The 243,167-nt window shown below is 42.2% G+C and overlaps 10 protein-coding genes across 12 annotated transcripts; 6 read left to right on the top strand and 4 right to left on the bottom strand.

Moving 5' to 3' along the window:
• Positions 1-11,930: 11,930 nt before the first annotated feature.
• LOC307255095 (NAD-dependent protein deacylase sirtuin-5, mitochondrial-like) lies at positions 11,931-20,289 on the bottom strand. Its single transcript, XM_080033702.1, has 9 exons — positions 20,200-20,289; positions 18,918-19,019; positions 17,324-17,457; positions 16,628-16,853; positions 15,895-15,982; positions 15,533-15,586; positions 13,473-13,596; positions 13,224-13,339; positions 11,931-12,924 (listed from the first exon to the last, which is right to left on the bottom strand). Exons 2-9 carry the CDS (start codon positions 19,012-19,014, stop codon positions 12,855-12,857), a joined length of 909 nt encoding a protein of 302 aa, XP_079889828.1. The 5' UTR covers positions 19,015-19,019; positions 20,200-20,289; the 3' UTR covers positions 11,931-12,854.
• Positions 20,290-31,946: 11,657 nt separating this feature from the next.
• LOC307255093 (uncharacterized protein) lies at positions 31,947-39,368 on the bottom strand. The gene is made up of 7 exons (XM_080033700.1): positions 39,303-39,368; positions 38,961-39,166; positions 35,618-35,719; positions 35,434-35,529; positions 35,150-35,260; positions 34,774-34,897; positions 31,947-34,681 (listed from the first exon to the last, which is right to left on the bottom strand). Exons 1-7 carry the CDS (start codon positions 39,325-39,327, stop codon positions 32,379-32,381), a joined length of 2,967 nt encoding a protein of 988 aa, XP_079889826.1. The 5' UTR covers positions 39,328-39,368; the 3' UTR covers positions 31,947-32,378.
• Positions 39,369-45,026: 5,658 nt separating this feature from the next.
• Positions 45,027-74,250, top strand: LOC307255359 (phosphatase and actin regulator 1-like; the record flags this gene model as incomplete). The annotated part of the gene is made up of 12 exons (XM_080034041.1): positions 45,027-45,543; positions 48,222-48,389; positions 58,773-58,853; positions 60,507-60,710; positions 61,694-62,054; positions 64,000-64,202; positions 65,560-65,716; positions 69,230-69,285; positions 70,329-70,390; positions 71,198-71,338; positions 73,991-74,067; positions 74,235-74,250. Exons 1-12 carry the CDS (start codon positions 45,246-45,248, stop codon positions 74,248-74,250), a joined length of 1,824 nt encoding a protein of 607 aa, XP_079890167.1. The 5' UTR covers positions 45,027-45,245.
• Positions 74,251-80,702: 6,452 nt separating this feature from the next.
• phlpp1 (PH domain and leucine rich repeat protein phosphatase 1) lies at positions 80,703-134,365 on the top strand. Its single transcript, XM_080033699.1, has 17 exons — positions 80,703-82,655; positions 110,602-110,798; positions 112,210-112,335; positions 113,182-113,330; positions 118,739-118,885; positions 119,776-120,003; positions 121,556-121,758; positions 123,090-123,150; positions 124,001-124,096; positions 124,638-124,793; positions 125,163-125,363; positions 125,963-126,125; positions 126,623-126,753; positions 127,008-127,118; positions 127,600-127,794; positions 131,099-131,327; positions 131,664-134,365. The coding sequence occupies exons 1-17, from the start codon at positions 80,966-80,968 to the stop codon at positions 133,035-133,037; spliced, it is 5,457 nt and encodes a 1,818-aa protein (XP_079889825.1). The 5' UTR covers positions 80,703-80,965; the 3' UTR covers positions 133,038-134,365.
• Positions 134,366-135,114: 749 nt separating this feature from the next.
• Positions 135,115-158,661, bottom strand: LOC307255358 (meprin A subunit beta-like; the record flags this gene model as incomplete). Its single annotated transcript, XM_080034040.1, has 14 exons — positions 135,115-135,337; positions 136,291-136,564; positions 136,959-137,138; positions 137,263-137,730; positions 137,854-138,069; positions 138,541-138,693; positions 138,972-139,190; positions 151,534-151,712; positions 151,879-151,996; positions 152,546-152,624; positions 152,757-152,794; positions 152,898-152,948; positions 153,052-153,070; positions 158,641-158,661. The coding sequence occupies 14 exons, from the start codon at positions 158,659-158,661 to the stop codon at positions 135,115-135,117; spliced, it is 2,238 nt and encodes a 745-aa protein (XP_079890166.1).
• LOC307256037 (PH domain leucine-rich repeat protein phosphatase 1-like) lies at positions 139,377-145,474 on the top strand (the record flags this gene model as incomplete). Its single annotated transcript, XM_080034903.1, has 4 exons — positions 139,377-139,414; positions 139,859-140,053; positions 143,320-143,548; positions 143,885-145,474. The coding sequence occupies 4 exons, from the start codon at positions 139,377-139,379 to the stop codon at positions 145,268-145,270; spliced, it is 1,848 nt and encodes a 615-aa protein (XP_079891029.1). The 3' UTR covers positions 145,271-145,474.
• Positions 158,662-174,375: 15,714 nt separating the features above from the next.
• On the top strand, positions 174,376-178,808 carry opn7a (opsin 7, group member a; the record flags this gene model as incomplete). Its single annotated transcript, XM_080033701.1, has 5 exons — positions 174,376-174,463; positions 175,346-175,508; positions 175,847-175,974; positions 176,994-177,328; positions 178,194-178,808. 5 exons carry the CDS (start codon positions 174,376-174,378, stop codon positions 178,806-178,808), a joined length of 1,329 nt encoding a protein of 442 aa, XP_079889827.1.
• Positions 178,809-186,480: 7,672 nt separating this feature from the next.
• ripk1l (receptor (TNFRSF)-interacting serine-threonine kinase 1, like) lies at positions 186,481-202,577 on the bottom strand. Of its 3 annotated transcripts, XM_080033860.1 has the most exons (12): positions 202,507-202,577; positions 202,029-202,191; positions 193,639-193,795; positions 192,729-192,866; positions 192,420-192,651; positions 192,128-192,277; positions 191,791-191,867; positions 191,574-191,649; positions 191,410-191,426; positions 190,812-191,316; positions 190,556-190,702; positions 186,481-188,606 (listed from the first exon to the last, which is right to left on the bottom strand). In XM_080033860.1, exons 2-12 carry the CDS (start codon positions 202,187-202,189, stop codon positions 188,317-188,319), a joined length of 1,950 nt encoding a protein of 649 aa, XP_079889986.1. In that variant the 5' UTR covers positions 202,190-202,191; positions 202,507-202,577; the 3' UTR covers positions 186,481-188,316. The 3 variants fall into 3 exon arrangements, with proteins under 3 accessions (XP_079889986.1, XP_079889985.1, XP_079889987.1); XM_080033859.1 differs by having other exon boundaries at positions 190,812-191,426; XM_080033861.1 differs by lacking the exons at positions 202,029-202,191; positions 202,507-202,577 and adding an exon at positions 193,971-194,109 and having other exon boundaries at positions 190,812-191,426.
• Positions 202,578-205,166: 2,589 nt separating this feature from the next.
• On the top strand, positions 205,167-212,263 carry dusp22b (dual specificity phosphatase 22b). The gene is made up of 7 exons (XM_080033582.1): positions 205,167-205,300; positions 205,775-205,808; positions 205,924-206,006; positions 206,639-206,688; positions 207,597-207,671; positions 210,037-210,208; positions 211,822-212,263. Exons 1-7 carry the CDS (start codon positions 205,280-205,282, stop codon positions 211,957-211,959), a joined length of 573 nt encoding a protein of 190 aa, XP_079889708.1. The 5' UTR covers positions 205,167-205,279; the 3' UTR covers positions 211,960-212,263.
• Positions 212,264-213,011: 748 nt separating this feature from the next.
• On the top strand, positions 213,012-221,409 carry irf4a (interferon regulatory factor 4a). Its single transcript, XM_080033630.1, has 9 exons — positions 213,012-213,021; positions 213,685-213,884; positions 214,062-214,248; positions 215,047-215,132; positions 215,431-215,602; positions 216,233-216,313; positions 216,684-217,076; positions 218,345-218,457; positions 220,941-221,409. The coding sequence occupies exons 2-9, from the start codon at positions 213,687-213,689 to the stop codon at positions 221,088-221,090; spliced, it is 1,380 nt and encodes a 459-aa protein (XP_079889756.1). The 5' UTR covers positions 213,012-213,021; positions 213,685-213,686; the 3' UTR covers positions 221,091-221,409.
• Positions 221,410-243,167: the final 21,758 nt, after the last annotated feature.

The raw sequence follows: 243,167 nt of genomic DNA, 5'->3' as shown, positions 1-243,167 counted from the left end.
AACACAGAGCATGCATCATCCATAATTGCAAAGTCCCTTTCCTCTCCCACACACATGACATGTTTCCCATCATTAGCCTATAAAGCCTACGCAATGTAATGTATTTATTTATCATTTTAAATCTGTATTTTTTCATTGGTCCTTTTTTATTTAAAATATGTCCTGTGCTTTTACAGAACATGATTGGTGACATTTCTCAGTATAGAGATTCTCCTGAGCTGGCACCACCACCTGGATTTGGCTGGCACAGTCAGACATGGGATATGATGCGTGCATACCATTCATAGTATGATTTCTGTGTTTGCCAGAAAGTCAGTCAATCAGTCAGTCAGTCAGTCAGTCCCTCAGCATCAGCATCAGCAGCCTATTGGCATTCAGGGGCTGTTGTCTCATTCATTAACCAGGAAACCTTTAGTCATCCGTCACAGAGGCTGCCTTTGCCATGACCCGTCTGTGGCAGAGAGGGTGTAAGAAAGTAACAGATGGATGGGATATGCCAAAGTCCAGCACTCCACCATGCTACCAGGACACTCATGCCTTATGTTCCCATCCCCCTTTCCCTCTCTCTCTCTCTCTCTCTCTCTCTCGCTCCCTCTCTCTCAGCTGTTGGTATTCCAGCCCTCACTGAAATAACTCAGCCACTGAATGAGCACGCACAGTGTGGCAGGTAAACAAAGTGAGAGACAGAGAGAGAAATGGATAGGGTGGAGTGAAAATAGAAACAGTGAAGTAGAGTGTTTGGCAGTCGACCAAATTGAGAGACCAAAAAAAAGTCTGGCCGCGCATGAAGAAGAAAATAAGACATTTGAACATGCTGTCATTATCTGCTTTTCTTGTGTAGTTTCTCTGAGGATAAAAATAAGAAGTTATTGGAGCTGAAATGATCAGTCGACAGACAATAAATCTGCATCAGTTTGTTACAATGAATCAATTCATTGTTTAGGGCAATTATCAAGCAAAAAAAAAGGCAAATTTTCTCTGATACTAGATTTAGCAAATGTGAGCATTTCCTGCTCTTTTCTGTTTCAATTCATAATAAAAATGGATACCTTTGAGTAACGGACTTTCAAGAGATGAGAAATCTAAGTTTTAGAGAGAAAAACAATGAATGAAAAAATTATCTAGGAGAACAATTACGGTTAGTTCCAGGCCCTAGTTGATAGACATTTCTATCTCTCTATCTCTATCTCTCTATCTCTATCTATCTATCTATCTATCTATCTATCTATCTATCTATCTATCTATCTATCTATCTATCTATCTATCTATCTATCTATCTATCTATCTATCTATCTATCTATCTATCTATCTATTCCGGGTTTTTACTCTTGTCGCTTTAAACTGGACTTTATGAGCCGACAAACAGACACTGCTGTGTTACTGTTGCTGGCCTGTCATTGGCAGGGAGACTGAAACAAGCCCATGCCATCACAACGGTGACATGCAAATGAAACAAGGCAGTGTCATCATTTACAGTCTGTCAAACACAGTGTAATTAATCTGGCATTGGTTTCCTGTCATGGCCCCAATCAATAACTTAATATTCCTTGTGTATAGCTGCTCCCGAAGGAAACCTCAACAATGATGTTCAATTTTGCGAGACCACACACATCCCTTTGATGCATATGTCAAACTGTGCATTCAGACAAGATGAAAATCTGACATTCAAATTGCCATTTATGAATCTTCACAGGCCGGGTTTGTAGTTTTTTATTTTCCTTTTGACAACAGTTGATTGACAGTTGTTATATTTGCATTTGTGTGAAGGTGTGCAGTCTAAGGAGGACCTTTTGGCCTTGTTTGTAGCCAGGGACATTGGGGTGGTGGTGGTGGGGGGTGGGGGGGGGGGGGGGGGTGAGAGCAGAGGCATTGGTACAGTATGAAAGTGTCATCATCCTCTCAACTTGTGATGGCTTCAGGTGTAAGTGCACGGTCACACTTTGCTAGCCCCTCATCTTCTGTGGACAAAGAGAGGTCCTGTGGGAGTTCACACCACAAAGCTCCATTCCAAGGGCAATCGGACAAAGAGACAAGCAGTGTGTGTGCTCCCCCGACTGCGTGCCTCTCCACTTCAAGTCGCCTTCGCTTTCTCCGTGTCTGTCTGTCTAGGTCTGCCTTTGATGAGCATCTGAGATCAAATGATGAAAGACAGACAGCTAAGATGGTGTATCTGACATATTTACTTTGCAAAAAAAAAATCGTTCTTTGAATTCTACTGCTTGATGACTCACCACCAGCACGAGCTCTCTGAAGCAATTAAAATCTCCTAACTCAACCACATGTCAGCTGTGTAGCTTCTCTCCAAAAAGCTGAGCTATGGCACATACTGTAGAAGATATTTTAGCAAATGCTTGCAACCAAATCTGTTTCATGTTGGACCTTTTGGTCGCGTCTCAAATGTGGCTGTACTGTCGTCGATACAAGCGGTGAGAAATGCCCACTCTCTTTCCCCTCACAGAAAAAAAGGCTTAAAAAAAAGATTTACAAAGCCGTTCATTCTCCTACACCAGCAGGATATTTCTATGTCTGGAAGCAGATAGCTCACACATCTTTGGTTTGTTCCAGGAATAGGGGAGGGGGGGGCAATAGGATAACAAGCATGATGAATGAATGAATACAAGCAGAGCATATTAAAACAGAACATTCAGAGCTGCTGCCTCTGTCTAAACAGTGCTCTGCTGTCATCAAGTGATCATCTGTAATGATGGGCCCCGGCAGGAGGGAAGTCCCACAAGTGTCCAGATGTGTTTGAGGCATCGCTGGGTTTGATAATCACAGACACATTGGCTCAACACCAGCAAATGAAACAGCCGAGCCAGACCCCGGGAGGCATGAGCAATGCATGTTGTGAATTAGCTAATGCCAGCCTTAATTAAAATGTGCTAAGAAAAAAAAAAAACTTTTTCTCAGTCGTCAGTCAGCTGTGTTTTTTGCTCCTGGTTTCTTTCAAAGAAAAACAGCGATATATGGGAGCAGGATGAGCAACATACAAACAGATGAGAATGTGAGCTTCATGTGCATGATATTTAATTGCATTTGTTTCACAGCGTGGTGATAAATCTATCCCCTTTTTCTCCCCTTGCTTATGAAATACAATATAAAGTGTTAATCATACATGGCCACAAGTCAGCTATATTTCACCTAAACTTAAAAAGTAATGCGCGCAAAGTCCAGCCTACAGCATGGAACCTGCAGAAGTCCATTTGTCAAGGTTTGGAAACGTATAATACACACATAATTTCATTACACTACACATTACATTAATCTTCAACAAAAAGGGACAGGGGTTGTATCTTGATAAGCTACTACAGTACTCCTTTGTTTCCGATGGTTGGTATTGGCTGCCTTTAAAAGCAACATCAAATATTCTTTTGCATCAAGACTGATTGTTAGAAATAACATGCATGGTTACCATGAAGTGAAACCCTGATACCGTAATGTGCAATATATTATCCAGTGTTCTCACATGACAGCTTGCTGCTTGCAACCTTTTGCTTATCAACCAACCTACACATCTGAGGGACTCGATCCTCGTCTCCCCCATCACTGACAACACTATACCCTCCTAATCTTCACTCACGTCAGCATTGCTAATGAGCCCAACAGCTATGAGAGTACACCGTTTGTGGAAACACATTTATTTAATTTCAGACTATAATGGAAATGGGATTGTGTAAAGAGAGTCAGGATAATCCTTCTTTAAGGGTATCTATTTCTCTTTTGATAAGGCATGGATTACTGTTTGGGATGTTTTCTGTCCACCGACTCAATCTCGTGATACAGACAGATCAGTAGCAATGCTATTTTAAAGTGTTGTACTGCATGTCCACCTGAAATCGAAGGAGTGAGATAGTGCGGAGCAGAACCTCCGACAGCACTTAACACTGAACATTGAAGGGAGCAAGGTCAGACGCTGGTTTATAGTGACAAGAAGTAACAACTGTGGGCCTGTCTCGCATGTGTGTGTGTTTGTGCGCAAGCTTTACAATGGATCAATAGCTATCAGGTGCATGAGATACAACTGCAGCACCCTCCAATTGTGAAATCCTCTTAAAGCTTTTGATAGTTCAGGTAATCTGGGAGAGGCGGCTATGTGTGTGGGTGTGCATCTGTGTGCGTGTGCGCATATGTGCAAGCGTGTTTGCTTCCAGTCCATGTGCCTTGTCCCCTCCCACAAAGGCTGTCTGTCTTCCAAAGTATCACGTGCCCCCTCTGAATCTTTAGTGCTTCAAGTGTTCACTGTGCAGTACAGGAGGTATAGGTGATAGAGACAGAACACTCACAAGAGGAAATGGGAAGAATGGAAGAGTACTATGAAAGTGGGGCCTTTTTTGGGGGGAGAGGGGACATTTTTATCACCAAAGTTATTGCTTGCTGAGATCTGGAGACATGGAGAAAGAAGACATGATTATTATTGATGAGGAAATTACATATGTCATGGGGAAGCCCATTTCAAGTTAAAGCTTTACTCTGTAGTCCTGCTTTTTGGAGTGTATTTTTGTGACACCTCTGGTAGAAAGTGGTCATTACAGCATCTTTTCCCACTGCAATTCCCAGTAAAAAGAGAGGCACCTATTTGCAGACCCATGGGGAAAGTGGAGCTCCACCGGAAGCCACGCCCTGAACTAATTTCATTGGTCAGAATTGTAACCTACTCTGAATTTGTTTTCTTCTTTTTGTTTTACTGCCGGAGTTCACCTAGCGGTGAATAATAATACACAGTTTCCACCGGTTATAGTGCTAGTACACAGTAAAATACGTCAGTTTGTTAAGGGTCCCAAGTGGCCAGGACGGTGGTAAAAAAGTAGATGTTGAGGTAGAAGATGAATGAAGCAACGAAGCTTTGTGTACATCTTCCGAAATCCGTCTGTTTAATTCACAATTATCACGAGTAGGTCAATCACATACAAATATAAACTCTTATAAATGAAACACAAAAAGTGCCACCACATTAAAATAAATAACTCATTTTAAAAAGTGCAAACACATCAAAATACAAATACAAAATTCACATGAACTTTTTTTGTTTTATTTATAAGAGTTTATATTTTTATGTGATTTGTGTCTTTCAGTGACCCCCACATTATTATTGTGTGTGTGTGTGTGTGTGTGTGTGTGTGTGTGTGTGTGTGTGTGTGTGTGTGTGTGTGTGTGTATTTTACAGTACAATCATTGAATGAAGCTGTCAAATGTACCGGCACTTATAGCTGTCAAATTTACAAATCGTCTTCTAAACCAATGAAATTGAGAGTTCATGGTTTTCCACCAATGAAATGACGTTCGGGGAGGGACAACGCTTTTGACCAATGAACGAATGAACTGAGTTTGGGGTGTACAATTCTGACCAATGAAATTAGTTCGGGGCGTGGCCCCATCCTATTTCCGGTGGAGCTCCGTTTTCAATGGTTTCCCCCATGGGTCTGCAAATAGGTACTCTTGCATGGGTCTGCAAATAGGTACTCTTGAGTAAAAAACCAAACCAGTCTCACCTGCAGCCCCTCCAAAATAAATCCAGCGTGGCTTAAGATCGGAGACTGTTTTTGAAAGCAATCTCAATGTCATCGGAAACGTATTAACTTTTCTGATCTCCTTGCTTTTGTGAGGGGGGAGGGCATTACTTTCTGGAATTTGCAAGAGTACCTATTTGCAGACCCATGGGGGAAACCATTGAAAACGGAGCTCCACCGGAAATAGGATGGGGCCACGCCCCGAACTAATTTCATTGGTCAGAATTGTACACCCCAAACTCAGTTCATTCGTTCATTGGTCAAAAGCGTTGTCCCTCCCCGAACGTCATTTCATTGGTGGAAAACCATGAACTCTCAATTTCATTGGTTTAGAAGACGATTTGTAAATTTGACAGCTATAAGTGCCGGTACATTTGACAGCTTCATTCAATGATTGTACTGTAAAATACACACACACACACACACACACACACACACACACACACACACACACACACACACACACACACACACACAATAATAATGTGGGGGTCACTGAAAGACACAAATCACATAAAAATATAAACTCTTATAAATAAAACAAAAAAAGTTCATGTGAATTTTGTATTTGTATTTTGATGTGTTTGCACTTTTTAAAATGAGTTATTTATTTTAATGTGGTGGCACTTTTTGTGTTTCATTTATAAGAGTTTATATTTGTATGTGATTGACCTACTCGTGATAATTGTGAATTAAACAGACGGATTTCGGAAGATGTACACAAAGCTTCGTTGCTTCATTCATCTTCTACCTCAACATCTACTTTTTTACCACCGTCCTGGCCACTTGGGACCCTTAACAAACTGACGTATTTTACTGTGTACTAGCACTATAACCGGTGGAAACTGTGTATTATTATTCACCGCTAGGTGAACTCCGGCAGTAAAACAAAAAGAAGAAAACAAATTCAGAGTAGGTTACAATTCTGACCAATGAAATTAGTTCAGGGCGTGGCTTCCGGTGGAGCTCCACTTTCCCCATGGGTCTGCAAATAGGTGCCTCTCGACCCATGGGGGAAACCATTGAAAACGGAGCTCCACCGGAAATAGGATGGGGCCACGCCCCGAACTAATTTCATTGGTCAGAATTGTACACCCCAAACTCAGTTCATTCGTTCATTGGTCAAAAGCGTTGTCCCTCCCCGAACGTCATTTCATTGGTGGAAAACCATGAACTCTCAATTTCATTGGTTTAGAAGACGATTTGTAAATTTGACAGCTATAAGTGCCGGTACATTTGACAGCTTCATTCAATGATTGTACTGTAAAATACACACACACACACACACACACACACACACACACACACACACACACACACACACACACACACAATAATAATGTGGGGGTCACTGAAAGACACAAATCACATAAAAATATAAACTCTTATAAATAAAACAAAAAAAGTTCATGTGAATTTTGTATTTGTATTTTGATGTGTTTGCACTTTTTAAAATGAGTTATTTATTTTAATGTGGTGGCACTTTTTGTGTTTCATTTATAAGAGTTTATATTTGTATGTGATTGACCTACTCGTGATAATTGTGAATTAAACAGACGGATTTCGGAAGATGTACACAAAGCTTCGTTGCTTCATTCATCTTCTACCTCAACATCTACTTTTTTACCACCGTCCTGGCCACTTGGGACCCTTAACAAACTGACGTATTTTACTGTGTACTAGCACTATAACCGGTGGAAACTGTGTATTATTATTCACCGCTAGGTGAACTCCGGCAGTAAAACAAAAAGAAGAAAACAAATTCAGAGTAGGTTACAATTCTGACCAATGAAATTAGTTCAGGGCGTGGCTTCCGGTGGAGCTCCACTTTCCCCATGGGTCTGCAAATAGGTGCCTCTCGGAATTTGTGATCTCTTTATTGACTGCTCTCTGCCATGTCTAAATAATCAGCACTATAGTGCACACATATTTTATTTTTTCCGCTAGTAATACATTCCCAAATTGGAATGCTTACTGTGGACAAAAAGCCGGTGAACATTTTTATAAAAACACAACTTATTCTAATTGAAATTTCTTTCAAAGTAAAGCATTAGTGAAGCTGAATGAGAAAAGTCACAGAGAGATACAGTGGCGAAAATGGGAGGCAGAAAAACCTAATACACCTATACAATGCATGCCGAGATGTTCCAATGAGGTCAGCTTAAAGAAGGGTATTAATCTGGGGAACATGCACAAACGGAGAGGGCTGATTGGAGGGTGAGGCTCAGCAACACTTGTAGAAAACCTGATGTTGGATAGGGAACTGGATATTGAATTTTAAAAGACACAAACAAGATTCAGAAGGCAGGGAGGGGAGATTGAGCTTTCTCTCTCGTGTGTGTGCCATGCGCCGCTGTTCTACATAGGACCAAATAGTTCTCTGGGCGAGGCGGAGTCAGTGATCAATAACCAGGAGAAAGTGGCTACTGGCCTTGATCCTAATTAGTGCAGGGTTAGAGCAGATTAGCTCGCACCTGATCCCCTTTTTTCAAACAACAGCTCCCTCCCTGTCAGGCTACCTAGAAGAATTAGCCTAAGTGTAGCCTATGTTGTTGTGGGTGAGGGAGAAAGACACCTTGTCCAGTATATGTCCAGTGTATGTTCTGTAGTGTTTATCTCAGTGTGCGAATATCAAGCTTTCATTACCAAAGTATTTTTTTTAAAAGCACAAAAAAAAGCCAAAAATATATTGTATGGTATAGGGACGGTTGTGGGGAGAGTGAGTAGCGCCATTACTACTTTTAAATAATGATAATTCCCATGGCAACAGAGGGATTAACTGTAAAGCTTTGTCATCACAGCCAAGTCTGTTATATGCAAAGCTCAGACGAAGGTTAGGAAGAGGACAGCGTGATTAGTATGTGTTGCTATAGCACTGGGGATGTTTGTGTGACTGTGCGTAAGTTTGCATGCATGCGAGACAGGCTGCAATCCTCACAGTGGCTATAAATAGCAAACACCTTGGCTTTTTATACGCCTCAGCCATCCTGCTATCCTCGAAACCATACAGCTAGGGGGGGGGGGGATACTGTATGTTTGTTGTAAAAAGCATTCTATTTTTTGGGGGGAAATGTGGGATGTGATGAGAGGACATTTAAAAAATATCTGGTTGTAATGCCTTTGGTCACCGTAGCTTTACACACAATGCCTAATTCATTCTTTACAGTTTCTCTTAAAATTGCTATTGCCATTATTTTCAACAGCTTGATGCGTCAAATTTAAACCTCTGTTTCGAAACATTCTGTACTTCTGTAATGGCAAAATGAGCCACGCCATGCCTAATAGACACCGACAAGCTCTATGTTAGTGTAAAGCTACAGCGTGTGTATCTGGGAAATGTTCACAGCTCCTCACCGAGCCTGACCTGGTTTGGCCTGACACTTCTGCCAGTCTGCATACAGAAAAGAAACATCATAGCACAGACACAGACAAACACACACACGCATCATTCAGCTGGCCGTAAAACACCACTCTCAGCATTTCTTTTACCAAACACTAGAGACTCCAACAAAATAAGTCACAGAGTCAATCATGCACACAGCCACTCACATTAAAACCACACACACACGGATGAGATGCCATCTCCCAGTCTATTTACTTTCTCATACAAAGCCACAGAGCGATATTTGAAGAGCTGCTACCCATGATGATGAGTCTATTAACCCCAAGGCTTTTCGGGTCAGACACGGACCTTTCTAGTTCTATTTCATCCCTGCACGCCTCATTCATGAATGAGCTGCTGGAATGACCTGGGAGCAGAGCTGTTAGGCCCTCTGGCAGCCTTTGCTCACATCAGCTCTCTTAAGATTTCTCTTAAACACCTCTCTGTGTACTTTTCCAAGTGATGACACACGGGCCCTGGCCTTACCTTGGGGGTCATAGCAAAGGAAAGGAAATGCATGAAATCTAATCATGGCAATGATGATCACATCCATTACCAGGTGGATGTACTTTATGGCAAACGCAAGGATTTGATTTAGATTGTTAAGCAAATTAAGCAGGTGATAAAGGTGCCACAGTGAAGACGGAACAATGCTTTAGAGGAAATAGTGGGAGTCATGCCTATGGAACAATGGGCTATGTTCCCACATCCCTTTGGTCCCAGATTTCTAAGATTGTTCTTCCCCTCAAAATTAGGACCTATGTTCCCACAGCCTAATGGTACCACAGCCCTATGTTCCTGAAAATGGCGATCAGGTTCAGGCATCACAGCTGGGTGGTTAGGGTGAGGGTAAGGGGACAGGGACAGGGACAGGGAGAGGTTAGAATAGGAGTGATAGTGACCCAACACACACAGACATACTTTTCTCTATATAGTTAGATTACTTGAAATGTGGGACCATAGGGCTGTGGGAACATAGTTAGCTCCCAAATAGTGCAGGGTATTTTGTCAGAACGTATGCCGTTGGTTTCACAAGTGAGAGAAAATGCTGGAGGTATTGTGATGCTGCAAATGCTGTGTCGGAGTGCTGGCGAGTTGTTCAAAGCGACACGATAAAGCTACATGTCTTTCACAACAACTGTCTGAGAATAATTTGCCGCATTTTCTGGCCAGTGAAAATCTCCAACCAAGACCTATACAGACAAACCGGAGGAAACAGCGTGGTGGACGACATCAAACGTCGACGTCTGAAAAGGCTTGGACATGTTCTAAGAATGGACAGTCAGCGTATCCCCAAGGTTGCCTTGAGATGGACACCAACAGGAAAGAGAACGCGTGGAAGGCCAAAAACCACATGGAGGAGAACAATTACAGCTGAGCTGGCTGAAATGAACCTTACCTGGGGCGAGGCACAACATGTTGCCAAATACAGAAACAAATGGAGACACACTGCATCGGCCTTATTTCCCACGGGGGAAGAAGAGGCATAAGTAAGTAAGTAAATGCTGTGTCGACAGAAAACTACAGTGGGCATGAAAGGAATGAGTAACCCTAAGGGACTCCCCTGAGATATGGATTGTACGTTCCTGTGGTATTCTGTGTACCTGCAACACACATGCACTCCCTATGCAGCATGCTCTCTTTGGGATAATTCCTTTATGACTATCATTACATTATGATAACACTGTCTAATGAACATAACCTTCCAATGCTAATTTGAATGACTCTTAGCCCTCCGTCCCTCTCATTTCCACTGAACGACTTAACCAAGTTAGTCCAGTCAGTCGATGAAGATAAACACTTAAAAGGAGCTGGATTTGATTAACATGGCAGTAACCGAAAAATAACAATAAAATAATACATTTAAAAAATTAATTTTACAATATCCTATAATCTTCCGTTTTCAATGATTGAATAGTTTCTTTAGTAACATACAAAAAGGGGATTTAAAACAAAATAAAAAGTCAGTCTCAGATGATTCTGCTCACAACATGTGCAACCGGTGACCAAAGGTCATTAGTTGACATTGATTTGATTAAAGAAGTTACCAGGCAAAAATGCTGCATCACTAGGTAACAATATACAAATAAGACAATAATTGTACAAGCACCCATTAAAAGGTGCACTATGTAACTTTGGGTGACAGATAAGTGAAAAAATGTTATATTTGTGTTAAAAGTTATATTCTCATAACTTAATTAAAAAAACTTTCCTCAGAGGAAAATTGGATCCCTGGAACACTGTTTGTAGTTAGAAAGCTACCTGAAAAGTTACTGTTTCACCGTTTTGTTAATAGCAGCAGGGCCCAGAGTTCTATTTACAAGCACATTCTTCCGTTTGGTTCCAGGTGTCTCAAAATAATTTTGTTTTGTGATGGTAGAATTATTCAATACGAAGAATTACATGTAGAGAAAATATGTTTCGTACACTGAAAATGTAAACAATTCCACCTCCCCATAAACTGCATAGGGCACCTTGACAAAAAAAAATTGGGCATTTTTTATGCTTTTCTAATAGACAATTTGGAGAGACAGATATTAAATAAGGGTAGAGATGGAAATGACATGCAGCAAAAGACCACGGTATATCCACTACACCACGAGTGCCCCCACGACACAGATACTTTTTTAAAGAAAAAAATAACTATTAGAGAGATCAATGTAAGAGATCAGCTGGGACAGCAGATGTCACCTTGTGTCAAACACTGTTTCCCACTTCAAACTGTTTATATCTTCAGCAGCGTTTTGATCGAGGCTGATACTGTTTCCCCAGCTCGGCTTAGCCGTAACGACTGCGAGTTCACCGAGGGCCTTGGGGTACTTCAGTCTGCATTTCCTCTCACTCATGCATACTAAGAGAAGAAGTGAAGTGGATACCAGGTTGTGGGCTACATTTTCTACATAAACCATGGCTAGGATATAAAGCTACATACTGGCATCTGCTGTTCAATTGAGGCACACACACATACAACAAAGCAGATGAGCCACGGATCCCCTTTTCTATGGAGACAGTAACACAAAAAAAACTGCAAAACGTACATTTAGTGTTTTTATTAATCATGTTCTGTATAACCGCATTAGCAGTTTTTAATAGAATACATTGTAATAAATTGTGCGCAATGCTTATGGGCGAAGAAGTTGTTTAAAAAACTGATGTTATACAGTATAATAAAGAATAGCTTTTTTTTGTTTATATATATAATTTTCATGTACAGAGGTTGAACATATACATATTTTTTGAAAACAGACATTGACATTTGTAAAAAATAAAATGTATCAAAAGTAGGAGAATCCGTGACAGTTTACTACTGATGTCATAATAAACAAAGTCAGGAATAATGCTGATTCAGGCTCGGAATGAAGAGACCCTCCGTCCTTGGTCAAAAGCAAACTCCGTTACACTTGGCTAAAACTCTGTAACATTGGTTGATTTTTCACTTGAGGTTTCAAAGCGAGATTTGGTCAAAGTTGTGTAAACAGTTTTGGAAAGGGACAATATTATGTCACGGCGGAAAGAGGAAGGATTTGCATTGGCGCCAGTAGTAATTTCTTCTGATCTACAGCATAGTTTTAGAGCAGGGTACATCCTAAATATGACAATCCCCCCCACCAGCATCTTATACAAAACGTATGCAAAGAATGACAATACCCTCTGATATGTGAGCAGATATATTCCTATGCTAATAACTACATACATAGTACATTCCTTATCTTTCCAAGCTGCATAGTTCCTGCTAACTCCAAGCAGCATATATGTTCATACAATCTCATTTCCAGTTTAGTGAGTTATATATTCAAGTATTGAAGAGATCCATCCCAAAGTCTAGAAAAAAAAGCATAATTCTATATAGCGTAGTTTAATTCTAGCACGCATCAACAGCTAAAGTGATTTCAACGCAAACATTTGGATTAAAAATGTACATTGCTTGCATTAGTCTGCCCGAAGAAGCCACTGGTTGCTGCCAGTTAAACCTCTGATTCATGTTGCGCCAAAGCTGGAGGCAGCGTAGTTCCGCATGGACCCTGGAAATGGTGCCTGTGTCACATCACAAACACACACACAGTCAGATTTTAAAGGTCATTCACTGAGTTGTAAAGTGCCTTTAAGTAGGCGACTAATACAAGGAAACAAATACTGGGAAGGAGCCTGGATGTTGTCTAAGTTGCCAGTGGGTGGCACCAAATATCAACATACAAAAAGTATCATTACCCACTACATCATTAAAACACAACATTTTCATAATTCATATATTTTCATGCCAACGTCATTCATTATAGAAGCGGATTGGTGGTATAGTTTTTTCAACAAGCACTCGGGTTTCTTGACTGACTTACGTGAAGTACTCTGTTTTTGGTGTTGTGTTTGTGTTAAATTCGGCCACTGGGATGCCCCTGGATGCGATCCGGGGGCCAAACATGGCTGCCGGGTAAACGATTGAAGACGTGCCAACCTGTAGGTTAAGCATGACAGCAAGTACACCAGCATCAATGATACACCTAGCATACCGAATTACTTCTTAGATCTAGTCCTTGAAGGATTCTGAAGAAATATTGTTTTAGATAATACATAGGAGGATAACTCACCACCAGACAGAGGTCACAGGTCTCCATCTCTTTTTCCACCTTGGTCAGGATATGAGAATCCAGAGTTTCTCCAAAAAACACCACGTTGGGCCTCAGCAGACCATGACAGTCACTCTCGCCACACCTTGGTACAGCAGCGACAAAGATTGTCATTGTGTCACTCTGAATTTAACACAGAATTATTGGCCATAACACACAAGCGTAAATCCACACAAAATTTTACGATTTTGTGGCCAGAGGTGTGATGTTGTGCTCAACAGTTAAGACATAAAAACTGCGAAAATGCTGCAGTTAATTCAGAGATGAATGTAAACATTGGCCTAAGGTCTAAGAGGAAGGTTACTACTTTCATAGCAAACCACTGACCCCAAGTGGAAGCCCATGCGGCGCTATCAGTTAATATCAGTTGCTATCAGTAACATGAGATAAAAACCAAGTCCTGGCGGCCAGAATCACAGAGACAAAATTTGAACTGTGCTCTCCATTCAGTTTGTTCTCGCACTGATTTACCACAGGCAGCAGCTTGTTGCTACATCAACAAAAGGCGCAGTCTGTGAGTGAAAGAGAGTCAGTGGACCAAGACCACAGAAAGGTTTTGTCTGACATCGCTAATCTCAGTAAAATGATGAAGGAGTCATCCCAGTTAATCTGCATCAAAAGAGAAATGGTGCTTTATACATTTATTATTAATGCAAAAGCCAATACATAGAATTCAAAGGAAATTGTAAAAGAATAAAGAGCAACTTAATGAAATCCATAATACAACAACAATATATACAGAAGCCACCCACTGTAACAGGTGGTGAGGGAGAGTTATGACGTGAGCAGGAGGTCCAACAGAAGCGGAGTAGGTGGAGAGATTGGTTTATACAGCTAATGCTGGGCTTACACTACACGACTTTTCACGCGATTTGACAGTCGCAGACAATCTTCCAATGTCGGACTGAAATCACAGAAGTCGTGCTGGAGTTGTGGCGCACGTAATCTCAGTCGTTTGGTGTAAGGTGGTCATCCAACCTGATTTCAGCCAGTCTTCTTCCCGTCTTGACGTTCCGACATTATCAAACATGTTTGATATTATCGTTAGTCTTAAGGGGTTGGCTCAAGCGAAATGACGTAAACACTGTCACACTCTCGCATGCACGACGCAGGAGGAGCGGCATTAGTCGCGACCTGTGTCCGCCTGTGCAGGGACTTATTTCGGACACTTTTTCCTTGAAGCCTCGGCGGGAGAACCAGGCTGACAGCCGCGCAAGTGAGTTAAAGTTATTGGGGTACGAGATCAGCAAATAAATATGGTCAAATAACTAAAGGAAGTCCCCCGCTCGGAATATTGAATTAACCTTTTTTTAATTAAATAATCACTATCGCGTTTGCGGAAATAATATTAATCTCAAAAGGAATCTAGTCGTAGTCTTGCAATATGAGACCCCCTGTCTTTTCAAAATCTCACTCTGTGACTGAAAACTAATGACTAGTTGTCTTCAGGTGTGAGTTGATTGTCTTTAAATGTAAGAGGGTTTCAGTCTTCAGTCTTTTCAAAGTCTTTTAAAAGTCCTCTAGTGTAAGCCCAGCATAAATCTAAAAAGCATAGCAAAATAATTACACTTAAAACTCGTTTAGACCCTCGTCTAAAGAGTGCATTAGGCAGTACACTGAGATTCTTACATTTAATGATCATTAATTTAGTGTTTGAAGACAAAAACCAGCTCCCTGTCAGCCTTTAGCATTTGTTTTTTATAATACTCGGATACTTTAGAATATTCGGATATAATGTTTCTTGATTATATTACTCCTTTTCTGCTACCATAAAGATCTCTGTGTAGTACAGGTTCGTTCATGCCTTTATGTCCTTTCACAGTCCTCAAATGCATTTACAAGTTAAGGAGAGGGACACACTTTACTGCAGCTGTGCAGAAGAGGCAAACTGTGTTTTCAACCTAGTGTACGTTTTTATAAAAAGGAAAACTAAAGGCGTAGTATGCTTAATAGAAAGCCCTTAAAAAGGCTTAGTGAATCTGACATTCAGTGTTATTTATAGTAAGCGATAGTAGTCCCACCTTGGCAGTTTATCCACAGGAATCTGGGCATCGGCAACATCTAGGTGAGGAGCACTGTACATTAGGAGAACAAACACTATGGGTTAAATGTCACTTTACCCATATATCCAGTTTAAGAGATTAAAAATAGTGTGTGTGTGTGTGTGTGTGTGTGTGTGTGTGTGTGTGTGTGTGTGTGTGTGTGTGTGTGTGTGTGTGTGTGTGTGTGTGTGTGTGTGTGTGTGTGTGTGTGTGTGTGTGTGTGTGTGTGTGTGTGTGTGTGTGTGTGTGTGTGTGTGTGTGTGTGTGTGTGTGTGTGTGTGTGTGTGTGTGTGTGTGTGTGTGTGTGTGTGTGTGTGCGCTCCAGAATGGCTTCTTTTTACCCTTTGTCCTTTAGGGCTGGACATATGGGGCTTCGCCTGTTTACGGTCATGTGTCCACAACTCACACAACGCGTCTCCGTCACACTGCCTGCAGTTATTACACACAGAAAGCACAGCTGTTTGTCATTTTGGCCCACTAGATTCACAGAAAAACATCTCCCTCCACACAAGAGTTTGTTGACAGTAGTTTTGTGCCATGATGACTCATGCATAGTTAATTAAAGCAAGATTTCTACCAAAGAAATCAGTCAAATGCCATGATCCACCCCTAAAACAACACTTTAAATTATATTTTGGGGTTTGTCCACAGACATTAAAATAAGTGACCAACCCTGGGGGCTCATGGGAGGTTTTTTAAAATGAACCAACAACTATATGAATCACAAAATGTTTCCATCTCCAAGTAAAACCCTGGTAGACACTATGGCGCTGAAAAAGTTCCAAGTAATCAATGACTATTGGAGCAGCAGCAGCTTAATGATTACAGATATAATTTACCATGTTATATTTTTTAGTAATCCCCAGGTGTAAATCTATCCTCAAAATATGAGCATTTTTGTATGATTTTTCCTTTTTTTGAGGTAGCTTTTTCCTTCAGCAAAATGTTATATTCAATCCAACATAAATCTATTCTCAATCAAATCTTTTTCCGAAACTACAGTATATTATGATCATATCTATTATATCCAAGGGGGGAAATGTCAATATTTTAGTGAGTAGATCTGGCCCTCACCATGAATCTTGAGCACACGCTTGGAGCCGGCTTGTCTGTGGAGGTCGTCTATGCACTGGGTGATGACCACCACGGAGCGCCCCTGCTTCCTCAGCCTGGCCTCACACTCTGCTATGGCCAGATGGGCTGCATTGGGCTTTTTGCTTAGAGCCATCTCCCTTCTGTAATTGTAGAACTCCCAGACCCGAGATGGGTTGCGAGAGAAGGCTTCAGGGGTTGCCAGGTCCTGCGAATGCATCGACAAATAGCAATGTTTTTATGGTCAAAACGGAAAGTTGGAAGAAGGGTTAGTAGATTAATTTAGGTAAGGGCGATTTTGATCGTGATGTTGTATGAAAAGACACTTTTTGGTTCTTTCCTGCCACAGCCCACGAGAAGAATCCAGAATTATGCAACAGACACCATTTTTATCTTTGCGGGCTCCATTAGCTGTGGAGCTGTATTATGTTAACATAAAATACACCCACTCCACTGCGAAAACACACTGAACCACAGCTGGAGATTAGACCAAACACAAAACGTTGACCTTCATAAAAAGGGTAAATAAAACAGCCATGTACAAATATATGTGTGTGTGTGTGTGTGTGTGTGTGTGTGTGTGTGTGTGTGTGTGTGTGTGTGTGTGTGTGTGTGTGTGTGTGTGTGTGTGTGTGTGTGTGTGTGTGTGTGTGTGTGTTTGCTTTTTAAGAAAATCACCTGAGATTGCCACTTCCTCCACCTCTCATTTTCTGCCCTGAAAGTCGGTACTCCACTCTCTGCACTCACACCTGCCCCTGTGATGATTGCTATGTGCTTGGCTTTGGAAAACACCCGGCGAAAGTCAGACATGTCTAGGACAATAAAAGGAAAAGCAACATATAATCAAGTGCTGTTTAAATGTCTTGTTGATGGTTTAAAAAAAACATTCTATGACATCCATGACAATGGAAATGACAAGCAGAAATCAGAGGGATCAATGTTGTTGTTGTTCTTGATTACATTTTCCCACATCTTGTCCTGATATTAAGTGAAAAAAGTCCTCCCAACAATAGAGGCACTACTGCTAAATCTGGGGGGGAAGCAATTAGGGCCCGACCGATATATCGGCCGATTATAGCACATCTCCGAAAATCGGCAATCGGCAAAATGGCCGCCGATTTTTTGCCGATTTTTTTTTTATTTTATTCCAGCAATCATGTTGAGTGAGATGCATTGCTGCCCCGGAGGTGTTATTGCATATTAACAGCCGCAGCAGGTGTGTTGTAATACATTAGATTAATTCACACTTGACAGTTCCCCCTGACACCAATAGCAGAGTCATTGGTCATCGCTTGACTGTTAATAGTAGTTGATATTACTATAGTTATTCCTGTATATAGAATTTATATAGTGCTTTATTGGAGGTCATTCGAAGACACTTTACATCAAACATATAGAAAATCATACTTACAGACAAAATACAGACAAATTAAATATAAGGTTTGGAGTGGACGTGGAGTCAGGTGTAATTATGCTTTCTTAAAGAGGTGAGTTTTGAGTTGACTTTTGAATGAGTTTATTTAGTCTGAGATGCTGATGTTTGGAGGGAGGGAGTTCCAGAGGGTTGGGTGCAGTTACATAAAATGCTTAATGTTCTGAGTTTGAAAATACGTCATGTCACTTTAGACATATTTGTAACACTTAATTTTTTTTAGATAATGCATATTTCAATAACTAAAACGTTCCTGTACACCTATTGACAGTAACAAGTATTTATATATATATTTATGGGTTCAAAAAAGTAAACATTTTCAATATATATTTATGGGATTTAAAAAAAAATAATTGGCCGATTTAATCGTTATCGTAATTTTTCTCAGAAAATAATCAGCATCGGCACCCAAAAATCCATATCGGTCGGGCCCTAGAAGCAATATATCAGTAACTATTACAGTAGGTAGTATTACAACATTTTAGTTATATGCTACAGTGTTGTATGTGTCCGATTGCTGTGTTTGAGTTAGGAATGATTGATTCAATTGATTCAAGACAGAGGTCAGTATGTTTAAATGAGCAATCATTAGACAGTGGTTCATTAACATAGATTCTAGTCTGTTTGATGATAACTTATCATTAGCAACCACATTGTTCTTGATTAAATTATTCAGTTGCTACTTTTGATTGATTTGTCACACATTTCCTAGATCATGCTACAACTGCTGTACCTTAGTGTCTTCATCAAAACATTTTATTTCGACAATTCGCTGGACCAATGTTAACCTGACACTGCCGCAAAACAACATTGTCATAAACTGAACTGCTTTCATTTTACCTGAACTGGGTCTTGTGTCTGGCACTGGTCCTGTTGTCACATGTGTGGAGCACATGCGAAGACCAACTGTGAACACGGCTCGCTTTTGGAGGAGCATTGTCACTATAGTTACAGAAGTCCATTCACAGACAGGAAAAACAGGAAAGAGAACAACAAAAAGTTGCAGGAATTATTGTCAAGTCCACTTAACAACAATTTTTATTGTAACTTTACATCATGTTGGGAAGATTTTCTCTGTTAACATGTAATGCCTTGTGACTATTCTTTGAAGCGCATATGAATATGGCAAATGTATCCTTTAACTTGCAGTGAAGAGCCTGTGTAGGCCTATGTGTGACTGGGGCCTCAATTTATATAACTTTACTTTAACATTATCAAAATGAACACAAGATATGGCTGCAACAGGAATGCATGTAGCCTAATGTGGTTGTGCAATCAGGACAGTGACAGCCTGCCTTAAATGTAGCCTACAATGGCATACAAACTGAAGAAAGCCTGACTACTGGCAGTGATTATACAAGGAATGTGCATGCAAAACCTGTTCAGATGAATAGGTTGGGAGTAGAAGTAATAGTCAGGTAAACCGCATTCTTCAGAAGAAAAAGCAAACAGAAAATTGGGTGTGTCCTACATGTCTAAACAGGTTTAACAGACTGCACAGCCTTATGTATAAAACACTACAATTCACCCGAGTATTGTATGCTATAAAAAAAACTACAATATACCACCCAATGTATAAAAGACTACAATTTATCAACCACATGTATAAAAGACTACAATCCTTCCAGATTAATGTATAAAGAACTACACTTCCCAAGCGTAATGTAGAACTACAGTACACGACAACGGTGAAAGCTATAAGACCTCCTGCTTGTTTCCATGGGTTACAGGCATAGATAGTGGTTCAGGTTACAGCTAGAAATCACTACTAAAGCAGTTGGTCACATTGGCGTTTTAAAAGTTTTCCTCCGAGGCGACAAACTTTTTACTTCCAATGTATTGAAAGTGTAAGTATTTAACACAAGCTGAAAAGTTCCAAAAATTATTTTACAACCTCCTAACGTGGACTGCGTTCACATTACGTCGCCTGTAAAGTCGTGTATGCTACACAGTTAGCTGCTGAATGGATCAAATCCTCTCCGTGCTCTCTTGACACATCAGCAGGAACTAACGTGCACATCTTAATTGTGTGTGTATAGGCCTACAGGCAAAAACCTACTGAAGACAAGAACGAAACATTCACATTTAACTGAAATTGACTCAATAACATGATCGTACTTACCTCAGCTTGTTTTATTCCCCCTTTTAGAGCAGAGAGCCAAGCCGAAGTTTGCTTGTTTACCTCTATCACAGTTAGTTTTAAGAGAAGCCGTAAACGTTCTAAGCTGTCGCAAAGCGCTCTTAAAATGTAGAACAAAAATGTGTAGTCAAGGGGAGCCACCTGCTGGTAGACTGCCGCAAGTGTGTTTTATTCAAGGCTGATTCAGATTCACTGTACTCGCGACTTAATTTTTGGACAATGAAGTGAACGGAACACAACTGAACTGAATGGTTATATTAAGCTAGCCTATAGGCTATAGGAAAGCCTATGTTGTGTGTTGGGTATGGTGCAGAACCAATAGGCCTATGGTGTAGTAATGTGAAAGACATTTATTGTATTTTTTCTTACACATGATTCTACATAAATAATAATACGATTTATATTAGTAATTTGAATGGAATTAATCGGCTTTAACGTTGGACTCAATGGCCTATATGGTCAGATCAAATAAACAGTCCTGCCTACTGTAGGCAGGACTGCTCAACCCATAAGCATAGGCCTATATGGTAGGCTAAAACCTGAAAGCATAATAGACTAACTGAATAAGAGCTTTGACAAGATAGCATTTAATTTGTTTTGGGTTTTTTCCTCCCACTGTAGGCCTATCCATGCCACCAACGCTCTCTCTCTCTCTCTCTCTCTCTCTCTCTCTCTCTGTCAGTGTGTGCGCGCGTGTGTGTGTGTAAACTCCCTCCTCCTCCTCCTTCTCCCCATCATCCATAGAGCTACCTCTCAGTATGTGAGTGGCCGTGGTTCTGCGTCTGCCCTAGTCCGCCAGAAGTCCTCCCTGGACACTGGTTCAAATTGATGGCGACCACTCCAGACGGCAGCACAGACCGCAGACCGATAAGAAGACTCCGCTCCAAGAGCGATACCCCGTATCTTGTTGAAGCCCGACTCTCCTTCAACCTGCGGACAGGTAGGCGCTCCTCCATTCATCCTATAGCCCCCCAAATGTTCATGTTAGATGTTTTGCCAGTTGTGTTTATGTGGGCGGGCTTGGAGGAGACAGACGTTTAAGCCATCAATAGGCTACTGGTTTACAACATTATCCCCACATAGCCTGCTATTTTATCCTTGTGGCATGGGAGAAATGAGACTGAAATGTTATGCAACTTTGAATACTGGAGGTTAATGTCTGGCGCAAAAAAACAAAAAAATTAATAGGCTATAATAATAGGCTAAATAAAATGTAGGCCTTTGTTATTCCGATATAAAACAGCAATGTTTCAGTTTTAACTGCCGTCCATGTGTGTTTTTTGATTTCGTCATCGCGTGGTAATTGCTACCACTATAATTCAATGCAGTTACATAATACGAAGAAGCTTCAACGTGACGTGAGGTAGCCCGAGCTTTGGCTGCTGTGGTTGTGTTGCACGAAAATCAGAATCGGATATCCGGTTTATTGAGCGTTTATTTTTATGAAGATATTGATCACCGTATTTTTAAAACGCTGTCAAAGATCCCGCGATGGTGTTGGTGTTGTGTTATGTCTCCATCACCCTTTCGACTACAAGGCGCGTTGCATCCCCTGTTACCATGGTGACTTGGCATTTTATGCTGACTGAGTCAACATGATTCGAATCTTTTGTAGGCCTACAGCATTGTTAAAGATACATCTGCAGCAGACTGTTTGTATTTTATTTTATTTCTTATTCAGATCCCAAGATAGTCATGTCGACCATTGCATAATCTCTAAAGGATATTTGATGTTTGAAGCAGGCACAATCCAAATTTGCTCCTGTTCTCTTGGCCTCATTCACTGAGATATTCTAAGTGTAGGCTACCACATGTGTAATGAGCGGAATGACATCACAAGTCCAATGCTGGCTGTTGTCTTTGATGCTAATGTTTCTAAAATACAGGATTTAGAATACATTAGTGATAAGAACGGTCGCTGCTTTATAGGTAGCCTATAGAGAGTATCCCTCGCCCCAGCATCTCAGATTTGCTGGAGTCACACCCTATCCAGTCAGCAAATTGTGTGAGATGAGCTTGCTTGTAGGCCTAAGTCTATGGTGTTTGGATGTTAGCCAATTTGAGGGATTTCATAGAACATATAGCCTAAGATGGCTGGATTGTCTGCCTATTTAGAAAAATCGATTTAATTTTTAGCCTACTATAGGCCTAGCCATTTCTTTAGATAGAGAATGATGTGGTGAAGTGAATATGTAGACAACAGACTTAAGGAAACATCTTCTCTTGTCATGACAGAGCGTTTTGACTGAATACATAGCCCATCTGTGCATAGTGTGCACAGATGGAGATTATTTTCATTACAGGTCAATACTATAGGCTATACATTTTTTCAAATAGTCATTGAATACATTAATCTGTAAAATGTCAGAAAGTCCATCCAGAGACCAAAGGGACATCTTTAGATGACTTGTTTCGCCTGACCAACAATCAACAAATCCCACAAATATATTTAATTAAAGATGGCACTGAGCAATGCAGCAAATCCACCCCATATTTAAAAGGCTGTAAAAGACAGACTATCAATCCAGCACTAATGTCTGTGAGGTCACTAGTTTGTGTTATTTAAAGTCAGTTCAGTAGCAGTCTGGGATCTACAGTTGAAGGGGATTGTAATCACAGGGGTGCTGAGTGTAATGGTAAAAAGCTGCTGGGTTACGGACAGTGTAGCTGTTGTATTGACAGCTCCCTGTTGTTCAATATGAACCAAGGCGCTGCTGGAAAAGAGCAAGGGCTGTGTTTTTCCCTCGATGAGCGGCTGTTGAATAAAAACAGGCCCTGGGCATGTTTATCTCAGATAAGCCCTAGCTGTGGTTCTATGGGCTGCTCGTGCCAGTGAGTGTTTGGCCTGTGGGGACAAGCTTGTTGTCAATGGCAGCACACAGCAGTCATTTGCCTCTATGCTCCTTTCATTTATTTATTTCCCTATATTTACAACAAGCTCATACAAAGCATGAGGGATGGTGAGGGGGCGATTTGTACAACAGTGCTGTTGACTCACTTCCACCTGAAGCAGTGAAGCAAAATTTAGTTTTTGCTTATTGCCAAGGAAACCAAAAGTCTTGTGGTCATGTGCCCAGTTGCTTCGTAATGATGAATGACCAGAGCGACCAAGGATGTGAAGAAAGAACTAAGCAATTATCTCTGTGTAGTCCTGGGCCAGGTAAAGGCAAAGGTTCCTCTTTGTCATTTTTATAACTTTCTCAGGGTAAGCTAAGCATTTGCTAATATACTACGTTGATTATAAAAATGACTACCATTTTATATAATGTGACAAAGGGTGACAACAAGTTGAGGCCAAAAGATTTATGTTTTGTGAGCAGCCATATTTATTTCAGAGCTGCTAAAACATTTTATGACTAAATCCATGTTATCTTCAATGAACTGCTGCTTCACAGAGAGCAGTAAAGGCACTTTAATTTCCCACACAGTCACGTTACAATCAAGACACTGCCGGCCTGGGGTCTGCTTCAATGACTTTGGATGTTTGGATGTTGGATGTGTGGCGGTCGGAGTTTGTGTGTGTGTGTGTGTGTGTGTGTGTGTGTGTGTGTGTGTGTGTGATGATTTGGAGATGAATGGATGAATTGAAACAGCTGATACATGGTTTTATTCCCTGATGCTGAAACTGAGCGTAGTTAGCCCATATGTGGATCAGTGGTTGTCTGAACTGCATGTTTGACTTTTGACACCAACAAGGAGGGCTGTGGCATTCAAATGACGGATAGTCCATGGGTTTCTAGTGGAATCAGGGAGCATGTATGAAACATTGCTTTATTGCAGTGACCAGTTTAGCGTCTGCGCTAATCTGATTCGCCCCGCAGTAAAATAGCCCTGCACACTGTCACAAGGACATAAGCATATAGTGGCATCAGTTATGTCGCACGCACGCACCCCCCCCCCCCCCCCCCCACACACACACACGTTTACTTGTGTCACGTTTGTGGTTTTAACAATGGTATTTACATAGACTTTTTATTTATTAGTCCCCAATTGCACAAGCTGTCCACAATCAGCTGGCCTAAAGTTTAGTGTTTGTGTGTGAATGTGCCCTCCCCTCCTCCTCAACACACACACACGCACGTGCACACACGCGCACACACACACATACACACACATTTCGGACATCGCTGCAGACTCGCAGGTTAAACTTCTCACAGTAGATTCATATTTGTCCGAAAAATACAGACTACAGGTTTTTTTAATGTAGGCCTATTGGTATTTGTAAGATTCAAATAAAAGGCTAATTAATTGTATTCATTTTGATGTGGCCCGAAACTAAAGTGATTTTCCACATAGGCTATTCATTTGGTGACAGCAGGGCCGCCGCTCCCTATACGCAGGGTACGCAGAGTACGCACACCAAGTTCCTGGGGGCCCCCAAAAACATTTTTTTTTTTTATTATTATTATTTTTTTTTTTATGAAAAAGGAAAAATATATGATCCGGGGGCCCCCACCATTGAGGTTTTTTAAAAAACTTCATGATGATCATTACATTACAAAAAATATATAAATTAGTTATGAACAGGCCCATTGTTGTTTTGTCTTAATTGTGCAACCTATCCAGGGGTGGATTACTGCACAGGCATACCAGGCACAGGCCCAGGGGCCCAAGGGCTCAGGGGGGCCCTTAGCCAGAGCTACTGATAGTAACTTTTCATGTTGCATAGTCAAAGAGCTCTGTCACTGATGTCAATAACAGGGTCCAAAAAGGAATAGCCTAAATATAAGTATACTCATCAGAATGTAACAAGATAGAAATCATCATGGGCCCCTCAACTAGTAGGGGAGAAATACAAAGGAAAGTTAAAAACAACAGCATTACTAGCTCTGTGTAAGGGGCTCCATGAGGGGCCTTGAAGGCCCCCTCACACATACACAAATAAGCTTTCTATGTGTGAATTCTAAATTGTTCATAAAAAGTAGCTATCCACCCTTTATCTGTTGAAATGGGCCCCTCCATCATAGAACATGGATCTGCAGACCAATCTACTTAACTGTTTTTACAGTTGCAGAGTAAGGAGTGCTGCCTGTTTAAGAAAAATCTGAAAAATAATGTTCCTTCTGCATCTCAGGAGTTGATATAGCCTCTAAAATTTCCTCTCAAAGTGCACCAGATTGATGCATTTTACTTTAAAAAGTAAAAAAAAATCCGGGGGGGGGGGGGGGGGGGGGGCATACCCCCGGAACCCCCAACAGGGTCCCTCCAACAATATCCCAAAATCCTATGGGAAACACTGACTTCCTTAATATGTTTTTGCCATTAATTGTATGTATCTGTATGGAAATATCAGTGTACCTGACTGGATATTTACGTGTGGGGGGCCCTTTAAGAGTGTTTGCCCAGGGGCGCATTATCTCATGGCAGTTAGTAGGATACGAGGCAACTTTTTTCACAAGTTAAGCTGTTCTTTCTATTAGTAAATGCTGTTTGCAAAAACTCATCACTACAGCAAATGTGCCAAAAAGTAGTCGCAGAGATCTTGCAAGGGCAAAAAATTTCCGCCTGCACCCTACGGGTGCGAGCATCTTGGTGTTTTTTTTTGTTGGGGGGGAGGGGGGGCACCACTGACAATTTAAGCTTAGGGCACCCAAAAGCTTAGCAGCGGCCCTGGGTGACAGTGTCAGACTTAAATTACATTCTTAAGTGTGGGACTATAGGCGTGGTGCTATAAATATAGCAAAGTAGCCTATAAATACATTAGGCTAAATGGTATAGCCTAGTGTTTAAATCCGAGTTCAACGTTACGTTTCTTTGTTTTATAATGTCACGTTACGCACTGCGAGAGAACGATCGGTAGGCCTAAGATAAATAAATAATTTCCATGCTGGCAGCATTCCACTCCTTATTTGCAGTAAGAGTTATTTTTGTCTCTCTGACAAACTCTTCCTCTTGAGTGAACTCAGCGATGCACTTAATCTTTTTACTCAGCTGCTCGCAATCAGTCCGTTTGTGTAAAGTTAGCGGCACAAGATCAGTCCATTTTGTGCGGAAGCAGACTCAAATGACGGGCCAAACGCCCCCTTTCATGGGGACGCGCACAGAGCCCGAAGCTGAAACCCTCGTTCAACATAAGAGGTTGATAACTTCCTTCGTGATACCAGTCTGCTCTGAGCGAGGGTTTGTGTTATGTTGAACCAGATCAAAAAAAGAGAGCGAGGCTCTGTTGAGTTTGTTTCGTAGTATACCCCTCTGGTCTAGCAGCTGAGAGATTACAGTGTTTGTGGATCTAGAATCATTGTTCACCTAAGGAGCTTGTCTTTCCATTTTTAGCCAAAAGGGCAGCAGAGCATTGTGTGTGTCAATGTGCACGTTTGAGAGCACCAAGTGTGTGCGTGCATATTTCTCCCCTTGTATGTGAGATGTGGATGTGCTGCCTGCATGCTGACACAGCATCCGTATCACTGGAAGAGGCTGTCTGCTTGCTTTTATTTGTCCATCATTCAGCAGCTCAACTACAGCCCCATCTGTGTTCTGTCTGCACACTCAAGAAACTATGCCAGTTACAGGAGCAAGCTATTTTGAATTCCCATCCAACATCCTCCTTTTATTCTGTGTTTCAATCCCTTTTTTCTCTCTCTGCGTTTTACACTTGGCAATCTTTGTTAATGATACTACATGAAATGAATGGATGCCCATTGCCCATCATGATTCATCAGATACTTCCAGTGTTTAATATAAAAATATAAACAGACTAACCAACTGACTGCTTGGTGCTTTAGTTGTGTTTAACGGAACATTTGTGTTGTGATTCCTGCCCATTCTTGCTTCTCTAATGTCATTAAAACAAAAGTAGCTACATGGCACAGTTTTTCTCTTTTTTCAAGCTTTTTTCATTGTACTCAAATGAGTTAAATAAGGAGTCATTTAAGTGTTATTTACTTTTAACCAAATCTAAGATGCCGGGATTTTGTCGCAGTGACACCCATGTAGTATATCGCTATTTAGAATAACAATACGTTGTGTTATCCACTTCTTGTTTTTGTTGTTGTTTTTCCGTGTTGTGTTTCCACCCTGCAGCCTCGACACACAGGTTGGGTGGCCCTTACAGGTTTAGATTCTTCCGAGGTCTGCCATGGCATATGGAACACTAATCACAGCACCTGCACAGATGTTAATTTTGGCGAGCAGCTGGATGCTGTGCGCACTGTAGAGGTGTGGGTCGACTGATGGCTAGAGCTCCCACCATCATACCTGGCCCGAATGCAAATAGACAAAAGCTGGAGCCCAGGCTTGGCTGCATTGCAGTTTTAGGAGGATAGATTACAATGCTTACTTACCTAGAAAGGTATATTCCGGTTTTTAAACAAAAACAACATGCATACTGTGTGAACAATTCATAACAGTTTAGATGTGAGTAGTACACATGTATATATGCACAGAAATGCAAGCCTGAACATGCACTCTCTGTCTTGTTACTATGTTCCAGCTCAAACTCATTCACCACTCCCTGCGCCTCTTTCTCCGTGCTGCTCTGTTTTGCATCCCTGTGTACAGCATGCTGCTGTCCGAAAGAGTACAATCAATACACTCCAGATGCACGGTGGGACGGGACAAATTTCTGCTGCAGAGCCCTGTGTGCCAGCAGGGTTTACCAGATTTACATTAGGTAGCCTACACTTCCTACAGGCGCTATGCTATCTTTGACTGTAGCCTCTCCAACAGTACGTGTTTGAAGATATTTTGTATTGTGTATTGTATTTAGAAATTATCATTTTTAATTATCATATACACCCTCGTGGAGGATGGTCTTGTCTTATGAACCAGGTATTTGTCAGACTTTAAAAGACAGCTTAATGTCTCTCCAAGGTCAAGAACAAGCAGAATGTGCAATCACCGATTTGGGCTGTCAGCCATTCTTACATAGGTAAAGTTAATTTCAGATTAACTAGTTGGGCTTGAGCCAGCGCAGAGGCTGCTGAATTTGTTATGTTTTAAGCTGTTTGCAGCAACACTAGATTCTATTAGCAAAAGCGTTTAACAAAATGTGGATAATTACCGTAAAGAGATTTGTTTAACTTTAACTTTTCTGTTGCTTCCAATCCATCTCTCCTTATGTTTAAGCGACTATCCGATAGGCTAATGAAGGGGGGGTCTGTGACGCGCAAGTGTCCACAGAAAGGCAGCAGGAGTCGGTAAGTATTGTTGTACAGGTTAAAACATTGTACCATGCAAAATGCTTCCGATGTTGAGACAAAGTTGTTTAGAAATGTTTTGTGGTCGGTTTGCGATCATTTACCCTAGGCCTACAACAGAAAATATCGGTTACCTACTCACCCCCTCTCTGACAAACCAAAGAACTGAAATCCAACACGTGCAGGATTATTGAATACTGCTACATGAACACTCAGTTCAGTACAGTAACTACATACTTTTTATGATCAGCCATTGTTGGAAAGTAAAAAGAAAAGATTATGCAATTTGGAACGCAGGATGAATATACCTTACTCACTCATAAAGCTACAATCCCCATCACACAAACACACGTATACAGCACATTGCTGACATTTCAGGCCTTCATGTGATAGACTAACAGAAACACAAAACTAGCAAGCATCCATCTTCCCTATGCGGTTGCACACGGGCCTTCTTGTGCTGAAGCATCCCTGGTCTGAATAAAACATGAGAGGGAACATCAGAGCAAAAAATAGCAATGCTATATGCAGAGGGCCGTCACCGGATGCTCCTGCTACATGAAAGTTCTATCAACCGTCAGTGTCACGAGGTCAGAAAACCTGCCAAAACTCTGTAACAAGATGGCTTCTAGAAATTGACAGACAGGTCTCCTATAAGAACCTACAGGAAGCTGCATATTTCCAGAATATCTCCCCCTCTCTCCTTTCTTTTCATATCTCTCACTCCTGCCACCCTTGGAAGTGTGGTAAAAGCTCCTGCATGGCTGTGATGTGCTTTTTTTCCACAGGCCTTTTTCAAAAAGCCTTCCCGAACCAAAGAATGCTGTATGCCGATGTGCTTACGGGTCACATTTATAGCAGGTGTGGCAGCACATTGGGTGGAGAGGGGTGAAAATTCAACTGCAATCTGAAAGGCATGCATTGCCAAGGAGCAATTACCCAGAGGAGGGAGCTGTGCCTGAATCACTGTTATATTATTTTAAAGCAACATGTAATGCATTCCATGTTGCTTCCTGGGTAAAAGGAAGTAAGACAAAAAGGATGCAGCTTTTTCCACGTTTCCTGAAGGATGGGTGGGTGATGTCCCTGATAAATCTTCAATGACAGCAAAATATGTATTCTCAGCAAGATAATGGGAGGCACAAAAGATAGACATCCATTAAGTGGATATGATGAATGTCTCTAGAATGGCATTTTACTGCTGGCATCACCAGTACACAGTTCCCATAGTGCACCAGCTCTTAAGGACATTTCTGCTGAGTACGAAACTTTACGGAGTCACAATCCCTTCAACATTGCTGCTGCAAGCCTGGGACTCAGTTCAATCAAAGCTGCATTGCACCACTCAGCAGTCCTTCAAAAATTGTATCCCGTGTCAAATGATAAAAGTCAGGATACATTTTTGGCTCTTCCCAAACATGTCAATGTTTTAAATATTCAAATTAGTTGAAAGAACCCCCTTTATATGAACAGCTGGTGTGTATTTGTTAAGGTACTTCACTCAATATTTGTTAATCCTCAGGCTGAGTGATTCTCAAATATCTTGTCAATTAAACTGTAACCATAATCACAAGTTAATAATATTCCAAGTGCTTTTGTGTTGTCATAGCAAGTCTCCCTTTCATTCCTTTATGTTAGAATAAATCCCCATTTGGAGTGAAGCTCTTCAAACAGAGATGTACTGTGCTTTACACAAAACATTAAGGTAAATTATGCTTGCACTTTTCAGACAGTTATGTAAGTCTTTGTAAAACCAGACTAATATGCTATGCAGGATAACAAATGACGATGATAGAAACAGAATAATTCTGTTAAAGTAAGTGATTGAACCAAGGGGACATTTTCTTCTTTTTCTTACAAATCTTACAAATCCACTCTAGAATGGATTTTGTGATACCATCACATAATAACTGCCGTGACACAATTACTTTCTTAACGTCGTCCCATTTTTGGAGTTCTTATCGTATATTAAGATTATAAAGACAGAAAACATCATAAACTGGATTCACTATTTTTCGTATCTGAAGGCACCATTGACATTGCAGTTATTTTGCATTACAAGTCAGTAACATGACATTTTTTAAATGAGTTAAAAGCTGTATCTGTAGGTTTTGAAGATTCCCAGTGGTAACACACAAAAACATGACAAAGTTTAGTTTTCCTATTTTTGTTTTGCTTGACAGTCAAAACAGACTGGTATTTGTATTATTATTTTGGGGGGTTTTAAATAGTGGCAAAAAAGAGATGACAAGAAATTAGATTTATATAACGCTGAGCTACCTGTGCCTGGAAGCAGGAGATATTAGTCTTAACCTCAGCAGAGTCAGATGAGGCCAGAGGGGCAGAGCCTAAGCTTTTCAGTTGATAGTCCACTCCATGCCGTGCTGTTCATCAAGAGAGAGAGTGGACAGATGGAGGTTTCAGACAGAGAAAAATCCGGCTGTCTCTGCAGACAGACAAGCCACTCCATCCCTCAGGAGTGGCACAGTCTGCCTACGATTAAGTGTTGCAGAGCCCACTGTAGATCACTTTCATTTGGTAGAATCTCTTCTCTTTCGGTTTTCACTTGCTTACTCTCTAGTTGTGTAATTCTGTGAGTGTATAAACATCCTCTTGTTAACTCAAAATGAGCCTCGGATAGCACATCCTGTCCACAGCCCTTTCAAAAGACTCAGTTTGTGCAGCAGAATACTGTGTTCCCTTTTCCCATGATGATTGCACTTTTTATTGAACAGGACTGCCATGAATGTCCTTGCATCTGCACGGTTTAGTTATGATAGATGTTAGATGAACGATTTGGCATATGTAAAATGTGCTATAAACCTAACGCCATTTTAATTTTTGGGACACAGTCTGTAAAATTAAAAATGAATCAATTTAAGAGATCCATAAAATAAATCAGTCTGGCTGACGCAGTCCCTGAAGCTCTACTGCTCTCTGGTGGATCAATGCTTTCTCTGCACCAGTAGGCTTCTGCACATGGCTAAATGCAAATGCACTAGGGATTCAACAGTGTATTGGATAATCAATCAGTGGATCAACAGAAAGCCACTTAATTTCAACAGAAAGCCACTTAATTGAAGTCTTTTAACAAGCAAACTACACACCCTAACCAATGTTAAAGACCTTGCCTACAGCTCATGAACATTTTAATTAATCAATGGTGAAAGTAATAGGTTGACAATTATTACCCTAAAACATTATTTAATCTATAATTGTATAATGCAATGAAGAGAAGCAAATAAAGAAGCTGGACATGTACACTGTATTGTACTCTGCTTTGGGAAATTACTCGAATGATTACTCAATAATCAAAGTAATTCATTTTCAGTTGACACATTTTTTCAGCTCCACTCCCATGGGTGAAAAAGCACTCATGGGCCTTGTTTATTTAATCGTGTAAAAACCAAAGTTACAGCAGTACATAGCCCTGGGAGTGTTTGTTTCTCTACAGTATCTGCCTCCTCCTACTTCTATCATACAGCCCTGAGCTTCTTGTGGCGATCAGAGAAACCTTGTTGACGTCGGCACGTTTTAGAAAAGACTTTGACTCGACACAGTATCTGCAGCAAAGCAATTTATTTTTTTGCAGATGGAAAATCATTCACAATATATGATGAAATTGTGTGGTTTATTCACACATCTGTAGCTTAATTATAAAAGCCATCATACATTTCGAGACATTACTTGAGGAGAGAATTTGCTATATACAGCCCCGGAAAAAAATTAAGAGACCAGTCTTGATTTTCCTAAATCTTTATCTCTACATAACTTATTGAAAATGCTCTAAATGACAATATTTTTATTGTGAATTTGGTAGAATGTTGTCAGTAGTTTTATTATAAAATCAAAATGGTCATTTTACTCAAATATGCCTCTAAAGTGTAAAACAAGAGACACTGAACATTTGGAATGGTCTCTTAATCTTTTACGGAGCTGACTGTAGGTGTAGTATTACGTGCTGGAATTGAGTGTGGCACATGACTCTTGGGCAGTTTTAATACAGTCCACAATCAGCACAAAGTCTCAACATGCCTTTTTTCTGTGTTGATTTAGACTATATATTCTCTGAAATGTTTTGCCACACCTTTGACATGAGTATGGTCGTTCCCCTGTGTGGATCATCATGTGGAGTTTCAGCTTACTCTTTAACGCAAAGGCTTTGCTGCAGACCTCGCACGCGAACGGCCGCAACCGGAGATGTTTGGACCTGCGGTGGGCCATCAAAACGTCTGGCCTCTTGTAAGACACGCCACAGATTTCACACTTGTAAGGCCTTTCATCTGTGTGTTGAAACATGTGAGCCCTGAGCTGAGCTTTGCTGGGCCAGCTTTTCCCACACGTGTCACAGAGGAAGGGTTCTACTATCCCGTTGTGTTTGTTCAGATGCCATTTAAGGTTCACTTTATTATGGATATTCTTCCCGCATACCGGGCAAAAGTAACCACCTTGTGGTACAGCGTGCCTCCTCATATGCTTGCTCAGTGTATATTTTGACTTGAACTGTTTTCCGCAACAGGAACAAACATTTGGAGGCCGTTCGCAAGGCTTCCTTCGAGGAGGTCTTTTTGAACATTTGCTCCGATGCTTTTTGTAAGATTTGTGGGTATGAAAACCCTTGCCACATGACTGACACGTCAGAAGGGATCTACATGCCTGCAAGTGGGCAGGCGCATCTGGGATCATTGAGATCTGAGCTACACCACTTGAACCAACTGTATTCTCCTGATTCCTTTTAATTGTGTTGCTCGAGGGAATGTCCTGTGGATGCGTGTGTGAAACCTTGCGTTTCCCTTCCTGATGTGTCTCATAGTCCTCATAGTTGCCAAAGTCTTTCCCACAACAAGCACAAAGGTATGGACTCTGTTCAGTGTGACATCTCATGTGCCTCATCAAGTCAGCAGAACTTGTAAACAATTTCCCACATAGTGAGCACTGTTTGACACGACTGCTTCTTTTAATTGTTTGCTCTTGCGGTGTGTCGCAAGGTATGGAATCTAGGGGTACGACATTTGAAGTGTTGTTTTCGGTTTCACTGTGTAAGGACTTCTTTGTCTTGAAAACATGGTTTGGTTTTGATTGATGGGCAGAGCTTATGGAAGAACTTTGCTGTGTCTTTGCTTGTCGTTTACGTTTGCAAATCCTCTGGTGTTTTTCAAAGTTCTTTAGGTAGGTGTAAACCCTGCCGCAAACACGACAAACAAAACTAGAGTCAATATCAGAATGCTCAAGGTTTGGAAGACTATTCAGATTTGATGGGTTATGGGTAGTGGCACATGCCGATGATGAAATCTCACTCTCATTTCCGAAAGAGTCACCCTCAATACAAGTCATTTTTGATTCACTGCCAAGAAAGGTCTCGCTGGTACTACTGACCATGCAAATCTTCTGGTGTTTGTCAAAGTGCTTTGGGTGCCTGTAAACCCTGCCGCAAACACGACAAACAAGACTTAAGTCAATATCAGAATGCTCATGGTTTGGAAGACGATTGAGATCACTCTCAATACAAGTCTTTGGTATAGGATTTTTGCTTTCTGCTTTTCCCATTCTGTTTGTAAAGCAACTGCTATTGGTGATCTTGTGCTCCTTCAGGTCCCAGAGGCAACTAAAATCCTGGCCACAAAAAAGACACCTGAAGGTTCTCTTGAATGGCTTGCTGACAGTTTTCAAATGGCAAAACCCTTTTTGATTCAGGTGGTTATCATCGTCGTTAGACACACTTTCATCAAAAGGTTGGATGGCCTTGACAGAGACCCCCTGATCGTCAGACGGTTCATCAACACACTGCTGCTGCCCATTCCTTACTTTTCCCTTAAACTCTTCTCCATCATTTTTGGATTCACTGCCAAGAGAGGTTTCTCGGACACCACCGACCATGCAAATCGTCTGGTGCTTGTCAAGGTGCTTTTTGTAGGCGAAAACCCTGCCGCACACACGACAAAGAGAGGTCCATCTGATACTACCGACCGTGCAAATCGTCTGGTGTTTGTCAAAGCTCTTTTGGTAGGTGAAAACCTTGCAGCACACACGACAAACAAGACTAGAAGGTTGGAGTATGACCTCACCAGAGGGTCCCTGATCTTCAGACAGTTCATCAACACACTGCTGCTGTCCATTCCTTACGCTTCCCTTACATTCTGAATGAATCCCTTCAAAGTCTTCTACTTCATCATTTTCTGATTCACTGTCAAGAAAGGTCTCTCTCTGAGAATCTTGCGAGACACACTTAGATCCAGATTTGACAATTGTGTCTCCTTCCTTCTCCTCCTCATTTTGTAGGTGATAGGACAGGCTGGAAAGGATGCAGTCATCCACAGAGGAAGAAAAAGCTAGAAAAAAATTTACAAACAAAAGACAAATTATTTTTAGTAACTAAAACTGAAAATAATGAATGATACACAAAGATTGCTGGAATTACTACCTTCAGGAATATTGTTCCTGTGATGTTTGTGATGCTCAATGAGTGTATTTAGGGGCTCAGGTTGATTCACAAAATCTACACACTCCTTCAAGACAGAAGTGGTAAGACTGAGCCAAAGGGAAGTCTGGAAAAAAATAATAAAACAGTCAATATTTATTTCCAAGACTCAGACTTCAATCATGTACTTCAGCTGTGTTGTCATATTTGTATTTTAATATCTTCATTTTCAAAACATCCCTCAAATTGCCTTGTGTACTTTGACGTCAGTTAAAACAGTTTTGAAACATTTTCTACAAAGTGCAGTGATAAACCTGGAACAATTGATTTTCTTTGTTTGGTTTATTTGTACCAGGCTAACTGTTTGTCAGTTACCCACTTGTTCAAGGTCTGGAACAGGCAGCAGCTGCTGAAGATTGAAGAGGAATTTTCTCATTAGAGCCTGCAGTGCTGAGTCATATTCAGGGCCAAAAAGTGTTGGGAAGATTTTCTAAAGAATAAATAGAAAAACCATTACAATTCTAAAAAAAAAAATACTAACCAACCTGGATTCAATCACACCGCATAGTAATAGGAACTGAGATATTAATCAATTTCTTGTGTTTTGCATGTTCCCATAGGACATGATCTTTATAATGAAAAGTCAAGTACCAACCAGCTCACCTGATAAAATATATCCCTTTGGCATTTATCATCGAGTAGAGTGGTAACAAGCTTCAGGAAGTTTTTCACATGTGCTTCTACCTCAGAACTGGAAGTCTTAAAAATGGGGAACATTTAAAAAAAAACAATAAAAGTCAACACAAATAACAAGAAGAGGAGATGAAGATTAAACAAGAGCAGCTACCTCTTTATCCTGGTGTGTCATGTAGGTGTTCATTCTGCTCAGGTGAAGCTGGATTGCCTGAGGGTTGGCGGAACAATCATTGTGGCACAGCTCTAGCACCACCTGTTGGCAGAAGAGACAGAACACTATAGAGAAGGCGTTCTTTTGCTGTCACATGTATTCTAGGCTACGTACCCTTGAAACACTACACATTTTGATACGTATAAGAATTGCATGGTTAAATGAATTAAGTGACTTCAGTTTTTTGGTTTGGTGTTGTTGCACTTAAATGTAATAACAAGGTATCAAACAGTTAAAGCTATACATCAGGTCGGCAATCAGGCCACGCCCCCTTTGGGGGGAAAACAAACTGAACGTGCCATTGACTATAATGCAAAATTGCGGTCCAAAACAGCACAAAAATAAAACGATCAGAGGTAAATAAGTTAAAATTTGACCGACCGACACAATGTCAAGATCCTTTACAACAACTCTGCCAGCTGGATAACGTTAAAGACACTTATAAATGATTAATTTTGTCAATCTAAAACAATGTCTTTTTAGTCTCTCATCAAGCTGACGCAATGATCCGACCCATTGGCCAGAGATATCATGCCCTGATATATATCTTCACCTCACTGAGTCTCTATGTAAGCTGATTACACGTGAAATAATTGTTATTTTAAGTTTTGTTGTCTGTAATAATGCTTACTATGTTAATATTATAGCGCTATGCCTTGACTAGACTGTACCAACGGTCCTAACGGCTCTTTACGATGGCAAACTCCCACTGGATGCAGAGCACAGGGGAAGCCAGGAGCTTCCTGCTGTCATACAATGAATGAATGAATGAATGAATGAATGAACACTTTATTCCGGACTCAACGTTCCATATAAAAAGACAATACAAATACATGACAACACAAGTTAAAATACATACAAGCATCGATTCCAATGTTTCCACAACCCAGAGGAGAACCTTGTATCACTCTGTTTAGTGTCAGTGAGTGCAATTATTAGTTTGTTTTTTGACTCTAAAAGTCGACACATACATTTATACATTAAATTCCTCAACACAGCATGAAAGGTGGGGACATTACTAGTCACAAACAAAGAGCTAGCACTAGTCCATCTAGGAAGCTTAAGGAGGATCCTAAACGCATACAGACCTTATTTAGGGGAATTTTTGGGGGCATGGCGAAGGAATAAAACCATGATGTTTGTTTTTTACTTAGTAAACCACACAACAGCTCAGGACATTGCAGATTTGAGCTATAACGGGTTATTTTGAATGATCGCGCTGTCTGTGTCAATGGAGTAAGCCGTATTGTTTTCCCCCCAAAGGGGGCGTGGTCACGAGAGTTCCGTCTAGGTGACGTATTGCCGACCTGATGTATAGTGTGGAACTTCTGTCAACCCCGTGAGGAATTCTGAGTAATTACAACAACAATGTTGGCTCATCTACATGATGTAAGCCTACGGTGACCACACATGGATTGTATTATTTCTACTGTATGTCCATGTTTTTTCATAGAAGTAGGATCAACAACTGAAAATGTTGGGGCCGCTTCTTGAGCTCATCTAGGGTCCGGGGGGAGGGTGACACCAGTTTAACGCCTCGTTTCCACATACGTATGTTTTTCGTATACATGCTTCCGTAAATTTACGGAAGGGGTCGCTAGTGTTCTATGCAAGGACATGAATTTATTTACGGACAGCAAAAAAGATGGGGGAACGCCTGATAATGTCAGTGTTTAGGAGACCGGTCCTGTGGAATATAAAAATACTCACAATTTGTCTTTTAATTCATTCAAACTGACAGTATTTAGTTATAAAAGCGAATGATCAAACTGATAGACTGTTATGTATGTAAAACATATGATATATTAAACTGATAAAATAGGCTATAACCATTTCACATCAAAATTATGAAGTATAGAGGAAAGGAAAATAAAAATACTCACAATTTGTCTTTTTATTCACTCAAACTGACAATCAAAAGCAAGCGAGCTAGCAAAACTTTCATACGGTATCTCCGTAAAACCACGGCGAAAGTTCAATTTTTTGAACGTATATTACGGACATACCGGACAGAAATATTACGGAGGGGAGGAGTTTCGGACGCAAAACGGACATTACGGAGACTCACATAGGAATGAATGGACTTTCGGTCGGAGACGGTTGGATCGCATACGAGAATGTACGTATGTGGAAACGAGGCGTAAAGAGAGAGTTGTGTGGAGCAGATATGCTTAAACAACTTAGTGTCAATTTGGAAATGGCTTGAACATAACCGGCATTATTTTATATGAAAAAGTTACACTGTAGCTTAAGTGCAGTCTTTATACCCACAACATAAAACCTGTAAGTAGGCTTATTTTAATGCATCCCCTCCCTTATACTTGCACTTCTTCAGTCTGAATGAAGCAGAATGTGCAGCGCTAATGATGTTATTTGGTTCAAATGTGCATAATGACATTGTACTTAAGTGAAAACAATTATCATAGGGTATGAGCTGTAGTAAGAGTAACTCTTCTACATAGTAGCCTATTAATGATGCATAGTTTGCAGCATCTTAATGTATGCTAGTAGCTGGTTGAGGACAAGCTCATTTTAACTACTTTGATATTGAAGAGAGACAGTCAAAAATCACTAGTCTGGTCCTACTAGACCATCATACTTCATTTCATTTGTAGGTCAGGAACTGCTCTATTGACAAACGTTTACTCACTTGGAGGCGGGTCTGTCTGTTGAAGTGTAATACTATTAGATCTGCCCAGTGCCACTCTGAATCAGCCAACCAATCGCATAACATTTGGTCGTGACGTATGTCATGAGCCGGCTTCTGACTTCAACTGAAACTGGCGCGTGACTTCAACGTCATCATTCTCAGCCAGTCGCTCTGTTCGATGATTGGACCGCAAGAAATCGGTTCGAGCAGGAACCCTTTCTTTATAGGTCCATGGCAGGAACCCATGAATACACAGCAGCCCCAGACTGACTACTGAAGTAAAATGAAAATTGGCCGTAAGTAGGTATGCGGGCGGTGCCAGGCTAAAAAATTACCCTATTTTTATAAAATATCAATAGCTTTTGTGTTTTTTAATCTTCTTTATTATCTACCTACTACTTTTACTGTGAAAGCATATTTAAGTAGAGAACAAAATACAATATTTGCGTTTAAGTGTAATAGTGTGGAAGTAGCCTATAAAGCAGCAGGACAAGAAAAAACTCAAGTTAAGTAGCCTACTTCAAAGTTGTGCTGTTCAGTCCACAGCTGCAGATCTATAGTGCATACTCTTTCATCTCTAATCGCAGCATTATTACAGAATTACAGGGACAATGCTCTGTATCTTATTCTGACCTTAGCACGTAGGCCCATGAGGAGTTGGACTCTCTCTTGGTGACTGAGCAGCTCGGGGATTGTTTCCAACACCGTGGTAACGAAGTCCTCCAGCAGACCATAGTGTATGACATCCCCCTGCTTTACTATCTGCAACAGGGCCGCGGACACGAGCTGCAGAGGGGGCACGAGCAGGCGGAGGGAAGAAAGGGGAAGGGGAAGGGAGCCTGAGGAAAACAAATGCTAGCGTGAGGATTACAACTGTTACAGTGTGGAGACACCTCTTTCTTGTGTCAAAATGCATCACACTAAACGATACACTTTTGCATGGCGTTAAGGTTTAGCAGAGAGTTAAACACTCACCGCGTTCCGTCAATATCGTGCTCATGTTGGTGTTATGTCCATAGACACGATACACTTTGAAGATGGCTTTTTCTCCCTGACGCATGCGCCCGACGCACCGGACGTTACGTAGGAACGGCTTTTTCTTCCTCGACCATATTGAATTTAGTGCGGATTGCAAACAACTTTAACGTGCATACCGCCACCTACTGTACAAGAGTGTGAAACGAAATATCATTTACCTACTGTAAAGCTTAACAAAAAGAAAACACATAACAAAACGAATATATAGGCCTATTCTATCCACCAACCTTGTATCACACAAAAACTCCCCTCTTCCTTTCCTTCTGATCCCAGTATCCCCATCAGATTCCACTCCCATTCTGTCTCTCTGACTTTGCCAATATTTCCCTCTGCAATTCATACTTGGAACATTTTATTTTACGTCACAGTTCTCACATTTGTCAGTGTGTCTTTTCCCCATGATAAACAACGAGCCATTTAGTGCTGTGTGATCCACTGTGAGCCTTGCTATGATGACCCCCTCGCTTCTGTTTCTTTCTGTATAGTTCTTTGTTATGACCAACTATTGCATTTTATAATACCCCCTTCCTTTCTGATTTTCTTCCCATCTTTTCTGCCATATCTCCAATCCTTTTTTCTTAATAACTGCTTTTCCTTCTCCTTTTCCAAATGGATAATGTGATGTCCTTTTGTAATGCTGTTGTTGCCAGTCTGTCTGCTGCCTCATTCCCTTTGACTCCCTGATGTGCTGGAACCCAACCCAAACTGTACATCAACACCACCCCTGTGAATTTCCCAGCAAACTATGCTGCAGTTCAATAATCGGGTATACCCTAACATATGTTGTTGACTTGATGCTTTCCAGGACAGATAGAGCATCAGTGCAGACCACTACTATATCAGTTCTTAAATATTCAACCCACTGTAATGCTATAAAACTGCCACTACTTCTGCTGTTTAGATACAGAGATTTTAAACTCACGGACATACACACCAATCCCCACACATTCCTGTTTGTTTTTGGATCCATCTGTGAACACTTTTAGATAACTTTGATAACTGTTTGTAAGTTAGTTATTTGCTTTAACTCCTATTTCATTCAATCCCCATTCTTTTTCCTTTTTCCTGTATACCCATTTCTATAATTTTACTTCACTACTACTAATAGGGGTTGACCTGGTGAACGCTAATGCTTCCGAAGAATAGGTATATTTAATATGAGCTCTGTTGGTATAGCCTAATACATTGTAGTTATCATAATAACATTCATGGCATTTAGAATGCACAGTACGAAGTGTTGATCGATTTTTATATTATTTTTATAAAACAGGAACATGAGGCAGAATTTAATCTAAGTCTATCATTTGATTAGTGTGCTATGAAGTTTTATTGTGACCACATGCGGCCACTAGATGGGATCATTGTATCATCGGGTCTGCTGGGCAACTCTGAAATGGAGTGACCTCATTCAACTGGCATTATTGACATTGTTGAGATTTTGGGGACTGTTGTTGCAACTCACTATATTAAAAACCGTGTGAAAGCTGTTACGATAACATTATCGTATAAGTGGCACTTATTAATCATCACACGCATAGCCTACTTTTTTTCTTCTAATTTAGCTCACATACATAGCTAAATTAGAAGAAATACATACCTTCTTTCTGACATAAATGTAATAACAGCAGGTATATGAAAATATACTGCCTAACAAATGTTGATACTGGTTGTTATCCATCGTAAACAACTGGAATTATTGAACCAAATTGGAAAAATATACTGTTAATAAATTAGGAAAAAAAATGGCAGCTTGTTATGTTCCATAGCTTTTTAGTTACAATGACTGGTCTTTATAAGGTAGCCTATTATATTTCACAAATGATCAGGTACCGCCTTATATGTTGTGTTATACAGGCATTGTGTTATGTTATTTTCTTGTACGTGTTAACTCGGCATTCAAAACGTGTTGGTATTTCAGCAGTAGAGGAGACATTTTTAGACGGTGTAAGACAGATAGAAGGGAAAGAGGAAAAGACAGGCAGGAATGAATTATAACAGTGATTAAAAGCAAGCAGTCATCTGGTTACAGTTCTTTTTGAATACAAGCATCTTCCCACCATCCCTGGCAGTCTGCCACAGAGTTCTATGAACATTTAAGCCGAATTATATTCAGTGCGCTTTAATGTCAAGAGGGAAAAGTGGATGCATCTCTATCTACGCTTGACATTTGTCTGTCTCTTGTTCTGTGCCCATGTTTGCTTTCTTTTTTCAAAATGAAGACATTACTGTTTCACTCCTGAAGTGTTGCAGACAGTCCTTGGACTTTTACATAATCATGTCACTGCACTGCTGTCTGTCAGGAGGGAGATTTAGCTTAACGCGGAAGGTGGAGCCAAGAACTGCATGCAAAAAAAAAAAAGATTTGTGAGTAGTCATTCTCCTCAAAGCTTATATAATTGCATAACTATCGTTCCCATGTCCCTACAGCAAATAATAAAAGCGGAAGAGGCAAGGCACTGCGCTTTTACCATCCAATTAATTCTCTTTCATATTGTCATAATGTGTTACTGTGTGTGTGTGTGTGTGTGTGTGTGTGTGTGTGTGTGTGTGTGTGTGTGTGTGTGTGTGTGTGTGTGTGTGTGTGTGTGTGTGTGTGTGTGTGTGTGTGTGTGTGTGTGTGTGTGTGTGTGTGTGTGTGTGTGTGTGTGTGTGTGTGTGTGTGTGTGTGTGTGTGTGTGTGGGGCTATGAGGGAGTAGGACAAGATAATAATGCAGTGAGAGAATGACAGATGGGAAGAGATGGAGAGAGACAGGGAGATCGGGCACAGCAGATTTGTAGTGACAGGCTGCCTCAGTCGGAAGTTGTACAATTGTTTAGCCCCTAAAACCTGCACTGCTTCAATGGAAACCAGCTCAAACCAGAATTGAAAAAAACGAAACAAATTAAACAAACGGCAATGTCAATGTAAAATGATACCAGTGTTACGGTCTATCTCAAATTTGTATTCTAATTGTAAAGTGTGGTACAAACCATGCTTTCACTTAGTGGAACATAGGAACTAACATCTACTGAGGCTTTATGGAAACATCACTACCAGCCAACAAATCCATCAGGTGTGAGTCAAAGAGGACTTGCAAATTCTTCTCACCAGTTTTGGGTGAGCCTTCTGTGCCAGTTTGAGTTTATCGTGACTGTTTTTGACAGGTATATTGTCAACCATCATGGGAAAGTATCCTTTGTGTTTGAAAGGCAGCTCCAATATGAGGATTTCATGAAAAATTAGACAACTTTTCACACAGAAACTGAACGTAAAAAGTGAATTTTTAAGTGAAAATGGTGCATCTCAAAGTAAAACATAAATGAAAAAAGTCAATCTTCTCAATCATTTTTTGAGAAAGGTATAATTGCAAGGTGGCTCTAGAAAGTGTACCGCTTGCTCCACATGAAGGACTTGAGTTGTGTTCAGCTGATTTTTGTGTAATTTGTGTCACTTCCAAGGGACATTTAAGCCCTTAAAGTTAAGATATTTTATATTAAGTTGTGCATGTCCATTCTAAACCTTTATTCTAAACTTAACCCAAAGTGATGAGCTGGACCGATTAGCAGCTCTGCCTGTGACCCAACCGTTACATAACCCCGTCTTCTTTGCTGCCGAATAATGACCTGTGTTGTAGCTTATTATCTGATCCTTATGAGTATGATAAAAGGAAAACGAGGCCCATAGTGTGTTTTTCTTCCAGCTTAACGAGATGTAGAATCATTTAGTCAACAATATTTTCAGGCCATTACATGCACTGAACCTTTGCACTGAGAATTTTTGATTTAATTTGAGGTCAACACCGGCAGACTAAATAACAGACAGAGAAAAGTTATCACTGTGCTAGTGCTTCAGTGAAACCGCCAACATGTGTTGAAAGCCTCTTACACTTTCTTTCACGACACACACAAAAGTATTATCTCCCTCTACATGGCAAAGACCTTTCCTCCTTTATGTGTTAAGCTCTTGACTCATTGTAGCAAAATTGTTCTTCCTATATAAAATAGCTCTTTTTTTTAGCCAGTTTCTTAGACTTTCAAAGTGTTTGAATGCAAGAGTGTGAAACTTTGCAATGAAAAAGGAGGCAACCGAGGGCAGTTACTGCATTGCACCGTGGTGGGAGTATTTTGAGCGCCTCTGTCCCTCTTTTCAGAGAGAGCTTTGATGTCACTGGCATAGGCAGCAGCTCACTGATTGGACATACTCATCCCCGCAGCCCAAGTCCACTCACTGCTCTCTGTACAGAAAATGGTATTGGATGGAAATGCCATGGGGTTCTGTTATCTTTTCCATGATGAATGCCTCATTAACTGGCTATTAATGTTATCAATTAACTCAAATTGTGCCCAGTAATTTAGGGGGGATTAAGCGAGTGGCTGTTTGTGATTTTTTGGGGGGATATGAGGAAAGAATATTTAATGCCCTGCTAGCGCTTTCGGGCTGAGCCGGGTTCACTGATTAAGGGTCCCTTTGCTGTGTTTCCTTTCTTTGATTTTAATTCTCTGGACTCTGGTCTGTTATTATTCCCACATTAAATAGAGTCTTGTCATTTTGACATTCACCCCATTTGTCCCTGTTGCACTTTTAAATAGACATCCTAAATCTCACTTACAGTAATCTTCTGGCCTCAGTAATTAGTTATGCAAAAGGCACGTCAAAGGGCGGATAAATGTTGAGGACAAATTCTTGATTTGCTTTGCATTGGAAGTTATTTGTGAAAAATGATGAAATGATTGATGTAGCTATACGTGTAGGACTAGGTATTGTTTTGGATTGAATGTCATTAGCTGTAGATCTCTCAGACATAAACCGGGCTTTGATTAGAGATATCACAGTTTATGTTCACTATTTCAGGAAGACAATACAAACTTTTTACAGTTATTTTCTACTCACCTGGCTGGTATCACTGGCATATTAACATGGTTCAGTTTCTTCCTTTCAGACAAACAATTCTCTATTATGGACAACTTAAGATTCAGGTGTTCTGTTTTTGGTCCACTCCCCTCTGTATTAAGCCATTAGGATTGAGGTCAGGGCTCACTACTACAGTGACCTGCCTGCAGGAAACAAGTTCAACCAAGTCCGTAGCAGACAGTCTCTCAGTATTTTTTCCACTTTCATTTGGACTTTTCAAACCATCTAATTTTCCCCTTTTCAACTGTTTATACTTTATGCTTTATTCACGTCCTTAGTTTAGCATGGCTACATGCTTTCAGATTAGATTATATTGATCATTTAGCAACTCATCTGAATGAATAATAACTATGTTGCATTTTTATATGAATTATTACATCATAATTCACTGTTTTTATTTTTTAAATTTTACAAATATTATGCTTTTTTTTCTGTCTCCCCTCCTCCCCCCAACACACATAATGGTGTTTTTAAATGTGTATTTCTTGAATGCAGCAATCAGATGTCTTTAAACACAGAAAGCCTCTGTCATATGATGTAACTTTCTAAATAAATAAATCCTATTAGGCAATCAGACGGGCAACTTTTCCTCCGTTCACATCGGCCTATTAGATGAGCGCACCGTTCGGCCAATCACAGGCGCTCGCCGCTCAGCTCCACTAATCGTGGATTAGCTACAACCGACTGCAGTCCACAGCTCTGGGAGGAGGGAGAGAGAGAGGTAGTCCTCACTGCCATTCACTACTCTCTCAATCTCTGTTTTTATTATTAGCTCACTTGGATCTGGCATGCAGTGCTGTTATTTTTTCGCGGCTGCAGCAACGTTTGCATAGCGCGACCAAGTAGCTTACGATCTCAGGTAAGGTGTGGGGAATACAGCAGAGATAATCAACTGCTGCTACCGTATTGCTCAGGTAGGACTCGATTGATGGCCCTTTGATTTTAAACCCACACCACCGCGTCACAACCCGTTTTTTGCGTCCCAATAATGTACAAGACGGTCAATTACCCGGCGGTGGATCCTGCGCCCAACATCATGCACGGCACTTGGTTTGCCCCGGGCTGCCGAGCGCATACGCCCGTGGCGGTGGAGAAACCTAAGAAAAAGGCGTTCAGCTTGGTCAAAATAATGTCTCTGAGCAACAAGAATAAGGGGCACGGCGGCGGCCAGCATCTGCACCACAACCACAACAACAACACCATGCCATTTAACATCCACTGTCACATCGGCAAGGAGATAAAGCACATTTGCAGCAATTGCAGTCGCGGGAACGACACGCAGGATGGTGAGTAAATATAGGCTCGAGCCTGCATGGTTTCGCCCATAGTAGCACATCATAGCCCTGCGGTAATTGCCATCCAGGATACACTCCCCTTCATTATCCGGCGATTGTCATGCCCGTGGGCTCCTAGATGCACGTCTGTCAACCACATCTGACGCTCCATCATGTCTGCTTTGCGTCTACTTTTGTGTGTCTGCGTGTGTGTTAATATTCTGTATTTACATTTTAAAGTGGGCGAGCGTATAGGCCAGCTTTTTTTTAACACAACACAAAGCGGACAGTGATTCAATGTTGCTGCTATGGAAACTGGGTCAACTTCATCTAGATTGAATTGCTACTTGTTGATTTGCTTTATAAAAAAACTTAATTTTTATGTGGTAAGCTTAGGTATTTCTTCAATGTACCTATTTTAGCCTATAGCTGTCATTAAAATGGCAGGCAACTGTGCATGCTGTTTGCACTAAGCCGTTTCCAGTTCTGTGTCGTTACATCATCACTCAGCCATCTTGGTATGAAAACAAGTTTTAAAAAAAAATTAAAACCAGCCACACGAGCTTGTTGAGATATGCAGTGCAGAATGTAGATGTAACACCTTTAAGGATCTAAATGTGTGATGTCACAGAACGATCACCGGCTTAGAAGACGCCACAACACAATAGTTATTCTCCTTTCCTTTTCCACTACTTGTGCAGATGGCCTCTCCCCTGACGGATTGATTGATGAGGTCCATCACCAGGCACTTCAATTCAAGACTGTTCTGATTTAGTGATTTCTGCTTTTTTTTTTAAATTGGTTCAGTGAAGCTAAAGAGATTAGGTACTTAAACAGACCATATGAGGAACATCAGTCTTTTTGCACCAATCCAGACACCCCCTCCCCCCAACCCTTTGAGAGAATGTTTTAGTTTTTAAAATAGAATGCTCCTTTTGTCAATATAATACATATGTCCATATGCGTATAGGATTTGTAGCGTTCAGTTTGTAAGCCTCTCTTTTTCTGGAGTTACTAAAAGTGTTTCAATCTTCTAGAGAGGGGTGTTTACTTGGCTAATCTTTGTCTTCCAGTCTTTATCTAGCTGGAGCTGGTGGACTCCTAATGAAGTCATTTGATTCTCTATACTGGATTCTATTAGCATTGAGCAGTATAGCAGCATTGACTGTGGGGCTATTTATAGAGAGAGAGAGAGTGAGTGGTGGTGTGGCTGAAGGACTGCTAAGATGGTCGGCTCTGAGGCACCGGAGCTTTTCAAGTTGGTGACGGTCTGTGGGAACTGATTAGCACTGCATTTCTGTCACATTATTTATTGTGCTATTGCCCAGGGGGGAGGCAAGTGGCCTGCAAAGTGTGTGTGTGTCAGTGTGTGTGTCTTTTGTTGGAAAACATGGTAAATGTGATGTAATTATATTAAAATAATCTATATTAAAAAAAAAGGCAAACCAGAACATTCCCTGACAGCATATCATGCGTGATGTGATGCCATGTGGTGAGTGACACTGACAGCTGATACGACACGCAGCGGGAGAGGTCACTGCAGGCATGAAATGGTGGCCTTGTTAAGTGATGTATTTAATTAGTGTTAAATACACATACTTAAATCACCATTCAACCCTTTGTTTTGCACTCTGTAGCAAAATCAGACACTTTGTAAATACATTTTAGAAATCCTTTGCTACCTTTTTGTGGCTGCCAATAGTGTCCATTCACTCTGCAGAGACAGTGCCTGTGTAAGTGAGGGGGGAAACGATTGCTTTCATAGTTGCCAAAGTCAGGTTATCGTTGCTCCCGCGAGGCTGGGGAGAAATCTTTATAACCCTGGGATGAAGACTAGTATGCCATTGTTGCAAGTGTAAATCGTTACGCGAGTTTGCCCGAAACAGTAGCAGAAGTGATGGATGAAGAATTCTCAAACCAATCTTAAGCCCTGCAAGTTTTTATTTCTTTATTTCTGTATGGAAATGAAAGAGGAACCAAGGGGCCACTGCCTATACCGTATGGACGGGAAATTCAGAATTTGAAGCATTTGTTATGGTCCCATGAGTGCCGAAATAATTTAGGTGTAAAAAGAATTCAGTTACTGTTTTATTGAAAAATGTGCTGGTCTGTTGGTGCTGTCAAGGCATGTTACTTGGTTTACTTTAGTGTCTGTGTTCAATTTGTTCAGCTCTATATGGAGGGTAGAACAAGTTAGATCACTCATGGCACAACACAGTTGATTTGCTGCTGGCATTCTTAACGGTTTTTAGATCTGATCACCACAAGCACAAACAATGCTGCTTAACTTATTAGCTTTTGATGTCCAACTTTACGCAAAGGTCCAGAGGGCTGGGCCTTGTGATCATCCCGTGAGGAGTAGAACGATTTCTCCTTTTATTGTGATGCTTATCAGTCTAGTTGAGTGTGTTTTGGCAAGCTAAAGCCCGCCTGCTCAGTGTGACGCGGCCTCAAACTGTTTCCACTCGGGAGCGTATCCTGCGTAATTCTATCTGATACGCAGGTTTGTCTCATTGAGCCTATATACTCTTGCAGCCTTCATCTTTGTTACTAGAGAATTCAGGAAGCTGCTCTTGGCACAGATTTCTGCTGCTCGGATCTTTTTGTAAAGCAACAATGTCTCTAGATGCTGAATATCAACCTGACCTAAACCTGACCCTGTTTGTCTTTTTTTTTTGTTCCTTTTGCAGCTGAGGAGGTAGAGAGACTGGCCACCATGCGTTCCGAGTCCGCGCTCTCCGGCACACACCACACTCCGCCCAGCCGTCGTCGGAGCAAGTTCGCCACTCTGGGACGCCTCCTCAAGCCCTGGAAATGGAGGAAGAAGAAGAGCGACAAGTTCAAGCAGACCTCTGCCGGTACATTCTGTCATTATTTCCTTATTTTATAGCATTTTAAACATAAGTCAAACCCAATCAAATCAGCTTTATTTGGTTAGCCCAATATCATAAAATAGACATTTACCTCAGTGGGCTTCACATTCAGTGAAGTACAGTATGACACGCTCTGCCCTAGGACCCTTAGCTAGAATGACAAATAACTCAGGGATCGCTCCCCTAAGATGGACATCATGCAATAGATGTCACGTGTACAGAAAATAATAGAAAATCACAAAGGAATACAATAGTTGAAAAATGTATGCTAATACTACATACTACTATAAGCACACATACACACAAAAAATGAAGACATGCAGGTGCCACGTGTATCATAAAAAGCCCACGTTCCTGTTATTTTATGTCCTGTTTGGCTGTGGGAATTGGAATTCAGCGTGTATCCTTTTGTCCGAGAGAAAAAAAATAAAATTTAGTTCATCCTCCAGGGTGATTGAAAATGCAGCGAATTGATTCAGCCAAAAGTGCAGCGTTCGGAGTTTCATGTTTTGAGGTCTCTTTGGAGTTCCTTTGATCTAGCAGCAGGCCCAGCCAGTGTTGTCAGGGGCCAGTGAAGGACACGCTCTCTTCAGATGCTGGCTGTGTTTATTTCCTTTTTGTCGGACAGGAGGAGACAGTTTGTCAGTCGTGTGTGTGTGTGTGTGTGTGTGTGTGTGTGTGTGTGTGTGTGTGTGTGTGTGTGTGTGTGTGTGTGTGTGTGTGTGTGTGTGTGTGTGTGTGTGTGTGTGTGTGTGTGTGTGTGTGTGTGTGTCTGGAAGTTAGAGGACCTTTTTACTTTTGTAGGACATGAGCGACTGTGACAGAGACCTGAGTTTCAGAACGAGAAAGATTGACAGGAAGTGCTGATGTTCTCCAGGTGTTAGTTGATAGAATGGATCATTCTATGTCTGATTTGATCATGTTTTGCTGTGCTGTCTGTCTCCTAATTATTCCTTAGCACAAACCCTGTCTTTGACTTTTTGGTTGAATTTAAATTTCAGCTAAGCATTGTCTATGACTGGTCCCAGAGTGCTGTAGTTTGTATTGGAGCCACTGCATGGTCCTTTACGGGGTTTTTTTAAATTGTATTTTAGTAGAGAGAGCATACTTGATTAAAAAAATGCATGGACAAGTTTTCTGTTCATTGCTGCATGGCCTATGATAACAACATATCCCCTGTTGTGGTGAAGCAACAAAAGGGATTTTTTTTTGTCACAATTGTTTTAAAGCACAGCGGATTTGAGTGAAATAACTCTCATCCACGCTTTTGTTATCCACTTGTTTTGTATGCAAAATGCCGCTGTCTCCAAATAATTTAATTTTTTCCCCCATTGTACTTTACAATCCCTTTTGATGGCAGGGTGATGGTGGATTATGACCTTCAACAAGCATATCTTCAAGTGGAATATCAGTATTGTTTCAAGCTGTATAGGTGCTGTACAGTCTTACAAGCAGCACCATTGCTTCGGCAGGTTTTTTTTAACCGCGATGACGCCACGACAACTCCGCACACACTGTCATCTCAATTTCAGTAAGAAGCATGAACCAAGCTTTTTAAAGAGTGAGAAGAGATGATTGAGTGGCTTAGGCATCTTTCAACCACATGGAATGTTGCACTTCCGTTGGTGATTTAAAGCCCCACAAATACATTTTTCAGCTAATACTAACTATTGCTTTATCTTTACATTAGCAACAAAGGACTTTAAATACAGTAAGGTGAACGTGGTTGCATGTAGTAATGAAGCTCTCTTCAGAGCGTTTTTATCAATTTCAAGCTCATTGTTATGATTTTTACAGTCCAAACTGTTTAGGTACACTTTTAGCTCTCGGTATACAGTTTTTCCCACAGCAGGCATCTCATTTCAGCAACAACAAAAAAAAAGCTCGGATAAACCCATTGAATGCTATCTATTCAGAAGGAAACGACAGACAGGAAAATGTAGCTGGTGTGTGCATTACGTAGTGGAGCATTTAGCGAGATATTTAACTCTGGAGGTAAAGACCGAAAATGTGAGTTTTTGTCAGGTCAGAAACTTGACTCAAAACGTACCAGATTTCATTGTCTTCTGGATGTGTAATTAGGCAACGTTTAGCACAATTTTCCTTTTCGTGCTAGCCTTTTCTGCTTTAAAAGGGCACAACAAATCATTTGAACTTGATTCTCAGCTTTCGGTGTTCTGCTGCAACGTTGTAAAAAAACAGAATAATTCAGCTTTAAAGACAATTTAGAATGTTATACTGCAATTGCACACCTGCAACACATTAAAGAAAAACAAATGAAACCAGGTTATGTATGAGACATACTAAAAATACAAATATCTTCAAAAACTGTGTTTTGAAAGTTTTGAATTCTATCTGATCAAATTTCGAAAGAAGTCTATTATTAGTTTTTTTATTATTATGAAGTAATACTAATTGATTTGAACAGAACTGGTGTGCATATTTGAATAGCAAACAACAGAGTGAAGTTTGTCCTGGATTTGAGCTGTCCTGTTTGATGGCATTTTTACTTTAGGCAATATCTTTATTAATATATAACAAATAAATAAGTAAATACATTATGATCATTTGGAGACTGTTTTGGTAACAGTTTGCTCATAATCCCACCTATTTCCAAGGAAGAAAGATCACTTGTTATGAGTATTTTGTTGCGATGAATTACTCTGTTCGCCTAATCCATGAAACTGTCTGGACTTTGGATGACCTCCAGACAGACCCACTATTGATTTGTGTTTTTTAAATGGAAAATTGCTCATAGCGCTGTGCATTTGACCTCATTTGATTTTGTAACTAACCTTAAACCATTTTTTTGTTATAAGAAAACCGTTATACAATGGTTGACTGAATTTATTACTGATTTTGACAGCTGGCACCTTGAGTTTTTCATTTGAATTGCCCAGAGAGCATCGTTGGTCATTTGTAGACCGTGTTGAATAAAACAAACAGAACTGTATGTCCATCTCATGGAGACAAAGTTGATCGTAACAGAAAAGCCCTGATTCCCGCTGTGTTGCTATGATTTGGGGTCTTGACTTTTTCTGACTCTGCGTTTTGTCTTTCTGTCTCCACTGTTGTCTGCCATGCCTTACTTACCGTACTGTTGATTAGGTGTGTGTGTGTGTGCGTGTGCGTGTGCGTGTGTGTGTGTGTGTGTGTGTGTGTGCGCGCGCGTGTGTGCGCGCGCGTGCGCGCGCGCGTGTGTGTGTGTGTGTGTGTGTGTGTGTGTGTGTGTGTGTGTGTGTGTGTGTGTGTGTGTGTGTGTGTGTGTGTGTGTGTGTGTGTGTGTGTGTGTGTGTGTGTGTGTGTGTGTGTGTGTGTGTGTGTGTGTGTGTGTGTGTGTGTGTGGGGTGTGATATTAGGCAGATAAAGGCCAACACCTCATAAAGGTAGGAGGGGAGGGCCTGACAGTTGGATGACTTATCGCGCTCAGTACGTTCTCACAGCGAGCTCGTATCACAGGAGAGATCACACTGGGCAGGAGATTCATCAAAAGAACAACCATGTGGTTATAATCTGATGTTTATCTTCGTCTGTGCTACTCATTATGTGAGCAAATTTTTCCTCATGAACGGCAGACGTCTGATGAGAACCTCTAGCTGTTTCAGAATGCTTTTTGTCAAAATTCAGTGAATATCTGCACTGGCTTTGTAAACGGGCATGTTGCTAGATATGGTTTACATACGAGTTTACAGAGCCTAGGCTGTGTATTCACACTGAATCTTTTGGGCTAACACATAGTGCAGACAGTTGGTGGATGGTGAGGAGATATTCACTGATTTTGACAAAAAGGGATTTTGACAACAAGAATTCTCCAGAATCGCTGACTCCACCTTTTTCATAGGAAAAACAAATCGGTCGGATCACAACACCTGCTGTGTCGTTTTGTATATATCAAGGCCACCTTGTTAGCCACCTTAGATCTTAGTCTGAGCCTTAAAGCTTGATAAGAGGTTCTCATTGATAAAAAGACTCCATGAAAGTTTAAATACATTTTTTTTCTTTTGGTGAGGCTCAGGCTGCGAAAAAATTGCCTCGGTAAAAGCCTCTGCACTGAGCTACCAAGCCTCAGGGTTAGAGGAATGTGTTCTGACTATCTTTCTGGGTCACTTCACAGTGCAGTGTGGAATATATTTTTCTCCCAAAAAAAAAACCCCCACTCCAAACACCAAAGCGCAGTGTTCTCTTTACCGATTCAGCCTGTACTCAGATTATATACCAGTTTCATTTAATATGCTCTCTGCTGATTCTCCCCGATGAGTCTCTGGTCTTCTCATCTTGAAACAGATTTGAGGGGCTGGAGTGTTGGACACCACTTGGGGCCACGGTGGACTGTCAAAAATAGAAAGTCGGTTAATGTTCAAGGTGATTTTATAGGACAATGTCTGCTCTCCATACTCCAATAGGAAAGCCTGCGGTGTGATCTTTTAAGTGTTGATAGGCCTATTTTTTAACTGTTTTGATTGGTATGCCTCAGCTGTCCACGCAAGCAACATACCTTATTGCAAACTGACAGCTGCAGATTTTCCCTTCTGGCAATCGAGTCTTATCAAAAACAAGATCAGAGTTAAAAATGTAGTTTAGTTTTTTCTCTTCTTGCCCTCATAGGACCTTCATGATGAAATGAATATGAAATTCTAATGCTTGCAAACGAATAATGTATTCATTATATACCAGATAAAATGCGGTTTTCTGCTAAAGCAGCCAGCGCTTTAGCTCCTGACTCGATGATCAGTGAAATACTGCCTCCGTGTCAATTCAAAACAATGTTATCTTTTGGTATCATGAGCACATACGGTATGTACAATCTGAAGACATACCCTCGCCCAAAGGGTTTTTGGGTGAATGGTATTGCGTAACTGTGCACATCCCAGGGCAGAGCAGTTATGTCATGAAGCTTTTGAGTAATTACTTCTTTTCATTTTGGATGCAAAAGCAGTATAATCCCTGAACATGTTACAGCACTGCCAGCCCTATCGTCAACCGTTAACCCTGGGTTTCCCCACCAAAAGACTGACACTTATTATTTTGATTTTATTTAAGGAAACAAGATTGTGTATAAGATAGACTGAAACTATTACCTTCATTATACCATGCAGTTTTGTGCTTTTTTTAATGATGTACATCCCAATAAGAGATTGAAGAAAATTTTCAAATATTCACATTTGATATAAGTTTTGATTACATTTTCAGAGTACTGCAAGGTTTACCTTTTCTTCATTTTCCAGGTACTGCTCAACTGGCAGACATTATTTCTAGAAAAGCCTTCCACTTTCTGCACTGTGGTACATTTTAATGAAGGCACACGGGTAAAGAGAAAGCATGTGTGATGTCTGACTGTTCAGACGCCTGTGGTGCTTCGGGGAAACAATCTGGTGAACTTGCGGCATTAAGTCTCCCTTTGAAGAATTCCTCTATGTTGATTCTTGGCCATCTCTTTGATCTGAAAAAGATTCAATAAAAAAAACTTTTTTTTAACTAAATCCTGGTTTGGCGTGGAACATGCTTCTCCTCAACAACTTTTGAAGTATGCAATGATATTGAACATCTGGTATCCCTGGAGGAACTCGTAACGTAGCGTACTGTGACTTGCTCAAGATTGTATCCGCATTTCTGCCTTGGAGGCCCGCCAGTCTGACATCTCAGGACTCTTCAGCAGTTGTTGTTTTTTAAATCTGCTCTGTTGTGACCGAGGGCAAGGAAAAAGAGAGGTCAATTCATCAGTATTTTCATAAACCTACACTGAGGATGTATTAGCATTGAACTCACCGCCGGTTTCTATCAGAGCTGGGCCTCGACTCCTGTGTCATGTGTTTAACCACACGTGGCACAATCGTGCTCCCTGATTTAAAACCAGGAGCTACAGAGGCACGCAGTTGTTGTTGTTATGACTGATCCTCATTTCAAATTTTTTATTCTGTTTCCATGCAGGGGACGTTTTTAAAATGACAAACATATTGCCTAACTGCTTTGGTTCAGCAATGCTGAATTCAGCATACTGATCGAGACTTAAAGTGCCTCAACTTAGAATCTAAAAATAGAAGCAGGCAGTAACAATGGCTGGGACATGCTGCCGTGTGCATAATGCATCTCCATGAGCAGTGTTGTCCGAACATCTCCTTTGTCCTTTGAACTCTTCTTTTAATCAAGGCCCATTTTTTTTTTTGAGGTGTTCAGAGGAGAAGTTTGTTTAAATTCATTCATTATCTAAACACAAAAATCAAGACTTTTAATACTACTGTACTGTTCTCTCAACTAAAGTTGCTTGGAATTTTTTATCTAATTACCTGAAAAGCAAGAGAAAATTAAAACTGCAAGCAGTGATGAACGGGCCCTCGCCCACACATGCTGCAAGCCGGAAGCGCGGAATTGTCCGCGACGCGCTCGATACGGACGCGAGGACGACCTCAGGCCTGGGCTCTCAGCAGGCGGGCGAAGTTTGGAGCGCGTGGGACAGCGCAGAGCGAAACTAGAAATTCCCGCGGAGATATTGAAAGTACAAGCCCCCCTTCTAAATCGGGGAAGAAAAAAAATCACGGCTGACCCCTGTGGTCCGAGAGACTTTACCGTAGAGCAACATGAGCTGTACATGTCTGACAAATGATAAGTCAATCGGAGTCAGGGGGAAAGGGGCGTGGCCTGGCAAACATAGCATCGGTTAATGACGTTTTTCGCATTTGTGGCGCCCCCTACGGGTCAACCTCGACAAGCTTAGAGGGACACGCTACCACATGTCTTTTGCACGTATCCTGCAAGTTTCATGATGATAGGACCTACGGTTAAGGAGTTATGGCCAATTTGTGGATAGGCGGCGCCCCCTATGGGTTCGTCGCGATAAGCTTCGAGGGACATGCTACCACATGACTTCTGCACATACCCAGCAAGTTTGATGATGATAGGACCTACGGTTAAGGAGTTATGGCCAATTTGTGGATAGGCGGCGCCCCCTATGGTTTCGTCGCGATAAGCTTCGAGGGACATGCTATCAAATGACTTCTGCACATACCCAGCAAGTTTGATGATGATAGGACCTACGGTTAAGGAGTTATGGCCAATTTGTGGATAGCCCCGCCCCTGTGGCGCCCCCTATGGGTTAATCGCGATAAGTTTCGAGATACATGCTACCACATGACATCTGCACATACCCAGCAAGTTTGATGATGATTGGACCTATGGTTAAGGAGTTATGGCCAACGTGTTATTAAGCCCCGCCCCTGTGGCGCCCCCTATGGGTTCATCGCGATAAGCTTCGAGATACATGCTACCACATGACTTCTGCACATACCCAGCAAGTTTGATGATGATAGGACCTACGGTTAAGGAGTTATGGCCAATTTGTGGATAGGCGGCGCCCCCTATGGGTTAGTCGCAATAAGCTTCGAGGGACATGCTACCACATGACTTCTGCACATACCCAGCAAGTTTGATGATGATAGGACCTACGGTTAAGGAGTTATGGCCAATTTGTGGATAGGCGGCGCCCCCTATGGGTTCGTCGCGATAAGCTTCGAGGGACATGCTACCACATGACTTCTGCACATACCCAACAAGTTTGATGATGATAGGACCTACGGTTAAGGAGTTATGGCCAATTTGTGGATAGCCCCGCCCCTGTGGCGCCCCCTATGGGTTAATCGCGATAAGCTTCGAGATACATGCTACCACATGACTTCTGCACATACCCAGCAAGTTTGATGATGATTGGACCTATGGTTAAGGAGTTATGGCCAACGTGTTATTAAGCCCCGCCCCTGTGGCGCCCCCTATGGGTTCATCGCGATAAGCTTAGAGGGACATGCTACCACATGACTTCTGCACATACCCAGCAAGTTTGATGATGATAGGACCTACGGTTAAGGAGTTATGGCCAATTTGTGGATAGGCGGCGCCCCCTATGGGTTGGTCGCGATAAGCTTCGAGGGACATGCTACCACATGACTTCTGCACATACCCAGCAAGTTTGATGATGATAGGACCTACGGTTAAGGAGTTATGGCCAATTTCTGGATAGGCGGCGCCCCCTATGGGTTGGTCGCGATAAGCTTCGAGGGACATGCTACCACATGACTTCTGCACATACCCAGCAAGTTTGATGATGATAGGACCTACGGTTAAGGAGTTATGGCCAATTTGTGGATAGCCCCGCCCCTGTGGCGCCCCCTATGGTTTAGTCGCGATAAGCTTCGAGGTACATGCTACCACATGACATCTGCACATACCCAGCAAGTTTGATGATGATTGGACCTATGGTTAAGGAGTTATGGCCAACGTGTTATTAAGCCCCGCCCCTGTGGCGCCCCCTATGGGTTCATCGCGATAAGCTTAGAGGGACATGCTACCTCATGACTTCTGCACATACCCAGCAAGTTTGATGATGATAGGACCTACGGTTAAGGAGTTATGGCCAATTTGTGGATAGGCGGCGCCCCCTATGGGTTGGTCGCGATAAGCTTCGAGGGACATGCTACCACATGACTTCTGCACATACCCAGCAAGTTTGATGATGATAGGACCTACGGTTAAGGAGTTATGGCCAATTTGTGGATAGGCGGCGCCCCCTATGGGTTCGTCGCGATAAGCTTTGAGGGACATGCTACCACATGACTTCTGCACATACCCAGCAAGTTTGATGATGATAGGACCTACGGTTAAGGAGTTATGGCCAATTTGTGGATAGGCGGCGCCCCCTATGGGTTGGTCGCGATAAGCTTCGAGGGACATGCTACCACATGACTTCTGCACATACCCAGCAAGTTTGATGATGATAGGACCTACGGTTAAGGAGTTATGGCCAATTTGTGGATAGCCCCGCCCCTGTGGCGCCCCCTATGGGTTAATCGCGATAAGCTTCGAGATACATGCTACCACATGACTTCTGCACATACCCAGCAAGTTTGATGATGATTGGACCTATGGTTAAGGAGTTATGGCCAACGTGTTATTAAGCCCCGCCCCTGTGGCGCCCCCTATGGGTTCATCGCGATAAGCTTAGAGGGACATGCTACCACATGACTTCTGCACATACCCAGCAAGTTTGATGATGATAGGACCTACGGTTAAGGAGTTATGGCCAATTTGTGGATAGGCGGCGCCCCCTATGGGTTCGTCGCGACAAGCTTCGAGGGACATGCTACCACATGACTTCTGCACATACTCAGCAAGTTTGATGATGATAGGACCTACGGTTAAGGAGTTATGGCCAATTTGTGGATAGCCCCGCCCCTGTGGCGCCCCCTATGGGTTAATCGCGATAAGCTTCGAGATACATGCTACCACATGACTTCTGCACATACCCAGCAAGTTTGATGATGATTGGACCTATGGTTAAGGAGTTATGGCCAACGTGTTATTAAGCCCCGCTCCTGTGGCGCCCCCTATGGGTTCATCGCGATAAGCTTAGAGGGACATGCTACCACATGACTTCTGCGCATACCCAGCAAGTTTGATGATGATAGGACCTATGGTTAAGGAGTTATGGCCAACGTGTTATTAAGCCCCGCCCCTATTCACATATTTCACATTTAAAGACTTCCTGTTGATTTTGGGGCGGGGCTTCAAGAGGCTTTTTTGTGGGGCCTGCAAAGATACATTTGGGGTTGTAATTTGGTGCAGCTAGGTATAACACAGCCTGAGCTATGATGAATTGAAGTTTCATGAGGTGCGTATTTACGCGACACTTTGACCCCCAATAGATCCCTGGTACTGTTCTAACTTCCTGACCTTTTCGCAATTCCTTATCGGGCAAGGGTCTTTTGTATTTGAGAAGTGGTTTGACGTCCCTGGCGTGAAAACTCTAGGACTAGTTCGTCGAAATGCGAAAAGATGGTTTTGGCGGTTTTTGGCACTACATCCAACATGGCCGACTTCCTGTTGATTTTGGCCCTGGACATGAAATTGCATTTATGTGCGCCTTGGGCCATTACATGTTGTCCGGCAATTTCAGGCTTCTAGCCCAATTTTTGAGCATGCATTTCCTGAAAAACACTTTTTGGCCATAGGGGGCGCCGTTTTTGAGATCAAATCCTGAACCACTGATACATTGAAATTTTTTGCAGGTCTGATGGGTACGCAAAGATTTTCAACTTTTGCATGACGGGAAAGGGGTCAAAAGTGACAAAAAAGAGTCGGAAAAAGAATAAGAATAAAAATCGTACCGATTACAATAGGGCTTTCGCACATGTCTGTGCTCGGGCCCTAAAAATGCATTGATTTCAAGGATATGATTAGTGTTAGTCCCTATTGTGGCAAACGTTTGCCCTGGAGACCTCCTGATTTAGGATATCTTTTTCAGTTCTGTTCTGTGTTGTTGAAAGTTTTGATCTATATGAAAATGACATAACTAACGTGATTATCTTTTGACTTTCCCTTCAGCTTTGGAGAGGAAGATGTCGATGCGACAGAGCAGAGACGAGTTGATCAAGAGAGGAGTGCTGAAGGAGATCTTTGAAAAAGGTGAGTCCAGGTTATGCAGTTAACGGCTCTCATTTGACAGGCCTGGATAATGTGTCTCGGTTTTGAAAGTAGAAAAATTTGCAAGAGTGTTAGACGTGGTGCTCTTTGGGACGTCTTCACTTGTTTATCTCCTCATTAATCGGTAGTCTCTGAAGTGCACTCTTTAAAATTTGGCCCGGGGGGATTCCGGAGATATAATTTCATTATAGAAATTTTGTAGGGGTTTGATAAACTCTTTGATCTTGATTTGATGTGCCTAAGACACCCTTCTATTCAAAGCGGGAGGGTATAGTTGACTCTGACAGCGGGCCGCTCCGTGCCTCAGGACATGAGAAAACAAAGTTGGTGAAACTGAGAAAGTCCACTGACGCCTGCCAAGATGAGAACAGAGCCAATATGTGGCCTTTAAGTTATTGTTTTATAAATGTAGCTTTTTGGACACTTTAAAATATAAGAACACACTTTGATGACAGAGCTCTCACAAAGCTACTTAAACAAACCTCCCTATTACAAAATGACCTAAATAAAGTACAAATATAAATAGAATATCGTATTCATGGAATTCAGGGCACTTCTTCCTGGCTTAAAGTACTATGTTTGCACATAAACTTACAGACACTGGCCAGCCCAGTCTATTGCTCAAAACTGATACATTGAACAGCCACCTCCTTCTTACATTTGGACCATAAATGTGCCCCACTCCATATTCATATTAAATAGGCCAGGAGTTCTCAATTCTGCTGCCTAGTGACAGCCTAGTTTCCATAATCACAAAGATACATCAGCAGTGGTTATTAACGCATTAACTATATGAAAGCTGCATTATTTTATAAGCACTGACAGCCCCCTTATGTACAGATACGTATACACCTAAATTAATTCTGCTCTGGAGTGCTCACAATAGAAATGGATCCAAAGAGGCAACAAAATAAATATATTACAAAGAAAATAAATATATCGTCAAAAGATGTTAACCTTCCATCTGATTGGCTGGCAGATTGTAAATGGCTTTATCTAGTCGCCATCTCGATGGCTGAGTTGAAATACACAATCACATCTTTCCCCATGCACCTCCATCTAAAATGACGGTATTTGAAGGTGTATCTGTATGACAGCTGGTTACAATAACAACGTAAGATGTGAATTTCTTGAAATGATAGTAAAAGAAAACTTGCAAACCCTCTTTTATGTTAAAAAAAAGTAACTAACCGTGCTACCCAGGTCATAGAGGGTTGAACATTCTCGCAGTTTTATGTTCAAACGACTATTTGGCAATATGATGAAGGGGGATAGCTCCCACTATAAATGTAGTGTAGTTCAGAATATGTAAGCAACATTTTGAATCAGCCTTAAGATGTGATCGAGCAAAAACCCATCAAATAGCTAAGGCGCTGTAAAAGAAATCAAAAGTAAAGGTTATGTCAAACTGCTGGGCTGGCACCGTTTCTCGGTCTGGTTTGTGCTGATAAAAGACTAATTTGTCTCAATAATTTTTTTCTTTTTTCTTCTTTTTTTTAAACTCAACACACTGAGTTTATTTTAAACTTTGTTTGAACAGTCTTCTGTTGGAAGTGTCTGTTTGTTGTGCTGTCAAACGCATGTTCGTTCGGACGCTTGTCAAATTGTTACTTTTGTTTGCGTGTGTGTTTTCAGCAACCGTGGAGTTCCGCTCCTCGATGGATGGTGGCGTCTGCCCTCAGGAGCCCTCTATGAGGTCATCTATGATCATGTCCAGCAAGAAATCTGTCACCTACCCTGGTGACCATCAGGACAAACCTGCCAAGCCGCCGCTGTACCACAAACAGCCTCCTGCGCTCCCTCCAAAGCCTTTCTCTAGGATCCCAAACCATAGCACAGGTAGGTGGTCTCAGTTAATGGAGGAGTCAGCCATTCTGGAGAATGCTTGTTGTCAAATCACTTTTTGTCAGTTACCTCTCCTTACTGTGTGTGCGCTGAAAAGAAATCCGGTGTTAATACACGGCCTAGGCTCTGTAAACAGGTATATTGCTAGCTATGGTGGGCCCCTTTGTCTACATATCCTATGTAATAATGTAATAATTTGTTTAACCCTACATATACTGTATTATGCACTTTATTTGTATTTAATTCACTACATCAGACTCTCAGAAATGTCACAGTAGACACTGAGTACTTGTTTTGAAAAGTGAGACATGACTACTGTTGCCTTAAACCCTACCTGCGTTGCCACACAGGATTATACTAGTCTCATTATATTCCCCTGTGCTCAGGTCCGCCGGGCTCTGTCTGTCATTGTCAATCCGTCCGTCAGAGGGAGGTGGCATTACCCCGGCCTATTTCCCACTCCTCTGCACTAATGTTTGGGCCATGTCTGATTGTGCATTAGCTGTGTTTGTCTGTCTGCACCAGCAGCAACGAGTTAATACAAGTTAACCCAGTGGAAATGTTAAAGCCTCTGGAAACCTGGTCTAAAATAGTCAAAACCAATACATGATATCAATGTTGGGCATCTCAAATAAGCTTTAAAATATATAAGATTGACATTGTTTTTCATAAATATTATAAAACTTGACTGTCTAGACCGGTTGTTGCCGTATTAAACTGTCATTCTTTTTTTTAAGAATGTTGGGGGCAGAGAACTGCCGTGATTGGTTCATAATACTTACTGTGTAACAGAACCAGAGGATATCCCGCCTCATCTAAGCCAAGTTTCTATAAAGTTTATCACAATATCTTTAATTTGGATTGACAAATATGCCTAACTCTTTTCAGATGCTTACTTTATCATGCAACTAACTTCCCAAATTCTCTATCCATAATATCTCTTTCCGTTTATGTCTTTTTATTTTTTGTCTCTACAGATTCCTGCCAGCCAATGAAGTTGCCCTGTATGCCCGGGGGGAAACACTCTCCGCCTCTGCCTCCCAAAAAGGTGATGATTTGTATGCCTCAAGGGGGGCTGGACTCCTCCCACTCCCACTCCCACTCCCCTTCCCCGTCGCCCAATCCGCTCAGTGCACTGTCCCAGAAGTGTGGCCCTCCCCTGGGCATGATGGCCCTCCACCACGGCACGCTGCTGCCCTCGCACCTGGCCGCTCTGTCGGGCCTCCACCACAGCCATGGTCACCCGCTCCAACTGCAGTACGGCAGCTTGCACACACCCAGCCGCATCATCGAGGAGCTCAATAAAACCCTGGCGCTCTCCATGCAGCGCTTTGAAAGGTTAGTACTAGCCATCAGGGGCTAAGGAGGGTCAATCTGATTGCCGTTGAGGGATTACGGATCAGCCTTGGTCTGTCTGTCGTACATATTAATATAATATCTTTGTTGGATTCGGACAAAACTGAACTGGACGTGATGAAATGTGTAAAAAAAAAAAAAAAAAAAAAATTGCAGATAAGTTATACCTTTAACACTAATTATTGGTCAAAAGGGTTGCCAGTGACAACATCATTTCTATTTATTAAGAAATGAGTTTTATTCATTTGATGAATATTGTTATTATCAGAAAATGTATCTCTGGCTATTGCCAAAATAGCACTAATCAGAGGGATTACTGAAACAACAACAACAACATTATAATTAGCATCAGTGCCCTGTTTATAAGGTTGTATTTTTTCCGCGTCTTGTCTGCCACTCTTGAATATATCCTGGTGTAATTGAGGTTGTGTCCTGACTCCTGGCTGGTGTACAGGCCTAAATCAGAACACTGCCTCACAGGGCAGCATGGCCTAATTTTGAAGTACATCTACGTGTGTCTGTGTGTGTGTGTATATCTAAGGGTGCAGGCTCATTGAGTAGGCGTCCCTGCAGCAGTCGGCCTGACATAACATGACCAGCTGCCTTTATACAAGAGCTGCTTTATCTTCGTTGTGTTGGAGAAAAGGGACTAAAAAAGCAGATTGGACATTGCATAACCTCTTACATTAGGAACTCTTTTTTTCACCAGTTCCATTTGGGCAGGGGATAAGGAAGTAATGTAATAGTCCTCCTGACTCCTGACATTGCTCACAGTTCATTTCATTTCATTTAACTTTTATTTATCCTCGAGAGACCAATTGAGGGGTGATCCTCATTTTCAATGGTGTCGAGTTCAAACAAATTCCAAGGAAAAACAACAATGCATACACAATATTCAATGCAAATACATCAAATACACAACAACAGGTGAAGAGAAGAAAAAAACAAAAAACAAAAAAACAATTGAAACATTTACATAGTGGTGAAGAGTGGCAGCAATTAAAATGAAATTAAATGGGTGAAAGTACAATATAGCCTAATTAAAACGGTTACAGGTAGAGTTTGGCAGATTTAAGATAGTTTGACAGCTTGAGAATAGTTGCACAACGGCGCCTCATAATAAGAAGCTCCAATTTGAGAGTCATCAATTGCATGTAATTGATGGCTTTTCAGAAGTGAAGTTCCCTTTGTTTTGAATTACACAAGTTTCATAATCGGTTAGTCCTTTCCCTATCATCATGAGTTCAGGAGATTGCATGGCATTGCGTAGGATCGCACAGAACTGTGTGGGTCTTCTTCATGCTCAAGTTTCATTCAGCTGGAGTTGTATATCTCCCCAGTGCCTGTATATTTGGATTCAAATCCCACTAAGCTATCTTTAGAGAAGATATACCAGAAGCCCCTTTTTTATTGTTTGAAACGGATTAATTTTTCTGAATGAAGAAGGTGCATAAGAGTTTCATATCAATAAGACTACATGGCATCAACAATATTTGCCGACTCTAAAGTTTAAGTTATCTTTATGAGTAAATTTACACGAGGCACTGAAATTGAAATTTGTCTTTTTGCATATCCCCTCTCAAGTTACCACAATTCGGAGCGGGTCAGAGCGCAGTGTCAAACATAGTTTAAAGCCCCTGGAGCAGTTTGATGGTTAAGTGTCTTGCTCAAGGACACAATGGTAGAAATGGTCCGGCACTAGTATTACAAGTAACAGCCTACTGTCCGGTGGCGGGGATCGAACAAGCGATCTCATGTTTACTGGTTAGCCCCTCTTCATCTTGGCCATCCTACCACCCCCCCAAGTTCAGCTTGACTTATGAGGTTTCCCTTGTAAACTTGTATGGGCCATAAGGAATGCTTGACACATTCCAATATCAATGATTTTACATTTGGCACAAACGCGTCTCCCTTTCCCTCCCACCAGCTCTGCGTTGCACGGTTTCGGTCAGTGTGCTCCCCTGGACAGAAGGGAAGCTCCGTCTGTGATCATCGACTATGAAGATGACAAGGAGAACATGCCCGACGAGTCTGACTACGAGGACCTGCCCTCCATGTACAAGGACGAGGACGATAGTGTGGATACTGATGAGGATGATGATGATGAAGATGATGACTCTATATTTACAAGTGAGTGACTCTAAGGTGTCTTTGAAGGTGCACTATGCAATTTCAGAGGAGGGACATTTGTTTACATTTGCAGAGCCTGCAGTTAATTTACTAAACCTATTTACTCTACATGTAATTATTTAGAATTGAATAATTGTATCATCATAAATCAAAACTAAATTATTTTTTAAGGAACCTGGAACCAAACTTAAGATCTAGAATATGTTTGTAAACCAAACTGTGGGCCCTGCTGCTGTGAACAACAAAAGTGAAACAGTACATTTTCAGGAAAGTTTTCTAACTTCAAACAATGTTCCAGGGATCACATTTTCCTGTGAGCAAAGTTTGTTTATTCAGTTATGAAAATATACCTTATAAAATGTTCACTTCTCTGACACACATACATATAGTTATATAGTGTACCTTTTAATGTTTGAAATGCACAAATGAATGGAGAATAACATTGCAAAGTCAGTGGATTACATTGTCTTTCAATTACCTGCAAAATCCGTCTATCTAATACATTTTTTGGCGAAGGTGAAGTCAGGGTGTTGAGAGACGGACAAAAAAGGGTGTTTTGGCAGGTCAGGCTAAGCTCATGTTAACAGATGCGATTATGACACGTATCGTAGGCCTGAGTAATCCTGATGGACATGTTCTGCTAGCTTCACCCTGGAAGGCACCTGGAGCTCAGATCAGGTTTGACCTTCAGAGCAGGGCCGAACTTAGGTTCACAGGAGTGTATCCAGAATCATGCCTTCACCCATGGAAACACTTAACCCTCGAGGCCTCTTGGCAAAACTGCCGAACTGTGCAAAGCTGTTTGTGTCTTTTTTTTAAACACTGCATCCGTGTTTTCGCATGGGGGCACTTTGGTGTTTTTCTTTTTTTTAAGGTTGTGAATGGCCAAGTGTGACGGGATTGTTCAGTATGCCACACCGTGACTTTAAGGTGCTTTGATATTTTTAGCAATAGTTAGCAATAGGTACAGGAAACTTGTCTATAGGATTGTGTATACCGGTAGGTAAAATGTTCATGTATTGTGTAGAGCATCTGAAGTTACACATCCAACATCAAATTACAGTCAAATAACCTTAGCTTAGACAATGTTCTCCAATTGGACCTCTTTTACACATTCCGAGACTATTTATATCTTGGTGTTAAAACCATGAAGTAACGATGACAACGTTGAAGTAAATATTAGAACGCAATTGACTTGATGATTTTACAGGTATTTATCTACAAGTTCAGCTTTGAGTTGTTATGTGTAGTCCAAATCCAAGGTACAATATTATGTGAAACGGATTGATATAGTAGCATGAAGAAAAAAGTCAAAAGAACATTTCTGAAGTTTGACCCTTGGCATTTGTGGTTGTAGGTTCCCTTGCTCAGAAGGTGCTGAGGAAAGACTCTCTGGCCGTCAAGCTGAGCAACCGTCCGTCCAAGAGAGAGCTGGAGGAGAAGAACATCCTGCCCATGCAGACGGACGAGGAGAGAGTGGAGTCAAGGCAGCAGATAGGCACCAAACTCACAAGGTGAGATACGTTATGTGCATTGCATTTTTTGAGAACTTGAATACATTTACATACATACAAAACTGACTTGTATTTTCTGTAAAGCTGGTTGGATGACTGTAGCCAACACTAACTCTTCTCAGCCAAAGCAAGCATTTTGTCTTATGTACTCTGGGCTGTGACGACGGCCAAATACGTAGCCTGGCTGACAGAACTGTTACTGTGTGCAAAGCCGATGCAAATGCGAGCTATTTCTTCTATCGAAAACAATTTAACGTCCTTTCATTTTTTTTTCTTGCGCGACATCCGAATAAGGATAAACGCTTCATCTTGTTAAAACGAGGCTCTGAAAATGGAGCTGACCTAATTTCGGCGACGCATTAAAACCCCACCCAACCCATCCTCCCTTTTTTCTTCTTCTTCTGTCTTCTCTCTCACTCTCTCTCTCTCTTCCATTTCTTCCTCCTGCCTGACTTCCTCCCTCGCTGAATGAATCACCATGGCGATGCGTGTGCCAAACTATCTCCACCAGACTCCTCCACACAGGCGCACCACACAAAGCCACTTCATATGAGTGGCTTACACATACAAACACACACTCACACAAAAACACATGCACTACACTGGCGTGCAAAACACAGGAATTTGTATATATATATGTCGAGATCATAAACATAAGTTCTCGTAATTGAACAGATCAAACAACATAATGTTTTTTCCCCAGCGGATAACAAGCCTCATTTGATTCCACTCTCCTCCTTTGAACATGACTTGCGTGTCTGTACGGAGTGGATGTAATGATGTGTTCAGGGAGGAAAAGAACCAGACAAGCGCATGGGGTAGAAATGAAAGCCCGGATAGAAATAAGATATGAGACGTGGGGAAATATGGCTGCAAGGAAGGGATGGAGTATTATCTAGAAACATTGGCACACAAGCCACTATTCCCCTCTGTGATTGGAACGCAGCGCCTGTGGTCCCAGAAGGCCCTGCCTGCTTAGTTTGTCACATTCCCAAATAAGCTCTGTCAAAGCGTCCTTCACACAGTGTCATCCGATGCACAATTCCTAATTCCGTGCTTTTTTTTTTCGGCCAAGAGCGTTGTGTCCTGCAATGTTGTCCCTTGTGCTGGGCCAATCGGAATTGCTTATGATAATACTTGTCTAGTTCGACCTCAACTCACTTCCATTGACCTGAATCGCATGGAAAAACCACTGGAGACCCTTCATCCCGAGGGTGAAAACTGAACGGAAGAGTTTTATCTTTTACCCTTCAGAGAGTTGATAAACACTGCTGTGCCTTTGGCTTATCGTTTGTGAGTCTTTGATATGTTTTTATGTATGATGTTGTTTTAATCCCTTAAAGGAATAGTTTGACATTTTGGGAAATGAGCTTATTTGCTTTCTTGCCGAGTGTCAGCTGAGATGACCAATATCACTCATGAAGCTACAGCGAGGAAAGGGTTAGCTTAGCATGCAGAATCGCTCACTCCACCTTTTAATGGTGGATCTTACAGTAAAACAATTAGCCGTAAGATGCAAAACTGCTTTGTAGAGCTTTGGGGAACTGCCGAGTTTGAAGATAATTCTTTGTTGGTTTTTGTACGATTTGTGACAATTTGTGACAACTTTCACACAGTCATTTCAAGCACACTGTTCTTCACATAAGCTGCTTGATTGAACCCTTCTGTAACTGCTTATATATTCTCATTATACGTTGTCTTTAGTCTTCTTACTACACAGACGGGCACATCAGTGATGATAACAATGCCTGAAATAACCCTAGTTGACTACTACTCTGTGCATGTTTATGACAGCAGCCATGAGGCTTAATGCTGTATAATGCTCAGTCCATATAGAAAACATTGAGCTATGATAGATTCAGTAACTTGACCTTTTCCCTCGTGTGGGAGAAGAAATTGACACAAGATGAGATGAGTATCTTACTGGGCTGAGCAGTTGGTAGATGGCTTTCAGTTCTAACAAGATGGAGACGGATCATTGATCCAGTGGCTACAGTTGGGTCCACTGCCGCAGGGTCCTGACACGGTGCTATATTAAGAGTCCCCAGTTGGAGGAACTTGAGGTGACCTTTTCCTGAGATTGCCTTTGGATATCTTAGTCAGTTCAGCTTCTTACAAATTGAGTAAAATTTAGAGATAATTGGTGCAAAGTGTTCTTCTACAGATGTCACAGAAAATAACATTTGCTTAGGGGACAAATGTCTTGACCGTCATGTTCCATGTGTCTCCGTCCGTGTTAAAGGTGGAGTAAGTGATTCTGTAGAACACTTTTTGTCAAAATCAGTGAATATCTCTCCTCACGATCAACTAACTCTCTGTATGTTGTGCGCGCTGAAAAATAAACCTAATGTTAATACACAGCCTAGGCGCTGTAAACTGGGATGAAACAAACGGTATGTGAACAAAGGGGATGCACCGTAGCTAGCGACATGCCTGTTTACAAATGGTAAATGGACTCCACTTATATAGCGCTTTTCCCTGTTTTTTTTTTCACAGACTCAAAGCGCTTTACCCAATCACACACACACATTCATACACCGATAGCAGCAGCTACCACGCAGGGTGCAAGCTTACTATCGGGAGCAATTCGGGGTTCAATGTCTTGCCCAAGGACACTTCGACATATGGCGGGTAGGCGGGGGATCGAACCTCCGACCCTGCACTCCAGAGGCGACCTCCATGCCCACTTTGCCACTGCCGTTTACAAAGCCTAGGCTGTGTATTGGACACCGGTCTTCTTTTAGCGCTCACACAGTATGGACAACTATCAAATTGTGAGGAGATATTCACTGATATTGACTCGAAGTTATATTCACAACGAGCATTCTCCAGAATCGCTGACTCCACCTTTTTAATGTGTAGAGGTTTCATTTCCGCTGTCTCAAGTGTTGTAAACCTTTCAGTTGGCGCATGACCGTGTCACAGGCCCCTTCTGCCTTATTCAGCATCAGAGAGAGAGAGAGAGCTGAGTCTTCAGGAATATCTGGCTTTTACTGGCCAGCTTCCCGGCATTGCACCAGTGTATTATCATGCAATCATTCAATAAGAAGAGAGGGGTTTGGTGACTATCGTGCACTCAATTTTGGGGAAGTGCACCTGTGAGGCACGAAGAAGATGCAAATTGTGCAAAATACAACATTGGTTGGACTAATATTTATCTAATTCACATCTGTAAAGTGCAGGGTTGTCGGTTTTCACAGTACTTGTGCTGCAAGTTAAATGTTAATGAGATATCCTCTCTGGGAGTTACTGTGAAAGCGCCGAGGTGCTACTGGGCAAAATGTATGAAAGAAAAACTGAGCATCAAGTGAAATGTTGGACACAGATTTCCTATTGAACAATGAGAGTTTATGATAACATGCTATGAGATGTACAGTAGGTTGATTTGCATCAGAGCCTGTTAGCTACCCCCCCCCCCCCCCCCAACCCATATTGATCCATTGTTCTGTTGGCTTGCTGCTGACCTCATTGCCTGGTATTATGTGTTGACCATAGGTGTGTGTTTCTTACCAGGCGCTTGAGTCAGAGACCAACAGCGGAGGAGCTGGAGCAAAGGAACATCCTCAAACGTAAGTGTCTCAAACTTGATTATTCAACATTGTATCTAAGCTGAGGAAATTTGAAGTCGACAAAAATGTATCAAAAGGGACAAAAACAGCCTCACTAACGCACTGCAGCAAAGTTTGAGTACAGTAGCCTTATTGTGCATGCAGGCTTCATATCGTACGGCCTTGGTGATCTGAGAGGCCTAGTTATGTGAACGCTAGTGGGGTGCATCTCGCCCTTTCTTTCCCTCCCCTGGTCTGCCTTTTCATCTGAGGCAGGCAGGCAGCGGGGGCTCCCCCAGGAGCCATGTCCAGGGAGGCTCAAACACACGCAGTATCAGAGAGAAGCAGCTCTGTTTGCCTGGGACTCACATCAAAGACAGATTTACCAACAGCTCTTGCTCTCCTAGAGGAGGAAGAATGCAAAGTCTAAGAAATCAAATAATGAGTGACATGTCATGTTTATAGTACTGAGTACAGAGGTTAAACAAACAGGGTTTTATTTTTGGAGAGGCTACTGTCTAGAAAGCAAGTATTACTGCAGAGATTACACATTATGTGTTCAGCACAACTGCAGTTTGGCTGCTAGAGCAAACGGGAGCAGGGTCCCAGTAATTTTCTTGTTTACGCTTGTCTCTCCTTTCTATGTTGATCCTTGGAGCTTGGGGAGGATTTCTGTCTTTGTACATGATTTTGAATATATATAAATAGTACAACACATGGAGGAATTTGAATGAGATGAAAGAAATTTTCTTTAATTTTTTTTTAAATTCTTAAATGGGTTAATCACTCGTTCATAAACATGAACCAAAACGCCCTCGGACAACTTCAAAGGAACAAAGCCAGTGCTTCTCCCCTGATACCCATTCCTAATAGAATTAAACAGCCCGTGATGGAAACCATTTTAGGCTTCAAGAAAACGTATCCAGTTAAGTGTAAATCCAATGATCTACATTATGCTAATGATGTGTTTTTCTTTTTCTTCTTTCAGTAATTTTTCATTTTTAACTCCAACTGTTATTTGCATGTGCCTGTGTGTAAAAATCAACCTCTGTTTCTCTCTGCAGCTCGCAACGAGCAAGAGGAAATAGAGGAGAAGAGGGAGTTAAAACGAAGGCTGACACGAAAGGTGAGTCCAAAATAGCTCCAAAAAGGTGCCAACCCAACCCGCACTTGATCTGTAAGCATTTGGAAGGGGGTAAATGGTTGGAAGGGATAAACACAGCATTGTGTCCGTGACTCATGTGAAGTGAGGAGTGAGGATCTTGTCTGTTTACAAGCCAGGCCTGGTAATCGTAGTTCTCAGGTCTCTCCCCCCCCCAGGAGACACTGATGTTGCCCTTGTTGCCCTTGGCCTTCCAGCGTTGTTTGCTGCCAAATCCTTCCCTCGTGTCAGAGCACACTCCCCGTCACTTCCAATTAGATTCTCACACTCTCTGCTCACCTGCAGACATGCTGCTCAAAACTAAAAATGTCACAGCTGCTGGAGGAATTTATGGCATGCGTCACATGCCTTTAGAAAAACTTCACAACCCCCTTCAGTCATTTTCCTGACCAATACTGCTTTGGGAGGCCAGTACAGTTTGACGTTTGTTTGCAAGAGTACATTACATATTTATAATAAGGATTTATGTCAGATGTCTACAGTATACTTACTGGACACCCTCCCCCCCTTATATTTCACTTTCTGTTGGGACTTAATTATGTTCTGTGAAATTACGATCCATGACAGCAACTAGAAAATACTTCATCTAGTTTATTGGATAGGCACAAATAAGCTTTTGCTTCAGCCTTTTCGGTCACTACTGTATCTGTTGTTGAATGTGTAAAATGATATCTTTTTTAATTATTGTTTTTAAAGACTGAATAAAACTACTACTGCTACTAGTTTTCTGTTTCTGTTCTCCAAATCTTTGTTTTCTGCTGTGTGTTCCAGCTGAGCCAGAGGCCCACCGTAGAGGAGCTGAGACAGGCCAAAATCCTCATCCGATTCACTGACTTTGTGGAGGTGTCAGATGCCCAGGACTATGACAGGCGGGCAGATAAGCCCTGGACCCGGCTCACAGCAGCTGACAAGGCCAGTATCACCTACACCTAATTTTATAATTAGATTTAGATAATCTTTTAATAATCCCAAGAGCACTCTTAGCCTCCTTTTTCATTATTTTTTTTAAAACACAATCACCCCGGGCCTGATGCAACCCCTTAAAGGTGGAGTCAGCGATTCTGGAGAACGCTTGCTGTCAAAATAGTGTTTTTTCAAAATCCGGGAATATCTCCTCCAGTCCGCTACCTGTATGTACTATGTGTGTGCTGCACAAAAGAGCTGATTCTAAAACAAAGCCTAGGCTCTGTAAACAAAGGGATGTAAACAAAGGGTGCCCACCATAGTTGACAACATGCCCATTTACAGAGCCTAGGCTGTGTATTAACACTAGATTTTTTTCAACGCGCACACACACAGTATGGACAGGTAGCGGATCCTGAGGAGATTTTTGACAAAGTGATTTTGGCAATATGCGTTCTCGAGAATCGCTGACTGCACCTTTTAAACGCAAGTGGCTAATGGTAGGACGATGTGTTCTTTTCCTCCTCTCTTGTTACCTCCAGCTCAGTTGTTTGGTTTCCCCCTTTGTGAGTCAACAACACCCTGGAGCAGTCCTGCTGCTCACTGACCAGCGGGCCCAGGCCTCTGCTCTGACTTTTAATGAGTTCTTGATTTGCTTTCATGATGCACACCATGACGCTCTGAGCACGGAGCCAGGACACACCTGAGTACCTCTCCTTTGAAAATCACAGAGGCTTCAGTGGTGTGATTACGCAACCGCTCGCCCTACATAAGAGAGTAAATCAGACAAGCGTTTGCCTTCAGGACGCCTCGGCCGCAGCGCTGCCCTGCTGACGTTTATTTATCTGTTCTTCTGCTGCTACCGTCGAGCACAGCATTTGAATATTGTTTGTTCTCCTGTCTCAAGACGCATTCTCTCTCCCCCAAGGCTGGAGAGACGTCACAACTTGAGTCACGCCGAATAGCAAAAAGTAATGATGACCTCAGCTGGCTAGGGTTGTCTGTCACATGTTACATTTCAGAGGAGATGTGAGGTTCTTGAAAAAAAGGGCACAGGGCAGAGGGCACTGTTTTTATCTCCTGGAACTTTGACTCATCACCATGTTGAAAATCTCTTTGCATCCCTCCACTGTTCCATGGGCACTACTTGGAGGTGACGATGCACTTTGGGCATTGTCCAAAATGTGTTTAACTGAATGAATGGGGGAACAGCTTTGTTTTGTGCTTGAAAATCTTTCCCTTAAATGCATACTTTAGGTTGTTAGCGAGTCAGGACGGTGGAATGGAATAATAATAACTTGTATTTCTATAGCATATTTCCTCCAAAATAATGCCCACTTTATAACAGTAAAATAAAGTAAAGTTAGGATGCAACAAAAGTCTCGTCACTCCTCCTATTAGTTTAACTTCATTGGTGTCACTTGAGAATTAATAAGCGAAAACCTCAGCAGTTCCTCTCCTTGTTCCACAATTTACTATCAGCACGTCTGCCTTTTGAAACCAAAAGCAAAACGGAGCCTCACATTTTCCCTGATTCACCGCCCCGTCTTGATTGACTGAGATAAGCCTCTTTCAGCTGTTCCCACATCTGCCCTCTGCCTGCAGAGATGTGGCAGATTTGTTTTTACAAATGTTGTGGTGTCAAAATATCAAAAAGAGAAAAGACATTACTTTCCTCTAAAAGGTTCATAGCAACCCAGGAGACCAGAGTGTCACATTTAGCTTGTGTGCTTTTCCTTCATTTGGAAGCATTCTGGAGCGTGAGAATGATGAAGCTAGTTTAGACAACATGAGCTCTGAATAGGTCAACAGTTTTTTTTTTTAGGACTCAGGACTGATGAGGGAACCACTTCATCCTTGTTGCTATAAATGCCCCAAAGTAGTTTTCCTGGACAGATTTCCAACTAGAGAAGCCAGAAGATTTCACAAGCAACGCACTTTTACTGGAAAAACCTCGGCTTCTGTGGCCACGGCTAAAGGAAAGAGGTGACACAATTTCCGGAAAAAGGCTGACGGATGCTCTGAAAGTCTTTTGGTTTTGTCTAGAAACGGAACCCTTTGCGGCTGTGGAACTCCCACAAATGAACTGGAGAATTCTGTCTATTCAGACTTGACCACGAAACCGTGGACTGAATGCTATGTCCACCAAGTTGCAATGACTGTGATTTGTGATCAACAAGACGGTCAATTAGAACAGTAGCCTAATGAATTGTATGTTATTTGGAGCCTTTGATCCAAGAACTGTCCGGAAACCACTTAATATACTGTACATGCTTTGGTGTTCTAAAAATATACCTGTATTGGTTGCCACTAAAAAGTATTTTCTTTTTCTTTTTCTAGATGTAAATCTATGGTACCACCATTCCATTATAGTTAAAAAAAAACACAAGCTTACTACCGGAGTACACCAGCAACAGATTGCATATTATCATTCGTGCTCTTAGATGTCTCGAGGGGAGGAAATTGAGGGCTCTTGTGCTGTGATAAGAGAATTCGGCAGAATGGTTCATGGCCCGGAGTGGAGTGTAAATGATGCATGAAGCATACTAAAAGGAAGTAGAGAGACTAGAGACTAGGGTTTAGGCTGCTGCAGCGTGTGTACTAAAAGCCTCTGCAGCTATTTTATTTTCTCAAAATGTCCTTCTTGTTTGTCCACTGCAGGCGGCTATACGGAAGGAACTCAATGATTTCAAGAGCAACGAGATGGAAGTCCACGAGTCAAGTCGCCATTTAACCAGGTAATGTGCAGAATCCATTGATTCCAGTGCGACTGCTGTACATGCCAGCTCATATAGTTCAATTAGTTACAGTTTATTCACGTGCTGGAGCTTCTAACTGTACAGTTCTAGCTGAAATGATGAAAGGTTTTTAATTTTAGCTAAACTTTGTCTGTTTATCTTTTTAGGTTTCACAGACCATAGTAGACCACCACTGTCTCGAGCGGTGCCCAGAACCGGCTTCGCGCCTCCAATGAGAGAACCTTAAGTGCTGGACAGTAAAATGGTGCCCGTTTCTACAAATAAGGCCATGTCTTCTGAAAATGCCTTTTTTCAAGACCCACACACAACCGAGTCGGTACTACTGCTCCGAAAAGACACAGAACACACCCACTTCTACCATCCACTGTAGTAGCACATAATTGATTCCAGTTAATTCACGTCGCCCCTCTTCTATGGAATTTTTGCTCGACTGTCTCTTTAAATCCCTTCTGCTGAGCTCTCAGGAAGGCGCTCAGATCTGTGGTGAACTGACAACGGGGATTTGTTTTTCTTCTTTGCGATTGATTGACACTTTTAACAAATACCGAGGGCAACCGTACCTTTTGGTTCATCAATACACCAGTGGACGTGTCTCGGTGGACATGCTTTTATCCTTCTTAATTATGCCGTCACACACGGACAACTCGGCACAAGGACGCAGGGGGTTGACAGTTGTCGATATCAGCAGGAGATCTGTCTTCACTTGCACCTGCTGGGACTTTGGATACTGCTTTGAAAAGACACACTCAGGAGGGGACAGCAGCATCAAAACCATGTGCAATATTTAATTATTTATTTATTTGCTTCTGCTTTTCCTAGTTCATAGCACCCCCTAGAGTCCCATTTGTGTCATTACGATGTAGTCTTGACTCCTTCTCCCCTCTCCCTCATATGTGCAATTCTCACCATACCGACAATGTTGACATCTAATTGCTAACTGTGAATTTGAGAGTTTGGGCTAAAATCGCCTGCACTCTCTCCAAATGTACATTTTGTTTATACCAAGGAAAGTAAAGTTAACATTTTAAGAAAGAAACATGCTTGATCCCAAGTATCATTTGTGTCACAATCTTATGAAATTTTAATGTAAAAATGTGGAGCTGGCAGATGTGTGTTCTGATTCCAGTGTGTTTGCAACAATGATCTGTTTTTTTATATTTTCGTTTTTTGAGCACTTGGATCATAAATGGGTGATTCTCATGCTGTACCATGTGCTAGCTCTTTTAGATTGAGAGAGTGAGTGCATCTGAAACAGAAACATCAAGAGCTGGCTAACCACCATGTTATCACCATTTATTTATTTTAGTTTGCAGCAGTGTGTTGAATGACCTCTGTTCATAATGTGTATTGTATTATACACTTTACTTTTATACTCGTGACATTATAAGCTTTTGACCAAGCAATATCTGTTGTTTATATGTAGAGAAAAGGTTAAACTACAGGTATATTACCCACCATTGAGTTTGTTTTTTACTGTGCTTGTTCACTACACTGAAGAGGATTCGGGCCACACATAAAAAAAAGTTCTAACTTAAATTTGTTTCCTTATGTGTGGCCCTATTCCTCTTCCGTACACCTCACTACACGGTTCTTATTCTCTTTACTTTATGAAGGCTTTATTTAGGAGGTTCTCTTCTGTATTCTTCCCTCTAATGAGCCACCGAAAACATCTGACAGCTTACAAACACCATCAAACAATATGTGATTCTGCCTCAGATCTATAATTGAAAAAGACGATGCATTTGCAATTTTTGAAACGGGAGAACAGATTTCAGTAAATAGAGGATTTCTATTTATTTTTAAATTGCTAATATTTGAAGGTTGGGGCCAAAGTGTGTAAAATGTTAGTTGGGTTTCTGATTCTGTGACTGTTTTCTTTCTACACTTTTATCGAGTCTTGTCACCCGGTCACTGATCACACAACAGTATTTCCAACGCTCGCTCATAAGCTGTATGTACACTGAATATTTTTTTATTATTTTTACAGTATTACTTTTTAGAGTTTCAATATGAAATTCTTCTCTTGTCAGATGAGGGAAAGTATAGTGTAGGTGAAAGGCTGTCATAGGCCACATAATGAATTTGTCTGCTAAAGGAAATGTGTTCTCCCTTATTTACAAGGTCTCAATCAGTGATGAATGAATGGATGACCTAATGAAACAGAGGAACAAGGAATATTGCTTTACACTTCATGGTCTTTAGGTGAGATAAGCGGGAAAAAAGTACACATGTCGTATCACATTGATCCTTTTTCTTTTTGACATCTACATTTCATTGGGTCATTTATAGTCGCATACTTTGAAATATGAGGTGTGTGTGTGTTAGAACCAACTTCTGTATGATTCCAGCATCATGCCATTATTTTGGAAAAATTCTCCATCCATAGGTTCAGTGCAATCGAGCCCAATGAGAATGAAATTTGCTGGAATCAAGGAACATGAATTCAGCAATAAATCTGTTTCCTCTTACATGTTGGTGGAGGTGGAGCACTTTAAGAGATTTGAAAGTGTTCCATTTTATTTTATTTTTTTCATTTTTGAAATACAGAATACCCTGTAAAGGATACATCATGTCAATTAAATTCCATGTCTGAATGCATTTCTCATTGTTTGAATGATCATTTTGGACATTTAAAAACGAAGCACGCACCACAGTCTTTTAATTCACTGATTGTATTCATCCGGACACAGTCCTGTGGGTTTATCGCCAAAAACTGCTTTCGGGCTTTCTTCACACATTTCTTCCTCTTGTAGATTCAGTATTGTATTGCCCATCTCACTCATCATCTCATTTAAAGCTTGTTTTATTCTTGTATTCTACTTTTAACACATTTGAGTTAAGATAACATGAGTTCAGGTGAAACACCGTGAGGCTGCCGACCCTCAGTAACTCCTTATAAATGCCACTGTGTTATGCAACACAACACAGCTGACTAATTTACAAACGATGGAGGTGTGATGACCGCAAATAAGTGGCACATTAACAATCTGGGGCCTATTGCATAAAAGTGGAATAAAGATATCCAGGATGATTGATAAAGCCAGCCTTGACAAAGTCTAGCCTGGGCACTTTGGATCAGTCAGTTGCATAAACGCCAATCCAGGATGTAAAGGGGCCGCTTTGTCAAGCCAGGGCCTATCCGAAAAGTCCAATCTCCTAACCTATAAGCCTCCTTTCCTATGCCTTAACCCCTAAACGTCATCGGGGTTAAGGAGAGATGAAAGGTGCTTCCTATCGAACATAGGAAAGGACAGCACTGTTTCAAATGAATTCGACTCCACTTTTCCTAACCAACGTCATTGCGCGACGGCGAGTATTGCTGACGTGAGTCACTAGCGTGAAACTACACTATAGCCTATTCTCCGAAAATTGACCACAACAAGCGCTCGTTTGATCCATGCGTTCTTTTCATATTGATTTTAATCAGGTTGTCGCCAACAGAGTGAGAATCACTCCCATATATCCCAATTCACATGTGGAATAAAAAGAGGCTACACTTGTGTTGATGTTGAAATGAACTGCCCCCAGTAACTTCATTAAATGTGAAGTTGGTATTTTATTTTCTTATGGTGTAAATTATGTGCTACGAAAATAACTATTATGATGTTGGTCTTTTATGAGTTCTTTATTATCTTTAGCCTGTGTGTGTGTGCGTGTGTGTGTGTGTGTGTGTGTGTGGGGGGGGGGGGGGTATTTTGTTTTAGCCGAGTTAAATCTTCCTCTCTTCTCCTCTCTTCTGTTTTACCTCTCGTTCGTATTCGTGTAGAGTCGGTAAACTCCGGCGGTGGCCTGTTGCTTTAAATCTTGCCGCCGTGAAGGATTATGGGATACCACTATCTCCTTTCCTTTAGCATAGGTTGGTCAGGAGTAACCTATGCTAAAGGAGGGTTAAAGGATGAATCGAGGCTCCTTTCCTAAGCATTTGGAGAATTCGGATCACCTATCCGCCGAGTACTTCCGGTTCATCTCGATAGGAAAGGAAATTTCCTATGCAAAAAAAAGTTTTCGGATAGGCCCCGCGGTGTAAGTAATTCTGTTAAGTGCCAGCCCACAGCTTTCAGAAGTAGGCCCAGAGATCGAACACAGATTTACTGATGGAAAAATGGAAAAGACGGCCCATTTTCCCACAATGCCTTGCTAGTTCAAACCGTAAATCAGGGGGCAGTTCATTTCATACAGGGGATGTCATCTCTGCCAACTAATCTTGATGTCCCTGCATTGTTTTATGATAAAATAGTTGACAGTGAGCAGTCTGCAGGTGCATTTAAAAAAATTAATATCATGGGAAGTCCATTCAAAAAGTTAAACTTTCATAGATTCATTACACAAAGTAAAATATATCAAGCCTTTTTTTTGGATGATTGATTGATAATGGAATAAAAAATCCATTATCTCAAAATATTAGAATATTGCATACAACCAATCAGAAAAAGGATTTATAATACAGAAATGTCGACCTTCTGAAAAGTATGTTTATTCTAGATTAATTTCACTTAATGTGTAATGAATCTAGAATATATTTAAGTTTCACTTTTTGAATTAAATTACAGAAAAAAGGAAATTTTCATTCATATTTAATTTTGTTTTAGATGCACCTCGATATAGTTATAAGTACAAAGTGAATTTATTTGACCCACATTTGCAACGTCATCTGCCATCGATAATCAATTGTATAAATATAGCCTGCAATATGAACAGACTATCACATAAATTATTATAATTTATATCATTTCATCTTAATGTAATTATAATTTAGTTAATTATAAATGGTTCAGGTTAAATAAATAAAAAAGAAGAACTATTTAACTAATTGACAATGTAGTCCTTTATGTGGTACCTTAAAACAGGCTAATGAAAATAAAGCAGTATTCAGAAGATCATGGAATAACTGTTAAACACCTTGATTTCAGATCGGAGTGACAGCTGACTGAGCCAATCAGGCAACAGAATAAGTTTATCCTTTACGTTTAGCCTGGTTGGGACCAGGCTAAACGTAAAGGATAAATCTCCATGGTAACTTATGTCCCTCCGCTTTTATGCAACCGGATCATGGCTAAAGCAAGCCAGGATAACCGAAATATCCTAGGTTAATCCCTTATCCTAGTTTTATGCAATAGGCCCCTGGTTTGAGTATTTAGATGTTAAAAACACAACTCTCTTTGTGTACAAGCCATTTGTAACCTCTTCACCCTCAAATGAGCATTTAGCACAATGAGATATGTGTAGTTAAAATCAGACATAATGGTTCCAATTATTTTCTGCAGGCTTTCCACTAATTAAAACGTCATCATGATGAACTTGCACTAGATTTACATATTAAAGCTGAGGATGATCTGGGTTTACAATTAGAAGAAAAAAAAACTAGTAACAAAGGGCTTGCAAGGCATCCTCAGATCCCTGTTTAAAATGTACTTGCGTCATTTTCCCCCTAAATATAATCTGCAATGTTTTTTGTGTTTGTTAAACAATTGGAGATTAAATTAGGTCTGTTGTATCCCTCTGTTTATAAGAATAATTGATATGAAGAAATATTTAACTATATCAAGAAACACGATTCATTCATTTGGGGTTAAGCTGTCAGTTTGAAAGTGGGGCTATTATTTATATTTAGAGGACAGGTTTAGGTGACTGTTCCAAATAGGCTACAGCTAATTTTATTGTAGGGTAACTGCAAAGCCTGCACCATTTGTGAAATACATCATGTTGTGGAATATCATTTTCAGTGGGCTAATCGTGAGAAACCATCAAACCAATATGAAATTAAACAATTCAAACCAGAATTGCGCGTGTGGTAGCAGCCTACTAATTTGTTTTAAACAACTGTAGAAAAAGGGGTGCCCTAGAGAAAATCAGTGCTACACTAGATGGCGCAACAGAATAAGAGCCTTCGTTTGAGCTGGACTATACAGGCCTTGTGAAATGGCGTCCTGATGAGATGGTGCTGCTGCGTCACCACTAGTTTAAAATAAATAGACCAGAAACGAGACCCTGATGTAATGCCATGCAGAAGAATCCGGCGGGATTTATTTTTGGAAAAATAAGTAACACTCTTGTGAATAGAAACCCTTAATAAATAACACTTGAAACTTATCTTTTATATTCAACAGTTGCCAGCTCTCACGCTCTGGCTGTGTGCGCAGTAACTTAACTACAACTGAGTGACACGATGTTTTTCCCCCCCACACACACACGAAGCCGGCGGAGAGATGGCGCTGCAGCAGTTAAGAGAGGACGCGCACTTCTGGAGCTGCACACCGAACATTTTATACGAGCTATGTTTACGCCTCCCATCTGTTCGCCGCCTCACCCTGACATACCCGGAACAAGAGCTCCACGGGAAATGTAGTCGTGACCTCGTTTTCTCCCCCAGCAGCGGCATGCAGCGGCCACTGGCTGGAGACTTGTTGGCACACTACGCTTCCCACAAGCCACTGCGTTGTTGCTAGCGACCCCATCTTGTGTCGTCCTCATGAATATATAGCTGTCAGGATTTGCGTAGGAGGTCGGCCGACGTTCATTTCATATTCCAGCGCTGTGTTTTGGTTTAAATGGGACGCACATTCACGTCTCCGCCCTGATCTGTCCCTGCGCGCACAGCCTCTTCCCAGCGTTTCGCATCGGTAAAAATGTTTTTTTTTCTCTCCCTCTCTCTCTCTCTCTCTCTCTTGGAGCAGCGGAGGGGAGACTCCGACGGGGGAAAGGAAGGCACGAAGTGAATGACTACTAGTGGAATAAGTCGACAACACCGCCCAGTTGGCGGACATTTACCACGGCGCACACGTATTATTCAGGCTTTTAAATGTAGTGCTTGGAGGTGCAACCAAGTGCGCACCGTTATTTATTTCGAGTGGGGGACTTTTCATTGGCACTAACCTAGATGGAAAGTGTGCAGCATGCTGTCGCTGAGGATGGCGCGTCGGATGGAGGTGCGACCAAGTTAATGAAGAAGCCCAGCGGACTGTCTGTCGCCCGGGGAACTCCGGCGGATGATGGCGGTGGTGGACATTTGGCACTAGCCTCCCGCGTAGAGGCAAAGAACGGGAATAGCCTTTCTCATTCTGCCTCTACCGCGGGATCTAGTGCGTCAAACCGAACCACCGTGGCGGCGTCTAATGGCCGGGGCTCACCCAGCAAGTCCGGCTCTATCCTGTTGAGACGGAGGCGCTTGAAGAGGAACCTCTCCGCCGCCGCTCCAGCCACCGCCGCCTCAGCTGTCACCGCCGCCAGCGGCGCCAAGATGAACTCGGCCCTGTCCTCCGCGTCTCTACACACCCGGAGCCTGGACCGAAAGACTCTGCTCAAACACCGGCAGAACATGCAGCTCCAGCCCGCAGACCGCGAGTGGGTGAGAGCGGACCTCCACCGGGGCTCCGTCCACATCCACCACGACCGACTGACCCCTTCATATCCCAGACCGGTCCTTTGCACTATGGACACCACGGCCGGCGAGGTGGCGCTCCGGCTGAGCAAACTGTGCAGTAAGTCGAGCTCCGTCATGCGCATTTTTTGTAAAGATAACCCCAAGACTGACCAAAATGGCAACTGCAATGTGAAGTATGAATACAATGGTAATAACAACCCGTGCAAGGTGATGAATGAAGACTCGAGTATAAAGTGCAGCAGCAACCACCACCACCTGACGCCCCTGGAATCTACAGAATTAATAAGGGGCCATCATCCGACTGACAGGCTGAGGCTGCTGCTCATGGAGAACGCAGACGAGAGGCAGAAGCAACAGGACGCCGATGGGAAACTTTTCACCCCCGAGTCGGAGTTGTCACGAGACAACATAGCCTGCTCGCTGTCGGACCTGAACTCTAACTCCAACATGGACACCCCCAATGACGACGACGACGACTCGGAGGAGCACAGGAACGGTGTGGACAGCTATGGATTAAACTCTGGCTCGGACGTGGAAAGCAGCAGTGCTTTCGACGACCTGAGCTCGGGGGCCCGGCTCAGCGAGCACAGGGACTCCCTCAGCGACGACATGGTCCTGGGCACCGAGGCGTCCATCCTTAGCCCCTCGTTTGACAGCGCCACGGAGGGCCACGACATGTACGGCAGCTCCTCAGACGAGTTGGAGCTGGACTGTCCTGCCTCGGAACCCATCTCCCAACGGCGTCACACCAACGGCATCGGTGTAGCTGTCACTGCCGGCTACAAGCAGTGCGACATAGAGCATTTAAACAACATGACAAACACTATGGGGCCAGATTCAAGCAGACTCAACCCACACAGTCTGGGCAGCCTGCCGACCAGCAGTAGTGCCGGCTCATTTTCCAGACCCTGTTCTACAGGTCATACACCTGACCCAGCGTGCGAGCAAGGTGGTGTCAAATCAGGGCTGACAGCAGCGGATCACAATGGAGATTCCTGTGATTCCAGCAGCAGCCCCACACTGTATGTTCAGCTGCATGGCGAGGCCGTCAGGAGGCTTAGCCCAGATGAGAGGCCTCTGCAGATCCAGAATGACTTTCTCTTTAAGCTTGGATTTAAAGACCCGTGGAGAGTTCAAGAGGAAGGGCTTAACACAGAGATTGGCTCCTTGTTACGTTTCTATGCAGGTGAGTTTGCTGCTGCTGTGTTCAGAAATGAACCCCCTCTCATTCATTCTCTGGTTGGTACTCTGGGTTTTTCTGTTCATTCTGGGACCTGTTGAGGGCCTTCTCTCTGTTGCACACTACGTAGTTGGAACTGCAGACCCTTGGTGTAACTGTTTGTAACAGGTCGTCAACCTGTATCACAGAAGGAAGCAGGTGCATTCATGCAGGTGCGCACTGTGACATTGAGCAAAAGCAACAACTTATTTTCCTATTTTTGCTGAGAAAGTATATCTTCATTGGATAGTAGTGCATGTGTTTCATTTGGACATTGATAAGTGTAGAATGAGCTCAGAGTCTTCATGTTTCAAATACCTGCTGAACAGAACCCACAGGACACACACACACACACACACACACACACACACACACACACACACACACACACACACACACACTCCTGATATTATAGTGAGTGCTGTCAGGCGCAAGGTGAGTGCAGCACCAGCAGACCTTTGCTGATAACTGCGGCAGCAATTTAGAAGAAGGTTATTATCCAAAGACTGTTAGCGTGTGCATGCTCGCCCAGCTGTTAAGGTTAAATAGTGTGTTGGCATGATTGGGTCAGAGTGAGGTTATGCTCCTAGGTTTGCCAGATCTATTTTGCCTCAGGGACTTCCTTTTTAAAATCCTCAGGTCTGCTTTTTTTTCTACTTCTTCTTCCGTCCTGAAACGTCCTTGTTGGACCGTAGCGCAGTACACTGTGCTCCCATGGACACGCATGACATGGGCACAAAGCCATCGCCACAACTTATGGTGCTCAGACATGGGGGCCCTTTCCGGCTTTTTGCCCCATTATCATCCTAATGAAAAGGCTGAATGCCTTTGTGGTTGGATGGAGAGTAGAGTAGGGGTGGGTTCGGGGTATTGGGCTGGGAGAGAGGATCATAAACCCTCTATCTGTGTGTGGAGCCAGTGAATTCTGGTCATTGAGATGCTGCGCACAGTGCCTGTCCCCATTTGCATCCAGCGCGGCTACTGTCACACTAACTAACTGCCTGCCAAGCTGGGTTAACGTGCTGCTCCAAAAAACTCAGGAAGCCCTCTTTTTTTCACTGTGCCACTGCTATGGCTGTGTCACTGCTGAAGGAAGAGAGGCGAGGGGAGGGAGAGGAGGAGGAGAAGGTGGGGGGGCTAGTGAGGGTAGTTGAGGAGAATCTATTTGTTGGGTCTGAAGTATGGACCAGAAGAGAGAGGCACTTTAACATTCACTAGCTTCCTGTCCAGAGAGGCTGTTGAACTGGAGGTCACTCGATAATACGGAGCTGAAAATGGCCACATGTGTGCCACACATGTGCTACGTGACACATTGTGCTCTTGGACACTGGCCTGCTGCTTGTTTGGGGTAGAATGATTTCATTTAGATAGCATCATATGGCAGGCAGGCAGGCTGTGTTCAGTGCTCATGATGTGGATGGACGTGCATGTAGTAGAGGGAAAACATTACAAAAGAATCCTATACACAAGCCTGTGCAGTGTCAGCTGAGTCCAACAAGCAGTAGCAACAGCAGCAGCCGTTAAATGCGGGCAAAAGTAGCCCTGCTGGTGGCCTTCAGAGGAGGGCCACGCCTCCACATGCCCATGTGAGACAGATTGACTGTGGTCACCTGAGCTCTCACCCCACCACCCCCTCAATCCCCTCCTCTTCCACTGCCAGTAACGCCACTCAACGCCCAGGGTGTAGTCTGAACAAAAGGCCTAATTCTCATTCAGCCCCATAGGGAAGGACACTGAAGAGCACTTTCGTACAAACACTCACACACTCACACAGGGACACATTCACTGTAGAGAGAGGCTTGCAGGCCCCTGATGCTCTTGTGACATGACTGGCGGGTGCTGCTGCTACGTCGTTTCCTTACACTATGGAAGCACGCAAGGAATGTACGCTGGCTCGTCTAGAATGTCAGGCTCGTCTGCTGAGGAGGAAGTGGAGCGGAGGGGGTTGGGACATGAGGGGGGGGGGGGGGGGGTATATCGTGCTGACACATGTTGAGCTGACTTTGAATGGTTGCTCTGGGCCAGATAGTGGAGATAGATAGGGGGCCAGCCAGTCTCAGCTGACTTGCTGGCTGACTCTCTTGGCCCTGCAGCTGCCACAACTGTAGAGCTCAGTCACACACTAAAGGGGCCTGTTTGTCTGCATGCCTGCCTGTGCAACACAGCAGAGTGGCCTTTGATACAGGAAGTCCAGTATCTCTAGACTCTAGTTTTTATCATTCAATTGATCAATGAGAGCGCTGTGCTGCATCTTTTTTTTTTACTGCTAGATATAACCCAGATTATGAGAAGGACATGAGCAGCCGGTAAACAGCGCAGTATCTTTTTTTAATAAGGGCGACAGATGAGGTACTCAGAGGCATGGTTGGGGGAGGGGGGGACTGAAGAACGATGGGTACAGACAGGGGCTGTTAAAGTCCTGGAGTTGCCAAGGTTGCATTTTTTAAGTCCAGATCCTTTGGACAATGCAGAGGTGGTTTGACTTCTAAAAGGAGTTCAGGTCAGGCTTTTGAGTGCACAGGCCAGATGAGAGAACTCACTTTGCCCCTCACAAACACACACACATACAAGCACTGACACACATGTACAGAAGGCTGCCGGCCTAGATCAAAGGGCCGCTGTCCTCTTTGGCAGGCTGACGAGTGATCCTTTCAGAGCTGCCCACACAGGAGCCTCTTGTAATGCCGAGGCAGCTTTATTAGAGTTTGACTAGAAGGGGGAGAGGGTATAAAAGAATAAAAAAGAAAAACATACTCAGACTCATAATCAATACTTTCACATTCTGTTGCTGAGGGGCCCACACATGCCACAGCTCCAACTAAAAGTACACCACCCCCCTTGAGAGACAGAGTTGGGTTTGACACATTTATTATTTTACTGTACGCTTGAGTCATTGCCATGGCAGGAGATCCTCAGCTCAGCAAGTAATGAAGCAGCTGCCCCCTGCTTGGAGTTAGAAGGCTCTGTTCCCTTACCCAGAGGTAATGTGTGTGTGTGTGTGTGTGTGTGTGTGTGTGTGTGTGTGTGTGTGTGTGTGTGTGTGTGTGTGTGTGTGTGTGTGTGTGTGTGTGTGTGTGTGTGTGTGTGTGTGTGTGTGTGTGTGTGTGTGTGTGTGTGTGTGTGTGTGTGTGTGTGTGTGTGTGTGTGTGTGTGTGTGTGTGTGTGTGTGTGTGTGTGTGTAAATGGCACACTGAACCCCTACACACACTGGCACAGGGTTTCCCTCGAGGCGGAGGACCCAGAGTTCTCTACCAAACCAAAGCAGTACACTGAATTATTTAGAGTCATTAGGCTACTCAGCTTTGCAAACAGTCTTCGGCATGTACACACTGCGTTTTGCAAGCTCTTTACTTACCCTGTTAAAGTTGAAGTGTTTCTTTAAAAAAAAAAAAGTAAAAAGCAGTTTTCTTGTCAAGCTAAAGTGGTATTTAGATTTAGCCTGCTTTAAGGGCAAGATGGCCTATGCAGTCCTAGAAACTAGTATCAAGATATTAACTCCATTCAGCTCCACGCAGGTCCATGGCTCAAGCTTCTGTGGAACTAACTAAGTCAAAGTCAGGGCATTTTTCAGGCAATTCCCATGTTGTTTTTCGGCTTGTGCCAGCAAGGTGAACTTGGCAGGAGGAACTGTTTGTACAGGACTATAAAACAGAGATATCTGATGCAGTTAATGGCTCTGCTATTCTACAAAACAAGGGCCGGATGTTGATGATGATGTGGATTAGTAAGATAATTCTTCTCAAAGTAAACATCATATTGTGCACATGTTTTATTGCATAGTTTTAATAGAACATATTTCTCTGCAACGGAACAACTTTTTGACTTCATGTTACCTGCCTCACCTATTGAAGTGCCTATTCACAAATAATACGTTTGTATCTTATCATATCTTAACTATTCTGCATTTTTAAATGAAAGATAGTCAAATTTTAGGAACCAAAACTTTTGGTTGATAAAGTTACGAGACTTGTACGGAAGGATATCCTTTGATTGTGCACTTATGTTATATTTATTGTTACGTTTTCCCTTTTCTGCTTACTTCTTTTAATGTTTTTCTGTAGTTTCTCTATTGTTTCCGCCTGCTCTTCCAACTTGATCTTTGGTCACATTTACAAAACCAACTCCTAGGACTAAAATGTCAAGATTGTCAAAGGACATTATAGAAATCTTAAACCACAACATGTGACTTGGATACATTTTTACTCAAATAAAAGTTTTTTTATCAACAAAAGAAGCAGAGAAATAAAAGCACTCAACTTGTAACCACATAAAGTAGTCTCAATAGAGGTAATGGAAGCAGCTTGACTCTTTGCTTGACGTACCATTGTACAGTATATTCCACTTAGACACAAACATGTTAACATTGTTTGAGAAGACGCTGTAAGTCCAATTACTCTAAAAGCATAGAATAATCTCAAAATTGGGGCTGCTGTATCTTTCCACTGTAACCCTTGGGCCCTCACTGTCTTGAGAAGGCAGTATAGCTAGCTGGTGACGTGATGACTTAAAGGACTCTGCAGGGTTTAAAGGCTTAATGAAGCTCCCAGCTTTCTCCCGCGGGGCCTGTGGCAGCTATTAAGGCAGAGGAGCGCTCACTCTTGTCTTGTCCTGTGCCATGTCGCATTCTCACACTCGCATCTCTAGGAAAACGTTTTTATTTTCATTTTTTTGAAGACTGAAGGAGAACAATATATAATGCCCAGATTTGGTCATTGTTTTGTTTTTGTTTTCAGGATCGGTCGACGTCGGGTTTTTCTGATAACAAAATGAGAATCCCTTGCGGCAGTTTTTTTTTATTTGAATACATTTTACCATTCAAATGATCTTTTAACCGGTCGCCAAAAAGGGATTCATGCATTGCAGTATTGAAGTGTTTGTTTCACTTAAATCTTTATATAACATGGCTTGATTATCCGCCGCAACTATACAGCATTTTGATGTATGCATACAATGCTGTAACACTCCCGGGAGTGGAGACTTTGGAGAAGTGTCATCATCCTTTCTCACATCAATGTCCCGGTGCCTGACAGCTAAATGGTCTTCCTAAATGGCCTATTGCTGAGTCATTATGTAATTGTGTAATCAGATTTCACACGTTCCAGAGCTCAAATCCAATACGCAATGTGTCGGTGTGCACCACTGAGGTTTTTTCTCGTGTTCGCTATAGTGTATGTGTGTGTGCCCGATGTTGGCTGTAAAAATCCAGCGATCAAAGAATAGAATAGAAGAAAGAATGTGTTTTTTGATGTCTCTTCACGTGCGAGCCCCATGTGTATGAAGTGTTCTAAAAACTAAATGTATCCATACAGCCTCGGTGGAGGATTCACACCACGTGTGTACGTCTACTGAGGCAGACACTTGAGGGGATGGGTGGTGGTGTCAGCTTGTAACAGTTAAATCCTGGGGGGAACTGCTTTCTGTCTAATATAGATCGCCTTGCCTGGCTGACATCCTCCCCGCCCTCCTCTGCTCTCGCGCCTCTCGTGATCGATCCCCCTCCCTCTCCTCTCCTCTCCTCTCTCACTATCTTTCCTGGCATCTCCTCCTTCCCTCACACCATCTGACACTTTCCATTTATCCTCCCATATCTCTTTATCTCTCCGTCCTCAGGCTTATTGCATTTTCACCGCAAAAATTACTGATCTAAAAAAAAAAATCTATTAATAAAAAGGCAAAAACTAAAAGCGCAGGTAAGTATTTCTACAGGTCTCTTTGTCACTGTCTTCACTGATTGAAAACAGAGTGCATGAGTTGGTTTACAAAGATGCTAAAGGTGGACGTATGCAATTGAAAATTCACATTGCTTCACTGCTAAATCCAGGCATCCAATGTCACTCGGCCTGCACGTTCTGAACTATAGGGAACTGGCGAAAGCAGGATAGGATAGGGCAGCCAGTGGTTTTTTCTCTAGCCTTATGGGAGAAGCCTGGCCTCTCAGCTGTCTGTCAGACTGACCCTGCCGAATGCTCTCCAGAAACCTTGGGGGGGGGGGGGTTAGAAGGTGTCATTCACAAGCAAGTCGGTGAAAGACGTTGTGCCTCTGGCGGGGTCATGCAGCAGGGTTGACCGTCCCTGGTGGAGTTCCATTCCCTGGCCTGACCACATGCATTGGGAGGGGGTAGAGAGAGGGGGGGGGGGGATTAGGGGCAGGCCAGCAGGGGCTCACTGTGTGCACAGCTTTGATCAGCAGCAGCGCAGCCTAATACCAGGCAACATCTGCAACTCTCAGCATTAAAGAGGCCCAAAAATTCCGATTAGGGAACACAGCGTGCCTGCTAGTGTAGTGTACTGGACAGAACTGTGTCAATTTCTGGATGGAAGGCTTTTTAAAACACCACCACAGACTCCAGTGGTGCTTACACTGATTTGTTTTACAAAGCCCGAGTCTCTCCAGAGATATTTAGTTTCCATTGTGAAATTCCAATTTCTCGGCTTTTCATTTTCTTTAACACACGTTTAGTAATTACAAAAGGGATCGGATCAGTCGGGTTTCGGAGCAGCTGTTTTTTTAACATACTATTTTATTGCTCTGGAGCTTATAGCTACAACTCGTAATACTTACATTACAACCATTCTCTATTGTTCACCTCGCCCAGTTTAACTGAAAAACATCATTAGGCTAAATGACAGATATTCAATTTTTAAGGAACCAAACCTGTATTAATATTGCGACTTAGAAGGGAATGTATCCTTTGAATGTGCTCTTAGTGTATTTATTGTGACTTTTTCAAGTTTCTTTAGATTTCCTCTTGTTTCGGCCTGCTCTTCCGACTTAATCTTTGGTCACATAGCAGACAACCCAAGGACTATCAGCGGAATTCAAACATGAAGTAAATAATGTGTCAGTATTATCAAAGGGCACAATTTAAAATACCACTTGAAATACCAGCACTAGTGGTGTTAACACCAATTTGTTTAAAGAGGACCTATGATGCTTTTTGACTTTTATGACCTATAAACGTTGTTATGATGATTCATAGTCATGCTTAACCATACTAAATTATCAAATAATGACTTACATGCATTTCGACGTATTCCCTGCTGACCGTCTGGGGTGTCTGTGCCAAGCACTAAACACTATTCTAGCCAGTCGAGAAGTCACGTGTTCAAAGCGGTCTACCCTTTGTAACTTCGTGACGTCGCATGTAACTTCGTGAAGTCACCACGCGGATGTTTCCATGTATGGTAATGCTGTCACTTCCCTGTTCGCGTCTGCCTCGCGCCCTTATAGGTCCATGCTCGCGCTTCCCGCCACTGAAAGTGTTCCGGAAGGAAGGTAACCAATCACAACGGAGTGGGGTTTGCAGGAGGGGGGGAGGCAGTGTAAAACAAGAAATTAAGACCAGAAACGTAGTATAATAGGTCCTCTTTAACACACATCTAGTGATAACAAAAGGATCGGATCAGTCAGGTTTATTTCGCTGTTTTATTTGAGATTTTGTGATAACAGCAACGCCCTCCTGCACTCCAGAAATAAAATAAAAAGTCAAAGTAGATAGTGTGCGGCTAATAATATTGAGTGAATGGATTTGAGAGCACAAACAAAATGTCCCCGACTCTTTTGTTTGTGTCATCTGGATGCAGCTAGATAAGGTGTGTTTGGGTGGAGCTGAACTTGTTTCTATGGACTCTGCTCTAATAGAAAAGGGGGCAGTGTTGTTGATATGAAATGACCTAGTTTAAAGTTCATCTCTCTCAAAAATGCTGAAGCACAAGAAAGATACTTCCTCATTGGCAAGTGTTGCTTTCAAGGGGGTGGCTTTGAAAGCGAACAGCAGGACCCAGCCGCGGCTCCATAGATGTTCAGGCGCAGCTATAGTGATATACCGCACGGGAACCACACTTTGATCCTTGAGCTGTATCCACTGCACATCCTCCAATTCAGATTCCTCGTTTTTATTATACCTTTTCAGAATTATCTTACACTGACCACCTGTGCACTATACTGCACAGTTTGGATTCTTTAAAAGTAATTAACTGCAAATATTAAATGTTTTCGTCTACAGCAGGCATTCTGCTAGCATACACAGTTAGTGACTAGCTAGCTAACATAGTGGGGCATTGTTGTTGTTGGCGAGTTGAAATGAGCAGGAATATTGAACTTACAATTTGTCAGGTGCAAGAAAATACAGCTCAAAGAAGTGAATGCTCCATATCTGCTGGATGCGTTTTAGAAAAAACCGGTATGCTAACCAGTTAGCCAAGTCAACCCTTAAAGGTTAATAGGTGGTGTTCACAGCTTGTTTTCACTGATTCCAAGGGACCACACAATCAGTTGTTGAAGGTTTGAAGTATCATTAACGTGAATGCACAGAAGAACATAGGCCCTTTCCAGAAATGTATTTCCATTACAGATGGGTTACAGATGTGTTAATGTCTAAGCAGCTTTAATTGTTGCAGAGCTAATTTGGATCATCTGTTATACTTTATCTTATAAAGAGATCGTGTGTTTATATACTCTATAAGCTGTTGGATAAATATAGACTATAGGGGAGTTAAACTAACTGCATGTATCTCTGTAAGTACAAGTGCCTCTAAATTGTTAATGTAAGTGCTTGAGCAAATGTACATTCCATTACACCACTGTGTATTGGAATGCATTGTATAGAAAGCTATTTCATATACTTCTCAAAAGATAAACAATTGTCCCCAAACAAAACACTGTATGCCTCGTAAACATAGCTTTTATTGCACGATCTATTTACATTGGACTGAATTAAATGACACAACTGTACATACATTATAGATTGGATGGTCTGTTAGGGGGGCTATTTCTGTGAAACCAAAAGTCTGGTTTTCGGTCAGGAGAGACCTGTGGAGACATCGCTGCATGTACAGCCAGACTCAATCATTAACGTGGCAATTTGCTGGTCTCGTGCTGTTAGCCGTGCTGTTTGATAATTACCCCGGACATGGGGGGGGGGGAAAAATAGTGGAGCTGTCACCTGCTGCAACCAGGAAGTTACCGCTCTCTCTCTCTCTCTCTCTCTCTCTCTCTCTCTCTCTCTCTCTCTCTCTCTCTCTCTCTCTCTCTCTCTCTCTCTTGCCATGTCCTTCTTCTTTGCATTTTATTATCGGTCTGTAGTTCCTGTTTCGCTTGTGTTGTCCTTCTCGTAAATACAGTCTTTTCTAACTCACTGGGTCCCATTCCCCCCTTTTGGTTAAAGACTTCCTCTCTTTGGTTCTTTTTTTCTCACTAGCTCACTCTCTCTCTGCCCTCCTGCCCCAGTAGCTCCCTCCCTCCTTTCTCTCTCTCTCTCTCTTTCTCTCCCTCTCTCTCTGTCAGTGCCACTGTGTTCACATGGCCCCCGCATGTGACATGAAGCTGAGCCAAAACACCCCGGATGCCCGCTTCAGCCCCTCCACCGTTCCAGACCTTGTTAAATTTTAAACAAAACAAAAGGAAGGGAACAGAGGGAGGGAGGGAGTGTAGAAGGAGAAGAAAGAGAAAAAGGGAACACGTGGGACCGGGGGAATGTGCAACAACATCAGAATCTCATTCATTCACTCGTCCCATCCGTGTGCATCATCGGGAGAGAGAGAGAGAGCGGCCCTTTAATTCTTGCTCTCTCTCTCTTTCACTCTCTCTCTCTCTCTCTCTCTCTCTCTCTCTCTCTCTCTCCTTGTTTGAAAGCCTCCCTCTCTCTCTCCCTCCGTTTCTCTCTGCTCTGAACTGGACTGATTGTAGCCTTAACCACAGATCTGGGGTCTGATTACTTTGCGGCCTGTCCTTCTGTGGGATTAAACTATAACCGCTGTCTTCCTTCTCTGCTGCCCTGAGGCAACTGCTGCCCCATCGGATGCATTTTTAATACTTTATGAAACAGGAGATTAGCTGGACTAAAAATAAAAATAACAGTCACTGTTTACCTTTTTATTATTGCTTGTAATGTGCTCCATCCTTGTTGGAAATATCTTTGTTACTCTCATCCCTTTTTTCCCCACTATCAAAGGAATGCCACAAGAGGTCATGCCCTTTTTAATATGAAATGAATATCCCAAAACCAGCTTTGATTCCTGCAACATCCCGGAGGGCGTCACTGCCTGATTTAGCCCAACTCAGAGAGTCCTTCTTATCGCCGTCTGATAATGAATGGCGTTAGAGGTTAAGTGCAAACATAAACAACGATGTGCCTATCTGTGTGTTAGTGTATATCATATACAGTACCCTCAGGGAAACCTGGAAACTAAGATTGGCTCGACTGCCTCTCATCGTGGATTAGCTGCAAATAATTCTAACCGACGATCCAAATGATGTCATTGCCACCACCACACTGCATCTATAATGGCAATTTTTTGGCGTCCTGCATATTCCATTTTGATGGGTGACTTAAATCAGCAGGGCCAAAAATGTTACAGTCGTCACAGGGTTGCTGCTTCCGCGTTATTTACAGTGATTAAATTGCTTTCAGCATGGGTGTGTTTTTTATATCAAATGGCACAAATAAGCCACTTTCATATCCCTGTTTGAGCAAAACAAGTTTGGACAGGAGAAGCTTTTTTAAGATTGCCCATAGTAGAAATTCCGTCCCACCAATCACACACACACACACGGTATTCTGGTATTCACGCTGTCTCTTGCTCGCTCCCTTGCTATTCTAGTACTGCATATATCAAACTGCTGCTGCCGCCTACTCAAATATGCTTTTCTCTACTAGGAATCTGTCTACCCGTTGATTGGTAGCACATGCTCAGACTGAGCATACACCGGACATAAAATCACATCTATTCACTGAGGGAAATCACAAGTCATCTTTTCAAAACACAAAGATTTTGATTCTATAACATAAATGTATACATCATGCATGCTAGGCCAGGGGTGTCCAAACTACGGCCCGCGGGCCAACTGCGGCCCGCGGCCCACTTTTTATTGGCCCGCGGCCGATTTTAAAGATATAATGTAATATGGCCCTTTGAAAAAAAAAAATAATATATATATTTTTTTTTTTTTTGCATTTCTTAGTTAACCCACTAGTGCAGGGGTGTCAAAACTGATTGATTGGCCCGTGGCACATTTTAAAAATATAATGTAATATGGTCCTTTTAATTTTTAAATAATTTAAATGCACTCATTATATTACAGAGAAATATGTCCCATAAAAGAAAAAGAGCACCAAGCCCATCCCAGAGGACCCTGCATAATATTTTATTTTAAATTAATATTATTATGGAAAATCCATGTGTCCTTCTCCAATAGCTTCTAATTCATCTGGCACAGTGTCTCCATTTTTTTCATACAAAATTCTTCAGCTTTAGCCTCTTAATTTCCCTCTCAAAGTGCACCAGATTCATGCATTTCACTTTAAAAACTTAAAAAAATCTCCCGGGGGGGCTAACCCCCGGACCCCCCTTGGAGAGGCGGGATCTCGGCTGGCTACTATTTTCACCCAGCTGGACATTGGACGCAAAGGCAGAAAACACTGGGTGTATCAATGGCATTTAACAAGAGGGGGAATGTATCTGTTTAATGTGCAAGTAAAGTGTTGCCGTGAAGAAGGATTACTATTTACGAAAACACTATGAAACTAAACATCAGAGCAGCTACATGTCCTGATAAATGTATTATTTTTGCAAAGTGGCCTGGCCCTTCGTAGATTTTTCTGTATGTGGCCCTCAGTGAAAAAAGTTTGGACACCCCTGTGCTAGGCCATGTGATAGCCTACCCGGTGAATAATGCACACTTAGGATGCTTCTGTAAGTGGCTCTCTAACTTAGTATCTATACATAATATGAATTATTTTTAGATTTCTGTCACTATGCATCACCTCGGTACCGATGTTTGAATTCCCCCTGGGTTTTGCCAAATAAGACTGTGGCTGTTAAATGCTCCATAATGCATATTTGACACGGTTCATAAATAAGGAAGTATAGGTGATTTGTGCTTTGCTAAAAATGGTCAAATGGCATAGTATCACATATTACCCAGTGTTGCCTGCAACACTAACAATCCTATTATTTTTGTTGCAGTTTTGCTCTTTTGTGACCTTTTTAAAAAGCCACTTTCTTATGGACACAGGCCTTCTTCAGTCTGAGATAGCCTCCATTAACGCTTCAATATTGAGGAGTCAGAAATAAGATCAAATTAGTGACACTCTGTATAATACATACACTCTAAATAGCTTAAATAAAGCCACTGTAGATTAGCGGTGCTGCATGAAATACAGAAAACACAGACTTGTCCAATGATTGATGCTGGTGGCTTTTGTTGGTTTGAGACAATATTGACCATGGCTATGATCTTGTTAAAAGGCCCATGAGGGTGACGGGGAGAGACAGTGACCAAGGGGTTGAGTGTGGGGAGTTCTTAAAAAATAAATGTACCCCGCTTTGCTTCTACCGGCGACAGGCATTATTAATGCATTGGTACAAATGAACAGGGAAACCTAGGGCGACAAACAGGCGGGAGTTCCTGCAGGCAAATTAATCACTGACATACAAGTCAACACACACACACGCACAAACATATATACCCATCTCCTTGTGTGCTTATGCGCGTGCACTCCATCACATCCAAATCTTTAACCTTTTTGCGCGACATCAAACCTTCACTGACTTAACCAATTAGCGTTCTCATCTCGCCTCTTTAGCCTCGGTATCAGAGGGAGGTGTTGTCAGCCGGCTCCTCTATCGCTTCTCTCCCTTCATCCCTCGCTCTCACATTTCAGCCTCCCCTGGTGCACTTCCCAGGGGGTGGGGGTTTGAATGCTAGGAGGGTAAGCCTAAACCTCTGTGTCTGGGAGAGTGGGTTATTGTACCGGTGCTTAAGACCAACAATACCTCACTCTCCCCTCTCTTTCCCGCTCTCTTTTAAGCCTCCCCCTCCCTCCCCCCCCCCTATACAGTATAACGGGGCTGCACTTTATCTGTATAGGCTGTATATATAGTGCTGCAGAGACGGTCTGCTGCTGCTGTATACAGGCCATTAGCAACTGCTAAGTGACAGAATGCGGAGGCTGAAGTGACACAGTGACACCGATGATGAGATACCGCGGCGCCCTAATTTATGAGATAATATGTGGTATCGGAGAAAGTTCTCAGACAATTTGGGTAAATCTTAAAAAAATATGTGCAGGGTTATAATCGTCTTTTTTTAATATCAGACAGATCTCTCTTCTAATCATTATTTTAATTTAATCTATAGACCACGTTCTTGCTATCACAGTCTGCCCTTGCTGCTCAAATTAGAGAAGGGCAGACGACTATTCTTATTGGTGATTAATCACTTTTTTTGATTAATCTTCTTATCATAAGGGATATAAAATGACAGATCACCTTGGTGAATCACCTTTTTCCCAGACCCAAGGTGATATCTTAATTTTTTTTTTGTTTTTGACGAAACTGAACCGAATTCAATTTACGATGATATCAAATTAAAATATGCCAATTTTACAGGTTGGAACCGGAATATGCATTGGTAGTTTTGCTTAAAGGGCCACTCATTTTTACAAAACAAGGTGAGTTCAAGTTGTGAAAGCAGTTATAGGAGGATATCTGTGCCACTGGAGCAATTTTTTAACAGATCGGACAATGGATCGCGAGTCTTTTTAGCAGAACCTTAAGAGTATTTTACCGCTCAGGTAACCAAATAAAACCTCTGAATCTTCGGAAACTGGTGCTATGAAGTTTAATTTATCATGCAGGGGAAAGTCTTAACACTTAAATTGCATTATGGGTAATGTAGGATGAAGCAATTTGTATCTCTGCCTTTCCTGCAACTTCCCCAACGTTATGGAATTTCAACACATAATCTCTGGTGTCCACCTTTAACAAATAACTGAATAGGAAAAAGTGTTCTCTTTCACTCTTCTGTCTCTCAAATCAATTAATCAATGTGTAAACACCAAAAGTGGAATTGCAATGATCCGTGAAAAAAGAATGAGGTTCATTTAAAAATCGAGTTCCCTATTGGGAATGTACGTACACGTTTCATACCTTATTTAAAAGCTCCTCCCAACAGACAGATAATCTATCACAATCTTGTCATACATTGTTTGTCGGCTTCTGGGATTTGCTCTGATTGCATCTCCCACTACGAGCAAACTGCATGGTCCCCCATGCCACTCTGTGCATGCATTGGCCCATGTGTGTGATCAGGCCTGATTATGTGTCCTCATGTGTTGGTGGTGAGAGAGTTGTTAGGACTGACGGGCGAAGTGGAGTGCTGCATCATTCATGAGTGTGTGTGTGTGTGCCACCCTGTGCCTGGACTGCAGTGACCCGTAGCTGTCAACAGTGTATCCTTGAGCGTGATGGCACAGGCTGTGCTAAGGACACACTGCTAAGGGACTGCTGGCATGCATAAAGGCCTGTGTGTGGGTGGGGCCTGTGCCAGTCGTTGGGCTAATATAGGGTGGAAAGCTATGATGAACACAGAGGAGGGGCATAATCAGACACTATAATGTTCATGTGCTACATTTTGTGTCCCTTTTATTTTGAAGTTCTCTTTTTTTTTTTTTTTTTTTTGCTTCCCTTCCTTTTTTGGGTCAGAGAGAATTATCAGCTAGAGAGAGAGAGAGAGAGAGAGAGAGCTACCAACCCCGAGCGTTTGTGTGCTGCCACCTAAGGACACTTAAGCCCGGTTGACCCTGTTCTGACATAGTATTTCAAAAGAAAGGCTGGGGCTGTGTAAGGGTGTGAAGAAAGAGAGGTCAGGTCGTGAGTAAGCCCGGATGGAGATGGGGGATTCCCTGGAAGGGGCCAAGCGCATAAAACTACTCATACTTGGTTGAGTCTGAACAGAAGAGCAAGTAGATGAGTTAGGAAAAGTGTGGCTGACAGCTGGAAATATATTGAAGCCTGGCTTTAAATACTGTAATACTTCTTCTTTGCCCTCTGAAACATTTAAAATATGCACACACGCACGCACTGTAGTTAAAACCTTTCTGATCATAACGTGTGTGTGTGTGTGTGTGTGTGTGTGTGTGTGTGTGTGTGTGTGTGTGTGTGTGTGTGTGTGTGTGTGTGTGTGTGTGTGTGTGTGTGTGTGTGTGTGTGTGTGTGTGTGTGTGTGTGTGTGTGTGTGTGTGTGTGTGTGTGTGTGTGTGTGTGTGTGTGTGTGTGTGTGTGTGTGTGTGTGTGTGTGTGTGAAGACAGAGCCACATTACATAACCCCGGCTCCCCTGCCAGTTTACTACCACACAACAGTAACTCAGCTCACACGTGTGCAGGCTTGCTTTAGTTTGTGTGTGAAAGGAAAGCGCAGCCTCCCATTTGATTCTCACGCATTCGTGACCTGCTGGTAATTCATTATTTTTTCCAACATGGAATAGCCGTCCCTCTTTCCACACTGATGCACAAGTTTATCATGCATTTTGCCTCCGATCTACGTGAAATCACATTACATAAATACTTGGAAGAGTGTGATGGAGAATGTGTCTGACCTTTTGCTTGCATGAATTCAGGGCGCTCTCTTGAAGCGAGTGGGAAAATCAAAGCCTTTCCTGGGCCTTGAACCTTAAGAAAAGGGGAAACGTATACGCAATTTCATCATTATAAATTAGCCTGACACTTTGTAATGGAAGTTATTGTCAGAAAACTTACTTGTTTCCTCTTTCTCTGTCAATAGACCTTAGATCTTCGGCGTCAGGCATTGAGAAATAAAGGAATCGGCCACATATATGACTTTGGGTTTGGCTTTGTTCTTTAAAAATAATTTTGGCATAATACATTTTTTTCAGTTTTCGCAATAATTTCTAGTTAACATTTGTGATTTGTCGGGGGGGAGAGGGGGAGAAGAAATGGCTAAAAAGTATTGTGTGACTGTGACAAGACATACACGTACAGGTTACACTCTTAACTATTCAAAACCACAGGGTCGCCAAAATGTATTTGGAAGAGAAATATAAGGTGAACAGTTAATACCATCATAGTTCACACACTGTGTTCTTGGATGATCTTTTTAACCCACGGTACTTGCTGTAGTAGTGCACACGCACAAAATGTGTACATTATCAACATGGAAGAAAAAAAGAAATGGTAAAAACTACAAGATCCAGGTTGTAATATACTATAAATATCCACATACTGTAAATATCCATCTAAGCATCATTTTATCCAATTTCTTATTTTGTAATTCTTTTTTTATTCACAGCTGACTGAGATTAGCTCAACCCCCCAACAGCTTTTATCCTCTGGTGATTGTTTCTGCCTGAGGTGACAGGCAGAATGGGCTCATGAGAGGAATTGGCTACAGGATATGCCTGTAACCATCTCCCTATCCGTCTGTTTAATCATGCATTTCTTTTTTATCCATTCAATATTTTTTTTTCTCTTTCCATCTTAGCTATCTCTGCTTCTCCTCATCCTGTATTCTCTTTCCTTTCCATCATACATGCGCCTATCTTTCTGTCCACCCCCTCTTACTTGCCATATTTCTTAGCTCCCAGTTTTCACCCTGGTATGAAAACCACCCATTTGGACCCTCGTTATTGTTTTTCTGCGCTTTTATTTATGTATTTTTATATTTAAGCTTTCCTATGGCATACTAAATAATTAATTTGGGAGCTCTGCGCATTTTCACAGCCTCCCGAATCATACTCGGATTCAAACCTGTGCCTTCAATTCATTGATGGCACACACACACACACACACACACACACACACACGTATTGTATGCATGGGGAAACACATACATTATTTGTCCAGCACAGGGACAACATTTGCGTTTGCGAGACTGAAAAATAGCCAGAGTTCTTTTGTGTGTGTGTTTCTATGTGTGTGTGCGTGTGTGTGAGTCTGAGCGAGCTGATCAGTGGGGCTCGTGTTTTCCAATGTAAGGTTTCGTAACACACACATTACATAACAGCAGCAGGAGTGGAGCTGGGAAGACGGGGGGAGCGGAGAGAGAGAGAGCGAGGGAGCACACGTCTATGTACGTCAGCGTCAGACCACTTCCACTGACGAGAGGGAATCACTGGGGAAAATCTTTCTTTACTCACACGGATTGCCGACACCTGCGATTCGGAAAAACATTCAACCACATCTCAATTCTCCCTCTCTCTCTATGCGCACGCAGCATCCTGGTCTATTTTTAGTGGATATTGATTGAATAGCATGATGAAGCATGTGCACAACACATTGGGCCGGTGTGATGGACGGCACAGCTGATGGGAAAACGCTGCTATTTCTTTCAGTTGCACAACTCGTTTATTTGAAAAATTCATAGCAGCACAATGCGATTTATCAACCTCTTATGGGGCCTAGCTCTCTACACTGTGGGCGCATGAGTTTGGATTGCATATATTTACACATCGTTTGCATCTGCATCTGTTTGGGCTTCTTCTGCCCATGAACACATTTGCATCAGGTTTAATGTAACCTGATATGTGAAGATACTGAAGTGGACTGCGTGTAGCTTCCTGCTGTGCACGGAGTCATGATGTTGTAAAATAAAAAATGCAGTGGAGCGACTGAGTGCGCAAGTGGGTCAAATTCTACAATATATAAAAAAAAAGAAAGAAGATAATTCAGCATTACAGAGCACACTACAAATCCTGCTTCATGTCATCCCCCCCCCCCCCCTCCTCCCTGACATAATGCATCCCCACACTGCCTCTACAGGCCTGTGGGTAGTATTACATTGACCTGATAGCTGGAGTTGTAGCTACAATGCCTTTTAATAGCAGAGAGCTGTTTAGTCCCCGGCTTCTCCCCAGGGGCAAAGGGTAATAATGGTTTGATGAGGAAGATATTGCAGGCTGTGACCTCATTCGGATTCAAGATGTGTTTCACTGGACTGAGAGAGGAGGTCTTATATAGTGTTGTGTGTGTGTGTGTGTGTGTGTGTGTGTGTGTGTGTGTGTGTGTGTGTGTGTGTGTGTGTGTCTTTCAGTCTGATAGTTGTCCTTCTAGGTGAAATGCTTAAGAGAAATGAGAATTTGAGCGGCATCCATCTTTCTACTAATTATCCACCTCACCTTCTCTCCGAGGGATGAAGGGAGGTGTCATGGACATGCGTAGTTCGTGGAGGGAGAAGTAAGAGACATCACCTTTAACTGAGCTGTTGAAAGCCGAAGGATGTTCGGTGTGTCTGGCTACAGATAGTGGCACAAAGCAGTGTCCCTCAGCTTTTCCTAGAGGGATTGGAGGGGCGCACTCCTCAGCACTCTCTTGAGAACAAAAAAAAAGAACGCACTACACAGCAGCCTGCCTATCACCCTATCCTGAATTATTGGGCCATATTGTTTAAATGCATTCATTACAGAATATTACAGTTCTGTATTGTAACACTTTATTTTAAATATCACACACATTTACAAATGTGGCTTAACCCATCTGAAATGCCTACCAATTGAAACATGTTTAATTGATTTATTAATTAAAGAGATAATGAAAGCAAGCTGCATCATGGGAGATAAGATAAGTGCTCTTCTGGCTAGACTAGAGAAGTGCTTGTGGCGCCGTCCAAACACTGCATACTTTACGGTTGTTCATCACGAATTGCATATAATATCAGGAGAAAAGACACATGGGTTCCTGCTGCCAAAAAGAGATGCATCTTTCATTGGTTATTTAGATTATAGCCACATTTAAACTTTAAATCTTCTGTTTGTGCTTGTCAATAAAGCAGCTTTGGACAAATACTTAAGCAAGTATACAGGCATGCTCGCAACTCTGTGAGACACAATTATGCTATGAGGCTGAATCATAGATAGTACATAATATGGATGTAGCATCCGGGCTGACCTCAGTTATTCACACGGCATCCAATAATCCTGGTTTGTGCGCGTCGCCATTTTGTGAGATTTTTACTCCGCCACACGTCGGGGGGAGGGAGATAGCTGACGTATACCTCCGAGGCAAAGTGAGGGACAATGGGCGGAGAGCTGTCACTCAAGAGATCGTGCCAATACATTTTAACTTCCAAAATAATAAAAACTAGTGTGGTCCAAAAAAATTCACCCCCCTTAGTGTTGTCATGGAGATATGACCTAAAATACAGACTAGAATGTTTTTTTAATCCAGGCCTGAAATAGGTTTAATAATGCTGTGAAAACGGCATGTTTAACATTTGAATCAATGAGAAATGGCTGTTTTCTGCATCCAACCCCCAGTGGCACTTCCGGGTTACTACAGTTGTGGTCACTTCCTTATTGGATGCTGGTAAAAATCGCTGAGGTTGGGGCTTGGGCTGAATGCTATCGTCAGCATGCTAACACGCTCCCTCTAACAACGCTTGCATGCCGATACTTAGCCTGTTTAATGTTTATCACTTAAACTATCTTTGTTCAGCTTTCTGGCATGCTAACATTAGCTAATGCATTGGTATTTGGTCATAAACCAATAAAGTATTTGACAGTCTGAAGTTATGATGGGACGATGGCGCCAAAGGAAAAGTCAGGATGCCACCTAAGTAATTATATTTCATCCCAATGTTTGACATGGATGACCTGTACCAATTGTCATTGAGACATTTTACTCAAAACCCCAAAATGCCAACCTCATCAGGAAAAGTCTGTAGGATTCTTCCACTGGGGACCATACATTTATAAATTGTTATGGCAATCCATCAAATAGCTGGTATACTTCAGTCTGGATCAAAGTGGGGGGACTAAAAGCGCCCAAATTGAGAAAACAACATTGTCATCCTTAATGCCATGCCAACGGTGTGACTGAGTAATACCTGAAACCAAATAAAGCCTTTATCAAAGTACTCTCTGGCCCGTCCTTGTTTGATGTTTTGACTCTTCTTCTCACTGACAGTCAAAATATTAAAAGCACTCAATACAATGTTCCTCCTGTACTTTTATAATAAGTGAAGACATCATTGTAAACCAGCATATATACTCGCTGAACATGACTCAAAAGTAGAACAAACAGACACACACACACATGTAGGTATACGTGCACATGCAGAGTTACGCAGCAATAATACAACACCTCACTCATTTCCCATGCAAACATGAAGCTCATCTTCTTATCACTTTTTACACAAAGCACAGTTTGACACATTACACACATCAACACCTCCCTCAGTCCCAGAGGAGCAGCAGACCTCCCCCTTTCTATCCGTTTGCCTGAGAACATCTGGGAACTTTTAAGGACTCGGATGTGTTTACAAGGATTAAGAAGCTGCTAATGAAATCACTCAACTCGGAAACTGTGAAACTGTGGGATTTCGAATGGTTTCCCCTGAAAAAATCTCCCATTTGGCCCACTACAGTACATTCACAGTTCCACATGTGCTACGCCGTGAAATGTGGTGAGACGTAAAGTGTAACGGTGAAGACAGATGGGGGAGCACTCAGGTGATGCGCGAAGGCCTTTTGCCACCTTCAAGCGAGGCTGGTCCACTGCTGCCTAAACAGACAGTTGGCTTAACTCGGCCTGTCACTTTGGATCTGAGTAATCACCTCAATTCATCCGCAGAGAACGAGACAAAGGAGAGATGGAGAAACAAATAAAGGGCTTGAACGATTTTGGCAAAGAGGGCAAAGAAGAAGCAGATGTGGGAAGCACCTTCTCCCTTTCCTGTAAACAAAACCTTTGTTAGGTAGATACATTTTGACAGTGTGTGTGTGTGTGTGTGTGTGTGTGTGTGTGTGTGTGTGTGTGTGTGTGTGTGTGTGTGTGTGTGTGTGTGTGTGTGTGTGTGTGTGTGTGTGTGTGTGTGTGTGTGTGTGTGTGTGTGTGTGTGTGTGTGTGTGTGTGTGTGTGTGTGTGTGTGTGTGTGTGTGTGTGTGTGTGTGTGTGTGTGTGTGTGTGTGTGTGCTTCTAACAGAAGGACAAGGCAGCTATTTATGTCACAGAGTAACAGCTGGCTGGCAGTGCTCTGTCTTACATCTATTTCTATATCCCTTCTGCGCCCACTTTCCTCTATACTCCCAGTCGCTCTTGGTAAGCTAATATCTCCAACCTGACACATATTATTTCATGATGGCACTCTAGAGCGTCATCTTTCGCATTTTTACAGATACTGTACTTGCTTAGACCTCTCACGAGATGTTTCAGCTGATGTGAAAAATATATAAAAAAAGAGATAAGGATCCACAATAGGCTTATAAGCATGTACACGGTGCGTTGTAGTAAGTAGTAGTCTTGCAATCCAGTCCTTCACATCTGTCACCGCCTACATAGAATAAGCAAGTGTGCTGCATCTACGCGCGCTCGTGCTCCGCTGTGACTTATGTGGGTCAGAGATGCCCTACGGTATGGCATGCCCGGTCCGGTAGCGGAGGTGTGTGTGTGTGTGTGTGTGTGTGTGCTGATGTCGGGTTGGATTTAGCAGGGCAGGATGATTAACCGGGGATGTGTCCTTGTTACTGAGGAGAGGCAGAAGAAAGAAGTGGTGGTGATCTGTTAAATGGGGAGATGGATGGAGAGAGGTCGGCCTTGGCTACTCATCTCTAACAATGATGGATAACAGGGGCACCAGGGCATCGGGGGAGGCAGCTTTGTATAGCCTGTGGTTGACGTTTGCTAAAACATAAACCATGTGTACTTTAAAAATCCATACTACATACATGTCTTGTTTAAATTGATCACTGTGTCCGCTAGTGGCAGCTGTTACACATGTGCATGCTCATTCTGGATCTATATAATGTGTGTGTTCCATAGGCTTAATGTCCTGAATTGATTTGAAAATGGATAGTAACAGTTCCTCATTACTAACAGGGACCGTGCTATACCATGTGAAAGATACCTTGTCATACCAGCAGCACACTAAAAATAGTCCTCCAGGCTGTATCATTTAATCATTTTGCAAGTTTCCCTCATTCTCAATGCAATAATTACCATAATTTATTAGGAAGCAAGCGTCATGGTATCATTAATTCAAATAATGCAGGCTCTGAGGACATTAAGAAGTTTAAAGGCCATACAAGGTAGTTAAATCTACTTGGCTATCCTGCCGTCACGCATCCTGTGTTCGAAGGCACCTATTAGTACCACTATCTGGTATATTGGATAGGCAGATCCAAGCAAGAAGAAACTGAAATTGACTGTTATTAATACCTCTGGGGCGTTTTAGTTGCCTTATTGTTATTGTTGTATTGTTTGTTTTTTAATATACTGTACTGTACATTCCAATGACCTCATGGAAAGCTCTATTGATAAAGAGCGGATTATGCACTCTGGAATAAAGTTAATTGGTTGCATGCACACAAGGAAAATGAATTATCAATTACAATAATTCAATGAACATTACTGATGTGAAGAAAGCTTTTGCCGCTTTGGAAAGCTTTTCTATAGTTGTTGTTTTTGTCTGAGAGTAACAGCAGGTGCTATTGTGTAGCTAAGCTATTCTATTTTTAGTGATGCATGGGGCTCCCCTTTTGTTTACATGTGATTCATGGATTACGCCTTTTAAGTTTCTGCAGGACTGAGATTGATAATATTTTGTGAAAGCTCATTGGTCCTTCACGAGGAGTGGTGTGTGTGTGTGTGTTTGTCTGTGTGTGTATCAGTTACGCGCCCCACACACATCCTGCGTCTACCTCTGGAGCGCGTCGCATTACCTTACTGCTGCCTCTCTCGGACTTTTCTCGGACACACATGCAACGTCTCAGCAGCTGCTGCTGCAGCGCTGCTTCTAAAAGCCCTATCTTTCTACATAGAGTTTTCATAGATAATTCCCATTAAAAATGAAGTTCTTTCATGTCATCTATGATGCATATGATTTATATTGAGTCTGGACAGTAATCCGTGCGCCCCATTGCCATTTTTTTTCTTTTTTTTTTGCCATATTTTCGCTTGTTGGAAGTTTTATTTTGAAGGGGACACACCAGGAAATGGTGAAACTACAGCGAAAGCTGCCAGTATGAAGTCAATATGACTCTCAACAGAGTATTTCAAAAATCACTTTACTGATATATACGGGAGAGAGAGAGGGGGGTGTGGTCGGGGAAGAAGAAGGCCGTAGACACAGATAGAGCAACGGAAAACTGTTGCGCTCATCATGATCTTTTTTATTTCTTCACTATATTGGATCTCTATATGTGTCATTTATCCAAAAATGAAATGCCAGAACTAATTGAAAATTAGGTTTTAAATCCCTCGGATTTTGATTGCACAATTAAATCGTGAAATAAAGGGATTATTCGCGTATACGACTGAGGGATGTTTTATTTTGAAATAAACACACCGGGTAAACGTGTAACTAGAGTGAATGCTGCTGGTATGACTGTCAACAGAGTATTTCTCTATCAGTTAAAGCACAGAGACGCGAGAGAGACGCGCTGCTCTCAGAAAAAATTAGGCGAGCCTCCTGAGGTGAAGGGGAGCGGCGCTGCAGACGTGCCTCCGACGCGCCTCAGCAGTGCGTCTGAGGTTGGATGTGTGCTCGCTCTACGTTGATTTCACAGTCTGTGACCAAAAGTCAGACGCAGACGCGAGGTAGACGCGCAGTAGAGGTAGGATGTGTGTGGGGCGCGTTAGAGCTGTGCACACATGGCTTTTGTAGCCTGGTGTGGAAGGGAAACGCTCTTTTCCTGAATTTGGGGGAAAAGGAAGGAAGCCATCTCCAGGCACAAACACACACACACATTGTCGTACTCCTGCTTTTACGTACAGTAGACCTAGGAATAGACTGTGGCTTCTGCAGATGAACATGCCCACCTTTCACAGCCTGTCTATTTTATTAAATCCCATCCTGTGCATCGCTCATAGATTATGGGATGACCATGCACCGTGACTCATATCATCCCTGCTCCAAATATTTCTAGTGTAGGTGGCCCTGTGGTTCATACGTTTTGAAATATAGAAAACCGTCTATTATAATCCACTTCCCCTCTGCTGGACGACTACCAAGAGATCCAAGCTTTTCCTCCTGATCTGCCCCTCCCTGTAAACAGGATGCTCACGTGAGAGTCTGAAAAACTTGCCCCCCCCTCCCCCCCAAATCCAGACATCCCACGCAAACAGCAGCATCCATCCAGGAGAAGCTTCACAACTTCTCTCATCATCACAAAATAACAGCCCACTCAAGCTGTCTTGTTCCGCTCTGCAAAGTCTCTTTTTTTTTGGCGAGGTGGGGGGTTAATTTACCATATGGACATGGTTAATCACTGTCACTGTGTCAGGGCGTGAGTGTGTGCATATGTGTGTGTGTGTGTGAGTGTGTGTGTCTGTGGATGTCAGCAAGGAGAAGACGAGTAGGAAGTGGAGGAGGGTGCGTGTGTTTGTGCATATGCCTGTGTGGGCGAGAGCAACAAAAGGTCTAAAAATAGTAGGAATATGCCCATGTGACATATTGAGGCTAAAAGCTGGTGAATAATTTGTCTAATGCAACACATACTGTAGCCCCCATTACCAAAAGCATGAAAACATGCGCCTGCTGGTTACCTCCACCAGCCAGCGAAACGGGACGGGGGGCTAACCAGTCTGTTCGTTCGGTTTAAATGACTCCGTTAGCTAGATATCACATGGATTTTTTGGATGAATTTTGGTGGACCATGCACGCGACAACAGCTCTTGGCTTGATTCTGGTAAGAATTAGGAGTACTTTTTATGATGCATTTATTTTCCCCCTCATTTTATTTCGATTTAGAGCGAGAAACATTCATATTCATCAAAATCATGTACTTGAACCAAGAAAAACATTTGGTATTCAAGCCTCTAACCCCATTCATGCATTTAATAACAACAAACTCAGGATATTTCCTCTTATGCATGTAAAAAAAAAAGTAGTTTTTGAACTGAATGCATACATGTTTAACGAAACAAAGAAAACTATATAAATATAATATAAAAATAATATTTATATTTAAGTGATGGATTTAGTTTGTTTAAAAAAATTATATCTTCACCTTGCTTCCTTATCTCATCTTGTGTATCTTTCCTTTGCCATGATTGCCCCTAAAAGTGGATGATGGCCCTTTAGTTTGGTTCGCTCCCCACACACTCCACTTGTTTCCGAAGTGACAGAAATTATGAAAATAAATGTTTTATATACTTAAATGTTCATATGCAGTCTATGATTGTGTCACAACTGCATTGACTATTGTAAGCCCCTATGGTCTTAAAGGGTAGATTTATAAATACTCCCTCACTCTAATGAACTACCCCGAACCACCTACCTGTGTTAACAAAGTTTTTGCTTCTTTGTTAGCAAAATATGAATTTTCCGGAGATTTTATTAGAAATAGCTTTTAATCTTACATTTCTTATGCATTCTGTTGGGAAGATCTGCCACGCGTGTCTTCAGAATCGCCAGTTTTGCTCACATTTTCTCAGAAAATTCCGTTATAGGTGCATCTTTGCACTTTGTACTGTCACTCAAAAGGATGTGTTGTTCTGCATGTCCCATTGCTGTTTATGATAGTCTCTGCTGTTTAAGCATACCAAGACAGCTCTCCCTTTTAAACAAACATGACTCATGCTTGACGATTAACAATGGAGTTTTATGTTACACACTCAGCATTTAGTCAAGACAAATGTCCTTTTGCAAACTATTGATTCTGTTGTGAACACAAGATTAGCTTGTAGCACAGAGGAAAGGTCAGGGCTCAGCTGTTCGGCAACATTTGATCGCCAGTTAATAGAAAAACTGCCTTGTAGACACCTTGGATTCAGCAACCGCCGACGTATGTTAGTGACAGTCATTAAAATAGAATATGTCTGCATTGTCATGACCTCAGTTTAAGCCACATCAGCTCAAGTCAGCAGACCTCTGGTCAGAATATTGTTAGAGTCTGCTGAGTGTGTTGGATAAGAGTAGTACAGTAACACTACTGTGTTGGTCTTGCAGTCAGCACACAGAAGGCCTGAATTATTTAAAGCCATGCGAGGGTGTGCAACTTCGCACTTGCTTACCCTACTGACTTCTCTCACCTCCAACCCACCCCTCTGCTTTGGTCTTTGTGCAGCTAGTTTACAGTAGGCCACGGGATGCAAGACATTTTCTAAGGCCATCTGTTGATGGTAAAAGAAAACTTCTAAACCACTCCATCAAGCGCACTCTCTCTCTCTCTCTTTCTCTCCCTTGTTCTCTGAATGGGTAAACACTGAGGTGAAACATGTTGCGGGCACAAAGCAGACAATAATAGGTAGAATGGGGAAACCAAAAGCCAGGAAGCTGGACAGAGAGAGAGAATACAGTGCATGCTAACCCGGGGGAGGTTTTTGCCAAGGTGGAAGTAGACAGAAAGCAGGTGGATGTTTAGACAGAATGATAAGACAAGCCCGGCTGACATAATGCCTGATAAGCAGCCTGACTGTCAGGTTTGGCAGGCTGGTGGTGGAGCTAGAGAAAAGAGCATAGGAGGAGAGGCAGACATATGGGTGAAAAAGGAAGCTCACAAATTGTAAGAGCATCATTTAGAGGAAGTGCACCTGGTATTGAATATGAGACTCTATTAATGTACGAGATGCACTGAATACAAATCCACCCTTTTCGATTCTTTGTGTAAAGTAGGACATCCAAGGCTGACAGTTGTGCAGAGTGTATGTGGGTCTTAATGCTAACCCTGTAGCACTGGGATGGTGGTAATGTGTTGAGAGACTGTGGGTAGATTGTTCATTTTACTGGCGTTATATAGTTGCTAGTCAGTTTTAGCCGTGTTAGCAGCACATGTCCAGAAAAACTCTCCACGTTCGCAACTGTCACTATTTATTTTGTTGTCTGTTTGAATTTATGGCTCTTAGGGAAGTGTCTGACCACCAGTGATTGGATTGCAATGATATTTGGTTCGGACATTTGTTTCGCTCACAAGATGAGTTAAAAGAACTTTGGTGTTCCCTTTATATTGTATCCAACGTCATTTTGCTTTGTGTTAAGTGCTGATGTATGACATATACAAATAGGAAGGGTATTTGTATGTCATACATCCAGGGGTGGATTACTGCACGGGCACACCGGGCACAGGCCCAGGGGCCCAAGGGCTCAGGGGGGCCCTTAGCCAGAGATACTGATAGTAACTTTTCATGTTGCATAGTCAAAGAGCTCGGTCACTGATGTCAATAACAGGGTGCAAAAAGGAATAGCCTAAATATAAGGATACTCATTAAAATGTAACAAGATAGAAATCATCATGGGCCCCTCAACTAGTAGGGGAGAAATACAAAAGCAAGTTAAAAACAACAGCATTAGTAGCTCTGTCTAAGGGTATCCATGAGGGGCCTTGAAGGCCCCCTCACACATACAGAAAAAAGCTTTCTATGTGTGAATTCTAAATTGTTCATACAAAGTAGCTATCCACCCTGTATCTGTTGAAATGGGCCCCTTTATCATAGAAAATGAGTCTGCAGACCAATCTACTGTACTGTTTTTACAGTTGCAGAGTAAAGAGTGCTGCCTGTTTAAGAAACATTTGAAAAATAATGTTCCTTCTGCATCTCAGGATTTGATATAGCCTCTAAAATTTCTTCTCAAAGTGCACCAGATTGATGCATTTACTTTAAAAAGGACCCCCTAACAAGGTACAGGGTCCCTCCAACAGTATCCCAAACTCCTATGGGAAACAATGACTTCCTTAATATGTTTTTGCTATTAATTGTATGTATATGTGTGGAAAAGTCAGTGTACCTGACTGGATAGGGACGAGTGGGGGGCCCTTTAAGAGTTTGTGCCCAGGGGCCCATTATCTCATAATCCGTCTATGCATACATCAACATATTAAACTAAGATGGTGAACATAAGTATTGTACCTGCTCATCTGGTGTAGTCATTGTTACCATGTTAGTATAGCTCGAAGCTAACAGTGCACCTATAGGTACAGTTATCGCAGAGCTGCTAGCATGGCTGAAGAATTAATTTAGTTTGGTTTTGACTCTATATATATATTTCCAAGTGGCATTGTGTCCCTGTCTTACAAATTACTACTAAAAACATGTATCCACTAGGTGTACATATCGTATTTTCCTTTACTGTTACCCTAACAATTTGACAGACCTGTAAGCTTACACTCCCCCTAACTATAGAAAATCTCTCTCTCTCTCTCACTCTCTCTCTCGCTCTCTCTCTCTGTCATTGATCCAGGGAAGCCCAAGAGCATCGAGAACTCAGAGCGCGTCCAGCTTTCGGGGACCTACAACGTTCGGAAAGGGAAGCTCCAGCTGCCTGTCAACCGCTGGACCAGGCGGCAGGTCATCCTGTGTGGCACCTGCCTCATCGTGTCCTCTGTCAAGGAGAGCCAGACAGGCAAGATGCACATCCTGCCGCTCATAGGAGGGAAGGTAAGAAAAGTCTTGAGGTATGAAATTCTGACAGTATGATAACCTTAAGCAAAAATACCAATGTTTCAAGGTATCACTGTATTGCGATTACAGCTCTCAAATGTGTTATTTTGAATCCTGTGGGTAAAAAATAAATAAATAAAAAAGTCTGCCTGAACACAATTTTTTATTTTTTTTAAACATATAGACTATTCTGAACATTAATACACTTGTGTGATGATAACATAATAAAGTAAATAATTGAATAATTGTATTTAAAAAAGCAGTCCTTTAGGTGAGCAGCTCAACAAGGTTTTTGTTCACGTTCTACACAAGAGGGCACGGCTGGCATCGTATAATGTTATCTTTTTTTTCCACCCCTCATCTTGCCCTTTTATCCTGATGTTATGTAATTTATTCTTTTGGGATCGTAAACCCATAATGTCATATCACCATAGAGCGTCCTGATAAAGCCGCCCTTATTACCGTTTCTGCAAATGTTTCTTTTTTTATGCTCTTGACTTCTTGCCCCTCGACAACAGCGTGTCCTTTGGTGTGCCATCCAATAATGCTTCCTGCTTTGTTCGTTATATCTCAAGGTCACACAGAGATGGTGCACGGCAGGTTTTTTTTATATAGTTAAAATGTTTTAGTAGCCTTATTTCTCTCAATACTTTTTTTGAAGTGCCTCCCTAGTAATGACCTCTATCCCTTTATTTTGCTTTACACATCTGCTTAAGGCCACTTAATAAGCTCTCCTGAAGCCCTTGTCTACCTGTCTTGCTGACACCAAGGACGCTCCATACTATACGCCCAGCCACCAGACCCACTTTCTAAACATTTCACACACAATGCATGACCTCTCCAGCAATCTTCCACACACTACCTCTGCGTGTGACCTGTGTCGCGGCGAGTTTACTGTGTATGTGTGCCAGTATTTTATTCAAACAGTGTAACTAGTCAGCCATTCATTCACAGAGACCATGTGCTTGATTGTGTGTGAGTGACTGCGCGTTTTCAAAGCTATTTGACGTGCATTTATTCTCGCTTGTGTCACGCACATGTGTTTATTGTATGATGAAGCATGCCTTATACATTTGCATGCGAGTGTGCTTCTGGTTGACTGAATAAGTCTACCCCGCAGCCATCATGCGTCTTATTCCCTTCAACGCTTTCAAACAAGAAACTAATCTATTGAGACGTCCATGTGTCAGCTTTTTCTTTCTGTTTCTTTTAATTTCATAACTCTTAACTTTCTTCTCTTGGCATTGGGGTTATCATTCACAATCAGAGGTGGGGTTAGAATAAGTGTCCGTTTTTCAGACTGTAACGTTCCTTCCTCTGTGTGTGTGTGTGTGTGTGTGTGTGTGTGTGTGTGTGTGTGTGTGTGTGTGTGTGTGTGTGTGTGTGTGTGGGTGTGTGTGTGCTGCAGGTGGAGGAGGTGAAGAAGCACAATCACTGCTTGGCCTTCAGCTCGGCGGGGCCTCAGAGTCAAACTTACTACGTCAGCTTTGACAGCTTCACGGAGCACCTGCGCTGGCACAGACACGCTGCCAAGGTACTGTCCGTGTGTGCATGTGCATGAGAGTTTGAGTGGGAAAGAAAAAAAAAAAAGCAGAGCATATGCTCCACAGGCGCTACTATTAACGGGTCAGCGGTATGATTGTATATCGCAACACACGTGGCTGCAAGTTGGAGTATAAAAAAATATGGCACTGAAATAAAAATAAATAAAATATCACATATTTCAGCCAGTGTCCACTCTGTAATGTCTTAAGTATGGGTCTCTTGGTGCACTCAAACACATAAACACCACTCAATAGCTCCCTCTCCTCCCCTCTCTCATTTAGACACACTCAAGTAGGCCATAGCCAGAAAACCTATTTTCTAAATATTAACAGGGACATGCATGTCACCAGCACCCAGAGGGACACTCAGAATAGAAGCCTGGATAGAAGCGTCACGTGCCCCACTGTGACAACTGCTGAGCCTCTAGCTAAGTCCGCTTTGAAACGCCAGCGTTCACAAGCCCTCACAAGATTTGATCTCCTTCAAGGCGATGTGGACTTTGCTGTCGCTTCATTTTAGGAGGCAGCTTATTATGTTTCTGTAAATTTGACTTAACAAATGATCACAGGTTAACTGCTCTACGTAGCTGCGGTTAACTAGAACACACAATGATGTAACGTGGTGAAGTGTTTGGTCACAAACATGTTGGACTTTTCCTCGACTTCCTCCTTACTCCCTAATCCTAAAAAGATTGGCCATTGAATGACATTCGACCCTAAGCAGGATACACATAGACAAACACACACATACACACAGTGAATCAGTTAAGTATTGTGTGGTAAAGAAGATAATCCTGTTTAACGCCACGTTCTCTCTTTCTTTCCGTTACCTCTAGATGGTGTCCCAGAGAATCCACTCGGTGGATTTGTCCTGCTGCAGCCTAGAGCAGCTACCTCCTAACCTCTTCTACAGCCAGGACCTCACCCACCTCAACCTCAAACACAACTTCCTGCCCTCGGACCAGCGGCTGCAGCAGCTGCAGAGGTACAATGCCACCTGCAAATCAAGAGTAAACACACCTGGGAGGGCCAAAGCAATCCAATCCATTTACCTGCAACGCACTTCAAAAAATCATCTCAGACCCCTCCCAGATTTCAGGGTGGTTTTGGATGGGCTGGTTTATTGGGCAAGATGGGACCTGAGAAGGCAAAGCTTAGTGTAATTTGGGCTCAACAGGGGCTTGGCTGGGCTGTTGTACAAAGAGGTGTGTGTGTGTGTGGGGGGGGGGGGGGGATGAGACAGTTTTACACTGTGAGGCTTCACTGGACACACAGCAGGTCATGGCTGGCTGCTTTGCAATTTGCGAGCCATCGACCTGAGCAGCAGTCTAGGATCAAGGCCATTGGGACCTAAAGAGGCGAGCCAAGGCTGGACCGTACCAAACGAGCCCACAGCCCAGAAGGGTAGATGTGTCTGCGCACGGGGAAGCTTTTAATGTGCCTGGCCTCCCTCACTCTCTCTCTCTCTCACTGTGGGCACCATCTGCCGAGTGCTTATCATGGCCCCAGATTAAAGCACACAGCCAAGACGTGTGTGTGTGTGCGCGTATAAAGAGTGGCATGTGCAAGTGGCCTGTCACTGCAGTTTTTTATAAACATTTTAAGTGAGTGAGTTGTGTGAATTTGATTCTTGAGTATGTGTTAGCAATGTCTGCGGAGTTGAGTGTCTGTATGCGTGAGGGGGAGGGAACAAGAGTTGCTTGCTTGTGTGCAACCGAATAAGAGCCTGGGGGCTACAGATTTGGGGTCAGTGCATACAGTACAGCATTTGTTGTTTTTGTTTTTTGATATGACTGTACTGACTGGAATGTATGTATGTGTGTGTGGGTGGCTGTGCATGTTTATTCTTGCATGCTCGTGTTTGCTTCCTGAGAGAAATTGTCAATCAGAAGGTAGGGCTGCACAATATATCGAATTTTCATCGCGATGACGATATTGCCTTCCCACGATGACGTGTACATGAATGTGCGATATTTGAAATGTGTGCTCAGCTGCGAAGCAAATCAATCACTCCCCAAACCACTCGCTGATTATGTGCCTGTCCATGCTCCAACCTGGCAACCCCAGGTTCCCCGAGAGCTGTCAATCAAAGTCCAGTGGCTCCGCCCCCAAAGTGTGAAAATTTTCTGCCCGCATAGACAGAAAGCACTCCAAGAGCCGCGCGAAGAAGCAATCTGCTGCTTATCGCGCGAGCGAGAGCAAATATTTGCGCTGGTGCAATCACATACATCCCCTTGTTAGTCTCTTTTTTTGTGTGGGGCCGGATTTATAACCCATTATTACATGACACTTTGCCAGGTCTGTTATGTCCAGCAAGACAGACCGCTGTCAAGAGTATAATGTATAGCGAACGGGTCACCTAAGGACCTACGTCATAGTTTTGATGGATAGACGTCCACAAACAGGGCTACTACTCGTTCAAAAAACAATGGAATACTTTTTCAAAGCGACTTTGCATGTATCAGGAGAGCAGGGAACACAGGAGTCATGGTTAATGTCCGACAGGACTCCAGTCAACACGACGTGAGTACGTTTGGCCGCATATTGACAATTAGCCTATACAGTAACTTCAGGCTGCAGCCCGCCATGTAAATGTGCGGCAGTCATTTTCTCCGTGAATTGTGTTATTGATTTTGGGGGCTATTGCTTTGTTAGCTAGATGGAGCTCTTGTTAAATATGTTGGCCGATTACATTTACTGTCTGTTTGTACAGTGTGCGAGTCTTGAGTTGTTAGCAAAACAGTAGCTCTGTGGCTAACGCCTGAGCCTTCAGTCAGCTGAAGCAGACAGTCTAGCGGGGCGAGTAGACTATTCCCCCATTACTAGGTCGTATCCTTGGTCGTTCCTATTTACTGGCGTACTGAACTACATTTTCATTACATAAGAACTTAGTTTGCAATGACTATTCCAGTTATTAGACAGGCTCTCAGGGTTGCTAATAACTCCATACAGTCAGTGCCTCGGTGTACACACGACCTGAAGCGAAGATGAAACCTTGCGTTGCGAGTAAAGGCATGAGAGGCAGCTACAGTTAACTAACGTGTTGCTGAGTGTTACCTGTCACTTCCCGTCTCCGTCCTTTCAAATTAAATTTCGACATAGTAGAGCCATATAGGTTGTGATTTATTTTGACAGGGCGCAGCTCACAATATACTTATTTTATTTATACATTGTGGGCACAATTTTATTTAGTTCAAAATCAAGTTTTATACACATCCATCATGCAGGTACAATGAATGGAGTAAAATATTTTATATTTTGCTTTTAGGAGATGCAATGAGGTCATATGAGGAAACAAAGATGTGTTATTTAACAGAAATGTAGCACAAGGAAAGGTTAAAGCAGTGCTCTGTTGATTTGATTTTGTGTAAAGTTTTGGTGCAATATTTTGATTTATATTTTCTTTGTGGAAATGCATTGACTTCAGGTAAATAATTATTATATTTATGCAAATATATGTACATTATCAGTAATATTGCATAGCCGATCACATGGATATGAAAGCGCTGTTATGTTTACGTGACAATCCAATACAAATATTTTACTCACTAAAATTACTGAATAATCGTGGTAAAATATCGTGATATCAATATTGACCAAAATAATCGTGATAATCATTTTGGGCAATATCGTGCAGCCCTATCAGAAGGTGGGCAAGATTTTGTGTTTTGCTTTCCCACGGTCCGATTTCCAGATTGTTAACAATGACAGTTGTTGGAAAAGACAAGGAAGCTATTATGGACATAACTCATTTTCACATCTGAGTGAGATGATGATGATGATGCACAGCTCCCCTGCTGGTCGAGCGAGATAGCATCCATCTAGCCCTGCCAAATCAAAGCAGGCTCATCCGCATTTGACCCAGCGTGACAGAAAAATAGGTCAGTAATGGCAAAGAGATGAATAGTTTTCCGAAAATAGAGGCGTTTTGACAGAAACACGTTGCGAAGTTACTTGAGTACTCGCTTCGCCCCCGGGAGGCCAAAGTCAAAAGAGCCGGTGTCAAGAACAATAATACTCTTGTGTGCTGCCTCCGTGGCTGTGGGTGTATGTGTTTTGGTGTGGAGTTTTGTGAGAGTCTGTTTTTGTTTCAGTGTAAACACTGGCTTTCTCTGACATCTAATGTGGGGCTATAGTGCTTTGTACCAAGGGATTGGAATGTGTCGATCTGCCACATGCCTCTCCCCTTCTCTCCCTTTTTCTCTCTGGCCAAATACTAACCGGTGGGTGATTCGCCAATCAGATATGCATAATCAGTTGTCTGGTATACTGGCACTTTCCTTGGAGTGGGACCGTTTTTTTTCTTCCCAGCATGCATCTGTCCTGTGAGACAGGGGTCACCCCTTCACTGTGGGGAATGTCTGAGGTTCCATGCATATGGTTGAACTTTTGGCTTCTTTATTTACATATGTATGATAGTGTAGCTTTAAGTAATGAAGGACATACAAGTAATGGAAATAAAGGGAGAGGGAGGAAAGTTGGAAAGAATGGACTGAAAGTAGAGTAAAAAATAAGAGTAAAGAAATAGGACATAAGATTAAAATATTTAACACCTAGTGAAATGAATAAAGTTGCTTAAATTGATATTTGTGGCCACTTTGGAGCAGCATAATAAGCTAATAACCCTTTGTTGACATATAATCACTTTATAAAGTACATTTATAAAGTACCCGCCACATGTCGAAGTGTCCCTGAGCAAGACACTGAACCCCAAATTGCTCCCGATGGTTCAGAGAGCGCCTTGCATGGCAGCTTCTACCATCGGTGTATGAGTGTGTGTGTGAATGGGTGAATGTGGTAAGATATGTAAAGCGCTTTGGGGCTGAGAAAATCGGCTAAAAAGCGCTATATAAGTCAAGACCATTTACCATATATAAGTCAAGACCATTTACATTCATATGGTGAAAGTTTTAGCTACAGGGCAACATTAGCACTCATTTAGCATTGTGTTTCTGTTTACCTCATATACATCGTAAGTCCAAATACCTCTCTGTTTACGTCTTGTTTGCTCTTCACCAACTCCTGAGACTATTATCCTTTTAGCTTGCTGAATTCTCCATTAAATTCACCAGCTAGGTGCTAACTAAGTTCTACTGGGCTGCTAGCATACTGTCGGTGTATCAGAGCTGTTTAGCTTAAATATAAAAACTAGTTACAATGACTAGAAACAATGATGAGATGATTATGGGCCAGAATACCACCACTATTTATTTAGCTTGCTAGAAACTACATTTTTGCACAAGCTGGTTGCTTACATTGCCTTTTGTCTTGTGCTGGCCAGGTAGCATAGGTCATTTACAGTTTGTTTACCCAAGCGATCTCTTAGTGCATTTTTAAAATACATGAGGAGTAGTAAAAAATATAATGAGCAAGGCATGATGTGACAGCATGACAAGAAGAGACTCTGAGGGGGTGGGTATGATGAGCATTACTCAGCAGATTGCAGAGGTAGATTTAATGGTGGAATGACATGTTCCCATACAAACACACACACCCACACACACTGTCTGCATGAGCTGGAATTACTTTAGGCCATCCTAATCAATAGCCCTGACGTCTCTGTCGCCTTTTTTCTCCATCACTGTGATATACTTTTTATGTCTGTGTGTGTGTGTTTAACCCGTGTGTGTTACCCGTGTGTGTACCTTGGGAGGACAATCAAGTAGTGCCAGTTGAAGCCGCTGCGGTGGTAATGTGGCACACTGCCCATCTCCCATTCTGCTACTGCTGCTCTCAGTGCACATGATAGGTGATAGCAGGTTGCATGCGTGCCTCTGTATGTGTGTCGCAGATAAATAAAGACATAGAGAGTCCTCACCCTTGCGTCGCCTTGTTCACCCCTGGCGCCCCCCTCCCCTGAGCGGCTAACCCCTCTGAAGGTCACTGCTCTGCCATTGGACACCACAGCAAATGCCACCGGTCACTAGTGTTTGAATGAACAACACAGACGTCAGTGCTGCGCTTGTTTGCTCAACAATCAAACGTAGAGGTGTACTCCTGACGCACTTAAGGAAGGCTTTTGTTTCTGGCTGTGTTGAATCCAAAAAGTGTGTTTTTCACACAAACAAGTTCTGTATAAGCTTAAATATACTTTGCCACAAATATGTATTCATTAATATATGTATGAATATCTCTAACTTTCTTGCAATATTCATGTCGACAAGATACAAGTTTATACTTTTCTTCCCTCACTCTTATCTTCTCCGTTTCCCCCTTTTCCTTTTTTCTTTTTTTGTAATTAGTATTTTATTGAGTTTTTATACACCACTGTTACATTGTAACCAACATTGCAGTCAACATTACAATTGACATCTTACCAATTATCCTTTAGTGATGTTACATTTTTGTCTTTTCTTTTTTTCTTATATTAACACTTTTGTTTTCTATTTCCAGATTTTCCCGTCTACGGAGCCTAAACCTGTCCAACAACCACATTGGTCAGTTCCCCTTGGCCATCTGTGACATCCCTACGCTGACGGAGGTCAACCTCAGCTGTAACTACCTGGCCTCTGTCCCTAGCTCTGTGGGAGCCATGATCAAGTAAGTAAGAACAGGAAGAGTGTTAAGGATAGAGGCATAGTGTGGTCCTATGGTACATGCAAATGCACTTAAGTGGTTCTTCCTTTGTTGTTTATTCTATGTTTTTGGTGTTTACCTTACCTCTGTCTTTTGTAATATCGAAAATCGATGAAGTCTTTCAGTTATTGCACAGGGTCTTTAATGCTCAGTTGGTGCCAAAGCTTGTTTGCATTGATGCTATCTCAGTGCTTGGAAACCAATGGACCTTTTTATTACACACCTAACCGCCTTTTTGCCGGTTTGATTGTCAAAGGTTTACATAGCCAAATGTGAGAGTTACCTAGCAACAAGCACGTGGTATAACAACCAGAAGAGATATACTTCAACAGCACAACTAACCCATCGTTGTCCTGTGATATTTTGATATTTGTTTAATGGCTGGTCTATGCAAGTCATTCCAGTCCTTTCATATTACTCAGCAGTTTTAAACATTTATTTATATCCCCCCCCCTTGCCTGTGGGAAATCCCTTTCACTCACGCTTAAGAGCAGTGTCAGTTAGCAAAATGTAATAAATATTTGAAATGAAAAAATACAATTTCATGCATTGTGCGAAGTCCAACTAACCCCATTCAAACCAACACAAAACCATGTACAGGTTTTTGGTTTCGACAAACAGGCCCGGATGAGCAGTTAATCTGCAGGAATGATCTGGTATGCCTGTGAAAATTCCTCAAGTGGCCGGTAGGGCTTTAATGCTGCTACTGCCATCTGCTGTGCGATGCTGAAAGTTCAAGTCCAAATGTGTGCAAATGAAGATTAAAACTCTTTTGGACAGACTTCCATCCTGCCTATCACCTCTTTTTCTTAATGGGGGTTCAATCGTGTAATCTTGTGTTCACTCTCACTCAGTTTGCAGACATTCCTGTTGGACGGCAACAGTCTAGCTGAGCTGCCCAACGAGCTGGGCTCCCTCCAGAGGCTGAGCTACCTCGGCCTTTCCTTCAACCAGTTTGACCACGTGCCACAGGTGCTGGAGCAGTTGGTCGCCATGGAGAAGCTGTGCATGGCTGGAAACAACCTAGAAACACTCACCCTGCAGAACTTCAGACTGCTGCACGTCAAACACATCGATCTGAGGTACTAATTACGTTGAAATGATATCAAAGTCAGCTGTGATTCAAGCTTGATAACTTTATGAAGAACAAGCATCCCTTTAAAGGTGCACTAAACAGTTTTAGCAGAGGGGGGTTTGTTTACATTTGCAGAGCCATGCAGGTAGTTTACAAAACAAATTGTCTCTACATGTCATACTTTAGTATTGCATAATTCTATCATCATAGATCAAAACAAAATTATTTTGAGGAACTAAGCGTGAGGCTAAAATTAGTTTGCAAACAAAGCTATGGAACAGTAACTTTTCAGGAAGCGTTCTAACTTCAAACAGTGTTCCAGAGATCCAATTTTCCAGAGAGAAAAGTTTGTTATATTCAAAAATATTCACCTCTCTGACACACCCAAAGTTGCAAAGTGACCCTTTAAGTCCTCAAGACATGCTCGTCCAAAGGAAATATACTGAATGAAACATGCCAGCCCACTAATGATAGAAACAAAAACACTTAAGAACACGAGCCACAGTCGGACGACACAGGATCGGGAAATCATTTGCCTGTAGTGTCTCCGTCGGGTGTCTTCTCACTGTTTGCAAAAAAGCAGAGAGCTGAAGTGACTTGCACTATTTTTCCAGTTAATACTTCACTCCTTCTGGCTTCGCTTGGACAAGGTCAGTGAATACGTTTCCCAGCGTTCTCAGCTTGTTTTGGACAACGATCACTTGGTATCTCTGATGAGGATGTGTTCGTATCTTTTATTCGGCGCCGCAGCTATTTGCCTCTGTTGAATTGAATCCCAGAAAATGTTTTCCAGTCAAGGAGTTGAAACAATTATTCATATGTAGCGATGACTTTGAGGTAATTGAGTCATCGTTTTTTGGTCAAAAAGAAAATGTGTTTAAAATGCTCAACACAAGCTCCCAGGGGCAAAGAAGACTTCATTTAAAATGCATGTGTGAGCGATAGTTCAAAAACACAAATATATTCTATAAAAAAAAAATCTTCAAAAGCCTGTTTTTCTTAAATAACAGTTCAACTCCATAATGCGTCTTTTTATTGCAAAGCCTGCACCCGTAAATCAAGACAAATAGGGCTATTATTCGATCGTAGCATTAGTTTCTGCAACATAATCATATTAAGATCTCTTTTATTTGTCCCATACATTATAATTTTTTTCATGGACTGCTTCTAATAACTGAAAGCTTGCAACAGGGGGCAGGATGATAATCATCTAAACTGCTACAAATCCACCACTCACTTTTGTAAATCGAAAACCCACTGCCATCATCATGTTGTGTGCACACAACACAGCCGAGTACTAAAAAACAGGAGTGGAGAAGCTGCAGCACGATATTTATCAGCCACCACCTTAGGCATGTTCCCTTCGCCTTATGAGAAAGGCCACACAGCCTGGGCAGTTCAGCCTTGATCCAATTGCTGAGCTGAACCCTTTTGCCTCCTCTGCTCTCTCTCTCTCTCTCTCTCTCTCTCTCTCTCTCTCTCTCTCTCTCTCTCTCTCTCTCTCTCTCTCTCTCTCTCTCTCTCTCTCTCTCTCTCTCTCTCTCTCTCTCTCTCGTCAGGTTGAATAAGATCTCCAGCATGGTGCCGGATGAGCCTGACCTGCTGAGGCACGTGACCCAGCTGGATGTGAGGGACAACAGGCTGACGGAGCTGGACGCCTCCGTCTTCCCGCGTCTGGAGGTGCTGCACTGCGAGAGGAACCGCATCGCCGGCCTCAAGGCCAAGGGCTGCCTGCTCAAAGGCATCTACGCCTCCAACAACGGTGGGTTTTAGGCAAGCTTTCTCAACTGAAATCACTTATAGGAAAAAAGATAGAACTGTATCTATTGATGCAACCGCCCCACCCTAGGGTCTGGCCACGATCAATATACCTTCCCAACTCAAGGAGTGGCACCTTTCAACTCAAATTGCGTGCATTTCAAATACCACTGCACACAATTGGATAGCAATACAACCAATCAGAGCAATGAACAAGGTGGCGTATTAAGCCCCCTTCATTTAGCGAACAGCGGGCTAACTGTTAAATTACAATGTTGCAGTTGTCGGTCGGCAAAACAAGAAATTCTTCTTTCTTGCTAATGAAAGATTTGAGTGCTGTCTTCCAAATTGTTAAGTGCCGAGGTCTAAGCCGTTTTAAACTCAAACTACGTACCATACATATGGCACCATAAATAGGGCTCTGGCCCGCCCATATCAGATAGAACGATATGATTGGTAAGTCAGAATTTTCCGACATAGTTAATGAGCTTCAATTGAGAGTGTCCAGACCAACAGGCTGAGCAAATTTTTTTATTGCCAGCGGCAGGTCTGGATTTCCAGGCTAGAGTTTGGGGCATTTTTTATGCTTTTATTAGACAGTTTTGGAGAGACAGAGATGAAATGGGGTAGAGAGGGGAATGACATGCAGAGAACGACTCGGATGGGCAGACACTCAAACCACTACAGCGGGAGCGACCCCCCACCCCCAAACATCAATGCATATCGGCGTCTTTGTTATACACTTTTATTTTGACAATCTTTCTGCACATCTGTGTGGCACTATTTCCATCGAAAAAAAGTATTTGTTTTTCATTTAAATACTGTATATGGAAAAGCTCAGAAATAAAATGGTTAAATCATATCTTGGTTATTTTTTTATATAAATGTAACAGGTTGTGTTAAATGGGCAAAGGATATTGTCTCATATCAATCGCAAGCCCCTGAATCTAATCGAATTGAAGTCGTATCACAGCAGACTTTGTGACCACTGAATCGATCTAATATCGAATCATGATGAAACTAGTTATTTACACACTCCTAGCATGAATTTGTTTATTTCAACCTGTCGCACATCTTCTTACCTCACAGATGTCACTCCTTTCTTTCCCCGTATAAAACTTCATTTGCTCCCATGCTCTAAACTCTCTAAACGCATTCATTTTGCTCATCAGTGCTGCAGACTCATTGTCCCTCTCCATCATCCCTCTGTAACTTGTCACCCCCCCTCCCACTCCCACTTCCAAATCGTTCCCCTCCATTTTCCATCTACCTGCTCTGGTAATAGGCTGTGTCTGTCCTTGCTGTAGGTTAATGTGTTTGCATTTCTCCCCACAGAGATACGACAACTGGATGTCAGCCCTGTGCCCTCCAATCTCAGTTGCATGGACATCTCGAGGTGAGGGGGGGGGGGGGGGAATCGCAGTAGCACTCACACACCAGACACACAAAAACAAACACACACATACACATACACACACACAAGGAAAGCTGCTCTAATTGTGGGGAAAAAATTTAATTGAAAATGTAGCTCATTTACAGTGCATCCTCTCTGCCCTAGAAAGAGGAATATTAGTTCAAAGACCTTGTGACCGCACAGCCAAATAGTTGGCAAACTGATCTCTGACAGTGCCATGAAATGTCACAGGGCTGTCGTTCTTTAACCAGGTCGGCCCTGACCTTTCACCTTGGGTTGTATAGTGAAAGATGGGCTACTGTAATGAACATGCTGTGGACAACAAGCAGGCATGGGAACAGGGCTCCAATTTTTTAGTGCTGAATTTATTGAAAATCAGTTTCTCTGTTTGGCCTTGAGAGAGTGTCATAAATGCATACAATCTGTTTTGTAAACTTTATTTGTATATCACCTTTCATACAAGAAATGCAGCTCAAAGTGCTTTACAATGATAAAAGTACATGCAGTACCAGCTTCCCATTAAAATAGACATGAAATAAACAAATCTAGGCATGACAATAGTAGTAAGAAGAAATAAGATCAAATGGAGTAGAAATATGAAGATACTTAGCGTTACATTTAAGGTAATGTTTTGTTGAGACTTAGCTTACAAAGGGAATATGATTAATTATTAATATAATTTTAACCCAGAACTGCAGTTGCTTTGCCTTGTCTTTTTTTCTAGAACAGCAGGACTGTACTCGGTTCACTATTTTCCATGTTGGGGTATCCTGATTTACAAACTGCTTATAATTTGTCATCATCCACATAACACCCCCTTGTCCTCCCATAGGAACCATATGGAGTCCTTGCCAGAATGGCTGTGTGAAGCTAAGAAACTGGAAGTTCTGGACGTGAGCCACAATCTCATCACTGAGCTCCCTGCGCGGTGAGTCTATCTCTCTCTCTCTCTCTCTCTCTCTCTCTCTCGCTATCTCTTGGCTAATGTGTCTGTTTAAGCTTGTAGATGGAGTAGTATAGTGTGCTGCAATATTCTCCCTGCCCCTTTGCCGGCCAGTCATTTATCCCCCATAGAGACTCATAAATCACACAGATAGCCCGTAACCTCCGCGGCCTTCCTCCATTCTCTTCCTCTCTATATAGGCTTTTTCGAAGGTCAGTTCAGACGCTACTCACTTAGTTCCTCCTCTCCTCTCCTCTCTCTCTCTCCCTCTCTCTCTCTTTCTCTGTGCGTCTCTTTTCCCCTCATTGTCTGCGGATACATTTTAGCCAACTGTGTGGCTGACTCTTGTGACCCCTGCTTACCGCCGTATGATGTCACTTTCTACCCTGTTAACTATCTATCTGTTGATCTATCCTTCTACTTTATTGTTCATTTATACATCTAATACACCACCGCGTGTTCAGAAGAGTCCATGTGTTTATCTGGTACTGACCCGACCATCTGTATATATTCATCTTTGCCGCAGGTTGTTATGCAGCAACAGTCTGAGGAAGCTGAGCACAGGACATAACCAGTTGCAGAAGCTGCCCGAAAGAGTGGAGCGCCCTCTGCTGGAGGTTTTGGACGTGCAACACAATCAACTGGTGGAGTTGCCGTGCAACCTGTTCCTCAAATCTGACAGGTAGCATTAATCATCGGCTGGAAAAAAAAAAATTGTAGTTTGTTTCAGACAAACGCACCCGCCACCTGACAAGAAGATTGAGCGTAGGAAAAGGGCAGATATATGGAGACGGATTACATAAATGAATGGAGGAATAGGATCCTAATCGAGGGCACTAGGACATCCAAGGGCAAGGATGACAGGCCAATAGAGAACAACCAACCAGGGCCAATATTGGAGAGGGAGAGCTTTTAATAGGAGGGGGGGGGGGGTAATAGAAGTAGGGATTCATGTATAAGTTTGTAATTAAAGTGACTCGTCACTTTCTTCTCACCTGTCTGAAGGAGGACAAAACACTTGAGTCGTTGTACTTTCTTCCGTACTTTTCAGCTTACGATGCTTGAATGCATCAGCCAATAAGCTGGAGCACCTGCCGCCATCCAGCCTATCGGAGGACAGCCGGAGCATCCTCCAGGAGCTCTACCTGACCAATAACAGGCTGACGGACAAGTGTGTGCCCATGCTAACGGGCCACACACACCTTCGTGTTCTGCACATGGCCTACAACCATCTCCAGACCTTCCCGGCCAGGTAAAGAAAGAAGCGTTCACTGGTGTTATTTGTCCTTTTCTAGCCACTAACCCACATTCACATTCGGACAGGAACCTATTGTCATTATTGAGTCAGATTATGTAATTGCCAATGGCTAAGCAGATGATCATGGTTATACATTTAAAAATGAAATACACGGGGGCGCCCTTAGCTCAGTTGGGAGGGCGTCCCCCCCCCGGGCCGGGCCCAGCAGCAGACCTGGGTTCGATTCCCGCCCGTGGTCGTTCTCTGCATGTCACTCCCCTCTCTGCCCCATTTCACCTCTGCACTGTCAAATAAAGCATAAAAATGCCCAAAAAATATCTTTAAAAATGAAATACACTTACATGTTGCACTTAGATGTAGCACTTTGTAGTGTGGCGTTTTTGACGCCAATGTTCTTACATGATTGTTGCTGTTCTCAGTTTGTACCTTCGTGGTCAAATGCACTTATTGGAAGTCACTTTGTATAAAGGGGCCGGCTAAATGAAATCCACTTGTCCTTGGAAAACCAAAGGAATTGTTGCTGATACCTCTCACCGGTTGATGATTTTTAGCATTGACCTCACTTCTGTCTGCTTCCCCCTTTTGTTCTACAGTAAAATGGCCAAGTTGGAGGAGTTGGAGGAGGTGGACCTGAGTGGCAACATGCTGAAGACTGTGCCCACAACCATCATGAACTGCCGGCGGATGCACACACTCATCGCCCACTCCAACTCCATCGAGGTCTTTCCTGAGGTCATGCAGCTGATGGAGATGAAGGTAAGACTGTAGTAACAGCAGCACAGCACCGCGTGTCTTTATGCGCGGCGTATGCGACAGCCACCAAGTGCGTACTGTGTGCTCCATGTGCATGTTTGCAAGTTGTTAGTCTGGCTAACCGGATATAAACAACAAGCATATCAAACTCCTCCCCTTCCCCTTACTCTTCCCCGCTGTAGCCTTCCATTTATGCTCCGCTCAGAACGGGAGACAACAGAAAGTGCGTGTGTGTTTTTGAAACGGTTTGATAGTATCCAGCTTATGGCATGCGCACACACGGCACAGGTCATTAGCGCTGTTGGTCGGCACCTTTTATAATATGTCCATGATGGTTGGCACCAAATGACACTATTGTGAAAGGACATGTTGCGGCTTCCTGGGCTTAGTGCCTCGAAACGACATAGCTTGGTTCCAGACCATACTACTAGCTGTAGTTTGGTCTGGCTTTGCGAGAATAGCAAGTTGTTCATCTAATAATCTATAACCTCTGTGGTCAGTGTGTGGACCTGAGCTGCAATGAGCTGACTGAGATCACTCTGCCAGAGAATCTGCCTCCAAAGCTTCAGGAACTGGACCTGACTGGAAACCCTCGTCTAAACCTGGACCACAAAACCCTCGAACAGCTCAAGTATGTTCCTTTTCTCCCTGCCATGTAGAACTGACAATGAGACTTAAACCTGCCTTTTGTTATTATATTACTTCCTGCTGTAATTGCCCAGTTAGCCCCCTGAAAATACTATTATCCAAACTAATCTCACCTTTGTATGATAGAAAAAAAAAAAAAAAAAAAAAACTGACTAGAATAGTGTGAGAATTTTCAGGCATCTCTATACCTCTGTGAGATCTTCATATACTTGTGTTTTTTTTTGTATTGTTTTTCAGTAACATTCGCTGCTTTCGCATTGATCCGCCTCCAACCTTCTCCAATGAGGCATCTGGTGGGCCTGCTGTGTGGAGTCATGGTTACACAGAGGCCTCGGGAGTCAAGAACAAGTGAGTTCAATTCAGTCAATGATAAAAAAAGAAAAGAAACACACCACCGCCTCACTCCAGTCCAGTTAAGCCTCGCTAATGCTAAACCCTCTTGAGAATGCTCATTGTTAAAGACAGATGACTCAAGCGAAAGCAAATATATTGAACCAGCGCTCGCTGAAAACATGAATCATGTTTGCTCACATGCCAAAACGTGTCCGAGTGGGCTCAATTTACAACTTGACACTTTAATGTCCTATGCCAAATAAGAGATTCTAGCAATTTCACATACTGTTTGTGCATTTCCCATGTTTGTTCTTTAGGCAAGTTTGCTTTGATGACTGTACAGTCAAATAGTATTATGTAAGGCAGTGTCTGCATGCTTATATGTGGAGGACATATGTGAACAAAGGTGTTATAATATATTTGAAGCTCTCATTGTTTACACGTGAGCACACGCTACAATTACGTTATGCCTAGTTTTTTTTTCTTTTCTCTGCAGACTGTGTGTTGCAGCTCTGTCGGTAAACAGTTTCTGTGGGAGTCGCGAGGCTCTGTACGGCGTGTTCGATGGGGACAGGAACGTGGAAGTGCCCTACCTTCTGCAGTGCACCATGAACGATGTGTTGGCCGAAGAACTCCACAAGACCAAGAGCGAAGAGGACTACATGACCAACACCTTCCTAGTAATGCAAAGGTACACAACGGGGCTCCACGGGCATTTTTTAAAGCCTCTGTAAACCTGGTTTAAAATTGAAAAAAGTCAAAATATCATATCAAAGTTGTGATAGACATAATATGTTTGTTTTTTTGATTTTTTTTCATAAATATTATCCATTAGTTAGCCATGGAGACTGAGCTATCAAACGGTCTCCATGGCAACAGTCATTGTTTTTATAGAAAGTTTTGGGCAGAAAACTGCAGTGATTGGTTCAAAACACTTATTGTGTCATAAGAACCTGGGGCCGGTTTCCCGATAACGTCATCTCTTAGCGAGCTACGAAGACTCCTACGTTATGACTTACCAAAGTTGTTTACCTCTGTAGTCGTGGTTCCCGAACGGTCTCTTAGGAGAAACACTCCATACGTCGTACGTACACTGCTGAAATCGATTGCTCAGAGTTCGATTTTCCATTTCCTGCTTATTTCATGCGAAGCTGCATGCAGGGCCGCCGCTCCCTATACGCAGAGTACGCAGACTGCGTAGGGCACCAAGTTCCTGGGGGGGGCACCCCAAAAAAAAATATATATAATTTATTTTTTTATTTTTTTTATTAAAAAGGAAACAGAGATGGTCCGGGGGCCCCCCAAAATAGTTTTTTTTTTTTAAAGTTCATGATAATCATTACATTACAAAAAATATATAAATTAGTTATGAACAGGCCCATCGTTGTTTTTTCTTAATTGTGTAACCTATCCAGGGGTGGATTACTGCACAGGCACACCGGGCACAGGCCCAGGGGCCCAAGGGCTCAGGGGGGCCCTTAGCCAGAGATACTGATAGTAACTTTTCATGTTGCATAGTCAAAGAGCTCTGTCACTGATGTCAATAACAGGGTCAATAACAGGGTCCAAAAAGGAATAGCCTAAATATAAATACTCATTAAAATGTAACAAGATAGAAATCATCATGGGCCCCTCAACTAGTAGGGGAGAAATACAAAAGCAAGTTAAAAACAACAGCATTAGTAGCTCTGTCTAAGGGGGTTGAAGGCCCCCTCACACATACACAAATAAACTTTATATGTGTGAATTCTAAATTGTTCATATCCACCCTTTATCTGTTGAAATGGGCCCCTCCATCATAGAACATGGGTCTGCAGACCAATCTACTGTTTTTACAGTTGCAGAGTAAAGAGTGCTACCTGTTTAAGAAAAATCTGAAAAATAATGTTCCTTCTGCAGCTCAAGATTTGATATCTCTCTAGTCTCTAAAATTTCCTCACAAAGTGCACCAGATTGATGCATTTTACTTTAAAAAGGTAAAAAAAATTCCACCCACCCACCCCCCAACAAGATACAGGGTCCCTCCAACAATACCCCAAAATCCTGTGGGAAACACTGACTTCCTTAATATGTTTTTGCCATTAATTGTATGTATCCGTGTAGAAAATTCAGTGTACCTGACTGGATAGGGACAAGTGGGGGGCCCTTTAAGAGTGTAAGCCCAGGGGCCCATTATCTCATAATCAGTCTATGATCCTATCACTCAATTCCTTTGCAAAGGCAGTTTTTTCACAAGTTAAGCTGTTCTTTCTGTTAGTAAATGCTGGCAAATGTGCCAAAAAGCAGTCGCAGAGATCTTGCAAGGGCAAAAAAATTTCGCTCGCGAGCTTCTTGGTGTTTTTTTTTTTTCGTGGGGGGGGTGGGCATCACTGACAATTTCTGCTTAGGGCACCCAAAAGCGTAGCAGCGGCCCTGGCTGCATGACAAGTCTTTGCGAATAAAAGATTACTAGAAATCCTTCTAAGCCGAAACATTTATTTAACACCTCTTGCTTTATAATCTAAGTATCTTTAAGAACAATAATCACGTTTCGTGGTGGGTCAGTAAGGAAACTGAAAGTAGAATATCGCCAATGGCCTATATCAATAAAAACAGACGGCCCAAACAGCGTCCAAATGAGCTAAAATCCTAAATACAATAAACAGTAACATGGCACACTTATTTTAAGGTAAGCTTTAATTGATTATTCATTCATTTTTTCACACGTTTACATGTTTTGAGGCGGAGAATCCGACGCACACTGCGGAGCTGTCAGCTGAGCTCAGCTGACAGCTCCGCAGTGTGTGGAACACAGTGCGATGGTTCTAGTGTTAACCTTGGTCGAACGTATTACCATAGCCTATAGGCCTACTGATTTAAAAAAGGTAGCCTAGGCTATAGAAAAATATAGAAACAGCGGAGGAGATTAAGATTGTTTCCAGCAATTATTTTCTTCATGAATGACTTGTGGCAGTTCCATGCGCAACAGGGATGTCACTCGTGTCCGTTTTACGCATGGTGCTTACGGAAGGAAATGTGGGGGTCTGTAGCCAAGCCTATCTCTGGCGATGCCACAGCGATCGCAGGGACTTCACTTGTCATTAAACTTATAAATCTGACTGTATTTCATATCAAAGGGACACAGCAATGACTGTATTAAATATCAAACTGATAAAAACGATCCGACTGTAGGCTGTAGTGTATCACGTATAAAGTAGCCTATTTTCATATTGACGGACATCGCATCCAATCAGTTAATGCTGATTGTCAAGTCAGTTAGATGACTATGTAGGCTACTTATAGTTTGAACACTTTGTGAATCAGAGTGAATGGTATTCTGCTAAAATATATAGCTTACTTTAAATGTGATATGTAGGCTACGCTATAGTTATCGTTTTTAACAGTTTGTTATTTAATACAGTCATCGCTGTGTCCGTTTGATACGAAATACAGTCAGATTTATTAGTTAAATGACACAAATGAGAGCTGAAACATCCCTACGGTAGAGCTAAGAAGGCTCTGCGGGCGCTCCAGACCAACCTTACCAACGTAGGATGTACGAAAGAGATTCGTAGCAAAGAACGTTTCGGGAAACAGGCGAAATGTTAAGTAGGAACTCTACGTAGGGGTTACGAATGACGTAGCGTTAAGAAGGCTCTACGAAGGCTTTGGGAAACCGGCCCCAGACCATTGCCTGCCTCATCTAAACCAAAATTTCTGTTAAATTTATCAAACTTGAATGACAATATCTGTAATTTGGTTTGAAAATATGCCTTACTCTTTTCAGATGCTTATTATCATGCAACTTACTCCCTAAATTATTTGTACATAGTGCAAAGAATTTTGTGGATTTTGGTTAACAAGGGCTTTAACAACCGTCCTGTGGGATTCTTCTTCTTTTTTTTTGTCCCTAGCCTAATCTATAATCAAATCCATACATAAATCTGCTCAATAAATGGATTATGGTTAGATGTTTTAACTAGTTTCTCTGATCCCCTCTTCTTTTCATACAACAGAAAGCTGGGAACTGCTGGGCAGAAACTGGGAGGCTCTGCGGCTTTGTGTCACATTCGCCACGACCCTACCGACCCCGCCGGCTGCTTCACACTCACAGCTGCTAATGTGGGAAAGTGCCAGGCCATTCTGTGCCGAGACGGGAAGCCGTGGTCGCTGTCACTGCTTCACAATATAGGGCTCGAGGAGGAGTACCGCAGGATAAGGCAGCACAGGGCAATCATCACTGAGGTAGAGATCCTTTTCAATAAAAACATCCCAAGAGCCTTGTAATCAACGTGGAGTACATTAAGGGTGGGGTCAGTGATTCTGGAGAACGCTTGTTGTCAAAATCTCCGCTACCAGCCTAGGCTCTGCAAACTAGGCTGTGTATTAACACCAGATTTTTTTTCAGCGTACACACACTCACAGTACCGACAGGAAGTGGATCGTGAGGATATATCCACTGATTTTGACAAAAAAGTGATTTGGACTACAAGCGTTTTCCAGAATCACTGACACCACCTTCTAATGTAATGTAATTTTAGCTGAGCACTGTATTGATATTTTACACTCTTTTTCTTACAGGACAACAAGGTGAACGGCGTGACCGATTCCACCCGGATCATGGGCTACTCCTTCCTCTACCCCTCTGTCATCCCTTGTCCCTACGTGCAGACGGTCACTCTCACCCCGCAGGACGAGTTCTTCATCCTGGGCAGCAGAGGGCTGTGGGACGCCGTGTCTCCCACCGAGGCCGTGGAGGCCGTGCGGAACGTACCCGATGGCCTGGCCGCGGCCAAGAAGCTGTGTACTCTGGCCCAGGGCTACGGCTGCACCGACAGCCTCAGCGCCGTGGTGGTCCAGCTCAGTGTGAGCGAGGACTGCTGCTCCTGCTGCTGCTCGGAGCCTCCCCAGCCCCCAGCCAGCCCCGGCCTGGGCCCCTATCCCCCCTCCTCCTCCTCCTCCTCATCCATCAAGGAGCGGCCCTCTGACGGCTCCCTGCCCGTACCCCCGTCCTCCTGCAGCGAGATGAGCAGCGAGATCAGCACCAGTGAGATGAGCAGCGAGGTGGGCTCCACAGCATCGTCCGACGAGCCGCCGCAGATCTCCCTGGTGCTGCTGCACGAGCAGGCCCACCACCACCAGCCTCACCTCCACCTGCACCACCAGGCCCACCCGCTGTCCCTGCTGCAGTCCCAGCAGCAGCAGCAGCAGCAGGCCCACTGTGGTAACAACAACAACAGCCAGCAGCAGCCCTGCCAGTACCTGTACCCGGGGGGCGGTTCCTCTTCAGAGCTGCCCTCTTCCGCCCGCAGCTGCTGCGCGGTCCACCCGGCGTGCCTGGCGGGCTCCTTCCAGAGGCAGCTGTCCAGCGCCACCTTCTCCAGCGCGCTGTCCGACAACGGGCTGGACAGCGAGGACGAGGAGCCCATCGCCGGCGTCTTCTCCAACGGGAGTCGGGTGGAGGTGGAGGCGGACGTCCATTCTCTCAAAGCAGCAGAGGCCTCTTCTTCGTCAGCCCAAACCGAACCGCTACCCTCATCTTCCCTGCTGACTCTCCCTCTGGTCCCTCCCCCAGCCCCATGCACGCCAGAGCCTCTGGAGGAAGGGGTGGACATGATGAGCCCGGGCGAGGCTGGAGACAGCGGGCTGGAGAGAGACGAGTCGTGGCAGGGCGGCGGTGTGGACGGAGGGAAGTCGTCAGGCAAGAGGAGGGTCAACGGGTCCGTGGCGCGCCAGGAGAGGAGTCACAACCTTATCGAGGTGGCGGCCGACGCCCCCTCCAAGAAGGTGGGCGGTTACTTCACGGCCCCAGCCCAGCCCGACCCTGACGACCAGTTCATCATCCCGCCCGAGCTGGAGGAGGAGGTGAAGGAAATCATGAAGCAGCATCAGCAGAAACAGCAGAAGCCGCCGGGCACCGAGCAGCCCACAGACTACTACGACACCCCTCTCTGAACAACAACCGACACCACCAACCAACCCACTCACTAACTACAGCCTCATCTCACTCCGAGCTGCAGCAGCAAGCACAGGAGCCTACCATCAACCTTTCCATTTTTCTTTGGTTTCTGGACTCAACAGACGATTTTCTTTTTTTCAAGAGGCTACAAAAATGCACATGAAAACGTTTGATCATACTTTTTCTACACTGCCTCGTCATCGAAGAACCATGCACTGCAACCCGCTCTACACGTTTTTTTGTTTGTTTTTTTGGTTAAGCATCTCATAGAACGAAACAAGCAAATGAGCCCTTTAATGATACTCGACCCTCTTGAATAGCCTGGACAGCCCTCTCTGGTGTCCTTGGTTGTGCCCTTGTGTCGCAGACTGTGAATTGTTGTTTTTACATTAGACGACCAGCCGAGTATGTAATCAACACTAGTCTTTGCAATAGCATTAGCTCGCCACGACACTTGTTAATATGGATAACAGTTCCATGGTTTGTTTTGTTTTGTAAGAACTTACCATATCTTTTAATGTGAACGCAGTGAAGTTGCTGCGAGAACTTTTTAAAAACAGAGACACATAATCTTTTTATTATCAGTGAACTATGTTGTAATACCACACTTAACTGTTGTAGATAGGGCACTTAAATATACTGTATTTCTTCAGTAAATCATGGCTCTTGGCCTGTAAAATGGCATAGAATTGTTTTTGTAGAAATTTTAAATACTAACTCCTAGGAGTTGCATACTCTATATGGTGACTCAGTCACTTTTACTAATCTTCTCTGAGAGAAATGGTGATTTTTTTTCCAATGATTGTAAATAAGAGAAATGTTGTATACTGTTGCTTTTAAAGGAACTGCGTACCTGTATGTCGGTGAAGGTTTTAGTTGTTGGGGAGGACGTATGGTTCACCAAGCGTTTGCTTTTATGGAGGTGTCACCAGCCCCCCTTTATCTTACTACGTAGACCCACAAATACTACACACACAAACATACACACACACACAAACAGACACACACAAATCTATATGTGCAATTGCAGTTCAGAAACCCCGACATTCCATGGGATGTAACTACACAAAGTTACCATGGTTTGCTCCACTTTGTTTGATTGTGATGTTCTGTCGTCATCACTGTATCTACTGAACACTAATAGACAGATATTTGCATGCACACTTACATGCACGCACATACAAACATTCACACACATACACACACAAACAAACATACATGGACACGTAATACTAGACTCATCTCCCTCCTACAGTACCTGTTATCACCGGCATGACTGTGTCAAGTTCAGTAATACAAACAAATATATCCACATGGAAAAGAGACAACACAGATGTTCCTGTATTTGGTATAATAAATTTTAAATTTGTGAATATAAATCACACTGTCTTGGATCTGTTTTGAATAATGAATGAACATTTGATATTAAAGGTGCAGTGTGTAATATGACATCATCAAGAAAGTTCTACAAAGTTCTAGAATGCAACGCTCCCTGGGTAACCCCAACCCTTTAGAATAATAACAGAAGCTACAGTGGCCTTCAAGGACAAGAACAATTCTAAATTTTAAACAATGCACCTGATGACATTCCAACTATGACACTTTCAAGATGGCGGCACTAGGCCTTGGTCCAAAATATGCAGAAATATGGACATATATGAGACCCTTTCTAAGGGAAAAGATAATAATTCAAAACATTCTTTTCAGCTATTATGCACTAAATTAAATGTACTTATGGATATTATAATTACTTTCTACAAAATCTGCTAGGAAATAAAACCCAAAATTCTACACACTGCAGGTTTAAATAGTCCACACAAGACTTCGGAATTACAAAATAATTTTAGTAACAAGTGTTCTTATTTTGCTGTGGTGTTTTTACATTGAATGTCCAGAGGGGGGCAGTCTCACATAATGTTATGATGTACAGTATGTGCCGGCTTCTAAACACATTAGCCATACATCTCTACAACCGAAGCCTGTATTCACCTGAAAATATCTGAAAATATTGATTCATTTCACAAGTCTTTCTTTTCTTCACGTGTTCAATGGAAAAAAGTTCAAAGTCGGCCACTAGAATTTTTCACCGGCATCCATGTTTGCCATGACGACATCGCTGCCACTCGATAGCTTCTTATATTTCTTCTTCACGCAGAAGACGCTGACTGCAGTCACCACCAGCATCACTGCCAGCACAGACAGAGAGGAGGCAAGAGCAAGGGTGGTTTTATCCATGGCGGTGCCCTTGTACTCACAGCTGTCTCCATAGTACCACCAGTCTACGCCCACCACGCACCTAATGAGCAGGGACCAAGGATCAGACTTGAAGGTATTCTAGGCACTCGTACAAGGTGATGAAAAATGTATGCTAGATATGACAACTCAACCTAGAGATAGAACATAAATAATTACTTTTCATTAGTAGCTTTAATGGCTCCTGCAGTTCTTTAGTATAAGATATTTGACGTACCCTATGGCAAAACTCAAGACATGTTTTGAAATAAACGTACATTTGTATTTTTGCAGAGAGTTAGTTGAGAAGACCAACAGCCCTCTCATGCCTCTGTGGGTTAATATGAAGCTACCACCAGCAGGCGTTTAGCTTAGCTTACCACAAAGACTGGAAACATTATGAAATGACTTACCTGGCTCCTGGGCCTTAAGAATAGACCTACTACACAAATGGTAAAATCACCATGTTGTTTTTGTACGCATTAACACGAGATAGAACACGTTAAAGTGGTATAGTTCAGTATTTTTGATAAGTCAGCCTTGTATTGTTGCCAAGGGGGCCAGAAGAAATATGTTTTTTCTCCACATATATAAATGCTAACCTAAAACCTAGATATCCGTTAATATGTTCTCTAATATGACATTTTTTCTTCTGGCCCCCTCTGCAACAGAACAATGCTGACCTATGCTACATCAAAGTCTCCCCCAAACCCCTTATAGTGTCTGCGCTGACTGCCATCTCCATAACATATTAACTATACCTAAGCAGCCCATACAACCACACTTCAAAAATACTGAACTATCACTTTGATTGGACGTCATACCTTCATCACTTTTCCTCTAATCTAACTCTCGGCAACAACTAAAAGAAGAAAATAAGCGATTTTCCCAAGTGTTCAACTAGAGATTGCTCAATTTTGATTTGGAAAAAGACAAACAGGAACCCTTTGATGGCTCGCAGATTGCTACATCCACAGTTTGTTAGGGCAAAGTGCAAAACCCTGAAAGAACACACACCTGCAAGCAGCCTTCCCCTTGTCCGCCACGCAGATTCCATCATTCAGGCATTTCACATTGTCGCAGACATTGGAGGGTTTAGTGGTGACGGGTTTTGGGGGTGTGGGCTGGGTTGGTTTGGGGGTTGCGGGTGTGGGTTCGGTGGGTAGGGGTGTGGGTTCAGTGGGTGGGGGTGTGGGCTGGGTTGGTGAGGGGGCCGGTCCTAGGGTGGTGGAGTGGATAGGTGGGTGGGACGTAGGGGGCAGAGGCTGGGTTACCGTCAAATTAGACACATCTGAAGAGGGGGGCAAGCAAATGAGAGAACGGTTAATTGAATCCAAGTTGAGAAAGCGTCACTGCACCGCAAATTGAATTAGGCTTCCGATCACTTGACCCTGTAGCGTTTTTCCTGACAAGTGGGCATATGAATCATGGATGTAATTATCATACATTACTGGCATGCGTCATCCCATACATACATAGCTCGAGAAGCATGTGTGTAGCATAATAATTAATATGTAATTGATGCGTGTCAGGATGAATGTGTTTTCGAAAAAGAAAAAAAACACTATATAACATATAAATGGTTAGGTTTTTGGGCTATACATTTCTTCCCTTGTATATTCTATCTCTGGACACACAGGATGTTTTTCTGTTGAGTGGATACTGCGATCTGGTGTGTGTTTTACCCTCCATGGTGAGGAGAAATATGGCGTCTCCTCCCTTTATGAAATCCCTGCTCTTGGCTCTGAGGTGGGTGAGATACACTGGAGTGCCAGCGCCTGGCCCTCGGAAATACTTGGTCCCATCTGTTTGAGTGATCTCCACGCCTACCTTTCGAGGGTCGTCCCAGAAAAATGCGTCGGAACCTGTTCAAAAAGGATGTTGAAATGGTGTTTGAAATTAGTATTGCAGCAGAAACCTGTACTTTTATGATAGGATTTCACGTACAGAACAAGAACAATTCATTGGACATTGGAAGTATAGCTGCACCTGTTGCCTTCATGTCGGGGTCAGTGGTTACACTGCGCTGGTTAGACATGCGCTTTTGGATGTTTGGATGCTGGTCCATTAGCATCATGGTCATCTGTTTCCATGGACACGGCCATTTCTGTCCAGTGTCCCCTACACGGGCCACCAGGTGAGCGTAGGCAGACAACTCGCCAGGGTAGCGGTCTTTACCACTGGGGTACAGCTCCATTTGGAAGGTGTAACCCTCCTTAGATGTGAACGGGGGACTAAAGATAGCTGTGTTATTGGGGGTGTTGTCCATCACTTCGGTGAAGTTTTCCACGCGCCAAATGAACTCGGGGCAGGTGGTCTCCGAGACGTTGATGTCGTCCAGTGACAGTCCCCCTGTCGAGGGCCCAGAGCCCGCCTTGGTCCCTTCGAAGACCACGCGGAATTTTTTCTTGACGTCCAGACTCACGTGGTGCAGTTGCCACAGCTCCTGGGGAGATCCTGTTACAGCACATTAGGTCAAAACATGTAATTTAATATAAAAGCAGATTCACAATGGCCAGATTCCCCAAGAATAATTGTCACAATGGATTTTGAGCTTTAGTAGAATTCAGTAAAAGTCACCATCTATGGTTGTTATGAGGCGCAGTGTTCCATTGGGGTTAGCTGTGTCATACTCTCGGACGTGGATCCTCAGTGTGTCGCTGGGGCCGGCGCTGTTGTAGTAGAAGAACTGCAGACACTGGTATCCTCTCTTGGGGTAAAGGAGTCTGCTCTCCAGCAGGGCCGTGTCCCCGCTGTTAGCTGCTCCAGTGCTGAAGTGCATGAAGTACCCTGAGCCTGAAGATGAGGATTTAATTTTGATTAATAATGTCAATATCTCAGTGTTATTTTGATGCACTTTACAAAGTGGATTACTAGAGGGAAGGTCTTACATGTTTATCTGCCAATGATTTGAGTCTATCTAACAGGAAAGCAGCCCTTGTATATTGTGTGTAGGTTTAAATCATGGAGTTGTTTTAACATATCTAAAAGTCCTTGTTTTAAAATGCTTTTTAAAGTTCGGTAGTGAAAGTCAGTAAGGCTTCAACCATCTAAGCTAGACAAATCAATTGAGTACCTTCCATAATTAGGACATTATTATGGTATTTAAGGGACAGTCTGGACAGGGGCAACAATTGCAGTGACCTCAAATGTGTAGATACGGACATGTGAGTGTTGTGTTTTAAGACAGACTAAAAAGGGGAAAAAAACTAATCCTTTTAAATGCCGTGATATGTATCTGCACCAGTTGACATGTATAGTTCTCACCTGTGCATTTGCCCATGTTGGAGTAGTCCGTGTCTGGCCCTCCGGCAGCTTTGGCGACCCTGACCCAGTCTGCCTTATCGCCCTGTCCCTGGATCATACCACAGATGTTCTCACGTTCAAAGTCACATGAGTCCAGGAATGTCGAGCCCTGGGCTAGAAGAACACACACATATACACAGGTGTAGCAGGACTTTGAACTGCTATAAACTAATCCACTTCACAGCCAGGAGATTGTTGTTTTGCTTATCCACTTGTTTCCGTGTGGCAGTTATTGAGGAGATAATGCATCTAATTGTCAGCTGATATCAACATAACTTATGAGAAATTAGGTGTAATATAACAATGGTGGTACAAGCTGAGACCACACTTATTGTACAACCAACGGATACTAAAAACACATTTTGCTTGGGTTACAGGTTGTTGAGTCTTACTGCAGTTGTAGAGGCGGTGCAGCTTGAGCAGGTCGTTGTCACTGAACTCCATGCGCTGGCCAATCACGTCACTGAACGCGGGGATCTTGGTGACGATGGTGGGCTCGGTGCCGTTGCGGAAGGCGGTTTTGCTGTAGTGCATCATGGAACCGTAGTCGTAGGGCACTCCCAAAGCACTGGAGGTGGTGTCATCATAGGTGTTAAAGTTGTTCTCCTTACCTGTCGATTGGTCGGGTCATAAACAAAAGGTGTCAGTGCAAGGTGACTTTATTAAGGCAATAGCGTGTTCCTTTCTCCAAGAGGGGGGGAGCTGTTACGATCACAAAAAGTTGCTTATCTGTGTGCTTCAATCACAGACTTTATAAAAGGAGTTTTGATTTGTTCCGAGCGTAGGTCAATGCCACTATGATACAAAGTCTGATAATCCTTGATGTGCTGATAAGGTATTTTAGCTTATCTTGTTTAGATTATGCAGCCGGGAAAATGACATGAACAATAAAACAGTGCTGCATGAAGTGCTTTCCATCAAGTTCTACATAACAAATCTCTTGAAAGGAATTTTCAAAATGAATCGGAAAGTTTTTGTCATCATACACATCCATATAGAGTGGGCTCAATTTACAACTTGACACTTTAATGTCCTATGCCAAATAAGAGATTCTAGCAATTTCACATACTGTTTGTGCATTTCCCATGTTTGTTCTTTAGGCAAGTTTGCTTTGATGACTGTACAGTCAAATAGTATTATGTAAGGCAGTGTCTGCATGCTTATATGTGGAGGACATATGTGAACAAAGGTGTTATAATATATTTGAAGCTCTCATTGTTTACACGTGAGCACACGCTACAATTACGTTATGCCTAGTTTTTTTTTCTTTTCTCTGCAGACTGTGTGTTGCAGCTCTGTCGGTAAACAGTTTCTGTGGGAGTCGCGAGGCTCTGTACGGCGTGTTCGATGGGGACAGGAACGTGGAAGTGCCCTACCTTCTGCAGTGCACCATGAACGATGTGTTGGCCGAAGAACTCCACAAGACCAAGAGCGAAGAGGACTACATGACCAACACCTTCCTAGTAATGCAAAGGTACACAACGGGGCTCCACGGGCATTTTTTAAAGCCTCTGTAAACCTGGTTTAAAATTGAAAAAAGTCAAAATATCATATCAAAGTTGTGATAGACATAATATGTTTGTTTTTTTGATTTTTTTTCATAAATATTATCCATTAGTTAGCCATGGAGACTGAGCTATCAAACGGTCTCCATGGCAACAGTCATTGTTTTTATAGAAAGTTTTGGGCAGAAAACTGCAGTGATTGGTTCAAAACACTTATTGTGTCATAAGAACCTGGGGCCGGTTTCCCGATAACGTCATCTCTTAGCGAGCTACGAAGACTCCTACGTTATGACTTACCAAAGTTGTTTACCTCTGTAGTCGTGGTTCCCGAACGGTCTCTTAGGAGAAACACTCCATACGTCGTACGTACACTGCTGAAATCGATTGCTCAGAGTTCGATTTTCCATTTCCTGCTTATTTCATGCGAAGCTGCATGCAGGGCCGCCGCTCCCTATACGCAGAGTACGCAGACTGCGTAGGGCACCAAGTTCCTGGGGGGGGCACCCCAAAAAAAAATATATATAATTTATTTATTTATTTTTTTAATTAAAAAGGAAACAGAGATGGTCCGGGGGCCCCCCAAAATAGTTTTTTTTTTTTTAAAGTTCATGATAATCATTACATTACAAAAAATATATAAATTAGTTATGAACAGGCCCATCGTTGTTTTTTCTTAATTGTGTAACCTATCCAGGGGTGGATTACTGCACAGGCACACCGGGCACAGGCCCAGGGGCCCAAGGGCTCAGGGGGGCCCTTAGCCAGAGATACTGATAGTAACTTTTCATGTTGCATAGTCAAAGAGCTCTGTCACTGATGTCAATAACAGGGTCAATAACAGGGTCCAAAAAGGAATAGCCTAAATATAAATACTCATTAAAATGTAACAAGATAGAAATCATCATGGGCCCCTCAACTAGTAGGGGAGAAATACAAAAGCAAGTTAAAAACAACAGCATTAGTAGCTCTGTCTAAGGGGGTTGAAGGCCCCCTCACACATACACAAATAAACTTTATATGTGTGAATTCTAAATTGTTCATATCCACCCTTTATCTGTTGAAATGGGCCCCTCCATCATAGAACATGGGTCTGCAGACCAATCTACTGTTTTTACAGTTGCAGAGTAAAGAGTGCTACCTGTTTAAGAAAAATCTGAAAAATAATGTTCCTTCTGCAGCTCAAGATTTGATATCTCTCTAGTCTCTAAAATTTCCTCACAAAGTGCACCAGATTGATGCATTTTACTTTAAAAAGGTAAAAAAAATTCCACCCACCCACCCCCCAACAAGATACAGGGTCCCTCCAACAATACCCCAAAATCCTGTGGGAAACACTGACTTCCTTAATATGTTTTTGCCATTAATTGTATGTATCCGTGTAGAAAATTCAGTGTACCTGACTGGATAGGGACAAGTGGGGGGCCCTTTAAGAGTGTAAGCCCAGGGGCCCATTATCTCATAATCAGTCTATGATCCTATCACTCAATTCCTTTGCAAAGGCAGTTTTTTCACAAGTTAAGCTGTTCTTTCTGTTAGTAAATGCTGGCAAATGTGCCAAAAAGCAGTCGCAGAGATCTTGCAAGGGCAAAAAAATTTCGCTCGCGAGCTTCTTGGTGTTTTTTTTTTTTCGGGGGGGGGGGGGGCATCACTGACAATTTCTGCTTAGGGCACCCAAAAGCGTAGCAGCGGCCCTGGCTGCATGACAAGTCTTTGCGAATAAAAGATTACTAGAAATCCTTCTAAGCCGAAACATTTATTTAACACCTCTTGCTTTATAATCTAAGTATCTTTAAGAACAATAATCACGTTTCGTGGTGGGTCAGTAAGGAAACTGAAAGTAGAATATCGCCAATGGCCTATATCAATAAAAACAGACGGCCCAAACAGCGTCCAAATGAGCTAAAATCCTAAATACAATAAACAGTAACATGGCACACTTATTTTAAGGTAAGCTTTAATTGATTATTCATTCATTTTTTCACACGTTTACATGTTTTGAGGCGGAGAGACAGCTCCGCAGTGTGTGGAACACAGTGCGATGGTTCTAGTGTTAACCTTGGTCGAACGTATTACCATAGCCTATAGGCCTACTGATTTAAAAAAGGTAGCCTAGGCTATAGAAAAATATAGAAACAGCGGAGGAGATTAAGATTGTTTCCAGCAATTATTTTCTTCATGAATGACTTGTGGCAGTTCCATGCGCAACAGGGATGTCACTCGTGTCCGTTTTACGCATGGTGCTTACGGAAGGAAATGTGGGGGTCTGTAGCCAAGCCTATCTCTGGCGATGCCACAGCGATCGCAGGGACTTCACTTGTCATTAAACTTATAAATCTGACTGTATTTCATATCAAAGGGACACAGCGATGACTGTATTAAATATCAAACTGATAAAAACGATCCGACTGTGGGCTGTAGTGTATCACGTATAAAGTAGCCTATTTTCATATTGACGGACATCGCATCCAATCAGTTAATGCTGATTGTCAAGTCAGTTAGATGACTATGTAGGCTACTTATAGTTTGAACACTTTGTGAATCAGATTGAATGGTATTCTGCTAAAATATATAGCTTACTTTAAATGTGATATGTAGGCTACGCTATAGTTATCGTTTTTAACAGTTTGTTATTTAATACAGTCATCGCTGTGTCCGTTTGATACGAAATACAGTCAGATTTATTAGTTAAATGACACAAATGAGAGCTGAAACATCCCTACGGTAGAGCTAAGAAGGCTCTGCGGGCGCTCCAGACCAACCTTACCAACGTAGGATGTACGAAAGAGATTCGTAGCAAAGAACGTTTCGGGAAACAGGCGAAATGTTAAGTAGGAACTCTACGTAGGGGTTACGAATGACGTAGCGTTAAGAAGGCTCTACGAAGGCTTTGGGAAACCGGCCCCAGACCATTGCCTGCCTCATCTAAACCAAAATTTCTGTTAAGTTTATCAAACTTGAATGACAATATCTGTAATTTGGTTTGAAAATATGCCTTACTCTTTTCAGATGCTTATTATCATGCAACTTACTCCCTAAATTATTTGTACATAGTGCAAAGAATTTTGTGGATTTTGGTTAACAAGGGCTTTAACAACCGTCCTGTGGGATTCTTCTTCTTTTTTTTTGTCCCTAGCCTAATCTATAATCAAATCCATACATAAATCTGCTCAATAAATGGATTATGGTTAGATGTTTTAACTAGTTTCTCTGATCCCCTCTTCTTTTCATACAACAGAAAGCTGGGAACTGCTGGGCAGAAACTGGGAGGCTCTGCGGCTTTGTGTCACATTCGCCACGACCCTACCGACCCCGCCGGCTGCTTCACACTCACAGCTGCTAATGTGGGAAAGTGCCAGGCCATTCTGTGCCGAGACGGGAAGCCGTGGTCGCTGTCACTGCTTCACAATATAGGGCTCGAGGAGGAGTACCGCAGGATAAGGCAGCACAGGGCAATCATCACTGAGGTAGAGATCCTTTTCAATAAAAACATCCCAAGAGCCTTGTAATCAACGTGGAGTACATTAAGGGTGGGGTCAGTGATTCTGGAGAACGCTTGTTGTCAAAATCTCCGCTACCAGCCTAGGCTCTGCAAACTAGGCTGTGTATTAACACCAGATTTTTTTTCAGCGTACACACACTCACAGTACCGACAGGAAGTGGATCGTGAGGATATATCCACTGATTTTGACAAAAAAGTGATTTGGACTACAAGCGTTTTCCAGAATCACTGACACCACCTTCTAATGTAATGTAATTTTAGCTGAGCACTGTATTGATATTTTACGCTCTTTTTCTTACAGGACAACAAGGTGAACGGCGTGACCGATTCCACCCGGATCATGGGCTACTCCTTCCTCTACCCCTCTGTCATCCCTTGTCCCTACGTGCAGACGGTCACTCTCACCCCGCAGGACGAGTTCTTCATCCTGGGCAGCAGAGGGCTGTGGGACGCCGTGTCTCCCACCGAGGCCGTGGAAGCCGTGCGGAACGTACCCGATGGCCTGGCCGCGGCCAAGAAGCTGTGTACTCTGGCCCAGGGCTACGGCTGCACCGACAGCCTCAGCGCCGTGGTGGTCCAGCTCAGTGTGAGCGAGGACTGCTGCTCCTGCTGCTGCTCCTGCTGCTGCTCGGAGCCTCCCCAGCCCCCAGCCAGCCCCGGCCTGGGCCCCTATCCCCCCTCCTCCTCCTCCTCCTCATCCATCAAGGAGCGGCCCTCTGACGGCTCCCTGCCCGTACCCCCGTCCTCCTGCAGCGAGATGAGCAGCGAGATCAGCACCAGTGAGATGAGCAGCGAGGTGGGCTCCACAGCATCGTCCGACGAGCCGCCGCAGAGCTCCCTAGTGCTGCTGCACGAGCAGGCCCACCACCACCAGCCTCACCTCCACCTGCACCACCAGGCCCACCCGCTGTCCCTGCTGCAGTCCCAGCAGCAGCAGCAGCAGCAGGCCCACTGTGGTAACAACAACAACAGCCAGCAGCAGCCCTGCCAGTACCTGTACCCGGGGGGCGGTTCCTCTTCAGAGCTGCCCTCTTCCGCCCGCAGCTGCTGCGCGGTCCACCCGGCGTGCCTGGCGGGCTCCTTCCAGAGGCAGCTGTCCAGCGCCACCTTCTCCAGCGCGCTGTCCGACAACGGGCTGGACAGCGAGGACGAGGAGCCCATCGCCGGTGTCTTCTCCAACGGGAGTCGGGTGGAGGTGGAGGCGGACGTCCATTCTCTCAAAGCAGCAGAGGCCTCTTCTTCGTCTGCCCAAACCGAACCGCTACCCTCATCTTCCCTGCTGACTCTCCCTCTGGTCCCTCCCCCAGCCCCATGCACGCCAGAGCCTCTGGAGGAAGGGGTGGACATGATGAGCCCGGGCAAGGCTGGAGACAGCGGGCTGGAGAGAGACGAGTCGTGGCAGGGCGGCGGTGTGGACGGAGGGAAGTCGTCAGGCAAGAGGAGGGTCAACGGGTCCGTGGCGCGCCAGGAGAGGAGTCACAACCTTATCGAGGTGGCGGCCGACGCCCCCTCCAAGAAGGTGGGCGGTTACTTCACGGCCCCAGCCCAGCCCGACCCTGACGACCAGTTCATCATCCCGCCCGAGCTGGAGGAGGAGGTGAAGGAAATCATGAAGCAGCATCAGCAGAAACAGCAGAAGCCGCCGGGCACCGAGCAGCCCACAGACTACTACGACACCCCTCTCTGAACAACAACCGACACCACCAACCAACCCACTCACTAACTACAGCCTCATCTCACTCCGAGCTGCAGCAGCAAGCACAGGAGCCTACCATCAACCTTTCCATTTTTCTTTGGTTTCTGGACTCAACAGACGATTTTCTTTTTTTCAAGAGGCTACAAAAATGCACATGAAAACGTTTGATCATACTTTTTCTACACTGCCTCGTCATCGAAGAACCATGCACTGCAACCCGCTCTACACGTTTTTTTTGTTTGTTTTTTTGGTTAAGCATCTCATAGAACGAAACAAGCAAATGAGCCCTTTAATGATACTCGACCCTCTTGAATAGCCTGGACAGCCCTCTCTGGTGTCCTTGGTTGTGCCCTTGTGTCGCAGACTGTGAATTGTTGTTTTTACATTAGACGACCAGCCGAGTATGTAATCAACACTAGTCTTTGCAATAGCATTAGCTCGCCACGACACTTGTTAATATGGATAACAGTTCCATGGTTTGTTTTGTTTTGTAAGAACTTACCATATCTTTTAATGTGAACGCAGTGAAGTTGCTGCGAGAACTTTTTAAAAACAGAGACACATAATCTTTTTATTATCAGTGAACTATGTTGTAATACCACACTTAACTGTTGTAGATAGGGCACTTAAATATACTGTATTTCTTCAGTAAATCATGGCTCTTGGCCTGTAAAATGGCATAGAATTGTTTTTGTAGAAATTTTAAATACTAACTCCTAGGAGTTGCATACTCTATATGGTGACTCAGTCACTTTTACTAATCTTCTCTGAGAGAAATGGTGATTTTTTTTCCAATGATTGTAAATAAGAGAAATGTTGTATACTGTTGCTTTTAAAGGAACTGCGTACCTGTATGTCGGTGAAGGTTTTAGTTGTTGGGGAGGACGTATGGTTCACCAAGCGTTTGCTTTTATGGAGGTGTCACCAGCCCCCCTTTATCTTACTACGTAGACCCACAAATACTACACACACAAACATACACACACACACAAACAGACACACACAAATCTATATGTGCAATTGCAGTTCAGAAACCCCGACATTCCATGGGATGTAACTACACAAAGTTACCATGGTTTGCTCCACTTTGTTTGATTGTGATGTTCTGTCGTCATCACTGTATCTACTGAACACTAATAGACAGATATTTGCATGCACACTTACATGCACGCACATACAAACATTCACACACATACACACACAAACAAACATACATGGACACGTAATACTAGACTCATCTCCCTCCTACAGTACCTGTTATCACCGGCATGACTGTGTCAAGTTCAGTAATACAAACAAATATATCCACATGGAAAAGAGACAACACAGATGTTCCTGTATTTGGTATAATAAATTTTAAATTTGTGAATATAAATCACACTGTCTTGGATCTGTTTTGAATAATGAATGAACATTTGATATTAAATAGTCCACACAAGACTTCGGAATTACAAAATAATTTTAGTAACAAGTGTTCTTATTTTGCTGTGGTGTTTTTACATTGAATGTCCAGAGGGGGGCAGTCTCACATAATGTTATGATGTACAGTATGTGCCGGCTTCTAAACACATTAGCCATACATCTCTACAACCGAAGCCTGTATTCACCTGAAAATATCTGAAAATATTGATTCATTTCACAAGTCTTTCTTTTCTTCACGTGTTCAATGGAAAAAAGTTCAAAGTCGGCCACTAGAATTTTTCACCGGCATCCATGTTTGCCATGACGACATCGCTGCCACTCGATAGCTTCTTATATTTCTTCTTCACGCAGAAGACGCTGACTGCAGTCACCACCAGCATCACTGCCAGCACAGACAGAGAGGAGGCAAGAGCAAGGGTGGTTTTATCCATGGCGGTGCCCTTGTAATCACAGCTGTCTCCATAGTACCACCAGTCTACGCCCACCACGCACCTAATGAGCAGGGACCAAGGATCAGACTTGAAGGTATTCTAGGCACTCGTACAAGGTGATGAAAAATGTATGATATGACAACTCAACCTAGAGATAGAACATAAATAATTACTTTTCATTAGTAGCTTTAATGGCTCCTGCAGTTCTTTAGTATAAGATATTTGACGTACCCTATGGCAAAACTCAAGACATGTTTTGAAATAAACGTACATTTGTATTTTTGCAGAGAGTTAGTTGAGAAGACCAACAGCCCTCTCATGCCTCTGTGGGTTAATATGAAGCTACCACCAGCAGGCGTTTAGCTTAGCTTACCACAAAGACTGGAAACATTATGAAATGACTTACCTGGCTCCTGGGCCTTAAGAATAGACCTACTACACAAATGGTAAAATCACCATGTTGTTTTTGTACGCATTAACACGAGATAGAACACGTTAAAGTGGTATAGTTCAGTATTTTTGATAAGTCAGCCTTGTATTGTTGCCAAGGGGGCCAGAAGAAATATGTTTTTTCTCCACATATATAAATGCTAACCTAAAACCTAGATATCCGTTAATATGTTCTCTAATATGACATTTTTTCTTCTGGCCCCCTCTGCAACAGAACAATGCTGACCTCTGCTACATCAAAGTCTCCCCCAAACCCCTTATAGTGTCTGCGCTGACTGCCATCTCCATAACATATTAACTATACCTAAGCAGCCCATACAACCACACTTCAAAAATACTGAACTATCACTTTGATTGGACCTCATACCTTCATCACTTTTCCTCTAATCTAACTCTCGGCATCAACTAAAAGAAGAAAATAAGCGATTTTCCCAAGTGTTCAACTAGAGATTGCTCAATTTTGATTTGGAAAAAGACAAACAGGAACCCTTTGATGGCTCGCAGATTGCTACATCCACAGTTTGTTAGGGCAAAGTGCAAAACCCTGAAAGAACACACACCTGCAAGCAGCCTTCCCCTTGTCCGCCACGCAGATTCCATCATTCAGGCATTTCACATTGTCGCAGACATTGGAGGGTTTAGTGGTGACGGGTTTTGGGGGTGTGGGCTGGGTTGGTTTGGGGGTTGCGGGTGTGGGTTCGGTGGGTAGGGGTGTGGGTTCAGTGGGTGGGGGTGTGGGCTGGGTTGGTGAGGGGGCCGGTCCTAGGGTGGTGGAGTGGATAGGTGGGTGGGACGTAGGGGGCAGAGGCTGGGTTACCGTCAAATTAGACACATCTGAAGAGGGGGGCAAGCAAATGAGAGAACGGTTAATTGAATCCAAGTTGAGAAAGCGTCACTGCACCGCAAATTGAATTAGGCTTCCGATCACTTGACCCTGTAGCGTTTTTCCTGACAAGTGGGCATATGAATCATGGATGTAATTATCATACATTACTGGCATGCGTCATCCCATACATACATAGCTCGAGAAGCATGTGTGTAGCATAATAATTAATATGTAATTGATGCGTGTCAGGATGAATGTGTTTTCGAAAAAGAAAAAAAACACTATATAACATATAAATGGTTAGGTTTTTGGGCTATACATTTCTTCCCTTGTATATTCTATCTCTGGACACACAGGATGTTTTTCTGTTGAGTGGATACTGCGATCTGGTGTGTGTTTTACCCTCCATGGTGAGGAGAAATATGGCGTCTCCTCCCTTTATGAAATCCCTGCTCTTGGCTCTGAGGTGGGTGAGATACACTGGAGTGCCAGCGCCTGGCCCTCGGAAATACTTGGTCCCATCTGTTTGAGTGATCTCCACGCCTACCTTTCGAGGGTCGTCCCAGAAAAATGCGTCGGAACCTGTTCAAAAAGGATGTTGAAATGGTGTTTGAAATTAGTATTGCAGCAGAAACCTGTACTTTTATGATAGGATTTCACGTACAGAACAAGAACAATTCATTGGACATTGGAAGTATAGCTGCACCTGTTGCCTTCATGTCGGGGTCAGTGGTTACACTGCGCTGGTTAGACATGCGCTTTTGGATGTTTGGATGCTGGTCCATTAGCATCATGGTCATCTGTTTCCATGGACACGGCCATTTCTGTCCAGTGTCCCCTACACGGGCCACCAGGTGAGCGTAGGCAGACAACTCGCCAGGGTAGCGGTCCTTACCACTGGGGTACAGCTCCATTTGGAAGGTGTAACCCTCCTTAGATGTGAACGGGGGACTAAAGATAGCTGTGTTATTGGGGGTGTTGTCCATCACTTCGGTGAAGTTTTCCACGCGCCAAATGAACTCGGGGCAGGTGGTCTCCGAGACGTTGATGTCGTCCAGTGACAGTCCCCCTGTCGAGGGCCCAGAGCCCGCCTTTGTCCCTTCGAAGACCACGCGGAATTTTTTCTTGACGTCCAGACTCACGTGGTGCAGTTGCCACAGCTCCTGGGGAGATCCTGTTACAGCACATTAGGTCAAAACATGTAATTTAATATAAAAGCAGATTCACAATGGCCAGATTCCCCAAGAATAATTGTCACAATGGATTTTGAGCTTTAGTAGAATTCAGTAAAAGTCACCATCTATGGTTGTTATGAGGCGCAGTGTTCCATTGGGGTTAGCTGTGTCATACTCTCGGACGTGGATCCTCAGTGTGTCGCTGGGGCCGGCGCTGTTGTAGTAGAAGAACTGCAGACACTGGTATCCTCTCTTGGGGTAAAGGAGTCTGCTCTCCAGCAGGGCCGTGTCCCCGCTGTTAGCTGCTCCAGTGCTGAAGTGCATGAAGTACCCTGAGCCTGAAGATGAGGATTTAATTTTGATTAATAATGTCAATATCTCAGTGTTATTTTGATGCACTTTACAAAGTGGATTACTAGAGGGAAGGTCTTACATGTTTATCTGCCAATGATTTGAGTCTATCTTACAGGAAAGCAGCCCTTGTATATTGTGTGTAGGTTTAAATCATGGAGTTGTTTTAACATATCTAAAAGTCCTTGTTTTAAAATGCTTTTTAAAGTTCGGTAGTGAAAGTCAGTAAGGCTTCAACCATCTAAGCTAGACAAATCAATTGAGTACCTTCCATAATTAGGACGTTATTATGGTATTTAAGGGACAGTCTGGACAGGGGCAACAATTGCAGTGACCTCAAATGTGTAGATACGGACATGTGAGTGTTGTGTTTTAAGACAGACTAAAAAGGGGAAAAAAACTAATCCTTTTAAATGCCGTGATATGTATCTGCACCAGTTGACATGTATAGTTCTCACCTGTGCATTTGCCCATGTTGGAGTAGTCCGTGTCTGGCCCTCCGGCAGCTTTGGCGACCCTGACCCAGTCTGCCTTATCGCCCTGTCCCTGGATCATACCACAGATGTTCTCACGTTCAAAGTCACATGAGTCCAGGAATGTCGAGCCCTGGGCTAGAAGAACACACACATATACACAGGTGTAGCAGGACTTTGAACTGCTATAAACTAATCCACTTCACAGCCAGGAGATTGTTGTTTTGCTTATCCACTTGTTTCCGTGTGGCAGTTATTGAGGAGATAATGCATCTAATTGTCAGCTGATATCAACATAACTTATGAGAAATTAGGTGTAATATAACAATGGTGGTACAAGCTGAGACCACACTTATTGTACAACCAACGGATACTAAAAACACATTTTGCTTGGGTTACAGGTTGTTGAGTCTTACTGCAGTTGTAGAGGCGGTGCAGCTTGAGCAGGTCGTTGTCACTGAACTCCATGCGCTGGCCAATCACGTCACTGAACGCGGGGATCTTGGTGACGATGGTGGGCTCGGTGCCGTTGCGGAAGGCGGTTTTGCTGTAGTGCATCATGGAACCGTAGTCGTAGGGCACTCCCAAAGCACTGGAGGTGGTGTCATCATAGGTGTTAAAGTTGTTCTCCTTACCTGTCGATTGGTCGGGTCATAAACAAAAGGTGTCAGTGCAAGGTGACTTTATTAAGGCAATAGCGTGTTCCTTTCTCCAAGAGGGGGGGAGCTGTTACGATCACAAAAAGTTGCTTATCTGTGTGCTTCAATCACAGACTTTATAAAAGGAGTTTTGATTTGTTCCGAGCGTAGGTCAATGCCACTATGATACAAAGTCTGATAATCCTTGATGTGCTGATAAGGTATTTTAGCTTATCTTGTTTAGATTATGCAGCCGGGAAAATGACATGAACAATAAAACAGTGCTGCATGAAGTGCTTTCCATCAAGTTCTACATAACAAATCTCTTGAAAGGAATTTTCAAAATGAATCGGAAAGTTTTTGTCATCATACACATCCATATAGAATCCATGAAGTAGGCATATCATAAAGGGGATCAATCATATGGCAGAGCATGAAGGAGCTGTGTTATTGATCAAATGTCATTTAGGGTTGAGTGGCCTTTATACCCGCTGAGATGCGATCCCACATGATTCTCACGTAATCATCGCGGTCGGCCCTGGACTGCTCATGCCAGAAACCCAGAGCGTGAAGGAACTCGTGTTCAATGGTGGCGATGCGGTCACAGTTAGTCCCTATTGACAATCTCTGCTTCCCAACTCGCCGGTTTCCCACAGAGGAGAAGCAGCTTTTGAAAAAACATGGCTATTATGAATATCACACACGTTCTCAAATTTAATTTTTATCAAGGACTTTTGGCACAATTATAAATACGTATTCATTCTTGAGAAAGTATAGCTTTGCCCTGCCATCCAAACAGAGCATAAAAGCATAAACATAAAAAAAATTCTTACCCGCCCCCTTTAAAGATTGAAATGTAGTTTGCTTCTCCACTCCAAGGCTTGAAGTCGATGCAGGACTTGAGCCGGTACTGCTCAAAGGCCTTCAAGATCACACCTTTCGCATTGATCTCTGCAGATAACATTATAAATCATGTGAAAGATGTGTCTTCCTAATGCCCTGTTAAGGTGGACCCTAGTGCAAACTGAGTTATTTAAGCTTGTTGAAGTTTAAGGCTTCTACTATAAGGCTCACGTCCGGCCCATTGCTCGGCTGCACATTGCTGAACATCAATGCAATGAAGAAGAGTAGACAATGCCAGTGCCATTAACGGACAACTCTTAGAAGTGATTGTGTAATAAGGCAAGGTGATACATACATTAATGTTAAAAAATGCTTTGCAGAAGTTTACAATACAGAGGTTTCACCTCTACTATATGTCTAAAATAGTAACGATAATAGAAAAAAATACTTTCATTGTTAATATGTCTTTTTGCTGACGCCATAAATCCAATGTCACATATTTGATAAAGGGAACAAAATATGTTAATAACCATAAACTGTCATACACCACAAAGGCCTAAGGAAATATTTTATGTTTTATACAGTATGTTATACTGGCTGCTGTGCCTTACCAATATGTTTTTTTAAATGTTTTATAGTGTATAGTGTCTCACTTACCTAAGTCATCTTCCATGTAGTATGGGATCGTGGTTGGCCACCTGTACTCATCCCCTATTATGGAATTTCGAGTTTGCCTCTGTGTGACGGTCAATAAAAACAATCACAAAATGCGAGAAAAAAACAAAAAACGTAATGAGTCATGGTTAAGCTTCATTCCACCAAATCAAGTCATGCAGAGGATAATTAAATGTGCTTAGGGGAACTATACCTCATCAAGCACAATGTCCCCCTCCACCAGATTCAAGCCTGCCTCTGTGGAGACAAGGCACGCAGACAATTGCTTTATAACGGTTACCCATTGTTAATCCGGAAACATGAAAAAAGCCCCCCCCCCCTTCCTTTTGCTTACCTTCATTGATGTCAAAAATGTCAAGGTCCCGTCCGCCGTCCACATCATAGTCTGTGTAAGCAGGAATGAAAAATAAATGTAAAGCGACAGATCAAAGGAATTGGCAATAATAATTTTATACTACTCTGTATAGCTTGAAAAGAAAACCACTTACCTAAAACTTTTGCTGTGGGCTATACAAAAGAGAATCAAAATTAAAATGTTATTGATTTGCAAAAGGCATGATAATAAAGTTTCTTCTTACAACACAACAGTATGTTAAGGTAAGACAATTTCTCACCATGCAAAGTGTAGTACCCCATAAGACGAAAATAATGTGGAGAACAAGTACACCTTTGGGTTGTCCGTCTCCCATGTCTGTCCTAAAATGTCCCTCTACATGGGACAGTGCAGGTGACAGGTACTGAGCTCTGACCGACACTCAAGAGAGTAGAAATAAAAAAAGGGGTGCGCGCAGGGAACAACATAATAAAATACACGTGCTCATGGGTGGATAATTGATAGAGCTGTAAAGTCTGTCTTAGTTATACAACAACTTCAATCTACTCCCCTATCTGATAAAGAATCTTTACAGTTTGCAGATTAGTTGCAGTGTGGGGGGGGGGGGGGGTTGGGCTAAGCCAAGGGGCAGCAACACTGTCATATAGCCTACATGTCAGAATACAGCAGAAGAAGAGCAACATTTTAAAGTAGTAATGTTCTGTGTAGCTTTGTTTCTATAAACCTTTAAATTGCAGTGTGAATATTTACCTATACTGGGATGAATTGTATGGGATGAAATACAGTGTCCAATGTTTTATTTTTCTGTCGTTCTCTGCATGTCACTCCCCTCCCCCCTTTTCACCTCTGTCTCTTCATACTGTCAAATAAAGCATGAAAAATGCCAAAAAAAGACTTCCTCATAGCAATGCTTCATGGTCATTTTATAAATAGCAACTGTAAAATGTATACTTACTCTATTATTAAGAAACAATTGTGATACTCCCTCCAACAGAGTCAAAGACTTCGACAGCATTATTCTTTTTAAAAGACCACTTTTTCCAGTTCTTCCTTACAGTGCATGATATGCTGCACACCCACACACATAGTAACTGTGGATTCACATTTGCACTACTTTGTGCTGCAAGGATTGTTGAATGGAAAGCCAGAATGGGATGCTCTTATCCTTCCAAAACCTTCTGAGAAACACAAAAGGATTTCATCAAAAAAGTCACCCCCATCACTACTGAGACCAGAATGCAACAAATGAACAATGAAGTATGGTGACAATTGTTCACGTTGCCTTGAAATTGTTTACCTGATGTGACGCATTGTTCTCTTTCTTTCTGCGGCTGTATGGAAATTCCTACATCTTGCAACCATTTTGTTCATAATTCTCATGTACATGTATATAAAAAAGCTTTTCTCGACTTTTCTATACTGCTTTTTCGGCACATAAACACTTTACATTCTTTCAGTGTTATCGTCGCACTGTCCAGCGGATGCTAATAGAGATTAAAAGGACACCTCTTGTCATGATCACCTTGGCTCTGTCTATCTAAAAGATTAAGAGAACATTACGAGATTTAAGTTTTTCTCAACCATTCTTGGACCCTTTTCTGTATGTGTTACTAAGAGTGTTACATAGATTATCTCAATTTAATCAACAAAAAAAGAGCAAATCCCTTACCAATTAAGGTTGGTGATCCATCATCTGCGTCTTATAAAGAGAGGTTTTGCTTATGGTGTATCAGTATAAGGGTTGTCTCTGTTACTGGAATCTTTTGTCAATGAAACTGCAATTCAATGTGGCCTTGGTGATAGAAAAACTAGGACAAAGCAGAGCAAGAGGAAACAATCAAACACAGCTGTCACATTCGTGTAAAACAAGAGGTGGTCTCGTGGTGTCATAATTCAGGCTTTGGTGATTACTTATTGATATTGTCCGGCCTGTACTTTATATTACTTAAACGAATAAAATAGGTGGAGCTAATGGAGCTGAACTGATGCAGTTCAGGCTCTGGACATCGCATATTCATGTGACTGATCACGGTATATGGAGCATGTGCAACATTTGCTAAGGAAGAATATAAGTCTGATTTACAGTGCTGCGATGGAAACAATGTTTGATATATTAACAATATCAGACAATACAACTCCTATTATTTCACATTAAATCAAGGTGATCACCATGATTCACTCATGTGGATGCTGTCTAGTTGGTACTCCACTGTAAGGAAACAGTTTCAGTCTGGTCTCCTCTCAACTTGCCCATAGCACATTTCTTGTTATTAACAACAAGGAACTTTTAAATATTTCTTAAACAGTCAAATTTTTCCTCTGACAATCATACATGACATACAACAGCAAACATACTGTATCTAGAAGAGGAAACTGTGGCCACTTTAGCCTCACACCTCACCTACTTTATTGCCAGCTGCTGCCAGATCTTATGCTTTCTGGGTTCTCAATTAATAGGTGGGTTTAATGGGAGGGGACTCTACTATCGGTCCCTCTCCCATATTATCTGATGTTCATTTTAAATCAATGTTTTCCTTCTTTATGAAAAGCCAGAATACTGAGCATGCTTTTTACATGCTTTTAGACAGAACCATGCTACATCCCTATATATTCTACAGATGTCAAAATCTGAGTGCACTTTGGATAGCCAAATTACATATAATTGCAACTGTCATTAAAAGAAACTGGTATAAATGTGTTGAGCGTTGAGTGAAAATGTTCTTCAATCTTGTCAAATGCAATATTTATGTTAGTATTCTATGCCGATATCAGGCTTGCCTTAGTGGGGGTCATTGTTGTGTGTGTGATTTTTATGTATGTGTATATTTTATGTATGTTTTGTGTACAGGGACCACAATGGAAATAAGCCTTCGGGCTTTTTTGTGTCTATCCCTGGCTATTTTATGTATTTTAATGTGTGACAGAGTGCTGTTCATGTTTTTATATCAAAATGGTCAAATAAAATCATTCATTCATTCAGTCTCTGTCAGACCTTCTGTGTATACAAGGAATAGTTTGTATGCAATTGTGTGTTCATGTGTTGTCATACGTGTGTGTGTGTGTGTGTGTGTGTGTGTGTTTGTGTACAAATGCTCTTTCACATTTCTGCTGAAAGGGGTGTAGAAAATCAACAATGTGTTCTGTGCCAATCCTCTCTCACGGATAAATAAGCTTACGTAGGAATACACATGGCAAAGAAAAACAAATCACGAATCAATTCCTGCAATGCACCTTTTCTTTACTGATGATATAGGCATGAACCACACTTGAGGCATGAAATGAGGCATGCCATGACGTTTTTATTTCCACAGGTGAGCCATATGTCACTTATTACTGGACAAACATCGGTGTGTAAGGCTGCTGTATATTAATATTCTGACACCTGTATACCACATTGGTATCACTACTTGCAGCAGGTCTAAGTATTATTTTTACAGACAGTGAATATTATGTGCAACAGTAGTAGCAGCTCTCAGCAGATCAGTCCCTCTGCGAGCGCGTCCAGCACAGCAAGACTTCAACTCATTCCACCATCTCGTGTATCTGAACATTGCTTTCATGCATATGTTCTGCTACATATAGATCTAAGCGTGTGTAGCATACATTATTGGGAGTATGGTCATTGTTTAAAGAATTTCATTTGGTTTGTTTTGCCTCTCTGCTGTTGCTGCTCTACCTCTCCCCTCTCATCCTCACCAGTGTCCAGACAGTGTCCATGGTCTATGTATGTCAATGATATATCCTTTGAGAGCGTGGACATAGGGTGACACCCAAATTTTGTTTTGCTGCCTCGATGATTGTTTTGTAAAGGCACAATTCGTACTGATTCATGTGTGCATGTTTCCTGATTGATCTGCTTTTAGCCATCGTAAATGGAATATAATACATGTTCCTGTTCTAAAGGTATAGACTTTGCTGTACACTGCACAACTGCTTAGTTTTATTTTAGAAAGTAATGCTTCTCTAATAATAAAAAACTAATGTATTAAGTCACCACCAATCAAAGAGTTGAGAGAGATTGAATGGAAACAATTATGAGAGTAATAAAAAAAATCATAATAAACAGTACGACTCCCCAAGAGGAATGCCAGAATCTAGTTGAGAGTTGTAGGAAATTAATTGAAATGTTAATGGGTTTTTGCCAATTGTTGTGTTTAATGAGCTTCCTGATTGATCTGCCATCAAAAATGGAATATTATATGTTCATTCATTCATTATGAATTATAATTTTTATTCAGCCATACATATCTCACAGTTCAACGGTTAAAACAATTTTAACTTCTAGTGTAAAATATTCTTTTTATTGTGATCTTAGTTTGATAAAATGAGGTATGCCGACCAAAATTATTGATATTTGTGTAGTTTGACATGTGCTCTGTCAAATCAATAAGAGAAAATCCCTGCTGATCCCATCTTTATTTATAGGTTCCAGTTCTAAAGGTATAGATTTTGCTGTCACTGTACAGTTTTATTTTAGAAAGATATGTTTTTCTACTACTAATAAATGAGACACAAGAAAAGAAAAAATAATAATATATGAAGCCACCAACAATAAAAGAGATGAGATAATTAATAGAAACCATTAGGACAGTAATAAAACATTTTAAATAGATAAACATAATAAACATTTCAACTCCCTAAGGGGAATGACAGAATCTTGTTATGTAGGAAATGTAATTAATTTTCATGACTTGTTTGGTCTGTACTCTTATTCGTGCAGATTTAGTTTCCATGCGATTGTGACATATCAAAGAAAATTCTACCTGGCTTCCAATGTCCAGCAATGTCCCATGATTTCACAGTCAGATTTAATTTAATTATTTTAATAGTGTTGTTTTCACATGGATTCAATTTCAGTACTCCAACAGGCCTATTGTTGCTTCTGGGAGGGCCTGAAGCAGAATGTAACATTAAAGCCTCTAAGAAAAATAGTATTTTCAGGTTTTTCCTGTAACAGTGGACTTGCTTGCATTAAATAATGTTAAGCTGAATGAAAAAAAAGTCTCACCTCATGGGGCTGACTGTGGCTAAAAAAATCAATGGTGCTGGGCAAACAAGTGAAAGCAATTCCAAAGGAGCATTTATTGATTTATTTTGTGTGAATTACTTACTCATAAACAATTGCATATAAGGCTCAGTAACACTCTTTGCTACGTCCTTTAAACCACTTACTCACTATATGGTTCACATGCAGACATTTTGGAGTGCAGGGATTCAAGCAAAAAAGAAAGGGCATTAACCCCACACACACACACTCTATTCTACAGGTCACAACATGGGCCCTGTTTATTGTATGGAAACACATTATTTCACAAATAAACCACATATTTTTACTATTTTTCTAATGGATAACATAAAAAGTTAGTGTTTTTGGGGGCGCCCTTAGCTCAGTTGGTAGGGGTCCCCCCCCCGGGCCGGGCCCAGCAGCAGACCCGGGTTCGATTCCCGTTCTCTGCATGTCACTCCCCTCTCTGGCCCATTTCTCCTCTGTCTCTTAACACTATCAATAAAGCATGAAAAATGCCAAAAAAATATATTTAAAAAAAAAAGTCAGTGTTTTGGCCGGTTTCATAATTAAAACAGTGCCTACCCGTGTAATTTAAGTTACCGAACTGGGGTGGGGCTGGAAAGATGTGTGCTATCTGTGATAAGTCTGACAATTTGCAAAGTGTGGTGATTACAGCTGGCTGCTGTGCGCTCCTCCTCCTTTTGCCACTCCCACTCCCTCTGTTCTGTGGCACACCTGGTCTGCATCAGCAATCATCGCGACTATATCACCTCTGGCTTCCCTGCTGTCGTTGCCAGTTCGTACCATGCACTACAGTGGTAACTATACACGCCTGGCTACTAGTATTCTACCTCGTCCTAATCTCGTGTCCTCGTGTTTTTGTGATCACCACCCTAACGTTGTTTTTTCCTCTGCCTGCAGTTACCCGGACCACAACCTCCAGCTTACCTACCTGCTTCTCCGCCCCGGCTTCCCCACTCACCACCTGCTTCCCCACCTCGTTGAAATAAACCCTTTTTTATTATATCCACAACTGCCTCTGTCTGCTCTTGGGTCCAGAACTTAACCGTAACAGAACGAACTGGCCAAAATGGACCCAGCGGAATTTGGCAAGATCCGTGGAGCTCTCGCCGCCCAAGGCACTCAGGTGGCTGAGCACAGCCAAGCCCTCCGGGACGCTATGGAGGCTTTTGAGAATCTCGCTACCCGTGTCACTCAAATGGGGCAGCAATTGGACTTACTGGTTCCCCTCACCACAGTGCCTCTACTGCAAGCGGCACCTCCGCCTGCTCCCACTCCTCCGATACACCTGCCACGAGCCCGTGAGCCCTTCATTCCTGCGCCTGAGCGCTATGCTGGGGACATGGGTACGTGTAGAGCCTTTCTGATCCAATGTTCCCTAGTTTTCAGTCAGCAGCCCCTCACTTACCCCACTGAAAGATCTAAGATCGCGTACATTATGGGGTCACTTAAGGGTAATGCACTAGCGTGGGCTTCAGCATTATGGGACAGTAGTTCTCCAGTTAATGACAATTTTGACCTTTTTGTAGCGGAAATGAGGAAAGTTTTTGATCACCCAGTAGAGGGAGGGGACGCCGCCAAGCGGCTTATTTCTTTACGTCAAGGCTCCCGCAGTGTAGCTGAGTTCTCTGTTGAGTTCAGGACCTATGCCGCCAGGTCGGGCTGGAACGACAAGTCACTACGTGGGCTTTTTCTTTCCGGTCTCGGTGAGTCGATCAAGGATGAGCTGGCTACGAGGGAGGAAGCTGACACTCTCGATGAATTGATTTCCCTCTCTATCCGGCTGGATAATCGTCTACGCGAGCGGCGTAGGGAGAAGGCGGGCAGCTCCGTGCCTCCGGCTTTCGCTGCTTCCTGTTCCCCACTCTTCCCTAAGACTGCCCTCTCTGCCCCCGTGACGCATGGTGTCACTGAAGAGGAGCCCATGCAGCTGGGCCGCACACGTCTCACTCAGGCAGAGCGGCTTCATCGGATTAAGACCGGAGTGTGTCTGTACTGTGCGCTGCCCGGGCATCTCATCTCCACCTGTCCGTCACTGCCAAAAGACAGGGCTCGGCAGTGAGGCTCGGGGCCCTGCTGAGCCACGCCCCCTCCGTCCCCGATTCTCACTGTTCTCGCTCACTGCTGGATGCCACTCTCTTGTCCCTCGGGCATTCCTTTCCTGTGTCAGCCCTGGTGGATTCTGGAGCGGATGAGAACTTCATTGACGCCGGCTTTGCGTCTCAGGTTGGCTTTAAATTGGAACAATTACCCACTCCCTTAAATGCTAACGCCTTAGACGGCCGTCACCTGGCCCTTATTACTCACCGTACTAAGCCCCTTGAGTTAATTGTTTCCGGTAATCACCACGAGATACTGCAGTTTCATGTCATCCTGTCTCCCCTCACTCCCCTGGTGCTGGGGCACCCCTGGCTCAAACGGCACAATCCCCAATTTGACTGGTCTTCTGGCAAGGTGGTGAGTTGGAGCACTTTTTGTCATTCCACCTGCTTACAATCTGCCCTGTCTCCGGCAGTGGGAGATGTTCCCTTGCCCAAGGAACCTCCCGACCTCTCCTTGGTTCCCCAAATCTATCATGACCTGGGAGAGGTATTTAGTAAGTGTCGTGCGCTCACCCTGCCTCCTCATCGCCCCTACAACTGTGCCATTGATCTCCTCCCCGGCGCCCCTTTGCCCAGTAGTCGCCTTTATAACTTGTCCCGTCCTGAGAGGGAGGCCATGGAGAAGTACATTAAGGATTCTCTTTCGGCTGGCCTCATGAGACCCTCCTCTTCTCCTGTTGGTGCAGGTTTCTTTTTTGTGGCCAAAAAGGACAAGTCACTTCGCCCGTGCATTGATTTCAGGGGTCTTAATAACATTACAGTGAAGAACAAGTATGCTTTGCCCCTCATCAGTTCCGCATTCGAGCCACTGCAGGGCGCCACAGTCTTCTCCAAATTGGACCTACGTAATGCCTATCATCTGGTGCGCATCCGTGAAGGCAATGAGTGGAAGACGGCCTTTAACACCCCCCTCGGCCATTTTGAGTATCTCGTCATGCCTTTCGGCCTTACTAATGCCCCTGCTGTGTTCCAGAACCTGGTTAACGACGTCCTCCGGGACTTTCTCAACCGCTCAGTTTTTGTCTATTTGGACGACATCCTGATTTTTTCCCGCAACCAGGAGGAACACATTCAGCCTGTCCGTCAAGTTCTTCAACGGCTGTTGGAGAACAAACTATATGTGAAGGCCGAGAAGTGTGAGTTCAGTGTCACCTCTGTATCCTTCCTGGGGTTCATCATTGAGAGCGGGCAAGTGAGGACCTGCCCCGAGAAGGTCATTGCAGTGACAGACTGGCCCATCCCCGATTCCCGCAAGAAACTGCAGCAGTTTCTGGGGTTTGCCAATTTTTACCGGAGATTTATCCGGGATTACAGCAGGGTTGCAGCCCCTCTCACCCGTCTCACCTCTCCTGCCCTCCCGTTTGCCTGGACGCCGGATGCGGACGCTGCCTTCTCTGGGCTTAAAAGGCTTTTCTCATCTGCCCCCATTCTCATCCAACCGGACCCCTCCAGGCAGTTCGTTGTGGAGGTTGATGCATCTGACACTGGGGTGGGGGCGGTCCTGTCCCAGCGCTCTGCCACTGATGAGAAGATTCACCCCTGCGCCTTTTTCTCTCGCCGGCTGGTTCCTGCTGAGCGGAACTATGATGTGGATAACAGAGAGCTGCTGGCTGTGAAACTGGCGTTGGAGGAATGGCGGCACTGGCTTGAGGGGTCAGAACAGCCGTTCGTGGTTTGGACCGACCACAAGAATTTGTCTTACATCCAGACAGCTAAGCGATTAAATTCCCGCCAAGCCCGGTGGTCCCTTTTCTTTGGGCGGTTCAATTTCACCCTCACCTACCGGCCCGGGTCCCGTAACGTAAAGCCTGACGCCCTATCTCGTCAGTTTGGCACTGTGAACACACCGGCCCCCCCCGACACTATCCTCTCTCCTTCCTGTCTCAACGTGGCTGCTGTTACCTGGGAGATAGAGTCCCTCATCCGGGAGGCCCAGGTCACCGAACCAGAACCGGGCAACGGCCCTCCTAACCGCCTTTTTGTCCCCAGTTCGGTGCGGTCTCAAGTTCTGGTGTGGGGCCACACATCGCGCTTCGCCTGTCACCCTGGCGTGGGTCGCACCCTTTCCCTACTGAAGAGGCACTTTTGGTGGCCAGCAATGGACGCTGACACCCGGGCATTTGTGCTGGCCTGCACGGTCTGTGCTCGGGCCAAGTCCTCTCACCAACCCCCTGCTGGTCTGCTACGCCCCCTTCCTGTTCCTGGCCGGCCCTGGTCTCACATTGGCCTGGATTTTGTGACTGGTCTTCCCCCCTCTAATGGCCACACAGTCATTCTCACAGTCGTGGACAGATTCTCTAAGGCTGTTCATTTCATTGCCCTCCCTAAACTCCCCTCTGCCACCGAGACTGCCCAGCTGCTGGTGCAGCATGTGTTCCGCCTCCATGGGATTCCCGCGGACCTCGTCTCCGACCGGGGTCCCCAATTCATCTCCCAGGTGTGGAAGTCCTTCTGCCGTGCGCTGGGGGCCTCTGTCAGCCTGTCGTCTGGATACCACCCTCAGACCAATGGGCAGGCTGAAAGGGCCAATCAGGACCTGGGAACCGCTCTGCGCTGTGTGGCAGCACGCAACCCCACGGCGTGGAGTGACCACCTCTCATGGATCGAATATGCCCACAACTCGATGTCCTGCGCAGCCACCGGCATGTCCCCATTTGAGTGTTCCCTTGGTTACCAGCCACCTTTGTTCCCCGCTCAAGAGGACGACATCTCCGTCCCCTCCGTCCAGCACCATCTCCGCCGTTGCCGCAGGGTTTGGAAGGGTACTCGCTCCGCTCTGTTGCGCTCTGCGGAACAGAACCGCAGCATCGCGGATCGCCACCGGGCTCCCGCTCCTGCCTATCGGGTGGGGCAACTGGTGTGGCTTTCCTCGAAGGATCTTCCGCTGCAGACTGGCTCTAAAAAACTTACCCCTCGTTTTGTTGGTCCCTTCCCGATTGTTGACATTATTAATCCCTCTGCTGTGAAGCTCAAGCTTCCCCCTTCTATGCGCGTTCACCCCACCTTCCATGTGTCCAAGTTGAAGCCAGTCTCCACCAGTCCTCTCTCTCCCCCGGATGCCCCCCCCCCCCTCCTCCCCGGTTGATTGACGATCATCCGGCCTTTACTGTCCGGCGGCTGCTGGACATACGGCGGCGGGGCAGGGGTTTTCAGTACCTCGCCGACTGGGAAGGTTACGGGCCGGAGGAGAGAACCTGGATCTCGCGGGGCCTCATCCTCGACCCTTCTCTCGTCCGTGAGTTTCATCAGGCTCATCCGGAGAAGCTTAGGCCGCCTGGAGGCGTCCGTTGAGGGGGAGGTACTGTGGTGATCACAGCTGGCTGCTGTGCGCTCCTCCTCCTTTTGCCACTCCCACTCCCTCTGTTCTGTGGCACACCTGGTCTGCATCAGCAATCATCGCGACTATATCACCTCTGGCTTCCCTGCTGTCGTTGCCAGTTCATACCATGCACTACAGTGGTAACTATACACGCCTGGCTACTAGTATTCTACCTCGTCCTAATCTCGTGTCCTCGTGTTTTTGTGATCACCACCCTAACGTTGTTTTTTCCTCTGCCTGCAGTTACCCGGACCACAACCTCCAGCTTACCTACCTGCTTCTCCGCCCCGGCTTCCCCACTCACCACCTGCTTCCCCACCTCGTTGAAATAAACCCTTTTTTATTATATCCACAACTGCGTCTGTCTGCTCTTGGGTCCAGAACTTAACCGTAACACAAAGTTAATTTAAGAGGATGGGGCATGCAAAGTACTAACTATATCGATAAGGTAGATATTTTTTTTTGTAGATATTTCTTTATTAAGGGCACTTTTGGATTCTTGGGGGCACAAGGGCAGGGGCTCAAGCCTCTGTTGGGTCCAATCTGTGCACGTGCCTTCTGTTGTGACACTGCCGAAACAAAACATTGCTTTCTAGAGATTAGAGTACAGGTATGTACAATACAACAAGAAAATGGAAACACATTGCACAAATAACCATGGCCAACCTAAAGCCTTTTTGTTTATATGTTGTAAACAAACCTAGAGATCTGAAGAAATGTGATGGGAAGAGTTATATAAAACCCATAGTGAACATGCTGTGAAAGTAATAGTATGACGCATAGTGATAAGGAGGGTCCGAAGAAATAGACGCAGACACATGCTAAATCGAAGATAGAACATTCTATTTTAAAACTTTTAAATAAATTCCCTGTAGAGTGTCATGATCAACCATCCCAGCTACGTGCTGGAAAACGAAATGGTAGTGAGATTCTAAATAAACAAATGCAGTCAGTTAAGGGATAAACAGGTATTTAACAGGCAAGTGTTGTCTATAAATGTATGTTAGTCCTCTCAGTCCATTCCACATGGTGTGGATCTCACCCCATGCTGTCAATTAGCAACGTCCCTCGTTATTTCAGCACATCTGCCCATGGCTGTTTTTGTTCAGCACATGGAAGTGAGTGAGAGCGTTATGCAGTTAATGACATGGGCTTACAATGTAATGACTCTGGGGAAAGAGAAAAGTATGGATGCAGGTAAAGTATACGGACAGGAACATTTCACCTGTGGCCAGACTCTAGGAATGGTTGTATGAAGACTATGAAACATTGGTTGTAATGGTAAGGTAAAGTTAAGCATAACGCATATTAAGTTATTTCGGATTTCACATATGACGTTAATGCTATTCAAGGGGGTGAGAGAGCATTTCATCTTGCCAGAGGACATACTGCCTAAGCCTGAATGGATTGTAAATTCAATAATTATAGCCGAAAGCTGTATAGGCTACAAGAGAAAGGTGGTTTTGAAAAGGCGTGCAACTCCTGAGCACCTCAGGAGTTGCAATAAATGCCACACAAACTAACATGAATGCATGACAACTGCACGAACACTAACTGAATCCTAATTAAAAGGCAAAACTAAAGGATGTGATTCTAGACGGCCCTGAAATAATCCGCATAAGCCGCATATCCACAAATTGTAGTCTTCACAACGATTCTTGTACAGATAAGATAGAAGATAGAACATGTGATTTAATACATTATTGTTGGCTTTGGACCGGGCCAGGCAAGGGAGTGTCTCTTGTTTCTACAGTTGAAACACAATTGTGCCACGTTCCTTTGAGCAGCTGTTCTGGACCTTTCAAACATATCATCTTCATCGACATTAGGAGTTTGCATTTATTTTGCACGATAAGGTTTCCATATTGTCTCAGAATATTTCCATGACCCTCTTGTTGATGACCCTCTTGGCTTAACTCCATCTGCTGATGTCAACCATGTTATGTGAATTGATGAGCTCCAGAACAGCTAAACTACAAATGTAAATAGACTTTGTGTAGAGCCTTTTTCCTCAACTGCTGTTTCCAAATCTCTAAGTGTCCTTTCAAAATGATATACAGTCTTTAGACGGAAGCCGAGAAAAGTCATGCTCATAAATGGCTTTTGATTCCCTTATACCAGTGATCCTGAGACACTTATCTTGTGATCACCGGAAAATGGAATCAAAAAACAACAAGCATGGCCTCTCTCGGCTTCCATTTAGTTTACGTTCCTACAAAATTCATCACTCAAAACTTCCCTTGAATTAGTAAATGGAACAGCAAATGAGTCATTTACCTTATTCTGACCTCTCATGTGAAATGCAAATATATCCCGGGGGGATATGCAAAGGTACAAACGCTCAAATTACTTTTGCCTTTCATTTGTAATGAAAAGTCCCCTTCAACTGTTATCTTTCACTAATAAAACCCAACAGGGAGCCACTATTTGTGCATAAACAGTTACCTTTAAAAAAAAGTGCTGTTTTAGACAAAGCAAACATAATGTTCAGCTCAATCTTCTGTAGTCATGAGGCAGCTGCAGCTTTTATAGCGAGGCAAAGTTTCTGTAAAACGCTTGTTCTGTACCTCCCATCACACCACTTTGATGTTCATGCTGTGTTTTATCTTATTGAAAACATTAATTTATTTTAAGTCTCCGTACCCCTCGCAATTATTTCATTCACAACACCATTACACCTTGAATACAGCTTTCATCTCAGGCTTGGGCTCAATCTGTTCCAGCCTCTCTCAGTGTGTGTGTGTGTGCGTGTGTGTGTGTGTGTGTGTGTGTGTGTGTGTGTGTGTGTGTGTGTGTGTGTGTGTGTGTGTGTGTGTGTGTGTGTGTGTGTGTGTGTGTGTGTGTGTGTGTGTGTGTGTTAATTCAAACAAGTAAGAAGAGAGGGAGAGCAAGTGGCAAGCAAGGCAACATTTTCACTTTGTGTAATTCTTTTGAAGATAGAACATCCCTGCTTTCAAGGTGTGACGAACTAGATTGTTTCCCTTTTCGCATTTTCTGAGACAAACTCAAAGTTAATTTTCAAGTGCTAGCAAAATGTGCATTCAACCCATCTTAAAGGATTTAATTTGTGGCTGTGTGGGGGATATTACATATAGAGTATAGTATAGAGTAGAGTAATTGGAAGCGGCACACCATTCGTGACTCAATGGTTAAAAACTAACAATAGCCTATAAAAGGGGATGTTTATATGGCTGAAACTGACACTCATTAGATAAAGAAAATATTGATTATACAATAAAGAATACATTTTAACAATGTTGAGCCCCGGTACACTATTTGCAAGCCCATTATTATTATTACAAACTCAAATGTGTGGAACTGGATTGATCAAACTCAAAATAATTTGTATGTAAATTTCAAAAGAGATTGCAATATCCCTTGGAGTGTAATATTACAGTGAGGCATGTACAATTCGAGAACATTTGAAGAACATCACAGAGAAAAATTGAGTCTTGGATTTGAAGATGTGTACACGTTGTCGTGTTGACTTTGTTATTGAGGACAATGCATTTTCTTTCAAGGTTGAGGTGCTGTCTGTCAGCTTTTATGAACGGTAGCCTTCGTTTGCAAAATAGGGGGACTTACTATAAAGGGTTTCTGAATTCTACACTCAGTGTGAACTTTTATGAAAGCAAACATCCTCCAACACCCTTGAAGCTGCAAGGTCTGCACATTCACCTCAGATAGTGTTGCACTACAAGTCCAATCTAACAAAGCACAGAGCTAAAATTATACAAATTGTGACACTGCCCACTGTGAGAGCAAATGCTCTACATGATGTATAACAAAGTGAATCTACTTTCAACGCTATTTTTATTTTATTTATTGTAAGGGAAATATGGAAGATTTTAGCTTAAAAAAAATCTGCATTCAGCTCCAGTTGACACCTGATTGGTATTTACAATTGAACTGGTCATGTCACAATGTCATTGACTTTCTCATCAAATTTATGTTTGTCATTATGCCAATGAGTGTGGTTTTGTATGGTATCCCTGTGTTCAATGCTGCTGGGGCCACCATGATAATATCAATGGATTGATCAAGCATTGTGACAAGTGATGTGCATTTAACATCTGAGTTTTTAAAAACTTTTAAAATAAAAATTCTCATAAATGCTCTATTAACTCTCACATTCCAATATAACTGACAATGGAGGACATATAGGCTTAAGCCAGCAGAGTCGTCCTGGCATGTATCCTACAGCAGTTCCAAATGTAGATCCAAATGTAGCCCATCATTCAAATGAAAAGTCTTTACTAGGGAAAACATAATTTTCATTGTGAAAGTTTTAAAGTGGCAAATTAAATCTGGGGTATTTAAACATGGGCTCCCCCACTGTGCCACGCCAAGATAAATGAAATAAATACAAATTTGCTGATTATAATCAAACGCCACACTTTCAAGCATGATGGCTTTTTAATTTTAATTTAATTTTCTCAAACCCACCGAGCCCACAATGCACCCACGTGAGCGCGACTTCATGAATCCGGTGTAACTGACGTCATTAATTGATCAGAGTAGCGTGCAGTTTGGAGGATCTGGAGCTGCAGCTCATTATAGTGAAGCCTCGTCGTTCTCTGTCCACACCATAGAGGGTCCACACACACGTACAGTGCGATACGCTCTCTGCCGCGGTGAGACTTCATCTGGCTCAAGCAATAGCCAATCGGAAAAAGAGGGTTTAAAGTAAATTTTCAGAACGTACTTGGATGATTGGAAACATTACAGAAGGGGGAACTAAGTAATTCAGCACTTCTTCGCCAAGGTAAGAGCATTCTATTCGTCATTTGTAAAAGAAAAAACACAAGAGCAAGTGGACTTATTTAAACGAATTACTAATTATTTTAAGTCAATTAATACGTTTAGAGCTATTCACCCAAATTGTTTCTTAAATTCACAAACATTTATAAAATGTATGGATCATTAGCTGTCATTCCTGCTGGGATTTTCTTATATGGCCTATGACATTTTTTTTTTCAAACATATATTTATTGGATTTTTGTTTGTTTTACAGCATAGACAAGCACAACAACAGAGTGTGCAAAAACAGCGCACACAACCATGGACGTCGATTTGGCTAAACAAGTGGGGGGGACAAACAGGCATTCTGGAGTGCATTTTCAAAAGTGGGGGGGACAATGAGGAAACATCTTTTTTTCTCTTTAGTGCAGGTAATGAACGGTTCTGAAAGACGGCATACCCGCTCACTAATGAATACAATGTATACAAAACACTGACGTCTGACACATTTGATGAAAAAAGCATTTTCAAAAAGCAGCGGACATATGAGCCACTAGCTGCTCCCCGTAGCCCAACCAAACATGACGTAAACAAAGGGAGCTTGGAAAGGTAGTTCCGACTGAGCAATCTGATTGGTCGAAGGCATTTTGACCGTGCTCAAATCGAGCCGAAGCACGGCTGGACTGTCGCACAACAATATTACTCCGCCTCGGTCTCCATGGCAACCTAGCTAGTAGCATAGCCATGATCAGCTTCAATTACTTCTTGATAAACAACCAGTGACGTGCGGTGAGGTCAGTGAGTGGGTAGGCACTGAGTTCTGAAAGCCAGATTTCTCTAAACCTATATATTGTTAAATCAAAAACAATAAACAACAAACAGGCACGCACGGCCGATTTCAAATAAGTTCCTCCCTTTCTTTCTTTCTTTCTCTCTCTCTCTCACTCACTCACTCACTCACACACACAGACGGGACGTATATGAAATGTCACGACGGTGACTTCAGGTTTGCCCGTAGCCTACTGTAGTTTGGTCTAAATGATTAAACATCGCATCCATCGACTTAACGGACCCGTCCCTCACACCGAGGGCCGAAAAAACGTAAGGCAACAAGTCAAACCTTCGCCGATTCAAACTACCGGTACTACTTCTATTCAACTTAAAAATAAAAGACAGCATTCATCATTATGTAGGACTACAGCATAACTGATGGCAACTCCACTCCATAAACTTTATCTTAATAGATAAAGTACCAGTAGCATATGCCCCATGGACCTGTCCAGCATCAGAATGTAACCATTTATCCACATTGCAGAGCTTAGGTTTGTCCGTCAGTAACAATGAAAACACAACTGCTCAATTGAATATAAAATGCAGAATGGATTGCACTCGGTATCAATTCATCCAACTTTATTATTAAATAAACCCCAAAAAAGTTTCTGACTCACCAATCTGACTCCCTGGCTGTAGAAATAAGCAAGACGATAGTAATCCAGTGACAGTCTGACTGACAGCACAGCTAGCTAGCATCCTTCCGTTCATGTAGGCTACCTGTCCGTTTGAAATGCTCGAACATTGTTTGTCCCTGTTGCTGCTGTACACCATCCAAGGCTGGCGCAGGCCTTTCTCTTGCTATTCATTCTGTTCCTTTTTAAATTATAATCCAATTTGTTAAAATTCCTCCAGTCTGAAATATCTGCGGGCACGGCAGCTGCAATGTTGACTTAAAAATCCGCGGGGGTAATGCGACGTGAATGAGCATAGCCAACGTAATGACGTTGGCCTAAGCTGCGTAAATGTCTAGTAATATCTCGATTTTAATTGGTCCATGAATGATATGTAATGTAAAGGCTTATGTGGCATACCATTTACGTAAAAAAGGCACAAAGAATTATGCTTATTTGCGTACATGTTAAATAATACAGAATCAAGTGCGCATGCACGAAAACTTTTTTTTTCTTGCCGTCCACAATGAATAGGCGCAAAGGCACTGATTCTTTGCCGTACACAATGAATGGGAAACAGCAAAGGCACAATATTTTTTTGGCGTAACTTACTAACTGCCACGTTTCGAATCAAAACGTCTACACTTTTTTAAAGTAATCGCGGATTACATGTAAAGATCGAAATAATTAACAGTAACAGTAATAATACAAATATAAGTTTATTAAATAAAAAAAATATTTTATTTTATTTTTTTGCACACGGCGCCAGTGTAGGCAGTGTCGCTACACGAAGTGAGGAGCCTGCACGATATGAGGTGCGCGTGCGCAAAATGGCCGCCATCTTTGACAGCCCGCTTAGCCCAAAGTGTTTTGGAGAGCCACAGACTGCACTAAAAACAGACTGTAACTCGCTCAATTCTGAACCGATTTTCATGAAATGTAGTTTGTTATGAAGATAGAACAATTAATCATGATACTGATTACGTGTTGGAATTAAATTCAGTTACGGGGCCGCTGACCCACGGACTTTGTGTGTGTGCTCACGGGGAACTTTCGGAGGAGCGGGGGTGAGGACGCCGACGTGCGTTGCCTAGGCGACTGCGGCCTTTCCAAGATGGCGGCCGTTCTGCGCATGCGGTCCTCATATCGTGCAGGCTCCTCAGATCGTGTAGTGACAGGCAGTACCCTGACCGCACATCACTGTAAACAACATCGTCATGTATCCATGTGCCGCGACACAAGCTACTGTTAGTGTCCGCTACATTAACAGTCATTAGTGGGCATAGAGGATGGTAATCCCTACAGTTTACACTTCACAACGGGACACTTAAAGCCACTCGCCGTAGTCTCTCTGCTGCTGATTGAAATGCATCAGTCTTCTCTGGTGTGCAAACTAGCGGAGACTTCGGAGCATATGTTTTCTCTGGTGTGCAAACTAGTGTGTGTGTGTGTGTGTGTGTGTGTGTGTGTGTGTGTGTGTGTGTGTGTGTGTGTGTGTGTGTGTGTGTGTGTGTGTGTGTGTGTGTGTGTGTGTGTGTGTGTGTGTGTGTGTGTGTGTGTGAGAGAGAGAGAGAGAGAGAGACCTTGACGCTGTGTTTTAATACGGCTGGACGCACTCCATGTCCGGCTTAAAAAGTGGGGGGGACAAAATGAGTCTTGACAAAAAGTGGGGGGTACATGTACCCCCCATCCCCCCGTAATCGACGTCTATGCACACAACAGAGCAAACACTCAAAACGCATCACCCCCCACCCCTCCTCCCCACAAAAAAAAAACAAAACAAAAAAAAACAGTTACGTTAAATTAACATAAAGCGTATGTGATTGTATGACAAATTCAGCATACATCTCTGAATAATAAAACAACAATGTGCACATAAGCATGCCTTCACACAGTAATGAATAAGCATAAATTAATGGCCTATGACATTTAGTAAATATGTGAACTCCTTTTGCACTTAAAGCCACTACGAGTCGGCACGTTGGCGACACCTTTGAACAAAAGCGGTAGTATTATTACGACGCCAGCTGTCGTGAAGCTGTTTTCTAGCTCGTGCAGGCAGCGTGCAGGGCGTGCAGATTCAAATAATCAGGAAGCAATATGGTGCGTGTCCGTGTGTTGAAAGCAAAGTGTGAGGGCACCGGACTCTTTTCGGCTCCGTGAGTCTATGGGTGACACAGCATCAACTAATGCCAGTAAGTGCTAAACACACCTGATTGCAATGAGTTGATGCATTGTCACCTCTCACGGAGCTGAACGAGTCCGTGTCCCCACTCCCCACACAAAGCGAATGAACGAGAGATGGCAGTTAGTTAGTATCACGATGAGGTAATGTGTTTATGTTGTAAATAATGACTATTTCAGATGAATAATGGTCATCTGATGATACTGGTGAGGCAAAGTAAACTTTGTTTTAGTAGGCTACCGCTCATTCATTTAGGAGTAAACACTGCAGTCCATGCTGCAGTCTAGGTTCGCTGCGTGAAATTGTGTATACGTTGCTTGGCAACGCCCTCCCGCCCGACTATCACTCTCCCTTTTCGCTTTTCTTCATTGCATTTTCTTTTTTTTCTTTTATGGTTCAGCCCCGTTATCAGTCATTATGACGACAAACAACTGTCTCAAACAAGGCTCCCGCTCACCTGGAGGGATAGGCTTCTCAAATCGCGTAACTGCGCCACACTGAAATCTGTGACCAATACGGATATGTGACCATAGAGCATGCACGCGTGAACCGAAAATCGGACTGGGTGTACGACCAGATCAAATGCAGTAATAAAAACTATATAAAAACGTCTTTCTTTGCACTGATGGTCTCGTTTGCTGTTAAAGGTAATTTATGATTATGAGAGGAAACATGAGGCTGTTTAAAAGATATTTAAAAGTTACTCGTTGCCGCTTCAACAGTGGAAGAACCTAGCTTGTATAGTTAATATCCAAACACAGGATTAAAACATGGTCCGGTATCTGGTCTCATAATGAACCCAAAATGTTTTAATGAACCTAATTATTTTTCTCAACCTGAAAACCCAACTATTATTTGAATCACGTTTGAATCATGTTTTAATCTCAGCTCTGAAATGTTCATACCTGATTGTATCAATTTTGGATACAAGTAATGAAAGATACCAGCTCCAGTTGAGTAGGCTATGCTGTGGTTATTTAAACATTCTGTAAAAGAAATATTGACCAAACAAACTGAGAAGAAGAACACTGCTAATTTGTAAACAAATCAATACAATACAGTATAAAAAGTGTGTGTGTGTGTGTGTGGGGGGGGGGGGGGAGGGAGTTTCTTTAAGTCTTTTATTGTTGTTTATGAAAAGCCATCAGTCAGTATAACAAAAAAAATGTAAATCTAATGCAGTTTTTGTTTGTAGTAGACTTATGACTGCAGCCCCACGTGACCCTGATCACAATATAAAAAACTCTGTTTATTCAGTTATCACTTTACCCCAACTCCTCTGTTTTAATAACACTCGTGTTTTCTCAAGGCTACAGCATGTGTGGTTCAGCGTAGATGTAGGTAACCAGACAAAGGCAGCTTTAAAGGCAGATAATGTTAAGCTATACAGAGTAGTGTGCAACTCCGGTGAACACTGTCTCACCCTGTTTTTCACTTAAAGGGACACTGTGTAATATGACATCATCAAGTAAGTTCTAGAAAGTTCTAGAATGCAATGCTCCCTGGGTAACCCCACTCCTTTTTAATAATAACAGAAGCTACAGTGGCCTTCAAGGACAAAAGCAATTCTAAATTTTAAACAATGCACCTGATGACATTCCAAAAACATGGATTCCTCCATGAGACTTACCCTCTCAATGTACAAAATGTAATATTAATATTTGTAATTCTCCGCTCAGGAGGATAATTCAGATTATTGGCAGAGGTGATTTTACACCAATGAGGACATATTTATGAATGAGGATATTGATTTTAGCTAATAAATTACTTAAAATGTTACACAGTGTCCCTTTAACACGTTATTTGTTCCATGCAGCATTAATGTAAAAGGATCCACAGACATCTGCTTAAGCTAGAGTCTGTCTATACTGTGTATTTCCTGGTCTTACTAGGACGTTTCAATACTCTGTCTGACACATTAGCACATTAGGATGTGTTAATGTGCATTTTCCTTGTAACCTATTATTAAGCAATTGTTCATTGACCCTCATATCATCCATTGATCTGGTTCTGTCAAACACCACCTTACTTTAGCTGCTGAAGTAGAATGAGAATGTCAATGGAGAGTGTAGATGATGTGATAACATTGGGGGGTTTTAGGGGGTGCTTGTTTTGTAATGGTTAGAGCGTCCCCCTAGAGGCTCAGTCCTCATCGCAGGAGACCCGGTTCGAATTCCTAATGAAGCGAAAAACACTAAAAAAGAATCTTAATAAAAGAACAAAAAAACATTGGTATCTCAAAAGCATGTTGATTAATCAGTCATCAACATCCAATTACTGACACATGTAAATCAAATCCAGTTAAGGGTATTGAAACGGTAAATAGGCTACCATCATTTACCCAACTTAATTGTAGCGTTCCCTCTGACCCAAGCTTATTACTGATTATCCTTTTATCATAAATATCAGCAAAATGAAAGCTTTGCATACCCAAACAAAGTTTAGTCTTATTTGCAACACTATTAGGCCACTTCGGTGAAAATTGCCTACACATTATTCATGTCGCCAACTGCAAAGTGATCAGCATTGTGAGGCTGCTTTTTGGTAGCCGACAACCTGCATTTGTCTGCTGCTGTCAGTCTTTTCTGCCAAGAAGCCAAAGTCTGAATTAGTTAAATTCCTACCAATTTGTCATAAAACATTCTGATCAGTTTTCAGATGGAGCTGGGAGATGAAGATATCAGATTCTACTCTAGTATACCTGTGCCGCTGGATATAACCGTGGCTGTGGTCTACACTATTTTTGGTGAGTAAAGTCTACAGAAATGCAATCTCGTTTTGTCTTTTTACGCAATATTATAACGAGTCTATGATAATGATGGATTTTATGCCTCGGCTTCATAGTGCTAAAAAGAAATTCAAGCCCTGGTTAACTTTCATCTCAGTTATTTGATCTTGGCAGCATTAGGCTACTAGAGAGTGCTTCAATTTAATGATGTAATTTTGTGAATGTCCTGGTTTACTGATTCTGATCTGAAATCGCTAATTTAAGAACTGTAATTTTATGGTCAAAGTAACTTATTTCCTAATTGCTGCACTTTTCTTTGAGGGACTATACTGTATACTGCGCTTAACTTAAGATGAGTTAAGCGCCAATGCAGGTGTGTTTTTGCTGCTGTTACTATGTTATGCTTTGCCTGCAACCTGTTCTCACTGAGCATTGCTTAGACATTTTCTTACATAGCATTGTTTAATAATTACATTGAACGCATGACATCTCAGAGCACGAAAACAGGTGTCAACATGAAGCTGGGAGAATCGTTTTCTATCCATGCTATTAGTGGAGAATTAACAACTGCATTGCGTTGCCATTGTTCTTATGAATGTTGATTCAGTATTTCCCATTGGTCCTCTGATTTAAGATTTAACTTGGGGTCTTACTTAAAAGAAAATCTCAAAACTACCCCACAGCAAATAGCTCGGAATAGGCCTATACTTTTGGAATAATTTTTTTCAGCGTCATGAAATTAAACTACAAAGCCGACCCTTCTATACAAAAAGCACAACTTGTTAACAAAATTGTTGAAAATCCAGAACCAATTCCCTGGCATTAGTACCTCGGCCTGGTGGCACACAAACAGCACTCAATCACACACAGAGGCTTTTGATCTGTTTTTTTCCCCTGCAGGAGTGTGCTCACTCTTTGGCAACAGCACACTGCTGTACGTCTCCTACAAGAAAAAGCACCTCCTGAAACCTGCCGAGTACTTCATCATCAACCTAGCCGTGAGTGACTTGGGCCTGACTCTGTCCCTGTATCCCATGGCGATATCTTCAAGCGTTTACCACAGGTACTAGGCTACAACATAGCATTAACAGGTATGAATGGATGTGGTTGTTCTTCTAACCACCGGAGACTGGGAAAACTTTCATATGGAACCCATAGGGGGAAGATGGTGTATAGGAAATGTTTTTAAATCGGTGTGCCTTTCATATTTCATGGTTCAATTATCTATATGGTTGACTAGCATAATGATTGCCTGTGAGACACCAGATATAGTGTTCATGCTATTGCTATTATTCTACTCTTTCCCCTGTCTCCCCCTCCCCTCCGATTGATCTTTCTTCTCTGTCTTTGCTTTGCACTATCCTCTTCCTCTTTCTCACACCCCCATCCCCTCCCACGCAGGTGGCTGTATGGGAAAACAGTGTGCTCCGTGTACGCTTTTTGTGGCATGTTATTTGGCATCTGCAGTCTGACCACGCTAACACTGCTAAGCATGGTGTGCTTTGTGAAAGTATGTTATCCGCTCTATGGTAAGTCTTCAAAGGAGCTTATTTTTTGCCCAATGAAATGACACTAGGACTAACCCTCACCACCCTGAGTGGCTGCTTGTTGATTTATCTGTGGAGGGAAATGAAATGATAATCCCTCCACGATGGATTGCACATTGTCCTTGCTTTGATGTCTGACAAGCCCAAGTGCTGCACTCAATACGAATTACTTGTGATGTCGGAGCCTTTTATTTTTGACCTGATGAAATTGTTCTTTCTCAGGCAGTGTCACAAAACGGTTTCTACACAGGACTCTAAGTTAGAAACACTTCTTAACAAAAAACTATTCATAATTACATTTGTGAAATTGCCTTTGATGCGGCAAATGTATTCTACAATGCCAAGATGCTTATCTGCAGTGGCCATCCTTCATGATAGCGGCTAGTTAGTTTCACTTGAGTGAATTAACTAGTGGTAGACTGATACATTTTATCTGCTTTTCCTTCTATAATCTCTTTCAATTCCGTTTATAGGTACCATCTATTTTTATTCTCATTTCAAAATTAAAAAATAGAGATAAAGGACAAGATTACGAGACTGAAAGAAAAAAGAACGAGAAAAATGGGGATGGATATGGGAGAGAAAGAGCAGGTACTGCCCACTGTGCCCGGGATAAGATAATCATTATAAACCTGTGTTGTTCCGGTGCAAATCAGTGCAACACCATGAATGCCTGTCAGGATAGACTGTGGCGTTATCGCCCTTTACAACAGAAGCTTTTCAACTGTATGTCTGTTGCCATTCGGTAAATCTAAAAACTATTTTTTCCCCCCAGACAAGACTATGAACTAATTTATTTCAAGCAGACAACATATTTAAAAAGAGTAAGTAGCCTACTTCTGAGAACATGCAGAGGGGGGCATTAACATGAGGAGACATCTCAATCGTACTACCCCACTAGGGTTATCAAACTATAGGATATTTATAATGTATTTTTTTTTTGATGGGGCAAATCAGTAAACCATAAATGAGCCATAATCTTTCCTAATACGTTTCCACAGGGAACAGGTTTAACTCTGTCCATGGCAGGCTGCTTGTTGCCTGTGCTTGGATCTATGCCCTGTTGTTCGCCTGCTCACCACTGGCCCACTGGGGGGAATATGGACCAGAGCCTTATGGTACGGCCTGTTGTATTGACTGGCACCTGTCCAATAAGCTGACCACAGCACGCTCCTTCACTGTGGCACTGTTCATCTGCTGCTACATCCTCCCATGCTGTGCAATAGTAGCCTCCTACACCGGCATTCTGGTCAAGGTACAAGCATCCCGCCGAAATATGGAGCAGCATGCGCCCAGGCAGACACACATGAGCAGCATCCAGACAATAATTGTTAAGGTGAGTGGATGTAATTAATATTTCCATCATGGCATAGGTACCATTTGGTTCATTTACTATTAAGGTGCCTTGGCACTTGTTCTAAAAAAAAGAATAATTTCAAACAACATTTAAAATGACCATTAAGAAAGAAGTTTGTGAACTAGGCTGTCCTGCATCTGCAGTCTCGTTCACTCTTTTAACCTATATTTAATTTAACCTTAACATGTTTGCCCTCATGTTACGTGCATTCGGTCAACTACTGTACATGCAGGATATCCACACCCACTGATGACTGAAAATTAGCTGCATGTTTAAAGTGTGATTACTGGTAAAAAAAAATATAAGAATAAAAAAAAGTTTACTTGTTACTTACCCATCAAAACTGTTGATAACTGTTTTGTTAAATGAAATAAATAAGTGCTGATCAGTTCAATCAAACTGGAATCACGTCATGCAGGCGACGTGGTGGAGGTGGCGGTTGGACTGTAGTTCAGGGGTAAAATGTCAGAGCACCTCCAGAGACAAAGAGTCCTCTGGGGAATTGTCTCTCTCCTCCATTTGTTGAAGAAATTGGCACTGACCTAAATAGATCCTCCAGTGATGCAGCTTCTCATTAGTAGGGATTGGCTGTGGCTGTAGTGTGATGGATTAATAGCTTATGCTGCCTTTGTAGATCAATGATCATCATAAGAATAACTCTTGATTCATTCAAATATTACTCACACAAATGCCTTTCTTCTTCATTTTCTTCTTTTTCATCTAACTGATGTCGTATCTCTGCTTGTGGGATTTGTTGGCAATAAGAAAAACATATGATTGCATATGCATTTACTACATTATATCAATTCAACTTTTCTCCCGTGTGCTCTTTTTTTCCTATAAGCTAAGTGTTGCTGTCTGCATCGGTTTCTTTGCGGCATGGAGTCCATATGCTGTGGTGTCTATGTGGGCTGCCTTTGGACGCATTGATAACATCCCTCCAATGGCATTTGCCATGCCAGCCATGTTTGCCAAGTCCTCCACCCTCTACAACCCCATCATCTACCTAATGCTGAGGCCCAACTTCCGCAGGGTGATGCGCACGGACCTGGGTACTCTATGCCACGCCTGTCTGAAGGGCTGCCTCTGCTCCGAGGTGCCGGCCAAGTGCTGCTGCTCCAAGCCAGAGATCAGGGTCAGACTTCGGACGATCAACAGACAGACCAACCAATACCCTTCATCCAACTCCTCTGCTCACCCTCCTATGGTAGCATGTGATAGGTGCAAGGATGCGTTCGAGTGCTTCAGACACTATCCTCAAATGTGTGGCGTCACGAACCCTGCTGCCAATGGAGACTCATCTAAGGTTCAAGACACTCCAGTTCCCCTAATACGTAGGCAGAATACTCAAAGTGTGTGCCACAAGAAATCCCTGTGTGCAAAAAGGACTTCAGAAATAGATAACTTCCATATTAATTTAGAGATGGTTCCAGGGCATGCAAAAGTGGCTTGGCCCTAACATTTCTGAATTATATCTTCGTTTTTTATGGTTACATAATATCTCTGGAGATACTTCACTGGGTTCTTTTAGATGTGAAATAACTATATTTTCAGGAAATCTTGTTCAGGAATGTACAATGTCCTCCCAAGTGTTTGGGCAGCTGCAGCCATCTAACTTAATTATTTTGTGTCAGCCACTGTGCTTTGTTTTGGACAAAGTCAGTGACAGACGTTCAGCTCTGGTTGATATATGTTCCGAAACTATTCAATTTATGCTGGGACTTATTAAGTTTTTGATGTTATTTTTTCACGATATTGACTCACTTACTACAAGTATTATCTTAGTAAAACCTGAGTTTAACCTCAGGAAGTACGTTGGCTGCAAACAAAAACTGACACTGATGAGTCACAGATAAAACACAACTAAAGACTAATATTCCTTGTAGTATACTGCAGTATATTAAGTGTCACTGTGTTACACAGGTTTTTCCTGGGTGTGGCTTTGTTGTGAGAGGTTTATGCAAATATGAATTTAGTGATTTCCATAGTCAGCCATGAAACATCTAAGCCTCTCTCTTTGGACTGAAAACTGTATATAGTTGATAATTGATCACTTATCTATGTACAAGTGCATTTAAAAATAAAAATAAAGAATATCATGGAAAAGTTCATTCAAAAAGTGAAACTTTGATATAGATTGGTGGTACGGGTACCACCCCAATATAGATAGGGGTGGTAGGATCACATAGAGGAAAAATGGCCGACCAATAACCATGAGGTTGATGGTTCGATCCCCGGCATGTACGTGCCCACCATTTCTACCATTGTGTCCTTGAGTATGGCACTTGACCCCTAACTGCTCCAGGGGCTCTGTACGGCTGACCAGTGCGCTCTGACACCCTCCAAAGTATGCAAAGAATGAATCTACCTTGTGTAAATTGACAAATAAAGAAACTTAATTTAACTTAAAGATTCATTACACAAGGTGAATTATTTCAAGCCTTTTTTGTTTAAATTAGCTGATTACAGTTTACAGCTCACGAAAATCCATCATCTCAAAATATAAGAAAATAACCAAAAATAATAATTTAAAAAAATTCAACCCCTTATAAACTTGGTCGGGCTCCTTTTGCACAAATTCCTGCATACATGTGGCGTGGCATGGAGACGATCACCCTGTGGTACTGATGTGTTATGGAAGCCCAGGTTATTGATTTGGTAGTGGCCTTCAGCTCGTCTGTATTGTTGGGTCTGGTGTGTCTCATCTTACTCTTATCGCATATATTTTCTATGCGATTCAGGTCAGGTGAGTTGGCTGGTAATCAAGCAATGTAATTCCACGGTGAGCCAACCAGTTTCTAGTGGTTTTGGCACTGTGGGAAGGTGCCAAGTCTTGCTAGAAAATTAAATTAGCATCTTGCTGATAGAACACAGTGAAGAACACCAACAGATGACATGGTTCCCCAAATCATCACTTACTTGACTTGATTTCAATCTACTTGGATTTTGTGTGTCTCCACTCTTCCCCCAAACCTTGATTTGTAAATGAAATGCAAAATTAAGTTAATCTGAAAAGAGGACTGTGGACCACTGAGAAACAGTTTAGTTCGTTTTCTCCTTAGCTCAGGTGAGACGCTTCTGGTGTTGTCTCTGGTTCAAGAATGGTTACATTTTCCCCCACATGATATTCTAATATTTTGAGATGCTGGATTTTGTAGAATATATGAAAGTTTCCATGAACCATGACATTCAAATTTTTTTAAGATGTACTTTTGTACTATGACACTGCAAAATGTTATCTAGCTACCTTTTTTTTTTATCTCTGTCTACTTTAAGTAAGTATTTGTGTGTACATTGAAAATCAACGTTTGTTAATGTTAATTAATGAATTATTATATTTCTTTACTTGACTAACACTATAGTTTACATTTATTTTACTACAACAGAGCGAAGGTGGGGGAGGGGGGGAGACAATGAAACAAACCAATACGATCCAAATAATTCAGCTGTAGATAAATGTATAAGTGGACAAGGACAATAAGGTTTATGTTTATGGTGTCTGTAATTATTATGTGTAAATTATAATTAACTTGAAAGGGATTTGGATAAGATCAAATGGCCTACTGCTGCTTCTTAGAATGTAATATTAATATTGTTTAACCATTTTCTTTTGTAGTTGGCATCTCGTAGGTGTCATATTCCATGGCGTACTGCTTTTGATAAACAAAAGTCTATAGGATTGTATCTTATCAATCCACAGGTTACCACCTTTTAACAGCATTCCCGAAGCGGGCATGAAAGGGATGTAATTTATGTTATGAAATTGCGAAAGCCTGTCCATTTCTTATCATTTATCAACTCACTACGGAACAAAAAGGAACAGCAGTGTCTGTTGGAATTTTTTTTGTTGCATGCACCATAAACACATCGGTATAGTTCATTTTAAAGATCAATTCAAATGTGTTTTCAAAACAGCCTTTTCAATGCCATAAGTAAAAGTTGAATGTGTTTACATGTGGGATTCTGATAAATTAAAGCGGTTAACCTGGCAAAAAAAGAAAAACTGCAGGCGGGACATGATATTTAATTTGTCCCAATCACTTGCTAGTCTTTACTATATTGATTAACTTGGTATATTGTCTTTGCACTTAGTATATACAAACATATCAGCATACTTAACTGCTTTAGGCCTATTTAAAAGAACATGCATTTAGTCAGTCAAAAGGCTACTTCTGAATGCATATGCCAACTAAACTTTGCACATACATCAAGTCATAAAATATATTTTCAGTTTTCATTTTTTGCTTTGCAAAATTTTCAATGGATCTTCACCTTTATTTCTCTAATTTTTTTCTCCAGCTGTAGCGCCTTTCCCTTTGAAATCAGGGGCAATCCAGTGGAGGGAAGTGGGACTAACGAAACAGGACCCTAATAGGGGGAGAGGCCTCGAAAAGTTTGTTTTTAAGTTTTTTATTTCCGAGAAATTCCAACATCATAAATAAATAGAAGTCCCCTGAATAAATCGGTTGCGTGAAACTTTTCATTCCGATTTCCAGAAATAGTGGAGGCTTTTGAGGCCAAAGTGTTCTATATATCTATGAACCCCACCCCTTACACAAGGTTCCAAATGGTTTCGTCTAACTATGCACGAGGATTCGAATCGTCTTCAAACAAATGTAGCTAATTGAGACTTTGATAATAGTGAAATGCTAACGTGCTCGGTGGTGATATTAATGTCTTTCCACAAGAAACGGAAACTGTCGTACCAAAAAAAGAAGAGAAGAGACAATGAAGAAAATGAGGGAAAACAAATGCTCACTAAATTCTGTCAAAAGAAAGGTGAGCTGCTTAATTAACACAGATTAAGGACGGTTTTAGCTAATAGGCTATGTGCTTGAAATGTGGTGAGATTTCAAAATGTGACAGTTTTTGATACACTTGCCTATTAGGCCTACTATATTTTGTTACTTTTCTGCTACATTCTCAACACTAGCTTGGATTTAGTATGTAGCCTTGTAAGGTATTGTAATATAGTTATTGTCTGGACTTAATCGTGTCTCAAGCTTTCTGATGTAAAACCAGTGTTATATTTTTTCACGTTTTCAGTAGGCATAGGCCTATATAACTAGCCATTAGCTGGTAGCAGAGTATAATGAGGAAATAATAGAGCTTAATTACAATCAACACCTGCTCAAGTTGTATGGCGTAATCTGTGAAATACACATTTATTTTGGAATTGTATAAACATATGTACACAGTTTAGTCAGATTGTCAAGTTGGTTGTCAGTTAGATCAAGGTTTGGGTAAGGGTTGAGGAATTGAAGAGGGAGAACGGGAGGCTTTTTTGTGTGGTGGGAACTATGTCGCAACTGCAACTCCCAGTATACAAAGTCACAATACATTTTAAAATGAGAACAAGAAAAATAGCATGTTAATCAAAATAAGAGTAGCCTACAGCGCTGCAGCTCATCAATTTAGATAATCAGATATCATCACAGAAAGCTCAAAACAAGTAACTAATAGGTGATTCATGCACTTGGACTGTAATTTTGGTATACGGGCGCACATAATGTACACAGCAAAAAGCCCTATAACGTCCAACTCGTACTAATTTTGACATCAATTTGAGTATGTTGTGGTTGTGTAGGCGAGAAATGCACTGTAGCAATTCCTCACAGGGCGCCTCAAATCAGTAAATATACATTTCCAAGTTAACAGTCTTTTAGGCCATGTGTTCTGGCTAAACTAAGCTAACTGCCCAGTGGTTCATACGAAACCAGATGATGATACACAGCGTTTGTTGCAGTGTGAGAGGTTCTAGATCCTTTGGCATGGAACAGGGATGTTGCTTCGCGGGTCGGTCTTGATGAAGTTTGGATGAACTGGTGCTTTCTGGATCTTCAGTAGCAGCGTGCTAACTGGCGTTGTTCTCCTCTTGAGGGCCTTGTTGCCAGCTTGGTCTGGTCTTTGGTTCTTCTGGTTCCTCTTTAGTTGCTTGGAGCAGCAGAGTGGATCCTTGTTCCTCTTTGGTTGAGAGGGGCTTCACGGCTGTTTGGACAGGCCATGCTGTAGAGCCTGGATCAGGGAGACCAGAGCTTGTCTGGGTCCAGAAGGTTGAGCTACCCCCGGTCTGTGGTGGTTAGCAAGGCAGGAGAGAGCGTGCTACCTTCCTTGAGGTCGTAGAGAAGAGCGTGGACCTCCTTCCTCTCTGGGTGGAGGCGAGGAGAAAAAGAGAGTCTTCCAACCTCTCTGGTGGAGGCGAGGAGAAAAAGAGGCTGAGCTGTGCCAGCTCACTTGCTATTAGGGATGTCCATGGTTAACTGGTTAACCGTTAACCGTTAAGAAGATCTTTAACCGGTTAATACTAAAGGTTAAATGGTTAAAAAATATATATATATCTTAATTTCTCTGAAATCCGGACTCTTATTTTGATATCGCTAAACCGGATGTAAGAATGCCAACTGTCGGTAGAGAATGAAACGAGTAGTGTAGGCTACGCTCAACTTTATAATAGGTCCATGGTACGCTCAACTTTATAATAGGTCCATGGTACGATCCCAGTCACAACTTATGGTCACAACGCTCCCATGTCATATGTTTGTATAATTTAATTAACAGCGTGGGCTCCCGCTAGCTTAACATAGCGCTAGCATTAGCCTTCTTGAGGTGGATGCTGTCCTGCATCTATCACCGTCTCAGTGAGTGTGTGACAGACAGGCAGTGAGTGTGTGAGGGAGTGACAGACAGACAGGCAGTGAGTGCCCCTGCACAGACACAGGTCTGCCATGATTGTGTGCCAGGATCAACAGCGAAAATCCGTCAACAAAAGCGTTAAGTATCGTTATGCAGTACTGATAACATCGGAGCTTATTAATATTACGGTCTTTCAAAATGTTGCCCCGTGCTCAGCACTACTTAGCACCGGGTTTCGGTAGGCTATCCCCTACGCCTCTGTGTGTGTAAATGTCCCGGCCTTTTCAGTCACTTATTTCACTTTCTGCTCCTACATTCGCATACTACACCTCTTCTCACAACAGACAAGGTGCCGTGTGAATGTCAACATGTAGGCATTTAAATTGGCTACTGGTCCCTGAATTGTTTTTAAATTAATATGCCGGTCTTTGGAACAAAAAAAGGTCTGGAGCCCTGCTATAATTCTTCATGTATTTCACTATTTTAGGCTAAATTAAATCTTAAAGGTTAACCGGTTAATAACCGTTAATTCTGGTGGTTAACCGGTTAAAGAAAAAATTCTAAATGGCCATCCCTACTTGCTATTATCAAAAACAGCATAAGACTTCTTGACCAATGGCAGAAAAGAAAGGGGGGGACCTCCTGGCTTGTGGTTAGAACAGAGGGACTGATAGGTGTGACTTTACAAACAAAAGCCTGGCTTCAGGCAGAGAAAGGTGTCAAAACACAAGCCCCTTTTACACAGCCAGTGAAAGCCGGGAATATGCCGGCCTTTCGGCCCTCCGCCCTGCTGTATAAATGCGACAGTTGCGGAACGAGGGAAGAAAGGTGCGAGTGATCGTTCCGGGAATTTTACTACCTCGGGGGGTAGTAAGATTCCCGACACGATCAGTTCCGCCTCTCTGTTTAAATGCTCCAGCTTGTTGATGCGGAACTGGGGGGCGTTTGACGTTCCATAGTCTACGTTCTAAACATGCGACCATGTTAGCAGTTGAAGGACGTGTGTTTAACATTAACCACGGCGGCCTGATGTCCCGTAAAAATCACCAAATAAAAGGAACGGCGTATAATCTAGCTGATCATAAGGTCCGTTGCTCAATCCAAACCCCCGCGCTTCATTTTGCAGAGTGTATGAGTCTATTTCTGCCCAGGAGAAGTTGTACAATGGGAAAGCTAGGCTAGGCTAAGTAAGGGATAAAGTATAGCGAACGGGTCACTTGCTAGAAATAAAGACCGACAAGCTGAAGCAGGAGCCCGACGCGCAGCGGAGGGCTCTTGCTCTAGGTTCTTATGTAACTAAAACGTAGTTATTTTACGCCAGTAAATAGGAACGACCAAGGAACGGTGTCTGCTTCAGCTGACTGAAGGCTCGGGCTCAGCTGTTAGCCACAGAGCTACTGTTTTGCTAACACAACTCAAGACTCGCACACTCTACAAATAATAATTCTAATCGGCCAATATGTTTAACAAGAGTTCCATCTAGCTAACAAAGCATTATCCCCCAACATAAATAACACAATTCATGGAGAAAATTACTGCGGAACGTTTACATTGCGGGCTGCAGCCTGAAGTTACTGTCTTAATATGCGGCCAAACGTACTCACGTCGTCTTGACTGGATTCCGCCGCCGCTATTATTATCCTAAGTCTGAGCGTATATCCACACTTTATTTCTGCCTACAGTAACGTGACTTCACACACTGTGTGTATGTTTATGTCTGTCTCACAAAGAGACTCGCTCACAACCAACCTGTCACACAAACACACACACACACACACACACACACACACACACACACACACACACACACACACACACACACACACACACAGAGGTGAAGCAGTGAGCAGCGGAGTGATTTTTGTCAGTTTGGTTAACAGTCCCAGAGATGTTGGACTCAGCGCGTAGCGAGATCAACTGGCACATCGTGGGGACAGTAAAATACGGCCCTCTTACTGCAAGCTCCAGCACTTCTGCTCTCAATTCACCGGCCAGTATTGTTGTTGCAAAGCAGCTGACCGGTGCGGCGCTAAATGTTTACGTCACACCTGACGCTGTTTACAAGCACCTCTTTCATTCCGGAGCGCTGTGTAAAAGGGGCTACTGATGCGCCAGCAGGCCGGCGTTGCTTGGTTCTGTGTAAATAACACAGAAGCAAGCAAAGCCGCATTTTGGAGTGATGTTGTTCCGTCAATATGCCGCAATCTCTGTGTAAAAGGGGCTACAGATAATGTCTTGGCTCAAGGCAGAGGAATGTTTGGGGTTTTGACAGACACTATCCGTATTTAAAGTCATAAGGCCAGTGAATGAAATACATGTACACATTCACTACAGCACGGATGAGTACTTGCTTCCGGAAAGATTTTGTGTATGGATCGATAGGTTACTTTTCCAACTCAACCGCCCCACAATGCATTGCGTCTCTTCAAACGACACAGATGTTTAAAAAAAAAAAAACTTTATTGCTTCTGTATACTTCAGTGTAAACGGTCCGGCGAACCTCGGATACACAATCGATCCTTAAGTAGACAGTATGTAGTATATACATGTTGATTAGGGATGCACCGAAATGAAAATTCTTGGCCGAAACCGAAACCGAATAAAATGAAACAGTTGGCCGAATGGCCGAAACCGAATACCGAAAGAGGCTTTTGCAGTTTTGTTTATTTATTTTGCCACTTCTTTCAACATTGCATATGAACTCCCAAATGTTCTCCTCAAACATAGCCTACAACTAAAAATCAACCCTAAATAAATAAACAGTAAAACCTTCAAATGTTCAGACTTCAGAATTTGCATCAAAGCCCTGATCATAACAATGAGAGGCTTTAAACGATGTCCATGCTTAGGAGGTGATTGTAACTTTTTCGGCTGTAGACTGAAACTAACGGGGGGAGGCGGCTCACTGGACATATATTTAGTTACGCTGTCAGTTTGCCGAGATGGCTCTGTATTCCATGGACATATAAAGAAATGTATTCAGGCTCGAGCAATGCAATCAGATCGCAGTGCCCCCCCCCTCTCTCCCACAGCGCTAACGGACAATATGATTATCATTTTCGCCGTCAAACCAGATTTTTTTTGCGCTGCGGCTCTCACCGGCGAGGTGTCAGTGAATGACACCGTTACCAACCGTTGTTTCACTGGGTGAATCGCTGCTTCGCTCGCGCAAGGCTTTTGTGTTTCTAATTTGATAAAACATCAGTCTTGGACGAGCGTTTTATCTTAATGCTGCTTAAAGCATTGCAATGCGCCGTGTTTCATCCAGTTTGAAAACATGCTCCCACACTGGACCCTGACATAATCATGCACGCAGCCTACAGACTGCTCCTGCTGCGCGCTCCCGACCAGACGTGGACTCGCATACACGGTTACGTCTCTCTTTACTTCCATTTCCTGGTTTGCAAGCGCGCAGCTCTTTTAAAAAAATATTTCCTTATTGTCATTTAGTTTGTCAATATTCGGTACTTTTGTTCGGCCTTTTAACTGTTTCGGGCCGAAACCGAAAATGACTTATTTTGACATTTTCGGCCGAACCTTTTCGGTGGCCGAATGTTCGGTGCATCCCTAATGTTGATATATGTAGGAGAGAGTTTCATGTACTCAAATACATAGTCTGCTGACCCCTACTGGAAACACACACACACACTTTGATACTGCTTGAATATGAGTGAATTGAAAATTTGGTTAAACCTCTAGTAACCGTGTACAAAACCCAGTGGCTTTTCCATTATACCATCATACTGAGAACTATCTCTGAAAAACAAATACTTGGCAATGTTTGTATTTAAAATATTACCGTTGTAACAATTATTGCCTTTACTTGCTACATAGATGATAGACAATTGAAATTAAAAAATACTTTAAAATGTCATGATTAAATAACCGAACCCTGACCATGTTTGTATCAACTGAGTATGATACGTTTTCAATAAGTTTAGATTGTCACAATGTCTTGATCTTAGCGATCATCAGTGATTATTTCCCCAAATTGTCGCTACCAGTGGAAATTACCCTTTGAAAACGGTTGATAGTGAGCTCCATGGTTATCGAGCAATCAAGATGTTTTATCTTGAAAGTTACGGTCTGGTTGAGATTTCCAAGAGCCTTTTTTTCAATGCTTTGAGCAATGGAAACAATGTTCTATTCACTGTATTTGGTAGCAAAATAAAAGATATCTGAAACCAGCAACCAACCAAAAACAAAAAAGCATGTTCTGTTTTGGTTTTGGGTTAAATGTTGAATAAAATAAAAAAACGTTCAAAAATTGTGTCCATCAAAGGCAGAAAGTCATAAAGAGGGAAAGAGGCAAAATTTGTCATAGTTTATCAGATCTAGGAGGAAGAACCGCAGGTGTCCAATATTTTCTGGATGACATCAACCTTTATGTAGCCATCCACAGCTCGGCAAAGCTTCCCAATCCTGCAGCCGATACTTCCCTCCTTCATTTTCCAATGATCCAGCATTTGGTGCACCATCTCCGGCAGGCCATCGCGGTAATAGTCGTGCTCAATGGTCTCTATTTCCACACTGGTCAGACCCAGTTTCCGTGCGACACGCTTCCATTTGTTCCCAATGTTTTCCCTCAGCAGGTCCAGGTGCTCCTCGGTCACAGCGTGTTCCTCTGTATGACACAAATGAGAAAATAACTTGAACTATTTTTCAACTCTTAAAGCGGCAACGAGTAACATTTAAATATCTTTTAAACAGCCTCATGTTTCCTCTCATAATCATAAATTACCTTTAACAGCAAACGAGACCATCAGTGCAAAGAAAGACGTTTTTATATAGTTTTTATTACTGCATTTGATCTGGTCGTACACCCAGTCCGATTTTCGGTTCGCTCGTGCATGCTTTATGGTCACATATCCGTATTGGTCGCAGATTTCAGTGTGGCGCAACAACGGGATTTGAGAAGCCTATCACTCCAGGTGAGGGAAGGGGATAGGGAGACCAGATCCCAATTCACCAGATGTGGGACAAAGACTACGTTTGTGCGGGACAAAGTGCCGTTTTTTTTAGCAAAATAAACTCGTGTCACCACCGGTAACTAATGCCAGAGACACGGCTTTCTATATTAAAAAAACACTATCTTTAGATCAGCGCGCAGCAGTTAAGTTAGCTACTGTTAAACAAATAGAGCATTAAGGCTGCGGCTTCACATTAAAAGCATTTCACTGGCTTCACATTAGCATTTCACTTGACAAACGTGAGTTGGCTTTTATTTTGAAGTAACAGGAAGGTGAACGCTGAAGCACTGCCGGCAGCACCATAGATATATATAGACTACAGCCCTGCAGCCCGATACACACACACAGACAAACACACACACAGACAAACAAACAAATGCCAGATTATAAAACACGCATTTAAAAAGGGGGGCTCACTTTCAATAACAATGCGGGACAACGTCTCAATTTGCGGGACGTGTGAAAAGTAATGGAAATGCGATCTGGTCATCCTAGAAGGGGAGCGAGAGCCTTGTTTGAGACAGTTATTTGTCGTCATAATGACTGATAACGGGGCTGAACCATCAAAGAAAAAAAAAAAAATGCAATGAAGAAAAGCTAAAGGGGAGAGTGATAGGCGGGCGGGAGGGCGTTGCCAAGCAACGTATACACAATTTCACGGAGCGAACCTAGACTGCAGTGTTTACTCCTAAATGAATGGGCGGTAGCCTACTAAAACAAAGTTTACTTTGCCTCACCAGCATCATCAGATGACCATTATCTGAAATAGTCATTATTTACAACAACATAAACACATTACCTCATCGTGATCCATACTAACTGCCGTCTCTCGTTCATTCGCTTTGTGGGGACACATACTCGTTCAGCTCCGTGAGATGTGACAATGGATCAACTCATTGCAATCAGGTGTAGTTGATGCTGTGTCACTAACCACTCTCACCGAGCCGAAAAGAGTCCGGTGCCCTCACACTTTCAACACAAGGACACGCACTATATTGCTTCCTGATTATTTGAATCTTGAGGCCCTGCACGAGCTAGAAAACAGCTTCACGACAGCTGGCGTCGTAAAAATACTACCGCTTTTGTTCAAAGGTGTCGCCAACGTGCCGACTTACTCGTTGTAGCTTTAAGGGAAAGAAAAACCACGTTTAACTCTAGATTGTTGAACAAGGAAAGGCTGTTGCCATTAATTATTTTAAAACTTTCATTGCATCTGCACTCCTTATCTAAACTGCCCCCACAATTGTGTAGTCCATTATTTACTGGTCCAATGTGTTAATGCTTACAGCTGCTGCTAGGGCTGAAATGATAAGTGGAATGGTCAAATTGGATCCTTTTTTCTTTTGTAAATAAAAATGGCTTCCTTCTCAGACTATAAAAATGAATCAGCCTGGGGATAAGTGTTTTTATTAAACACTATTTTCTGACATTTTACAACAAACATTTTTTATCTGTAAAATAAAATGCGGATATATCCAAGATTAAAAAATTGTTAGTTTGCAGCCGAAACGACCAACAATCTTGTTTGCAAACTAAATGACCTCAAAAGTGTGCAGACATTCTATCACATTTGTTACATGGAAGAAAGGTTGTGATGGTTCACCGTATTTCAGAATGCCTTCTTTGAGAGAGTTAACTGAGCCGTTAGCAGGTTGAGATATCAAGCTAAGGGACAACTCGTCACTTCCGAGACTCATTGTGTTGTTGCTCCCAATCTGGATCCCCCTGGCATTCTTAATGTAAAGAGATCCTGAAAAAGACCACAAAGCCAAATGCACATGAACACAGTCCCTCCAATACATAGTTGTGGACACTTCAGGTATCTAACATCTAAGACTATACTGAACATCATACAGTACCTTGATCTTGTAGCGAGCCGCACTTGGAAGGCGTTAAGAGACGCCCGGGAGCGAGGTCAGGAGCAGATGTGTCAGACACTGGGTAGGCTGGCCACGACTGCTGGCGGCCAATGTGGGAATGTGGATGTTGCTGGTTAAACTGTGGCAGAGAGGAGCTGCTGGGCAAATGGGATGGAGTTGGTGTGGGATAGTTCATGGAGTCGTAGAGACCAGCATTGGGGCGATACCAAGCCTCTTCCGGACTGGTGGGCTGAACCGGCTCGGCCTTTGTCCAAGAATGGACAGAGGAAGCACTACTAGAGGGTCTCTCTTGTGATGGCTGCCTTTGTGTGTGGTCTGCGGTGCTGATGTGGTTTTTCAGGAAAGGATTAGAATTGTTGCGATGGTAGCTGTCGGCAGCATCGAGCTGGTTCTCACAGCCATAGCTACCGTGTTTGTGATACTGCAGCTCTCGATCCAGTTTCTCCTCCAAAGGGGAAGGGCTGCTACCTGCCCTTGCATCCGTCTCGACAGACATAACAGATTGCTCATATTGGATGCCATGCATGTCCTCAATACTGGCTTCAACTGGCCCAGATACACTTCTGTCGGAACTCACCAAAGAAGCTGGGCAATCTGCAAGGTAACGAAAGAAGTTAAGCTACTCAATCCTCAAATCCCAATTCCTTTAGCTTCCGAAGCATTTAGAACATCATATGTTAGAGTGAACAGAAATCTGTAGAAAATATCAAGGCAATCAAGAGATTTACCAGAACAGCTCACCTGTTGAAAAACATTCAGTGGTTACCGATAAAGATTTCATCTTCTCAACAAGTTCGTCAGGACCTTCATATGACTCCTGCATACAAATCACACACAGGATAATTTTTTTAAATATTCGGTTTGTATTTATTTTAAATAAAATGTACTGTTCAGTGTCCTCACTGTGTATACAAAACAAGATTTCTATATCCAATTCTAAAAACATGTATTCATTTACCCCGAGAGCAAGTAAATCCTCCTCTACATGTGGTTCAAGCTTTTCCATGTAGAAAGGAAGGAAGAAGGTGTAGCCCTCTGCAAAAAAAAGGATAAGAAGATTCACATACTAATCTAAGGTGGTAAATGTCTTAGCCACACGGTTTACATACTGTCAGCAGTGAAAAAAGCCAAACCCTGCTGTATAATAATAGGAATTTCCTCTATATTTTTAATATTTATGTATATTGTGAACTATTTTAATGATTTTTCTCTTTCTGTCATTACAGTAGACTGTAATATTCCACTGATCTACATTGAACCGTAAGTTATAATGTTTAAACGTGCACACATTTCACCTCTAAATGTGGGCCGTTGCAGCGGATTGGGATCCCAACACCTCTTCATAAGCTGAATTATTTCTCTAGGTGTGTCGTCTGGAATCAGGTCCTCTGCCGGTCGGTCACCTTTCCGGACACACTGGCTCATTTGGTCTTCACTCCTGGCATCTGGACAGAAAAAAGACACTACATGAGGTCAACCTGGTAAACCACTAAATCAGAGAGTATTCAACTGTAGCTCACTGTTTGACTGATCATGTATACAACTGGTCTTTTGTTAATAGGACTTGAGCCTGTTTTGGCATCTCACTTGCGTATGGCTCTTCCCCTGTGAGGATGGCCCACACCACAATTGCGAAGCTGTAGACATCAGACTTCTCAGTGGAGGCTGTGTGTATACTCTCCAGGTGCTCTGGGGCCATGTAGCTCAGTGTGCCAGCACCCCTCGCCCCGGAGGTTGACCCCATACGAGTCTTCCTGCGAGATTCCTCCCTCGTGAGTTTGCTCCATGTCTGGCAGGTGGCTAGGCCAAGGTCTGCAATCTAAAGAGAAAAAAAAAGACTAATTGATGATGGTACATCCATGTAGTCCAAATCATGGGCCAAAGTGTGTGATGTACCTTGATGTGAAAATCTTTGTCCACCAAAATATTTTCTGGTTTGATGTCCTTGTGTACGACACGCCTATCCGTGAGGTACACCATCGCTTCCAAGATCTCTAAGATGATTCTGCCCTTGATGGATATTGGCACAGTGACCTATGAACAGAAATAATGTCTTGATCCATGAACTAAAGCTGAAGTCAGAGGTTCAGGAGAACACTTGTCAAAATCAGTGAATATCTTCTTATGATCCACTACTTAGCAATAGTCACTTTTTGAATGGCCTTTCCATGATAGGCTCACTGTCAACTATTTAATCATAAAATAATGCAGGGACATCAAAATCTATGACATGAACTGCCCCCTCACTTACGGTTTAAACTAGCAATGCATTGTGGGAAAATGGGCCGTCTTTTCCATTTTTCAAGTAAATCTGTGTTGGATCTCTGGGTCTACTTCTGAAAGCTGTGGGCTGGCACTTAACAGAATGACTTACACCTGGCTTGACAAAGCGGCCCCTTTTCATCCTGGATTGGCGTTTATGCAACTAACTAATCCAAAGTGCCCAGGCTAGACTTTGTCAAGGCCTGGCTTTATCAATCATACTGGATATCTTAATTCCACTTGTGTGCCATAGGCCCCTGGTGTTAAATCACAGCCTTGTCTCTGTAAACTGGTACGTAGACAAGGGGGCCCACCAACCAGTTAACAGAGCCTAGGCTGTGTAATTAACACTAATTTTGACAAACTGATTGACAACAAGCGTTCTACAAAATCTTTGACTCAACCTCTTTGATATAAAAAAATAAAATTATTTGTTTTTTTAAGACTTCGAACTATGGATGAACTAGTGTAACTACTAGAAAAAAGGCATTCATTCTGAACATTTCCAGTTTTCAATGTGACTACAGAATTTAGAACTGCTGACCGTCTCCAGCATGACCAACAGGTTGCCTCTGGGCATGAGCTCCATAACCAGCGAGCAATCTCTGTCTTCCATGATGACACCCAGCAACTTGACCACCCGGTCATGGTTCAGGCTTGCCATTATGTGCCCCTCCTCCAGCAGTGACTTTTTACTCTCCCTGAAAAGTAAAGTAAAGTAAAAATGTCAATAGCCAGACAAGTGGCCTAACGTAAAGGTGAAGTTAGCGATTTATTTATGTTAATATTTATATTATATTAATATATTTATAAATAGTGATTTAACACTTATAAGTGTTAAATCACTATTTATTCATACAGTGATCAGTTACTTACATAATGTGCGCATTTCATAAAGCCGATCTCTTAGTCAGCTGCTATGCATGTAATCGGCAAAAAAAACTTTTCGGGGGATCCCGAAATTAATATCCAATCACAAGAGGGAAGGCTACAAACCGACACCCGTCTCACTCATGGTCTCACTGCCTGTGCACGCCAGAGCACAGATGGGAGAATGTTTATGCGCCTACAATGGCGGAGCAGGTAAAAATCCTTCCCAATGTCTGTTTTGATGGTTTTTATTATGTTTTATCACACGTATGGATCTGAGATGATGCTAGATAACTCGCTGCTTGAAGACCGCAGTGCATTAATGTGGTGACGTAGGGACGAGCGAGGGGACTGCTAACTGCAGTAACTGACAGGAAGTTAGCTAAAAGAACCATTCCGCTTAAAGCACCTTTAATACGTGTCCCTTCTTATAGTTGATAAAGTAGGGGTGCAACGATCACTCCGATACACCAGCTAACACTAACTTGTTGTAAGCAGATCAGATAACAGTCGTGATTTCTGTAGTATAGGCCTATGTCACGCAACATAGAACGTTGCTAAGTAGGGTTACGGCACTTCCGGTTAGTGATTTACGTCTATGAGCAATGGCGGAGGCGGACAGATACCGTTGGAGCAAATCACTCGGCGACCTACCTAAAGTCACCAACGAAGACGTATTAAGGATTGTGAACACTCACTCACGTGTTGAAACGTCCAAACTGCGGAAAGGGTATAAGTTCTTCTGGGAGAAATACATTTTCAATTACAGAGGTACGTGTTTGATTTCTGTTGACACTGACCGTTTGATTTCTGTTGACACTGCCGCTAGCTAGCTTGACTGTGTCCGATAGCACTAAGTGTATACATGTCAGATAAAAAAACGTATCCCTTTTAATTAATCGCAGAATATTATTTATAATCACTTGTAGGAATACAGATTTTGTTGAGTGGCTACGGAACTTTGCCTGACGTACCCCAAGTGTTTTAAGTATAGCTAGGACACTGCCAACTGTAAATGTTAATGCCACTAGCATGTCAGATTAGCTCCAGGCTACTGTCAAAACATAGTCGCTTTGTGGTTTTCATAGGCTACCAATGCCGATATATTTTGCTTCATGTTGTGATAATCCTTCCCTCTCTTACTGCAGTGTCAGATTTAGTTAATGGTGAAGTAGCAGTTAGGGCGAACTGCTACTGTTCTCAGAAGAAAAACGAAGAGCCTCACACCCTGCAGGTTACGATACTAGTCCAAAATGCTCTCTCTCTCTTTCTCTCTCTCTCTCTCTCTAGATCTGCTGTTGCAGATTGTAATGTTTTGTTTCATGTCTGCTGTTGCAGTTTCTTTTCTCATATTGTGTTCCTTAATCCACTGATGTTAATGTGGTAAACTGTGTTGCCTCACTATTTACCTTTGTAAAGCAAGTAGTTTTAATGTAGATGTGTTTTAATCTGTATCTGAAGTGTTCCCTGAAATATGTCCTCCATGTCTAGATTGTGCTGCGTGCTGCTACACCTGTGCAGTTAAATGGATGCTCCTGTTCATGTGCTGCTGGAGAGGCGTTATGCAACCATGTGGTTGCACTCCTATTCCAGACGCATCACTTCAGCTTCACAGGGGAAAAAAGCGTACCAACAGCTCTGTCGTGCACTAGCGTTCTTCAGTCATGGCACCGACCGAGGACACAGGTTTGTTTGTATCCCTCAGGCCAAGCCAAACATTCTGTATAGTCTGCCCAATAATAGTATTTGAAGTTCAAGTATAAAGACAGATGTGACTAACACTGACTTAAGTATATAGATGTATAATAAGTACAATATGACTTATGTCAGGGGTCAGCAACCTTTTTGACACAGAATGACAGTTTGAAATGTTCTTGTTAATGTGTGCCATAATCAACAATGAGTTAAATATGAAGTTTAATTATGACAGAGCTTGCACTTGGGATGCGCGATAAACCTTAAAATGTATATCCCAGTATGTTTAAGGTTTTGGATGTTGACTATTATATTACATTAGGCCTATTATGTTTTTGTGTAGCCTTAATATTGAAGCGTCCTTGGGTTTCTTGAAAGAAAAAAAACAAGATTTTAGTATTATTATTGGGAGGAGTAGCCTGGCCTATCTATTTAAATTGTATGTAAATAAATACATTTAATAAGTTGATAATAGGTCTATACTAACTTATGGTATATTTTCCAACAAAGACATGGGAGAGTTTCATGCAATCTTAACACTAAAAATGTTAAGAAATTAACAGGCTAACCAACAAACTTCAGCTGCTATTTTTGCCGACCCCTGACCCCTGGTGTGCTGCTGCATTCTGATATTCTCTGAAAACGTTTGGCATTTTTATCTTTTTGTTCCAGGGGATTCGCCCGGAACCCACTGACCAACTTGTGGTAAGGAAGCCTAAGGCACGTGGACGCAGTAGTGTCAAATCAACGCTCTATCGAGCCTACGCAGGTACTTGAGTGTATCATTTTTTTCATTAGGACATAAAAATATGGTCTACTCATTTGAAAAAGGAGTTGCACACAGATGCTTTTGTTACATCACCAAAGTGTATTGAAATCGCTAAAAGATATGTGGTACAGACATAATATTAACATACATAACCATTTAAAAAAATGTCGGGCTTGGCCCTTTGTCAGTGTATATGATTTGAACTCAACACTGACGAAGGGCCAAGCCCGAAATGTTTTTAAATTATTATGTCTGTATTACCACATATCTTTTTTGGCTATCTCAATTCACTTTGGTGATATAACAAAGTACCTGTGTGTGCCTTCTCTTTTGAACTTATAGACTGTCGATTTTTTTATACACCAGGCATAAACAAATTGACATAGCCTAGTTGCAGATGCCATTCCAGCCATAATGTTTGATATTTTACACTGAAATGTGTAAAATATCAAACATTACTGTTACTTGTGTTCGTAGGACCCCTTCCTGACCCTGCAGTGATGTCTGTTGGAGATGACTTGAGAGACCTTCAACCTCAACTGGGAATTTGCAAAATAGTATGTGACCTGGCCGACCTAAATTTAGTGGAATCCAAGTTTGGACCAGTCCCTCACGGTTCTGTTCTTTCTTATCAGTGCCCCCCAGAAATATCCCGAGAAAGCATTAGGCACCCAGAAGCCCCCTCATTCCCACAACTCCCCTTGTTAGGATATAAATTTGAACGACACCTACACTTTGTACCAAATTATCACCAGCTATATCACTTGCAAAGTCTAGAAGTAACCTCTGAATTGGCAACCATAATTGAAGAGCACACAAGGGGGCAGTCAGACAATCCAATATGGAAGGAAGTCCGGCAGCCCCGGTTAACTTCTAGTCGCTTTGGTGAAGTGTTCACTCTGAGAGGCGAGTCCTCTACCCAGGCTCTCGCAGTGAGAATCTTAAAGGGGGCACGGCAAACACCGGAAATGAAAAGAGGCCTTGACCTCGAGCCAGAAGTCTTACACCAGTACAGTGAGCAGTGCAATGTCAATGTGTATCCTTCTGGCTTTGTGGTTCATCCTGAGGCGTGTTACCTCGGGGCTAGCCCTGACGCCAGGGTGTATGATCCCAATGCAACCCCCCCCTTTGGCTTAGCTGAAGTCAAGTGTCCAAATGTGGACAGTATCACAGAGGTCAAGCATGTCAAATTTGTTAATGGTATGGCCAAACTTAAAAAAAACCACAGATATTACAGGCAAGTGCAAGGCCAGTTGGCCATCACTGGTTTGTTGTGGTGCGATTTCATCACGTCAACAAAAAGTGACCTGACAGTCGAAAGAATTTGGCATGATGAAGCATTAATTACTGAGATGAAAGCAAAGCTGGATCTGTTTTATTTCATCACATACATGGACACATACCTGCTGAATGCCAAGTAAATCTAGACACACAAGATTATTACACACAAGTTCAAGATTATTTCCACGACACAGTTGGCTGTTCAGCATTTCTTTTTGTACTTGTTAGGTTTTTTTTCAGTAATGTCTATTGTCTGCGGCCCATAAATGTACTGTGAAGTGAAAAAGAATTTCCCCTTGGGGACAATAAAGTCCAAAGTCTTAAGTATTTCAGTAAGAAATTAAATACAAATGCATAGTAGTTTTAAATATAACTGTCTGACTCCGCTGTTACAGGGCTGTATTTCTCTCACTCACTCTCCTCAACTTCTTAAATATTATCCCGTTGTTCTATCCTTGGGTCCCAAAAAAAAAATTATTTTTTTTGCTTCTACCTATTAGACGGTGTGAGTACTACCCCTACTCCAACCCCCCGGCACGGCGCCCTCTTCAACCAGCAGCCAACCAGAGAATGAGGAGTGTCCCAGATCTACCTGCTACAGGGAACATTGTTGTTAACATGTTCTTCTGTTCTGGTGGCTTTGGGAAGCTCTTCGCACACACACGTTTCTTCCGACTGCAAACGAAAGTGCTGCCCTTGTAAATTATAAAAGAAGGCCCCTCATCTCTCTTTATTAGCCTCACCCAAGCCTTGCGGCGTATTTCATCCTTCGGGAAAGCGTGGAAGCTGAGGTATGGCTGTCTACATCCCGATGTAGAGCAACAAGGTACACTACAGCAACAACTGCGGACGGAGGCTGCCATTGTTGTTGTTATAGCTAGAAACGACCGGAAGTTCTATTTCCCTACTTCACGTTCCCATGGACACCGGAAGCAGGAAGTGTGACATAGACCTATTCTGGCTTTAATGTGAATGCTCCACCATAGCCGACTCATCATTTTCAGGATCCTGATGGGCATGGCACAACCACAATAAATATGTTGAAATAGACTTATGGCTAATTTAAAATTTCTCTACAAAAGTTATTTCCGGTTATGCTAGCTGGTCTGGAAATGATAAATGATAATATTTGGATTGGCTTACAGTTCAGATGAATCCTACAAGATTTTGTGATCCCCTGAATTTTTCTCATTTGTGGCTTTAAATAAAATGGATGGATTGTGATGAAACTTGGTACACATACATTAATATCCGCCTTTGGATATGCATGTTGCACACACACACACACACACACACTTTATCTGTAAATATGTATGCTCAGTTTTGAACAAGGAACTGGAAACACATTACTGTAAATGTAATAAACATTTGAAAAATAATCCTGTCATGTGTGTTTTCATCTGGTTTTAATGTGTCAAACTGGGATATCACCCTTCACATCTAATGGGCCTTGATAGTTAGACATCAAGCAACAATTTGCCCACAGCTGATTGACAGAGCCTGAAAGGGTCAGAGGAATGGTTGTGTCCCAGATGTGATATTCTTTAACCCTTCTGATAGCCCTCTCCACCAAGATCCTAAGTCGGGCGATACTCTGGGTTTTTTCGGTGTCCTCTCTGGTGAACCTGGCTCCTCTTTTAAATGGTGGCATTATGAGGGTGGCCCCAACTTCAGAAAGCATCTTGTCGATTAGAAATCCTTTGTCAGCCATGCATGCGTCTCCAGGCTGAAGTAGACGAAGGATTCCTGACTGCTCTGTGATTTCTCTGTCTGATATGGAACCAGTGTACAGCTTAGAAATGAATGTGATAACTCCACATGGGGCAATGCCAATCAGACCTTTGAAGGTGTTGGTATTCTTGTAGTGGGAGAATGTTTCAGACTGGAGAGTGAGTGATGAAGGTGCCTCACACCTGATTTCTGTGCAGTCTAGAATCACTCGCACGCTAGGACAGTACTGGGCAAATTTTGATGGCATTGTTGCTTGCACTCGTTCCCTTTTAATCCAAATTGGCACTGACCCCAAGACAAGGAACAGGTAGTTTGTCCATGTGATGATGACTCTGCTCACAGTGGTGGTGCTGATTCCAAATATGTCTGCTATCACCTTTTCTTTCATCCCAACAGCAACGCGACAGCAGTAGAGAAAGAGTTCATCAACCAGCTGTAGTCTCCTGTTAGGGCTGGGTTTCTCCAGTCCCATGACATCAGTTGACCTCTGGGCTCTACTCCAGTAGACTAACCTGGAAGCTGAGGGGGCTACGGATTTCCAAAAGAACCAAAACACTCTCTCAGATGGAAAGCGGGTGTAGAATCGGAATTCGTCGTCCGTAGCACAGTACCTGTTGATGGTCAGTGTACAGGTCAGGTCCCTCATTTGGACTTCCAGATCTCGCACTTTAGCTTCCAGTAGCCGTATTTTCTGGGCAGCAGCATCATCCTCCACATCCACAACCCCCGCGCGGCCGTAGTTGTGGTCTGAGACAGGTTCGTAATTTTCCATGTCGGCGTCAGACCGTTGGTTGTCTTCAGCCGCAGCTGACTCGCTAACTGCTTTTCCTAGGCGTGTGTTTACACGTTCAAAAACTGACTGACGGGTCCGATCTTCCCCCCAGTTGTTCCAGGGAAACCGGGTTGGTTTAGCATAGGCTACAAGCTTCTTCCGACCACTTTTCGAGACGCAGATGCTCTCCTTTTCAAAATGTAGACTGCAAACGAAAGTGCTGCCCTTGCGAATTATAAAAGAAGGCCCCTCATCTCTCTTTATTAGCCTCACCCAAGCCTTGCGGAGTAATTCATCCTTCGGGAAAGCGTGGAAGCTGAGGTATGGCTGTCTACGTCCCGATGTAGAGCAACAAGGTACGCTACAACAACAACTGCGGACGGAGGCTGCCATTGTTGTTGTTGTAGCTAGAAACGACCGGAAGTTCTATATCCCTACTTTGCGTTCCCATGGACACCGGAAGCAGGAAGTGTGACATAGGCCTATTAGAGGTAATACGGTAATACGTTGGAACGTTCGGTATACATGTAACCTAGGCAACGAAGGGCGGGAGGCCATTAAAGGAACGGAGTTCATACTGACACATGTCACTACACGATCTGAGGAGCCTGCACGATATGAGGTGCGCGTGCGCAAAATGGCCGCCATCATTGACAGCCCGCTTAGCTTAAAGTGTTTTGGAGAGCCACAGACTGCACTTAAAACAGACTGTAACTCGCTCAATTCTGAACCGATTTTCATGACATTTAGTTTGTTATGAAGATATAACAGTTAATCATGCTACAGATTACGTGTTGGAATTAAATTCAGTTACGGGGCTGCTAACCCACGGACTTTGTGTGTGTGTGTTTGTGCTCACGGGGAACCTTTGGGGGGGGAGGGGGTGAGGACGCTGACGTGCGTTGCCTAGGCGACTGCGGGCTTTCCAAGATGGCGGCCGTTCTGCGCATGCGGTCCTCATATCGTGCAGGCTCCTCAGATCGTGTAGTGACACATACCATGCAGTCACGTCTCCACGAGTCTCATTGATATCTTAATATGTGTTGCAAGGCCAACTGAACAATTTCATCTTAAAATTAATCATCCAAACAAGGTGAGCTAACAGTGCCACAAAAATGCATGGCCCATCATTTTACATGAAAATTATTCAAATGAGTTCCACACAGTGAAGTAGCCTACACAGTATTATACATTTGTACTGGATCAGAACTTAATACTGGTATAGCCTACTATAATTTCAAATGTTGAATCTATGCATCCATTGCAGAACATGGAAGTCAGAAGCTTAAATCGCGTTAATATCTTTATAATAGTCATTGTATTTATTTAAGGAGGAGAGCTGTAAATGCAAGTAGTGCACCAATAAAGCTATTGGTGTCCATGCATCTGTTATGAAAGTAAGATGTTGAACTGTATTATATCCTCATTTCACCCTTCATTCCTCTCTAATCTATTATAAAAGGAACTAGGCTACCTAAACATCAGTGAATTACTGTCTGAGTGGAAACACACTGCTATAACACAAAACTAAGCTTAGACAATTTACACATTCTTCCATCAGCACAATATAAACTAGTAGGCCTACATTTCGATTGTAAGTTTACACACATTTCTATACTCTGTAGCACTTTGGGATTCTTGAATATAAAGTGCACTACAAATAAAATGTATTATTATATCTTTATATTAAAACACATCAAGTCTCATTGGGCTTTGCGGAGAGCCTGTCTGAACTGTCTATCCTGGGCACATGACTCCAGTCACCATTTGACGAAGGGGAATACCCAGCACACTCCATCCATATTAGATAACTTACTCGTTTCGAATAGGGCCTGTGTACAGGGTCTTCAGCACCACCTGGCCGAGGGTAACATGGTAGCACAGGTAAACTTCTCCAAATCCTCCGTAGTCCAGGGGCTCTTTTCTGATGAGATCAGTCGATCTCATGTTAAGTGAAGAATGTGGCGCGGTGGCCATACCTGCTTTAACAAGGCACAATAAAGAAGCACAAACATCTCAGAGACACTCCTTAACAAAAGCTGCTAAAACGCAACTGTTGCGTTGAAATACGCCAAATGCAAATCTTGCCGGAGACAAATCGAAGAACTAAAGCAGCGACTTGACTCAATCTATAACGTTCCCAACATTTTGACAGGCTGAAAAACGTAAGCTAGCGCCTGTAACTTTTGGCAAACAAGACAAACTTGAAACCTAGCGTTTCCGGGTGGAAAACCCCAACAACATGTATCGACATTCTATATCAGTACCAGCTAAACGAAAAGCTCAACATTTACCCAAAAAGTTGTGTAGGGTACAGTGGAGCACTTATTTCCGGGATTTCCTTTACGTCCTCGTTTGAAAGGAAACCAGACCGAAAAGACAGGTGACAGAAAACTACAAACAGCCTCAAAAGTCGATAACAGATCAGGAGGGCTTGCAGACTCAACGTATTTGTGCCTGAAGGGGACTGGAATAGGCTCAACGACAAAACACAAATGTGGGAAGCTGTTTTCAGTAGTTTTCGACTATCTTTTTTTTTTTTAAATACAACTATTTCCAGTTTCAATTTCAGTTTCTAAGACACAGAATTCTGAAATAGCCCCATTATCTAGGCCTGTAGTGCATTGTCGCCACCCACTGGTGAAATCAATTATCGCACACTAAACAACCTGGCACTACAGCTTAACTAGTTATTTTGCTGTTGATACTGATACACTGTTGTAGTTGTATTTACTTACAGACAATTTTCATCTCTTATCGAAACAGTAAGATGCGTTCTTGTCATCTTAGTGCGCCATGTATTTTATAAAATAAAACTAAAAGCATGAGGACGCAAACTTAGACTTTGATATTTCCAAAAGTATGCCTACAACAACAAACCAGCTTAAATTATTCCAGACCTCAATAAAAAAAAGATTAAAAACAAGTTTGTTAATATAACAAGCGCTTATGTGAAATTAGCGCAGGGAACCACCTGAATTGTAGCCTCTGACAGCGTAGTCGATGACACGTAGACATTCATTTTAGGTGGCCTACCCACACTTTTAAATTCCTCCTTTAGCACACCAAAGCCACAACAAAGCAATCACATATTTACCTGACTTGTATAGTCTTGGTTTCCTGCTTGACATTTTTTTGTCTCTCTTTTTCACATTCATTGCCAGTACCTAATCATCATATTTGGTCAACTTTCCAGCCGGGACAGTTTGCAATAGAGAGTGCTAGATAGATTGACACGCACATCATTCATCCATGACCTAGATCCAGTGGTCAGATTATCTGTCAACTTTGTTCAACATGTTGTCCAAGTTATTAATTCGGTCACAAATGAAAAACCATCTCCACTCAAACAACTTTATTACTAACTTTACATGTTTTAAATCAGGTATTCAACTATATAAGGCAAAGGCTGTTTTAGGCCAACTGAGAAAAGAATAAGATGCAGTCTGTGTAATAGCCTTTGGTCACCTTTCATATCTCTGCCTCATAAATTTCCTCCCATTCAAGTTGTGTAGTACTGAGTGAGGTCACACACTGCCCCACACCGAACAACAACAGAACACCAGGAAGTTAAACCAACTGGGGCCTGCGGTGTAAATGTGCTGTCAATGTGGTGCAGTGGGTAGCAGCAGTGCTTCCTGTTGATGTTTTAGACCGGATGATTGACGGAACAGAACTGCCTCTCTCTGTGACAGTACTACAAAAGCGTCCCATGACGTAGACTGGCTTTCGGGAGGGGAATGCACTGCCTGGCTCTTGGAAAACAAATATGCAGGAATGGATGATGCCACATCCCAATTGATGCTTGACACTAATGTACATCCTAGATTTCAAATAAATGTTCAAGCAGCGTGATCAAGCAAATAAGACTGAACATACCAGATTGACCGAGACCCTCTTGATATACTATGGTTCATATAACTTCAGCTCTGAACAAATTCAATTGATTATTCATCATCTCATTTGATCTAATCTAATATAGGTGAGTGCAAAAACATTCTTAAATGTGCAAAAGTGAATGTCTAACCTTTTTGAGTCTGTGAAATATTTTTTTCCCCTTAAAATGTCAAAGTGTTGCTACCTCCATCCCCCATTCGTAGTCAGGATGAGTATGTAGGAAAATCCATCTTGTGGAGGGAATTTCAATTCTCCTTGAGAAATGAACAAAAAAAGCAGAAATTTGTCTTTTGGTATTTTTTTTTCAGAGTACACCTGAAATATTTCACAGAGTCGGACAGAGCAGAGGGTCTGACAAAGAACATATGTCAGCTCATATAAAAGGTTGTACAAGATGATGCTATATTATTACCTTGACAGAGTTAATAATAGTACAGATGTGATAATACAGTAATAGTACAGATGGCCTAGTGTGAGTGCAGGATCCACAGCATGATCAATCAGATCCATTGTTTTATGACAATGAATGGTGATGAGGTTAAGAAAGAGAGTGCCTGACTCTACCCTGTGTGGCTGAAAGTTTAACATGCAGTCTGTGTTATGTTCTTGTTCTGTTTCCACTTAAAGAAAAAACACAACCTGTATTAACCAACAAGAGTATACAATATATGTCAAATATAGGATACATTAACACAACACATCTCACTTCATGTTGGCCCTTTGTGTTATTTTACTTTCACAGGGGACTCTAATTTTGCTCTGGGAGGCTATTAGCCTACATCCTGTTGTATATTTTTGCAAGTTCATTTTAGGGTGTATTATTTGCTTTCATCAACATGTACGCTACACTTTTAATATTCTCATCATTTAATTTTTTTAATTTATTTTTCAGCAAGGTTGGGTTTGGACCACACTTATTGTAAACGCAACATTTTAATTCACCTAAACGCCGCGCTCCGTTGGCCTGTCAGCAGACTCCAATTCCCAGCATTCCAAGCGGGGAGCTTCAAAACAGCAGTGCTCGGCTCTTCTGGACGCGATACTCCCAGCCTTTACGCCCATTCACAGGTTTGGGAAGCAGTCAAGCCGCTGGATAAGCATTTTTGACACAACGAGGACCTCAGTGTTGCTTTTACTTTCACAATTTCCCTTCGGACAGAGTTTTTCATCATGGGTAATGGCATCAATAAGGTATTAATTTCATAAGTTGCACGCCATGCTGTCGAGTTCACGCACTAGCGGTGCGCGGTGATTTAAGTGTAAAGGAATGGATATTAGGCTAAAGCGCTTGTCATTTTCAATAGTCTTTTATTTATTTGTCAAGAAAAATGTTGTGTGTGTGCTTAGTTTGAAACTAGGCCTATTGGGTAAATATAGCGAATTAAAAACAAACATAAACTTTACAAACTTAAGCGGCCGGAATAGCCTATTTGTCAACAGTTACATGTTTTTTGTTACTAGATGTTTAGTTACTTTTCCTAGTAACGTGATCTCAAGTTTAGATTTGAACCGTGACTCACTGAACTGTAATTTCCAATCATCACTTCATATTGTCTCATCGTGTCATGTCAAGAGTCAGCTGTTTCAAGTTATCTCAGCTGCCACTATATCAGTGATGCTCTCTGTCCATGTCTGCTTCAACATCTTTATCTCTGTCCTTTACAGGTCCTGCCTGACTTGTACTTGGGAAATTTCAAAGGTGTGTTGAAGTACATATACAGTATTATTAATTTATTATCATTTTGATCTGGTCCCTTTTTTATGACGGTGCATATCCACTGTCTTTGTCTTTGGTGTTATTTTGATTATGTCAGATGCAAAGGACCGAGAACAGTTAGCCAGGAACAACATCACACGCATTCTGTCCATTCATGACACCGCAGCTCCCATCCTCCAGGTGAGACACTCTCCAACTCCTCCTCATGAATAGTATCTTTTTACTAAGTGCATCTTAGATTTTTCTAAAATGTATCTTCAAAAAGAGTGATCAAGTTAATGAGGCAGAACAGATCTGATTGGCCAACCCTTCTGGTTTTATTAGTGCAGCTCACACAAGCTCTGACATAGATAGATAAACCAGTCTGTCAGGTTGTTCGGGAAGAGATCACATGTTGCTTCTTGAGTACATAGCTGTGAGTCCCCAGTGAGTGAATAAACATGGGAGATACAACAACACTCGTGATTGTTGGAGTATCATGAAGATTGCCAGTCGACAACAGTTGGTTGGGTCAGTGTGCTGAGCTTGTGTGGGTTTGAGAGTAGGCAGATGATGTTCTTGCTTCAGCCATGTTGACTGTGCAGTGTATCTCATTGTTTTTCCCAGTTTATTGAATTTTAGATGTGAAGTTGTATCTAGTAGCATGCACAAAAGTGACTACAAATCAGCCCAGACCTGCCTTTTATTCTTTCAAGTTTAGCAGCACAGCTTATGAAACATGAAAGCTAAGTGCATTGACGCTCAGGTGCATTGTTAATTGTGCTGGAGCAAGTGACTGCTAACAGATAACTCACATATTTTGTCCCCCTCAGGAGATGACCTACCTCTGCATTTCAGCAGCTGACCTGCCCACTCAAAACCTGTGAGTATCTAAATGTACAGCACAGTAACACAGCACAGAACAATGAAAGGCTGAGGGAGAGAGAGAGAGAGTACCACATCCATTTGAGGCTGCACTGTGTGGGCGTCGGTTCATTTTCTTCTAGCTAACTTGCAAATAATATGCTTTCACAAGCTCAAAATTTCACTGTGAACTAATTGTCTGACCAGATTTCATTCATACGACTCTCGGTGCGCTGTTGTTCCTTTTTAAGTGCATTACATGCACAAACACATGCAGGTGTTTTTCTTGCAAGAAACCCTGGAGGAACACAATCTGAGGTTTTGCATGTGCCACCAAGGGATACCCTGTCCTAGTAGGCACAAATTCGTATCTTCACGTTTCATGCAGCCTTTTAGCAGGAAGGAAGTCTTACAGCTCTGTTCTGCAGTTTGAGCATGATGGTTGGTGCTGTGCCTCTATTTATATGCAACCCCCCCCCCCCCCCACACACACACACACACACCACCACCACACTCACTCACACATGGGCAATATTTAAATATATACACATGTACACTAAGTCCCCTATCGCTCTCACTGCCACGATTGCTTCACACCTCTTGTTCAGTGTGAGGTGTTACAAACCTGTAATGTGAAACAACAGTAGGTCTCTCAATCCTGAGATGAACACACCCTCATCCTGATCCATCCAGGATAGGAAATGCAATGTTTTCCTAAGTCCTTTAAAAACAAACGCACAAACAAAAATACCTTCATGTGTACTGTACACACAACCAATTGTACTTTAGATGCATGAAGGAACTCCCAAGTGTCAGTGAAGACAAAATAACCGCACATAAGTCACAGCTCCTGTAGCAGCTCTTGCTGTGTGTTCTCATAATACTGTAATGTGGCCTTCTATAACACATATTTCTTATGCTCCACAGGACTCAGCACTTTAAGCAAAGTATAATGTTCATGCACGAGTCCCGTCTGAAAGGAGAAGGCTGCCTCGTTCACTGGTGAGAGCAAGACCACTTGTCGTATCTTTTTTTTTTTATCTCTAAGTCAGAATTGAAGTTGACTCACACCTGCTTTTAAACAAGATGTGCTGCTTGAAATTGGGTGGTTTTCCTCCATATATCTTGTAATACAATCGTAGAAATGTTGAAAATAAATGTGCAGTTCATATAGAGGTAGGGGGGAAACAACTGAGATCAACCATGTGAACAACTGAACCCATGTGTAACTGCTGCAGAGAGGAGATTAAAAGATAAGCTAAAGCCTATTCTTGAACTTCCCAAAACAGTGTACAGTGACACAGTACAGCCACGTTGAGTAACTGGTAGCTGACCATATGTTCACAGGGAAAGTTATATTTGGTCTGACAGAGGGTCTTCTCAGAAATGCAGTGGAACAAGAGGCTATTCATCAGGGGCCGTATTCACAAAACATTTTAAGGCTAAGAGTAGGTCCTAACGTGCTGATTTAGGAGTAACTCTCAAAAATAAGGGGCGTTTCACTCCTAATTTTAGGACTCCTAACTTTTTAAGATAAGTGTAATTCACAAAGCATTTTAGCGCTAAAACTAGCTCCTAAATCTATGAAAAGCTAGGAGTCCTCGAGAGGACTCCTAAGTCACTGATAGGCCTTTCACACCAAAATGAACCAAGAGTCAGTTCCAGGCTGGTGTTGGGGTCAGTTCAAAACTGGTTACAGCCTTATCCCAGTTATGAACCGGTTGGTTTCACATCGACCGGAGACAGCCATGGAGCCGGCAAGAGAGCAACGTCATGACGTCACTGTAAACGTGTGTGTACGTCACCCGACGCCGCTGCTCTTGTGGCTAACGCTAAAGCTACCGCTAGCTTTAAGCACAACAACAGCGGCGAATACGTCTTATTTTTACACGTGTTGGCTCTCGCTTTGCTTTCTTAAGCAAACAGAACCCATACAGCGTATTCTCGCCGGTCAATTTGATCGCTACGTTCGGTAATTATGTTATGTTTACGTCTCGTAGTAGCGGTGTTTTTAAATATGGCGGGCATGAGGTTTGAGTTGCTCTGGTTGGTCAGGATAATCCCTCCCCCAACCGTTCGCGCAAGCAGTTCTTATCAAACCCTGCTCAATCCTGGGGTATGAGTTCCCCCGGTTTTTACGGCCCGGAGCAGGCTCTCTGGCGGTGTGAAACCAAAACACTGGCTCTAACTCCGAACAAGCCCAGAACTAGCGCCAATTTTGCGGCGGTGTGAAAGGCCTATAAGAGTAATTCACAGAACCATTTGATGGTGTTTTGGAGAGATTTAATGCTAGTGAGCTTTATAAAAGGAACCTTAATAGCTGTAAGGGGTTAATGATCTTAGTAAAGCTATATTTAGAAAGTATAGACACATTTATATTTATTGAATTTATATAAAAAAAAAATTATTAAGTTCCTTTTCCTGCAGTTGCTTTGGGTTTACAATGCACTGAAAGTTACTGTTGGTGTCACGTTTGGGTTTAATTTCCTACTATGTGGCACTTCGCAGCATCTCCTCCGTTGCTCTCCCACAGTGTTTCTATCATAAATTCACTCTTAGCTCTCATTCCCTCTCAGCCAATCACTGTGGGCATAGAAGGTATGAACATGACATCATCCATAGCAACAGGGTCAACACCGCCCTCTAGTCTTAGCTTAGGAGTCCCTCCCATTCCTTAGTAAAAGTTGCTCTTATCAGCATTGTGAATAGGTTTTAAGAAATAACTCCTTACTAAGAACTTTTAGTGCTCCTTAGGAGTACTCTTAGTGCTAAGATAAAATGTTTTGTGAATACGGCCCCAGATCTGCATTTGCCACAGGTTCATCCACTGTTTTATTGACAGAATAATCCTAATGACATTTAAATATGATGTGTGTTAAGTGTGTATTTAATCAGTGTCCACACCTCAGTCCCCTTATTTGACCACACTGTTCTTAACTGTTTTATTGTATTTCTCTGTTCATCTGTCACTGTCTGTAGTCTGGTCACCAACTGCACATATTTCCTCCTTAGATTTATGACTGGGAATGTTTGAGTGATTCTACATAACATGCACCATACTTAGCACCCTTGTTTTGAATATCCTAGATTTGACTTTTACATGATAGAACAAAGAGAAACATGTTATTGTATATCTCCTTAAAAATATATCTCTTGATATGATGGCTTCATGTGCAGAACATGACCAGAATATACTAAACAAACGGATCGTATCCAGGATGCGTATGTTGACATGCTCTTTGATGACTGTGTATTCACCCATTCAAATCGAAAGCATTTTACAAGTCCGCCTAAAAGTTATGAAGAAAAGCTAACAACATAATGTTAAATATTGCATCACACTCTGGCCATCTCTGTCGTCCTTCAGTTTGGCAGGCATTTCCCGCAGTGTCACCCTGGTGGTTGCTTACATCATGACAGTGACAGGTCTGGGCTGGCAGGAGGCGCTGGCTGCGGTGAAGGTGGCACGGCCCTGTGCTGGCCCAAACCTAGGCTTTCAGCGCCAGCTCCAGGAGTTCGAGGCTACTCAAGCAGATAAGGTCAGTCAGAGGAACTGTCCAGGCGTAATGCGGAGTATGTGTGGAATGCCTTGCTGTCATCGATTCTGGAGAATCACCTTTTGTCCAAATCATTGAATATATCCTCACGATCTGTGCTGAAAATAAATCCAGTGTTAAAGCTCCCACATTATACACTTTTCGGTTCTATTATACACCATATTATATGGTCTTAGTGGTCCCTAAAACGTTTTTCTTCAATTGTTTGCTGAAAAAAACTTTCAGATAATTTATTGTACTATGCTGATGTTGATTTTTTAAAAAGAGCTGCAGCTCCCCTCGTAAATATACAATCTTTGAGCTCCCCCCGCCTCCTGTCCGGAAGCGAAGCCAGATACCCCTCGCCCTCTGTCTGTTTGTAAACAATGATGACGTATAGCCTGTTAGCACAGTTAGGTTTAGCCTACCCATGAGAAGAACCAAGTCTAGTGCTAGTAACACACTTTGAACAGTTTGACATGACCTATCCTTGTCTACATGAAAGACTATGTTCATACAAATGCACTGACAGCCACACGCTAATGGAAACGGCATGTTCACAATAAAAATGCTGCAAAAGATGGTGGCTACTGCGAAGCTATAGTTCGGGAGCTAGCTGCTAATAATACCACTAAAATCAGTGAAAAAATTATCTTCAAAGTCAGACTTCTTCAGTATACCTTCCAATCCTTTTTCCTATTAAAAACGAGGCATTTCCAGACTGGTGTGGGGAATAGAAATATGTTTTTATGAGCAAAAGCTGAATGCTTGTCCCAAAGCTAATAGCTATACACCAGTCAGGCAAAAATACCAATTAAAACATTTATTTCAGTTTCACTGTTTGAAAAAAAAGCACAAGTAGCTTCCTATCCGTTGTGTTATTAAAAACGAGGCTGCTGTGGTTAAGATAAATTAGTGGTTTATGCAACATTCATCATGTTTTGCCGTACTACAGGCATCTTGTCGCTTAGCAACAAGCAAACATGGGGGTGAAGGAATATTTTTCGAGAGGATCTCGGGGCCGTGGACCAATAAGAAATAGGGGGGTGGACTGCACAGTGGAAGCTTCTGGCTTTCCAGTTTTTGACGTCAGAAACGGGGAGAATTCTGACTGGAGTATATTGGGGCGAGAGGTGGAGGGTTTCAGAAAAGGGGAGAGTGAGAAAAGGAGAGAGCTTTCTTTCTTTTATACTTTGGCAGTCTGCAGGCACACCGTAGACCCATAATTATGTTCAAAAACATCGGAAAAGTGCATTTGCACAATATGGGAGCTTTAATACACAGCTTGGGCTATGTTGTATTGCTAGCTATGGTGGGCCCCCTTTGTTTACATGATGTTTGTTTACATGCCTGTTTACAGAGACTGGCTGTGTATTAACACCAGATTGTATTTCAGTAAAAACAGTACGGACGTCGGACAGGAAGCGGATTGTGGGGAGATTCTCACTGATTTTGAGAAAAAGTGATTTTAACTTGTGTTCTCCAGAATCGCAGACTCTACCTTTTTAATATATGTGTTTACTGCAGGAATGGAGAGAGTACACACAGTCAGTGTGTTTCATTGCTGTACAATGTGTTATATTGCCACCAAAAGACGCAAGTTTTTTTTCCTGTAGTTCAGAGAATGGCTGACAATGGAATACAAGGACAACCCCTTCGATGATGAGGCTGATATACGTGACTTGCTTGCCAATGCCAGGGCGTCAAAACTCAATGGTGAGGAAGAAAAAAAACAGGCATCTACCACACCTTGAGGTATCTGATCAGATCTTTGGATAAGAAATTGTGAGACTCAGCAGGGAGGACTACACCACCCAAGATGCTCTGGAAGTCTTATGCGCTTTGAAGTGGATTGCTATCAGGATGTTGACATGATACTTTAAGTATCATGGGCATTAAAACACTGGAAGAGACATTACTGCACATATTCATATTAATTACATGTTGTATTGATTATTTTAAATAATTGATTTTTAATTAATTTATGAATGTTATGAACTTTGTTTTTCTTTTTTGTACTGTGTGCATGATGATTTTAAATAAAAGGAGAAAAGTCAAGTGCTTTTTGAGATTAGGCAGTCGGTGGGCTGTCATATTGGTGGTGATAAGACACATTCGCTGCTGTGTTTATGTCTGTTTCCTGGTCCTCTTCCTGTTTGTCTAATGTGCAAGGGAGCTCATGCATGGTGACTTCAAAAGCACCAAGATCGTGTTATTTTGTCAATCTTTATTCTCAATCATCTTTATAGACACTAGACCATTTAAAAAACATTAATTTCACCTTGGTGAGATATTGGAGATAGCTGGAGCATGTGCATGGATAGCCACTGGGGGGCAGTAAAACTAGGAAAGGAGTATCAAATATATTGCATTTTAAATCCAACCATGTGTCTTCTTCTGACATCGGTTCCTCTTCATGCCTCATATATTTCCCCAGTAACAACATTTAGAATAAGTAGAACTATTTAGTCATGTCTATGTCACTGGAAATAAGGTTGGACTTGTAGAAAATGTAGAAAAACAAAAATATTTGGGGAAATCTTGTGTTTGATGGTAAGGTGTAGGCCTACAGGTAACTGTTCCATTCCGTCCCAGTGTTTGAGTCTGCTTGGGGTGACACGAGGGATTCCCCACCACACGGCTGCGTGGGCGCAGAGTTTCACAGAAATGAGCGCCCGTTTACTGCGCATCTCCTCTTCAATGTATCAGAGGCTAAGAGGCTCCTCCCTGTCACAAATCAAGATGTGAGAACATTTAAGAATAGGATGCCGAGAGCTTGAAAACAGATTTCAGCGTTGGAGCGTAGATAATCAAAGGTAAGAGACAGCAGCTCTACTTCAATTCATTATGTTTTTTTCAACATCATAACTAGGCTAAAAAAAATGTTTAGTGTGTCCATGTGTCAATCAACCCCCAGCGGTTTCAGTCAATCAACTCCGCAACACGTTTGACTGGTGGGATCTCAAGATCAACGTCATCTCAGTGTAATTAGAAGTTTGCAATTTAATTTAAGAGTCTTCCACCATGCATTTTGGCTGTGTTAGAACTGTTTCCTGTCATTTAATAATATTGGCTACACACGAGTTGTGTTTTTATTCAAAAACAAGTGAGTCACGTTTCTTTTCTCTGACAGAAATGAAAAGGTGGTAAACGTGATTAAGATCTGTCCTCCTGCCCTTTGGCTGCTTTCTGTATGAGTGTTAAAAACTGTCGAAAAAACCATGGTCAAATATCTAGATACAATTTAAAAGTAGAATATTAAACAAATAATATTATGCCCTAAAGCTTATAATAATGCAGAAACGTGTAGTTTGAAATTACTTTGCTGTAATAATGATAACAGTTTGAAGTTAATACCTTAATCAACGTATAATATACTTTTGTCAACCTCATTTTCTCAGGCTAATTTAAAAACAGAAATGTTTCACCTTACTGTGCCTACAGTTCTGTGACATGCTTCATTGGATTTCACTGTGTAGGGATGAACCTGGATGAGGACAGTGGCCTGTCAGTCAGTTGTGGCAACGGCAAACTGAGACAGTGGCTGATTGATCAAATCAACAGCGGTGGGTATCCTGGCCTGGTTTGGGAAAATGATGAGAGATCCATCTTTAGGATTCCGTGGAAACATGCAGGAAAACAAGACTACAACAGGGATGAGGACGCTGCCCTCTTCAAGGTCAGACCATAGCGCCCGCCTTCTCGCGCTGCACCTGAAGCCCCTGACAATTGCATTTTAAAACACACTATTGCATGTGAATTACGATTATTTACCACCCCCCAAAAAATGAATGTTCCGGTACAAGGGCTCGACTTAAGAGGAAGTGTAAATGAATCTGTTCTATGATTGTTTCAGGCATGGGCCTTGTTTAAGGGGAAATATAAGGAAGGAGTTGACAAGCCAGATCCCCCAACATGGAAAACCAGACTACGCTGTGCTCTTAATAAAAGCAATGACTTTGATGAGATAGTGGAAAAAAGCCAACTGGACATCTCGGACCCCTATAAAGTCTACAGAATCATTCCAGAGGAAGCCAAAAAAGGTAAGTGTGTGTAAATATCCTCATTCAAAAAAATACAGTTCACCTTGATAGAACTAGTTAATGTGGTCACATATGTTCGCTAACTAAGATGAGGTATTGGTAGTTAAATTAGTTTTATGGTTAAAATTTAGAAACTATTTGTAATAATAATTTAAGCCATAGCACTGGTTCATTTGCGTGCCACAAAGCAACCCACACATTGTTCATAGACTATTGCCATTTTTGTTTTCACGTTCATATGCACCACTGCAGTTGATTCTGATGAGGCAGGAAGCACAAAGGAAGCCAAAGCATGTACCAAACAGGCCGTAGTGCTTTTTTTAGAGGGCTTCGGTTACTAAGCGCAGGGTGCACTACACAGCCAGACGACCTCCAGCCTTGCATAACTAAGTCTACTTAAGACACTAGAGACACAGCTCTTGCTATCTGTGCGAACACTTCATTCTCGAAATTACACTTTCCTCGGCCGTCCGCAGCACTCACTTTACCTAACACATTGATACTCAAACAAAAAAAAGTACCCTGACCTAACAACCACACTAACACCACCACACAGTTAGAACCTGACAAAATTAATTTGGTTATTTAGGTTCACAGAATATTTCCCCTCACATGCTCTGACTATGTTGGTAATCTGCACGGTGAAACTATATTAGAATCCTGGATTAGTGTTAAATAAATGAGTTCCCTTCTTTAAGTATTCTTTATCATGGATAAACAATGTCTTCATAGCAAAGCATGGCACATGTTGCGACCTGTTATCTGACAAATGTATTTCTGCTTTTCTACCCTTTATAGGAATGAAGATGAGCAGTACGGAGGAGACGCCACCACATGCAAATCTACATGGCTATATTCCTTCATATTCGTCTCTGCACAACCAGGTCAGCAGATTGATTTTAAAAAAAAAAAGATATTTTTTGGGCATTTCCATGCTTTATTGATAGTGCAGAGAGACAGAGGTGAAATGGGGCAGAGAGGGGAGTGACATGCAGAGAACGACCGCCGGCGGGAATTGAACCCGGGTCTGCTGCTGGGCCCGGCCCGGGAGGGGGACGCCTTACCAACTGAGCTAAAGGCGCCCCCAGCAGATTGATTTTTGTAGCAATCTTTATCATAACTGATTGCAAATGGCGGTTTAATGACATCTCCTCTTGAGTGACCATTATTGCTCTTTGTCAGGTACCTGGCTATATGCTTCCTCAGGATAGAAGGGACTGGAGGGATTACTCCCCATCAGATCAACAAGCTCTCCCTCCACATCACCACATGCAACATGCAGAGGTGCAGTTTGGTCAGAGCCACTATCCAACATTGTTCAACCGGGCTTGGCCTGGGTCACATGCGGAAAACGGTAAGATACAACCATGCACACATCATGGGTACATCATTTAGAGCTGGTCCAGGTCTATTAAGATAGATTTAATCATTGACTGTGTGCGTGACTGATTGTATGAATAGTATGAAAATACCAGCCCCTTTTTAGTTTTCACAAATATTAGTAAAATAATGGCATCAATTTCGAACCACAAGACGGCTAGCTGTGACTTCCTGTCAGTCCTTCCATCAAGCGAGAAAATCCGGTCGAATGGATTGAAGTTGTCACATATATAAAGTCCCATTCTTTATGTATATGCAAAAATAATTACTAATACCCTATAACTAGGATAAAGAATTATGGACAAAGATGCTGTATGTGTATGAAGACCAGTTTATATTTGCTGTACTGTGAAATATTTGCATGTTTTATATTTCAGTCAGGACAGTCTGATCAGGTGTTAACTATTTATCGTAAGAACAACATGCATTTGAGCTTGGTGCTGTTGCTTGTAATAATCAAGAACCCTGTCATACTGAATAGGACAACTTGGTTGTATGAGTTAGGTTGTGTGAACCATTGTACATGCTATTATAAAAAACAAAGTGCTGTAATTCCCTTTTGCTTTAATGCTAATGATGTATTTATTTAATTTATTCTGTGCAGGTTATCAGCTCTCCTTCCACACCCTCTTTTCAGAATCCCAACCAACAATGTATACAATGGACAACAACAATGCCATAGCAGGTGAAGATTCATCTCAAACTTGTTCAAAGACACACCCATACATTCAATCACATGCATAATTTTTTGAACTGATAAGAAACTACAAGCACCTACTTACTTCCCTATTCTGAACTCAGAGCAGCAGGTTATGATAGCACTTAGGGAGTTTAAACAAAAAATCTATCACATGATTGATAAAGAAAAGAGGGACCTTTGGAATAATAAGAAAGAAGTGTGTAACATTATGTGTGCCAAGATTACTGACAAATCAGTTATTTTCAAGCTTGACATTTCAGGGCTTCCATCTGATCAGGCTGCATTCTCAAATTGTGTTACTGAAAAAGTTTTTCCGCAAGGATTTTTGGGCTAACTCCCTGTCTGTCTCTTCCAGATTTCAGCCTGCATGTGTCGCTATACTACAGAGAGTCTTTGGTAAAGGAGGTTACCACCACCAGCCCAGAAGGCTGTCGGATCACCTCCTCCTCCTCTTCATCCTCATCATCCTCTTCTCCCCCACGCCCAGAGGACAAGTTTCACAGCGGGGCAGAGGTCATTCTTTTTCCGTTCCCGTACCCTGAATCTCTCAGGCAGGGTGCTGACATGCTTCCCAATGTACTGGAGAGGGGGGTGCTTCTATGGATGATGCCGGACGGCTTGTACGCCAAGCGCCTCTGCCAGGGACGAGTGTACTGGGAGGGACCTCTGGCTCCGTACATGGACAAACCCAACAAGCTGGAGAAGGAGCAGCCGTGCAAACTGTTTGACACTCAGCAATTCCTTAGTGGTGAGCACTCATTTGTTTCTGTGCTATTCTGTTCACAGCCGCAGGTTTGGACACTAATGACAAAGTCCCAACCAAAGTCAGACATTGTCATTTAAGTTAAAAGAGTGGTGAAAGAAGTATTCAGATTCTTTAGTGTAGTCAGTTTTCATTTTTTCATAGCCCAAAATCACAAGGGCTTAATCTGCAAAGGATATCACACCATTTATCCTTAAAAGGGTACCAATATCATACAATAAAGGTACTCCTATTCAAGTACAAGTTCTGCGTTTAAAGGTTTTTATAGACAGTATTAGTCAGTATTTCTCCTCTGAGGACATAGTTGATATAATTAAATGTCTATTTTACTCTGTTGTCATTCATTATCTTACGGAGGCCAACCGGAAGAATTGACAAATCCATCCAAATCAATAAACACTTACAGCTACATTATAGTTTGATCTAAACCATGTATTATTACTGGTTATTCATGCTGAATTGGAGAGTGAAAGTAAATTGTTACCATGTAAGCAGCAAATTGGGTGGAGCCTATTAGAATGTCTTTGTTTACAGTTTGGTAGAGCTATAGCTATGCACAATATTTTATGAGATGATTATATGCTTTTAATTTAAATGGTAAAATGTTTCCATATAAAATGCAGTGAAGTATATTGGTAAAGTAAAGCATAAAATGAAAGTGATTCATGATTGTACAATGTACTGTAAGTACTTTAATTAAGTGTACATGTACTTCATTCTTTTTCAGCACAGGTTAATTTAACTTAATTTTTTTAATGGATCAGAATAACTAAAATGCAATAGTAACCGCTCTGCTGGAGCTAGTTAGAGTAAGACAATGTCTGTGTTCACTTTGGTAATGGCTGTGAAGATGATGATGTTGATGCTAGTAATGCAGGAGAGGCCACAGGAGGTTTAGCTGGGTAAGTCCCTCTATGTGTCGAGGTCGCGCTGGGAAGCCAGTCAGATTCTCAGCAGGGGGCTAATGTGTGGAGTCCCCACCCACCTCGTGTGGTCCACCACACAGCATGCCAATATGATGTATTCTGCGCAATTTATCTCTCAAATGTCAATTAATCTCATCAGTACTTTCCAGAAAAGCCGTCTCGATTAGGGAAAATGCCCTGTGAGCAATATGGGTTTTTTAATGTGTCTGTTACTGTGTATTATTGCCCAAATGTGACCTGCTTATTGAGTGTGTGAGCGTGTTGTACTTGGTTTGTTGTGGATAATGCAACTCATTCCCAACTCTTCTCTTATTCTTCTTATCACAGAGCTTCAAGATTTCGCCCATAATGGCAGAAACTTACCCAGACAACAGGTGGTGCTATGTTTTGGAGACGAGTACCCTGACCCACAGCGTCCGAGGAAGTTGATCACAGCACAGGTACCTTTTACATACGAAACTTCACCTAGAAATTGAAAGTTGTTTTACCTTTTTCAGGTGGTAAACATATATTATGAATATGTATGACTTCTTAGGAATATATATATATATATATATATATATATACAGTATCTCACAAAAGTGAGTACACCCCTCACATTTCTTCACATTTTTCTTTATATCTTTCCATGGGACAACACTGAAGAAATGACACTTTGATACAATGTCAAGTAGTCAGTGTACAGCTTGTATAACAGTGTACATTTACTGTCCCCTCAAAATAACTCGACACACAGCCATTAATGTCTAAACTGTTGGCAACAAAAGTGAGTACACCCCTTAGAAAAAATGTACAAATCGGGCCCAAAGTGTAAATATTTTGTGTGGCCACCATTATTTTCCAGCACTGCCTTAACCCTCTTGGGCATGTAGTTCACTAGAGCTTCACAGGTTGCAACTGGAACCCTCTTCCACCCATTTATGACAGCATCACAGAGCTGGTGGATATTAAAGACCTTGCGCTCTTCCACCGTCTGTTTGAGGATGCCCCAAAGATGCTCAATAGGGTTTAGGTCTGGAGACATGCTTGGCCAGGCCATAACCTTTACCCTCAGCTTTTTTAGCAAGCCACTGGTCGTCTTGGAGGTGTGTTTGGGGTCGTTATCATGTTGCAATACCACCCTGCGGCCCAGTTTACGAAGGTTGAGTGCACGTGGTCGGCGTCGTACACAGAGGTTGGCTTTGGAAAATAGACGTATGAGTGCTGCCAGCATTGCTGAAGGGCTTGAAGGGGTAGGGGGTCAACCTGTCAGTGCTCAGACCATACGCCGCACTCTGCATCATACTGGTCTGCATGGCTGTCATCCCAGAAGGAAGCCTATTCTAAAGATGATGCACAAGAAACCCCACAAAAAGTTTGCTGAAGACAAACAGACTACGGACATGGATTACTGCAACCATGTCCTGTGGTCTGATGAGACCAAAATACATTTATTTGGTTCAGATGGTGTTAAGAGTGTGGAGCGGCAACCAGGTGAGGAGTACAAAGACAAGTGTGTCTTGCCTATAGTCAAGCATGGTGGTTGGAGTGTCATGGTCTGGGGCTGCATGAGTGCTGCCAGCACTGGGGATCTACAGTTCATTGAATTCTAACATGTACTGTGACATACTGAAGCAGAGCATGATCCCCTCCCTTCATAAACTGGGCCGCAGGGCAGTACTGCAACATGATAACGACCCCAAACACACCTCCGAACGACCACTGGCTTGCTAAAGAAGCTGAGGGTAAAGGTTATGGACTGGCCAAGCATGTCTCCAGTCTTAAACCCTATTGAGCATCTTTGGGGCATCCTCAAACGGGAGATGGAGGAGCGCAAGGACTCTAATATCCACCAGCTCCTTGATGTCGTCATGAATGGGTGGAAGAGGGTTCCAGTTGCAACCTGTGAAGCTCTAGTGAACTACATGCCCAAGAGGGTTAAGGCAGTGATAGAAAATAATGATGGCAAAACAAAATATTGACACTTTGGGCCCAATTTGGAAATTTTTTCTTAGGGGTGTACTCACTTTTGTTGCCAACAGTTTAGACATTATTGGCTGTGTGTCGAGTTATTTTGAGGGGACAGTAAATTTACACTGTTATACAAGCTGTACACTGACTACTTGACATTGTATCAAAGTGTCATTTATTCAGTGTTGTCGCATGGAAAGATATAATGAAATATTTGAAGAAATGTTAGGGGTGTACTCACTTTTGTGAGATACTGTATATATATATCGTAATTTCTTCAAAACACAAAATAAAATAATAAATCTATATAATTGGTCAAAATAGAATGAAGATTTTTTGTTTTAAGTTTAATCTTTTTAAATTTGGACTTCCTATAAAACAGCTAAAATAATGCCAAACTTCAGTAACTGTTGAAGCAAGAGCACTTACCCAAAATAATAATAGCTGGATAGATAGGCACGGTTAGCCTTAGCTAAAACTAAAGCTATATTTATTATTATTAGTTGATTTTCCCCTAGCCGTTACCTGTAGTTAAAATAAGTAGTTATACATTTTATATGAACTCACATGTCAGCTATTCAGTTAGTTTTCCACATAACTAAATGGGGCAGTAGATAAATCCAGTCATTAATGTGGGAAAAAACCCATCCCCAGCTAAGGATGATTAGCTTAGCAGAATTCAGTGATTTCTGAAACCATCCAATTCAGTTTGGTTGACCTACCATACAATGTATTACAATTTAAAATAATTTCATCATATTTAAATTAATCTAATTATTAAAAGTATTCAAATCAAACAAGCTGACACATGGCACGATATTGATACATTTATCTAATCTTAATCACACAGTTTGCAAGCCAACGTAAAAAACTTTAGGTCCTGATCTCTTCCTTTTGTAGGGCCCAATACTAGGGTAACATGATTCAGCAGTCACACACAGCTATTTTATACAAAGACAACATTTCATTGTAGGTGGAACCCGTGTTTGCCAGAAAACTGTTGTACTACTACCAAGCCAACAACAGCCACTACCTGCGGGCTTACGATCACAGCCAGGAACAGAACACATCTCCAACAATCAACTATCCCTCCCAGAGACCTCTACAGCATATACAGGAGTGACAAGAATACACACGCACACACAAAGACACACACACAAAGACACACACACACACACACACACACACACACACACACACACACACACACACACACACACACACACACACACACACACACACACACACACACACACACACACACACACACACACACACACACACACACACACACACAGACACACACACGCAGGGGGGCATGACTGTGAATGTGAACTGCTGCCCGTTTATCACGCCTTGTGACTGAAGTGCTGTGTACTGTAAATGAGTGAAGCTGAGATGGTGCAGAGGGGTATAGATGGGGAAGACCCTGCTGTTTTCACTTGAACACCTATTTGTCAGAGTCTTTGTGTCTGCGACTGTGGAGTAATGTTTCAACTTTTTTTTCTTTCTTCAAGTATTATTGTGACAGTGTGAAGGATGCGGTTTGAGGGTTGGGGGGGTGGGGGGGTGAAGGGAGTGGAGGGCGACTGAGACAGGAAGTATACTAGCACAGGTGCAGCGGAAGAATGGCCCCTAAGACAAACACTGATGTCAAAGGGATAAAATGAGAGTATGGATGAACACTTATTGCATTTTTTCCCAGGTAACAGCTGACAATGTGGCTGTTGCAATCACACTCAAGGAGCACTGGAATAACTTGACAATCTGTGATAACAGTAGTAGAGTAGTTTATGTGCAAAATTTACAAAAACATTCACTTAAATAGGAAAGTGAACATTTCCTTGTCCATTCTAAGAACATTAACTCAATTCTGGTTTTCATTGCAAAAAAACCTAGCTACTACTGTAATGTGAGAGAAACAGATGTGATCACTGGTCTGGTGGTGAAGTAGAGGAAGCTGTTATCACAACGTGTTTACCTCTGGGCTGCTGCATGTATTGCAGGACGCACTTGAAATCTACTTCTACTGAATCTGGTCAGCTTTAAAAAAATATCCGATTCCTTCGTATTATGTCAAACTGATTAAGGACATACTTTGCTTGCAGTCAATGAAGACCATTGCCCACGTGTCCAATTAATATACATGCTCTGTAAATGTGTTATTTCTAAGCTGACAGTTGTTGAAATTTTTTATTTTGATAGCAATTTCAAGCCATTCAGGATTGGTTTACATATGTACCCAATGACTGTTAGCCTAATAAATCACACCCGTGTATTACATTCCAAGTGCAGAAGCTTTTCAGACATTTCTTTTTTGTATGTACCGTAAAAGACAAAGCACACAATTGCCTTGGACAGCGGTTCCCGACATAAGAAGACAACAGATGATCACAGAGATAGTTAATATTTATTTTTTATTTGCTGCAGACAATCATGTTTATATGTTTTCTTTAACTATTGCTTTTTTTAATTCCCTTTGTATTGTGAAATAAAATATAGTTTCACTTCCTCAAGTCGTTAGAAAGTAAATTATTCAAATGGAAAAATCTAATTTCAAAAAGATGTGTTTTTTTTTATTGAATGCGCGTAACTCATAGATGTGAAACTTGTGATGAGGATTTGCAAGTAAACGTTGTATTATGTAATCGCAAGCCAAAAAGGTTGTGAACCACTGGTCTATAACATACAATTAGAGATCAGCTTGAGCCTTAAGGACTGCGTCACCATAAAGAGTGGTCTCGATCGATCAACCTTAACCTTACCAGACTGAAGATGGTTGACTGGAATAATAGCACTCATCCCAGAACTTGCATGGAAACTGTCCCTGTTCCTCTTGATCTGAAACTAGTGGCCTCACAACTGAGAAGAAAAACTACCTATGGTCTATGCACAGGTTTGGCCATGGAGGAGCTCTTTGGTTCCCACGACGGTGCTGTGAAACTTCACCCACTGGATGTAACGTCCACACAAAAAAGCAGGTGACGATCTCAACCCCCTACCTAAGAATTAGTTCATATCAAGACATGAGACAAAAAGAAAAAAAATCCAGTAAGATTAATGGAATCTCGAATGCTGTCCTAAAGGCTGATGCTGAAGGATAAGGGATAAAGGTTTTGTTAGGTTTTTTTTTGTCTGTGGTCCAGAGTTTCGATTTCTACATTTACTTCCTTCACACTGAAACCACATCACTTTCGTAATGGCTTCAAAAGTCTGACCAAAATCACAGTCAGGAATGTTTTACTATTGTTTTCTTTGCATATGTGAAGCGTAAATCCTTTCCTCACTTCCTCCTCAAATGTCCACTCAGGTGTCTGAGTGTAAACATTTACACTCAGAAATTTTACTTATTAAAAATCTAATTCTAGTAGTGAAAACATTACCAGCTCCATGTACAGTGTTGTGGTAAACACTGCGAAGGTGTGTGTGTGTGTGTATGTGTGGGGGTAGATATGTGTGTCACTTAGTTGCACTATTACTGTTATCAGTGACTCCCCCCACCTACGACATCAGTGACTCAAACACACCTATTTCACATCACATTTTACAGTTACAGTAATGCATTCTGAGAAAGCTAGAGAAGAAATCTTAAAATAGGTGTGTATACTGAAACAAATTGTTCTAGTATTTTGTACAAAATACCTGAAGATCAATGAATGACAAGGACTGGAGATTATGAGGAGATTGATTAACATAAAATTGCCATTTGGGTAAATTATTTTTTTAAATAAACAAAGCAATCTTCTACTACCTATGTCTTCTGTGCTGTTTCGTCTTTGAGCTATCTTTTGATTTGCAAACAAAGGCAGGGAGAATTAAATAGTCACATTAGTTGAGAAAAAGACCCCCAAAAAGAAAAATGAAAAAAAGAAAAGAACATTCACACATTTGTCATGGTGTTTCCCCCTCTGCAGGAAGCCACATCATTTGTAGTCAGGCTTCAGTTTTTCCGCCCGTACGAGCCGTTACTCCAAGCGACATCGACCTAGCCCTTCAGTCGAAGCTCTGGAATGGACACTTTAGTCAACCAATGCGCCCCTGATGTTTTGCAGAGAAATTAAACTGACGCATGCACATCAAATGCAACACTTTCTCCTAAATATAATTTTTTTTGATCCAGTAACTATGATTAATCTAACAGGGCCAAAGGTGATTCATTATCCAATATCATATGGTTTCAGTAGTTAATCCTTGATTTTTCCACCTAAAATCAGACACAGCACAAGTATATCACATAGATCACTGTTATTTGGGATGTTCACTGTAATGACAGTGGCATTAAAACACTTTTTTAAAAGTTATTTCTTTGGCATTTTTTATGCTTTATATGACAGAGGTCATTGGGTAGAGAGAGAGGGAGGACATGCATTCAAACCTGCGACTTACCCACTAGTCACTGAGCTGCCATTGAATCACTTTCTGATCACACTTCCTGTAAAACTTTTTATACTGTTGAGAATTTACTGTGTTGATTATTTCTGATTTCTGATTCGGTTTTGAGAATAAGCTATTTTAAAGTGAGGGAAAACATAAAAGAGGAAGAATAACAAGAAATCCTGAGCAATGTTTTGCTGACATCTGCTGGTTAGTGTAGCTAGAGATAAATAGTTTTAATGGCTCACGAGCCAATCATGTAATCTCAAGCATTGACTGCGGGGGGCAGTCTCCTCCCCCACAGTTGGGGATGAAGCTAGGCTTAAGGTGAATGACAAGTCCACTCTGCCCTCAAACCCCTGGTAATGAAATACTGCTGAAGGTCCTGCATTGTCATATATCATTCTAGGTGTTGCACATACAGTACCATGGGTGGTTATTTGAGTTTCAAAACACTACAGTACATTTGCAGGCATAAGGATATTTTACACCCAGCTGTCATATGTTGTCCGGCATGATAAGAGGGTCCAGGGGTGAATAGTAAAACGGGCACAGACTGCTTCCTCTGTTGGCCTGAAAGTTGTATTATAAAGAAAAATCCAAAGTATAGAATGATCTTTTCCTACACATTGAAAATCTGACACAAAAACAATCTAAACCCCATCTCCCTGAGAACATACCTGTGGTAACTCTACACTATACACTCAGTCAATGACCCCAGTATGTTTAGGGTCAGACCCCTGCCTTGGATCTGATGACAGCCCTGTTTAACTCATGTCGACTCTGGCTGATGCTGCTTGTTGACCCCATGGTTAGGAAGGTGTTGACCTCATTCTCCTTTTTTACGAATTTTGACCCCTCAAATGACTCTATAAATCCACCAATCATCACTCACAGACCCACTGCTAACACTCTGTTCTTATGAGCACAGCAGTGGCTCATGGGAGCAAGTATAGAGATAAGTAGTTGACAGATGATCATGTCAAGACTTACTCAAGAGTACAAAATTATGATAATAATAATAATAAATATTGTTATACCCTATGGTTATTTTCTCTGGTTATGACATACACAAGGCATGAGAATTCCTCCCCCATCACCAGAATTCAATCTTTATCAGCCCAATTAATCGGCTTGAATTGTTTTCCGATGTCTGTGTTTATCTGAGACTCTTCAGATAACAATGTACTTGACCCAATACATTACGATGGCAGGAAAGCAATAACAGTTGTCGGATAAGGAGCAGCAAAGTAATGGAAAACAATCAGATGACTCGGGACAAGAGTGTAAACAGATAAGGGTCGATAAGCAGAACAATACGGTCGGTGGTCCACCTGGCTGTGATGCAACGGGATGGCCTTGTGTGTCTGTTTAGTTTAGCTGGCGACGTGCAGAGCTTTTGACACTGAAGGATGTCGCACTACAACGTCATCAGACCAAGTAAGAAATGCTGCATTTTTCCCATAATCTGGATTTCCTCCAGAGAAACTCATAGACAAAAAGATGAGATGTTCATACTACAAAGTAGATTGTGACCATCCATCAAACAACAAAGTGGCTTTGCCTTGATATATGTGTAGTGAAATACTTTATATGGCCAGCAGGGAGTGGTGTGTCATTGGTTGGTTCTTGTACTTGAAAAGAGAGAGTGGAAATATGGACTCCCTTTATGAAAAAATAAATAAAAACATGATGTTCACATTGGGGGTAGGACAGCAGTTATCAGTGCTTTCACCTTACCCTTTGATCTCACTTTATGGCCTAGGGACGTGACTCCCTGTAACGCCCCTGCTTCAACACGCACGCACGCACGCACGCACGCACGCACGCACGCACACACACACACACACACACACACACACACACTGGATTGTATCATTTTTTTCCTGACTTAATTTTGGCTTCATTAAAGGTGCTGTAAGCGGAATGGTTCTTTTAGCTAACTTCCTGTCAGTTACTGCAGTTAGCAGTCGACTCTCTCGTCCCTACGTCACCACATTAATGCACTGCGGTCTTCAAGCAGCGAGTTATCGAGCATCATCTCAGATCCAGAAGTGTGATAAAAACATGATAAAAACCATCAAAACAGACATTGGGAAGGATTTTTACCTGCTCCGCCATTGTAGGCGCATAAACATTCACCCATATGTCGCTCTGGCGTGGCACCGGCAGTGAGACCATGAGTGAGACGGGTGTCGGTTTGTAGCGTTCTCTCTTGTGATTGGATAATAATTTTGGGATCCCCCGAAAAGTGTATTAGCCGATTACATGCAGAGCAGCTGACTGAGAAATCAGCTGACTGAGAAATCAGCTTTACGAAACGCGCACATTATGAAAGTGATCACTGTATGAATGAATAAAGATTTAACACTTATATTAACATAAATAAACCGCTTACTTCACCTTTAACATGCTCAAATCACTCTCTCGATTTCCTGAAATTTCCTATCAATAGAAATACTTTTGGATTCCATGTCTTACGTTTGTCCGTCTTTCTGAACACGGGTACTTTTGTGTGTCAAGTGACAGCGCTGTCGGAGTTGGTCAGAGTGACAGCTCGTGGGGCTGGGTTGCGTGAGAGTGACTCGGGCTGTTCTCAGACTCTGTGTGGTCTGGGTGTGTGGTCTCCAGCTGACGGCCAGGGAGGAGGATGGGAGAGGCCTGTGCATGTGTGTGTGTGTGTATGAATGTGTACATGCGTTTGTGTTTGTGTGTGTGTGTGTGTGTGTGTTCGTGTGTGTTCATGTGTTTACTTTATCCAGAGTCAGGCCTATAGGCTCTCTGTAGCCACAGCTTCACTAGAAAGCTCTGCCTTCCGCCACTCAGCAGCCCCGGCCTGAAAGATAAACACACACTGCCACCACTCTGACATGGCTCATCTAAGGATAATTTTTATCCATGTATACTTATGGGGCCTGAGAGACCCTTTAAGTTCGAGGGTCTTAGGCGAGTGTGTAATATGAAACTATAGCCTTGTATAGAGTAATTGTTGAACTATTTTTACCAAAGGTACTGGATTAGATATGGACACAATTTGTTAATCTTTCTTACAATATTGACATTTTGCACAGAACAGTTTGATACTTTTGATATGTGTGCAATTGTGACATATATGCCTTTTACTTTTTCATATGTTCAATAATAATAATAATAATAATAATAATAATAATAGGTACACTCTTTGTCTCTTCATACAATAAAACCTCAAAATGCTTTATGATAAAGAAATGACACGCATATTTGTAATTTGGGAAAAGAAAAGAATTAACAATATTTTATTATTTTCTTTTCTTTTATTCTTTTATGTGACATGTTAAATGTCAGAGTCAAATCTAATTTCAGAATTCAAATTTTTTGTAGTGTCTTTTTCCACTCAAAGTTATAAAGGCACCACTGATAATTTAAGGGTTATGTCTTAAGATCATTATGTGCATATTCGAATGAATTCAGATCTCATACAACCTTCATCATATCCGCTCATGTACACACATGCACATGCACACACACATTCAACCATTGGGCTCCTCTACTCCTCTTCCTCTCCCACAGCGATCTCAGGGGAAGGCTATGTAATGCAGCACTGCTGAGAACGCGCCATGAAAATATAAATACAACCTTGCCGCATTTCAACCATGTAAATAAACAGGGCCACCCAAATTTCCAATTAGAGCTGGTGTGGAAGGCAGGAAATGGGGTAGACAAGAAGAGACCACACCCCCTTCTCAATCCTCCAGTAATGCAAAGAGTCCAGGTCCAGGGTCCGGGTTAGGGACATGGGACAGTGGCAGTAGAGAGGAGAATTTAGCATTCACCTAAGGCAGTTTTTAGCGCATCCCCCTTTCAGCTCCACCATTCTACTTCTCCCTCTACCTCTCAATATTCAGACTCACAACATACTGTATAGATACGAGTATTAAACGAATGCATGGGATTGTATACTTATACCTGTAAAATCACTAAAATTACGGAAATACACAAGATTTGTTTTGCTTCGTATGTCTGTACTTCCCAAACATTAAATTCACTTCATTTTGAGGAGCCGAGCCTTACACCAGCTTGCCTTATCAGTCCCAATCGACGTTATCAGGCCATTCCTATCTGGCTGAAATGAGCCATTCTGACTGTATTACCACGTCTTTTTGGAACAGCTAGGCACGGTTATTACGCAGCTAAGCCCCGGGACCACCCAGGAGCCGGGGGTCCAGTTGTGCAGGCAGAGACAGGATCCCTTGTTGTGATAAGAGACAAGCCTTTTTTCTGAGGAGAGATGGTGCTTTGATAGCGTATAGCAAGCTTTGCCTGATAGCTGCCTGATCAAAGTCTGCATGGTTCTGGCCTGGCACTCACAAGGTCCAGCTCATGTGCCTGTATAGGTCGATCACTGCTTCAGCATGCGGCCATTCGGCAAACATCATGGGGCCTATTAGTTTAGAGATAAACATACAACTTAAGTGTAATTGCTCTCTTGAGCGTCAAAGAGCTGTGTCATGAAAGTCACTTTCACTACAGATACGGGGCTGTGAGGGATATCACCACATTCCCTAATGACTATAATTCACCCGGAAAGGGCAGAGCGGATTTAGATAGAGGTCTGAGAGAAGTATCTGAACAATAATGATTTTTCCTCACAACACATGTACTGTATGTATTTACAGTATATGTACGTATTACAGTTGGTCAACCTTGACATAGTGTCCCGTTGGGTTGTCCTTCGATGGCACACGGCAACATGGATATAGCCTTAAACTGTGTCTTTGGAGCAAATCCTCCTTCTGTCCATGCATCATCCATTGTTCAGTGTTTATGTTTGATCGGTCTCTTACTGCAGTTGCTCTGCCCTCACAGGCTCCCAAACAGCATACAGGAAACGCACAGTGTAAACACAGGGCTCGGAGATCCTCTCTTGCCTTGACTCTTGAGCTGCAAAACCTCAATGTAAACGCAGAGAGACACTGGCTACTAATTTTGAGAAAAAAATTTGTAAAATGATGAGCTGTCACTCAAGGAGAAGAGACCAACTTATTGCCGTAGTAACAGAATATTGTCGTCTTCAACTGGATACGATACTGACATGGTCATGCCATGTGTTTGACAGATATGTTTGGTATTATGCAAGCGGAGTCAAAGAAATACTAAGTGACTACAGACACGCTAGTGGTGCTTTGAGGCTGTACTTAGTACCAAAAAAAAAAAAAAAGTGTTGAGCTTCATGCAGCGCTACAGAAAAGGTCAAGGTATCACCAAAGTCATAAGGATTCATCAATATGGAATCATGAATGCGTGTTCAAATGTTTGTGCCAATACATCTTTTAGATGATTTTTTAGTTTGGACCAAATTGTTTGAGTGTAAGAGGATATCATATTAGAACTTAGCTATAGAGATGAAAGTTTGTTTCATCTTTAATTGCACAAAGCAAAGCACAGGCCAAAGCTTTCTTAAGTCACGGAAAAGTCAAAGTCCAGAGATACACAGTCCTTTGGGCCTCTCACTTGCTGCGTTATGTTCCACAGTTCAGGAACCCAAAGGGCAGACGGTGTTCAGAATATGAGAAAAACTATAACGCAGCATTACGTCTTAAGTGCACTGCAGCACTTACATTCTTCGAGGTGTAAAAATAAAAAAAGAACACACTGCGGACTTAACACTAATATTGACCTTCCATTAAATGAGACTTGAAGCATTCTGTCCTGCTTAAATTGTTAAGACCCTTGCAAGCCCTCTGGGGAATGTATATCTAAAAGCAGCATGGTGGTTTTAACAACCTGGGTTATGACAACATGCTTCAGACGGGTACAGCAGGATAACACCCCGGTGCTGGATTAAATGGCTTGATGAACATCAGTGGGAACAACATCAAGGTGTATTTGCCTAGAGAACATTCATTTGCTGGGTGATAATAAAGATTAGCGACAAGCTGGTCTGTCAATACAATATGAATGGAGCTCTTGTGGGCTATAGTCTACACAGATTTAATGATTTTTGAGTCAATGCAGTTGTTTATTGTGACTTTGTCTCATAGCAGGATGTATTGCTACTCCCTGGAATAAGTCTGGAATTTATATGGATCGCAAAGCAGACTCTTTGGGATATTAAAAATATGCAGTGTAATTTTCTTCTGCCCATAGAAGGCAATGGTGTCATGAAATGAAATTCAACCGAGTCTAAATTATGAGACTTTTTAATTTTTTTGAAATTAATTGTGTTGTTTGTAAAGTATTGTCTAATCACAAATGATACATTAAAAACTCCAACAAATGACATGTCAATTTTTTCATCCATCTAAAGAATTTTAATTTACTTTGCAAATGTTAAAACAAATAGTTTCAGTAGCATTTTTAAAAGCTTTTTTAAATTTTTGCTATTGGATTTTTCAGTACCATAAATAGTGACGTAAAATTTGCACCACACTTTTCTGAATGTTCCTTCACAACTCAAAATGACACACACTTAATTCCTTGATATAGTGCAAGTTTAATTTTTAAAGTTATATAATTTATTAAACCTTGGAAAAAGCTTTTTTAACATGAATATTCCACAACAGCTTCTGCATACACTTCCATGAACTATTCTCAAACCGTACCTGACCCCCACTCCCCACCCACTCTGCAAGTACTGTATATGGATGCTTTGAAATTGTTTCTCAACAATCACGTAGATGCTAATGTATATGGTGTATACATCTTAATACTAAACTTGAAAGTAACATTTTATAAATTAAATTGTCACTGAATACAATTTTTCATAGGTTTATTATTATTATAACAAACACTGGACTTAGTCACAAATAATAAATATGTGTGTTTGTATGAAACACATATTTGCCCTTTGCCAAATACATATTACCCAGTTGTCATTAAATACAGGCAATCTTATGCATAGCGTGACAATATTAAAACATGGCTTACTAACATGAGTATTTCATCATTCAACATGATTTTTGGAGGACAGTTTTAAAGTCAGTTAACACATTACGTATTATGCAGTATGCCATCAGCTCTGTCCATCTGCAGACACATGGGACCATCCCATCTCTTCTGCCCAGCAGGGGGCATGGTTGAACACACCTCTGTAATTGTTATAGTTGGCACACTGTATGCACTTATTAATAGTTAACTGAAAAGGTGCAACACTTTTCAGTTAGAACATTACCTTCATATTAAGTCTAAGGGGAACTGTAATAGCTTTATTTTTTTTAAAGAGTAGATTTTAGAATAGCTGATGTTTGATGATACAAATACACAATAGATAACATGTATTCACAATATGTGGGATGTTTTCCCATAGCCATTACCGACTTATGGATCCAAAATAACAGTTGGACGTTATCATTTTGATTTGAATGAGCTGTACACCTTTCCCAAGTAATGTTCTACTGTGGTGTTCTGTGAATATATATGTGTGTGTGTGTGTGTGTGTGTGTGTGTGTGTGTGTGTGTGTGTGTGTGTGTGTGTGTGTGTGTGTGTGTGTGTGTGTGTGTGTGTGTGTGTGTGTGTGTGTGTGTGTGTGTGTGTGTGTGTGTGTGTGTGTGTGTGTGTGTGTGTGTGTGTGTGTGTGTGTGTGTGCAATAGCATTTCAGTTTGGACAGCATCAGACCTTTGAGCCGCTCTGCCTTGTTCTGGCAAAGCTTATCTGATCACTATAGAGCCACATAGCTATATTGCTTCCCTCTGCACATCTCATTTACTGGACAAACAGAAACGACCTTGCAAACTCATTTGCAACGTAACAACCACAAACACTTTCTCTAAACGCTTTACACACCATTCTCTTCAGGGGGCAAGACATATTCGTTTGACATCAGGATTTCTTTTAAAAATAAAACAGATTGAAGTAGATGCAATAACACAAGCTTTAAATTAAAACTGTCCCAACAGGATTTCATAAACCGCCACAAAATAGAAAATTAACCAAATGCATACATAAACAAGATCCTGTACTCACTCCTTTATTTTATTAAACAGTAGCTGCCCAAACACAGTGTAATCGCTGTATTATCATTTATCAGCTGTACAAAAACAATCTGTAACAAAAAAAAAGATTACCCCTACTATAAACGCATAATGCCTCGGACAGACTCTTACAATTATATACACAAACTTGAGTTGAGAAAGATAAATTACTTTAAATATGGCCAAATTGTAAAGTTCAGGAGCAAGTTAGAGCAAACTGCTTTGCGGGTAATTTGAAACTCTCTCTGCTGCTTTCTGTAAATGTTATGTCATGAGGAATTACACCTTCCTAGAAGCTGGAAGTTGCACAATATATTCCTGTTGGCATCTCACCATCACCTCGACAAAACTGATAAAATCGCTAATGTTATGTACTGTATATTTTCACATAACGTTGAGTCATTAGCTAACACTACAGTATGTCCATAAAGAATTAACAATGCACTTTATTTAATAATATAACAGCTTTATAATGCATGTGAAAGCTGCACCCTGAAGGTAAATACGCCACTAATTGGCTATTAAATGGTCTTTGTACACTTGGAGCATATCATCGACTTTATGTTCTGTAAATGTGTAAATAACCCACACCCTCATTGTAAATAGCAACAATGGTGAAAGTAATTCTAAGAGTTAAGATCAGTTAGATTCTGTGAAGTCCTCACACCTGCCTTCCTCCCCTTCGTCTTCGTCTGTTGACTTCAGTTAATCCGGATTAAATAACATTATGACAATATAACAATTATGATAACCGCGCCACATCTCTGTGGGTGAGTTATTTTTCTTTCGGAGATCCTGTAGTCAGATGCATTTGTCTCCTAAATGGGACACATTATCCTTTTTGTGTATCTTGTGGTGTCATGCATGCAGAGGAAGCTTTAAACTGAGATGATAAAACAATAAACCAGGTTAATAAGCATTGTAATGTGTTTTTGTATTAAGAACATTTTCTATTTTCTAATAGTTTTTTTATAAGCAGGTTTGCAATGTTCATGCACCCTGGAAAATCATTCATTATGCTCTTGGCCTCTGTCTTTCCTCAGTCTCTCTCTCTCTCTCTCTCTCTCTCCCTCTGGCCTTTCTTTCTAACTTGATAAAATAAACAATAGCTCGCTCAACAGCATGATTAATTGCTGATTGTTTATCATGTTATTTATCATGTAAACTAATGCAGCCTCGCAAGGACAATGGAGCCGCCGGGTTAAAGTAGGTAAAATGGATCTTATTAATTGCATTATCAAATGCATTGTGCAGAAAGTAGGAGGGTCACTTTTGCACTGAAATCATAGATATGGCTTTAACAGCAAACTTTAAAGTTTTGCCCACTAAGATGCCATTGTAATGTGAACATACTTAATCAAATTGTACCTCCAGTGCCCATAGGCTTGACTTGCTGTGGCCAAGGATTTAATGTACGGGGAAGAGAAAAAAAGAAAGACACAACAAGGAATGATGTTTAAAAAAAAAATTCATTTCTGCAAGAATCCTGTTCATCATGGTGTCACTTTTTATGTGCTGAATTCGTCCTTTTTGCAGTGTGTGTTTTTATTTGAAACTCTAACTCTAGAGGGCCCTGTCGTCAGAGGTGGAGAACACTGCTGAGCCTCTATAGCGTGACTGGGCAGAACACAGCTGTCAAGAGGTGTGGAAAAGCCCCTCTGCTGCTCTCAGCTGTTTAAACAGTTAACAAGAAGCCCACTCACTCTCTCTCACACACACACACACACACACACACACACACACACACACACACACACACACACACACACACACGAACAAACACAGACACTGGTGGATTTATTGCTTAATTTTATCTTGTGACTTTGTTGATGAATGAGTGTGTTCGCTGTGATTACCATTATATCCTCTGAAATACTTTGATATTGTAAAAGACAAATTACTGCTCATAAAATGCTTTTTAAATGCATCTACAGGGCATCCACGGCTGATTATCTTTTATCAGTTGGACCACAACACTGCAGTTACACAATTCTTCCTATGGTTGTAAACATGAACAGTTCCACAGTAGCCATTCCTAAACAGCATAAAACCAGATGAAGATGGGAATTAGACAAAAATGAGTCACACAGTGATCTCACTGTGTCACTAAAGATATAGCTAATTGCATTTGCTTATCTTAAGAAGGTGAAGAGTCACATACAAACCATGGTGCATTAGATCACATATAAATTATACAGAATTGCAGCTAAAATTCTAATCTTTAGATGTGATATGGGTTACGTTGACAAGTGTTACATAATGGCAAAGTCTAACTGGGACATTGGGCTATAAAGCAGCTATTGATTGACCATTCATTGTTAAAACGAGTAATTGACAGTGGTAGTGTCTAATAAATATGCTTAAAGTTTAACCAAGGCGTGACCCATTAATCAAGTAATTTGAACAGATAGTAAGCCTGTCTGACATTATCATAAAGGGAAAGGAAAAAAAACATATATCATGTTTCATTAACTTGTCATCTTATCTCAAGTGTTGTGGGACAACTTAGAGAGCCAGACTGGGCTAGACAGGATATTGTCTTCAGATGATCATCCCTTGATGGACAATAGAGAGCATTTGAACTGCTGAACCACAAGGATTTGAATTTAAATAAATACAATTTACAGTTATATGATTTTATAAATTCTTGTTAGGAAAAATCGGGCAACAAAAAATTACATTAATATCCTTGTGAAGGTGGTGTAGCAAATGTGTAGGCAAGTAGTTGTCTATTAACACATTCAGAGATACATTGGCATTAATTGTGTTCACCAGCTAGATGATTATTTTATTTTTCTTTAGTATTAAAGAGAAAAATACCATTAGCATTTCTGCTGCTAATAGTAAGAAAGTTTAATGCAAGCTGTGAAATTGAATCAAATGGTGTGTCGCAGAATCGAAACAACGCGTTGAAAGATGCTAAAATGCTCCGTAGCGTGGAGTGGTATAGAGCCGGATGATAAGTCTTAGGAAATAACGACTACCTTATCAGAAAAAATAACAGTCAAAAATAAAAATAAACAGACTTTTTTCCACTAACAGGGGAAGCGGAGCACATTGAATCCATGTTTGCCTGCAGGAAGAATCTGTGTTGTACTATAAGTTTTACTCTCAGTCTGAATCCATCTTTCTCTCAGTTCTTTCAGATCATATTTTCATAAAAGCTAATGGCCTACAAACATGAAATCTGTCTGCTAATAGGTGAGATTGCTCACAGGATCCATAGCTAAAAGGTGCATTTAGGTCTGCATTTAGGTGCATTCTGTCTAATGGCACACAGTATGAGGTTAGGGTCTCAGATGGATCATTCAGGGAACATGGTCTCTACCTGGACTGATGGGACATTCCTCTAACAGGAAAGTTGGGCATGTGAGCCTCGGGCGGAGCCAGACACAGGTCTGTTTATGCCCTAAAGCCCACATCGCGTGCCAGACGGGAGTCACCGGTGTCAACACCGATCCCAAAGCATAGAATTCCCTTCCACAGAGACATTAGTCATTACTGTTTATTTTTGGCACTGTCATTACTTTGTGTCTTACTCATCTGTTAGCTTATTAAGTAATCCCCAGAAGAAAAACACTGAGGAATTTCAGGGCTGTTTGTAAATGTGTGCCTCGCTGCTTCTCTTCAGATTGTTTAGATATGGGCCTCACCCCAACTGACAGCTTTCATCCATGTAATACAGATGTTATTGTGAAAGCATGTCTGTGTTCAGGTGCCTAACAGGTTTACTTAACCGACATACAAACTTCATGTGAGATATTTGAATTGTTTCTTATGTTGTACATAAAGATAGAACTAGTGGCAGGTGCTAGCTGTGCATGCTACAAGGCTGCTTTTAATGCTGACAACCTTTGCCAAAATCATAATGAAAAGGTAGTTCTGACTCCAGTTCATGTTTATTGCTTCTGTTCCTTAGCAACATGTGTTTATCTGTGCATGTATACAATCCTACTTCAAAACAGTTATAAAACATAATTCAGTGATCACACAGCTATGAGTAAAGTTTCCAAAGAGCAGTTATTACATAGATAGTGAAGCTGTAAAATCCTTGCTTTTACAAGTAAACCTTGTGCATACACTACAGCTACTATACTGTAAGTGCTGTATAGGTCAAAGATGAACAAGGAAGTTGATCTGTAAACTGAAAGAGATTTGGGTAATAATTTAGCTTTTTGACATTATTTATTTAACTGTGTTTCCCTATGATAACCTGCAATTTAACAATGATCACATCTGTGTCCAGACAAAAAGAGAAGTGTATTTTCGCCTGATGTCATTAGTGCAAAATTGACCCCTCAACCATTTGTGCAATTCTTGTTAATTCGCATCCAATTTATCCGCTTCCTCTGATTCACATCAGAACTCACCACTAACTTCTATACTTTTGTATTAATTTATCTAAGATTCATAAAGTCTAGGGAAGTATAAACACATTTTGCTGCAGCGGTTGCGTCTCCACTGCAAATTTGCACCCAGTCCGACATTACATTAACGTTTGCAATCGCACTATGCCTAAAATGTATTTCAAGTTTGGTCTTTCTGAAATTAACTCGGTACCAAGTTAAAGTTAATTAGTACAAAGTAAATATATAATTTGTACAATATTGTACATTAGGCTACTGCAAATACACATCACTATAACTCCTATACAATTCCTCGTACAATAAAGCTTTACTTCGTCATGCACCTAGCTAGCCTAATCATGCACTAAATATGTATTTTCTTAATTAGTTATAGGTAGAGTATGAAAATGTATTCATGCAGCTACAGTGTAATGAGCATATCAGCATTGTGTACAATACGTTTATCGTACAAGATACTGGCAATGTGCTATATTGTGTGAAGACACAGATAGGCTATTAATGGTTACGTTACCACAAGAGGAGAAGAAACAAGATGCTGTAAGACAAAACTAACTGTTGTTATGTGATAGCAGCTAAAAAACCCTTCTATTCGACACCATCAATCATTTTCCTGTGCGCACATCATACAGATCTTATTGTTCTGTTCTTCTCTTCTTATGTTGCAAAACAACACCCTTCTCTTCTTTTATCTGAATGGCTTGCTTACGGAGGGAAAGCCACAGAGGATTTACAAAAATGTTGTTCTGAAGTGGACCTTATGTGTCATGATGACTCACACTGTATTATTAAAGGCTTTCCATCACAACCTCATACCCTCTGGGAGTGCTTTGCTGGTTTCTCCTGTTGTACTCATTCACCAGGATTAAATCTCATCTCTCTTTTCTTCCAGACCTCCCTCGTGGAATACTGAATTCAGCTTTGTGCGTAAAGTCACCAGATTGGACTATAACAAACATACCTGACATAGTACTGCATAAATTAACCTGTAAATTGCAGGATGATGTAAAGAAATACTTTATTTTTATTACACAGTTTGCACCTGTGCTGTGAGACATTTCAAGCTTCGGTCTTACTTTCTCGCTCTCTTGAAACTTGATAGACTGTGTCAATCGTAAGGCTCTCTCTCAAGTGTTTGAGAGATCAACATTTTTTGTGCTGTTGAGGACATTTGATCCTGTTGTTGCCATTTCTTGTCGAGACCAAAAAAGTCTGCTTTCATTATTTAATACCTTCCAACTTTCGTTTTGCGTTGGACTATTTACAAAAATACAAATCTGTGTCTGACTCAAAAAGCAGACAATGTGCCAGTCCCCTGTGTCCCTACACATTGGCACAATGGCATTGTGTTGTGGCCCTTTCCCCTACTATTTCGGTGCCCTTTTACCTCATTGTTTGTTGTTTTGTTGGTAGTGGTTGTTTGATGCTGAATGTGGATCAGATTACAAAGGGCCTCTGTTTTGATCTCGCTCCACAACACGGCGGGCTTGGAATGACAAGAGGTCAATGGACGGGAAATGCTTTCATCGTGGCTGACTCTTTGACTCTGTGCCCCGCCATTGTGTTTATGGGCCCAAGTCTGCGCTTCTTGATGGAGTTCCCATATCTTCATTAAGCGCCGTATCATTTCGAGAGACATCTTTGCTTGTTGCTGTTCATTTAACTCACTGTTTAGGTGTGCCGAACAAATGTTGTGACAGACACACAACATGGTAAACATTTGATGTTAAGGGCAAGTAATAGCCTGCCAGGTGAAAATCAGATAGCTTTTAATAGAGTCTACTCAGCTATTTATATGAATACTTGCTAAATTTGGGCTAAAGATCAAGATACAAATATAGATGCATCACCAAAGTTTGAGTTCGATTGTCTACAAAGCTCTTCTTGGTCTTGGTCAAAGGTGACAGATGGACCGCAGACCCCCCCAAAGGATGGACGGCCCTCGCCTTCAAAGAGACTGAAATAGAAATCACAAATTCAACCCAAGCGCTGCTTTCGACCTCATCATAACCCACCTTCCCTCCTCCTCAGACCTGACAAACACTGGGTGTAGTAAAGAAAACATCCTTCCACGAGTTGTCCCACTGCCAGTTTCCTGAGAAAGGTTTACCCAGCCTCTCGTAGAGTGTCTCAGAACCTGAACTTCCCTGTTTAGCAACAACAGCGAGTGAGTCACCGCATTGGGCTGTGAGATTATCGCTGAAGATAATACACTGACAGCTTAAATCTGGTCTAGAGAATGCACTTTACCGAACACTGATGATTCTGAGATTTGTCAAGCATTGGGTTGTAGGCCTATAGGCCTACCTTTAAAACAGATTTACTTTTCCGTGAACATATTTTTATGCAGAAGAAACTTTAATGGCACTGATAGCCTAGGCTATGTTTTTATTGTATTTGTTTAGTTAGTCATCATGCACTTCCAAGACAATACAGGTTTTAGAAAGTTTGCTTACCACTTACCATCCAGCCAGCCGGGAAAATGCTAGTGCTATTTAGTAAAACTAAGCTAGCTAGCTGAATACCTATTTGTCAGAAAGCTAACTTAAAAGCTAACATGGTTACCATCAACCCCTGCCCATGACTGTCCGTCAACTCTTCCTCTTTTGTGAACAAGACTTTGTGAAGTGTTCAATGAAACTGGAGGGAGCAACACAGGAAAGTTTGCTATTCGTCAATATGGAGCTGAATTTGCACGTCAAAGTTCACCACAGTGCTTGCCTGACAAGGTCACAACAAGAGACTTGACATTTCTATTTATGCTGGTTGAATTTGAGCTTGCCAGATTTGTGGTGCAATTCCAATTACTCTGTTGTCTGGCTGGAGCCTTACCCACATGAATCATGCATAAACCTGGCCCATTTTCAATCAATCATGTTCACCAGTCATAATCAGGCATGTTTATATAGACAACAGATTTATGTTTCTTTATCTAACGTTACTGATCGGACTGATGTGGAATGATTCATGAATTGGGGTGGAGCAGAGTCTCTCACGCACCTTTACTGATGGCTTGGGTTTGACTGAATGATTGTGTAAGATTGCCCTTACACGTTTTTTTCTCAAGCCAAAACCATACTGCCCAGACAGCCCAATGGTTTGACCTAACTGAGCCTTTGGATGCAACTGCTTGTCGACTGCAAGAAACAAACAAAACAAAGAGCTGTTGCTTTGGCTTCAGGTGTTACTTATTAATGATTAAAACATGAATTCATAATGAATTGGCAGTCAAAATGATATTAAAGGGGCGCAATCTAGGCTGATGACTTCAAACACTGCGCATGCAGCTTTAATATCTCTCTGATCTCTTCACCTGGGAAGATTACAAGACTAGAGATCACATTTCAAGCACAGTTTACATTCTCGTCATTGTAGACATACCACACACAGGGACACAGTCTTGCTTCGCTGAAGAGTGAAAATGTCAGCTGCTTTTGAAGTATTCATTTCCTGGTAAGCAGACGGTGTTATGAATCATGTCCCGAGCATTAGTTTTATGGTTGATTCCTCTGTTCTTTAGAGTTGTTATTGGAATGACAAATTTTGTCTCTAAATTTCTCCTTTTTGTTTTATAAAAAAAACACTGATTTTGTTGTTGCATGCTATGTGTTGCCTTCATTGATTCATTACCAGACTGAGGATTTCTTTGAGGGCAGGACTACAGACATACTTCCATTTGGATCAAGCTAATGTTGGATGTGAAATATATATAAATGCAAATATATGATTTAACATAAGGAATTCTGACTTAGTTGCTTAACGTGGGTTGTGACCTATCAGATCCTGTTACACAAATCAATGCGTAAAATGGGTGAGACACCTGGACTAGTGACATTCTTTTAAATGGCATGTTCCATGTCATCTGCCACGGGAGATAAAGAACGTATGGGATGGTTTTATTTTTTTTACTGCTTTTTAAAAAGTAGCAAATAACATGATAGATAGAATAATATAAATAGTTTAGACTAGTAATAGAAGTCTGCTCAGGTGGCACTTTACAGAAACTCAAACTTAATCATGCAAATTTCTCTGGTCTGCTTTTAGAAAAAAATCTTTCTTTCTTTCAATATGACAATTTATCCATCTTTCCGACAAACCAACATTCAAAACCTACTTCATATCATCACTGGCAAGTTGTGCAGAGGTTAGCAGAAAAGAGCAAGGGTTTGTATTTCTCTCCCCAAACCTTTTTGTCCCATTGCCTATCAACTTCTAACATGGCCTTTTAACAGCTATACACATTATTGATTTCTGACATGGTCAGGCTGCACCCTGTACGAAACTTGTCCTAGTCATTAGCATGCTGACTCACTGTCACAAAATCATGAAGCTGTTAATGTTATTATTGATACCTACCTGTGCTTTCAGACAAGTCAAAATATATGCTGTGTGAAAGGCATAGAGTGATAATCTGTTGTTCAAATGGTGTTTAAATAAAAAACTTGACAAGTGATTGCAGATGTCACTTGGGAAATATCAAGGTTAAGAACAGCTATAAACCATAAACCATATCATATTCAAATAAAGGTCAACCTTGAAAAACACTAAAATGCACTTCACACCAAGAAGACATTTCATAAAAGCACATACAATCCTAAACATTACTTGTTTTGTGTGCAGTGACACAAACCTTTGTTACAATTCAAGATCATGAAATGCTGTAAATCCATGAGGTAATGTAATGGCGCTATTATGAAACAAGGGTGCAGTTTATTGGGAATGACGTAGGTCATCCTAGCAAACAAATATGAAGAAACAAAACAAAATATTTGATACTTTGTAAACTACTCAATTGTCAATGGAACTGCCAATCAAGATGGCAGGGTTCTGTTTCCACTAAAACCAAAAACAATGTCCCCCACCAAAATGTTATAATGTATGACCTAAACAGTGGTTCTCTTTGAATTGGCTCCTATGAAAATGTTAACCCAACCGTTTATGAGCCAGAGTTTTCCTGTCACTTTTCTCAGTAGGGGTCAACTTTCAGATTTGGAATTTCAGTAAAATTCTACATCATAAATTGTACATAAAAACAAGCTTATGTTTATTTGGTCATTAGTTCTAAAAGCAAACAAAAGTTTTTAGTTTTACTCAAACCAAAATATTGGAAAAATGTTTTACCTGATTATGGCGCTTTATGAAGACTCGGAAGTTAACCACTGATATTATTCATGTGGATGAATCTTCTGTGGATCATAAATGTATGTACAACATATTCAAATCAATCAACAGTTGTTCAGATGTTTTAATCTTGACAAAAGTGGTGGACCAACCAACTGTGTTACCATTAATACAGCCATGCCACTAGCAAGAAAATGGTGGCTGGTGTTTCAGCTTCATCTTGTGAGACTAGGCCTTGTCTCTAGCTAACGTTAAACAGAGCGCTGACCTGATGCAGACTCTGCGGTGGGGCTAGTCTAGATTGTTAACCTTCACGGGATGGCAGGTAGGAGCAGGCTAATTCCCCTTCAGGAGAGTTTTCTGTGTATCCAAACTGTCATAAAAGATCCATTAGTGCTGTCAGCATGTGTGCGATCGCACTCTATATAGACAGTGCATGAGGAGTCTGTTCACATACCAATGGCAATGCGCGCCCACCACACACGTCTTCATATGCGCACACTCATCAAACATGCTGTAAACATTCCCCCATTCACAGACGTTACCAGTAAGCTCCAAACACCAGGTTTGAGGCATTGTGCTGAGCTGAGGTCCAGGAGAACAGATCCAGAACAGGTCTGGAAGCGTGTGGCCTGGAAATAAATATCATTAAACTCTGCTGTCAGAATGCATTTGGCTTTGCTGAACGTGCCGCCATCCACAGAGCTTGGCTGTCCTCCACGCCACCGCTGGCTTTCCCTCTTTCTTTCCCCTTAAACACACATGCACATGATGAACCCACCACTTGCAAAGAAACAGACACAAACACATGCAGGGACAAATGCACTCCACACACACACACACACACACTTAGACCACCTGGGAGATGTGTTTATGGAATCCGGCAGAGACCACACGAGAAACAGACGTTGCTCCTATTTCGCTTTAAGCACAACAGATCTAAATAGCCTTATTCATTTACATCCAAAATGCAGTTTTTGTCGCTGGGGATCAAGGATTACAAAGTTATGCCGTGATCGCTGACAAAGATCTGCTGTTCTAAACAAGCACACACACACAGAATGGAGTGGGGTTACTGCCAGTCTGTAGCTAAATGCAGGACAGTAAATATATTTTAACGTCAACCTTTTTCTCTGTGTGTTTTATAGAAATGAGTCAAAAGCAACAAATATATAATATGGCAACGGAACACGGAAGACAAATGAGACGATCAAGATGATGATTACCGTGGATACACAGCACATTAAATCTTCTTGACAGGATGGCATTTGCCCTCTGATTGACTTCTACCTGAGTAGGTGTAAATAAGGTGTGTGCCGGGGAACCTGCGTCGGTTTCGTGCAAACCTTTTACAAGCACTCCCCTAAAGGGAGTTCCTCCTCCCATTTGC

Source organism: Ammodytes marinus, assembly GCF_949987685.1.
Source record: "Ammodytes marinus genome assembly, chromosome: 9".
Classification (NCBI taxonomy): domain Eukaryota; kingdom Metazoa; phylum Chordata; class Actinopteri; order Uranoscopiformes; family Ammodytidae; genus Ammodytes; species Ammodytes marinus.
Note: the sequence above shows the minus strand (reverse complement) of the source record. Positions and strands in the feature narration are given on the sequence as shown.

Bases quoted from the DNA above. Each gene is read 5' to 3' on its own strand.
- LOC307255095 (XM_080033702.1), bottom strand. From the start codon at position 19,014: ATGCTCCTCCAAAAGCGAGCCGTGTTCACAGTTGGTCTTCGCATGTGC. The intron at 17,458-18,917 runs GTAAAATGAAAG...TTATTGTCCTAG, and splicing joins AGACACAAGACCCAGTTCAG to ACATGTCTGACTTTCGCCGG. The intron at 13,597-15,532 runs GTGGGACTACTA...TGCTGTACCAAG, and splicing joins CCTGTGGATAAACTGCCAAG to GTGTGGCGAGAGTGACTGTC.
- LOC307255093 (XM_080033700.1), bottom strand. From the start codon at position 39,327: ATGAGCACGATATTGACGGAACGCG. The intron at 39,167-39,302 runs GTGAGTGTTTAA...TGTTTTCCTCAG, and splicing joins CACGATATTGACGGAACGCG to GCTCCCTTCCCCTTCCCCTT. The intron at 34,682-34,773 runs GTAGTAATTCCA...ATTTTTTTCTAG, and splicing joins CAGGAACAATATTCCTGAAG to CTTTTTCTTCCTCTGTGGAT.
- phlpp1 (XM_080033699.1), top strand. From the start codon at position 80,966: ATGGAAAGTGTGCAGCATGCTGTCGCTGAGGATGGCGCGTCGGATGGA. The intron at 82,656-110,601 runs GTGAGTTTGCTG...TCATTGATCCAG, and splicing joins CTTGTTACGTTTCTATGCAG to GGAAGCCCAAGAGCATCGAG. The intron at 131,328-131,663 runs GTAGAGATCCTT...TTTTTCTTACAG, and splicing joins ACAGGGCAATCATCACTGAG to GACAACAAGGTGAACGGCGT.
- ripk1l (XM_080033859.1), bottom strand. From the start codon at position 202,189: ATGGCCACCGCGCCACATTCTTCACTTAACATGAGATCGACTGATCTC. The intron at 192,867-193,638 runs GTCAGCAGTTCT...TTCTGTTCATAG, and splicing joins TGTTGGTCATGCTGGAGACG to GTCACTGTGCCAATATCCAT. The intron at 191,868-192,127 runs GTGAAATGTGTG...TTTTTTTTGCAG, and splicing joins GCAACGGCCCACATTTAGAG to AGGGCTACACCTTCTTCCTT.
- dusp22b (XM_080033582.1), top strand. From the start codon at position 205,280: ATGGGTAATGGCATCAATAAG. The intron at 205,809-205,923 runs GTGTGTTGAAGT...TGATTATGTCAG, and splicing joins GTACTTGGGAAATTTCAAAG to ATGCAAAGGACCGAGAACAG. The intron at 210,209-211,821 runs GTCAGTCAGAGG...TTTTTCCTGTAG, and splicing joins AGGCTACTCAAGCAGATAAG to TTCAGAGAATGGCTGACAAT.
- irf4a (XM_080033630.1), top strand. From the start codon at position 213,687: ATGAACCTGGATGAGGACAGTGGCCTGTCAGTCAGTTGTGGCAACGGC. The intron at 215,603-216,232 runs GTAAGATACAAC...TATTCTGTGCAG, and splicing joins TGGGTCACATGCGGAAAACG to GTTATCAGCTCTCCTTCCAC. The intron at 216,314-216,683 runs GTGAAGATTCAT...TGTCTCTTCCAG, and splicing joins CAACAACAATGCCATAGCAG to ATTTCAGCCTGCATGTGTCG.